At 44.1% G+C, this 288,358-nt stretch overlaps 5 protein-coding genes across 7 annotated transcripts; 3 read left to right on the plus strand and 2 right to left on the minus strand.

Moving 5' to 3' along the window:
- The first annotated feature begins 22,029 nt into the window (after positions 1-22,029).
- On the plus strand, positions 22,030-150,588 carry LOC306794541 (thyroid hormone receptor alpha-B). 2 transcript variants are annotated; one of them, XM_079292650.1, is made up of 12 exons: positions 22,030-22,366; positions 40,314-40,399; positions 76,177-76,254; positions 122,518-122,896; positions 134,352-134,413; positions 134,867-134,923; positions 137,723-137,823; positions 138,689-138,836; positions 139,159-139,364; positions 146,633-146,779; positions 148,522-148,780; positions 149,351-150,588. In XM_079292650.1, exons 4-12 carry the CDS (start codon positions 122,841-122,843, stop codon positions 149,599-149,601), a joined length of 1,287 nt encoding a protein of 428 aa, XP_079148776.1. In that variant the 5' UTR covers positions 22,030-22,366; positions 40,314-40,399; positions 76,177-76,254; positions 122,518-122,840; the 3' UTR covers positions 149,602-150,588. The 2 variants fall into 2 exon arrangements, with proteins under 2 accessions (XP_079148776.1, XP_079148777.1); XM_079292651.1 differs by lacking the exons at positions 22,030-22,366; positions 40,314-40,399; positions 76,177-76,254; positions 122,518-122,896 and adding an exon at positions 129,008-129,104.
- Positions 150,589-168,697: 18,109 nt separating this feature from the next.
- Positions 168,698-178,354, plus strand: LOC306795130 (ATP-dependent RNA helicase DHX8). Of its 2 annotated transcripts, none has more exons than XM_079293504.1 (23): positions 168,698-168,844; positions 169,198-169,283; positions 169,427-169,499; positions 169,743-169,828; positions 170,125-170,222; positions 170,408-170,869; positions 171,365-171,509; positions 171,898-172,104; positions 172,204-172,291; positions 172,574-172,671; positions 172,940-173,087; positions 174,158-174,339; positions 174,488-174,682; positions 174,788-174,973; positions 175,073-175,283; positions 175,370-175,551; positions 175,722-175,862; positions 175,950-176,105; positions 176,476-176,613; positions 176,777-176,905; positions 176,994-177,190; positions 177,282-177,461; positions 177,561-178,354. In XM_079293504.1, the coding sequence occupies exons 1-23, from the start codon at positions 168,736-168,738 to the stop codon at positions 177,778-177,780; spliced, it is 3,717 nt and encodes a 1,238-aa protein (XP_079149630.1). In that variant the 5' UTR covers positions 168,698-168,735; the 3' UTR covers positions 177,781-178,354. The 2 variants fall into 2 exon arrangements, with proteins under 2 accessions (XP_079149630.1, XP_079149631.1); XM_079293505.1 differs by having other exon boundaries at positions 170,411-170,869.
- A 683-nt stretch (positions 178,355-179,037) lies between these two features.
- LOC306795131 (ATP-dependent RNA helicase DHX8-like) lies at positions 179,038-187,501 on the plus strand. Its single transcript, XM_079293506.1, has 23 exons — positions 179,038-179,165; positions 179,252-179,337; positions 179,453-179,519; positions 179,611-179,702; positions 179,828-179,934; positions 180,029-180,313; positions 180,647-180,791; positions 181,146-181,331; positions 181,444-181,531; positions 181,621-181,718; positions 182,035-182,182; positions 182,667-182,848; positions 183,281-183,475; positions 183,568-183,753; positions 183,828-184,038; positions 184,129-184,310; positions 184,555-184,695; positions 185,070-185,225; positions 185,395-185,532; positions 185,685-185,813; positions 185,995-186,191; positions 186,499-186,678; positions 186,999-187,501. The coding sequence occupies exons 1-23, from the start codon at positions 179,063-179,065 to the stop codon at positions 187,216-187,218; spliced, it is 3,522 nt and encodes a 1,173-aa protein (XP_079149632.1). The 5' UTR covers positions 179,038-179,062; the 3' UTR covers positions 187,219-187,501.
- Positions 187,502-188,131: 630 nt separating this feature from the next.
- Positions 188,132-228,414, minus strand: etv4 (ETS variant transcription factor 4). The gene is made up of 12 exons (XM_079293509.1): positions 228,285-228,414; positions 227,624-227,714; positions 227,387-227,434; positions 222,295-222,348; positions 199,534-199,663; positions 198,884-199,066; positions 198,246-198,676; positions 193,042-193,110; positions 191,879-191,926; positions 190,741-190,913; positions 189,148-189,249; positions 188,132-188,618 (listed from the first exon to the last, which is right to left on the minus strand). The coding sequence occupies exons 1-12, from the start codon at positions 228,339-228,341 to the stop codon at positions 188,391-188,393; spliced, it is 1,614 nt and encodes a 537-aa protein (XP_079149635.1). The 5' UTR covers positions 228,342-228,414; the 3' UTR covers positions 188,132-188,390.
- Positions 228,415-273,437: 45,023 nt separating this feature from the next.
- Positions 273,438-282,446, minus strand: meox1 (mesenchyme homeobox 1). The gene is made up of 3 exons (XM_079293844.1): positions 281,533-282,446; positions 276,995-277,167; positions 273,438-274,214 (listed from the first exon to the last, which is right to left on the minus strand). The coding sequence occupies exons 1-3, from the start codon at positions 282,017-282,019 to the stop codon at positions 274,092-274,094; spliced, it is 783 nt and encodes a 260-aa protein (XP_079149970.1). The 5' UTR covers positions 282,020-282,446; the 3' UTR covers positions 273,438-274,091.
- Between the last annotated feature and the right edge of the window lie 5,912 nt (positions 282,447-288,358).

Below are 288,358 nucleotides of genomic sequence, written 5' to 3' on the forward strand. Positions count from 1 at the left end.
GTGGCCGGAAGTGGGCGAGTGGCTGAGGTGTGGTCCTGCTCCTGAAATTCAGCTAAGTTTTATCTCCAATAAGAACACGTCTCAGAGCAAGAACAACAGTTGAAAGAGGAAAAGAAACATTTTCAGCAAAGTGAAAGTACAAAGTAAATGCTTCCACTTTGACCCTCTGCTATAAGGTGGTCTTCTATCAAGGAACACGCTTGCCATCGTTTGACACAACACTCTATTTGCTACTCAGGCAAGTAGCTCAGATGTTACACTTTGATTAAACATATGTTGGGTAGACATTAATAGTTTAAATGATGTATTATAAGCTGCTCAGAGCTAGTGTTAGCAAATCTCACATCTATTTTATATTGTATTGTACTGTATTTATTTACGTCTCTCGCCAAAAACTGTTTGAATACATCGTAATAAAGTTGTAATTTGCTCCTCGCCCAATATTCATACTTGAACGCACCGTAATGTAACTCAATGCAACTCAACAGCCGTTATCTCAGTTATAAGTCGGACCGTGCTATGGAGAAACTCCTCGCTGATGTCGCCAGACGAGACAGTCCAAGCACGGGAATAAATTACAATATAATCAGCCGACATGTGATTAAGTTTGTTGTTCCAAATGTTGCAAGCTCAGTTATTTAGCCAAGCAGGCCTGTGCTGCCAGCTGGTTGCTAGCAGCTGGTGTTAGCTCTCCTGCAGATTCAAACAGACTAGCAGCCGGAATTCAGTGCATTTTCGTTTTGCTCGCTTTCTTTTATACAACAGAGAGCAAAACAAAGAATAAATATTATATTATAATATACTCTTCTTATTTGTGGGAAGCAAAAATTGAGATTGCGATGAATATTTGATGAATCGTGCAGCCCTTTTAGTGCTGACTGGAATAAAAGAAGTGAGTTCACTGATGGGACATAGTTTGTACCAGCGACTGTAAACTATAGCGAGAGAGCACAACACAGTGTTTTTCTTGTTGTATACATATATATATATATACTTTTCATGGTTAAAGATGAATGTGACTGATTTTATAAATATTAGTTTTACTCTATTTAACCCTTGTATGGTGTTCGGGTCTGTGGGACCCGTTTTCATTTTTCATCAAAACAAAAATAATATGATTCATTATTTTTTCAAACTCAGACTAATTGGCCTTGGCTCATTTTCTGCAAAGAACATATATCAGACAAAATTGTCATCGACCGCACAGCGTAACCCCCTCCCCCCCCCCCCCCACACACACACACACATTTATATTACATACAGGGTGTTCGGGTCCACTGGACCCGGGCTAATAAAAGTGTGGAAATTGTCGATCCTGTGTACCTTCAGTCTGTCCTCCTCATGTCTGGGCCTGCTGTAAGGAGGGGTGGACAACATGGACAAGCTGGTGTCTGCCTACAGCTGCAAGAGGAGGACCCTACGCTGGCCACTGGTGATTTTCTTTGACATACTGGACATCTCGGCGTACAACGCCTTTGTCATCTGGATGGCATTGAACCCAGAGTGGAACAGAGGGAAGCTCCAGAGGAGACGCCTCTTTCTCGAGGAACTTGGAAAGACACTGGTGAAACCACAAATCCTGAGAAGACAGCATGTTCCGAGAACCTCAGCCTCTGCAGCCACCGTGAGGAGGATTCAGGAGGACAATGCTTGGCCCCATCCACCCAACCTACAGAACCACCATCTGCAGAGCCTGAGGTAAGTGTGTGATGCTGTTGCAGTATAGGTTTGACACTCATACCTTGCGAGACAGAGGTTTTAGTAAAATTCAACAACAAAAAAAACGAGTAGCACTTTAATTCGTAAATGTGTTATAACAAAGTTAAAGGGCAAATATTAACCATATTTGCTGTTTATATTGCTTCTAATTGGGATGAACAAAACATCTGTTGAGCATTTTAACATAAAATAGTTTGATTGTGTTGAATTAAAAACCGAAAAATACAGCGGGTCCAACAGACCCACAACACCTGCTGAGTAACAAAAAAATGAACACCATACAAGGATTAAAACAATGAACTTTGACTCTGTGAGCAAATCCACGAATTGCATGATTCATTTTTACCGGAGGACGATCTGCGTCCCAAAAGTTTCGAGACAGCAGTGCACACGCGTGTGTTTTTTGTCTTTACTTTTGATAAGATCCCACTCCTCCATGTGCGGACGAACCAAAAGCAGAGTTGCTCGACTGCCTCGCCGACTGTCAACATTGATAGATGAATTACTCTTTGGACTGAACGTGGAATAATGCTTTCAGCTGCAGGAAAAGGCTTTTCAATCAAGGCCGCTCCGGTATCCCATCTTCTCCCGGGCCTCTTTTATGTCTGACTCGCAGGTCCTCAGCAATCACCGAGCCGGCAGATCTTCCATTAACCTCGACACAAAGGCCGGCTGAGGCCTCAGCACAACGGCTTCATCCATTTGTTGAGAGCTCCGGCTTTCCTCTGAGCAATGAGGCGATCGCGTGTTGGTGTCGTCGTTGTTGTTGTGCCATTTGTGGAGGGAGAGATTTAAAAAAGAAATGTGCAAAGTGATGTTTGGAGCTCACAGCTTTTTGCAAGATTTCTGTGCTTCCTTTAATTTAATTTAATTTAAGGTGAAAAGAGACGGCGGGGGGGGGGGGATTGTAGTTAGGTTGGCGGTCAGTTGGTAGAGCAGGTCGGCCATTTATTGCGAGCTTGGTCGATCAGCCCTCATCCAGAAAACTAGGGAGACGCACTAAACCCCAAATTGCCCTAAATGCATAATGGGAAAAAAATCAAGTCGTTTGGGATAAAAGCATGCGCCAAATGAATATAATGTGATGCTGCAGGGCGGCCATTGTTCATTGGCACTCTGACTATGATGAGAGTCCGTAACAAGCAGAAATCCACACATTTCACCTCGCACAAAGTGCAGGAAATGTTTATCTAAATTACCCGTGTGTGGAAGGAAAGGTAAATCTGTTTGTGTTCTCCAGTGTTAACACCTGTGCACCAGAGCGGCTCTGCAGGCTGTGAATTATTCCCTAATATCCCTGAGAGCTTCGATTATTATAGTATTCTACTCTTGTGGGATTCACATTCATGTTCCTCCTTCACTTCTGCATCTCACATATACAACATATTCATTCATAATGCACGTTATGCATGTATAATATTCACTGTGCGTTGATGTACATTAGTTGAAAACACCTTTACTTAAAAACAAGAAGTTTTGAAAGTTTTCCTCACAACAATATTTCCTCAGTGTGTCACTTCTACTTGACTCATGGTTATTGCTACTACTTGATAAGATAAGTGATGACCGTGATACTTTCTTGTTCTTGTCGTTGATTATTTGCATTTAGCTGTTACTACAGTGTACACTTCAGAGGGAAATGTTGCACCATACAGGACTCTAATCTGTATTTGGGTATTTTAACGTTGTTTTACTTCAGAATATGAATAGTGTACTTTTTGCACCTCTGTATACTGCCATGTGTATAATCTACTTACCCGCTGACCTGGTAGAAAAAACCAGACATGTTATTTATCACAGTGAAAAGAGAACTGTTGAGCATAAATTCAACAACTTAATGTTAAAATATGCAAATTATGTTTCCACTATATATATACTGTAGATATATATATATATATACTTCATAGTCTATACTGTATCGACTTTTTTGCTCAAACTATATTTCATCTTTGATTTTATTTGGCCAAACCCAATGGGTTCAGCATATGAACAAGCTGAGCCATCATTATAATCAGAGCTTCAAACTCGCCATCCTCAAAAAATCTTCAACAACTTTTGCATAATGAGATTTTTTTTGTCATGAAGACAAACATCTTACGGATTCCCCACTGGAGTGAGCCCATTAGCCTGTAGTGCATAAACATGAGCACCAGGGTGACTTAGTGGGCAAAATGGGAGGATTTTTTGGACTCATTTCGCGGCCGCTGTGAACACGCAGGCAGTAATTCTTTTTTTTGGAGGACATGTACTCATTTTGTTCTCCTTCTGCATGAATACTGAGCAGGACTTATCGGCCTCCTCTGCACCTGCAGCGCCGGTCTCCGAGAGACTCTGATGGAGCAGCGCTTTGATCATGTGCCATCGAATCAGCGCAGCCAGCGACCTTGTTTCTAATTCTGCTGGTGTGAATATAATGAGCGACTTACATTTACCGCATAGGCTGCGAAGTGAGGGGGCACTCTTGTGTTTTTGTTCTGTTTGTACCATGAATATGAAAAGAGTAAACACTCACCACGGAGAGCTGCAGGCTTTAGAACAGCATGCCGGCTGTTTACGAACATGTGTGATGTTCAGACGGAGACATCACAAACACGTGTGTCGTGACGTTTAAGGTCAGAGACAAAGAGTAATTCTCAGTATCAACCTGTGAAATGTTTATTATTTCATTTAGTCTGTATCATATCATAAAATTACAATTTTTCAGTTAATAATAATAATTATTAACAATCATTTACATTTGAACAAATGCATCAATCAATACTGAAGTCAAGAAAATGTTTCAAAGCCTTTTCTGCTCCAACGTTTGCTTTCAGCGTGATGGAAGAGTCTCGTGTCTCTAAAGGACTCTTGGCAAACTCTGGCAGCTTGAGTAGAGTTTAACCTTCTGAATTGTATTTTTTTAGGAGTCTGGCAGCCGCAGATCTTAAGGACACGAGGCGTGGTGCTCACTACCGGAAACACTACCGCATTTGTCCACAGGGGCCGCCAAAACCACGAAATACAGGTTCATAGTCGTAACTTTAATAAAAAACAGTGCGATGACGTTTTTTTCCTGCTTCCAAAAAAGAGCTTTGCAGAAAAATAGTATAACCACTACATATCCATTGTCAAATGTACATAATTCTCTCTTGACTGGTCGTTGAATCACTTCCTCCACATACAGCCTGTGCTCGTGCTCGTGCTCCTTCTAATAAGCGTCGAGTGAACAATGCAGTGTGTTTTCCAGGCTGCATGTCTGTATGTGCAGTCCCTTGTGGGCACAGCACAGCTACACAGTGAAAATATCTCCCTATACGAAATAGCTACTAAGCCAATGCTCTTTCTCTCTCTCACACACACACACACACACACACACACACACACACACACACACACACACACACACACACACACACACATTGGAGGCACGCTTTTTTCCTTTCTTTTGCAGAACATACAGGCCTTGTAAGTGCTGCCAGCAGCTGGGTTTTGCATGTGGCGTCCTGACGCATTGCAGTCTTGGACATGCCTCTGTGCTAGCGTGCACACCAGTGGCGGGCCGTGCATGTTATACCTGGGCCTTCACTGCTGTCCTGCAGCTACGTTATTATTTGTTTCGTGTAAAAATGAAGCCAACACCTATAGATACACGATCTGCCGAGAGTGCGTCTCCTCTGTGCTCTGACTGCAGCGCAAGGCTTCTGTGGGCGGCGGCGGAGGGGCTCACGGCAGCTCCCGCTGCTCGTTCACCACAGTGCAGAACGTACTGCTTTAACGTCAAAACACCAGAAAATTCTCCAATAACATCAGAACAAGTCGCTAGATTTGTCACTAGTAGCTTTTGACAAAAAAAAGTCTCCATGAGGGTTTGGAAAGTCGCCAGATTTAGTGAGAAAGTTGCCAAGTTGCCAACAGTGGCACCGGCTAAATATGTCCCCAGTGCAACATTGGACGCAACAATGGTTCCTATCACATATAAAACCAAACAAAAATCTTCATAAAAACAAGTTGTACAAATAATAATATATAAACAAGCATATTAAAGCTACTGCAGATGTAAAAACAAACGCATTTAACTTACCAGAGCTGCCGTTCACTTTTTAAAGACAAAGTGCATCCTCCTTTCTTTGTTAACAAAGAGTTTAATCTCACGGTTATTCAGTAAATCCGTGTGTTTTAGTTCCAGTAAGAAGTCCTTCTCCATTCATGGACGCCAGTGAAGATAGTCAAGCCTCCCCACTTGTATTTCTTGAGTAGGTTTTAATGCGTTTGAGAGCTGAAAATGTCCGCTCGAGAGAGGCAGCAGATATTGGGATTGTCACCGCCCAACACGTCAGGCTAGCCCACTGACCAATCACGTACTTGTAGGCCAGCTAGCAGGTTCTGACACGTCAAAGAATACGCCCAACATGTCAAACTAAAGATCTGATTGGTTGAAGCATATGACAATTAACAATATCGTCGCCATTCACTTAAACTGCAAAGGGATTGACTTGAGACTCTGCAGGCCTCTGCCTCTGTTCTTACCTAGAGACACAGACGTGAGATCTGATTGTATAAAAGCTCTACTTAAAACAAGCTGCACTGGAAGCAGAGCAACTGAGGAAGACAGGAGCTGTGCAATGAGAAAATAAGATAATGGGAAAAATATTTTCATAAATTATAATACATGTAGTGTATTTAAGAAAAATTATTAAATTACAAAATAGATATAGCTTTGTGATTCTGTTTAGGCCAGCAGAGAAGGCCTTGCAGGCCCTGACGGCCCACCACTGGTGCACACACACGCACACACACACGCACACACACACATTGTAGTTACACAGAAAACTATGCAGAATATAATACATTTACATGTAATATATTCAACTTTTGAGGCATTTCAGTGGCAACAAACCGGACACATGTTTTTAACACATCGAGTCAAGTTTGGACGGAGCTGCCATCCCAGAGCAGCGGTGAATAAAAAAGTAAAATGGACAGCACTCAGTGCTCAGACGAACAACGGGTCCATTTTCATTTCGGTGCAGTTTTCACTGTTCCTCTCGCCCTCAACACAAAGACACGGTTTGAAGTGTTTGTGATTGTTTTTTCGCTCTGCTTGCCGTGATCTCTGCCGCCGAGGACATACAAACACTGTGGAAAGCCCCCTGCTGGCACTTAACTCTTGGTTGCCAACAGAGTGTTTGATTGCAGCCTATACGCATCGGGTCACTTGTTGTCACGATTCAAAAAGCTCGGCTTCAGAAATGCTTTAGATCGGAAGCGTTTGCTGGAAACATTTTCCACAATCCAAATATTAAAAAACATTGAATTTTGGTGTCTTGTTTTTGAGATTGTAACCTTTAAACGCTGTTATCAGGGTGTTTCCACGGGCCCAAATTACCTCCTTCAAATATATTTCCACACGAGTTGTCAGGCTCAACAGACAATATATCAAAAATAACTCCGCTGTCACTGTCGGTGCCAACTCATTCATCAACTTTAAAAAAAAAGAGACTTTTAGCAATAACCGCTGTTGTGTTCCATCCCCCGAAACTCAAACGAACTTCTCACAACATCATTGCTGGGAGAAAAAACGAAAAAAATAGCATGCTATTATTCTCAAGTGTTTACTGTACTCCATTGGCCAACAATGGCGTTCCTGAAGAAGGACAACATGTTTACATCTGGCGTGGAGGTAGTTTCTGGTGATTGATTCTCCAGAAGAATAATTACGCTCTCTGCTTGCTCCTCAGTGAGGCGAGGTCATTTGTATGCATAGCTTCACGTGACTGCATCGCTAAACGGTGGGAGCAAACAATGCAGCGGGATTCTTCAATATCAGGCGGTGAAAACTTTTGCTCCTGCTGCTATATATCAAGGTATCAAATGGTGAGAGGTTAAAAGCAGACGAATAAAGTAAATGTGATGTGATTCATTCAGAGTTAGTATTCACAGCCAGGTTGTTGTTTTGAGGTGTGAGTGAACTGTATAATCCCGAGAAACCTGCATCTCAGTTAAAGATAACATTTACATTTTTCTGTTTCACGTAACTTACTCTTATTTCATAATTTATCCATTTCAGCCCAAATGGGAATTATGTTCCACTCAAAAGAATTTACATCTCAAAAGCTTTTTTTACAGCAAAAATAGATATGCAGCAAGGCTGTCTGTGTGGACTCCACGTGGGCCGCAATGGACAACATTCATCTATCTTTTAACACTCAGATATGAGAGTGGTATTGATCTTCTTCACAAAACACGAGAAAAAAAATACTGTCGTGATCTCTGCGCACGGAAAGTGATTTCCACCCAGAGAAAAGATGCATGTTCGTGCATTATTATCTTTTTTCCAGAGGGAAAGCTGAAGAAAAGGGTCAAGATCCTCTTTTCACTGCAGCATCAGGTCAGGAATCATTTTAACAACATGTTTCATTTTCACTTTAAAGCCACTGTACACTCATCTGTCCAGTGAGGGATTTAACAAAAGGCGAGTGAGTCAGTGAAAGACATTTCAGCCTCTTTTTCCTCTGAAGCTGCATTTAATAATTGAGTGATGTTTGTTTTCTCTATTTATCGGAGCAGACACTGAAAGAAAAACAATGCACATGTGTCCTCCAACCAGAGGTTCTTCTGCAAAAAAACAACGCTCACTACGGTTCAGGAATATCAATTAAATGCACAGACAAGGACTCCTGTTCAGTATCAATGCCAACAGCATTTTAAACTAGAAAATGCATTTCCTGCTGCAAATGCATTGGAATGCTGAAAGCTGAAATGAATCTCAAAAACATTGCTGAAAATAGATATCCAATTTTTAAAAAATTGCAAAAAGCTAAATAATTCAAAAAGTTGAAAGATTACAAATATGAAGTTATATCACCCCTCTCCTGAAAGAGCTGAACATTTTGATATTCGAACGGTTTCTGTAGCTTAAAAGAATTCCAGCAGTAGTGATATTTGTTGTAGTAGTAAGGCAAGGCAAGTTTATTTGTATAGCACATTTCAACAACAAGGTAATTCAAAGTGCTTCACATAAAACCATTAAAAGCATCAAAACATAAGGCAAAAGAAAAGGAGATTTAAAAACAATTAAAGAAACAGTATAAGAAATAAAATTCAGTCGTAAAAAGTATTCAGCATTCCAACAAGTGGAATGCTGAACAGCATTCCAACAAATAGCACATTCCTTTGAAACATTACACTGTAGATTATAGAAGACCCTCTGTGTGCTTTTACTTCATCCCCAGAAACAAGTCGTTTCATTCCTTTGTTTGATTATTTTCCCATAAGCCCCATCCACTCTGTTTAGCGTTTCCTACACATCTTTTCTTTCCCTTTGTTTCCGATTGTCTCCCCTCGCTTCTCATCTTCCTCTGTAGTCCCTGAGTTGCTTGCTTGCGTGTGTGTGTGTTGTCTCAATGTGCGGTGAGTGCACGACAATGTTGACGTTGCTTACTGAAAACCCACCACAGAGCCTCGGTGCAAAGCATCCCGTCAGTCAGAAGGAACCGGGTCGATCGACACTGGGATTGTGTCCAGACCAGAATCTATCCAATGCAAACATTATTGTGTGTGTGTGTGTGTGTGTGTGTCTGAGATTGGGTGCTGTACAATAGATGGAATCAGGACACGTGGAGCACACACAGGCTGAGGCTCAGTGTTTGTGTGAAATGGAGAAAGAAAGAGAGACAGCACACATAAATTGATATTCTGTGAGGAGAGGATTCACAGGGGGGGGGGGGGTATAAGAGCCGAGGCCCATTATTTGGCAGCCGTTGGAGCTCAGCTACAAATGTGGGTGCTTTTCATTACGCTAACGTGTCTCCTCACGTCCCTCACTCGCGTCTTGTCCTCAGAGGTGGCGCTAACCCAATATTTTCCAGTCTACGGATTTTTTAAAACAACGACGGAAAGAAATGTGAAAGCTGTCCAACATTTTGTCTGACTGGAGGCCTCTGAGCCCTCTGTGACCACTACGTGTCAGAGCGGTGCTGGTGCAGAAGGAGCACATGATGCGGGGTTTCTTAAAACGGCCATTGTTATGATGTGGTGTGTTCATGAACCCGAATGCAGACTCAGACAGCAGAGTTCTATTTCAAAACCACGATAATTTATTTCTCTCAGTCAAGGGAAAAGACAGGAAATGGACAAAGTCAATAGGAGGCGTCTCCACGCCTCCATACAGTTCCAAGCCGGAAAGTGGCTAATCCTGCTGAGCGGCAGACGAAGCCGGCAGGAAAACTGTCAAACGTCAGTACGGAGGCACGTCCTCGCGCTCCGCTCGGATCTTAGCCGGGAAGTGGCCGGTCCGCGTCCGCGGCTGGCAGGCAGGCTGGATCGTCTGTGTGACACCCGAGGCTCGACACAGGAACGCCAAGACGACACAGTTGATCGCCGAGGAACGAACTGGAAGGTTTCTTCGTACAGGTGAAAACCCGAGGCTCGACACCGTACGGCAGGCAAGTTGAAAAAACGAAATGCATCGTTAGTAGCGGCTCTTCAGAGAGTGAACAAATGGACTACTCACGGGTCGGAATACCAGGTAGGTAAACGGACGGACTGACAACTGGAATGACAGTGACAGGAGTATTTATGTCAGCTGGAGGCGATCACAGGAGATGAGGCACAGCTGTGCCTACGGAGAGAGGCGCGGCAGTGGGCGGGACTCGTAGGAGGACCCTACTGAGGGAAATACAGCAGAGTTAGACACAAATCCTCAGAGTCATACGAAGTGAAATACAGAAGAAAAAAAACATTCATCTGCTTCGAGTGTGTTGACATGAAAAATGACAGCAGGGTCGGTGTTGTGTCTCTGTCCACCATTGTCTGTCAAATACACAATCTACAACCTTGTTCTGTATATTCATGATTAAAAAAACACGTACATTGTGTGTGTCAGTCAATGCTCAAATTATAGTCAAATTCAGATGTACCGGTAATAATTTCAAAATTTCAAAACTCCAGCAGCGTGGTGTTGGTGTAGAACAGGGATTCCCAAAGTGTGGTGCGCGCACCCCTGGGGGTGAGCGAGCTGCCTCTAGGGGGTGCGCGAGAGTAAAAATGTAATGGCGGTGCAGTCCTGTCTCCTAAAAATTACGTTCCCCCAAAACTAAAATGCATTCTCAATTACGTTTTACCACGAACGTATTTTCTGCCTGATTACGTTTGTGTTTGACGTACAAACACGTTTCTCATCAACATATCTTTGCCATACTCTAGTCTTTATGTTTCTGTGATCTGCCTCGCCTCTACCCCGTCACCCACGAGTTGTTGACCCGCGGCCTGTTCCGAGGGCTGAAGACCTGACGATCGGGTGCCTCACGGCGGGGGCGGCTGGAGACCTCGCGTCCCAGCGCCAACGAGTGAGCGCCCGCCACTCGGAACCATAAAACAAAGTCCCGGATTTCACCCGGGGGACATTCTGGAGGTATTGTGACCGGGTGATGTGCCTCGTTGCTGGGGAGGTATGAGCCGAGAGTGGCGGGGTGCTATGGAGGTATATATTACAACTCGGTGTTGTTCCCGTGTGTGTATGAGCGCATTTCTGCCGGAGACAGGCGGCGTGTTGTGGTAGTATTCTGACCGCGTAATAGGGAGAAGGAGAGGCGGTGGTGGAGAGGGAAAAATGTTAAAGAGATGGTGGAATGTATGATTGGAGAGAGAAGCGAAAAAGTTGGACGTGATCCCGCGTCCAACAACACTGTTGGACGCGGTCGTTGAGTTTTACTCTCTGCAAGTAGACGAGCCTACAGATGTGGCCAATCTGGCCAATCGTCCGTTACCTTCGTAACGTTACGTCCGTTACCTTTTCAAAGGCATGGTGCAGGAAGAGTTTTTGTGTTTTTTATCTTGTAAACAAACGCCACGCGCGAGCAAACCGTTCTCTCATTCGTCCGATTTTTATGCGGCTCTGTTGCTTTTTTTTTTAAGGTGTGTGGGGGGGGGGGGGGTTTGGGGGTGCGTGAACCCGGTCGGGATGTAGAAGGGGGTGCGTGGCCTAAAAAGTTTGGGAACCGCTGGTGTAGAAGCTCTGCTCCTGGAGGAGGAGGAGGAGGAGACGCTGCTGCTGCCGTCCAAGGCTGCAGTGAAGCAGTGAGCTTAAGGAGTTTCTGGTGAACCTGCATGATTTCATCTGATTTCACATGAATCTGACCCGGTGGCACCGATGACGAGCATCAAGAATGACTCTATAGAAACAGACCATCTTCTCTCTGATGGTCTCCTTTACTTATATAGGTCATATAGAGGATCAGTGTTGCATTGAGACTGTTTCATAACAAGTTGAAAGTAAGTGAAAAATCAACATACAACATCAACGCAACAGTTTTTCCTCGAGTTGCTCTGATTACAGCGAGAACTTGACGTCGTATTTACACAAGACGGATCCTTTCCAGCCATGTGCCACATGTGGAGGAATGTACTAGAAGATCAATGATGGAGAGATTTCCTGGTCAGGGGCGGAGAGATGAAACGAGTCAGTATAAGTTAGCATCATGAAAAGCAGCCAGTGCTGATGAACAGCCCTCTCCCATCAACCCTGACTCTTGAGTTCTCACCATTAGTGTGGCAGCACGGAATAAATATTTGTTCTCCTGACGGTACGTCTCTGGACGAGGTGGATGTTCCCGGCGTGATTTGTTAAACTTCGACCGGCGGGTGGGGCAGCTGGGTGTAAACACGCCGTACAGTTGCAAACATTTGAACACAAATGGATTCTCATTTCTCCATCTGACGCGCGCTGTATAATTACTGCTGCTGTCACATAGCTGATTACTGTGAATAATGGGCTGATGAATGAAAATTGAATGTAATGATACTTGGTGTACTTAGTGTATGTATTAATACGCGGTGTATATATTTATATGTCATTTTATATTGTACAGCCCAGTTAATTTATGAATGTATTTAAGTGGAGGAAATACGCTGGTTAATTATTGATGGGTTCTATCTTCAGCCTGTGTAGAGCTCATACAATAATGATTTCTCATGGGTTCACACCTCAGACCTCTGGGGCCAAGCTCTGTCACAAAGTGGCTTATCTTACTGCTGGGAGTCCTCCTAAATGCCACTTAAAGTTCCTAAGTGTTTCTTCTCAAAGCTACTAAGAGCAACGTTTACTGAGGAATAGACTCAAATGTAATGTTTCAACCCCATCGGGCTCTTCATCGGGCAAACATGAAAACAAATGAACCAATACCTTTTCAGGAGTTCTTTATGATGTTTCTCCAAAAACACGAACGCGATGAGGCTCGGTACCTGCAGCAGCCGTGTGATTGTGAGCAAGTCTTTTTGACTGGAATGCCTCCAGCATCCCGCACACTTAGGATCTGGTTTTAGTGCCAAAATACTTTGATGAATTCATCTTCAGTTGATTCATCCATAATAACAAATAATTGCATAAATTAGAGTTCTTCCATCCTAATCAACCATCGCTGATTACAGACACACAGGAACTAAATACCCACAAGAGCGACTTGTCCTTTAATCACATGGTTGGTGGTTCGATGGCGCTAAGTTGCTCCCTGTGTTTTGGGTTGTTCTTGAATGCCTTGGCTGTGTTCATGCAAAACAACATCAGATTGTATACCATAATAAAACTGTAAAAACCTGTAGAAGAACCATACACACAACAACATAAAAGTAACCTAAAAAGAAAAATCGAATTCTCCTTCCAAAGTTTTGGTTTGATTCTTAAATTTCGGACATGCTCACTATTTTTAGGAGTTTATATGTTCCAGTACGGAGCTGCTGTTTAGCCATAAGATGTTTTAAACCCATCCGGTTTCCCGACCAATTGTAAACCTTCATTGACAGATTTCTTTTTGACCACTTTGAGTCGAACAAGCTGTCACACCGTACTTGTATGTTATCGAAACCAAAGCTCTGGAGGTATTTCAGAGACTTTATTTCTTGCATTCTGGTGACTTTTCAATAATGAAATTAACAAAATAATAAGTACATTGTAGCAGCATTTATATGTTAAGATATTTTTGATTCAACTTGGAAATAGTAGAGCTTCAGAGTGATGGGGCTTATACACGCTGTGCAGAGCCAGAGACAGGTTGTGATAGTTAAAAGGTAAAAAAGGTGTGACAATTTGGTAAAACGTGACTTTTAGCAAATGTGTATTAAGTTGCAAATTTACACATCCAGCACATATGGCGCAACAATAGTTCTGTATTCATTTGGATTTACGTTTCTGTCGACCTGACAAACAAAGTTCAATATTTACTGTTTTGGTTTTCACCAACTCCAGAGAAAGACACGTCATTGTGATCATTTTCAGGGGTTTTGACACTACAGGCAACCCTTTTCAATTTGATCCATTGTCGTTATGAAACTATAGATTATTGCGGCTTTAAAATTATACTATGGTTTATAAAACTGGGTATAAAACAGGGTGACCGTATGGGGATTACGCCTCTCAGTATATGTGTGTGTGTGCATTTGCACTTGTCATGTAACTGATTTGAGCTAACTTCTACAGCTCCCTGTCATGCTGGGTCTTGCTAATCAACACTAAACAAGGTACGCCTCCACGGTGGGATGGGGCTCTTGGCGCTGTGCGTTTCAAAGAGTTCCCCTCGCGACCGGCCATATCCATTTGGGTTTTGCTCCACAGGGATTTTGCCTCCCTCAGTTCTTCCCCGCCACTGCAAAACCAGAGGAAATCAGTCTTTGCCGGTGCTGAGCCCCAGCCATAATGAGATTTGAGGACATCAAAGTGCCTCTCTCTTGAGGAGGAAAAATAGATCGGATGAAAAATAGGCCCGAAATGCAAATGTCCCGCTGCGATGATGAACATGAGTCAGCTTCCTCGGGAGCGTGGCACAAAGGACTGAGGCAAGTTTGGACAGCTGAGACATTCGGAGAATGAGTGAGCGGATATGTTTCAATGATACGCTGTTTTTGTCTAAATCATACATAAATCATGGTGCGATGAAAGGCTGCGCGGGGGCTCCAGGCGAAAAAGTAACACCCACAGGCACAACTATGAATCTGTTGGTGAAACCGGCACAAACTCAAATGCATTAAACAAACGAGCACAATGGTGTCACATGCAGCTTCATGAATGGCTTCTGATAACGGACCTCACTTTCTCTTCAAGCTGCATTAGAGGGTTCATCAGCAAGCTTTTCAGTCTCATAATAGGACTCCACTGCAAGCTGAGCTCTGTTGCCTTGTTAACAGAGGAATATCATTGGGGGCATATTGTTCCGAATAATAGTTTAGTGAGGACAAGGAATACTTTGCTTTTCATGATAATCAGGTATAATATTTATTATATCAGAGACACAATAGATGTCTGAACTCAATAAGGCAGCTTCTAGCTTTTGGCCCCCATTGGAGCTGTAGTTGTTGATCACCTAGGAACCATGAATATTGGTGCTAAATTCTGTGCCATTGTATCTGATGAACGTCAAGAAATGTCACTCCATAAGTGGAACGTTTTGGACTGCTGGTTGCACTCCGTGAAAAGTGAGGGGAAAGTCATTAGGACTGGTCCTCTGGGGACCTTGAATATCTGCACCAAATTTCATGGCAATCCAACCAATAATTGTTGACAGAATTACATGATGCAAATGCGGAAGTAACTTTCATTCTTTCTAATGGCCATGGTTAACTTTGGTTGCCTAAAAAAATGTCTTCTTCAGCATTTGGTTGTTACTTATCCACCCACCTTTGTCACTCCTGGTTCCAAAAGTCCAAAATGGCAACGGCAAAAATGCCAGAAGTCAAGACTTTAAACGAGCAGTCCACAAACCAATAGGATCACTAGAACTAGAGAGAAGAGTCACGCTCATTTTAAGCACTTTGATCTTGTCTCATACTTTTACCGAATTGTTCATGAATTCCAAAATATATCTAGATAGATCTCTATTACAGCTCTGATTAAAAGATGTATATGGTATATTCTTTGATTTTGAAATAAACCATGTTATTTATGAATGATTCTTTATTTCATTACCACCTTTTCCCTTCACTGTGTAGCGATTCAACTGTGAGATTGGCAGTCGATTGAGGCAATTTAGATTGAATTGTCGACTATTCTGGGCCATCACTCTTGATGTTGTTGTTTCAAGCAAAAAAAAAAGGTCATATCTAAAATGTTTTCACTCAAATCTGTTGGGCCCTTTTTGCAGTATGAGAAGTACATATTCAGAGTGTGAGTATCATACAGTGTGAGGCAATGAGTACAGCCTGGAGGCGAGTCTGGGGTTAAATCAGCTGGACTCCTGGTCTCAGCAAACTCTTATTATTTTCCCTGGAAGCTCTCAGTATCAGAGAGAATGTTTCGATTCCCCCCCCCCCCCTCAAACCACCAAATGCAACAATGATAAACAAAGGGCACAGAAACAATAACCGATTGTATCAGCGAGATGAAAATGCCAAGGGAATGGTGGAAACAAAGAGCAATACTGTACAGCTGAATGATGCCGTGGATGCATTTATTTCAAAGCCACTCGTTGGGTGGCGACGGCAACAGAGATGTTGAAGACATGAATAAAATCAGCCATTGAAAACATGTAGGAGATGGAAGAACTCATAATGGGTCATGATTTTAAATGACCAGCCGCTGTCAAAAAAATATGCAGGGAATTATTGTTGTCTTGTTTTGTAGATGTACTTTTGGTGGACGATTGCAGTGAGCGCTAGTCGCCATGTCAAATACATTGCTTCACAATAAAAGCCACTCTTGTTGTCTCACCAGACTTATAATTTAGCTAATTTTCATTTTCACTTATTGATATCTGACTTTAATAACTTAATGAGTCACAAAGACCCAACGATCCTTTTCCCCATAAACCACCATTATAAAGGAGACGCCTGTAAAACTGTCGACAGCACACTCGAACTGCAAACAAGCAAAAGAAGTCAGATTGTATAGAAGTCTATGAGAAAATGACTCTACTTCTCTCTTGATTTATTCCCTCAGTAAACATTGTAAACATGAGTTTATGGTCTCAATCTCTAGTTTCAAGTCTTCTTCAATACAGCATGATGTCCATTTAGTAAACTATGGTCCATTTAGAGTCAAACAGACCATAAAGCAGGGGATGCTTGAGGGCGGGGCTTACTGTGATTGACGGGTCGCTGTTCTCTTAATTTGCTTGTGTTTTGTCTATTTGCACGAGTTTTCTTAAGTTGCAGTGCATTGACCTCTCAGAGCCGCCGTAGCATTGCCTCAATTAGAATTAATGACACCTTGGGAAAGAAAATGTCAACTAAGTTAGCATTGCAGTCGATGAACAATGAATCGCCGCATAACCTTTAACGTAGCACGCAATCAGTGAAATGGTGGAGAATACAAGTGCAAAGGTGCAGGAAATGAATGGGCAGAAAACCAGTGTAGTGACCCTTTAAGCCACGGTCGCCCTCACTGGGTTAAGAGGGTTCTCTGGCAACCGGAAGGTCAATGGTTCGATCCTCAACTGGGACGTGTCACGTGTCGAAGTGTCCCTGAGCAATACACTGAACCCCCGGCTCCCCGGGCGCCTGTCATTGGCAGCCCACTGCTCCCTGTATACAGGGATGGGTCAAATGCAGAGAAAAATGTCCCCCTTAAAGGGATAAAGATAGTATAATAAAATAAACCACATCTGAAGTGTGATTATTTCTGATCTCAACAGGGGATTTGATTTCATACCTTTCAGTTATTGGTTTCCAGAAGTCTTTCCATTACATTTCTGATTAGGAAGTTCCCATAAAAATGATAATGAATAAGCCCACTTGGCTCCGCTTGCACACTCTGGATGATTTATTTATTGCACGTGTTTTGGGAAAATGCCTTTCCTGAGCGTGCTAACGAGCCAATATACTAACCTTGGAAATCAAGAGTCTCCTCAGCAAGGAAACGTATTACATCTATTCAGCGGCGTATGACATCTGTTGCACCCTTAAAATGAACCGTCCAACAACACGTCCATCTTCGTTTTGCAACTTTTATTTACAAACCCCACGGTTAAGAACAAGCACATTTTGCCTTCAGCCTGCATACATCACGTTCTCTCTTAAACTCTCTTAAAGCGACAGCGCTTTCTTCTATCTAAAGGGTCAGTACACCAACTTTCTTCCCTTTACAGTCAGCAAGCATACAGTTCAGTAGTTACTAACATTACCTGCTGAAGTAATACTGCTGAAGTAATGAATAAATGAATGAATTTAAACACAGATTTAAAGCAAATTATTTTACATATGCACTGATAGTAAATTAGCAAGAAATATGAAGTGACATATTTCAGTGCGCGACACATCCATATTTACATAATTGTTTCCCATTTGGAGGACAGAACTATTAGCAGATGGGCTACAAACATCCTATTTAGTTTTGGCTAAAGAAAGAAAAGAATGGAGGAGAATAGCGACATCAGTCACCTCTAACCCTCTAAGCGGCTGTTGTAACGATGGCAGAGGAGGGAATCCGTTAAGTGAATAAAGAGCGACAAAGTCCAGGTAGGGAGGAGTTCAGGGTGGATGCGACAGCTAAGCAATGACTTTACCACAACAGCTGTTCATTTCCCATGATGAAGTAGTCATTTTAACTGTATTACCATAACAAAGTACTTAAACCTAACCAAACCTTATCCACGCACAGACAAAAGATGTCGTCCTAATAGCGCCTTTATATCATAAAAAGGATTCTGTGTTGTTCTAAAAAGCATGGACAAAGAACATATATTGCCATTTAATTTGAAAGTATCAAAGGTACCAAAAGCTTTGACTCTTTTATGGATAAAACATGTAAAGTAATTTCAGCACGACGCCTTGAATATTATAAATTGCACTTTAGCAGACAGTTTTGAATCCTGTTCAATTCTCCCATCTGTAACGTAAGACTATGTGATGACAAAGTAGTAATTATTCTTTCCGCTGTAATGATGAATACCAACGATTGAGAATGGTCCCGCACGTTGCTGTGGTCCATCGGTGTAATTTACAAGCTTAACTGTGTGCACCAAAGAATGCTCATTAACTAATAAAACATCTATAATCGAAACTAATGACGCACACCACTGTGGATGAATGTAAGCGAGGCTATGCAGGAACTAACAGACAAGAATAAAAGTGCTGCTGTAGGATCAGAGCTGATGGAAATATAGCGGTTAATCCAGTTGTTCACACACAGATAGTGTTTTCACTGTGTTTTAATCCAATGTGTAAATCCTGCTATCAAATGGAAGCAACTGTCTTACAACCCACATACTGTAGTAGCAAGTGCAACCACCGAAAAACAATGACAAAAGAAGGGTTGAAGTGAAGTTAAATGTAAACGGTCGTAAGATATTAAAGATGTAAAGCATTCCATGTGTGGGCTTGTATGCGTTCAGTGTTTTGTTCTGATTTGAGATATATTTCACGTTTCATTCCAGGGGTAATGCGCCGCTCCACAGAAAGGCGCAAAGACCATGAACGGTAGGAACTGTATACACTCGCACACATGGTGCACTAACAAACAATTCAACAATCACATGCATATTAAACGCACAACCACAATGACGCATGACTTATTGAAAGCACAGGAGGAAATACATCTTTGTGGTCTGTTTTACCTGATTGCAAGACACTCATTTATTTTCTTTAGCACAGCACAGTTTTTTTCCAACCGAATATATTTTTAATTTAACAGATCTAAAATATTAAATATCAAATCAAGACACTTTTGCAGAAAACCGTGGAGACAGATTTTGCCTCTGTAAATGGTCCCCTTTGACCAAATTAGAATGTTGTGGGATCAGTAATGGCAGTGAGTGGTAATTGCATGGTAAATGAAGGCTTCACAGATCCCAGATGCTACGTGCATATTTTTCTGCAGCCTGTGGTGGGAATACATTTATAAAGAAGCGCTATTATCCATCTGTCCGTCCGTGCACTCATTAATTTAGCCATCTACTCTACTGACCAATCTCTGTAGGAATAACGTTCATTTGGACAATTCTTGCGTCCGAGAGCCAACGCACAATGCCAATGTGGGAAGTAGACCACCATTTGTAAAACGCAGCCAAAAGTGATGTTGGGGTGGGGGATGGGCGTTGAATTAATACACTTGATTGGACTCATGAGGCCCGATTTTGCGGCACAAAGTTACACAACTGAAACAAATAAGAGAAGTCAACTCCAGATGCACCGAACCATACCAATCTGCTCTTACCCATGTGTGCAGAATGATGAATCCCATTCGATTGAGTTCTCGTGGAAGATTGTTCGTTATTAGCATAGCTAACGGCCCCTAAACACTATATAAGGGCAGGGGCCATGTGCAAATACTTTGGCACATGCCCAAAGATTGGAGATATGCCACCAAAAAATGGCGAGAAAGAAATTGAGCCACTGTTAAATAAACTTAATCAAAGGAAACGTGATTTTTCCAGAGCGTCATCGGTGTTACAGGAAAATCTAAAAGCATCGAAGACAAGGCTCAATTAATAGCCACATGTTAGCAGTACAACATTCAAATTCATGGAACTTATTTGGTTTATCTGCTTTGATCTACAGAAGAGACTTTAACAGCATGCAATCAAAGAGCAACTTCCTTATGGAGTCCCACCGAGTGAAACACACAGAAAGAGCAGGAATCTTTTATGCGTGTTGCACAACGTGCAATTTAAAACCCATCAAATGTAAATGTCACACATGTCACTTCAATGCAGAGCTCTGAGATTGTTCCTCACTCACAGCTGGTGGTTTCCTGAATATGTGTCGGCCACATTAATGGGACAGACATATCTGACTGTTTGAAGGATGCAGTCAGCATACATTCGCTCAGCAAACAGTTTTCTCCTTAGACTGAAGAAAGGATGGAGAAATCCTTCCATTGAACTGTATTTCACAAGCCCTGAATGCACTGTGTTTTGTTTTTCAACAGTTGGACTTCACTTGAAAAAAGATGTGACAGTGCGTATGTATGAAGAGTCGCTGCATTGACGTCAGTATCTTCTCAGGATGCCGCTGACTCACGATGCTCACTTCTCTCTGTACATCCGTAGAATATTAAATATGGGAAATGATGTACAGAAAGAAAGCCTTGGATAATTGCAAAAAAAGAGCTAGCGATCATCCTGAGCCCTGATTTGTTCTGCAAGCACACGTTGCAAAGATTGTCCTACAAAGTCAATAGGCCGACTATATGCCAACTCTCGCAAATTCTGTTAGAAAATACGGAGTGAAACGTATCACTATTGGGACTAAAAGAAATGATTCTTTTGATTTTTTTTAACTATTATTAATTAAACGTCTTCAAAAAAGCTGCAATAAAAATTGGTCCACTGTCACAAAAATGTTAACATGGTGGGATTAGCACGCTAATGTTAGCCCGCTAACCAGCCAGCCGCTAAATGAGCTGTGCTGTGATTGTAATGCTACACTGACTGAAAATGTAAAAGCGATAGACGCTGTGGGGAGAGGCGATGAGCGCGTTCACACTCTTTTATTTCATGACGTAGGTTATTCCCCAAACGCTCGACTCGATTTAAAACTGTAGATGGCTTTTTGAGCCATTTTCAACCATGAAATGCAGATTTTTTTTAAATAAATTTGATAAGAAATGTCAATATTAACACCAGCATTAATGTGTTTCATCAAAGTACAGTTATATAGTTTACAGTTTATAGTTTAAAACATGTTTAAGTATGTAGTTAGTTGCTCTTTAATTTACTGCCAGTTGGCAATCAATTGATTAATTGACTCATTATTTCAACACCAATCATTGTTTATTTGATTAATAATCATATATTTTGATTACAAAAATCATACTTATTAAAAATAATGTCATATATTCTTCTAATCATATAAAATGATTATATTATATAATCATTTTTTATCAATTATCTTAAAAAATCATGCTTTTTGATTCAATTAAATAAACATGAATAGAATATATAAACTCCTATTTACGCAATAGATAACTAACACCAGTCGTGTACTTTTCACAAAATCTGTAACATCGTCTCTATTGTTACGGTGGACTAATCTAACCTTCCCGCAGGGCGGAGGAGGAGGAGGAGGAGGAGGAGGAGGAATAATGAGTTTGAGAGCAGCGGTGATGAAGTCCATAAATAAGGAAAGCAGAAAGGTTCCAGGCAGGAGATGTTCCGCATTCCCCACCCGGACATGTGTCGGTGTGTACAGGCTGTGCTTTGCAGTGGTGGTCCTGCAGAGAGCGGTAGATAGTTTTAATACGAGGCTCCCCTTACTGTACAGCACATAAGCGGAGGGAGGAGCGACCGTGTAGTATTTCTTTTGTGTGTGTGTGTGTGTGTGTGTGTGCGCGCGCTCCTTCTTCTCTCCCTCCTGTCGTTGCAGCCCAGCCAAACGCTACTGGAAGGCAACGCAAAAACAGGGGGAAGAAACTGCTCATTTTAACGCAACAACAACAGCAACAAAAAGAGGCTTTTGTAGGAAGGAGCTGTGACGGGAGGGAGGCGTAATTGTGGCGGTGCGAGGCGCAGCAGCAGCTTTAGCAGAGGACCCGGAGCTTCGGAGTGAGAGAGGTCTTTTGGGGGGGAGACGTGGAGCCCTACACGCACACACACACACGCACGCACGCACGCCGCTACACTTCAGCAGAAACCCCGGAGGAGCCACGCTGACTTTTTCCCCGCTTCGTTTCCACACCAAATGCTCTAAAATCCAACCCTCGAACTGGTGTCCAAGACCGCGTGAGCGTGGAGGGGGTTAACCGACGGTAAGTGTCGCCACCACAGCGTGCTCTCTCTGTGTGTGTGTGTGTGTGTGTGTGTGTGTGCGCGCGCGCGCAGTCGGTGCTAGCATCAGTAGCCCGGGCTGGTTTTGACAGATCGGATCGGCAGCCACGGTAACACTGCACACGGTGTACAGTACAGGAGGCACAGGGTCTGACCGTGTTGGGCTGCAGCCATTCCGCCATAACTGTTGACGTTGGTCTCAGGTTAGCTGTCATTGAAGCGGTAACGCAGCCGGATGTAACGTGAACTGTACAGCGGTCATGCTGCTTCTTTTTATTGGTATTGTATTGGTGTGTGAAGCTTTCACTATGTGCTGCACACAGGCCCGAACTTGGATCGTTGCCCGCAGCTGCACTCTTGGCGCGCGCGTGCACGGTCCAAATTACGCGTGCATACGTGCACGCCCACAGAGGCAGGATCGATACAAGATCACCAGCGTGATGCATAGGGAGTGGGATATAGGGGGCCTTTCAGCTCAGCTACTTGACCCTGATTCATGTCCTCATGTTCTCCTTGAGGCGTAGGAGTGGATGCATGCATGCATTCTAGTTTTAATAACAGCAGCAATATTATAATAGCATTGATCCAGATGTAATCTAATGTAAGGGTGCAATGAGAGCGAAACACACCCTACAAGTCAATTTGCATCTGCTCATCTTAAAACGAAATCCCTCTTCATCAGAGTCAGTGTTTTGAAAAAATTGGCTCATCAGCATTGGTAATAGTTTTGTGTATGACGGTCAACATGAGGCTCACAGACTGGCTTTTGGAGTAATTTTTGTTGTTGTTTTTGCTTTATGGTGTGACACCCCCATGCATCTCCAGATAATCATTGTCGGAGCTTATCAGACGATGTGTGTCATATATTGCCAATATCGGAACAAAGTGTTCTGGAGGGCACTGCATTAGAATTATCTGGGTCTGGTATTGAATTACCACAGACGCTCTGACTCCGTTGTATAACTGTGTGTGTGTGTGTGTGTGTGTGTGTTATAGATAAACATGCCCTCAGAATACAGTACAATAGGGTGGGCTTTCTGCAACAAAGACAACATTGCCCAGGAAGTTGCCTTGACGTGACCGCGCTGATTACGAAGGAACTGAAATGCCTGATGTGGCCAAGAATCACTTTCCTAATACCGGTGGTCCCATAGCCCCGCCTGACCGCTGACAGGCAGCTCTCACACGTCATCATTCACTCAGACCATGTGAAAAGATCATCTCAGTGCAGCAGATCGGGAGTATAATGGTGACAGTTTGTGTGCGAAGTCCCTCATCACAACATTTTAGCGCTGCAGTAATTAAATCACTCAACGTAACCGCTCTGCCCGGAGCCTTTCTCCTTTCTCAGTCGCGCTCACTTTCACAGTGGTGTCTTGAGTGACAGTCTAAAAAGCCGTGTGCTCTCGCAGTTTGAATCCATCAAGCTGGCGACAGAAGCGTCTCCTCTGGCACGCCGAGGCTTCTTTCAAAAGGCGCAGAGTATGGATTTTCCCATCAAGGTGGTAAACAGTGAAAACATTCGTTTTTGACTCTTAGATGCCTAAATTATTCGACTTGAGATGTCTTTTGCAAGTAGGGTAGGATATCGGCTCATTCATTCCTCCAAAGGTGCTCAAGCGCAAAGGTGCCTGAGTAGAGTGCGTACACCTTTATTCATAAATAATGTTCCTGTGTTTATTATGTAAATGTCTGTGGTGCTAAACCCCGATGGAGTCCCATGATTCCTCACTAAACCGGACTGAAACAAAGCTAATTTATGTTCGGATCAGCTGGTGTGTGCCCACTGTTCATTGATCATTAACCCTCAGTTTAAATCGCAGAGTTCTCTCCCCGGGTTGATTATTACCCCTGGACAAAGTCAGCAGTGGAGTATAAACATTTTCTCCACGGAGAGGATTTTAAGTCGAGCAAGTGTGGGCTCTGGAGAGGGCAGAGACCTGTGCAAACAAAGCTCTTCCATCAGAAACAAAGTAACCCAGAGAAACACTGAGGGAACAGGGTTTGTACATGCGAGGACACACAGACGGTGGATGGGTGTAGCCCCATGTGACCCGGTCTTCCCTTCCCCCCCCCCCCCCCTCTCCTTCCTTTCTTTCTCCCCTCTAACTGTTGGCTGGGGCTCCTTCAGTCCCAGCAGCAAAGCACCCCATCGGGCCTCTCTTTTTGTGACCCTGTCTTTCGACATGGCCTCCTCGCTTCTTCTCCCCTTCTCCTCCCCTTCTCCTCCCCCCCGTCCCACCCCTCTCTCTCCCTCTCTCTCCTCTTCTACTTCCATCCTCCCCTCCTGTTCCCCCATGGCGGGGCAGCAGCGCTTAATGCTCGGGCACGTACAGCGTTCCCTTATATAACTTGGGCTGTGCAGCTGATGTCCTGGCCCTGTATGTGCTGTATAATGATGTCAGAGCTGTCTGGAGAGACAGAGGGCATGCTGGGTAGGCCAATATGTCAAGAGCTATTCCTGAACCGAGTCTGGTGAGCGGGGTGATCCGGGGATTTTCCTCTCTCTCTCTCTCTCTCTCCCTCTCTCTCTCTCTGGATGCTCTTGGAAGCTAAATGGAGATGCAGTTGATTAGGTGTTTGTTTTGTGTGTCAGTTTTAATGGAAGGTGTGTGAATGACACGAGGAATGAGGAATGTCCTCGAGATGGCAGTTCTTGTCCCGAGGGAGCGGCCTCATAGTTTGCCCATATGTCAAGCCGAATACCTCCGGACGTCACTGCCCTGGTTTCACATGTTTCTGGCATTTTTTCAAACAAGCTTCTTAGACCAAAGGCAAGCAAAGGTGACATATCTGCAGCTGATTATCAGACGTTAGCGTCACAGTCGGACTTCTTTAATGTTGCCGTTTCCTCCATGAACTCACATCCCAGAATAACACGCCTGTTATTGTCTTACCTTTTACTTTCCGCTTGACCTCAGCCGACCGTTGCTCATCCAGTGGAAGCCGGGGGCCGAAGGTGCTTCACCACGTCGTATGTGTTTTCGCCTCTGACTAATTAGATTACAGCACACACCCATATGATGTAGACCCGTAGCTTGTTTCATGGGATCTGTTCAGCCGCGGTGAATGCAGGCGACCACAAGAAGTCATCTGATCATCACGGGTTTCTGCAGAGGAGAGTATAGCTTGTGTTAGAAACATACTGCGTTGAGACACACGAAGCCATCTTTTATCAAAGGGCACTTGTATAGAAAGTGTTTGATTCTGTTTATTTCTATTTCAGCAAATACATCAGCCTCTTTATGCGTCGAGACATCGCTCAGATGACAATCAGATAACCATCAGGCGTCTTCGTAGATGCCTATATATCTTTGTGCTTACCAATTAATAGAGTCATTGCCTCAGGGCCACCTTCTTCTCAAAGACATCCTCTTGTTTCCACCAAATCCAGTGCTGATGAGCAACATGCAGTATGTGCAACTTGTTGCTTTCAGTGTTTACTCCTCAGCCGACACTTTAACTTTCTCTCAGGACTTAAACTTTCACTGTTTAATCCATCAACGACACTTCAACTGACACTCAACTAGATATCGAGCCAATAGGTCGGCACATATTAGCTGTTTTTGCAGATACATTGGTATCTCTTATCGGTTCTTTTTGATTATTTTGTAGACTTTACTATTTCCATGTCAACAACAAAAAGGGCTCAATAAAGTTCACAGCTTCTCCCCTTATTCATAAGTATGTTTAAAACAACTCAATACACTGACAGACTTATTAGTCGTCAATTACTACTTTCATTATGGATCAATTCATGGTTGGTCTATAGATTGTATAAAAAAGAAAAATGTCAAAAGTGCCCATAACAAGTTCCAAGAAGCCTCATCTTCATCGTTTCAGCAGCACGTGCAATCACATGAATCTATTGAGGTAAAAGTGCAATTCAATTCTTCAAAAAGTATGCCAAGTCAGCAGCATATTAAGCGGAGACTCTGGGGGTCCTTCCCCCCTGGAGATTTTTTAAGCGTCAAAAACTTAATTTCCTGCATTCTGGTGAATTCTTGTGCACCAGTTTATGGTGGAAATGTCTTTATTCATGTAAAGGAAAACACAAATTGTCAGTCCCAGGTGACAGTTCCAAACATAATGGAATATAATGCAGCAGGGCTCTCAGGCATTCTGTATCGCTTTCAAACATTTACTCTCCTGCAGATCAACTTTTCCCATTAATTGTTATTTCTGCTGAGTCGGCACACGTAGGCGTGATTTACTCTTCCCTCCTCGTTTGTGTTTTTTGTTTTGAGGAAGTGGCTGGATCAATATTCATGTGGCACCCGTTCACATAGTCAATGATACATTCATTCATTTGAATCCATTGATAAACCCCTGGATCTCACATATCTGGGTCCTCCGAGAAGGAGTCATATTTTGAGGTAATTCTAATGAGAATAAAGGAATAATATTTAAAGAGAGCTGAGCAATGGTTTCTGCTGGGCAAACCACGCGCAGAACTGCAGTGCACCATAAATACGAGAACTAGTAGCAACTATTTTAATTATTTCCTTCTCCCCAATACATTTGATCAATGTATTGGGGAGAAGGACGGACTGGAGGAAGTTCACTGCCGTTTCCTGCTGCTAATATGTGGCGTGCAGAGTAATGAGTTGTGTCCTGTCGCCGGCAGCTCCAGCCTCATTGTCTGAGGATGAGGCTAACCTTTCAGTGTGACGCCGCGGAGGCCCGTTGAGCTCCACCGCTGATGAGCTGTCGTGGTGAACATGACAAGCGATTATCAGTGCACTCTGCACCGGTCTTCCCACAGACCACTGGGGGTGGAACACATAAACGCATGACGTCACATGTCAGCAGGCGTGCTCCAAGTTTGTGACTGTTTCTTTTTTTTCGGCCCAACTCTTTTGTTTTTCTCTCAGTAGGTTCGGTTTCGCTTTAGTCAGTGATAATTGGTTTCCTCTTTCTATTACTCAGCAGCATTGGACGGCTGTCTCTCTCTGCTTCTCTCAGCCAGCTTCCAGATTACCAGGGAAAAATGATAATCTGTAAAATAGCCTTCATTGTCCAGAGAGAGAGAGTATCAAGGCTGTTTTACACTTCTTCCTTATTAACCCCAGTCAGCTTGGCTCTGCCTCCGTTCAACTGGAGCCACTCACAGCTGGCTTTTCATCAACGGGAACACTTGGCACCGAGGCCCGAGAGGTTTATTTTTGCCAGGGTGAAGCGGAGCACTTTACGAGGACATCCCCCCCCCCCCCCCCCTCTCTCTCTCTCGCTCTCTCTGTCTCTCTGTCTCAATTTATGCGGTGGAATAGAAATTAAGCCATTCCGCATTTGCAGACGTATTAAACAACCAGTTCCCCAGACAATAAAGTGGCTTCTTTTTGTCCTACTCTGTCATAAACACTGAGGCGTTGTGTCGTACTGAGGGCTTCCCTTCATGTGGATTTGAGATTAAACTGGCAATAACAATTTCAGCATCTGTGCCCCTGGGGGCAGAAGATAATCAGTTTATAATCAGAGAGTTCCCAACAGGAATTAATGTGTGTGATTATGAGTTAGTCTGTATGTGGGCATTAGTGACAAGAGAATTTAAAACAAAAGTAATAGAAAATAATTAAAGATTTGCTCTTTTGTTTTGGTAGATGCAGGATTATCTTGGTTGTATATGTACCTGTACATCTATCATATATATATCTATATGTCAATAATACTGGTAGTAATGATCGTTTTCATCTTCTTTTTTTTTTTACTTGATTGAATAATTGTTATAATAGCCAAATAGCCAAAACAAGTTCCCAGAGCCTAAGGCCACTCTTCAAATTGGTTGTTTTTTGCAATCAAAAGTCAAAAATCCTTCAATAATCAATTTACGCATTTAATTAAGAAGCGTGAAACACAATGTTTGAGCTTTTTGTTTGACAAATTTGATATAATAGACAAATTTGATAATTGTTTCACCTCTAAAGTACACGCTACAGTGTTGTACTTTGCTGTATTGTGTGTATGCATAGAACACCATTCTACCACAATCAACCACTGCCTAAAGGTAAAGGGAAGCACGTTTAATGGCTTTGATGATTTAGTCGATTGTGGTACAACACATCTGATAAGAGGCAAAAGAATAAATCTGTTATACTGCTTGGAAGTTCCCATACTCTGAGCAAAGAGATGCTTATGAATCCGCACAATTACAAATTTGGCCGAGACCCAAGTCCCGCTCTGCATGGCGACTCAGCTCCTCCAATGTGTTCTGTTTATAGGTCAAAATTCATAACTGTGGGGGGAAAAAAAATCCACAAGTACACAATATAACGCTCTTTGCTTGCTGCGGTTGCAATGTTTAATAGGTTTTCTATTTTTGGAAACAAGGGTTTGAGATGATCTTAAACATCTCTCAAACTGGACTCATGCTTCAGGACATTAGGATGGACTTGTTCCAACGTCTGATGGTTTGGCAAGTTTTAAAACTCCACTTCATCATTGTGTTTTCTTTGGGCACCACACATGCTATACCTACACCTATAGTACTTTGGCTATGAATTAGCTGCGGAATTACAAGACCAAAATGGAGGTCTTTGGTTGTACAGTTGGCTTTCAGAATAGAAACATGTTTGTTTTCATTAGACAGTGTAGAATTGTGTCGGGAGTGAACGAGGCTGTGGTATGCTACATATACAGCTGTACAGCAGCACCACCATTCATTCATTTAAAACGCGACATAATGAAACTATTATTAATATGCAGCATAGCAAACTGTCTCAACTGTTTATCCACGAATACTAGCTAACTACTTCAACTGTATACTATCTAACTGTTCAACGGCTTATCCAATAACGGGTACAGATATGTCTTAATAGTATATCTAGTAAGGCTATTATTATTATTGCTATTACACATTGAAAAAAGTCATTAAAGCTTTGGGATTGTGCTTTTCGGCCTTATTGCGGTTTCAATATGTTCAGGTACGGCAGGTCATTTCTTTCTCGCAGTTATTGCACAGCTCTCCTATTCATTTACTGCAAGCTGCTTCCTCAGTTGGAGAATGGCCTAGATTTGGGTCACATGTCTGGTTTCCACAGCGGGCGAGTCACAACTCCGTTGACTGGGGCAACGAGTGTGAACGCATGTGTGAGATGTTCCCCTGGCAGAAGAATTAGACTTTGGTTTATATTATGACTGTCTGTGAGGTTAAAGATCGCCTCAGAGTTTAGTTGGGCTTCATTGAAGTGTGACTGAAAGTGACCCAATCGGCACTGGGCCTCTCCGTTAATGCCCACCAGGCACTTTTCTGTCTGAGGAAACTTCTTTTTCTGACATCACATCCAAGCTGGTCTCTGTTTTCCGTCCTCTGATTATTTTGAGTGCATCGCTTTTTAGAGAAAGTAGCCGGGCCACTTGTTGAGTCAGGGTCAGTGCATTTTGTCCACACTCGGTTCCTTCTTTGTGTGGACATGTGGACGTCGGAGTGGAGAATAGTTTAGGTGTTCACTCTGTGTGATCGAATAATGATGGTGGCGGAAGTTGTTTGCCATTGTCTCACAGCTGCAGGTGACACGTTGTGGTTTGCGGAGGGGCATGTTGGTGACAGGAAACCTGTTCGACAGTTGGATGAGGCCGTTATGCTAAAGCAGCGTGTGATACAATTCTATTTATCTGTCACACTTTCACGCGCATGCACTTGTCATTTGAGACCGTTTTCTCAGTTATCTCAAAGACAAGAGACGATCATTGTGATTAACATACATTTGAGCTTTTAGCATGTGATTTTGATTGCTTCATTTGATATTGAAACACATATGTTTGTCCATGTGTCTGTGTCCTGGGACATGCAGAAGCCCCACAATAAACAGCAGCACTTGAGAGGCATGTTTCACCTTCAACTGATGCTAAGAAGGTGCAAAGTCCTAAGCAACTCCGCAGGCTTCACACGCTGTTCGTATGGATCTAACCTCTGAAACCTGCTTTTACAAATTGCTGTGCAGTCATAGCAAACTAAATATCCTTGGGGCTTTTTTTTTATGTCAGCTTGGGATGTTTGAAATGATAACTGGCATTTTGAATACATTTGCTGACATTTTATAGACAAATCAATGAGTGTTTATTAGTTGCAGCCCTGATTATATGACACTGTCAGACAGCTTTGAATGACAGACTTTTCCCACCATTAAAGAGAAGATAAAATGGGAAAATTGTTAAGGGGGTTAATCAATTATCATTGATTAAGTGTGGTTAACTTTTATACATGTACTTCAAAATGTCAGTTTATTCTTTTCAGGTGTCACATTCATTTAATCGCTTGCAATTCTTGCTTTGGAGTGATTAATGTGTGGAGGGTGTGAGTCATGTGAAAGGTGTTTACTGAATTGTTGAAAGGGACAATTGTTGAGCTTTAGCAAATGATCAAACAAAAGACAGTGTGCACTCTGCCCTTCATAAAAAAACAACGAATAGAAACAATTAAATCCCCGTGAAAACTGCTGCTGTACGAGGACATTCTGTCGCTCATGAACACTGAAAGTACTAGATGTACTAGTTTGGGAGCAATGTGGAGCATGTAAACAATCATTTACCTATCGCTATGAAAAGTCCCCTATCCTACACATAACCTAGGTATTGTTGTCCAGCCTGAACGCATCATTAATCCTGAGGTTTACCTGAGCCAGGCAGTGTGTTTCATCTCTACCTGTTAGTGTTGCTACCAGCCACGGGAAGGGCTGGCGAGCTACGCACTGGGAGGTCCAGAATACCAAGCGCCCGAGGCTGTGTGTGTGTGTGTGTGTGTGTGTGTGCGTTTGTCTTTGCAAAAGTATTGAGAGACTTGCTGATCTGGCAGGCGAACACATTCCCCATCTGAGTTGTCTCAACTGCAGCCAATCAACAATCTCTGGCCCACAGGAGACACTAACATAGTCTGAAATGATTTAGTAACATCGCTTCTTTTACACACTTTGTGTTGCGTGTTAATTCTTCTGCGTGCATGTGCATGCAAGGCCGCGTGAGAGCAATGCATCGCTGCAGCGTCTCTTTATGTGTTTGGTGTTAGAGGACGAGCTCATGTTACCTCCTGCATAGCTGGCCCGGCGAGCAGGAAACCCAAGAGGCAAAGTGTGAGGCAATCACCCTGTGATTAGTCTTACAGTATCACAGTGCAGTAGCTTTAGCGTGGCAACGCCGGGCACACAAACCCGGGGAAGTTGCATGCAGGCTTTGCACACATGCCAATAATACAGCTGATATGCATGTACTTACAAACACGCACTCGCACCCGCAGAGTGAACATGCACACGCATGCATGTTCACACGCAGGCGGCTATTCTTGGCGAAGATGTTATCAGGCTCGTACAGATCACCACTCCTGAAGAACACATGTTGCGTTATGTTCTCTGTGTTTGCACAGTATCGCACAGAGGGATATACACAAAGGCACTTACAGTTCATCTTCATCCCGAGCCAGCTCTGTGTTTGTACAGCTCTGTCTAAACTGTCTGGAGTGAGTGTTTAATGCCGAACCCAACAACTGTTTGACTTTGTTCAATGCAGGACGGCGCTCGGGGAGCAATAGGCTGCCGACAGTCCCGTGTAACTGGAACAACTTCCATATCAAAAACCACTGTTGGTCATTTATTACAACAATATACTTTGCACTTGTTTTGACTTTCACACGCGGAATTTGTGTGTTTTTGATGATGCTTTTCTTTCGAAAGCACTGCTTCAGATGATAATGTTTTGTTACAATTGAACACAGTGTTGTGCTCCACCCAGGGCAGTTGTTTGTTACTTGATCACAAAGAATCTTAATCTTTCCATAAACCTTATTAGACTAAACAAGATTAAAAGATAATTACAAAGGTGTGAAAATGAACAGCGAAAATAATCAAATTGACCTCGCGGAGCATTCATAGAGGATTTGGCTGCATGCCGCAAAAGAGTGACAAGCTGGCCCCCGAGAAGAGGCTCCAAACGCTGCTTGTGTTGGCGCTGTCGTGTCCCTGACCCGGGCTCCAGCCGGTCTCCAGAGAGAGAGAGAAAGTGTGTGTTGGTGTGCTAACCTGGAGTGTGTTGGCAGACCCTTATCTGACGGGGGGGGATTACTGACCGTAGGTGACCCTTTGCCTCCTCTGCCCTCTGTCTCTTCAGCATGTCTGCTCTGCTGCTGTAGAACAGACTCTGTACATCAATCTGACCGGCTTACCCCGTTGAATACAAAACATATTCATGTTTATCATGAAGATTTCAGAGGGATTTCTGAGCTTCCCAACAGCCGTCGGAGTCCTTTCATTTATATTTTAGTCTATTAAAGGGTCTGTTCACCCATATTACAAAGAATATTTTCTCACTTACTTAAGGGCTTTCTAGCCGTGCAGTTTTGTCATTAAGGTCATAATCCTTAATCTTACTGTTTTTAAGATGCACCCATTTACTTTCATGAATTGCCTTCCAAATAATAGCTGTCGGTGGCAGAGTCTTCATATTGCACAAGGGAGTCCCAGTAAACGATGCAGCATGTAATCCAGCATGACTGTAATTTGATCTCATTGATATCAACCTCACTGAGCTGTATTTACTGCTGATGCAAACAGGACGTTTCATGCTGCTGCTGCTTCACATTAAAAGTCTCCAGCTGACGAAAACATCTGTTTGGTTCAGATTCCCACAAAAATGATGTGAAAACGATCGTTGCCACCAATACTGCAAATCATATCTCAAGCCATTTGGGTGAATTGTCGAATTCAAAATTCACTTACAAAGACCTTAAAAGCAACCTTTCACAGTGAAGATGAAGTTAAACCATGCATAGTTATGCTGTGACCTTACTGTTACTTGTACCACATATGCTCACATATAGAAAGCCATAGATTACCATATCATGTGAAAATGCTAATGTGCTAATGCTATCAGGGGAAATGTCCCCTCATCCACCTAAAGCATGTAATTAGACTTACGTTTACCTTTCATCACCGACTGTCACTCAATTTGAGCCTTCAGAAGTGCCGTAAATATATATTTCATGTCTTTGCATGTTCCAGCTGTGAACGGATTATTATTTATTAGAAAGGAGCACCAGTGTGTTTCCAGCGAGTGAATAATTGATTATCGGAGTGTCTCTGTTGGAGCACAGGCCTCTCATTATGCTGTTGAACACGTACAGTACACAAGCCCGTCTCACACTAACACACACATTTCCATAAAAGCCCACACAGAGAATATCAAATCGCTGTGAGTCGAGGCGTAGCGGCGCTCTGCTTCTCTCCTTCCAGTTCCTCCAAACTGTGCATCAGGATGGGCGTGTGTGTGTGTGTGTGTGTGTGTGTGTGTGTGTGTGTGTGTTTGTTTCGGTGTGTCGGTCCTGTGGCAGCGATGCACCCCTCGCTGTTGAGCTCCAGTGAATCCAGTTGAGTCAGAGAGCTCCTTTACTGTAGATTAGAGGCAGGAAGGAAATTAGAGAGAGAAGCAGGAGAGAGAGCAAGAGCAGAAAATGGGTCAGACATCTGAGAGCCAGGCAGTCCTTTTTTTTTCTGCAATTGGTGTCAAGACATTATCCAATTGCACCTCTTTTTTTCTTACTTTCTCTTTCTCTCATGCATTTGTGTTTTTTTTTTGCTCTCCCCACTTTCCCCGGCCAAGAAAAAGTGCAAAGAGAGGAGAGAGTTATTATGCTTGGCATGTCTGCAGAGGACGGGCTTTCATTTGGACACGGCCCAACCGATCAATCTCCACATTGGCTCCGTTACAAGACTCTGTGTGTGTGTGTGTGTGTGTGTGTGTGTGTGTGTGTGTGTGTGTGTGTGTGTGTGTGTGTGTGTGTGTGTGTGTATGTGTGTGTGTGAGTCCGCGTGTAACAGCTAAGCTTTTAAAGTATGCAAACCAGCAGATTGCTCCGAAAGTAAAGCACACTGTCTTCCCGTGTGGAAATGACTTATTCTATATACAGAGCCGTGGAGGAATTAAACCTGGAATGAGCGTTAATGGGATGCATCGCTAACAAAGTCAAAAATAAAGGACAGTTTGTTCTGTATGTACGAGGTGGTCTGCAGAGGAACATCAGCTGAGTCCTGCAGGTCTCTCATCTGACCTGACACGAGTGATGTTAACACACACACACACACACACACACACACACACACACACACACACACACACACACACACACACACACACACACACGTGCTGTGATTTACACTGAAGTAATTTGCATAATATGCAAATACATGGATGCGAATCAGCGGGTGGTTTGGCGAAGTCTTAGTGAGCCGGCAACGTTTCCTGTCTGAGGCCTTGGCGTGGCGTCGAGAGCACTCAGCCCACTTGTGTTGGGAGGTCCTCGTGGTGGGCACGACAGCAGCTCTCAGAAACAGACACCAGCCGTCTCCCAGAAGTCGTGCAGCAGTGGCACCCCCACAGCACTGAGGCGAACAAATACTTCAAATTCACACTTTTGCTGTAAAGAGGCGAGGGTCAATTAAGCGGTTTGTCTTTAAAATGTTAGAAAAATAGTGAAAATAACTTCCCATGTCCTCAAATGTCATATATTTACGAACAATAGTCCAAAACCCAAAGATGTTCAGTTTAAAATGATACAAAACAGAACATCAGAACATCGGAGAGGCTGACGCAGCTTTAAAAAATGTCTCAAATGATAAATAATAGTTGCTGAATCGATAAATTGTTGCAGCTCTAAGGGAGAAAAACCTACTAAACTGAACTAGAGGTGAGGCAGCGCACGACGGAAACACCCCGAAAAGCCTCAATAAAGGGTCCAGTTCCATATTGAAATGGAGAAGCTTGACGTTTGTTTGTAATATGAAGCTTCTGACGAACAACTCTGTCCCAAATGTCAGATTTGTCCCAAAAGATTAACGACGGATGTGGTCTCTTGGGAGACGCTGTCATCTTACAAGAGAGATTTCTCTTTTATTGTGAAGATTAAGCATCGCGGTCTTGGTGAAGCGGGACAGGCATACCGATGAGTTCGACATACTCTGTCAAACTCACAGAGGGACAATACTTCAGTAAGTATGAAACGGCTTTGCATGAAAACAGACGGTAGAAGATGTTTATTTCTCCTTGGCTTGATGAAATGAGCAGACGGGTATTTACGGAAAATATGCTGTCTCTCACTTTAAAGAGGAGGATTGTGGAGCAGATGAAGCTCATATAAATACCGTATTGGCCTGAATATGAGACAACCTTTCTTATTTAGACATATTGAAAATAAGAGACGCACTGATATGACAAGGTGAAGACTGCATCGTCAACCTTTTAATGAAATCTAGTAGTGAGAAATTAAAGTGCAGCCTCGTGGTCAGTTCCAGCTGTTTCAAAGAGAATCGGCATCACGTGTGAATTCAGCTGTTTTTGTCCTCGTCCTCGAACTCTTTTCTTCCTGTAAAAAGGAAACGCACGGTTCGTCCAGTACACCATACATCTAGGAATAAAGGAATGTTTGGAGTGCGTCTGGTAATAGGCATTCCTTCACTCTGGAAAGATGTTCTCAGACTGCTTTAAGAGTGTCCTTGAGGGCTCGCCGTCTTGTAACAGGACATTTTGAGACGCTGTTAATTGTTGGTTGCTGGACAGATGATTCTGTCCCCGGACAGTTTCTACAGTAAAGGTCCAGAAACGCTTTTTACACTCACCTCCACTCGTTTGTTTTCTTTCTTAAGGCCTTTAACGAATAAACAACAAGAAAATACATCAAAACTATTTATACCTACAGCTCTGCCTTTGTCAGGGTTTAAAGGAGTAACAAAGTTTGCCATCTTGGTTCGGTCTACAGAGCCTCCGTGTTGTACAATATAGTGTTCAGTTTGAATAAATCTGGTCCACACAACGTGATTGGTTGACGTCTTTATTTATGATGGAGTCAGGGTATGGTTAGCCTAGCTTAGCATAAAGACTAAAAGGTAGGGAAAACAGTTAGCCTGGCTCTGTCCAAAGTTCCAAAATACGCATACGCATACCTCTAAAGAATACAAAGAAGCAGCGAGTAGTCTTTTTGTTTTTTGCACATTGTCCTTGAGGATGTAATAAAGCAAGAAAAAGTCTGCGGATTAAACAAACATCATTTAGGACATAGCCAGGCTGGCTGTCTCTGCCTGCTTCCAGTCTGTATGCTAAGCTAGGCTAACTATGTCCTAACTCAAGCAATGGACCCAACACTGAGACATGATATTGATATCAATGCTATGATCTCGCTCTTGAAAAGAATGCAAATTAACGTATTTTGATAAATATGTCTTGCTATTCCTGCAAAAAGAATGTCGTATTATGGGTTGTTTGTAGCTTTAATGCAGCTAACAAGCTAACAATATGTTGTTCTTTCACGATGAAGTAGACAGAAAGAGAGTCATTGTATTGATAGTCAGTCTAATACTATCGATCCATTAGATGTCTGGGTTCATGTTTTATCCTTCTAATGTTGTGGTCCGGTTCAAAGAGGCAAATGGGCTCCAAGGAACAGCTAATATTCTCTCCTTTGTGCAGATGTGCACTAAAGCGCGTCACAAGACGAGAGCTAATGTGTCGACATGTTACGTTGTGGACAAAATAGTCCCGTCTCTCTCTCCTCTCCTGAACATCCATCCTGCGTATCCATCAGTCCTCTTCCTGTATTCTCTCTCTGTACTTCCTTGTCAGTGGTTCCACATCATCATGACTTAAAGGAAGGAATATTGATGAGAACGGCTCATATTCTGTTCCTCAGCTCATCTTATATTTGCTCAAACAAATTGTCTGTCTGTCTGTCTGTCTGGTTAAAATACAGCAGAGTACATAGTAGATGAGGTCGAGTGCTGTCAGGTTTAACCCCGACTCCGAGCAGCTGGACCTCTTATCTGTTCCGCCTGTGCTGATGCATTATTTACCCCCCCGAGTGGCCGGGAGCCGTCTTAGTTTATGGATTAGCCGGAGAATGAGATGCATGGCCACACTGAATCGCCATAGCCAGTGCTAATAACAAACTAGTGGTGTGGCTTAAAGATAAGTTAGTACTTCATCATAGGTCTGAGTCATGGAAGAGGCTGTGTCTCAGTCTCGTGGTAATGATGCTCAAATATATCTAAATATATATATAATTCTATATAATCCTAATGAAGGCTAACCTGAGGAGTTTCTCTCCTGACTTTGATTTGTGAGGCAGCAGCAGTTGTGAGACATTAGTTGATACCAAAAAGACCTCCAACTCTGTTCCTGTTTCTCTCTGATAACGCTGCCAACAAGCGTCTGTGTGCGTCCAAGAACAATTAGTTCATTATCTTGTGTGTGCCGCCTGCCAAGTCAGGTGGAAAGGTGTGAATGGCGTTGTACTACTTGGCTGAATGTCACCAGATAGTGATTCAACCGTGAAAAATGTAGCCAGTGTGCCAAAGACATACTATTATTGTGTAATTATATATTGTGTGTGTCAATCCGAGCTGAAACACATGGACTTGTTGAATGCCAGGAAGTTAAATAGATTTTGTAAATGTTTCAGGTTTGCGTGTACTTCACGGTGGCAGAGTGGTTAAGATCACTGCCTCACAGTAAGAAGGTACTGGGTTCGCTTCCCAGTCAAGGTTTCTGGTTTCGATTCCTGGTACAACCTGTGTTGAGTTTGCATGTTCTCAGCCGTGGCCGCGTGGGTTTCCTCCGGGCACTCCGGTTTCCCCCACCTCGGAAAAACATGCAAGGAATGAATGGTGAATGCTTGGTGTGAATGCGAGTGAATGCTTGGTGTTGGTCGGAGGGGCCGTTGTGCACAAATTAGTTGCCACGCTTCCGTCAGTCTGCCCCAGGGCAGCTGTGGCTACAGACGTAGCTCACCATCACCGGTATGACTGGGCGAATGGTGTGCATGGATCCTTGTAAAGCGTCTTTGAGTACTTAGAAAAGCGCTATATAAAATAAAGGATTATTATTATTTTATTATTACAAGCATTTATTGGTGTTAAGATTTTATTAACTACATGGTTTGTCACGAGCCAAGATCAGATGCAAAACCTACGGCTCTACATCTGTAAAGATATTCCATTCCATTATCCAAACCGCTTATCCTATTCAGGGGCGCTGGAGCCGATCCCAGCTGACATTGGGCGAAGGCAGGGTACACCAGGTACACAAGGACCGCCCGGGATCGGGGATCCAACCCGGGCCCCTCTAGCTCTGTAAAGATATGTTATGCTGAATTCACTTTTATTTGACTAAAATGAGTCACAGAGAGTTATGTCCTCTGCCTCGAATACCTCCGTGAACATGGGCAGTGATGCAATACACAGCTTTTAGCAAAGAATCTGCAGATTTGACATTGTTTACCTCTGTTCCCGGGTCAGTATCATCCTTCTTAATTTGTTTGTTGCTAGGTCAGACAAGCTTGACAAAAGGAAACATGGCGACGCCGGTTGTGTTTAGCTTGGTGCCGCAGTGCGCCAGGCAACAAAGGAGCCGACAGCAAGGACTGCAGTATGCGATGGAAGGAAGGGAGTCACGGGAGAACCAGAACCAGGACTGAGCGGAGCAGACTGTCAGACCCCGCTGCAGTACAATGAGAGGTTTTCTGAAGGGAGTCTGGTGCTTTAAATATAACAGGAAAGGGGGAAAGCTGGGTTTCAAGCTCGCTCAACTGTTATTGGAGCACAGATCAAAGAGGGGCGGGACTTAGAAAGGGTCAGTTGCGCTTTTTGAAGACTTCAGGCAACGTCTTGAAACGGTCGTCTCACATTTCATTCAGCGTGGGAATGTTTTTGATCAGGCAGCACACTGTAGTGAGCAGCAGGAGAGGAGCACACAAGGGAATTATTCGGAAAGATTGTTTTTTTTACAGCTGCATCGATTTATTTCCTGATTTCATGCAGAATTTGAGTCACATCTGTAACTGCGTGTCGGTGTAGCTGAATCTCTCTCTCGTATCGGTTCATCTTCACGCCCTTCCTCGATGATTAATTAACAAATCAAAGAATCGGACTGAAAGACATCTTAGTTGCAGCGCTGATCTGTGTTTTTGTGCCTTTTTGTCGATGCATGTTTTTATGTTAGAGTTTAAACAGCAGGTCCGCATGTTGCTGTGTGCATACAGATGTAAAGCATTATCCGGTTTCACTTTGATCTGCCAGTCACATTATGTGATCCGATGCAAAGAGGCCGTCGTCAGTTTGAGATGATTGAACGTGATGCCCAGTGGAATATAGTTTAGTTTAACAGTCAAACATCAAAGCTTCACGTGTGATTTTCTAAGTTGAGGTTTCTGCTCAAGCCTCTCGATCCACTCGACGGTGACAACAGCTACGCACATTCACAAGGGCATTTCACACCTTCACCTCAATGTGCGTTGAGCCATGACTGCTAAATATTCACATTTGCCGCCAGTATTGTGACACTTAGAGTGGGAGTACGAGTGCAAATGAAACCTGTCTGGTTAACATCACCTGAAGCCTTTTCTTTAAGTGGGTGGAGAACGTGGACCGTGTCGCATGAAGGGTGAAAAGTAGCCAAAGAGATGATTAATACCTGAACCGCATGGAGCAGAAATCTCTCTCCATCGATGCATTCCTGAGCAGATACTGTGCACTCCTGGCCTTCTGAAAGCCCGGCAAGTTCATCTTACTGTAAACTCCCTTTGATTCCTCTGGCCAGCCTAAGCCTTAAATTAGACACTTCATTTGCCTAAAGGATTAGACCACAAAGCCTTTTAGTGGTAAGCTGCACATCTAACTTCGGGTTTGCATAGACAAGAAAACCTTGCACCTCCTTCGGGGATTTTCCTCTCTTGAACTCTTGAGACTCCTCCCATGTCATTCCTGACTTGGCAGCGCACGCATGCATCAGTGGCCATGTGGATTTCCCCGTGCAGGGCTGTGTCGAACTCCTGTCTCGCAGGATCTTTCTGTAAGCCTTCTCACTCTCCGGAGTGTGTTGGTCCCGGTGGATGTGTGTCTTTTTTCCCCTTTTTGTTGGCGGAGATATGAGGGAATCACAGATTGTCTGTTCTGTTTACAGAGTTCCCTGAGAGCTGTGTTGGGGGGATGAAAAACAGGATGAAATGTAAAGAGATGACACTGAAGTGAAGACATCCGACCACCGAGGTAAGAGACGTGTCCGCAGCTTTGCCGTGCTTTTCTGCTCAGTCACTCATTATTCCTGTGAACTTAATTAACTGTGAACCAGTGGGACCAGGGAGTGTGTAGTTACGTTGATACCTCAGGGTCACCAAGTCAAAAGACTGGAGGTGGGGTTGGGTCTTATTTCTCCATGCTGGGACACCGTGTCTCATTTCCACAGGTGCAGACATCAGATCCTGTATGTGTAGTACATCTGAGCTGTACAGCACGTATGTTCAGCTCGCTCACATGTTTATCAGCCTCCCATGCTTCTTGATCAGGGGTCTCAAACCCGTGGCCCGCGGGCCAATTGCGGCCCGCGAGCCGATATTGTGCGGCCCCCTACCTAACATAAAAGTGTAATGTTAATGCGGCCCGCGCGTTTTTCTCACGCGCACCTTTTTGCCGAGTCGTTGTGGGAGTTTTATATTTACAACGTGAATTAGCGAAACTCGTCACTTGGTTGAAACGTGATTCAGGAGTGACACCAAGTGGAAGGAAAATATATCTCACCCAGTCCCAGTCATGTCTTTCGCAAAACCTGCCGTGAAGAGAAAAGTTGGCGAAGAGCACAGACAATTCCAGGAAAAGTGGGAGACGGAATATTTTTTTGTTGAGCACCGGGGCACTCCGACGTGTCTTATATGCACAGAGAAAGTCGCGGTACATAAGGAGTACGTCAAACGTCATTACTCAAAGAGACATGCTGAGGAGTATACAAAATACCAGGATATGAGAGAGGCCCGGGTCGGCGATCTTAAAACATGTTTACTGAGGCGACGCGATTTATTTAAGAAAGCGAGCGAGCAAAGCGAGCTACGTGGTGAGTGAGATGATCGCCAAGGCGGGAAAGTCATTCAAAGAAGGCGAGTTCATAAAAATGTGCATGTTACAGGCTGCAAGTATAGTCTGTCCGGAAAAAAAGAGTCCGTTTAGCAACATCAGCCTTTCAACCAACACAGTGGCAGAGCGCATTTCTGACCTGTCAGGTGACAGATATGATCAACTGCGGGAGAAAGCCAAACATTCAGTGCATTCTCAGTTGCTCTTGATGAGAGCACAGACATCACTGACACTGCGCAGCTCGCAATGTATGTCCGCGGACTTGATTACAGTTTTGAAGTGATGGAGGAGTGATGGAGGAGTTGCTCACAGTGATTCCAATGCATGGCCAGACCACCGCTCAGGAGATATTCCGCCAGCTGTGTGATGCCATTGTGGATGCCGGTTTAACATGGAAGAGGTTTGCTGGAATAACAACCGACGGAGCACCATCAATGACAGGGAGGAAAAATGGACTGGTGGCACTTGTTCAAAGAAAACTGGAAGAGGAGGGTGTGGAGGAGGCCATTGCCCTGCACTGCATTATCCATCAGCAGGCCCTTTGCAGCAAATGCCTGAAGTTTGACAATGTGATGTCTGTTGTTGTGAAATGCATCAACCATATTAGATCCAGGGGCTTAATGGAGGAATTTGATCACAGGTTTGTAGACTTCAAGACACACAGAGCCACTTTTCAAATTTTTTCTGACCCCTTCTCCTTTGATGTGCAAGATGCCCCTCCTGTGCTTCAAATGGAGCTCATTGACCTGCAGTGCAATTCTGAACTCAAAGCCAAGTTCAGGGAGGTGAGTGGAATAGCAGACAAGCTTGGACAATTTTTGAGAGAATTGCCCCCCACCTTCCCTGAGCTTTCCAGGATGTTCAAGCGGACCATGTGCCTTTTTGGGAGCACATATCTGTGTGAAAAGCTCTTCTCAACCATGAACTTTAATAAGTCAAAGTACAGGTCCAAACTTACTGATGAGCATCTTCAAGCCATACTGAGGGTCTCAACTGCTTCCTCCCTCAAGCCAAATGTGGCTGAGCTGTGTGAGAGGAAGCGCTGCCAGGTCTCTGGTAGCAAGGAGTAGGCAAGAGAAGCCTATGTTCTGAAGAACCATTCATGCTCTGAAGAACCGTTCATGTTCTGAAGAACCGTTCATGCTCTGAAGAACCGTTCATGCTCTGAAGAACCCGTTCATGCTCTGAAGAACCGTTCATGTTCTGAAGAACCGTTCATCCTCTGAAGAACCGTTCATCCTCTGAAGAACCCGTTCATGTTCTGAAGAACCCGTTCATGCTCTGAAGAACCGTTCATCCTCTGAAGAACCCGTTCATGTTCTGAAGAACCGTTCATGTTCTGAAGAACCCGTTCATGCTCTGAAGAACCGTTCATCCTCTGAAGAACCGTTCATCCTCTGAAGAACCCGTTCATGTTCTGAAGAACCCGTTCATGCTCTGAAGAACCGTTCATGTTCTGAAGAACCGTTCATCCTCTGAAGAACCCGTTCATGTTCTGAAGAACCCGTTCATGCTCTGAAAAACCCGTTCATGCTCTGAAGAACCGTTCATGCTCTGAAGAACCCGTTCATGTTCTGAAGAACCGTTCATGTTCTGAAGAACCGTTCATGTTCTGAACTGTTATTAATGAAGATTGGATCAGTTGTACTTTTTTTGGAATACTTGATGCGGCCCAGCCTCACCCAGACTCTACCTCCAGCGGCCCCCAGGTAAGTTGAGTTTGAGACCCCTGTTCTTGATGGTCCTTTGGAAAATGAGCCAAACACCAAAAAGGCTGCAGCGTTTATATTCCTCTTCTTTCCAGATGTGTGAGGCATCATACGTGGACGGCAGGCTTCATGTGCTGTCCCGGCCTTCATTTACAAATCAAATTGCACGTCAGAAAACTTTGCATTCTTCTCATACTGTGTGAATTTTGAGGCATATAACCACAACACCCTTCTGAATACGGGTCAGCCAACCCATCTCCCTTTGAATACTCTCTGAAATAACAACCTGTATGATATGTTCTCTGAACCCTCCGTCGCCTCTGTGCAGCAGGTGATAATAAACAAGTCCACGCACTCACGTGCACTTCTTCCCTCTCGTCATCGCAGCTATCCAGAAGCAGAACCACGCTGAGCCTCAGTGACGGCTCACGCCTTCACAGCGGCGCTCACGTTCACGTAGGATTCTGTTTTGTGTTTCATTTTCATGATTTTCACGTGTAGGCCTACTACAGCGCTGATGGAGCAGTTATTGTTAGTGTTGTTGTTTGACAGCAGTTTATTGATCTCAACGCAGTGTTAAATTGCAGTATTAGTTAAAAAACAACTACTTTAAATATGCAACCAGCTTTTGTTGGCTGAGAAGGAAGAAGCAGTTAATAATATAAGGATAATAAACTTCATTTGTATTGCACCTTTTCAAAGCAAGTGCTGACAGTAACTCATGTTCACAACCTGCATCTACAACCTGAAAGTGAGAAGAGCAGCATATGAAGTGTTGATTAAATGTGTATCTGATGCATTGACATAACAGCTGTAGATAGACGCATTAATGTCACCTTGTTTTTATGAACTACTTGCCCTACATTGTGGCGGTCAGAATTCAGAAGCACGAGTTGATAGGCTGTAGTGACTAGTGAGTGACATGATGTGTGGGAGATTGTGACAACAGAAAATGATTAGATATTGCTTTGCTCTCTCTTTGGTCGAGTGGGGTTTCACTGTAGGCCTGCGGCACAAATGCAAATGTGCCGCAGGTACTGTTGAGCTGTCGCCGTTTGAAACCCGCCTCCTTACAGGGAGTTGGAACTCTCCTCTGTGCAGAGAATAGATGCTTGCGTGTATCGTCGCAGAGCCACGGCTGCCGCCTCACAGCATTCACATTAATCATCTGATAGAATCTGTGAGTTTAACCAGTGAAAGAGACGTCAGCTACGGCTAAAAATGATTGTTTCGTAAGTTGGTCTTATAAAATAACGAGATCCCAAAACAGAACCTCGCTCCAGATATAGTTTTTGTTGTGGCGTGCTAAAACAACTTTAGCATTAGCATTTAGCCTACCCTTTTTACGGGGCTGGTACCTGAATCAAAACAAAGTGGCTCCTGTTGCAGGAATCCCGCCCTCGTGCTTCTCAGGTGGCACAGAGAACAAGCCGAGCCGCTCCCTGCCCATCTGTCATGGCCCATCAGGGGAATCACTGTTCCCGCTCTGGCGCGCGCGCACACACACACTCGTAAACACAGACGAGTACACACCTGGGCACACGTTCACAAACATGCACACACATAATCAAACGGACAAATATGTACAAACATCCACGTGCACGCAGACAAATACATCCACATGCATGTGGACAAACACACACAGTCTAAATACATTTGAATTCTTACACAGATAATCTGCTGACATTTATCTCCGAGGGAGCCCTGTAAAGCTGGACGGGCAGACTGTGAGTGGGCTCGGAGCCAGTGGTTGAATTACTTTTATTTTTCCGACGGGTCTGACTCGCCACCTGGTCGGGTAATCCCAGCGCACGCGTTTGGCCAGCCCCCCCCCCCCCCCCCCACCGTACTAAACCTCAATTTCATTTTCGAGTGAATTGAATTTCTCAGATGGCCATTCCAGCCGGCACTAACCGGTGGAAGTAAGCTTTATGGCCGTTAATGCCGAGCGGAAGAGAGATGCCGTGACATTTCAAATAAAACCATTACAGATGGATGTGCTCGCAAACTGTCGCTGTATTAATGCGGCCTCCTCTCCTGTCAGCGACATTTGAATAAGCATTTTTTTTTCCTTGGTAATCAATGAACTAACTTAATAACCTGCCTTCAGGCTCTTTGATGTCTAGACAGAATATTGTTTTTATTTTACTCTGCAAAGAAGCCAGGGATTCATTTAGAAAGACAATTACCCAGCATGCCGCTAAATGACATTTCCAGGGAAGGAGGAAGCAATAACTGCAAAACGACTCTGGAAAAAAACAGCAGGTTGAATTAGTTTGTGTGTCTGCGGCTTAATTCGTGCTCGTGTTAATGCTGCGACAGGCGGCTCTACCTGCGTGGCGGTCGGGAGGCTCAGCTGGGCCGGAGGCGCTGCGCTGTCGTGCGTCTGTAATCGTGCCGGATAAACACGGTGCAGCTGTAATGTCAGCTTGCAGCGTTGCAGAGATAGAGTGGGTGGTATTTTATGAACCCTGTGCGGTTTCTTGGACAGCTCTCTCTCATTCACTGAGAGGAAGTGGGTTTTTTTTTTTTGCCTCCTCTTCCGCATCGCTCTGTTGATACTCGGTGATTTCACTCCGGCTCTCTGTTTTGGGGTTTAGAAGCAGGGCTCAAGCGGAAAATGTAAAACAGCACAGCTGTCAGTGAGCCGAGAGTGTTCCTGGGTAGCAAAAGTAGAAGCTGAAGTATTAATGATGTTTCCAAAGTCTGTCAATTTTCAGCTTTTATCTGCGTGTACTGCGGGTAATCCCCATCCACAACTTGTTGAACAGTTCTCTGCTGATTCGAGACTTGATAAAGAACATGCAAGATTAAGTGCGTCCTTGTGCATTTTGCTAGTAGAGTACAAGATACAAAAACAGCCAGCTGATGTAGGCAAATTAATCAGACTTCATTTTCAATTACCTACATTACCTACGGAAAGGGGTCCGCACAGCTTGCCTGGGGACGCTGTCTGTGGGAGGAGCCCCTCATGGGACGTGGACTCCGTAGATTTAGCCTCTTTAGTTCTTCTCGAAGTGCAGCAGAAACGCCACTGTTTGGAAGATTTTTTTAAAATAAATGCACAATGTTTCCAAAATCAATGAGTTATCCATACACACGTGATCTCAATATTGATCAAAACAATTGTAATCATGACTTTTACCAAAATTGAGCAGCCCTACTCCAGCAAACGTGTGGTCCAAAATAGAACTGGACCAATGTTGGACTCTGGCAGGATATTTATTAGCTGAACTTGGACTTGTCAGTGCTCTCAGAAGCACAAACTATGTGAAATCACATCATTAGCACGTCTGCACTGACACTTCTTGGTACTTATCTGACAGCGTGAGGCATCAGCGCTGACCTGTCTGTTGTAAACCACACTCGGTTGATAACATCTGAGGAAGCGTAGAGTTCTACGTTTGTGTTAAGCTAACGGAAAGAATCAGCAAACTGCAAAACCATCGATGTGTTCAAGCCGCCATGAATTCACAGGTCTCGGTGCACGAAAGGCAAGGCAACGCAGGTTTATTTGTATAGCACATCTCAACAACAAGGTAATTCAAAGTGCTTCACATAAAACCATTAAAAGCATCAAAACATAAGGCAAAAGAAAAGGAGATTTAAAAACAATTAAAGAAACAGTGTAAGAAATAAAATGCAGTAGTAAAATGCAGAAATGCAGGAAATTGATGAATATATTAATTGAACGTGGTTCAATTAAAGGCAGCAGCAAACAGAAAAGTCTTCAATCTTGATTTAAATGAGCTGAGGGTCTCAGCAGACCTGCAGCTTTCTGGGACTTTGTTCCAGATATGTGGAGCAGAAAAACTGAACGCTGCTTCTCCATGTTTAGTTCTGACTCTGAGAACAGATAGTAGACCGGTCCCAGACGACCTGAGGGGTCGGGATGGTTCATAAGGTAGCAGCAGATCAGAGATGTATTTTGGCCCTAAACCATTCAGTGCTTTGTAAACCAACAGCAGGATTTTAAAGTCAATTCTTTGTTGGACAGGAAGCCAGTGCAAAGACCTCAGAACTGGAGTGATGTGGTCCACCCTCCTGGTCTTAGTGAGGACTCGAGCTGCAGCGTTCTGAATCAGCTGCAGCTTTCTGACGGATTTTTTACAGAGACCTGTAAACACACCGTTACAGTAGTCCAGTCTGCTGAAGTTAATGCGTGGACAAGTTTTTCCAAATCCTGTTGAGACATAAGTCCTCTAATCACAACAGAAATAAGAAGTCATGTTCCCTTCCAACCCTGTCATAGATTTTAAATGTGCAGCAGGCTGTACTTCTGTTCTACAGAGCTGACTTTCTTCTTCTGAAACGTCTCTCTCACGCTGTGAGGTTCACGTGGACTTCAGGCTGAGTTCAGACGTCAGAGGCGACATTGATGCATCGATTACAGGGTCTGGCGTGATCGCGGCGGAAATGTTCACGAGAAAAATTGTCGGGGACAAAAAAAAACAAAGCAATTTTCTGACTGAGTGTCTGGACTCGTGCTCCATAACCTGTGATCACAGCTCGGCTTTATGCAACGTGAATGTAACTTCATGTTCCACATCTCTCCCTCGGAGTCGCTGGCCGGTGCAGCGGCTGCTGTCAGACGTCCAGCCGGGTGTCGGGGTGTGAAACAGATATGATTGTATCAAGTGCTATCCAGTTTCAGAAGAACAATGAATAACTTCTTTGAGCAAACCAGACTGGACACATTGTTCTAAGTTCACAGACTTCGGGGGGGGGGGGGTGCGGGGGCTCCCGTTTCCTGACAGGAACATTTTAGTCATTCTCTGCACAGACAACATATTCTCTTATCTCTTATCGAGATGGAGATAGCAGGGTGTTTACATGAAGGCTTTATCATGGGACAGTATTTTCAATAGATACCCGCTCTCGGTGTTAGCAGCTACGTTTCTGTGCTTTCAACCTTTGGGTGGCAGTTACACGTGTCAGGGGATTTTGTAATCTACGGATTTCTAACAGCAGGGCATGATGGGACATCTGATATAGATCGTATAGATATAGGAGTGCTGCAGGGATGACGTATTTCTATAGCACCGCACTGGTTCCCTCAACAAAAAGCTAACGGGATACTTTCTTTGGATTTTTTGGGATTATTGCAGAAAATGTGCTCATAAACAAACATTTATGATACTTAATATGTTTTGTTCAGCAAGATCATCTTCACATATGAACCACGTTTATGATTTTTGAAGCGTCATAGCTGTTTCCTGTCTGTCCTGGCAGAAATATCAGTGTCCATCAGTATAGTGCGGACTATGAGAAGTAGACAAATAATAAAGATGATTACTGAATCATTGATATAAAGCTGAGCATTAATATGCAACTATTTTAATACTTGATTCATTGCTTCAGTCACATTTTAAGAAAGATATTTAACATGAGAGTCTCTCTTTTACAATAACATATGTTTTATTTCTTTAGGTTTTAGTTGGTCAGACAAAACAAGAGATTAGATGATTTCATCTGGGGATGATGTTTCCAGCAATGCATTGAACAGATAAGGTGCAGCTGTGATGTTAAGTTGGTTTAATTGGAATAATTAGTTCGTTGCATATTTGCTCGTTCCAGCTTCTTGAATGTGAGGCTTTCTGGTTTTGCATTCACGTGTTGCAGATCTGCAGGTTTCAATACGTCTCATTGGGATTTCACAACTCTTTTTGTGGTTTTATAGACTAAACGTTCGGGTCGGGTGGCCGCCGTCAGCCCAACAACCGGCCGATTACCAATATATTATCTTAGGAAATACACAACGAAATAATAAATAAAAAAGAGGAGATAAGAACAACATACATGAATTACTAACAGGTAAAAATCCTGATCCAGGCTCAAAGGAAGTGTCGCTGACTGTTGGTGACAGACGGGCTGTGGATATCGGGTCAGATGCTTTGTTGTAGTTTAAAACAAACTTCCTGGTGAGGACGGCCTCCCTTTGTTGTGAACCTGATTACCATTCACCAAAGCACTGAAGGGGGTGAGCGCTTTCATCCGACAGTCACCAAATCGTTTTGATGCATTATTTGTGACGCGTCCTCCCGCTCCGGATTATGAAACATGCAGTTGCAGATGAAAAATCATCAATAATATTTGCACTTTAATGGCGAACAAACAAGGCATTGAACTATAGCTGCTGGAGAAGCTAAACTGTTGACGTCGCGAGTCCCTTCATGTGGCCGGTCATGTGAACGGGCCCGATGAATCCTCCTCTTCTCTCTCTGCAAGATTTAATGCTGAATGCATGAATACGGTTACATTTCAGTAAGTCACGCTGATGTGGGGCAGTTCTGTGTACGTTGATCCCAGCTGTGTTTACGCTCAACGCGCTGAAGATCTTGTAGTTAAAAGGGCCACATTCTTGCATTCGATTTTGTGGTGGGAATCACCAGAGGTCCCGCGATACGATATTATCACGATACTTAGGTCACGGTACGATATTATCACGATACTGCGATATTCAGAGTATTGCGATAACATATTTTGCAATTTATTACTTTTTTCAACTTCAAATGATGTCCCCAAAGGAAAACTGTGTCAACATGTTTTATCTAATCAGATAAAGTTTTCAGTCTGTTCATCTCACTTCAATCATTTTTATTGCAGCACAATAGGATTGTCATGCAGACAGACTGACCAACAATGTCATAAATGTTGCATGAACCTGACAAACTCAACTGTTTGTATTACTACATAGTCCAACTTAACGAAATGCAAACGTGTGGACTCAGCATATGAACTATGACTTTTATAAATAGGATATAAGAGTTCTATAACTCAGTGTAACTTGCGATGTGTGGACGTCGAGGGCAGAGAGACAGTTATGCGCTGCACTCTCCCCATGAGCCTGGCTTTTTAAAAATTTTTAATAGTTTATAGAATAAAAGATCGATACTTAGCATCCATGTATCGATACAATATCGCCAAGCAAAATATCTCGATACTGTGCTGTATCGATTTTTTCCCCCCATCCCTAAAAGATACCATGTGTGGCCCAGACTTAAGACCTCACGGGGTCTTCTACTCTCGCTAAGGACAGAACAGGCTGAGCGTCTGACTGGTTTACAGGTTTAATGAGTAACGCATTGGTGCGGATAAGACGCTCTGTACAGTAACGGTATGTCTTGTGAAAGTGGTACATTTTGTTGCTCTGAGGGGGAGCATGCAGGAACATGCTGTTCCAAACTGGGCATATAGCAGCACGTATGTGTCTGTGTTGAGTTGGATCTGATGGAGGGCCCTCCGGCAGGCAATATCTCCAAGCAGAGGTGTACATTTCAAATCTCCCTTCAGCCCAAGAAAGGTCCTCTTTGTGGCCATGTGCAGCTCTCTGAGACTCCAAACTCAAGCCAGCGTATCTTTAGGCAGCATGTTTATTTCGTCCAAGTTGCAAAGCTCTGGATCCACTGAACATTTCCATAATCAAGAGCTTCTAGACGGTACAAGACACAGAAATAGAAAAGACACACAGACATCTAGAGGGGGAAAAGCTTGGCAGAAATGGCCGGAGACTGGTGGGCAGCGTTAACCAGTTTAGAGAAGGGCATTCCAGCTCTTTTGTTGTCGGGCCACAAATATTCCAGTCCTCCTACTCCTTGTGCCACACAAACAAAGTGAACTTTGGAGGACTCCAATAAAGGCAAGAGAAGAGGCGAGAGCATGAAAAGCGCCCGGGGTTAGGAACGTTTGCCTCGCTACACACAGTGGATGCTCTCTTCGGCTCGCCACGTGGTCTCGACTGTCAGTTCCACTACGACACTGAGTGCAGTCTGGTTTGAGTTTTACGCAGGCATGTGGAAGGGTGCCGGAGAGGGGCTCGGACCTCTTTACATGCACGCTGTTAAAGACGCACAAGGGAAGAAAGAGGGTCGTTTAAACCTTGAGGATTTATTAAAGTTATATTTTTAGATGTATGCGCTCGCACTGAAACCACGTCTCCGTGCAGACAGGTGAGCGCATGCACAAGCATGTGCAATATATAATGTTTTCCAGCTGTTAGGTTCAGAGGGGAGGGGCACAGGAATGCATCAGCCCACCTTTTGTACTGTATTTGGATGAGTTCCAGATCAGTTATCCGCGTTCTGTACCTTCTCATTAAGAGACGCGATTCTATAAGGTAACGGGCCGGTTTCAACTTGTACAGTTAGAACCATATTGGGAAGTTTCCCTCCACCCCTGTGGGCATAGGTCTAGTAATACATTGTGTAATAAAGTTTGATCATATGCACACCTGTTTTTTTGGGGGGAGGGGTTGACAGCATGTGTGATTAATAATATCCGAGCGCTGTAGATGCCAGATGAGATGACTATAGATTATAGCCAAATGACTGGCGATGTCTCACTCTCATTTTAATGATTCTCGCTGCCTCTTCTCACTGGCATTCATTTGTGCCTTGATGTTCTTCTCTTTTTGACACACTTTTCTCAACTCTGGCTCTATTTTCCCCATGTGTGACTAATGGGTCCAGTATTGAGCTAACCTCACACACCAGATGGCACGCTTACACAGAACCGTTTGAGGAGCCATCTTTTTTTGCATAAGCGCCTTTCAAAGAAATAATTGGATGAACCATCTGTCAATCAAACTCTTGCAGGAGCCGGTCGGGAGAAGAGTGAAGAAAACGTCTTTCTCATCTAGAAAAAGCCTTTAGTGTCAAAACAACTCTCCAGCTCTGATTTAACTGATGCTAATGCAGCTTCAAACAACTCAGCCACTCCCGTAGCTCCTCGCAGTTCAAAAAAAATACTGAAATGACTCTTTAAGTTACTGTATGTTGAAGTTGTTATGCATTGTTAAACGTTACACATTCCAATTACTAACGCGTGGTTTGTGCTGTTCAGTTATAGCGCTCTATAGAACATGCAGACTCAGCTTTGATCTTTTGATCGATCGATATACTTTCTCATTATGAGCAGGGCTGCTGAGTTCATATCAATCCAGTGTCCGTGATGTTCCTGTCACCTTACCCTTGTCTGTGTGGTTCTAGCTGATAGAATTGATTTGGCTGTTCCTTTTTTTGGCTGTACAGCTCAGTGTTGACTCTTGAATGTGAACAAGTTTGTCTTGAGCTGAAGAACAGAGAGGGAAGACGAGTTTTGATGTAACCCAGAGACAAATCTCAAGCAGTGAGGTGAGCTCCTGACAGCAGCCACTGTGCTTTCACTGAAGTATGAAGACAGTTTCTGTTCAACAGCTGGGCGAATGAAAATTATTTGTGATATCTTTAAAAAAATATGCACAAGCCCACAGTGTCGGTAGGTCAGGTGGTAGAGCCAGTCGTCCTGTAATTGTGAGGTTGGTTGTTTTATAACAATCTGCAGATCATTTTCTTAACAAATGTCAATCAGAGCAGTTTTTTTAACCCATTCGGCAGATTTTTAATTTGGCATTGTACTTTTTGTAACGTAACAACATAGCGTAACAACGTAGCGTAACAACGTAGCGTAACAACGTAGCGTAACAACGTAGCGTAACAACGTAGCTTAACAACGTAGCTTAACAACGTAGCGTAACAATGTAGCGTAACAACGTAGTGTAACTACCATGAATAAATAACAACCAACCTTAGTGGACTTTGTAGCAAAATGTTACATGACGAGCAAAGAACGTGATGTAAGAAGCGCTTTTGGTTTCACATGAGACAAGAACAGCGGTCTCCTGGGTGAAAGTCTTTTTCCTGCTCGTTATACTCGTCGTTATTATACCACGTCACTAAATACGATCAATATCCGTTACTTGATATGCTACGTAAGTTGTATAAAAATTCACCACTTGTAAGGTTTTGTATCAGGCCGTAAACATGTTATAATTCTGTGTTAAAGTTGCACATTTTAACATAGAGGTCTATGGGGATTGACTCACTTTTGGAGCCTCAAGTGGTCATTTTAGGAACTGCACTTGTTGGCACTTCTGCGTTGGCTTCATTTTTTAGCACCCGAGGTTGCCGCTCGGTTGCAGTTCGTCACTTGCGCTCACCAAATGCAAAAACAAATTTTCAACGTATCAGTGACTTTCTACAGGCGACTCAGCTGGTTTTTTTTGTCCAGCACTCAAAGACTTTCAGTCATCAAATATTCTAATTTAAGAGACTGATACCAGTGACGTAACCGTCCAGAATCATTGGAAGAATGTAATTCTCCCTTAAATGTAATACATACAGTCTTTGTGAGTTCCTGTTTATCCCAGTCTGTTTGTGTGTGTCCCAGTCTGTGTGTAAATAACTCACCATATTATAACTCTATATGCGTGTCCTTATGTGGTGTCACCCAATGTGTCCCTGTCTGTGTGTCCCTGTCTCTGTGTGTGTACGCCGAAGGCTGTGTGAGTCCATTTATGTATATGTGTGTGTGTGTGTGTGTGTGTGTGTGTCTCCATACACTCATGCATGCAGCAGTGGGAGACGACTGCAGAGGCATGCCTGGGGATGTGGTCAGGAGAGGCATGTGTATAAATAGGCATAAATAGAATGTGCTGATAAAGAGGAATAAAGAAAGAGAAAAAAAGAAAAAGGGGGCTCGGTGTGAATCGGTGTTCCTGTTTGAACACTCAGCCAGCGGCGAGAGGATCCCTGCAAGTCCAGGCTGAGCTAAATACCAACACTAAGGTACATGACAGGCATACAACCAAAAATGAAAAGGAGCAGTAATCCCAGATGTATGTGTCTGTATTGAGGGGGAGGGGTTTTGCGTGTCAAGACTTGATGCATTTATGATTTTCAAAAAGGGAAGTTACATGCGATAACTGCAACCACATCTGACGCCGTCACGGATGTCTGCTGGAGAATCGTCTGAATACATATTCAGTTTGTCAATGTGTCTGAATGAACAGTAATATGTGTTGAAGATTCCTGGGGGAAATGAATTAGTGTTAGAACGAGTAAAGTGCAAGTGTGAAGGTGGCTGTGGTTCATTGTGAAGCCATCGACCATGGAAAACCTTCCTAAACCCAACATGCATGAAGACGTTTTCAAAATAGAAAGGACGGGACTGATCTGAGTTCAGTTAGACCTGAGGTTGATTCGACCGCATCCAAACATGTGGTCGAATCCAAACCGATTCACGTAGCACCAGCATGATGCTCCGTCAATTAACAAGCAGCAGCTGTTGAAAAGAACAGCAATGCATGTGTTTTTTGTTTTCCCTGCACTTTACAGTTCACACAGTTTCACCTCCAAACACAGTCTTCTCCTGGTGATTAGAGCTGATGATTGATTTTTTGAAGCTGCGCCTGCCTTGTGGTTTCTGACCACAGGTGGCTCTGATCACTATCAGGCTGGTAGAAGTTGAGTAAAGTCCGTTTTATTGATATATATCCTCAGATCACAAATTGTTACCATCTACCTTTTAAATGTGTCGCCTCTTTTCTCCTTAGACCGTTCAGAAAACATGCTTTTCAAGAATGCAACCAAACAAACAGGATCAGTGCTGTATGTAGCCTCCATAGCTGCTGAAAGCTGCCCGGTGAATACACAAGTTTTCTGGTGGCCGCGAAAGAAAACAAGAGAAGCGTGTTAACCCCGCGGTGGATGACTCATTGTCAGGATGAGGAGTTTTGTAGGTCTCTCAAACGAATTGTTTGCCCTCTGATCCGACGGGGTACAATGGGGCTCACATGGACGGATGGAGGCAGGCAGCGGTGTTTGCTTAGCCTCAGATAAAGGTGAAATGCATACGGATGGGAGGAGAGAACCGAGGCCGCCTCGCTAGCAGACCAGCCACCTTCCTCTCCTCATTATAGCACGAAAAAGCACTGCAAGGTTTTTTTAGGCCTTCAGTACAGTATGTGTCAAAGTCCTGGATCCTTCAAAAACCTCTTGTGCTTATTATGTGCCTATTAAACAGAATGAACTCCTCTAAGGTGGTGATCAGTAAGCAGAAGTATCAATTTGTAAAACACAGATGTAAAGCAAGTTACACATTTTTTTTCTTATCTTTTGCACCAACCAAATACTTTGTGCGTACACTATATTGTTCGACAACCGGGAGGCTCCTTGCTCCGAACCAAGACGGCAAACTTTATTACTTCTTTCAACCTTTACAACGGCAACGCAGACCAGATGCACTCCTTCCGTTCTGACCTTTCACAATAAAAGCCCCAGGTGTATACACTGTGCAACTGTATCCAGAGGAAACTCGAATTCAGTATTTTGTATTACAAAGAGTATTTCGCTAAAAGGAAGCTCAACGGACACACAACAAAAGAAGGCACTGCCACAATGACAACACATCCTCCATACAATAAATACAACGGTGCGACCAGGTGGCTCACGCCGTTAAAGTGACACGTTAAAGTGCATGTGCTCGTTTACCCAACCGGTGAAGCATTGAGAATGTGGACCGCTTCAGGGTTAGGGTTGTTATGGTCTTGATACTGCGTGGTCTGGATGTGGTGTGGCTCAGAGAAGGTGGGAAGTTCAAGTCTGCGTTCCCCTTTTGGTGTGCATCTCTTTTCAAAAGGCCTGCACATCCAGCAGAGCGTCAGGGCTCAGCTGACACCCAGCCAACGGTACAGGTTATATGACCTTGTTTTTCTTCAATTTTCTGTGTCTTTTCCCGCATGCTTTGTTCTCACGCTCATCCTTTAACCCTGATCTGCTTTCTTAACCCTTTATTCTATCTTGTGCTGTACCTCCATCACCCTCCTTTGAGTATCCTTTCATGCATCTATGCCACAGCACTCCCCGATACACTGATACACGCTTCACATGTGTGAATCCTGGGATATGATTTTGGCTCCCTGCACACACTGCACCCCCAACGTTCCCATTTGGAATACTCCCGTTCCCCCATTCCCCCACCATAGCAACACCAGCATGTCTGCACACGCACGCGCGCACACACACACACACACACACACACACACACACACACACACACACACACACTTCATATCCACCACATTCCCTTTTTTCCCCTCCCGCCTCTTTTTTTTTTTTATACCCCAGTTCTGGGCTGTTATTTCTTTTCTTTTTTTACGTCTGCGCCCCCACTCTCACTGTGTTCCTTCAGGAATTTTGGCTCACGTTCCACAATCCTAAATCAACTGCAGGCTGCAGCAGCACCCTGGGCCCCTTCGCTCTGCATCTGTCGCCCCACATGTTGACCCCGGGGAGTGTCTGTGTGTGTCTGTGTGTGTGTCTGTGTGTGTGTGCGTGTGTGTGTGTGTGGAAATCAGGCCACTGACAACCTGTCCCAAGAAGGTTTTTGCCGACGGGCCGATAGCCCCCCCCCCCCCCCCCCTCCTCACTGTCTCTCCTCCCCCCCCCTGTCTGTCATTCTCTCACTCTGTTACCTCCTCTTGTCTTCTTATTGTTGCTACCTGATGTATTGCTCCCCCCATTTAAATCTCTTCATCTCTCACTCCTAAGAGTTTTATATATGACATGCAGCTGCATATGGAGACAAGTTATACGTAATAATACCTAAGAAAGCAGCCCAACATCAATTAGTCATCCTTCTCCCTGATACAGTGTCATAAAAGCATCTTCCAGTTCCCTCTGTGCTGTCAGATTCCTCATATTGTGAGGTCAGTGCTTCATTATTCATCATTCTAAAGGAAAGAAGTCAGCATCGCACAGTTTCCCTCAACAGAAGCCAGTGTGATTTATTCTTTCATTGGATTTCTGGATTCTCTACAAGCGTTTATGATACTTACACGTTTTGTTCATCAAGATAATCTTCACAAATGATCTATACATAATTGATGGCTCAACATATGAGCTACGTATCTCCAACAGAGAGACACACCTTCTGGCATCGAATCAAAAACAGATAAGAAAAACACCACGTTGAGGGAACCGGAAGTGACAACATGCTCATTCATTTCCGGGATGATTATTCCTGGTCAACACATCATTATATTCTAGCCTTGCACGTGCCGATCAACAAACTGCTTTTAATTGATTTACGGCACCGGTGTGGTGTTGTGCTCGGATCCGCCGAGCTCTGTCAACACGAGGGCCCCTCCGCCCGGCTGTAATGTGGCTTCATGTACATAACAATGAGTGTGCGTAGGGCTGCTCGGGACAGCATTCAAGTGTTTTTGCTCTTGTGTGAGATGCTCGGATGACAACCGGCCTGCTGCACATTAGCCTGGTGATTTAGTGAGTTTGGCTGTGGCGCCGAGCCCCCCCCCTCGTTCATTTCATCCCTCCGTTCGGTTGTCCATCGGTCTGCTTCAGAACACATGTGCGGAGCGGATGTGTTGTCTCTCTCGTGTGCTCCTCTCACAGCTCTTCAGCTCTCTCACCGTCGTCTTGATATTTTTACACGTCTTTTGTGCGTTGTGTCGCTGCAGAGCGTCGCTGTGGCGGTACCTGTAAACACTTTACTCTTATCTGCGTTTCAAAAGAACATCGGAATTAATCCCCAGGCGCCTCAATGAAGTCACAGAAACACAAGCGCACAGAGCTTATGATTACCATATTTTCAATGGGGACTCCTGGCGATGCACATGGCTTTTTATGGCTGTGCATTCACTTATCGTTTCTCAAAGGCATCAAAATATTTCGACGGAGAGGGATTGAAGGGCTTTGGACATCACAAGTTCTTCTGTCAAAGCACATCTTTTGTTCCAGTGAAGCGATCCTGGTTCCTGTGTTCAGCTGGTAAAGCTGTCCTAATCCGTCCATCAGTCCCCTCTTTACCCGGTCAATTTACACTGAATGTAGACTCCGGTGTGTTCATCCTGCCTAAGCCCATCGTGGTCTGTCGGAAAAGCAAACATGTAGAACAGACCTTTGCTAACTTGTTTAGGAATCACATTTTTTTCCGTCGTTATTGCATTAGAAGTTATCCTGTTTGATCCGCTGTCTATTCGCCCCATAGCGCTGCTTGCAGTAGTGTGTTTGTACTTGAGCATCACACACAGAGCCGGTCTGTTTCCAGACCTCTTAACATCTCCTCTTTATTCAGCTATTCAAAAAGCTCCGGTGTTGTGCTCATTGACGGCTGTTTCCCTCCAGTTAGAGACACAATTAACACGCCGAGGATGAAGAGTGGGGACCATCGTCTTCATCTATGAGAAGAAAAACATAAAGTGGAGACGGGTGTGGATGAGATCAACACAGCTGCGAGGGATGTTTGAAGCTGATTTACAGAAACAGCAGCTCTAAAGGAATCTGTATGTTTCTTGATTAGTCAAGAAAACTGTTAGCTACTTATAGCAACTGCTACCACATCTTGAAGCAAACATTTCACTCCAGTAGATGTTCTCAACATCTACTGGCAGCAGTCCGTCCTCGTCCACTGCAGGTAACGCTAGCGAGGCCATACAGAGTTCGATAATAAGAATAGGCTAATCAATAAAAGATAACCGCTGAGCCAATTGTTTAGCTGCGAATGTGTCTTCAAGATTTTGGATTCTTTTTGTGTCGCTGCTCACGACAGACTCTTTGTTTACGTACTAGAATAATAATGCAATGTGGATTCTTTTCTGAATTAACTGTCTTTTTTTTCGAACAAAAGAATCAAAAAGAACCGATAAAAGTGTCGATAAGGAACCGAACCGATGAGCAGTAAGAGTAATAAGTACTAATGTTGATCAAATCCTATCGATACCCATCCCTACTCTCTACGGAGTTCTTAGCAGATATCACGAGGCAACACAAAGGCCTTTTGACGCTGCAGTGGAAGCATCAGGCATCCGGTCCGTCCGTCTTTAAGCTGACCTGCGACCTTCTATTTCTGCTGGAATGCAGAGTCCTCCAGGGCTGTGGCGGTTGTTTTCCTGTGTCTTTTTGAATAACGGGCTTTATTTTAACATCTCAAATCCTCTGAAAGACACCACAGGGCCTGACTCTCTTCAGCGTTTCTTTTTTTTTTTTTTGGCTTGGCAACCATATAATTATTTAATATTCTCAAGCGAATGTACATTAGATATTTATTAAACCCGGGGAAGGCTTCAGTCTGCCGTCACACGCGTACCAACAGAGCAGTGTTCTCACAAAGTCCTTCCTCTTGATCACAGAGCTGTCACATCTCCAGTTCTCTGAGCACAAAAGGACAAAGCATACAGTTACTCACACAAGGTGTGTCTCTCTGTTGGAGGAACAATGTAGCTCATATGTTGAGCCATCAATTATGTATAGCGTCATGGCATCTCGTGTTCTATAAGATCCAGAGTGCGAGAGGAGCTTTCTTCAGTTTTGGATGTTATGAAAACTTGAAGAATGCAGATGTACAGTAGTGAGTGACATCTCTACAGGCTGCCCTGCCTGTTACCATTCACTCTATCAACACCGCGCTCTGAACGCTCTGGTTTTTAAAAAAGCAACAGTGGCAGGTGTCGTGTACACAATCTGAGAATTTGGCACAGCGGCCGCTCGTAGTGCGACGCTCTGCCAGCAACCGACACTTTCTCTCTCCTGCTGCCTGTCAGGCGCCCGTCCATTCCTCCTCTGCCAGATCTCTCATCCACTATTGTTGTGCTCATCTGGTGAGGAGGAACGGAGTTAAAGTTAATCCAGATCAGCTGGGAGAAATGTGGCTGCTGTGCATCCATCAAGCTGCAACTGAGCTCCGACATGTCTTTCAGCAGCGGGCAGCCGCTGGGAGAAGTGTAAACCAATACTGCTGTGTGTTTACTACAGAGTTTATTTACTCTACGCATGTTTAATTTGCAGGGTATTTAATACTAAGTCAGATAGTGCTGTTGAAAAAATGTGACAGGAAATGCTCCAGAATCTCAGTGTTTTTATTTCCCGTTGTCAACAAGCAGAGATTCTCACACCTCTACCTGGTCTGAACCCCAAAACCCACCTGAGGAAGTGGCATGCATAGCTTTCTTTGAAGACTTGCCAAAAATACACTGTTTATCACAGCCAGAAGCTATGAAAACCCACACTATCTTCAGATGTTCAGCTTTCCGCCGGTCCTTGAACACATCATGTGTGACGAACGCTTCTATCAGAAAAAGCAACCCAATTAAAGCTTTTAATTGTGATATTTCAACAAAAACACTTTATTCAGAATGTTTCATTTACAATTTTGCCCCAAATAAACCGTTTGCACAAACCAGATCCTTCAAAAAATATCAAATTCTGCCTCAGCGCAGCTGGGAAGCAATCATTGACTCGGCTGAGACCAACAGTCACAAACACTCGACTGAACCGCAGGCTGCTGAACGCAGGAGAGGACAGTCGAGGTTGTAAATAGTTTAATATACAGTATGTACGGTATAATCATAGAGGGCTTCATTAGATATACAATTACTGCATAGTTCACACATTCGACAGCCCGTCTTCCCCTACCATCAGGGAGAAGACTCTGTGCTCCAGAGTGCAAATCAGACCTCTTGAAGCTATTGTTTGTTTCCAGCCTCCATCAAGCTGCTGAACCCTTAACGCTGAATCTTTTGCACTTCAGCTCTTAACAGCCGATGTGCTGTCAGTGTCAAATGTCTCATTGGTTCGAGATCTTTTCATGTTGTTTTGGTGATGTTTAATGCAAATCCACAGACTCTAGCACTGTGCTCAAGACTCATGACAATAGAGTTTACTCCATCTATCTCTATCAATCGGTTTTATATCGTGTATATAATTAATATATCTGATGTATAATGTATATAGGATATGACACGTCCTGATTCCGGCTTCGTACTGAACGCACATTCATGAGAATGACATCAATCTTCTCATCTCACTCTCTGAAAAGAAACCAAATAAGTTTCATATATACCGGTAACTCCCAAACTGTTGTAAATATCTTAAATTGAAATGGCTCAGAATGGTGTTTTCTTCCTGTGCTGTGCCTCTGGAAACCTTTTTCCCAGTGCTGACAGCAGAGTCGGCCTGTGACTGATTTTACGTGAGCGAATGGGATTCTGTCACTTTCATCATTCTCCATTTCACCTGCTGCCACCTCCTTCATATTACAGTTAGACATTAAGAGGACACAGACCTCCGCCGTCACTCTCTCTCTCCGTCTGTGTGCGAGGTACAGATCCCCCCGGTGTCGCCTCTCCAGCGGGGGACAATACACTCTCACATCACAGTTCACAGACGAACAGGCAGCGAGGTACACACCTTTCTTATCTATGTCCTGAGTCTGAGAGAGAGAAGAATACTGACTGTAGTGCACTATCATGTTCAAGTACATAATGTACCGAGCATTAGACATGGTGTACTTGGAACAGCAGGGTACAATTAAGAGCTGGAGCAAATATGGGTGTGTCTGCTGCAGAATTCATCTTATATTACATGTGGAATGGAAAGGTTTATCATCAGACAAACACCATATATTCGTCCGATCGCCCAACCCTGGACTACGCTGCAAAAAAGGTCATTTTTTTTAAACAAGCCCTACAGATGTACTTTTATTAAAACATGACAAAGATTCTGCATAACACTTATCTCACCTCTTTGGCAGTTGTTTTGGGAATTTTCCAAAAAAGAAACGTCACTGTAGTGAAACGAGACTAGTCGATGCTGATTGCAGCAAAACTTGTGGAGCGACACGTGTTTGTCTTGGCAACAGGTTGGAATAATCTCAGTCCTTTGGCAGAATGTCTCCGCTAAAAGCTGCACACAAAGGCCAGTCAGGCACCACAGAGACCGTGATTGGTGTGCTTTGTATTTTCTGCTAGTGTTTCCAAGTGCAGACCTCCTCCGTGCCTCTGTATCCGCCTGACTGTGACTGTGAGAGTGGGCTCCTGGTGCTCTGTAGTACCGGTGGGACCTCGACCAGGGTCTGTTGCAGAAGTAAGAAAAACCTTGTAATACTGCAAACCACGAAGACGTCAGCCCTGCAGCACCACTGTGCTCCACAGTACATCCTGCAGATCCCTCCATCTGTCGAGTCATGCATGGTAAATTCACTTTGTTATATAATTCTTTGCCTTCGGACAGAGTCAAACAGGCTAGCTGTCTCCCCACCCCCGATAACAGTATTTATCGTAAGCTAAGCTAACATGTTTTACTTCATAATTACGACAGACGGAGATCAGACCAGACATGTGGCTCTAACACTAGCAGGACGGGGAGGGCTTACACAGCTGAAAGTGGATGTCATGCACGAGGAATGAACTTTTAACAGTTACTGTACAATGAAGAATAATCTCAACGGTTCTCTGTCTGATATTCAGAGCATTAACAAAGCATCAAACATGTTTATCTGAGCTCCTCTGTGCTTTGTTTACGTAGCATCGGTTAGCTCTCTCCGCCTCTCTGTACTGCACTTCTACAACGGTTACAGCCCGAACCAGACAGCGCTGACGAGGAGCCTCTCCTCCGGCTAAACACCGTTAGCTCTGTCAGCACTGTTGCCATTGTTTGCACTGCTAGCGCAGTTAGCACCATTAGCTGCTAGGCGCCGGCTCAGCCACCACCTTGCTAAAGAGTGAAGGCAATAGATATATGCTCTGACTTTGGTATTGAGCACCTTTAATGAGAGCTGGGCTTCTTTTGAATGCAAACAAATTGATATTTATACATTTTGAATTAATATTTGTTTCTTTATATTTACATCACGAATGGTTCACATTGTAATTACACGTGCTGTAGTTCATCGTAACCCCAACAAACCTCTTTCAAAGCCAGGAAGTGATGTAAGCGCGCTCTCGCTGACTCTCACTCTTTTCTGTCTTTCACTTTACCGCCGTCATGTTTCTTTTTCACTCTGCTGCAGTCCACCATTGCTTTCACTCCCTTCATCATCAGTCTGACTTCAGTGGCTCTGGCACGCTGTTTGCTCTTTGATATTCTTTATTTATTTATTTTGTGCTTGTTAACACTCTAAATTCAGTCTCCCACTTGCCTGTCTCTTCTTTGTAGCTTGATCTGTGGAGAACGTATGACGAGGCTAGCGCACACAGAACCTGACAGAGAAAGCTCATAGGACTTTCATTATATGCCACCGCTGTGCACTTTCATGCAGAATAAAATAAAAATCGACAGAAGAAAGCAGTGAGTAATAAGATCCCAGAAAACACGCATAGAGATGCATAGATGTGCGAGTTGATGGAGGTGTGTGTGTGTGTTGTTGTTGTTCCCGGGACAGTGTGACATCTATGTCAACCTGCTGCTATCTGCCAATGAAATTAAAGCTTTGCTTTTTTGGAATATTTCTTTTTCGTTTTTGCCTTCCTGTGAGACAGTAACATATCTCTCTATAGCATCTTATATTTTTTTTATCTATATGTCCTGAAATATTCTAAAGACAAACAGCCCAACAAGACGTTTGTGTAAACGACGATTTCATACAACTTAATTTAGTCAAAGAACTATTGACTTTACGTATTCCTTTGTATCTTCATTAAACATATTCCAACATTTATGCATGGTTATTTTGCAGAGATATACACATTTCTGGGCCTTTTTATTAGCAAAGTTGCATGATGCACGCGTCAGTTTGCTAAGCATTCTGGGGATTTTCTTCTTCCTCTCCGCTTAGAGGGCCTTCTGGAGGGTTCCCAAAAGAAACAAGACACCCTACCCAATGCGGACTTGTGGGGGAGGTTCAGGATGTACAGTCTGTGAAAATGTGGATTTATGAGAACACAACTGCTCCCAATACTTCCTACAACGTGTGGACAGTTCCGGTGTGTCTGTATTGTGACTTCGTCCTGGAAGTGGAACGAACGTGTGAACCTGTTGAAGCTTCTCTCCTCTTGTGTCTGTTTCTGCTGCAGGAGCCAAAAACTGAACACAACAATGGACTTTCCCTCAAAATATCTGCTGAGTTTTAAAAATGGACGTGTTGCAACTCTTAGTGTGTTTGTCTGAGCGAACACTGGCTACTACAGAGATATGCTCTCTTGCAATAACCAACGCACTCAAAGCACAATATGTTCTGTTCCAATACTGAAGCTGTTTTTCCTCTTTTGTTGCAGCCATTTGAACTCTTATCTGTTCTTTTACTGACAGTAACACATTTAGCTAACTAATGGGTCCTTGAGTTTCTGGAAGTGAAGATCCCATTCATATTCTGAATCGAGGAGTGTTATTGTTAATCATAATATCGTAACTATCCGAGGTAGACTGACTAAGAGCTACGAGATGTGAAGTCTGTATGATAACAAGCTTTTATTAAGAAACTTGTTTTATTCCTGATGTCATACTACACCTACAATCCTAAAGTGTTATAGCGACGTCTGTGATTGGTGTTTGTTGGTGAAATGTGTTTCTGAAAGCATGTGAGGGGAGAAATAAGGCTTTCATTGGCTGAATCTGTCTTCATTTTAGATCAACGGTCAGTTTCAAAGTTTCTTGGGAGTTTTCAGATGCAGCCATCGCCAGACACAATGGTTTATTGGAAGGAAACTCTTTATAGAAAGATTTTCTGAAAAGTCAATGGAGTGAATGAATGAGAATTTTACTTCATGCTGTATTGAAGAAGACTTTGAACTAGAGATTGAGACCATAAACTCATGTTTACAAGGTTTACTGAGGTAATAAATCAAGAGAGAAGTAGAGTAATTTTCTCATAGACTTCTATACAACCAGAGGAGTCGCCCCCTGATGGACATTAGAGAGAATGCAGCTTTAACACATGAAACATTGGTTTCACTTGACAGAACCGGACGTTTGATGCCTGATACAAAGTCATAGACAGCAGACCCACATGTGACGACATGTGGTGAGTCACATGGTGTCTCAGTGTTCACTGTGACGGCCTGCACAGCCTCGTGTCATGAATAGACTGAACAGCGGCAGCGTGTGTTGTTATGTGGACGTGCGTGCAAGATATCATACTACATTCATTCATATCATTTATGTAAGGATTGCTGTGATGACGTCGCTTGGGGTAATGCATGTGTTTAAATCAAAGGTTAAATGGACTCGTTAAATTACGGTCGTTAACGTTTTTAATGCTAAACGCATCATGCGGTGGAATCTGCAGCATCAGCCGGCTCCTCTCATCACGTATATGTTCTGAAGGCACTAACTAAGAGACTCCCTGCAGTGTGCTGGGTTATGTTAATGCCATGGCTGCACAATGGAACCGTCTGCTTTAATTATGGAGGAGTGTTGGGCTCACGGCTCCTGCTCCCCTTTCTGCTTCTTTTGATATTCCTTCCTCTTCTTCCACACAGTTCCTTCCTTTTTTTTGGGGGGGGGTCCTTTGATTTCCCCTCCCCCTGCCCGGTGAGGAGAGGTGGACTAATCCTCTGAATCAAATGTGTAACTACTCTTAAGCAGGAATGAATAGGCCCTATTACCCCCGGACACTAATCGCATTTAGGCTCCACGATGTAGCTTCGGTGCTGGGCTGGAGGGTCCTGAGGCCGGCTGATTTAATGCGGGTCTTGAGCTTTGCTTGGGGCCCAGCTGTCGTCATGCATCTGTTGAGCTTCTTCCTTCCTCTTTTCTGTGGAGGGAAGCTCATGAACATATTCATGGTTTGCAAAGATGGACTCAAGTTTGTTTATAAAACTAAAATAGAGTCAACCAGTGTTACTTAGTAGACGTACCTGCTATATACACAGTTGTAGACCAGGAATATAGGTCAAAATACCAAAACCGCTCTGTTACAACTGAGCTGTCACAATAATTATGGTGTCAACTCATCGTACCACATATCTTTATAAAACAACAACACGGAGACTCCTTGTCACATCCAAGATGACAAACTTTATTACTCCTTTCAACCTTGACAAAGGTTCTTACCTTTCACAATAAAAGACATGTATTCGCCACCGAGTATTTAGCATTTTCTTATCATTTACTAGTTGTTCCCCGGGTGTGTAAAGGCCTTCATAAGACTTTTGCGCATTTTATTTATTATAGCCAGAAATCCATTGAACTTATTGGTTTGCTTGTGTGGTTTTATTTGACAAATTCTTTCCCATTACACTTCTAATCTCTCAATATTCATCTCTCTTTAAAAGGGTTTACTTGCATTATTATGCTCTTATGTTATCATATCAGTGCCCTAAAATCGGCTTAAATTGACAATGATTTAGTTTTTCCCAATTATTTCTGGGACAATAAAAGTCATTGTGACAGCCCAATTACAACTTATTTTTGTATAGCTTTGATTATGATTTTCTGTTATTATAACATTATTCTCATCCAGTGGGATGTATTTTTATTTTATCAATGCTACCATGTTCACAGATCTTATCAATTACTGTAACTTGGTTAGTTCATAACTGAATCTGTAAGTTCAGTCAGCATCATGTCTGGTTTGAGATCAGTTAATGTCTCGCAGCAGTTTACTTGTACAACTGCTTGTGGATAATAGTAAATAACACCACCATCTGTTCCACAAACCAGCTCAGTGCTGCCAGTCTTACCAGCATGTGTGAAATGAAAAATTTAAATCACTCAAGCCTGTAAGTGATGAGGAGACACAAGAATCTATCGGCAGGGCGAGTGTATCGATAATCTTATAGGTAACGCCAATTCAAAGTGCTTTACATTACAGTGTCCTCATAGTCTCTGTACTGTGGAGTGAAACAAGATCGCAATGTTTCAATTACGTTTGATTTGACATACTTACCAATGTCTTCATTTAGTGTGGGACCCGATAGTATAGTGCCTTAGTCATGAGATCCTTTCTGTGACTTGAGGATATTGTTTACATTGTGGTATTTGGTCGCTGGTGCTGGAACCCAGACAAGTTTATTTTCACAAGGCATCGGGGCATTGCCCGAGAATATAAATGGAAATGATGCTCCATTCCTTTTATCTTGAGAAATCCCAAATGTGTAAGACAAATTAGACTAACCTGTTTTTCATTATGGACATTTTTCAAATTAGAGTTTATCTGCTCCGCCGAACCCATAAAACCCCCCGGAATGTTGTTCCATACTTTAAGTCCTAACTGTGTGTTTGCACCAGCCTCCGTCCATCTCATGCTCATACACACAGACAAGTATCTCTAGAGCACCAGCTTCCTTCATCTTTCATCCCCCCCCGTGTCTCTGACTCGCTTTCCCTACACATATTTCATGCAAATGCAGCGTCGAGGGCTCCGGAGCAAAGTTATTTGCAGCTTGACCAACAGTAAATTTTCATTTTGGCAAGCCCTGTTGCATTGTCTTCTCCCTGTTAGCCATGCCCCCCCCCCCGCTGTCTCCTTGAACCATCCAACTGTGCGACCTCTCATCAACGAGGCCTTGTGTCTCTCTGACTTCCGGCCTCTGGATCTTTCTATCTTTGTCATCGCTCCCCTTATTGCTATCCTCCTCCCGAGTGCTGTGCATTGTATGGGATACAACGACCGCCCTTGGAGTGACCATGCTGTCACCCACCTCCCACCCCTTCCTCCCTCTCTGCCCCAACCCGAATAGATTGACACACAGATGGCCTGAAGGACGTTTACTGTAGTTTGTGTGTGTGTGTGTGAGGGTCTGGGCATGCAAACCAATGTATGTGTGAATAAACGTTTTAATCCACAGTTACACTCGGTGCACATGGTTTGAGAATTGATTCCTGATGTTATTAGCTGAATGTCAAGCTTTATGGCCAGAGACAAAGAATGCATTCAAACCCACAACTGGTATTGAACCGCATGAAACAGCTAAAATACCACGAAGGAACAATTAGTTTGGTACCTGACTTCCATTGATTCCAGATGGGCACTGCAGATTCTCCAAAGCGAATGTTTACGTGTTTGTACCGCCGCCCATCGTGTTGCATGGATGACGATACTTTTACTGGCAAGATGACGTCCAATTTTAACCAACACTTGAAAGTGCATCCCGATATACAGACATTTTAATGTGGCACAAAAAGATTAGTTTGGGCTTGGTTTCATTATTCAAGCAACATGCACATCTCTGCTACAAATTAACCTACAGTTCTTGTACAATGACAACGTTAGTTGCCGAAGTGAATTGTCTTTGAAGTGTCACCTCATGTGTGGGGTGAGTTGTAACAGATAGAGGGTTAATTGTTGCTAGAAAAGTCAGTTTGAACACAAATAATTCAATTACATTCTATGTATAGACTATAGGTGGATCTGGTGGGTCTTTCCACCTATATCATGGATGGATAGGTATCCTTACGCTGCGTTCACACCGGTCGTGTTGATTTTTTGACGCACTGCAAAATCGCGTCCAACGCACCGCCGGTCGTGTTCACACCAAACGCCGCAAAATCTGGTTCATAATATTGTTCAGAGGAGCTCCGTGGATTGTATCGAGCTGTATTCACTGTGTCTAGCAAGCCACCGGTCGCTGTTTACTACAGCTGTAGGAACACAAAATAAACTGATTTGGCTGTGATTCAACGGCAATAAACCGACAAAAAGGGACTCCGAAATAACTACGTAATGATGCCGATTTGTAGGTTACTGGTCTTCTCAATGGAGCTCTGATGGATCGGTGCTAGGCTATGCTAACATCGTAGCAGCTCCACCAGCACTCAACGTCATGTAGACGTAAATACGGCAGCGTCTATTCATTGTTTGTACCGTATGGTTTACACACACACATGCATACACATAGTTTGGTCCGGTCTCTATTGATATGAGGTATCGTAGAGCTCTGGGTGAACACAGACGGCTACAGTATTTATTTCCTGATTCAACAACGGCAGAAAGTCAGTGATGACAGGGGGAGCAACTCAACGCTGATAGGCTATCGCGCCACAGCGTCACGCGATTATTTCGCAGAAGTTGAAAAATTTCAACTCGCGCAAGAGGTGTGTCACACATTTATAAACTTCCAATGTAAATGATGAATAGTTGGTTCATCTTGTAAGGCTTATATGATATATAATACCCCTCATATACATGACACAGATTGCATACCACTCTCTTTAATCCAACAGTTGACTTCTTTTCTCTGAGGTCGTCTCGTTCTCAGAATCAGAATCGGAATCAGAACTGTTTATTGCCAAGCAAGTTTTCACCTGCAAGGAATTTGTCGTGGCGGAAGGTGTGTAACATTAAACATAAAAAACAATAACATTTAACTCTCAAAATAACATAAACTATCAAATAACATTTAACTGTCAACAACAGTCAGCACAGTGCAGGAAATAGAAACATATTTAAAATGTACAATAACATATAGAATAAAGTGCACACAAAAACAGATAGCAGGACTGTAAACCAAGTGAAGTGTGTGACATGTTAAAAGTGACGAGTGTGTTTAAATAGAGAGACAGGGATGTGCGGGGGAGAGACCAGAAGGAAAGAGACCAGAAGGAAATGTCCTGGGGATGCCAGAGTCAGTGTCAGTGGGGGACCCGGGCTCTGTTAATGAGCCCGACTGCAGTCGGGAAGAAACTGTTTGTGTCTTAGTTCTGATGGACCGCAGCCTCCTGCCAGATGGAAGGGGCACAAACAGGTCATGACCAGGGTGAGAGGGGTCGGCAACAATCTTTCGTGCTCGCTTCAGGGTCCTTGAAGCGAAGAGGTCCTGGAGGGACGGCAGATTGCAGCCAATCACCTTCTCAGCAGAGCGAATGATGCGCTGCAGTCTGCCCTTGTCCTTGGCTGTGGCTGCAGCGTACCAGACCGTGATGGAGGAGCAGAGGATGGACTCAATGACTCGTCACGTTTGTGATCCTCCAGGCTGCTTGCAGCCACTGATACCCATTATTGGAGATATACCTTAGCTGAATTTCAGGAGCAGGACCACACATCAGCCACTCGCCCACTTCCGGCCACACTCTTATAAATACCTACCCACTCTAAGCCTCGGCTCGCTCGCGTTTTCTGCATCCCACCCTCCCTCCCTCTTGTTAAAGGTTATCTCCCCCCATAGCCATCATCCTCCTATCCCATATGGAGACCGGGGGATCTGCAAGGCCCGGGAGCCGCAGTGGATCCTCAGCTAAGCCTCCCCCAAACCGCATCTGGCTAAATCTCCATCAACCATTCGTTAACACTCCAAACAACCGATGAAGGCTCGCTCCGGCCGAGGTGGGGCCCTAAGCTAGTGAAATGATATTTCCTCTTTTGCCATTGGTCCCTGCGAGTATGTCGAGGTTCTCTCTTCTTCCAGAGAAGTTCAAAAGGGGCATCGGATGTTGGATCTAATTTACTACTTATTGCGACTCAGTGAGACCAGTCAAGGTTAAGTGTAATGAAAGGGGGCGATGGTGTGAAGGTGGCGATGAGTAGGTTTGGGGACATTTACTGCCGCCACAGAGCTGTGTTTTCATGTGAATTCTGCGAAGCCACTGCAGATTGGTTTTGAGCCCTTTCCCACAGACAAGCCACAAGAATACCCACGATGCAACGTGCTCATGCAAAGTAGACGAGGGGAATATTGGCTGACATTTTTGCTGAAATTACATGAGTTCCCAACCTAAATTATCATTTGATCAAAACCATCGCAGTGTACACGACACATATGGTCTCTCATGATTTGACTTCTCAAGACTATCCCACTTTGAAACATTGCATTAAGAGAGCACCACAATGTGTTTCTGGAGGCAACCTGCCTGCCAATCTCATGGTTGATGATGATGTCTTTTTCTGAAACTGCAGGTGTAATTGGGGCCTTTGTATGCAGAGATGATACATTGCACCCCCAGAGCTAGAACTCTTTGTGCCATGCCATGTTTAGCCTTGCGTGGTTCGGTCTGCATCGTCAGAAGATATTTTTTCCTTGAGGGCGGAACAGCGAAGCAGGATCTGATCTTTTCCATCCACCATCATTCATAGTCCTGACAGGCCGGCAAATTCCCAACTCCCCCCTCCCAGCCTGGAGTTCAAAGCCTTACATTCGCCAACAGAGAGGGGGGTGTGCTGGTGAACTTGGGGCCCACTGACAGAATTTGCCCTCAAGATGTTTTCAGTTGAATGTCCTCTGAAGTGGGAACACTTTTTCTGCTTGGGTATTCTATCTGGTGAGATCATATCAGTGTCTCTTTTTATTCGACACTTGGAGGAAGCAGGGGGAGCACGTAACCTACAAAAAAGCCTCTCTTCTCTCTGCTCATTAAAGTCACTGCTTTGGAAATGCAGAACTTTTAAGTTGCCATCAGGCTTATAGCTGTGATGCCTTTTGCTGCCTTTTAATTTGCACCAAATAATGATCTCTATGATCTAATGATTGTCTTTGTGGTTGGATTGAAAAAAGGAAGGGCAAATAACAGCCTCTGAAATACTTAACATCTCTTAACTTACTTCAACGAGAGCATGCAGTCGGATTGTTAAAACATAATGAACTGTATTTACAAGAGAGGTTTAACAGCCCCTCTTAAAATGTATAAAGATGTGTTGGTGATGTTGGGCAGGCTTGGTCAGATAAGAACGACTTAATTAGTCGCAGCGAGCGGGAGCCTCATTATTTGATGGATCTTATCAAAGCCTCTTTCTTTTCATGCGTCCCCGCCGGCGACAGCCGTAGCCGGAGGCATTGTGTTCTCAGGTTGTCTCTCCAGACGGTCAGGAAACGCCTGGAGGTAATTTCTTCAAATTTGGCACAAACATCCATTTGGACTTAAAGCAGGGGTCTCAAACTATTGACTACTACTCAAACTACATGTCAAATGTACAGTAACCAGCCAAAGAGTATCTCATCATTTTGACTTTATATCATCATTTTGACTTTCCATCTCAGAATTATGACTTCCTATCATAGTTATGACTTTCTATCTCATCACTTCGACTTTCTATCTCATAATTTAGACTATGGGGATATTTTTATTATCAAGTCTAACTAAAAAAAAAAAAAGGTAATTGTTTTATTTTACTTTTTTTTTTTTTTTTTTGCTGGGGGATTCGCGGGCCACATAAAATGACGTGGCGGGCCGAATTCGGCCCGTGGGCCGGGAGTTTGAGACCCCTGACTTAAAGGATGAAATTATTCAAATTGGGTGGTCACTGTGTCTTCACCAAACTTGGCCATGACTTAGGAGGATAAAATGATGACGTGATGTCATTTGGACAGACATGGACGTAAACTTTACTTTGACTGGTTGTTACTTTTTAAAAGCCTTTTTACGGCATTTAGGTCAAATGACAACTTGAAATTGAGAATTGAGACTTTTTGACAGCACCAGAATGCCAAACACCTCCTGCACCTTTGACCAACCTCTTATCTCAACATGATCTCCTCCTGATCTAGTTAGGATCTCGAGCCATTCCACCTTTTTAGGTTAGGCGTTCTGATTGGTCAAGAGTCTGTATGGGTTAAAGTGCTATCAGATGAACGTTAACAAAGACTAACAACACATATTGTTAGCACGTTGCTGATTTTCTTCAGTCCACCGTGGATTGATGTTCTATTGTCTAACAGCATCTTCATTGTCTTTTAGCTGTGGTTATTGTCGTCTACAGTGCCTCAGATTCCACTTTGCACTCTGTTGTGCAATATTGATCGTGACCCAGTTTCTTTGTGCATTAGGCTGTGCAGCCTCACGACCTTGTGTTGTTTACTCGTAGCACCTGTGGTCGCTTTGTTAACAGGAAATGGGAAGTTGCTGTGCTGTGACTTTGTTGAAGATGCATCAGCAATGCTTCACATGTCAATATCAGGTCATGTTGGGGCAACGCACCTTTTAAACGGTGGCGTGTTTGCCATCTTTAGCTCAGAAAATCATGTTCAGTGCAGAGAAAAAAAAAGCAAGTAATTATACCTAATCCGTCATTTAAGCTGCTGGTCATACAGTATCTCCTGTATGACCCGTGCTACGGTTCAGTGCGGGCCATGCTCATAGGTTTAGACACGCCTCATGTACTGTACAATATTTGCCACGACTTTGCACCAGGATGGGCTTAGATGCACTATATATGATAGCTATCCAGCCGGTGCAAATACAGCACAGCCATGTGATCTCATGCCACACTAATGCTACTGAAATCCAACTTGACACTGGACACCCATCAGCATGTACACAGGGCCAGCAAAGCCTCGCACTCACTGTATAGAAAGCACGCACACACTGTTTATTCATTCATATTCTACAAGGCTAATGGATTACAGATGTAGGATATGCAAATGAGTATTGGACATCCATGAAGTTGTAATTGTTAGACGGATCAAAAAAACAGTGTTAAAAAAGGAAGAAGCAGAACATTTAGTCCTTAGCATGACGCAGCTTTAAAAACACCTAGACGCCTCAAAGTATCCACCTGAAAATGAGCGTGTCTCCTTCAAAGTCTCAAGTCTCACTCACGATTTTCTCCGTCCAAAGCCACAGAAGGCCACTGCTTTCACAGACTGATGGGTGAGCTGACCCTTTTATGTGTAAAATCGCTGGAGTTCCCCTTCCCTTCCTAAATTCTCTCTGAATAAAGTAAGACATGTAACATTACTAATTAACATAACTCACATCTTCGGGCACAATAATTGTTACATTTTTTGCCATTGAGCCGCTCCCCAACAATTCAATGTAAGCACCGGCCGGAGGATTCATATTGCCGTTTACAACCCGGCGCCAGTTAACCACCTGTCAGATTCCTGCTCTTAAACAAGCCAGCGCAGCACGGAGACGCAGAAACTCCTTCCCACTCTTTTTCCTCCCTTCTTTTCAGAACGCCCAAATTAAATTATGTTTCATTTTAGCTCCAGCGGGAGGGCATCATATGACTGCTACCTCTCTCCTTGTGGCCCTGTCTTCGTTCTTCTTCTGTGTTTTTTTTTTCTTCTCATGGCCCACGTAGAAGAGCCCTCCAGCTAATTAGAGGATCGGCAGTGGAATTTCACTGCAACAAAGGAAGCTATTCATGTCGGCAGGATGGTGAAAAGGCCACACTGGCAGCGGCGATAGCATTGCTCAGAGGAGTTCGCAGAATGAAGACACTTCACTTTGTAGCTTGTCTGCTTCCAAAGACACTCGAGCTCTCAAACTCGACGCAGTGCTGCTCAGCCTTCAGCTTCTTCTGTCCTCGGTTGCTTTGTGCGAGGGTGGATCTGAGTTTCCCCTCCTGTCACACGACTGTCAGCGCACGGGCTGAATAGTTGACCTTCCATCTTAACCTTGTTGTCTTCAGCGAGTTGATCTGGCGTCTCTGTGACGTATCCGACCCACATATTCCTTCAATGCACTGTTCGTTTTCAAACAGACGCGCATTTCTCCGCCTCACTGTTAATCCACCGACCGGCAATATATACATCGACATCGTGGTACGAGACCGCTTGTATTTTATCCACATTAAACATTTATTTCATAACTTTGTAAAACAAAATGTAACACATAAGTACACAGATAAACATTCATAGAATGTATTATTAAAATGATAATTCATACACCAGCAAGTCGGTAAAATATCTTAAAAATCGACAGAAATGACATTTCAAGAATAAACAGTTTGAATGCAGCAACAAATTGGTCAAAACTTAAACAATAATTAAGATTCCAACATGTAATGTATTTAGTATATAAAGCATTGAATAGATCTGCAGCATAGTCACAGATGCATATCTAGATATCTGAGTCAGTATCGGCCCGATCTCTGCATCCTCTCCACAGCCGTTCTACAGGGAGAAAAATGTATTCTTTATGTTCAGACGGAGGGGAATTTCCCTCGCGTGGAATGTGCAGTGAAACACACCCGTCACATTATCCACACATGCCATCAAGAGTACGCAGCCACCGCAGAATAAAGGCGGCTAATGTTACATCATCTCACAGTATACGTCGCCCACACAGATACGTAAATGAAAATGTGATATTCAGTTATCAACCTGTATTAGATCACACAGACATGTCCTAATGTCACAACGTCCACACACATGCATTCCTTTCGGCACTCCCCCTCCTCTCCCCTCCCCCCCTCCCCAATGGGACCGTAAAGACATTTACGGCTTCCTCTCTTCCTTCCCGTCTCAAAGCACTTTGCAGTTTAAGCAGGTTTCCTTCCGCTTTCTCACTTTCACAGATTTTCTCACAATCTGTGGATCCTTTTCCTCCCGTCGTCTGGTTCTTTTTCTCTCTCTCCCCTCTTTGTTGTGTGGAATGTCACTGTCTCTTGTGGGTTTTACCGTTCATGTGGAATTGTTATTCGAGACACAGACAATGATGAATTGTAGCAGGGATACATTGCCTGTAAATGCTTCGATACATTTTGTCATTACAGTTCTGTTCTGAATTTGTCATCTTTGGAATAAACCTCACAGTGAAAGTAGATCAACAATCAGCTTTTCATTGTGTGATTAATAGGAACTGACAGATAGGAACTAAAGTCAAAAAGCACAATGTTTGTATCAAGCCAAACTGCCAAGTAATGACTTTGTGTTGGCACAACGTGTTTTGCCAATATTGGCAGTTGACTGTTGTTTTTTTAAAGATAAAATCAGCTGTTATGTTGTGAATGTTGTGGGTAAGAAGACGCTTAAAGGAAACGTTTGACATTTTGGGAAATACACTTGTTCACTTTATTGCCAAGAGTTAGATGAGAAAGTATATAGCACTCTCTTATCTGTCCATTAGATATGAAGCTAAAGCCAGCAGACTGTTAGCTTAGCATTAAGACTGGAAACGGCTAGCCTGGCTCTGTCCAGGGATAACAACATGTGCCTGAAGCTCACTAATTACTACTTATTACTAAGACGTTGGGAGGTGGATTGTTTTCTCTTTGAACAGCTGTTTTCCTCCTGGCTACAGTCTTAATGCTAAGCTAGGTTAAACACGTTATGACTCCACCTACACACTTTACGCACATGTCAACATAGTGACAGGATTTTGTCGTTTCACTCTCAGAAAGAAAGCAAATATGTATATTTTCATAAATACGTGGACATTTGGCAATTCACAGCAGAAGCTAGCGCAGCTAGCTTAGCACAAGAGTGCTCACTTGCGTCTTATCTGAGATGACAGGCTGCTAAACATCAAAGTGTGACCCGACGGGTCTTTAGCATGCATGCTAACATCTGCCTGACGTCAGTCTGTCAACAGGTCCAGCACCTATGCTGACATTAAAACCATAATGCTAGCTGTAGGAGGATGTTTTTGCTCCATTATAGCGTGACCGTGACGCAGGCCCGTAGATAACGTTTGGCTTTCATGTCTGACTGTGAGGTAAACAGGCCGAGGCTCCTGAGTTTAACTTTTCACAGAGGGTGGGAGGGTTAAGAGAGAGAGAGAGAGCGAGAGAGGCGAGGAAAGACATAGACGGAGCAGAAGAGGAAACACGAAAAGGTCTCAAACTAAGAGGAAACAGAGGAGGGGGGAACGCGAGAGGAAGGACAGACAGAAACAGAACAAGAAGTAAGCGTGAGGACGGAGCTTGCTGGCCTTTGTACTGCATGGCCCTGTTTGTTTTCTATATGCTATCCCCCTCCTCCCTCCCTCCCTCCTCCTCCTCCCTCCTCCCTCTGTCTCAGCTGCTCCCCCACCCTAACAATCCTCTTTTTATTCCTTCTAGGGCGGAGACGAGGCGGACCGCACAACGCAGGAGGCCCGGGAAATCATTAACGGCACACAAACACGTACACTATGACTGGTAGGTCACGTGATCGGTAGATGTTTATGAAGTGTGTGTACACACTGCAGACTCAGCAAGCGGCTGGTTTGTGTAATGATTATTTATCTTCATCCCTTCTGCTGTCCTCATCCTCTTAATTGTGCACAGTGATTTGTCACATGTGCAGAATGCGCTGCTCATTGGTTCACTGTCTCTGGAGCCCCGCCTCCCGTAGCTTATGGTTCATAACCAGGAAGTGAATCCCATTGATGAGTTACAACAGGTATACTACATGATATATCCCCCTAATTTACTCAGTTACCGTAAATACAAATCCCTAACAGTTTTAATTTCATGAACACTGAGCCACAGAAGTAAAACTAGAAGTCCACATTCATTCATTTGTTTTAGTAGTTCTTTATTCATCTAATTATGTTGATTTATATTTAACACTGGTGGTAGAAGAAGTATTCAGATACTTAACTTAAGTTAAAGTACCAATACTGCAACATATTAATACTCCATTACAAGTAAAAGTCCTGCATCAAATATCCTACTTAAGTATAAGCACGTATTAGCAGAGGTAAAGTCCAGGTTTGGCCCCTCTGGCTGATATATTAATATATATTTGATTAATAATCCTGAAGATAAAACGTGTGAGCACCATGTGAGTGTCTGAGCTGCTGGAGGTGGAACCACTTAATATACAGTTTTATAACCAAGGACACCAGATATATCTTGAAGGGTTGTGAGATGATTAGCAGGAGAGAATTATTTTTACGTTTTTGACATTTCATCAAATCTTTGACTTTTAGTGAGATATTGGATCATTAGAACATTGATTGAAATGAAACCACGTGAGAAGTTTAGAGGGAAATTTTACTATTTGGTGGAACTCATAAATCTGAAATGTGACCCGGACTACAAACAGCTTGTTGTAGGACAAAAAGGTGTGAAACCTCTGGCTTAGTCTCTAACGATGTGTTGTATGTTAAAAGCTTGTTATATTATCCATTGTGTGAAATCTTTAGCTTTTATTTACTAGTAACTATTTCCCTCTGAAATGTACCGGAGTGAACAAATAAAGAAGCCTAAAATGGAAATACTTAATTTGACAGGTTTTAAAGTGTATTGTTAGACAAACCTGTAAGTAAGATATTTCTCAGTGGAAATCTCCATGACAGGAAATTTAAATAACCACGTGATGGCATGGGTATTAAGCACCATATGCTGGAAGAATTCGATTTTTATGCAAATTATGTTTTCTGCGATTGCACAATGCATCTTCAGCAATCAGCTTTTTGAATGGTGCCTCCCGTAGTCTTCATCTCTCCGCACAGCTGGAGCCAATGGGGAAGCGCGTAATTGTGGTTTAATCCTGCTCCAAGTCCCTGCAGCGTTAGGGAAGCGGTGGAGGCAGATAATGCATCGCAGGCCGGGCACAGTGAGACTGAATAGCCCCCAGAGTTGTTTGGACAGATGTTTGGTGAGAAAGGCCTTAATGTTTCGAGAGTTCATACTGGACCAAAAGGGACTGGCGTCAAGTGCTACTTGATAGGACTGCAATGGTTTGGGTATTTGCTTCTAACTGTCACGGTACGAGGGTGAAGGTTCGGTGCACACGGAACACACGGTAGATTTATGCACCTAATGAGGAACCAAAGTTCTCAAGTGGGAGTTCCACCTGGAAACTTACAGCCGTATGCCGTTAGAAACATATGCAGAGGTTAGCGGAACAAGCTGATTGTTAGTCAGTCACACTACGGCGAGCGCAGATGAAACGCCAGAGCAGGAAGACCCTCCTGCAGGTTCCTGGTCTGCGACAACAACAAAGAGCCAGTTGTGTATAAGAGGACGTTGTGTCGACCATTGTGTGAAGGGAAACGCGTCCAACATGCTAAGGCACGTTCAACGGCATTACTCAAATGTGCCGATCACTGGGATGTTTGGGAAAGTGTGTGTAAATGTTCACACAGAAGTGTTTGAAATGTTCCTCTTTTTTACAATGAAAATAGTTTAACAAAGTCCCCAGAGGGAGGAGTGTGTCTGTCTTTGACACTTCCACTACTGTCTGGTCAAAATAATGAAAAGAAACATGTCCTTATGCATTTGGGCTCATTTCCCGCTGTACCGAACCAGGCGTTCCTCAGGGTCTGAAAAGTATCTTTAACTTGCATTCTCTCTACTGACCAGCAGGGGGCGACTCCTCTGGTTGTACAGAAGTCTATGAGAAAATGACTCTACTTCTCTCTTGATTTATTACCTCAGTAAACATTGTAAACATGAGTTTATGGTCTCAATCTCTAGTTTCAAGTCTTCTTCAATACAGCATGATGTTCATTTGGTAAATGATGGTCCATTTAGAGTCAAACTGACCATAAAGCCGGCTATGCTTTAGGGGCGTGGCTACCTTGTGATTGACAGGTCGTTACCAGGGCGTTGTCCAATCCTGGAGTTGTTTTACTGTGTTTCCAGTTAATGAAAGTTAATTGTAACCTTATTGGTCGCCTAAAAATGTCTTATTCAGTGTATGGTTGTACTGAGCTCCACCCTCTCGCGTCACTTCTGCTTCCAAAAAAAACAAGATGGCGACGGCCAAAAATCCCGAACTCAAGGCTTCAAAGCCGTAGTTCTCAAACCAGTGGGACACGTCCACTTCTTATACACAGTCTATGTACCAAACCCGCACCGAACCGTGACCGCTGAACCGGATTAAGACATCAGTATTATTTGGGGGAACTGGACACGTGATGGAAAAGCGAGTCTTTTTAATGAGCTGTCATTTTTGTCTTTGTGCATTGCTGTGGCGATCAATGCAACATGTGCACCATGTTTAGTTGTGTCCCTGTCACGTGCAGAGGAGCAACAGGCAGTCAAGAAGTCACTACTGCTACTGCAAATATTTTCCTGTGTTATAATTGTTCATGACGTTGTTGTAAATGTTTGACATCCAGGCTGTTGACCTCTGACCTTTTTACAGTCAGAAAGGTTAGTGACCTGGTTCAACCGGGGAAACGTTGCGCACGGTAAATGCATGTTGCACAATCAATTGTCCAATGTTTAAAAGGCTTTTATCAGTTATGATGCTGTTATTGATTTGACACTTTAAATGCATTTTGTATCTGGATATTCAAGGCACGCCTAAATGTATATTACATAACGGAAAAGAAGCGTTCAGGGACAAACCAATGAAATACAAAAATGCACGAGACACGGATATTGACCAGTTGTGTGGTCATACAGCAGATTATTGTGGTTTAAGACAAACCAGCAACGATGCTCAGTCAATGTGGTTCAAATAGAGTTCAAATAGAGATCTGATAGATCTGATAGCGTCCCGAGCCAATCCAGTGGATTCGTATCAGGGCGACCCGGGCATATTTTGATGGATTGTGTAAAATTAAATCAAAATCGGATCCTCTCTTTACTCAAAGCCTTTTCTTTTTTCCCTGACCATCACTTTCACGGGTCACATCTCCCAGTTCAACTTTCATTCACATCATATTAATAAGCTGCTGCAGCTTTTATTTCAGTTTGTCAGATCAACATCGAGGTCAACATATGCTCAGGCTCAGTATCAGCAGATGACCATTATATGGACTTCATCCCTACATTCTGGACCCGAGGTCCAAATACTGCCACAAACCATTGCAAACTAACTCACATATTGCCTTATCAATGAATCGTGATAAATAAACGTTCCTGACCATTTTCATATTTAGTAGGTTAACCAGCCATTTCAAAGAGATACACGTTTGATATGTTATTGAAAACATATACGCTAAATATTTAGTTATAAGACCAAATACATGCATTTAGGCTGAGTTAACAGGCTATCGCCATCTTTTTATTTCCTCTCATCGGTAAAACAAACAGAATGTACGCTCGTCTTTCATATTAGATTCATTGTTAAAAGTAACAATTTTCACGAACATTCAGACTCCCTCATGTGGCCCAAAGGTGTACTGCAGATCTAGAGGTTCAATAAAAGAATCCCCTGCGACCCACTAGTGTCTGGTAACGTCTGGCTTAAGCTGCAGAATATTTAGCGACCGCATGAGAAAATGCAACTTTATACTTCTCCGCCAGGCAAGAGAGCGTCTTCAATGTCACCCAGTAAAGGGAGAAGCCTCTGTGATTCATGGTGCTTGTAAAAGCTGTCAAACACACACCCTCCTTCTCGCCAGCTCCCTCCAGTGACCTTTCCTAGCCGCTTTCGGGTCAAGCTCTTCTCTCGGTGTCGGCCCCTACGCCGGAGAGAAGGCTCTCCGGTTTCAATGAGAGCCACAACATAGTGTGTGATTTCTCAGCAGGAGAGCTTTCATTAGAGGCTGGGGGACGTTTTAGAAGACGCGCTTATAGCCCCAGGAAGGGCGTGTTTCGGAGCGGGGAAACGGCGGTTGGTGCAGACGTCTCACGGTTAGGGGTTGACCTGCACACATGTGCGTGTGCGTGCGTGCATGCCTACTTGCAGCTGTGCGTCTGCTGGCGCTCGCTGGGGTTGGGGCCAGGCGAGGTGTGAGGCGAGGTGGTGGGATCAGTCTCCCATCGCCGGGCTGGAGGCGCTCATTCTTTAACACCTCGTAAATCTCACCTGGCGCTACAGGACCACTGCTGCAGTGGACACACACCTCATACACACATACAAACTGTGTAGCATGCACATTTTTTTAGTGCAGCCATATGTGTGTGTGTATCGTGTGTTTAATTGCACACAGGCAGTAAAATAAGAGCCTGAGAGTCAACAGCAGCAGCGACATCGGAAAAATACAGCGATGAGTAATCCGTTGACTCTTCTGACATCCATAAGAACAAAGAAAAGTTAATCTTGGCAGCATTTTAGATGCACTGAATCCGACCCCACTGGATTTAATCTGCAGCACAGCAGTCAAAGTAGAACTAATCCCTCTGATTTGTCCTGTTTCACGTCACAATCCAGAGATGTCAGTGTTCACTGTTGGGTTTTTTGGTGACATTGGGTGTCCATTAGAGTTCAAACCCATTCTTTAATTTGACCCTTTTTGCTTGTGCAACTTTCTGTAAATACAGCCCCGAGGCTCTGTTCAGCAGTAAAACAACATATTTTGCACTTGAGTAAAAGAGAAAAAGGAAATCGGCCTCTTTGCTTGTGGAAAATTACACTTAATCTCTCTTGTGCTTTCTTAACCGTTTAAAAAGCCGGATGTACCGTCGCCGAATCAAATGACCCAAATAATCCTGCAAATGCACAGCCAAGCACACTAGGCTTGTTATCTGTGGAGAATATGTGCACTCAGTGAACCGTTGCATAGGGAATGCAGTATAGCCAGAGCCCATCATATATATATTTATGTGTACGTGTCTTTCTACAGTCGGCAGCTGCGCCGTCGGCTTAATCCACCAGTCATACATGTGTACATTCCCGCTCTGACCTCGTGTGTTCTTTGTGTCTCCGTGTGATGATCACACCGCTGAGCCCTCGAGCCCCCGTGTCCTGAAAAGACAGCAGGGGATTCAAGGTTAAGACTCGGCCCAGTTTGACTGCAGAAGCACCGAACGTCTCTTCCGTAGGAAACCCTCGTTAACGCAGAAACGTCTCTAAAGTTGTCACACTGTGCACCTGTTCTGTTTTGTTAATCCAAGACAATTAGAGATGACTGATGTGTCCACTCAGCACGCACACACACACACACACACACACACACACACACACACAGAGACTGTAACGACCACAGGGCCATGTTGAGTGGAGACTTATGATCCACCTGAAGCGTCCTGGGAACAGTTCTTCCAATGTAGCTCAACCAGCTCCCCTCCGACAGAGAAGCTGTTCATTAAAAGAAGACTTTCCCACTTTATGATGCCCACACTTCTGCAGGTGGCTGTGGATGTTTCCTGTGCTTCTTAGACGTCACCTCACGGCAGGACAAGGCCTGTGTGTTCACGTCACTGGCTACAGACACACATAACTATTAACATTCATGTCATAAATAATAACTATTTATTTAATACCAATGTAAAAAGTAATGTCAGTGTTGGGTTGTTAAATCAATGACTTTTTTTCTCGATTAATCGACTAATTCAATAATTCTCAACCCTGGAAGATAAAATAGTAAAAAACGATGTTTCTGCTAAATGCAACATGTATGCATGCATGTTTTTCTTTTCTTGTTCTCCAGTGAAATACAAGATATTTTTCAACTTTTTGGTGTCTTTTAAATAAAACCCTTAAATGAAGCAATCTAAGAAAGAAAAAACACTTTTGTTTAAGTCCACATTAAAGCTACATCTGGTAACTTTAATACAAATATTTTCTTGTCCTATTTCCTCTAACTGTCACGATATGCTGACAGTAGTACGTGAGACAGATACTCTGTGAATGCAGCTGTCAATCAATGCTTGTGAAGCTCTTGAACTCCAATCCAACTGTCATGTTGAAAACAGTTGAGTGAAAACAAAGGCCCGCCCACACCGACCGGGTCACAAACCTTCTCATTTTACAGCCAAACTGAAATATGTTTCTGGAAACATATGAGGCGAGAAATATGCAACGCAGTAACAGAACCTTGACTCCTATTTGATCAGCGCTCAGTAGTCTGACAGCTCCCGAGCTTCACGAGCAGTGATTGACAGCTGCGTTTAAGAGACTCCTCGGCTCTGATTGGTTGTTGTCCTTCGAGTGCGCTGGAATCCTGCACATGCCATTCAGAGTTCTATAAGGAGGCAGAGGAACCCGATTATTCACAGATTACTGGTCTCATGTTCGGCCGTCAGGATGTAGTGACGGTTTGTTATTTTAACGAAAGTTCTCAACTGTAGCTTAACGGCCGTAACCTGCAGCGAGAGGTCAAAAGGTCCGGCACTACTGGAATAATAATTGAAATATATAAATAAGTAATTATTAAAAAAGTCACTGAATGTGTCACTGAAATGACCAAAACAGTTAGGTAACACATTTCAGCCAAACAAATGCCTCATGTATTTTAAGTACGACTTAAAATAAAAAAAAATACATTTAAATGGCTAAAAATAAAATGTTATGAATTGCCAAAATGACCAATGAATGACAGAAAGACTTACACAGGTTTGTGGGTGCTCACCGCTAAGAAACCCACGTAAACACAGGTGTGTGTGTGTGTGTGTGTGTGTGTGTGTGTGTGTGTGTGTGTGTGTGTGTGTGTGTGTGTGTGTGTGTGTGTGTGTGTGTGTGTGTGTGTGTGTGTGTGTGTGTGTGTGTGTGTGTGTGTCTAAACCCATAGAGAGACACAGGGGATCTTGTCATGAGCCTGGTCACTGTCGGAGCATTATCAGCTGAGCTGAGTCTGCTGCCACCCTGTCCACAGCTCATTGATCACACACCCCCACAGGGTACATATATATGTACATACGTATATATGTACATATATACGTATGTACATATATATGTATATGTATATGTATATATACATTGAGTAATATAATATATATATATATACATATGTATAAATATATATATATATATATATATATATATATATATACATGTATATATATATATATATATACATATATATATGTACATACATATACATACATATATGTATATGTGTGTGTATATATATATATATATATGCCGGCGTTAGTTTCACAAGAGATCGAATACATATATTCGACCCCCGCAGATGACCGTCGCGCTTCGCTGCTGCTGCTGATGCGTTTGAGTGAATGCGGTTATTCGCAGCTGTCGCACACAGTGAGGCCCTATTTTGTGAGCGGTTGAAGACTCAGGCTCATTCATTTTTGTCCTGCGGCATTTTGATTTGTGTTTGTGGATGTCAGCTCCCCCCCGGCCCCGCTTCTGCTTTCAGATGCTTTTTTTGGGTCCTTTTTTCTTGCCGTCTATTCCCGGACCCAGTTTGCATGAATGAGCTCTTATGGCTGAGCCTCAAGTCAACATATATATCACATATAAACGCTGCCAGGCTCCAGGTCTCACACTTTATGTGAATGCTTGCTGCACAGCTGCAGTGTGTACAGGTCATGGCCCCTCACAGATACATGTAATCAACTAAACTATACCGTTGCACCATGTGGCAAATGTGTCTCGACATAGAAGTGGAACATAGACAGGGCTTGCCAAGTTGCCATTGGAAAACACTTTGAGAAGCCATCAATTCTTGGCCCTTGGCAACCCCTGTTTAACACGATAATATTTGTTGCATTGGTTACAATAACGAGGACCAGACAAAGTTGCACGTGTGAAAGGCTGGCGTGTGCACAGCCATCTGCTTTAGAGACAGTGGCGGAGCAAGTGAAGTTGTTTGACCGCAGGGTGAGAAGTTCGACTGATCCGCCAACACCACAAATGAATGTGCGAATTGTTCAACAGATGAACCTGAATGAAAAACTACAAAAGGGGAAGTCTCTGAAGGGGAAGTATTGCGGCATCAAAATGAGGCCGCAAAGAACGCGCTGCGATAAGTGACCCGTCCGTTGAATGCACAGCATCTTAATTACTCAAAATATAAGGTGGCAAAAAACGGCAAACCTAAAAGCTGTGTTGATCCCCGCATGAAGCCGCATGACGGCGTCGATAGATGGCCATCTCATCCAGCATTAACGGATAAGGCTGCTGTTATGGTGTCTTTTGTCAACAAATCCCATGAAAAGACCAAAAAGCAACACTGTAAGTCGATCTCTTAATACTTTACAAACACAGGAGGGAGACCCACTGATGCCATGAATGTCAAAACAAATGGGTCGAAATATATATCATTTCAGTGATATGTTTAGTTTGGTGCTAAATAAACGGAGCTATTTTTTGGGGACTATTTTGAGCTGCAGGTGAGCACACATCAGGTGCTCTAGTGAGTGTTTGTGGCAGCAGGACGGTGTGTGTGTGATGGAGTCACAATAAACTACAGTGTCTGTTCATGGTGATGGGGTCCTTCTCCCAGGATAGACAGAAGCACAATAGATGTCATCTGTACAACATGATAGAATTACAACGTAGTCCATCCATATGATATTTATGATATAAATGACATATGTAATGACAGTAGTTGAACTAATGATAGCAGAATAATCATTTAAAAAATGATGACTCCCAATAATTACAGCAGCAGAGGATTTAATGATGATAATTACAGCAGTAATCATAGCTGTAGTAGAAATAGAAATCTACCAATAATAATGATGATAGTAGCAGTGGGTGTCGGGCAGCGCCACGGTTCAGCCGGCTAAATGTGCGTATGTGCGAGTATCTTTAGCATATGTGTGTGTTCTTCTACAATTTACAGCCGCCCCCCCCCCCCCCCCCCCCCCAGGACTTCAAGTTTGACAGAATGTAAATATTCACACACTGTATTTCATCCCAAAATGTCATCAGCATCAGGAACTAATATTTAAAACCATACGTTTGAGGCAACAGCTTAAAGAAATCCTTGTTACGCTGCCAAATCATGTCGCAGTTCTTTCTCCTTCTATTCTATTTTTTTTCCCCTGCGTGTCAACATGCAGTTTTTTCCCCGTGCATCACACAGTATTTCATCTGGTCTCGACCACCGCTGATGACATCGGGGCACCTACAGGGCGGGTCTGTCCCGACTGAAACAAGGTCGGCCTGGCCATCGTCCCATCAGTCAGCTTGTAAATGTCAGCAGAAGGACGCGGCAGCTTTGGGACGGATGAAACACGTTGACTTTTATCCCGCACAGTGGGACACGCCGGGAGGTAGAACTTCACTCCCGGTGTGGGCCGGTGCTACTAGTTCGAGCCTGCTGTCTTTAACTGGCAGTCGGTTTGCAGGCCTGCGTCTGGTGAGCGCCCACACGGCCAGTTTATTTCAGTGTGAACGCTGATTCCACGCTTAGTAGTTTGATTACTTTGTGCAACAGGACTCGGAGAATCACTCGTTATTGAGTCTGAACTTTGGTCGATAATTTATTAAAAAGGATAAACAGAACTGTGCCTTTAGTTATGTTTCCATTACGATGTTTCAGATGGATATGAAATAAATATGATGCAGAGAAGCACCAATAACTTTGATATTGGCATTTCATTGTTGTTTCCCCCAATGCATTGTCTGTGTTTAAAAGTTATTAAAAACATTGATCAACATTGGTCCTCAAGATATTAAAGAAACCAAATATGTTCGACTAGATATGTGAGAAAATGTTTGATTAGTTATGCTCAAGACGTCTTGACTATGCCCGTTTTATGGAACGGTGCAGCCGTTAATGAACTTGGATAGACTCAGACCGCGGACACTGTGTTGGAGTGGACGCCTGTAACGACAACAGGCAGCATGACATAAATCCTTCTCTACAACAAAAATATGGTGGGAAAAGATTTTCTTTTTCAGTAACACAGACCATTGAGGAAAAAAAACCTAAAAAGCCATAGTCCGAGAGTGATTAGTGCGCTGCGGTGGCTGTCGTATCCAGCAGCGTTCCAGCTTAACGGCAGATTTCACAGACTCGACTCCACACGTGCACGGACACATCCGTACAACAAGTCACAAACACTCATAGCTAATTATCTGGATTATTAGAGCCCACCCACAGCATGAGTCTGGTCCACTGTCTATCTGTTTGATCAGCTAATTACCACTATTATGAGCCGCCACACACACACACACACACACACACAGCACCCAAGAGACTGGGTAAGAGGTTTACTGCAGCGACCCGCTGGGCTTTGACTCCCCCCTCTCCTCCTCTCTTCACTGTCCTTTTTCCTCTATTTCTATCTTTTTTTATCCCTGACCTCAGAGCAGCCTTGCCAACATGTGAGTTATTGAAATACAACAGGAAAAATAAAGATGGAGAAGTGGCCTTCAGAATTGTTGAATTGATATCAGTCTGATGCTGGCCACCGGCACTAAGCTGCAGTCTACTTTTCATGGTGAAATAAATAAAATGGGATTGTTGAAGGGGAAGGAATTATGCATTTCAACTTGAAATGTTGTTAGTTAAAGCTACTACGAGGAACTTTCATTTGGTGTTGATTGTGGCGGTCCCTGTGGACAAATGCGGTGGTGTTTCTGAGCACCAGACTCCCTTTAGAAGACCTCTGACCTCCAGCTGTGAGATATCGTGTAGAATAAGCGATGTGGCTTTGGGACTGCTGTGGTCTGTCGGTTAGTTGGTCCACCTCTCTGCTCCAGACTGAAATATCTCAACAACTATTGTAAAGCCAGACCATGAACAATCCCGTGATTAAACCGCTCACGTCACCTCAAAGTCACAATCCTCACTTGTTGTTGGCTCCCAGACAATGTATCGTAATGACTTAGCTGAACTTTTCCTGTAGCTAACTTGCTATTATTCGCAGATTAGCGATGACCTAAAGGCTCCTTTCATTTTTCACCTGATCTACTTTCGCACAACTATTCTTCAGCCTTTGTCTTTTCCTTTTTAACTACCACTCTCTTTTCTCACCTTCCTCCATCCTCTCTTTACCTTTTTATGTTTTCCCGTCACATCTGCCTCCTCTCTCCTCCATTCCTCCTCTGCACCACTGCAGAAAGAACAAGGCACGTTTCCTCTCCGTTAATTACCATAATCAATAACCGTGTTACCCATCTGCTGCTCGCTCTGCTGCACCACCACCACCTCTGCATGCTCTCCCTGACTCGGGGGGGGGGGGGGGGGGAAATGCATTGCCACCTCTGGAGCTGTTCCTGCTCGGGATAAGATTAGGGTCATTTCCTTGCAGCGAGGCCTGGAGTTCTGCTCCGTGTATTATAGCCTTAAACTTTAACCTGTATCAAGTGACTCTAATACACAAAGAAAACAAACAAGCGGAGCCATCAGCAGCTTTCCTGGCCATTGTGTTCCATGAGTCCGAATACAGCAAAAACATATGTTTAATACCTTTTTATAACCCTTTTTCTTAAGCTGGTCCATTTATTTAATGTGCAGTTCATTCATTTTTCTTGGATTTACTCTACGGCCAGAAGGGCAGAGCTGGAATTCCCCCCATGTGAGCCATCTGCTGCTGCAGCCTTGTGTTTACCCGTCATATAAAACTGCAGTTTCAAATTTCCTTCATTTAATTTTAACCCGTATAAAAGACAGCGAAGCCGAACCGAGCTGAATCGCAACCCCCAAAACCTCAGCGTTCCTGGTTAAAGCGGATCTTTTCCTTTACCATCTCTCCCTCTTTCGACTGTCACACATCCGTGGTTAAGTGGTGAGTCGATTGAAAGCTCTTATAGGTGGTCTGCGATCAAGTCCTCCCACTAAGTGTGTGGTTTAAAGGGCGGTTGGAAAAACCACACAAATATATGAAAATACTGCAAGTTTGGGATTGTAAAAAGTTGTCTTTGACCCACAGGAGTAATCTCGGGATTTAAATTTCCTGCTCCGTACTGCACGTCATTACTCCCCTCTTTTGAATCGGTCCCATCTCTGGCGCTTTTTTTTCTGCGTTTAGCGCCCCGCCCCAGGTGTGTTACTGGGAGCCTATCAATGAAACAGCAGTGGCATGAAAACACAGTGTGTGTAGGTGTGAGCGATGTGTTTTGACACAGCCGGTCACTCTTGGCAGCTGTCCTCTGCAGCGCAGCCCAGGTCTGATGAATGTGCTGACTGAGTGTGTGTGCGTGTGTGCGTGTGTGCGTGTGCGCGTGTGCGCGTGTGTGCGCGTGCGCAGTCACATTACTTACGACGCAATCTAATTGGGCCAGGAACCAGTGCCAAGAACCACAGCAAGCATCACAGAGTGGGTGTGTCGGGGGTATGTACCGCCTTCAGCCAATCGGCCCGCGGCCCCGCCAGGCAGGAAGTTGTGGCTTTTGAGCATGTGTTGTTGTGGCATCCAGAGAGCTGAGAGAAAGGATAAGAAGCGGAGACGACAAGGAGCCGTGTTCTTTTACTTCCAGCTGCAAAGACATAATACGAGACACTTTTACACAGAAGTTTGCAGTAATAGAAGTGGTGTGAGAAGATGATGTTCGAGGGCTTTGGTGGTAGAAATGCACATGGATGCACACACAAGTGTTGGGATCTGACTATATGGCCTCAACATGTGCTGTAGAACAAAGAGAGTCAGGCCTCCCCTTTTGCAAGCAAAGGTTTCATCCTGATTGTGGTTTGATGAGAGCAAACCTCCTCTGAAGGAATTTCACATTAGGGTGTGAATTCCCCCCAGAAAACTATGGTTTCCTGAAGTCACCTGAATGCACCGCTGCAATCTCATTGGCTAAGGAGCCACTGTTCGACAAAACTACCTGTAGCCCCCACCTCAATGCTTTTTCCCCTCGACCTCCGTCGAGCTAGGGAGCACACCAACGTTGCTCCTCTTTTAACCAAAATCCTAGGTTTCACAGTTATATTCGCTGGCCGAATTCACCAAACTGTCTATTTTATCTTTGTTCGCATCCACGAAGCGAACCCTTTGAATCCTGCAGAAGTGAAGAAACAGACTTCTTCAGAACGAGAGACCGAGAACTTCCACTCTTCACTCTCCACCAAACGCCTCAGCTGCTCCGGCCATAAGGACACGAACCTCCCTTCTCCAGACGACAGCGATCCTCTCCCATCGAGAGCATCGGCAGCCTGAGCCCACCGAAGCTCAGAAGACTCCTCAATCACCATGATTGAATCGTACCATAAGGCAACAGAGAGTCTGGGCAGAGTCAGAGAGAGTTCATTTGTGTTTATTTTATCTTGTTTACGTGCTTAAAGTACTGTTCATTTTTATAACGTGGTGTATGCTTAATAATCGCCGACACTAACGATCGCTGAGATCGTAGGGGTCGTGTGTAAGTAGCGTGTATTCCATGCTACTGTGATCTGTGTTGAGCGAGCCGCAGTGAGGTCGAAGTTGCTTCTCATCAGTTCAGGAGGTCAGAACCGCCGACTGAGACAAAGAGTCGCTGTTCTCTCCCCGGGCTGAGAGAGCAATCTTCCGTACTCCCACGCGGCGCAGAGGATCGTAATCGCTTGTTTTATTTCATTTTGTTTTGTTCCTGTCTCTTTTACTAACTCACACACACACACACATATAGCTTTGAGCTAATCTAGCTACGTGCTGAACAGCTGCAGCACATGTAGACACCGGGTCTCCTGTTGGCTCTCCGCCATTTTGGGTCCCACGCATGAGAGACGTCACCACGTCCTAACTACGTCACACGTCACTGAGCTGTTCCCTCGCTCCCCCCCCCCTTTGCTCACACACACACACACACACACACACCCCCTCTTTTCAATAGTCTGTTGATTTTAGATAGCGTGCTCATGAATGTATAGTTGTTGTTAGTTTAGATATTAGTTGACCAGATCATTAGTATTAGAACTTAATAAACTGTTATATTTTAAAGAGCAGCTGTCTGTGATTACTTGGTGCATGCGTATTGTGATAATAACTGTATATGTGGTCTGTGCTCGAACTTCAACCTTCACTTTCGCTCTGAATGTGTAATAGTACTCAGACTACTGACATTGTGAGTGAACACTAATTATGAGACTTAGTTTTATCGTTTGGTTATTGGTCCCTGTTCGCAGGGTGGTGCCCCGTTATTATTAATAATCATTCATAATAGTTACTTACATCAATAATTCTATTGATGTCAAGAATTCAGTTTCTTAGATGCTGATAACCCAAACGTGCTCCTTTACGTTCCCAACACAAGTCTGTTTAAAAGAAATAGGAAAGAGAAACTTATCTGCATGGGCGGATGCTGACAGAGTCTCACCTTTCACAGCGCAGCATTGTCACACGCTGAACAAATGTCTCCCCGGTAATGTTCTCCCAACACCCGTCCATTGTCGGCTAATGGACCGGCACAGGATAATGGCATAGTCCCTACACGCTCACACACAAAGAGAAGATTGAATGACAGAAGCCATTGTCATCCTGCCAAAATAAGTGTCACACTGTTACCGCAGGCGATGCACAGCGATGCATTTGCATGTCGAAGTAGCAGCGCGACAAAAGAACCTCAGAACAACAGCGTGAGCGAGGCGGCGCAGAAGTTGTTCGAGAGGGTACGGGATGTACACTTCATGAGGAATGAGTTTCGGATAAATTTCAGCAGAAAGTGAGTGAAACGCAGCCTCCTGCCTTCGGGGAGAAACAGACACCGCTGTGCACCACCTCTGACACCTAACACCGGCTTTGTGGGGGAAACTTGGCGTTGCAAATTAAATCCAGGTGGGATTCGTTTGCAGGGATCCCACACTGTGACAAACCTCGATTATACAGGATATTTTCCCTGTTCGTCTGTCTTTACCACGACATACTCAAATCAGATCAAAACAAAGGCTCGCCTCCAAACCGATGGTTCCCAACAGAGATGTTCAGAGACCAGTTTTGTCCTTCCCAATACTGACTCAGATACCTGAACTTGCGTATCCGCCAATACAATTAGCAATCTGCTACCAGTGCGTTGTTTCTTTCTCATGAAAACTCTCTGTTGAGAGTCGCACATGCTCGTAGCTGCCAACAAATGTTCTAAACTGTACAGACTTGTGTGTCATCCACCATCAAATTACTCCCATGAGGCAAGTTAGAACATTTTAAATTCCTTGTTGAGTGTTAAATGACAGTGTATCATGTCTATAAAAGGTTGCACAGTACGTGCTTTCTGCGTGCAAAGACGTTTTCTTAGCTGGTATGAAAACCTGCACAAACCTTCATGTGAAGAACTGGAGCTGAATGAAGTTGCCAGGTTTAAAATCTGAACACGTTTCTTACCGTTCAGAAACAAACACTACACACGTTAGCATAATATATGTTGCAAGAATCATGCTGCCAAGTCCCCAATTTTGTGTAAAGTCATGTACTGAGAAGCGTGGCTCAAGAGCAGGACTGATATAAATAGTGAACAAAAGAATAGAAAGAGGAGATCCTCTTGAAAAGCAGAGACAAACAAAATGATGAAATCTGATCTTCAGTTGAGGCTCTGTGTGACGGGACAATAGCTGCTTTTCCCTCGAGAGGCTTACTGCTGCATTTCCTGCTCTGGGATGGCCCAGTCCAGATTAGAGGAAAGTCATTTTATGGCTTTGGTTTAATGGCTCAAAAGGCAACATGAATGAATGAATGGATTTTATTTATATGCCGCTTTTCACAGACAGTAGTATTACAAAGTGCTTAACAGAGCAGACATTTAAAAGCATAAAAAACACAATGTGACCCTAGGGTCAATAAATTATCTACACAGAGAAAATTTTAAAATTAAAGAATAAAATAAAAAATAAAATAAAAATGTAAAACATATTTTAAGAGCAGGTCTAGGACATGGGTTTACTTTTACACAAACGCCAGCCTAAACAGGTGGGTTTTGAGCTGGCTTTTAAAAGTATCCACAGTATCTGCGAGGCGCAGAGTTGCAGGCAGAGCATTCCAGAGCCTCGGGGCCACTGCCTCAAAGGCTCGGTCACCACGGGTCTTAAATCCTGTGCGTGGGACTGACAGAAGACCTAGAGCGTTTGACCTGAGAGTGCGGGCGGGTGAATAGGGGCGAAGTAGATCAGCTACATAAGCCGGAGCCTGACCGTGAAGTGCTCTGTAAGTGATGGCGAGAATTTTGAAGTGTATCCTAGATGCTACAGGAAGCCAGTGGAGAGTTCGGAGTACGGGGGTGATGTGAGACCATCGATTTGTCCTGGTGAGTAATCTGGCGGCAGCATTTTGGATGACCTGCAGACGGTTAAGAGCAGATACACTGAGTGATGTGAAAAGTGAGTTGCAGTAGTCAATGCGTGAAGAGATAAATGTGTGTATGATCATTTCTAATTCAGGTGTTGATACTACAGATCTCAGTTTACTGATATTTCTTAGATGGAAGAAACATGACCTGGACAGCTGCTTAACATGAGGGTCAAACGACATGGATCGATCAAAGAAAATCCCAAGATTGCGCAGGTTGCAATGGGAAGCAGAGGAGAGTGGACTAATAATCTGCCTGATCATGGGGACAAACTCCTCTGGAGCAATAACTAGGACCTCCGTCTTAGAGTCGTTGAGTTGCAAGCAGTTTTCTGCCATCCAGTCTCTGATGGCATTGACACAGTCCAGGAGCCTAGTTAATGTGAATGCCTCGCAGGGTTTAAATGACAGATGAAGTTGGATATCGTCTGCATATAAGTGATACAACACATTATAGCTTTTTATGATCGGTCCCAAAGGTAACAGATAAAGGGAAAATAACAGAGGCCCCAGAACCGAGCCCTGCGGTACACCACAAGACAGTGGAGAGGTAACAGACACAAAATCACCCACAGAGACATTGAAACGTCTGTCATTGAGGTAAGATGTAAACCAGTCTAACGCTATGCCAGTTATGCCCACCCAATCACGAAGCCTCTTAATCAGGATGTCATGGTCTACAGTGTCAAATGCAGAACTGAGATCCAGAAGAACTAACACAGAGCAGTCACCTGCATCAGCACACATGAGAATGTCATTTGAAACCCTCAGGAGAGCGGTTTCAGTAGAGTGTTGCTTACGAAACCCAGACTGGAACTTGTCGTACATGTTGTGCCTCTCCAGTGCAGCAGTAAGTTGTTTGGCCACCACTTTCTCTAACATTTTGGACAGGAAAGGCAGTTTTGATATGGGCCTGTAGTTCATGGGCAAAGCTGGATCTAAGTTAGGTTTCTTTAATATGGGCTGGATAGTGGCATGTTTGAAATAGGAAGGGACAATTCCTGTAGACAATGAGGAATTGACAATAGATGTTACTGAAGGGCCAATAGTTAGCAGAACTTTCTTAAATAGAGAGGATGGTATTATATCCAGAGGGCAAGTTGATGGCTTTGTTTTGTTAATTAAGTCCATCAAGTCTTGAAGGCTGATAGGCTGGAAAGAGTCCAGAACAGTAGGAGATTGCGAGGAGCTACAAGTAGACGAACAGATCCCAGGCTGAATGCCAGACCTAATACCTGTTACCTTATCATTAAAATAGATAAGGAATTTGTTGCAATCGTTAACAGAATAGCATGGTAAAGTGGAGACAGACGGTGAAACAATTCCTCTAATTGTGTCAAACAGAATCTTGGGATTTCTCTTTGAAGAAGAGATTAGGTTGGCAAAATAAGCAGTTCTAGCTTCCTTTACTCCAGTATTAAAATAAACTCTGAGGTCTTTGAGATATAAACGATGCACTTCTAGCCCAGTAGCTTTCCAGAGCCGCTCTGTCCTGTGACACTTCTGTCTCAGGCTGCACACAGCGTCTGTCATCCACGGAGTAGTGTTATAGGCAGCCCTGGTCCTTTCCTTAAGAGGTGCCACTTTATCCAGCAAAGTGGTGCAATGTTCATTAAATGACTGTATCAAGTGTTCAACATCATTGAGATTTGTGTTAATATCACAGCAGAAGTGCATAGAGAAATGATCAGCTGTACTCTGAGTAATAATGCGGGAGTGGAATGTTTGTTTCAGACACAAGGGGTCAGTATTGACAGAAAGATCAAAGAAAATACATTTATGGTCACTGATCAATAGGTCCTCACAACGGGTATTATCAATATCAAGACCCAGAGAAAGCACAATGTCCAAGGTGTGACCACCCCTGTGAGTGGCGCCAGAAACATGTTGCGTGGAATTAAAAGATTCAGTAATATTGAGAAACTCAGTAGCAATACAGTCTGTGGTATCATTGATATGCAGATTAAAATCACCAACCAGAAGCACTTTGTCTAGCTTGATAATAGAGGTCAGAAAGTCTGTGAACTCTGATAAAAACTGACCTGCAGGACCTGGAGGTCGGTAAATTAAAAAACAGTAAAACAGCTTTAGCCGGCCCACTTTAGTCAGCTGTAGATCAAAAGTAACATAGGATTCTGTGCTCCCCAAGTGGCAGGAAAACTGATTCTTCCAGACCACGGCGAGGCCTCCACCGCGGCCTGTCAGACGCGGTGTCCCAACATAAGAACAGTCCACAGGGCAGAGTTCATTGAAATGGATGCATTCCATATTCCGTTGCCAGGTCTCGGTCAGAAATAAAAAAGCCAAATTTTGACTTGTGAACAAGTCATTTAAAATGTGCGCCTTGTTTGTTACAGAGCGTGCATTAATCAGACACATTTTGATGGGGGAAGACACTGTGTCGTCATCACCACAGGAAGCTTTGGGGGTATGTGCAATAGGACGGATCACTCGTGCAGCACCTCGAAACCGACCATAACTAGGGTGCGAGTCTGATTCTCACGGGAATGTTCATGGGTCGTGGAGTGGAAGTTACGGTAGAGGCAGTGGAAAGAGTAGTAGGAGACCCTCCATGCCGCCAGGGGGAGCTAGTGTTGCTAGTAGGGGATGAATGCGGCTGATGAATGATCGTAGAGGAAGAGTGACAGCGGACAGGGGATCCAGGTGTAAACAGTCAATCATGTGAATGGGAGTGAACAGCATGCTGTAAATTATCCGCTAGCAGGCGGCTACCCAGCTTGTTAAAATGAATACCATCCTTCTTAAAAGCGGAAGAGCGGCCCCAAAACAGATTAAAATTGTCAATGAAGCTCACGTTGTTGGTCCTGCAGGCGGCCTGGAGCCAGGTGTGGAGGCTGAGGACTCTACTGAACCGCTGTGATCCACGGCCGAGTGTTGGACTTGGACCACTGATAAAAACAGACAGTCCACAGCTGTTTAAAAAGCTTAAAAGATTTGTAAAATCCATCTTGGTCAACTCAGACTGGTGGAGGGCTGTATCGTTAATTCCCACATGAATGATAATTCGCCGAATGGAAGACGGGAGGGCGCGCATCAGGCCAGGCAGTGTCAGCAGGATGTCTTGAGCCGTTGCTCCGGGGAAGCAGTGTGTCTCCGCGTTGAAAAAACGGGTGTTCCTGATTATTGAGTCCCCGACTATCAGCGTCGTCGGGGCGAAGAGGGGACGAGGCGGCAACACTGCGCGTGCAATACGCGTGGATGGAGGCGAGGATTCAACCAGTGGTGGCGGAGAAGACGAGCAAGGACTGAGAGAACGGGCGACCGAAGCTCGCCGCAGTGCTGGTGTAAAGCACGGTATGGAGCGGCGTGTCCTGGGGCGAGAGGGGGGCTCAGGAATGACTGGCATAGGGATGTCAGTGGACCCGGGGCTGTGGGTCCCCCGAGGCGGCAGCTGGGATGATGTAGGAAGCTGGGAGTCCGTAGTCAGAGGAGGGAACTCACGCAGGGCAAGGGCGTTAAATCCATTATTCAGCTGGACATCGAAGCCATGGGGTGTAGGAGATGAGCGTCTCCCTCTCCGGCTGCCGCGAGCACAGACCAGGGACCAGGGCTCGTGATGTGATGGAGTAGAGCTGACCAGGGCTTTAGGCTTAGCTCCGAGCCGTAGCCAGGAGGCCTCAGGAGCTGCGACCGGAGGAGGTGCCGCGGCAGCAGGACTGGAAGCGATGGACTCATGCACGCGGTCGCTGGCTGTGTCAGTCTGTGATGGACCGAAAATGATGGTGTCCATGAGGTTCTCGGCATACTGGATCCTGTAGAGCGTGGATATTCTTCCCTCCAACTCTGTGATTTTATCCACCAGGCGGGCGCAGCTGACACAGTCGGATGGAGGGGTGAGTGAAGCCATAGCAGATCAATGCAAAAACAGTTCTAGTTCTAAAAACGTTCTAGTACGTGTTGGCTGACATCGTACTATTAGTAGATCAATTAAAACTAGAAAAAAGGGGTGACACAGACACTACGCACAAGTGAGCTGGATCAGGTGACAGGCAAATTGGAGGGAAAACAGCAGCACAGCGTCAGCAACTCGTCACTTCCCCATCCAGTGTGGATACTTCCTTCTCTATTTATTGCTCTTTTTTTGTGTGTTTTTTATTCTCTATCTCATCCTGTTTGTGATTGCACCTGCTTTCCCTTGTTTTCTTCTTGCAGCACACGCTGTAGAGGAATTGTGCTTTTATGTGTGTAGGTGTGTGTGGGTGCTGCTGTGTAGCAGGCTGGTTTAATGGAGAGATGCGATCAATAGCGGCGGTAAACCAACACGTACCGCCTCGGGCCCAGCAGGGCATTCAATTCACTGGAGCTGGTACACACAAACAGGGCCGAGGTGTCTCTGCTCACCATCAATGCTGAACTGCTTTAATACAGACGTCCGAAACTGCAGGTTGTTTGAGTGGCAAGGCTTCTCCCACACACGATATAGATAAATACTTCAACCAAAGGGCTGTGCAGCAACAGAAAATACAGCAAGTATCAGTGAAAAGTACTTCCCCTAAATACAAAGACTGCAAACCAATGAACAAAACGTGAAACACAGGTCATCACCTCTAAATGCATACATGTGTATTTTATCTTGTTGCAGAGCCGAGATATAAATCTCCTGCTATTTGACATTTTTTCAGGAGACCTATTGAAATCATATGTCAATACATTGTGGTTTCTCTATTGTACCATGATACTATTGAAACCCCGGGTGCCAGGGAACACGAACAAACGGATATTTCAAAAGTGTCAGAAAAATGTACAGGTTTACGATAAGTAAGACAAACACAGATGAAAAGAGCACAGTTTCGACCTGGTTATCTGGACACGCCCAAGATTTGTTTAAGTTGTGGCGCTTGTGCCGTATATAATGGGGCTATCGGGATGGTGTGTATCTATAGCATGTGAGGAATGTGGGTGTGTGCGTGTATGTGTCTGTGTGTGTGTGTGTGTGTGTGTGTGTGTGTGTGTGAGCTCTGAGTTTTAAGCTCCTTCAGCTCTACACAGAAACATGACAGGTGGAAGGCAAATTGTCGGCCCTCAGCAAGGTCAGGGGCCTTGCAAGGACAAAGCTCACCTCGAAATATAATAGACAGCGTGACCATGAGACAGAGACATCCCCGTGCATTGTTAACAACATTTGAAAAGGGTAAGGTTTTACTTTCACGCTTTAGAAGACAAGAAAACAAGCAAATATTCACATTTTAGAAGCTGAAAAATCTCTTTCAGCCGTAAAAGCTGGTATTTGTTGTAAGACGATGTACGGACGTGTCTTGTTTTGTGGTCTCTTAGTTAGCATTTTGTACATTTGCTCATAATAATTCACGACATGATCGTACAAATGTGTTGCTAGCATGCGTGCACATGACACCATGTGTGCACAGAAGCATGTGAACCGTAACCACACAAAGAGTAAACATGTGATGTAATGTTCCATGTTTGTCGAGTTGCTTCTTGTACATCCTGTCGGAGGTCACAGAGAGCGTGGATGGACCGCCTTACCCATCAATTCATTTCTTTTATATAATGTAAAAAGAAGAAAAGTGACATTAGAAACCGCAAACGATCTCATATTAATTATCCTACCCGGCTATTAGGTGTCAGATTACAATGTTCACAAGTGGTGAACAGCTGTGAATGGCACCCATTCAAGTGCGATGAATTAAACACAGACACAACAACGACACAAGCCCTGTTCTCCAAAACACAGCCGGCGTGACAGTTAATAGAGATAACCCTGAGGTTCTTGACTAATGAGAAAGGTAATTATATAGCCATTAGGGGTGTAACGGTACGCGTATTCGTATTGAACCGTTCGGTACGAGGCTCACGGTTCGGTACGCATGACGAACCGAATACGTTTGAATAAAAAAAATAAAAAATTTAAAACCTTTATTGAACCAGGTAGTCCCATTTGAGATTAAAAATCTCTTTTGCAAGATGTAAATAACAATACAAGATGTACGCAAGATGTAAGTAACAATACTACACAACATTAAGGAGCAGTTTTTGTTTTTTATGCTTATGTGTTGCTAAGAAGACACCCCAGAAGACGGGTCACTCAGGTATAGTTCCATCATTGTTCAAAGTCAAAGAATAACTTTATGATGTTAGTTGTAATGAATAAATATATTTTAAATCAAGTACATTTCTCTGGCATTTATAGTTTTCTACTGAACTGAAACGTACCGAACCGTGGCTCCACTGTATCGCACCGAACCCAACCGTGAATTTTGTGAACCGTTACTGAACCGAAAATGCTCCTAATGGGGGATCTTTCTATATCCTCTTGTGTCCTAAATATTCTTTGTTGAAGAGATTAGTGTACATACAGGATTCTGGCAGAGCCAGTCTTCTTAATGTTCTGCAGTTGTAGCTGATGGTGCATTATAAAGTCACAGCTTACTGATATTTCCTTTAAACCCCTAGAATAATACCTGTAATGGGTTATGGCACCAAGAGCGCACTGTCGCCGTCACAAATAATGCGTCGATGTTCAAACGCTCGGTAAATAACATGCCCGTCGGGGTGCTGCAGTCAAAGAGACGGCTGAAACTTCAATGAGATCACAAACCCAACGTTTGCTTTACAACCCAATTACACACAAACTCCCCAACACAACACTTTCCCCATGTCCTAAAAACATTTACAGCAGAATTATGACCATGATCTATAATTGGTGGTTTTCAGGACGTCCACTCCATCAGTCGGCTCAGTTGAAAAGGTTTCTCTACATTGGCCACCAGTGCAGGTGCTTGGCTTTTAATCTGCAAGTGAAATAAGTTAAATATGTCATGTTGCTCCTGGCACTTTATAAATAGTAATATTTCAACACATCCCCTATTATTTATTCACTCTTTAGCGCTGCATATCCATGGAGACTTCAATATTTTACTTCTTTCACAAGAAGTCTTGGGATGCAAAATAGGAGTTGTGCAAACATAAAAGAGAATGTTTAAAAATGTATTTATACAAAGGGCTGCCTCATTTACTTGCTCAAACAATCCTCAGCTATACATATTTGCTTTAGGCGATGTAAAGGCGAACTCCACCTCAGGCTTTTCTTTACTTTCTCCCTAATCAGTAGCTCAGGTCTCGCTAATGTTTTTTTAGGCCTCTGCCCCTCGTCTTTATTGTTCTTAGTGGTTCAGTTACAGAGTTCTAGTTGGAGATATCAGGACCGTCGATACTTTTAACTGTCCACATTTAAATTGCATATCGACATTATGCAGTCTCAGCAGTTGCTGTATAGATCCGCCGCTCCTCCTGCAGCCGCAGAGACCAAAACTAGCTTACTAGTTAGCTAGCCAGCTAGCTAGCGCCTAGCAACATGTATGCTACAGACTAAAGCTAGCGACCTAGCGTCAAACTTGCACACTAAGATATTAATGGTATAAGCGATGCCAAAACTCCCAGCTAGTGTTTCATCAAATATTACACCACACACTGGGTTCGGAAATTGTGCTCAATATTTTCTAGTCTATGTTTAAACTTGTGGGAAATCTGTCGGTGGGACCATTTACTACATGCGCTCACTTAAAACCCCAAAGGAATAAATGGAAGTTTCCACTGAAAGAAGAAAGATGTTGCTTTATAAACTTGACTCCCATGTCGTTGTCATTTAGCGGGCAGCATCGCGAGCCAGAACCGAGGAAACGTTTCATGCTAGACGTGACACTGTAGTTATTTTAAAGATTTCACATGACTGTATCAGAATAAATCTATCAACATGTAAATAAGAATGACGGGGGTAAGTAGATGGAGACAGAAGTGTAACAGAAGTGTAACTATAAATATATTGCGTGGGAACGTAGCACGGTTGTGGGTCGGTTCAGGTCTCACTTGGAAAGCAACTGATTAATATCCCTGTTGTCCTGAATAAAGTCAGTAGAGTAGCTTATTTCTAACAGACAGGAGGAAATAACCAGTATTGTTGAACACTGCTTGCTGGCGTTCAAATATACCGGTGCAATCAGTGAGAGTTTGAGTCGGCACAGACGGCGTAACCCAAATTTAGCAAATGAAACAAGCTTTGTCTCGTTTGATTCTCGTAGAGTAAATGTTGACTAAAATAACCGAGGTCTTTTAACACACTGCTCCATGGTGCAGCTCTTAGTCATGAGAAACTATTTGATGTTCTGGCTGCACTTCACAGGAAGTCAAAACCACTTCAGCTTGAGCAACAAAAAAAAAAGAAGATACATCAGACGTCTTCCAGCATGAGTAGGAATCACAACTCATCCCAAATGTCTTCAGACTGCTAAAAGATAAAAACAAACGCTCCTTGTGGCTTTTCCATCTCTCTGTGGTGGAGCCAGATTCTGTGTGAGGTGTTGCTGTTGTCAAAGATTACATCCCAATGCTGATGTCGGCCCCTGTGAAGAAACATACCTGGTGTTTGCTGCTCATCCGTCAGCTGTTCCTGACACATTTTTACCCAACACCATTGCTCACTAACATCAAAAGGGGAGCGTGATGCCTCATAGGCATCTGGCCTGGGAACGCCTCGGGATCCCCCCAGGAAGAGACGGAGAATGCAGCCCGGGAGAAGGACGTCTGGGCTACCTCCATTTGGCCGGCTGCCACCAGCACCTAGACACCGGACGAGCTGCAGAAAATGGATGAATGGGTTTTAATGACGATGATAGAGGGGACATCTTTTAGTAGAGTGAGGAAATAGGGCTGAAATCAGTACCACAGTATTAATAACATTATTCCAATAGAAAGAAATACAGCAAATGTATCACATATATCATAATTGAAATCAAAACGAAGCACCACGCTCTGCTTCGTCAGCAAAAAAAAGGAAATTCAGTGCAGTAAATGAATGTTTAATTCCCCTGATATCTTCTCAAAATACCAGTTTTCTGTACAGGCGAGTCCGTTGACTTTGTAACCTGAAGCAGGCAGCTGGACTAAATAGAGGGTGTGTCACAGTCGATGTTATAGATCTGATTTGCCCTCCAGCAGCACATTTGTGTGTGGATCACGTTTCTACTTCTTTGCGTCAGGGAGCAGCGACACAGTCACCTGAAACAAAACCGAAACTTAAGATGCCATGTAAAAGAAAATGTTCCCACCCTGTTCCCACCCTGGACTGTCTGATTTGATCCACGCTGTGACAGAGTCGTGACAAAGACAGAGGAAGACGGATTATTGCGTAATCAAGAGAAGACAGGTGACCACCAGCAAAGGAAAACAAGCGCGCCAATCAATGATGTTATTAATGGCTCTGCACGGACCCGATATGAGCTCTGCTGGCATGTTAACATTAATGGAGGACCCATTCGTGTAATGATGGGGGTCACATGAGCTCCGGGCAGCTGGTGCAGGCCTGCTGAGTGATGAGGCTGCTGCAGTGGCTTTGGGTGCAGCTGTCAGAGGGCTGTGGTCGTAGCATAATGAACTCCTTCAGCGTCTACGTCTGAGTGGAGGAGGTGGCAGCGTGCTCCCCAACAACAGACACCGCTCGAGGTTCATGTAATGCTCATTTTGTTATCTCTAAGGTTTTTAATTGAGTTTTTTAGCACATCCTTTTGGGGGGGGCTTTGACGGCATTACTAACAAATAAATAAGGTTTTTTTAAATTCTATAATGAAGTGCACATTTCTGCATGATGCAAACGTTTTCATAGCACCATTTATAATTAGAATTAAATATTTTTGCAAATTTAATGTTAAAATCAGTTGTTGCCAATGGGGGTTACAACCCTGACTTCCTGTCATCACTCAACTCTCAGCTGCTTAATAAAAGAAGAAACTTATTTCAATGAAATGCACTGCCGCTGTCTGGTCGCTCAATCAAAACAATTGCTAAAGACGGAGTTGGGTGACGTCGTAACGTAGCGAGGGATCATGGGAGTTGTTGTCTTCACCACCATTGTCGTCATTGCGGTCGTCTTCTCTCGGTTAGGATTCCTTTGGTGTTTACGTATCGTACCTTTTGATCAATATTTAATATTTAATATTTGTTTTTGGCAGTTCTGTAGAAACAAAGGGGATCGACATTAAAGGAATACTTCAGCCACAAAATGACCATTTCTATATGAAATATTCACTGTTTGTTCCCCTGAATTCTTAAGCAAACATTATTTTTCTCTCGTGCCTCAATGCCGAAAGGAGAATCAAATAAAAACGGTAAAACTAATCAAAACATCAGTTTACAAACTCAATTCAATTCAATTTATTTTTGTACAGCCCAAAATCACAAATTACAAATTTGCCTCAGAGGGCTTTACAATATGTACACGTTTGACATCCTCTTTTGACATCCTCTTGTCCCAGGACCCTCACATCAGAACAGGAAAAACTCCCCAAAAAACCCTTTAACGGGGAGGAAAGAGGAAGAAACCTGTGGGAGAGCAATAGAGGAGGGATCCCTCTCCCCGGATGGACAGAAGTGCAATGATGTCATGTGTAGAACAGGATAGTGAATTACAACACATTCAATGTAATTACAGCACATTCAATGTATGACACAACCACGACAGGAGGCAACACAGGAACCTGTGAAACCATGCTCCATGGAAACCTGTGAGGAGAGGAAGCACAAGGGCTCCGGGGAAGAGACAAAATCAGTACTGTGCATTAATGGTATCGGTAATCGGATTAATAATGTTAAAAATGAATATCGTAGTAGGTGTCAGCAGGGCCATGGCTGGTTGAAGAACCAGTGTCCAGATAAAACTGCGGCCATCCTGTGAGGCAAGGCAAGGCAAGGCAAGGCAAGGCAAGTTTATTTGTATAGCACATTTCAACAACAAGGTAATTCAAAGTGCTTCACATAAAACCATTAAAAGCATCAAAACATAAGGCAAAAGAAAAGGAGATTTAAAAACAATTAAAGAAACAGTGTAAGAAATCAAATTCAGTCATAAAAAGTAGAGGAGATTTAAAACATACATTGAAACAATAATTGAAGTAGCCAAGGCCTCTGCTCTGGACCTGTCCTCTGCTACTTTCTTTTAAACTTCGCCCGTTATCAACGATTCATCGGTTAACTCAAGATTTGCGCTCTCGTACAGAAACTCCGTCGAGGATACTCTAAGCAGAGATATCATGTTTTTTCACTGGACGCTACCCACAATCCTGGTGTCCGGAGACTTGATGTCTTGATAAGGTCATTTTCACATGTCTCCCTGAGGCGAGAAAGCACAAATACTCCGGGGAAGAAGTAAAGTTAGTAATGAGCATTAATGGGACATCAATGCATACAGACGGAGGTGAAGAAGAGGAGGAGAGAGGTGCTCAGTGTAGGAAGTCCCCCTGTAGTTTTTGCCTATACCAGTTTGTCCATGGGCCGGTCCAAGGCAAGCCAGAGCCAGCCCTAACTATAAGCACTATCAAAGAGGAAAGTCTTAAGCCTACTCTTAAATGTGGTGAGTGTGTCTGCCCCCCGGACTGAAACGGGAAGCTGGTTCCACAGAAGAGGAGCTTGATAACTGAAGGCTCTGGCTCCCATCCTACTTTTTAAGACTCTAGGAACCACAAGTAACCCTGAATCACTGGATCGCAGCTCTCTAGTAGGGCAGTATGGTACTATAAGCTCTTCAAGATATGATGGAGCCTGACCAATTCGGGTTTTGTAGGTAAGTAAAAGGATTTTAAATTCTATTCTAGATTTTACAGGGAGCCAGTGCAGAGAAGCTAATACAGGAGTAATATGATCTCTCCTCTTAGTTCTTGTTAGTACACGAGCTGCAGCATTCTGGATCAGCTGGAGATATTTAAGAGACTTATTAGAGCAGCCTGAAAATAAGGAATTGCAATAATCTAGTCTAGAGGTAACAAATGCGTGAACTAATTTCTCTGCATCACTTTGAGATAGGATGTGCCTGATTTTTGAAATATTACGGAGGTGAAAAAAGGCAGTCCTAGAAATAAGTTTTATCTGAGAGTTGAAAGACAAATCCTTATCAAAGGTAACTCCAAGATTCTTGACGGTGCTGCTGGATGCCAGTGCAATGCCATCTAGAGAAACTATATCATTAGATAACTGATTTCAGAGGTGTTCTGGGCCTAGTAGAATAACTTCAGTTTTGTCTGAGTTTAACATCAGGAAGTTGCAGGTCATCCAGGTTTTTATGTCCTTAAGACACGCTTGCAGTTTAGCAAGCTGGTTGGTTTCGTCTGGTTTGATCGATATATATAATTGAGTATCATCTGCATAACAATGAAAGGTTATAGAGTGTTTTCTGATAATATTGCCTAAAGGAAGCATATATAAGGTGAACAAGATTGGTCCAAGCACAGAACCTTGTGGAACTCCATAACTGGCGTTGGTCTTCATCGAGGCTTCATCATTTACATAAACAAACTGAGATCGATCCGATAAATAGGATCCAAACCAGTTCAGTGCGGTTCCTTTGATGCCAATATAATGTTCCAGTCTCTGCAACAGGATGTAGTGGTCTATAGTGTCGAACGCAGCACTAAGGTCTAACAGGACAAGAACAGAGACGAGTCCTTTGTCTGATGCGATTAGAAGGTCATTAGTTATTTTTACCAGAGCTGTCTCTGTGCTATGATGCTTTCTAAATCCTGACTGAAAATTCTCAAATAAACTATTGTTACACAGAAAGTCACACAACTGATTTGCAACTGCTTTCTCGAGGATCTTAGAGAGGAAGGGAAGGTTAGAGATCGGTCTATAGTTGGCCAACACCTCTGGATCCAGAGTGGGCTTCTTAAGAAGAGGTTTAATCACAGCTACTTTAAAGGACTGTGGTACATGACCTGTTACTAAAGACAGGTTGATGATATCTAATAAAGTTGTGCTAATTAATGGTAGCACTTCTTTAAGCAGCCTAGTCGGTATAGGGTCTAAGAGACAGGTGGAAGGTTTAGACGTAAAAATTGTTGAAGTCAATTTGTCAAGGTCAATGGGAGTAAAGCCATCTAAACATATATCAGGGTTTACAGCTGTTTCTCTATTTGTGGAAAGATTGGTCGAGGGCAGGAGATTATTAATTTTCTCTCTAATAATTATAATCTTATCATTAAAGAAGTTCATGAAGTCATTGCTACTGAGGTCTATAGGGATACTCGGCATAACAGAGCTGTGACTCTCTGTCAGCCTGGCTACAGTGCTGAAGAGGAACCTGGGGTTGTTCTTATTTTTCTCTATTAACGATGAGTAATAAGCCGCTCTGGCATTACGGAGGGCCTTCTTATATGTCTTAAGACTGTCTCGCCAGAGTAACCGAGATTCTTCCAAGTTAGTGGAACGCCATGTTCTTTCAAGTTTTCGCGATGTTTGCTTTAATTTGCGGGTTTCAGGGTTAGACCATGCGTTATACCATGCGAGGGTTATACCATGCGAGTGAATCTCCTTTGTTTTACCAACTTCTTTTTTAAAGGAGCAATAGAGTCTAGTGTCCTTCTCAGTGAGCTTGTAGCACTGTCGACAAGATGATCAATCTGGGTAGGACTAAAGCCAGCACAGGAGTCCTCCGTCACATCGAAGCATGGTATTGAGTTAAATACAGACGGAATCACTTCTTTAAATTGAGCTCCGGCACCATCAGATAGACATCTAGTGTAGTAACTCTTGCTTAACGGTGTACACTCCGTTAGTAAGAATTCAAAGGTTATTAGATCATGGTCCGATAGAAGAGGGTTCTGTGGATAGACTATTAAATCTTCCATGTTAATGCCATAAGTCAGAACCAGGTCGAGAGTGTGGTTAAAACAGTGAGTGGGTTTCTGTACATTCTGACAGAAACCAATCGAATCTAATAATGAGATAAATGCAGTACTGAGGCTATTGTTCTCGACAGCCACATGAATATTAAAGTCACCTACAATAATTACTTTATCTGTTTTAAGGACTAGACTTGATAAAAACTGAAAAAAATCCGATAAAAATTCCGAATACGGACCTGGGGCCCGGTACACTATAACAAATATAACTGGCTGTATTGTTTTCCAGGTTGGGTGTGAAAGACGAAGAACCAAGCTTTCAAATGAGTTATAGTCGAGTTTAGGTTTAGGGTTTAATAATAGGCTAGAGTCAAAGATGGCTGCTACTCCACCTCCTCGGCCGGTGCCTCGAGGAATGTGAGTATTGATATGACTTGGAGGAGTTGATTCATTTAGGCTGACATATTCATCATTACTCAGCCAGGTTTCAGGAAGACAAAATAAATCAATATGATTATCTGATATTAGCTCATTTACTCGTAGAGCTTTAGATGACAAAGATCTGATATTTAAGAGTCCACATTTAATTATCCTATTTTGTTGTACTGTTGCGGTAGTTTTAACTTGGATTCAGTTATTTAGTTTCACTCCTCGATCGTTTATTTTTGATTTAATTGATTTAAGTGGCCGTGGGGCAGACACAGTCTCTATGTGGTTTTGCGTGAGTAACTGCTCTAATGGAAGCTCAGAGGAGTGTGTACTGCAACTCTGCTTCCTGGTCTGATCTTTGGGTTGTCATGCACCAGGTCCATACAGAAACTGGGTCAGATTTGCAGAGATGAGATCTGCTCCATCTGCTCAGAGCTTCCCAAACACATGCATCCTCACCAAAACCATCCTTTATCACACTTCCTCCACCACCGTCTCATGTTGTAGGAAGTGTTTTAAATAGTTTTGCTGTTATTAAACGCAGCATCCATTCGCTTCAATCCCTCGAGGATTTACTGTTCACTGTGGAGGCATGAGAGAGAGGCTTTCTTCAAGAATTCATAATAACACAAGGAGAGTAATAGATGTACAAAAGCTCATTTGGTTGGTGAAGTATGGATTTAAACAAAGACCCCCAGCGAGATTCATATCGGGGACGATCCCTACGTGGCATCAGTCTCACTGGGCCACGGGGGGGCCCTGAAGAGCCTGTTCTCGGGTAACTTAGTCCATCATCCAGGCGCCGTGTACGTGATCTAATAAAGATACTGAATGCCTCTCTCTCCTCACACACACAGCCACACACACACACACACACTGTACTTACTGAAAACACACACCAGGTGTCTGCGCTACAGGCCGGACGACCCAGAAAGTCTTGCTGTTCCAGTTCCCTCAAACAATCCATCATGCACACTAATGGGACGTGAGGGGACATACTTGTGTCCATACAGTCACTGCTGTGTGCGTGGCAGTACAAGATGTTTATCTTTATATGTCCTCCTCCTCCTCCTCCTCCCTGCTCATCTCCTTCCTCTTCTTTTATCTCGGACACTTGATTGAACGCTGAAGCAGCTGTTTGAGCTGCAGCAACGCAGCTCAGAAATTGATTTGTTGCTGCCTGTCAATTACGTTTTTAGCATAAATTAGTAAATAATTTTTTTGAAGGAGAAGATGTGCGCAATACAAATTGAGGTTTTCGAGTATCTCAATACTTCTTCGTTATTCTTCCGTTAATACATTGTGAAAGTTGAAACGTCCCGTTGGGTTTGCTAAATGTTTAATCTGGCTTTGGGCACAGTGGTCACACGGCTACAGTAATCTTTTGAATATATACCGGTAAGTAAATATTGTATTAAACACTGGATCCTTCTCATTTGGTTCCAGAAAATCACAATGAGACATCTTCAGAGTTGTTTAAGCCTGTACATTGCAAAAAACAAAAAGTAAAGAAATGCCACAGAAATGCTGAAATAGAAAATATTTGGTCAGTGCATGAATGTTACGTGTACACATTCCTGTCAGGAAGTACAGACACGTATCGCTCCTCACCACTGAGCTTTACCACTTCAGCAGAAATCAGCTTTCTTTCAGAGATCATCGCAGGGAAAGATCTCCGCTCAGCTTAAGCAGAACAAATCCTACATGCACCGCTGTGGCGCCGCGACCCAGCGCAACGTATCATCGCCGTATTTCCGCCTGTGACGCCGCACTAACGCCGCCCTCAAGTCTAGACCCCCATCAGGTCCCCGAGGTCCACCGCTGGGCTTAATGGAGCGAGGCAGAGCTCATTCACTATTTATGTCACTTGTGTTCTCCTGAAACTCCGAGAAGAAGAACATCCCTCTTCTGAACTTCACTCACAGAGCTGTGAGTAAATCCTTTTGGGCGAAACTAAGGTCGCTTTTGATCTGACGGTTTTCGAGTCGTCATGTGGATCCGGGGGTGTTGGCTGAGTCCCACTTGACTAATGAGAGCTGTGGGCGCGGCTGCCGGATCTGCCTTTACACACCGTGTGCCCCAGAATAGCCAGTTAATTGATTGTGTTGAAGTCACAACACCTTTTCCATCTCGGTTGCCACAAATCCATAGATGAGGGAATTATTTCAACGCCAGCGGCTCGTATTTAATGTCAGAATCCCACTCACCTACGCTCTATATTCTGCATTGCTTTCTATGGGGAAACGGGGCTTGGGAATCTGCTTTATATGATTGTAATGCGTTGGCACCTCTTCAAATGTGTTTCCTCCTTCGCTTGTGTGACATGAGGATTTTCGATTTGCATTTAAACAGACCATCAAATATAGATGCATTAAAGGACGGGTTCAACAACACTCGCGCGCACACATTTACATTGAAATAGGTTTCGCCCGCTGTAATCCTTCCCATTAAAAATCCCTTCCTTTTGCAATTGCAACATACAGAATCCACAGCCCTCGTTGTCGTTGATACGAGGCCTTCAGTTCTTCTTCTTCTTGTCGCTCCTCTGCAGCTCAGCAAGGGAACACTGCCGACGCCACAAAGACGGAATTCTGTGTAAAAGAATGAAAGACGTACGCTCTTGTCTAACTCAGACTGCTGACATATTTAATATATGTCTTTGCACATTCGAGGGCTTTACACAATACTCAAATATCACTAATGCTACAAATATTAGATCATTATTTATTTGGGGTACACGATTTGCTACGAATTGGTTGCCAATTTCTCAAAATAGCAACCTGGCAACCCTTACTATCGAGCCTGTTTTAACAGCACAAATACTAACTAGCACTGAAACAAGTGGGAACACGTCATTGACACCTTTTCATAAGCAATTCGGACTGCTGAACTTCATACTTTGTCTTTAATATGCCGACAAACAAAGAGCGGGGGCTTCGGGGGTGAGTTTTAGTTGCACCTGTTCTTCCAGACAGTTGTGTTTCTCCAGAGTTGAGACGGACTGCATTCCTCCCCCTATTGTGCACATGCGTGTGTGCACGCCTGCATGCGCCCATGTATGTGCTTTAAATCAAACATGCGCAGGTCCCGGTGTGAAGTCAACCAAGCAGCCGTTCTATCTCCGTCTTCTTTGTCTGTCTCCCGTCTCCGTTTCTCTCGTCCTCTCTTGACTCTGATTGAGAGGAGCCTGTGGGTAAGAGCACGCAGGGGTCAGCGGGTCAGACTGACGCAGTGCTGAATAGTTTTTAATAATGGAGGAAGAGTGTGTGCGTGCCTGCGTGTCGGGTCTGACCTTTTCCGTGTGCATGCATCCATCCATACAGTATGTGTATGCGTGCGTCTGCACGCATGTTTGTCTGTGCTTCATGCGTGTTGGCGTCTGCACAGGTTAATGCAGTGTGATTTAAACGTATGGGGGCATGTTGGTGTCGTCAGACGCGGCTTCTTGTGAACGTGTGAAGGAGCCTCTCCTCACACGCTCACACATGGCAGTGTGTGTGTTCTCCAGAACTGCTGTTCTGAATCTGGTCGAACAGGACTGTCCCGCTATAACAGTTCATCCTCATTCTTGTCCCCCGTCGAGCAGCAGCATAACCCCCCCCCCGTGCATTTACAGCTCAGACGGGAACTATCTAAGCACACATAATGTTCCATTTGTCCCACCAGTTTTTCTTTTATCTCCAGAAGGCGTTACATGTTTTACATTTTACATGAATCAGTTTCATCGACCGCACTTTGCCGAACTAACAGTGACAGGATGATGGCGAATGCTGAACCATTCATAAAAGTAGCACAGGTACAGAAGAGTCGTCATGTCAGCGAAGTAGGGACGCACAATGATATGGGCATGGTCTTATGTGGACTTCTCATTGTTTCCACCAAACCTCTCATTCAGATTATACAATAAAAGAGCTAGTCCATGAAATGTTTAGTCTGATATGTGTTTGTTCGCTTTATCCTTCAGGACAGTGATGAAGACGTATGCGTCTGTGTTTCCCTCATACTAACATCATAATCATCATATACAGTTTGCACATCCACGAGAACTCTTACATCTATCTCCAACAGCTTCTTTTTATTGAGCCTGTCCGATTGTTTGGCAGATTCTGACCCACCAGGGCAGCAACACAAAGCGGAGGTGATGGTGATGGGCTGCTGACAGCCCTCTAACCCTCTCCTCCTCGTCTGAGGACGCAGGGCGGCTCACGTTATCCAACTTTTGCTGCATGTGCTCTTTTATTTACACTCCTGAACTGATCAGAACACGAAAACATGTTTTCTGAAATTATTTTAGGCGAGAAACAGTCGGTGCAGTAACAGAATCTAGGTTCATAGTTGATCAACGCTGCCTAGTTTGACTGTCTGATGCGTCAGCGGCTCCTCTGATTGGTTGTTTATCTTCGGGCATGGTGAAATCTTGAAAGTGCCATCAGGAGCACTAACAGGAGGCGAAGGAACCAGATTTTTGAAGGGAAATAACCAGCGTGCTGACATGACGATATATCATCAGCACTCATGCAGTCTCCAGTCGACTCGCTCCCGAGGCATCTGTTGGACAGGTGGAGCCTGTTTGAATCACTCTCAGCTGAAACACTGACGGAGACTCTAAGATACGAAAGCGTGTTTAGGCAGCCCAGAAATTCATCCTGACATCCAGCACAGCTCTATCGCCCTGCTCTGTGTGCTTTCAGCGCTAACACACTCTCTCTCACACACACACACACACACACAACCTGGACATGTGGTGACATGTGGACAATTTTCCTCAAGCTCTTGGGGCAAACACACACACACACACACACACACACACACACTGGCGGCAAACTCCGGATGAACTCATACACACTACAGAAAAACACATCTTTCTCATGCGCATACAGTACTGTGTCTGTTGCCTTCAGACTCTGACAGCTCTGGCTCTTGCCGCGTTTCACCGCCGCTTCTTCTTCCTCCTCTTCTTCCTCCTCGTCTTCTTCCTCCTCTTCTTCTTCTTCACTTCCTCTCCCGCCACCCGACCATTTTGCTCTGTTTCTTATCACCGTCCTTGTGTTTGTGCATCAAAAAACTGTCAACTGCCGGTTCGCTTGATGCACTCCGACAGTGTTCAGACATCGAGTTGATTTGTAGAACAATGAGGAGTGTGTTTTGGACCCGCTGCATGTGTACAGCACGTGTGTGTGTGTGTGTGTAATAGCTAGTCTGTGTTAGCGTTCACATGTGGGCAGCTGTGTGTGTGTATGACGAGGGGCTTGGCACTAATCACATCCAGGACCACACAGGCACTCGGGTGGGAGCCTGTGGGAGTCGGGGGCCCCACGGCCCACAGTTACCCCAACCAAGACAACCACCTTCCGGCCTTTTGGGGCCTCCTTTACCACCTTCTCCTCTTTCACGGATTCTGCCGGCCGTCAGGAAAAGATGGAGACTTTAGCGTGAGGTGGAGGGGGTGTGGTTGTGGCTCTGGGGCGCCCAGGGGCCTCACCAGGCCTTGTAGGCTTCAGTACAGACTCCTGAGTGTGTGGGGGGGTGGGGGTCATCAGAGGGGGTTGGATCTTTTGTGAGTGAGCGGTGTGGTCTCTTTACAGTGTGTTTTATTGCTCATTACAGAGGAGGCTGAGATGTGGAGATGAATGGAAGGACTTGGGGGGGGGGGGGGGGGGGGGGAGTTCATCCCAGTACTCCGCTGTACTTAATTAATTTGTGAATTAAATGTTGACAAATAATGCATGATGTTGCCCCATACTGAGCACAGCGTGGAGTGGAAAGGTCAACTTCAAGTTAAGTCCACTCTTGCTCGTGGTTATATTTGTGCCTGTACACAAGAAGTAGTGCATGCATACTGGACCCACCTGTATGTACGGTGCCAGGAGCCGCTGAAGCCACGCCCCTCTGCCATGTCCACAGTTTCAAATAGCTGAAGTCCACAACCAACAGCTATTCCAGACCTCGAGACCATAAAACCTGCTTCAGTGAAGAAACAAGAGGAGCTGCTGCATCTGAATGCTCCTCTCCCCCCTCTGAGCTCAAACAGAAACCGCTTCAATTTCTTGAGGCTTCGCTATTTTGCTTCATACATTTGCACATACTATTCATGTCGTTTTTATTTGTGCCAGTGTTTATACGTCTGACGCAAGTCTAGTTTGTTGTATTTGAGCTGAGGCTGGTGCCTGGATCCCAGCCCTGTTTGTGAACCCCAAGAAACTGAGAGTGCAACACACACACACACACACACACACACAGTTCTCACTACTGCCAGGCTTGTGTAGTGCAACACTTGATATGCACACACACACACACACACACAGTACTCACTACTGCCTTGTAGTAGTGCAACACATGCACACACACACACACATGCAAACAATTGCTGTTGTTTCGCAACCAATTTTAAATGTGCAACAAACTCTCATGTAAAACAGACCCGTTAAAAACCAGTGCTCATAGAACGTCTATAGCGAGTTGATGTATTTACTCAGCTTTTGTATATTAAGGGAAGTAAACTAAATGTAATGACATATTTTAGGAAAATATGAAACCGCTCATCCTCTCAGACTTCTAAGATTTTCCCTTTGTTACACATTTTCATGGTCTTAATTTCACCCTTTACAGTTGTTTTCTTTGGGTTTTCAGTCAGAAAACAAACATGTACCGTCTTTGTTTGTTTACTCATTTCGGGGGAAATATACTGTATGCTGATAGTTGATCGCCTTTTTGGGGGGTTTCCCCTCTTGCTCCATCTCTAATGTGGGAAAAGGAGACCTCTCCCCGGGCTGTTGGCATGGCAACATCAACTGTGTGTGTGTGTGCGCATGCCTGCGTGTGCACTAGAGAGATGACAGGAGGGAGGCCTGTGTGTGCAGGTTAGGCTCATGGCCCAGACACACACACACCCAACACCTCTCCCCCATGCTGCTATGTTGCCATTGCCAGCTCTATCTGCCTAATGTTGGATACACGCAGGTTTACACACTAACACACATTGCTGTAGTAATACAAAAACACACGCACACACACACGGAAAATGGAATTCCCTACTCTGCTAGCCCATCTAATTATACCACCTGCACACACACTCACACCTTTCTCAGAATGAAAGTTTGGCATGACCACTGCCTCCAAACATTTTCTAAAGTTAAGATAACTGACCTTTAAAGGGGACACATCGTGCTTATTTTCAGATTCATACTTGTATTTTGGGTATCTTGTAGAACATGTTTACGTGCTTTAATGTTCACAAAACACTTTATTTTTCTCACTTTCTGAATATACCTGTTTTCTTCCTCTGTCTGAAACGCTCCGTTTTAGCGCCTGTCTCTTTAAGAGCCTTGCTCTTTTCAAAGTTTGTGGGTCGGGAAGACACTCCAGACATCCAATTGTGTGTGCACAGAATAAATGAGTTCTTCATGATATTGGGGGGGGCACACATTCATGCGGCGTCCAACAGTTTCACACACCGTTCAGTTTTGACTTAAGGTGGGCTGACGAGGAAATGGGAGACAGGAGGCTGAACGTGTGTTTGGGAGAATCGGGCGGAAAGAGTACAGAGTGATCATGCGCCACCTTAAGAAGGGGGGAAAAGAAAGAAAGAAAAACTGCAAGTGGAGGAAAAGAGAAGAAGTGGGGAGAAAAAAACAGAAGTGAGCAGGATTTGTTTTCCAAATGCAGTCACATTCTTGGCAGCACCTTAGCTTGTCCTTGCCAGAGGAGGGTGGGAAAAGGAGGGAGGGATGGGAGAGAGAGAGCAGATTGTTTTTCTTTTTGCTCCCTGCCTAGTGCATTAAACGTTAACATGTTAACGTATGAAAGTACAGCTATGGATGTACTTTGATCTTTGGCCTTGGCTCACGTCCCCTATCAGCAGACACGTGTGAGCTTCCTAATCTTTTTACAATGTACGCAGGTCATTTAAGTATACATTGTATACATTGCCTCATTTAGCACCTGCTGACAAAATGTACTTTTCTATATTTAGTCCTTACATTTGCACAAACCAATCACAGAGTGTCCTCGGGTGTTTCTCCCACTGCGTCCAGCCGGCATGTTGCGTCCTTCATGGGACGATAAAGCGGTGAGGATGAGCGGCTAATGCTGGTAGCGACGAAGGAGAGGCTGGTAGCATCGTTAGCTCGGTGTCACTCGCATATGAGACAATGAGACAATGAGACACCTGGGCACAGATATGTAAAAGTCAGACAAGACAGACACGCTGAAAGAGACAACAAAAACAGAACTAGTTTGTGGTCATTTTCCGTCTTCATTTGCAGTCGTTTTGCATCCCGTGGTTATTTTGTGTCTATTTGTGGTTGTTTTGCTTCATTTTGTGTTTTTTTGAATGTCTCTTTGTAGTCCTTTTGCACCTTTATGTTGTCGTTTGTCTACAAAACTGTCACTTAAGGGGCTCTTTTCCCGGGAGACCCGCTCAGTAATCCATCAACATTTGCAACGTTGACGTAGCTCGAGCAATTTTGGCGTGATGTTAATCTAGGAGCAAATGTAACAAATGTCAAAGGGGCTCTGCTTTCCCAGGGGTTTTGTTTTTCACGCCTTTATCATCATTGGTTCTGAAAGTGACACACAGACAACCGGAGAGTTTGTGAAGGAGGTGAAGACAGATGGAGAAGTGGTGACGTAAAATCTGTAGAAAAAGAGCCCAAAAAAACAGTGTTGAAAGAAAGATAAACGAGACGAGGAAAAGAAAACTGGAGAAAAAGGACAGATAAGGCAGCGTGATCGCTGGCGAATGAGCAGAGCCAACAAACACATACAGATAACTGCATTAGTGTGCCATGCGGCCCCGTCAACCCCGGCTTGGCTGGTGCAGACGTATCTATATGCACACCGAAACACGCACTGCACATGCAAACAGAAGAAGAAACATAGTGTTACCAGGAGTCAGGGTAGGACACTGTGTTCCCATTTTCAGCAGGGCGACGTGGACGGCTTTAGAGCCTGTACTATATAAAGACTTACAGATACACAGCGGTACAGACGCCCTGCTCTCACATACCAGAACCAAAGGACGTGTCGAAATGTAAATGGACTATTGTTTACATGTTTGACATCTAAAATGTGTGTGGGACACATGAGGCGAGCTGACTGCCGCTGGTCATGGCGTGAAAAGCTTGCTGGGTCAAAGTAAGTCAAAGTTCAAACGGTTTGAAACCAGAACGTCGTGTTTTGGAATTTATTTTCCTTGCACCGGCCGCAGGAAACTGCTGAGTCGTGAGTTATTGCACCCATCGTGATAAATACATGGATGTACGCCGTTTTTTGGGTGAGCATGCGTTCTTGTCCTTTACCTGCACAGCAAGCATGGAAACCCCCCAAAATCCCCGCTGGTGTGTGCACATTTAGGTTGGACATTAACGTTGTAGTGTATGCAGTATGTCTTTGTTTGTGCGCGCTCAAGGCCACAAGGTCAGGTTTTAAAGAAATGGCTGCAAAGGTAGCATTGAGTCCCTTTGTTGTGGCCTATTAGCACCTATTAATAATGCCCTGACAGTAACTAGCCAGAGAGCGAGCAGAGACGGAGAGTGAAACATGATCTCTCTGCTGACGACTACTCGTGACCCTGGGGTACTGACCCTCTCTTCCACTTCTCCCACTGCATGCGCCACATCAACTATACTGGACCCCGGCCCTGTTGCATTACTTAACCACTAATTGCTCGGGCCACCTTTGGGAGTTGGGAGCGCTGACCCCCCGCGTCTGCTGTCATGGTGTGAATTTTAAGAAGGGGTCCTCCTCAGGAGCTTAAGGACTGAAACCATCCTCCTCTGAGGTTACATGAAACCTGCTCCTCTATAATCCGTCTGCGTTCACGGGGGAAAGATGCCGTAAAGATCGCTCATGAGAAGGTTTGACATGAAAGTCTGTCAGTGTAATGAGAAAATTGCCACATCTGAGCTGACTTGTGATTTGCTGCACATCAGAGCACTGCAGCTGCTGCAAGAAGCACGTAGTGCTTCTCAACAGGTGTCTCGTGGCCTCGGCTGCCCCCCTTTGAGTTCAAATAATTGGTCAAAGAGCCCTGAATCAATATGCAATTTCACAGCGAAATCGCAAGACTTCATATTTTTCCAAATTGGGGTGCGACTGTGACATTTAAATGAACAAAGTGTGTTATCATAATTATGCAGACGACACACAAATCTACATAACTATGTCACCAGGGGACTATAATCCCCTACAAGGGCTGGGTAACTGCATTGAACAAATCAACAACTGGATGTGCCAGAATTTTCTTCAATCAAACAAAGATAAAACAGAAGTAATTGTTTTTGGTACCAATGACGAACAATTGAAAATCACCGCTCAGCTTAAATCACTGATGTTAAAACCCACAAACCAAGCCAGAAATCTAGGTGTAGTTATGGATTCAGACCTCAACCTGAACAGCCATATCAAGACAATTACAAAATCAGCCTATTATCACCTGAAGAATATATCAAGGATTAGAGGACTTATGTCTCAACAGGATTTGGAAAAACTTGTCCACGCATTTATCTTCAGCAGACTGGACTACTGTAACGGTGTGTTTACAGGTCTCTGTAAGAAGTCCGTCAGAAAGCTGCATCTGATTCAGAACGCTGCAGCTCGAGTCCTCACTAAGACCAGGAGGGTGGACCACATCACTCCAGTTCTGAGGTCTTTGCACTGGCTTCCTGTCCAACAAAGAATTGACTTTAAAATCCTGCTGTTGGTTTACAAAGCACTGAATGGTTTAGGGCCAAAATACATCTCTGATCTGCTGCTACCTTATGAACCATCCCGACCCCTCAGGTCGTCTGGGACCGGTCTACTTTCTGTTCCCAGAGTCAGAACTAAACATGGAGAAGCAGCGTTCAGTTTTTCTGCTCCACATATCTGGAACAAAGTCCCAGAAAGCTGCAGGTCTGCTGAGACCCTCAGGTCATTTAAATCAAGATTGAAGACCTTTCTGTTTGCTGCTGCCTTTAATTGAACCACGTTCAATTAATATATTAATCAATTTCCTGCATTTCTGCATTTTACTACTGAATTTTATTTCTTGCACTGTTTTTTAATGTTTTAATGAATGTTCTTAATTGTTTTTAAATCTCCTTTTATTTTGCCTTATGTTTTGATGCTTTTAATGGTTTTATGTGAAGCACTTTGAATTACCTTGTTGTTGAAATGTGCTGTACAAATAAACTTGCCTTGCCTTGCCTTAAACGGACAAAAATCTGAAAGGAGTCGTGCCGATTGGGGGGGGGGCTTTCCTGTTCTGTCCCCTCATTGAAGCCATTAGCAAATAAAAGTAATTCTCAGCTTTTAGGAACTGTTCTGTTAATGTGTCACACTTTGTCTCATGGACTCATCTGCGTCCGTCTTGATTCACGTGACATCAAACTGGAAACATTCACTCTCGTGAAGCATCTTTATTTCCTCCGAAAGGTGAAAAGTGAAGCCAAAATATCCCGGATACGGGAGCTGCCATCTTGAGATTTTGACTGAAACAAAGCAAGCTTTCCCCTCATAGACACTCCTTATTCCCTGTACTTTTGTTAATAATTGTGTCATTACTACAGCTAGCAAACTTTCAAAGAGTCTCTTCGTGAACTTAATTGACTGGAAACATAATTCCTAACATTGTTTCAGTGTCTTTAATAATACCTTGAATTGATATCTCCCCATCACAACACAGCAAAACGCCCTTGACGTAGCGGTTTGTTTCTGGTGTAGAACCTCGTTTCACACCGGCCTGCTTCGTACTGATGGATCATCACTGTCTGAAGAACAGAGGGGCATCGATCTCTTTGGCCTGGAACGGAGCAGGTCATGTTTCATGAATTCTTCGTGTCTCCGGGCGTCAACGTGCATTCGCTAGTTATTCTTTTGATACGTTTTCAAGGCTGTGTTTCAGAGCACGCAATTAAAGGTGAACCTTTTTTCCTTGAGGGAAGATGCCAGTTTTTGCAGCCCAATTCAAATTTGGAAGCCGTCCTGGAAGGGAAGAGACTCAAGGTGCATGTGCTGAGACGTGTGTGTGTGTGCGTGTGCGTGTGCGTGTGTGCGCGCTTTACAAATTTAAAAAAAATCTGAGAGCTGACATGTAATTGAACCTGTCAAGTTGACGTTTGATCGCCAAGCAGCAGTTTGATTGGTGCTCAGTGATTGCAACTTTCCCGATGTTGTGGATCACAAATGCAGCATCTATGCTCTACTATGAGTGTGTATCGATCTACGTTTGTATATGTGTGTTTGTTCGAGCCGATACAAGCTAATTCTAACAAAGTAGGTGTGACCGCAATAGATGCACGCTTCCTCCGGCGCGGTGATACATCTGCCGGATGTAGAAACAAAATAGTTCCTACACGGAGCTGCTCACGACAAGGTCCGTAGATTATCTCCAGTAACCGGGTCATGATTTCTAGAAAGAACCATTGCTTTTCATCTCGTCCCGGTACATTAGAGAGAAGGCAGACATCTCTACGGACGATGTCTCCAAAACCAGACGTCAACCAAACGGTCTCGTCTGATAAACGGCATGTAAGAGGTAAAATATGTGCTTTGGATTTTGGAGTGAACTGCCCCTTTAAGTAAGACTTTTAATAGCCTCTGGGTATACATGCTCTACATTATGTGAGTGATACGTCAGACATTATGCTGTCAGAATCTCCTAGTCGCATCAATATGTGGGCGATTATTCAGTTTGGCTCCGTTTCCATCCCCGAAGCTTCAAAGTATCTCTGCTGCCATTGGAAGGTCACCAAGACTCACGTTTCCACTGAAGACATTCATCAGCTCTTTAAAATGTAGGGGTCATGTGTTGTTTCAATTTGTTTCTTGACACGCCGCATGTTCCCGTTTTATTGCTCATTGCTCTGCACAGACCATAAATGGTCGTATAACGAATCCGTAACTGATACCGGACCTGTAGGATCCCAGACACTTATCTCTGGATGTGCACTCGGGCTTGAAACCACCTGAACGCCGCAATTCTGCCTCCTGACACGCCCCGTTCTCTCGTCCTGTTATTCGTCTTCCAGCTCTGATAAGCGGGTTTATTTTGTCTCCGTTCCAACGGTGACCTAAATCCACTCTTTTCTTAACCTTTCCTCATCTTTACCACATGCCCTCCTTCACAATATACAGTTTATATTCTATCAATCTCTCTTTGTCTCCATCTTTCTTTCTCACTCCTTGTCTCCTCTCCTCTCCGTCTTTCCACAGCTCTAGTATGCTGCGTACTCCTTTTCCGCCCCAGACCAATTGGCAAACTGTATTTTCTTGCCCCGTCCTTGGATACATGGGATATTAATACAAGCATAACTTCCTTGGTGGGGGCAAAGGCGAACGAGTACATGCAAGGAGACAGTGGTTAAGAGGGTGACTACTGTGTGTATGTGGCCTTCAGAGCGGGAGAGTGTGTCCTTACAAAGATTTATTACGCTGCGATTTGTTTTCTGGAAATACCTTGATGTCGTGTTCTAGCTGGCTAGCTTCTACTTAGCTGCAAACTTTACAGCACGTTTGGTCCTCCTGAATGTTGAACGCTGTAAAGAAACGCTTCACAACCGACACTTTGTGAACTTGCTGAAAAAAGGGGGAGAAACACGTCTCGTATTGAGACTCTGGGCGATGATGAAGCTGACAGCGCGGCCCTCAGGGGTCAGTAAAGAGGACTCACTGGAAACACCCACCAGGAGGCTGGAAGCTGAGGCGCTGGTTCCACTAAAACAGTTGTATCCTCTTTTCAAGAAGGAATTATGTGAAGAATAGTATTAGTACTCATACTCATCCTACCTTTGCTGCCACTGAAGCTGCTACTAACAGCAGCAATACTCGTAGAGTCATGGCTCTAGAGACGCACAGAGCTCCGGAAAGGGTCGGCATGGTCAACCAGGTTATTGATTATTGATCTGGAATTTATTTTTTTTAAGTTCTTTTTATTTATTTTCCGTTGCCAATGGAACAATTTCCCTTTCTCTTCAATCCCCTCCATCCCAGTGGGATAAACAACTAATCAGCAGCGCTGATGCCAGGCCCACTTGTAGAGGCGCCCGGCTGCTGTGTGCGCGACCTTTTGTTTTCATGACCACAAATAGAGTTTGTGTGTTGAGTGCGTGCTTGAGAAACGGGGTTTGAGCTTTTCAATTCCCTTTCAATACCTCAGATATGTATGCAATTGATTTTATGAATCAAAAAGGACCACTGCACATTCTTTCAAGAAAGGAAGTCTTCTTGTTGGGCTGCATCTCACAATTATATGAATTCAAAATGTTATAGAAAATAACAAAAATGTAGAATAAAACACGAGCCCGAGAACCTCTTCATTGTTCTTGTTTTGTTCCAGCAGTTCAAAACCCAAAGATATTGAATTTATAAAGACATAAAACAGAAAATCAGCAAAAGCATCCTCACCAGCTGATCGTTGGCCTTTTGCTTGATTGATTGCTTAAACGATAAATAGATAATAAATGTTGTCCATTACTTTTCTGTCGAACCACAAATTGATTAATTGAGTAATTGTTCCAACATTTATTTAAGAATAAACTAATTGATATCCTCATCTCGCCTCATATTTACAACTTTAAATTCAAATGATCATTATTTTCTGAGCTTCCGTCGGCCTCTCACAGAAGGTTTCGCCGTGTGAATCATTCTCCTTCTGCTGTAAAATGACTCCAAAACAACTCCTTTGCCAGCAGAGAAATGTTTGTTTTGAATATGTATGTAATCTCTCTATTAGCAGTGAAAGCACTAATAATATCAGCCATGTCTGAGGGCATTCTCAGGCCCTGTGTCCCACTGTTCCGGATTAGAAAGGCATTGAACCAGGGATTAGCGGGGGAGAGAATAAAGCCTTCCTTTGACAACAGGGGAGGGAGGCAGAGGGCTAATGGATCAAGACCCTCTGAACACACACACACACACACACACACACTCTTTCACACAGATCAGCTGCTCATCTCAAAGCTACTTAACCCTGCGCGACAGGTGACATTCCGGAAGAAGTTTTCAAGTTGTAGCCGCAGCGGTTGAAGGTGACGGAGCTCCCCTCTGACCTCCAGGCCACCGTACCACTTCTGACTCCGTGTGTGGCTCCGAGGAACCCCTCTGCTTCCCCTCTCTGACCCGCTCGTCTGTATGTCGTGTGTTAGAAGCCTCACGCTTGCAGTTGCATTCATTTGGGTCGGGTCGTTTGGCAGCTTCCTCCCCAAGACACTCTTGAGGGAATCCATCAGTCTTTGTATCACAAAGATAAAAGCAGGATCTTCAGCCAACCTTTGAAAATCAAGTTATGAGTATATTAATATTGAAGGAATATATTGAAGGAAAGAGTCTGATGCACCTTTCAAAAGGCTGACAGGATGTGTGTGTACAGGTTTGCATGTGTGAAATGTGCAAAAGGCTTTTTAGGATAAATGCATGACAAAATAGACACTTATGGGTGCAACCAGCGATTGTTTTTATCATTGATTAACCTGCTGATTATCTACTCAATTACACAATTAATCGTGAAAAATCACACTTTCCCACTGCGGGTGTCCTGTTCTGTCCAAAACCCAAAGATATCTTCGAGGACTAAGAAAAGCAGCTCATGGTTCCAGCTCTGTGTAATCTCACGGTGTCCTTTGTTCTCTTCCAGACTGGATCCCACTCCTCCCTCCGCGTCCCTGAGACCCCGACTGGAGCCCCGGCCCCTGGGTCTGCCGATTGACCTCCAGCATCTCGCATATCTTGCCCTTTCTCACCGAGCCGACCTCACTTTGACTCCCTCTGGAGACCCCCGACCCATCCTCACCCAAAAAAAAAAGAAGAAAGAAAGAAAGAACGAGAGAAAAGCCCAGGGACGGGACCCTGTCATGTTTCACTGACGGCCCCCTCCCAACCGGCGAATGACAACCGGGCATCCGAGGGTGGGGCTTGCCTCAGTCTCTCATGATTGGTTGCTGGATGGAATTAAGGTGAATGGAACTCGTGTCCAAGGAGCAGGACCCTAACCCTTCAGAGGGAGAGGAGAAAGGGTGAGCTCTTCCAACCCTGTGGTCGTTCTCTTTCACCACACAAACATTCTGATGCTTCCAAAACAAATTCACGTTGGTCTGTGTCATGTTACAACTAATATACGTCACTCCAAATCTTTGCCTCAAGAGCCGCCGGTGTTTCCTTTAGTTTGTCTTCCCTGATGTAAACGTGTCCCTGAAATGAAGCAGGCATGGCTCTCTGTTGTTGCGTCCTGGTGTTACATATGGAGGAGGTCTTCTGAGGACATCCAGAAGGGAATCTGGATTTTTTTGTTCTCATGGTTCTCTCTGTTTGTACGTCTCTGGATCATGTTGTTTTTTTCCAGACAAGCTCATCAACAAAGCGGCCTCTTTTTTCCTTCGCCGCCGCCGCCGCCGCTGCTCTCTTCCTCTCGCCCGGATTGTTTTTCAGAGAAGTGAGCTTTGAGCTACATCTGACCCCGACGCTCCTCCCCTCTGCCCCTTCAGCTCTTGAGGAGCAGAACCAGTCGGGCCCGGCCCGAACACAAACAAACACAGCACTGTTTAAGCCCCTTCTCATGAATGAAAACATAATATTAGTGGAATGGAGGCTCTCTCATACAGTAGTGCCGCCGGGGAGGAAGGGGCCCTCTGTGTGGAAGAGGTCTCTGGCTCGAGGAAAGCGTTATCGCTCAATGTTAATCAGCTCCGGCTTTGGGAGGGGACTCCACTTCATTTAGAACATTTTGTGATCGTATAACAGGACAAAGAGAGAGAGATTGCCTTTTTCATTGAAATAGAAACTTTTGAAACAGGTCCAGTGTTGAGGGAGAACGCTGCAGACAGCAGCAACTCCTCACTGGCGGTGTACGTCCACAGAATCAGATCGTTATTATACGTGTCTGGCAGCATTTTGGAACAGCTTTCTTATTGTGTCATGTGACTTGCTGCCCCTGAGACAACGGTGAAAATGTGAGTGCGAGTTAAAGAAGTGTCGGTGTTGGAAAACACAAAGCGTAGCTGCGTGTTATCTCAAAGATTGTCACTGTCACGGCTGAATAGTGAGAGGATTTCAATAATGCAGATGTGTAGCGAGATTTCAGATCAAGACGTCTCACTCACAGTAACAGACATCAAGCGAGAGGTGAAGAAAAATGTTTTATTTCCCTGCAAGGTCCTTTCCACAACGCTATCAGACACTTCTAATCACAAGCTGAGCCTGTCGGTGGCTGTTATTGGACGTGCATTGAGGGCGAGGAGTTTCCCTGAGCGGTTACATCGCAGGCCGTTTAGCGGCTGCAGCGTTCTCTCTCAATACTCGACCCATCTCAAAAAACATTGTTAAAGACACCAAAACATGAGCAAGTAGGTTTTAAATAGACGGAAATTATCCTTAAAATTACAAAGGTGATCTCTGGTTGTGGGAACTCTAAAGATGTGACGTGGATGACTTGTGACCTGGAAGTCTGACTGCGTGACGGATGTGTAGGAGATCACGGAAGCTTCTGTTTCATCTCTTTGTTTCATCTCTTTGTTTCATCTCTTTGTTTCATCTCTCTGTTTCATCTCTTTGTTTCATCTCTTTGTTTCATCTTTGCTCGTCATGCTGGTAAGTTGGCGAGGAAGTAAACACTGAAAGCAGCTTTTTGCTAGAAGCTCATTTATTTTGCTGTCACAAATATCCCGTTGGCCATTGAAATAATAAAAACATTACATGTCTGCATTATGGCCTTTCATGCAGTGCAAAGCTAAACTTTCCAGGAGGTTTATTGCCTCGTTTATTTTGTTGAGAAACAACATGTCGTGTTTACTGCTTTCAGACTGAGACCTAAGTGGAGAAGAGGAGCATCTAAACACAGAACTTCCTTCCAGTCTCTGCAGATGAACTTAAATGTCTGTAAAAATAATAATGTCAATATGAGTTGATGTTATTAGCGCCATGTGGAAAGACGAGCTGGCTCCATGTTCTATGTGTGAAGAAAGTCAATCCTGCGTGGATTCCTCCGCTAACATGAACACCTGTCAGGAGATGAACAGCTCTGCCCCTGGGGGACAGTTGGTGCCGTCCCGGACGCAGGAGCCCGTACATCGGCCTTCCTTTTAAAAAAAAAAGAAGAAAAAAAAATAATATATATATATATATATATATTTTTTTTTTTATATATATATATATATATATATATATATATATATATATATATTTTAAATATATATATATATATATATATATATATTTTAAATATATATATATATATATGTCCGATATGTTTAGGTGCAAGTATTCTGCACAAAGAGTTGGAGCTCTCGCGATGCTTCAGACTGGAGCCGGGGCTTCGTAGTGTAGATGTCAGCGGTGTGTTCGGCATGACGGGGGTTTTTATTAAATCTCTGCCCCTCCCACCTGCATGTTGTCACCCTTCTGTTTTCAAACCGCTCCGGCTCTTTGAAGTGATGCTGTACCGGTAGTTACTTTACTGGCACGCGGACTGAGAATAGAACACCTGTACTTATGGATCGGAAGGTTGTTTGATGTGCCCTCACATAAATATGAACGCTTCTCTGCCTGACAATAACTTTACAGACTGGTTTTTCACTTCCCGAGCTGCTGAAAACCTGAACGCTCAGCACTATTTAGTGTCACTTTGCTTCGTAAGAAGCCGCTCGTCCTCTCGGTGGCTCATTAAGATGCATACATTGTAGTAGAATGTATGTCATGCTGGATTTACTTCAAACGGAGATGTAGTTCCAGCTTGCATCACTTCTCCTAAGATGTCACCACAGCTGACACAAGGCGGCTTGCAGTGTGTCACATTAACGGCGTAAAGGCTTGCGCCATAGTGCTGTGTGTGTGTGTGTGTGCGTGCGTGCGTGCGTGCGTGCGTGCGTGTGCTTTCTATCCAGGAATCTTTGTAGTTGATGTGCTTCAAGATGCCTCCGGTGTTTGATCCGCTTCAGCCTCCAGTCAAACATGTGTGGGTCCAGATCTTCTTCTCGGGCGACAGTGATCCTGATGATTTAATTACCCGAAAATGATCCTTTTTCTTCCACATATGTATCTAGAATGCATTATTACTTTGTTTTAAATAGAAGTCAGGCCTCCTTGTGATCAGATTATTCTCTGCTCTGTCTCACTAACAGTCTGTCTGCAAAAGTAAACAAGATCCAGCTTTTCCTTCCCTCGTGGACGTGAGGATGTCCGGTCATGCGCGGGTTAAAAGCATTGTTGTGTGGACTCGTGCTGTGGTTTTTATGACGCCGCTGGTTCCTCATTCGATGGACATTTTAATGCCGAGTGTCATTGAGAGAGATACTGTACCCACCGGTCTGTTGGGCCTGAAGGTGAAGCTCTTGTGTTTGGTAAACACACAGTATGCGCTGTATCCATGAAGTATGTGTGAGATGTACAACATAAACCGACTGGGGTTGAAACAATAACAAGAATCCCTGTTGAGTCTCAGATTGCATTACATATGTTGAAAAGTGTTCCTTAATATTTGAAAATCTTTCTTGGAGAAGGAACTGTTCCTGAGAGATGAACCTCTTCCTCCCCTGCCTCAGACCTTAGTTACAGTGGTGATCTGTGTTGCTTCAAGGTGTTCAAACTGTGTGTGTGTGTGTGTGTGTGTGTGTGTGTGTGTGTGTGTGTGTGTGTGTGTGTGTGTGTGTGTGTGTGTGTGTGTGTGTGTGTGTGTGTGTGTGTGTGTGTGTGTGTGTGTGTGTGTGTGTGTGTGTGTGTGTGTGTGTGTGTGCGCGTGCAGTTCCTCAGTCATGTACTCTTCCTGGATTCGTACTAAAGGTTCCGCTGTGGGGATCTCAACAGCACTCTTTAACGTTTGTGACCACATCTGAAGGTTTAAGAATGAAATAATTCAGGTGGAGAATAACTGACTGGACGATACTTATCATCTCACATTGCTCTTGAATCTCTGGTCCAGTACTTTGTGTTTTGTCATTTAAAACATGTCCACTACTACTCGTCTTGTTGAAGATCATGACAGTTCTTTGTGCAGAGGACAAGCTAGAACAGTGTAGAGTTCTCCAGTGGAGCGTGATCAGTGTGTTTTTGTGACTTTGTCTGGTAAACAAGTGCAAATGCAATACAGAGATAAGCTGCTATAGATTCAGATGCGCCCGCTGCGGACGGTTGATAGTTAATCTACGCAGTGTTTGTTTTGCCTCATCACACTGAGCAGTGCAGCCTACACCCAGTGGATTTAAAGGCGAGGTAACCTGGCTGAAGAGGGACTCTTTCCCCCTTTTTATGAAATCGACATGTTTAAAACGCCCACCATTTCATTACTCTTTCATTTATATTTTTTTATACATTCAAATTTGGCTGGGTGGTTAAAAACACATTCTTCTCCGGTGTGATGAACACATATTCCTTTTTGCTTCACCCAGACTTTAACAAGATGCATATGGTTTGAAAACCTTTAAGAAAAAGCATAGAATATAATTTATGGAAGCAAAATGCATACAACATTTAAAGTGACGTGACCTAAACGCAGCTAAACACAGGCTGCATAGCCGTTCGGGCTGTGCAGTCTTTTTTTTGTTGCACCGGAAGTAGCGAGCTGTATATATTTGAGGATTTAGCCTCCATGTTAATTGTGTGGGTTGCTGTACACTTGTGTATTTGGACAGAGGGAGTTGTCTGGCTTTCACTCAGTGGTATGCTATATCCCCTTCTAGCACAGCCTGCAATTTAGACAGTGGCGGGATACATGAGGGAACAAAGTGTCCATTAGCACTGGATGTAATGGACACATGTAAAGCACAGACCCGGCTGTAGGCCCGTAGCATGCGTGCTGAACAATAGGCTACTGTAGCACTGAAAACATAGCACAGGGGGCCTCATTCAGACGCTGTTATGGATATAATTCTGTGGACTATAGTGCCTCTTTGTATTGTTCTGATTCTTTAATGAGCTTCAGAGCAGGTGCCTATCAGTCTTCTGATTTTCACTTCGGGCGTCTCCCTCACTTCTGGCTGTATCCAGCTTGGGTTTTATTTGCTGAGGTTTTGAAAATATGATAATTGTTGGCACCGCTCCAGTACAGTGGAGGTGCTTGGAATTTAATTTGTGCGGCGCTCACAGCAGTGAAAATTGCATTTCAAAAAAAAAAGGTCAACAGCAGACTCGGGTATTTTGTTGTGTAACCGGCACATTCCTGTTAAATCTTTTATTGTTTTGAGCACCACAGCTCAAGTAAGTGTTTTTGTAATTGAGATGAATTTACCCTTTTAACGATAAGGCTGGTAAAATACTATATTTTTCTTTATTGTCAACAAATGCCATGAAACGACCAAAACATGTATTGTCTGTTTATGTCTATCTTATTCCTCTTTGCCATCGAGCCCCGTTGTATTACAAACACATCAGTGAGACATGCTCCTCCATTAGCATGAGCACCGTAGCTGAAAGCACACGACACCGTCCTGCTGCCAGAAATAATCCCTACAGCACTAAATGTGTGCTGATCCGCCGTAGAAAATAGTCCCCAACAAAAGCACCCTGATGTTTAGGGAAATCACTCAGCCCATTTCTTCATTTCTTTCTTCTATACTTTGATTTGATTATATGTCTGACATTTTCTGGCACCACCTCATGATTGGAATTTCATTTGAAAAACTCCACAGCAGCACGTGTTGTATCGACGTTATGGACATTGTCTCTGGAGAGACACGTTGCTGTTAAATGAGGAGATTACTGAGTATATGTTTGTGAGCTGGTTTTTATCTATTTATTTAGGTCTTAAGCAGGAACCAATGAGTTTAAAGTCATGAAACACTTTGTCTTCAAGTGTGCTGAGTGAAATAATGTGTAAGGACACACAGTTCTCTGTGACTGCTCTTCTGTTTGTTCTGCTGTTCTGCTCACGCGTGCTGCTTTAGCCTTAATGAAACCCGCGCTCGTCTCAATTACATGGTAGACGCTCCTATGCAGTCGCTGTCAAAGTCACAGGTGGAGAAGCTGGCTGTCGTCCAATCGGGGTGGACTCCTGGGGAGGAGGCGGTGCTAGCAAGCAGAGCAAGAAAGTCCCACAGATTAGAGGACGAGGGAGGGAGAAGGCTGGATGTATTTGAGTGGGTTGGCAGGCTAAGCACAGCACAACTGGTAGAGACATCAGGGTGTAAGAGAGACAGACAGAGACGGAGTCCATGCACCAGGGCTGTGGAGCAGCTGGTCACCTACATCTGCAACCAGCCTTGCCATGCATATTCTACAGTCCCACTGCGTCATCAGGTCAGCGCTGTAAGTCTTTTTTCTCCTGTCATCTGTTTTGGCTCACGTTGTTCACTCTTCTCTTCTATATTGTGTATTTGGTTTTGGGCAGTGTGTGTGCACTGAGTTGTGCAACATGTGTGCATGCTCTGCACAGATATCGGGGGGGGGGGGGGGGGCCGTAGGAATCATATTGCTCTGACACGTCAAGTTTAGTTTCACCCTGTGCATGTGCCGGAGTGAAAGTACAGTGTGTGCATGCGCCTGTGGGCTTGGCTCATGTTGCTGAGAGGCACAGGGTTTGAGCTGGAAATTGAAAAAGTGTGATCCATGATATGCCTGCGCTCTCCTGCCCCAACCTGCAAAGAAAACCTCACATTCCATCAAAAAATATTCAATTATGCATGATGTTTTCATCCGCGAACGGGCGTTCTTGTATTTGCACTAAGTGGCCACACGTTCACCGGCTGTGTGATACAATTTCGGAGGCTGTCAGGCTGCCTGCTCTTTTTGCAGAAACAGCCAGTGAAGTTTGCGTGTTTGTTCAAACCGTCCTGTTAGACAAGAAGCCAATCATTGTTTTTGAAGCATATTTGTTCCACATTGTGTTTCTCTGTGATGTTTCCCTTCCTCACTTGCCTCTTGGGCCACTTGACACCGTGTCTCTCCACAAGTCTTTCCATTGAGAGCTCTTAGAATAGTGAAAAGCACTTGTGAGGCTCCGCCAACAGTGCTAAGCTCTTTTCTTTTGGCTGCCATAGCGCTAATATTTTCATCAGTGCTATTTTTGGGATTGATCTTAATCGCGGGTTAGAGCTGGAGCTTATTCACAGAGCGGTGATTCCTGTGATCATTTCATGATTTCATCCCCGCTGTGCCAGCTCTGTGGCTGTTTGCGTTATCATATGTCAGATGTGTGCGTGAAAAACGCGGCTCAGCTGAGGGAAAACAAAGGTAAACGTGTGGCGGATTGTAAATCTTCTCAGCGCAGAGAGGACAAAGAGGAGTTTGTTTGAGGAGTGACAGAAACCTGAATCTGTTTTTATCCACTTTGCCTATGTTTCCATCTTAAACAACATGCCGCCGCAGTGGGAGGACTGAACTGTCACATAGCTGTCAGTGTGGTGCTTGTCGCCTCCAGCAGCTGTACGGGCTGAGTGATGTGGAGGCCAGTTGGCAGAGGGAGAGAATGTTTACCTTTGAGTGGCAGTCAGTGAAAACCCCACCGTGTCTTCCTGCCGCTGTGACAGCTTTAATTCCTTTTTCTTTGTTCCAGCCGACTGACATTTAACTTTGCCCACGAAGGGAAAGAAAAGCATCGGCTCAAAGATATGCACCTTGCTGTTGTTACGCCGGGTGGTGTCGCTTCACAGGTGACCACCCTCCTTCAGCTTTTGGAGACAGTCAGTCATGTCAGCCGCCATCCGTTCTCCCCCCAAATCTCACCGTGCCAGGAACAATACACCCCGTAGTTGAGAGGGGTTCCTAATAAGATGCTGCAATCACTGCAATCAAGCTTCATCTCAAGAGGCTGTTTCAGAGCTTAATTCAATGCCCTGTTAAGCTATCTGAAGTATTGTGAAAAGGGCAAAGGGAACAATAAGTGAGACCAGTATGGTGCTATAGGCCGAGGTTAAATGTGGAGGTGCCGTTTGAGTTGGCATTTAAGCTCAATTACTGCAACTCTTGAGCTGAACGGGCAATGGTGTTCCAAAGAGCAAACCCTGTTTGCTGGTGTGAGACGTAGAAACATGCTGGTTCATAAGAGAAGCCTTTTATAAAGTGACCACTTGAGATCGGATCTCACTTTCCCGCTCTACATGCAAATAAACACGTTCACCGCTTCCGTTGGCAAAGACCCAATGCATCGTTGTTTTTAAAGCTGCAATATGTGGGATTGAGAGCAAACAACTATTAGCTGTGTTACGATATAGTGGAGTAACCTGAGCAGAGAAGGAAGGCCCTCTGTGTGTGTTGTTATCTGAGCTGTGTGATCTTTGTTGACAACGTCGAGCCGGCAATGCACGCTTTTTAGTGCATGTGAGCGTGCACCGCTGGCTCGCTCACGGCCGCCGCTCTGCACTGCTCCCCTACGGCGGTGGAAGCTGATAACCCAACTGACAGCGTCATGGAGGAAGCCGAGTGGCCAAGCCTTCAGTCCCCCCTCAGGTAAACACTGTTCGCTCTTTTCCCACAGTGTCCACTGTTAGCACCGTTAGCTGCGAGCTGCCGGCTGTCGAGAGCAGTCGAGAAGCAGTAGAAGTGCTCCAAATGTCGTGTTCAGCACCTTCAACTGGCCGGAGGCAGCACTGCACCTCCTGTGCCTGTGCTTGAGGAAGAGATCACAACTATTTCTCAGCATACTTCCTGTTACTTCAGGGACTCATCAGCATAGGGTCCCAGACCCCCTCAGCACAGTGCTTGAGTAATGTGAGCACAATGCTTCCTGGTGGTCGCTTACACTTGTGGTCCGATCGCCCAAGTGCCGTTTTATAGCCAAGAGTAAACAGTCTCCGAGTCTTTTCGATCGCTGTGGGGAGCAGAGTCACTCTGCATCAAATCTCTTCATTAAAGCATGGAAACAAAAATATATGTTTTCATGCACTGAGTGACTCTCGCCCATGTGTTTCCATCACTGCAGCCAAGTTCCATGGTACATATTCTGAAGTGACCAGTTCGAATATCATCAGAGGTGTCAGTATGCATACTGCGTTTGGAGAAAGTGAGTTATCCCAGCATGCAAAGTGCTGCTCAGAGCTGGGAGCGATATAAGACTACGTATTGTAACCTTTTGAACCTTGTTTTTGTCCGATAGTGGATTCTAATTAAGCTTTCCAGAGATGCAATTGATAAATTATCCAGCCACACAAACATTGTGTAATTACCTCTTTGTACAAAATGAATGTTGTGACACCAGCCGACCACCGAGTATCAACTTTAGAGGCAATATTGCTATCAGGGGGGAGATTTTAAACATCGTTTTTTATATTCACGTGTTTCACTTTGTTTTTATTTCCACACTTTGCAAATTAATATTATTTCGTTTTAGTTTGGATGCGAGGGAGATATGATTTACTGAATTGTTCATGTCACAACACTGCTAATAGACATTTTAAATGCATATATTGTTTTTAATTAAATGACGTAGTACACAGTAGAGTCCGTACCTTGTATTTTTCTCCGTTAAATATTCATATATTTATATAGCCCAAAATCACAAAGAGCTTTATAATCTGAACATATGACACTCTCTATCCTCAGACCTTTGATTCAGATTAAGAGAAACTGTAACAAAAAGTACACCATTAGACAGACGATCAGATCGTAAATAACATTCTGTATTACAACTCCACAGAGCGAAGGTGACCAACAGGCCTGTGCGTTGCATCGTAACGGAGTGGAAGTTGATTTTATTTGTGGTGCTAATGGAGCCCTGCTCCCTCTCCTGGAGCCGGGATTAAAGGGCCCTGGTGTGGGAGGAGAGCTGCAGGCTACGTGGAGTGTCTGCGAGCAGAGAGCTGGACTCTTGGGATCAACCACTCACTGACTCGCTCTCTCTTTCTCTCTCTCATACTCTCTTTTCAGAAATGCTTTTTCTTTTCTTTTTTTCTTCTCCCCCTCTACTTAAGTCTCTCCCTCCTTCATCTCTTGGCTTTCATAATTCCCTTCAGAGCAGCCAGTTCCCATCTGGGCGTTGCATGCCTTTCACATGTGTCAGTGCGGCTGGTGGGGTGTTTCTGAGTGCACATGCTTGTTGAGCGTGCTGCTTTACTTGATACATACTAGAGTTGCGGTCTTTGTGGTCTGTTATTGTGACTGTATATAGACTTTATACTGTAGAGTCTGTATGTTAGAAGTGGACGTAGTCATCGTCACGTCACCCATTGGTTTGTTGACTAAAGTTACCGTTTTGAAGCCTCGGGTTCAGGGTTTTGGCCGTCGCCATCTTGGTTTTTTTTGCAACCAGAAGTGACATAAGAGGGTGGAGCTAAGTACAACCGGACGCTGAATAAGACATTTTTAGGTGATATAAATGTTAATTAACTTAAAGAACTGAAAACACACTGAAAGTGTTGTAAGATGAAAACACGTACAACTCCCAGGCGCCGAGGTAGCAACCTGTCAATCAAAAGGTAGCCACACCCTAAATTCTGACTCTAAATGGACCATAATTTACTAAATGAACATCATGCTGTATTGAAGAAGACTTGAAACTAGAGATTGAGACCATAAACTCATGTTTACAATGTTTACTGAGGTAATAAGTCAAGAGAGAAGTAGAGTCATTTTCTCATAGACTTCTACACAACCAGAGGAGTCGCCCCCTGATGGACATTAGAGAGAATGCAGCTTTGAGTAACTTCAGCATTGGCTTCACTTTTCAGACCCAGAAGTTGCTGGTGTGCCCTAATATTTAAAGAATATTTATATTTGTTTTGGGGCTTAACTACGTTCAACAAAAAATAGTTTTCCTGCTCTGTGGATTCCGTTCTGCAGCAAGACCTTTTTCACTGCACTTGTTGGTCTGGAGAGCTCCATTACTCCTCAGTTAGATATGAAAGTGGCAGCAAACCATGCTCCTGTTTTTCTTTCATTTAATTGTAGTACCAGATGTTTAGCTGGCAGAGGGATACAAGATGACATAATGCCAATAGAGACAAATACAGAATGCTTTCCTGAAATCTGTTTACATGAGCTCGTGACATTTCTCCTCACTATTGTTGTATGTTCCAACTCACTCATAGACCTAATTTACATGGTGGTGTTAACATTTGATCTTTTCCTGGATGCATTACCGGGGAAATGCCAGCTAATCACAGGCCTTGGTATGTGCATCTGGTGTTAACAAGCTTTTTCTTTAGCTCGATTATGGAGCTGATGGACTTGTCAACAAACATGACGTGTCCAGGGAATCGGTGCATTTGTCTGTAACCTTTTGCTGGGCGGTTTGATGTAGCAGGATGTCGTGGAATTAGGTGACATTTGAACTTGTTGTTGAGCAATTTGTTTTATTCAAATGTGGCCAAACTGTACAAACAGCTTTTCTGGTCGATCCACATTAATTTGATCAAATATCAAAATGCATTACATTTTCTGATGTACTTGTTAGTTGTTACACATGATTCCTTCAAGCACCGTCAGAAATTTGATTATCCAATGATAATTTAGAACCCGCCGATGGGTTTTGGGTCTATGAACATGCACTTTTACTTATTTCTCGTTCTTTTTTCTCTCCTCTCCTTTTGTCTTTTTTGTGTAACCTGTCAGGTGGCTCAATGGCCCGAAAAGGAAGAGGAAGAACAGCCAATGTTCCTTGAAGAGTATGACTGGTGAGTAACTGACGGCTGGTCTTTCGGTGGAGAGAGACAGAGATTTTTCTAAAGCAGCTCTGAAGTAACAGCTAGCAAACAAATCTCCACTTTCGTACCTGAAGTGTGAATGAAGTCTGCATTTTTAAACACGCCTCTCCTTTCGAGAATACAAGCTCTCCAAATGCAGGGAACCATTCATTTAGAAAATGGCTGTCCCCGCATTTCGTCCAGCTATATTTGATGCACTTTTGAATTCTTTTAGAAAAGGAATGTTGTGTCTCTCAGTCTCACCGCAGTGAATGCATGCAGCCGAGTGACCGCACAGAAGCTCGTGGTACATGATTCATTGCTGCCTCGCGTACATTACGTGTTTTGGATTTGTCACCTCCAAAGAGAAAAAGTAAAACATCTTGGCATCTGTCATCAATAAACGAAAGCCTTGTGCTCTGTCTGCTTTCTTGTTGGACGCAGCACATTGTCTGAGTGACAGCTCCAAATCCCTCGCGCTGAAAGAAGCAAATAAAGAAGGTAAGAGAGAGTGATAGTGATGGAGGTAGGGTGGGAGGAACACCAACATACAAATCTGCAGGACGGTTATTTTGGCACTTGTAAAAAATACATCTCCCAAGACCCGTCCTCCCCACATGTTTTCCTTCCCAGCAAGCTTGCTGTCTTCCTCTCTGCATCACTGCTGGAATTGTGTCCCACATTTGATATGCCATGGTGCATTTCCTCTGGGAAAGTGTGCCAATACGTCTGTCTGGTTGCATGAGATTGAATTGCACACACTGTAGTGATGTTGGCTCTTTCCTGAGGGAGAGCGGACCCTCAACAGGACACTGAAGAGTTTAATGTGCATACCTGATTTAGTAAAGACGCGTATCAGTGTCAAATCATGACCGAGATATATTAATGTCAATACAGAAGTCCAGTTTACTCTGAGACCGCTGATTTAATTCTAGTGTTGAAATCATCCGTGGATTAATTAGTTGAGAGACATATTTAAAGCTACACCAATCCGCTCTTTATGACAAACCCACAGAGAATTTCATCTTTAATTGAGCATTATGCTACATTCAGAGCATTAATATAGCAGCAAACGACTAATATCTAACGAAGTGCACTTATAGGCAACCGTTAGCTAATGCTGACACGGCTCCAGTTTCTTCTGCTGCCACCTAGTGGCAAACATCTATGAATTCAGCAGTATTTCATTTGTTAATTGATTAAATAAGCATGCCAAACGTTGGTGTTTTCTACACCAACCTTGGCTCCTTCAAAATAATTGATGCTATTTTATGCATTTTTAGAGGGAAACAGAAATGAGGCATCCTTCATCCATTTTCAGTCAAATGTTAACTGTGTAATTGAACTCTTTTTATAGTGACAGATGGACATTTTCCAGTCATGAACGAGACGATAAACGCGTCAGTTTCTATATAACAGCTGTTGTTTCAAATCCAGCTGCTGTGTGTAGTTCCCTGTGGCCCGATGTCGTCAATGTTTACAGTCTCAGATGTCACCTCACTGTGCTGTTGTCATGTCAGGACCTCGGAGGTCCTGACATGTCCTGACAGGAGAACAATCCCGGGACTCCTTCAGGGACCCGATCCATACTTTTATAATTTACACGCTTTGACGAAACGCAATGGCAGATGTTGTTTTGAGAAAAACTAAATATTTATCTTGAGCAGCAGAAAAAATCTTACGCTTTTCTGTTTTTTTGGTTGAAGGAGATATTGCAGGGCCCGTCATAGGAGGGGCCGGTAGCCACAGGGCTGCAGCGGTATTGATTTTGGGCTCGTCTTCCAAACATAGTCCTCAGCAGACTGGCTGCTTGCCCTGCCAACACACTGGAGCTGACATTTTTCCCTATATGATGTATTTTCCACCATATATATATATATATATATATATATATATCGCTCGTCTCTCCTCCTCCTTTTTCTCTCTTTCCCAGCATCCCCTTTCTGCCCTCCCCCTCTAAAGTCTGTACCAAAGCCAAAAGGCAGATGCCAGCTGACACTGCCAGTCACAGCTCTTGCCACGCCTCGATACACAGACACATTAGCATATATGTCATGCGAACGTCTCACACACACGTTTGTACACAGTACAAAGACCTGCCAGTGGTTCTGTGTGTGTGTGTGTGTGTGTGTGTGTTCAGACTTCAACACACATGTTTCTGTATTAAGTTGTGACTCACAGAGTACCACCAGAACAGACTATCCTACTCTTTGAGTTTAAAGCAGAAGAAAGGCTGCAGAGGGAGGAGGACGAGTGCAGAGAGAGAACAATACGAATAATGCCAATTTAAGTTTATCATGGCCGCTACATACCTTGTTATAATAGTGTGGTTAAAACCCATTCATAGTGACATTAAAGACCTAATCTGTAAGGTTGTGACCACATTGATTTGTTTATATATGTGATTGAAGAGGATTAATTCAATGACATACTTCAAAATAAAGCTGATATTACGTTATAAACCTTTATAAGACTTTAAACATAGTTTGCGTGTCTGTTTATTGAAAGACATGTCAATCAATTCGAGGGTAATCCTAACCGATGGGTGCTCCTCTGTCAGAGCTCCTCCTGACACGCAGCGTTTGTACTTCTTACCAAGTCAAGGACACATTTCCATCCCATTGGTGTTCTCTGTGGTCTACATTTGGATCACAGATTCTGCTTTTTAAAAGAAGGCACAGCAAAGGGAGTGAAGCCGTTGCGGTGCTCGTCCTGTTCGGGACTTGAGCCATTGTGTGGGTGTAGTAGAATTTGACTAAATGTGTCTGAAATAGTCCCGAATTGTATCTTTAAAAAAAGAATCCGTGGACCTTTCAATGTGCACGGTTGAGTTTTTTTGTAAACATGCAAAAGTTCTGTTTACATTCAGAGTTAATCACTGACATGTGTCTGCTTAAGGCCTGACAAATATATAAATAAATAAATGTTTTAAATGCTGTATTGTTTACATACAGTTATGCTAACAGTCTTCTTCTTCACTGCCTTTGCTGGCATCTTTCGTGGCACATTAGCGCCACCAACTGTCAATCAGCCACGTTGCACTCATTTCTTGCTCGATATAAATGCTTTTACTTTCTTACGTCAGAAAATTCACATATCCCATGTAAACAGTCATCTACGGAAGCCCTGACAGTCCAAAGTCTGATCTAAATTGTTTTCTGTCCTGTGTTTATGATTTGAGAAGGATAATCTGTATATGATAAATATAAATACATAAGATCCTGAGAGAAATCATCTTGAATGTAGATATACATTCTAATATTCTGTGTAACGTTGTCTCTGGCCTTGCTTCTCTCTCAGGGTACATACCCAGCTACCTCGAAAAAGATGAGCCATGTGTGGTGTGTGGTGACAAGGCCACAGGTTACCACTACCGCTGCATTACCTGCGAGGGCTGCAAGGTACACACACACACACACACACACATACATATATACATATATATATATATATATACACGATCCCAGTCTTTCACACGCAGCAGGTTCATAGCCCACATAATATCTGACAGAAAAACCTGCTGTGAGGCCTCTCAGGGAACTTCAGAGTAAACACACCTCAAGGACATGGACGCCTCGTGTGCAGCAGCAGAACGATGATATGTGGACATATTTGTACAAAAACCGGTCAGTCTGTCACGTCAGCTCTCCGCTGCTGTCAGACTGCTTCTGTTCATCGATGCCGTGTCATATCTAAGGCATTGTAATTAAAGAGGTTTTCACATTCGGCAACGATTCAATTGAGTACAATTGTGAAAGCAGCCAAAGCTTAGTGGACGTTGATGCATTTTACGTACGATTGATTGTGCCACCTCTCAAGAAGGAAGAAAGACATTTATAGTTAAAGGCATCGGATTTATGCTCATAATTTAACTCGGCAATCAGTGTGTCTTCGCTCAGCAAAAGCAGACTTTTTAATCTAATCACATTTCATGGATATAAATCCATTTCCAGCTACGATTTGTTCAGCTCACTCCCACGCTGCTGCCTTCCAGCAATTACACTACTGGGATGCTAACATGTAGACAAATTGCCTCAGATTTGGTAGGAAGACAGGTACGGACCAAATTAAATGAAAGATCTTACCTCTGAATTTGTTTTATCGCACAGGAGGAGGCGGCAGTGATTCAATTCAAATGAAAGTCGCGCTGTAACAAGCGGCGATGTGATGCGGTCGACTCAAAGCGTTCCTTGTTGTCAGTCTCTCCCTCTACGTTCCTCCTGTCTGTCTACCAACGTCACTCACTGTCCGTCCCTCCGTCTCCAGGGTTTCTTCCGTAGGACCATTCAGAAGAACCTCCACCCGAGCTACTCCTGTAAGTACGATGGCTGCTGCATCATCGACAAGATCACCCGCAACCAGTGTCAGCTGTGCCGCTTCAAGAAGTGCATTGCAGTGGGCATGGCCATGGACTGTGAGTCTTTTGTTTTGGTGGATTCAAAATGACAAATTTCATATTGTTCATTGAAACTGTTGTGCTTTTGAAGAATAAGTAGTGATTGTAGTAGATACATGATGTGTGTGCTGATGTGACTGTATAGAAGGGTTGTGTAGAAACGTTATATAGAAGCTGCATCTCGAGACGATATATGCAGACTTCAGGCAACACACACACTAATTATATATCTCTCTTTTTTGCTTTCCTTTCCTTGGCTCTCTCTCTCTCTCTCTCTCTCTCTCTCTCTCTCTCTGCCCCCCTCCCACATCCTCCTCTGCCTCCCACCATCTCCTCCTAGTGGTGCTGGACGACTCAAAGCGGGTGGCTAAGCGGCGTCTGATCGAAGAGAACAGGGAGCGACGCAAGAAGGAGGAAATGGTGAAAACCCTCCAGAACCGTCCGGAGCCGACCGACAGCGAGTGGGAGGTGATCCACCTGGTGACGGAGGCCCACCGACACACCAACGCTCAGGGCGCACAGTGGAAACAGAAGCGCAAATTCCTGGTAAGGAAGTCACGTACAGTTCAGAATCTCCCAAAGAGATTCAGCACAGGAAGCATTAACTTCGATTTTACGATATCACTCAATAACAGTAAAACCCGATGATAGCACGGTGATATGCATGTTCTACTCTCTGCATCTACGGCGCTACAAGAGTCTGCAAAGTTGTCATCTACCCATTTCTGCAAGGGAGTGTATGTGTGACGCCCTTTCTGGCTTCAACTAAAGTGCTGCATGTCCTAAATCAGCCCCTGAATTAGCTTCTCTTCTCCTCTTCTTTTTCTCTGTGACGAGACAAAGTTGCCTAATTTGTAGATTCTTTCAAGCTGTGACGTTGGAGGGTTACAGGAGACGGTGCTAGAAATGAAAGGATGGTGCTTTTTGTGTACGCTCGAACGGCTGGCGACTGATATACAATCGAACGTTTTCAAATACAAAGCTTTTGTTAAAGAGCTTTTCAATAATTGCAGGATTGTAGTTCTCACTCATAAAGTAGGCGACCATGACTCCTTCCCTGTGGACGCCTCAGTGACGCCTTGTTCTATGATCGTGTGCCGACCAGATTTTATGTGTCGCACTCGTGTGATATGACGCGTGACTCCTCGTCTTTTACCTCTCCTCGGTTCAAACCCAGACACCCGAGTGTGAGTATTTGCTAAGCGTGCTTTTCCCTGAATGTCACAACTCGTGTTTCTCGGCCAGCGCTCCCAGATCTCAGCTATTAGTCTGGTGGGTTCAGTGTTATCATATCAGGTAGATACCAAACCGAAGAAAACAACATGTGAGTTGTTGCAAACCAGAATGATCTGCTACATACAATAGCAGTGAGCAAAAAGAGAATAAAATGTATTATTGAGCATGTCCCTGTTTCATAAAACAACTTGTTGAAGCAGCAGGATGGTTTGACTCTGCAGGAACATGAACCTTTTTAAAGGGCTGCTCCCTCTTCGTGGTCCTTTTTATTCATGCTGAATGACGAAGAAACTTATGAGAACATTTCTGGGAAACTCGAGATTTAAAAGTGGAGCTTTTATGTGATTCGTTGTGGAATAATGAATTAGTTCGTCGACTATGACTTTCTTTGGTCGAGGACATAAATTCTCCCTGAAGTACAGAAACCCTCAATCAGCTGCCGCTGGGGTAATCTCACACTGTAAACTGTGTCCTGCTGCTTTCTTGTGCTGCAGTTTCCCTGCGTTTAACCCCGTCAGCGCCGAACAAGCAGACACTACGGATTATATCCTCACACAAACACGCATTCACTCAGAAATGATAAGGTTTCATTTCATGATGTCGAGCTGAGGCTGTCGGACTGTCAGAGTAGCTCTTCATGACTTTATCGCTGTTTTCCCTGCTGCCTGTTTCTGTGTTTCTGCCTGTTCCTTTATTCCTCAGTTCTCTCCGGCATCTGGGGGGTTTAGTCATAGTAATCCTTCTGGGCTCTTAACCAGACCTAATTCCCTTCATACTTCTCATTCACACCTCGACTCTCTCTCTCTCTCATTTTTTCCGCTTTAATCTGTTCCCCGTCTTCATTTCTTTGTTTCCTCTCTCGCTGTCCCTCTGTGTCTACCCTCACGTTCCCCTCTCTTTCTGCGAGCTCCCCTCTTATCTCAGTCGAAAGCAAATCCTCAGTCATGAGCGCTCTGCAAGCTGGCAGTCAGAGTGTCTCTCTCTCAAACCGACTCCCTGCTGCGCCGGGTGCTCACATTCATCCTGGACAGCCCGACCCGGCATCGGTCCTCCCCCGTCTCACACCAACACAGACGGACACCGAGCGACCTCGTGTTTTGGCCTCCGGATTATCGGAGGTGCTTAAAAAGGTCTACGCTGGGGATCCGTTCGCTGCAGGTGGATGTGATGGGAGGAAATGAGGTTGATGGCATTTAGTGTCGCAGGTATTGTGGACGGAGTTGCTAGGCAACAAGAAGGATGTGGCCGGATGTTGGGATGATGGCGATAACGAAGGTGAGGAGGTGTGACGCTTCAAGCAGAGAATAAGAAGAAAATTTGAAACCCGGCTTGTTTTGTTGTGTTGTTGGCTGAAGTTTGATCCGCTTTCCTCCGCTGGTGAGCACCATAACGCCCGTTGTCCATTTGTTGCGTTTACCAACCTTCTTATTGTGCATTTGAGGTTAAAATGAGACTTTAGATGAAGAGACATATATTTTTTAACCCTATGAAGTTGGAGAAAGCCTGTCCGTACTGCAGGGCGTGCACAACCCAGGATTTAAATGACAGATTAGCGCTGCAATCAATGCTACCGTGACATACTGTACATCTTAGCCCTGAGCCCGGTTCAGCCAAAAGGATAAACAGTTCTATTTTACGCAGCCTTCTCCCACTAACGGGTCTCTGGACGCTGAAGCCACTGAGCCCTTCAAGGATCAGCCGTGTCAGTGACGGCGGCTTTAAAGCGGCAGCAGTGACGCAGCGCCTCATTCACTGAACTTGTAGCTCGCAAATGACTCAACGCACTGTTTACGGTGAGCTACCGGGTCTAGCAGAAGACTGCAGAACGAAGAGGAAGAGGAGAAAACATTTCGTTTTTATACGTTGAACCAACAGTGTGATGCTGCATGTGTATCTCAGAATAAAGAAGACTTCAGGACCACATGATTACCCAGAAAATGTACAAGCATCCGCATAGAGTCCTTGTGAATTAGAGGGTTTGCATGAAAGGGTTTGCATGACGCAAACATCCTCACCTGCCCTTTGATCTGAATGCATCTATGGTGTCATCCATCGAGCTTATAAGATGTACCAGATGTTCCTGTTTTTAGGAGTGGCTTCAACAACGTTCAGTTCATTAACAGCTGTGTTGGGTCCACACTTCTGTCTGGAAGTGGCCATGGATATCTTATAGCTTTCTGTGTGAGACAATACGTTGAAATGGTGTGAAAGGCGTTTGTGTTCTTGAATCCAGGCAAAACGTGTCCGGTGGTAAGATCAACTTACCCCATCTCGTCAAAACAAATGCCCTCACACTGACAGAAGATGCAAGAAGAGAGCATGCATTCCTTCTTTGAGACACAACTAATACACATGCAAATGATGAAGTATGAATGCAAAATTGTTAATTCACTCCTATTACATTACGTACTAATATGCAGGCCACTGTCCAACTACTATCTAGCGAGCAAAGGTCAGTCCACACTTAAGGCTTCAGGTGTTTTCATCTGGTCCTCCAGGCCGAGTGAAGCATAAAAGGGTCCCGGTCTGAGCAACATGAGGTAAACGACGCGGCTCAACCGGCTGGATTCACAATGTTCTGCTCAGATATTCTGAGACGAAATTGAAAAACCTTGACATGGACTTGTGTTATTGAGCGCTCAGAGGACATGTGGTTTTGGTTGAACGCAGACATTCAGAATTAGACGTTCAGAAACATCAGCGTTTCTTTTTCAAAATGCACACTCGCAGCTCAGCAGTCACAAGGCGATCTTATCATCTTATCGATCATTCATCACATCCAGTATCGGTTCATAGCACTGTGGTAAAAACATCCTTGTTTCTCTTCTCCGGCTCTACGGGAACAAACGTTCCAGCACTACTCCGTCCGATAAAAGGTCAGCAGTTGAAGCTCACCACATAACTGATGAGACTGCAGTGAAAAGGTTTCTCCCCCCTTTTCCTCCTCCCTATCAATTGCCAGTTCCCAGCGTGCGCTGTTGGTTCATGTTAGTCCAAATAACTTGTACCTCTTTTGGGACTCATTATGAAATGTTTATTTTTTCTATACGTGACGGAGACGCGTTTATTTAGGAATTCTTCATGCCACATTGAGTTTTACGATAACTCCACACGAACCAGCCTGTACAGCAACAACGACGTAATCCCTTCGCTTGGTCTCTGCGGGTACAGCCAAGTGTTTTCCCTGGATGCCACCCATATGGACATGTGGTTACTAAGCATACAGCAACAGCCACAGGAAAATCGCATGAGTCCATAATCAAGGACTAGTAGTACTGAAAATATGAAATCTCTTTCATTTCAAAAACGACATCTTTTCTCACATGATTTTGGTGGTATACAGCCACGCAGATATATTTTTGGGTTTTATCAGGCCAGGTTTTGAGATTTCAAGCTGAGCTGTAACGTTAGCTCAGCGGTGCTCGGGGGAGCTAGCATCATAGACGCACGCTTACCTCAGCGCGGTGATGCGGTTGGCAGTGTAGTGTAGTTCGGTGGGGAGAAAATAGTTCCTACAGCTCACAACAAGGTCTGTGGATTATCCTGAATAAAATGTGTTTTTTTGGCGCTTTGAGCAGCACAAGCAGGGTGCCATCTAGTTCCATTCTATTGGAAAGAAGGCAGAAAACCAAAACAATAAAGATTGATAAATAAAACTACAGATGAAAGGAAACGTATGTCGTGTTGGTATGAGGGCGACCCGTCCCCTTTAGTTGGAGTTAGAGACTGTTGTGTAACGTGACGCGTGCGTTCTCTCTGCTTGTTTCTCAACACTGAAATGAAAAATGGCGCTGACCTCCACCAGTGAAACCAATGCTTTGTTTTGGCTCCAGCGCTGCAGTCCATCAACATTACGACGACGTTTATTTACATTGTCCGTAATTGTTTAGCAGAGGATTGGCTAAATTTGTACGAATTCACAGAGTCTCCTTCCCTCCTCTAGATTGAGATTGATTGGTGATCATTATTATACTTTATCTCGACCCGACTTGAATAAACCACGGTGACGGTGACGCGCGCTTTCTTCAGCGCAGCGTGAAACAATATTTCCATACTCGCGGCCTCGATCCACACAGCTCTGTAAACATATGTGTCACTGCTCTGCAGTCCTCCTCTAAGCGCTATCTGTCGGGTGGCATGTCCCATTCCTCTCACAGAGCACAGGCTGCCGTCCTCATCTGGGAAATTGATTTTAATTTGTCTCCCAAGGCAAGAGAGCACTTTGTAGGAAGGCTATAAAAAACATTTAAAACTGTGTTGTTCCCTCTGCTATATTTCCCCTTAAACCCCACACCGCTCTTATTGATTCTTCTATAATCTTATTTTGCGCTTTCATTTAAAACACACACCCATACTCTGAACTGTAGCTCGTCCTAATGTTGTATAGTAGTGCTCTCTTCTTCTTTAACTTAACTTAAAGTACCTTCTGCACTTTGTTCTTTTCTTTGTTCTACCAAGCTTAAATGTGCTCGCCTCTATCAGGGCATCAACACTTGAAAAGACAGCAATAGTCTGCATATTCTTCATTGTGAAAACCAACCATGTGTTCTGTGTCTGTCTCCAGTGTTATCGATATCGGTACTCGATACCTTTAAGCCACACGTGTCAAACTCAAGGCCCGCGGGCCGAATCCGGCCCGCCATGTCCTTTTATGCGGCCCGCGAATCCGCCAGCAAAAAAAGATTTTTTTCTCTTTTTTTTCTTTTTTAATTTTGGGAAAAAAAATAAAAGTTTGACTTGAAAATAAAAGTATCCCCATGGTCGAAATTATGAGATATAAAGTTGAAATTATGAGATAGCGTGTTGCCTGGACAGGAGAGGCAACAGCCCGAAAAGAGGTTTTCCAACAAGTGATTGATTGAAAAAGATCGACAAATAATCCCAAAATGTCCACGAAGAGAACAATTGATGCAGAGGGAAGAAAATGTAATGAAAGATGTGAAAGCGAATACATGTTTGTGCTTCAAGGAGAACAACGGGTCTGTCTTCTGTGCTATGAGGCGTGTCGGTGATGAAGGATACAATTCACGTCGGCATTTTGACACCAAACACGGAGCTAAATTTAGCCTCCAAGAAAAACATCAAATTGTCCAAGAATTAAAAGGCAGACTGCAATCACAGCAGAATATATTCACACAGCTACAGCCCAGTGCATGCTGAAGGTATGTGAGCAGAGCTCCGACCAGATACAGACTTTTACAAATGTCAGTTTGTGAAGAAACACCATCGCAGACCGAGTTCATGAACTAGCAGCAATCTAACAACACAGCAGCTAAGAGACGAGCAGGTACTTGTGTTTCTAATGAACTGTTGATGAAAGCACAGACAACACGGATACATCATCTATCCATGTTCATCAGACCTGACTCTCAGTGAGCAGCTCTTGGATGTAGCTGCCATGCAGGACGACGACAGGGAGGAACATTAGTGATACAGAGAGGTGACACAAACAGCTTTGAACAAAGTTAATGTCATAACTTGTGTTTGATATTTGTCTTTGTTATTTTCTTTAATAGTTTGATCTTTGATAGAGTCATGTGGGTTTCTTAACCCTCAATTAAAATGAATTATGTTATAATTACAGAAATGTGTTTAAATATCATTTTACATTTATATAACTGCATGTACAATATGTTTACACTTGAATAAACAATAATCAAATGCAGAGAGAGTTATTTAACAATATGTTAGGGAGAAGTTAGTTCTACAGTCTTACAGTAACAACCGGCCCTTTGAGGGAGACCGTGATGCTGATGTGGCCCAGAGTGGAAATGAGTTTGACACCCCTGCAAAGTTTAAGCCATAAAAATAACCCAGTACCAAGTAGTAAAACGTCTCCAGTCAAAAGATCCCTGCATTCCATCTGTTTTGTACCCAGATCTCTTTTCGATGGTTTTTCTTTTCAGACAATCACTGCAAGTGATTATGATTTGAATGCAATGTGTGATTGGCCCACTAGCGCAGCAGCTCCAGTCTGGGGTGTGGTGAAGCACAACGCCGTGTATTTGGCAGTTCAGTGTGCGGAGGAAGTGCTGCAATCCTCCACTGTGGTGATGGTGGCGTTTTTTTACACAACTGTATTCCATAATTTACATGATGGGTTTTGAAGAAAGAAGATACCCAACACTAATGAATACTTTACTTTTGTTACTTCCTTAACCTGTCTGTGACACAAAGCCCCAAGACAGTCGGTTTCTACTGAAGGCATGAATCTTTAAAAGCATTTTAAAAGATAGATCAATAAATCTTGAAGCAGCTGGGCGCCGTAGTTCTGACATGGCTCTACTCAAAGAGGAGGAAATAGTGCATTGGTTGGAGACTATTTTCAGCGGCGGATTAAATCACATTTGGTGCTCTAGTGAGTAATTGTGGCAGAAGAACGGAGTTTGTGTGATTGGAGTCAGAATAAACTACAGTGTGTGAGTTCATGTAATGAAGGATCATCAGTGAGGCTCACTGATGTGTTTTTATTGGAGCTCTATGGCTCAGAGGAAGGAGCGATATCAGGCTTTGATACACATTTGTTTTCTGGCTCCTTTGCTCTTGTCTAATGTAAAACGTTTTGTTTTCCCATGCAGCCAGAAAAAATCGGCCAGTCCCCGGTCGCCCCGACGTCAGACGGAGACAAGGTGGACCTGGAGGCCTTCAGCGAGTTCACCAAGATCATCACTCCTGCCATCACCCGCGTCGTCGACTTTGCCAAAAAACTGCCCATGTTCTCTGAGGTGAGTGTCGGGTTAACGGTCTGGAGGAGCAGAGGGCGGGTGAGGGAGTCTCGACGCATACAGAGACGTCCTCCTGTGAGCGCGTGTTACTGGGGGGAAGGTGTGATTTAGGAGGCTCGACGTGTCTCGCAGAACCAGCAGCTCCTTGTTTGAGGAGGACCGCAACGACCTGCGACGCAAGAGTTACGACCGTGGAACGAATCTGTTGTGGATTTCTAAAATATGTGCCGTTAAATCAAAAAATCCAAAGCACAGGTAAATGTGCAGAACTTTGCTTGCTCGCACTGTTGTGTGTGGCTTAGAAACATCAAACCCAGAAGAAGCTTTTGTTGCTGGAGGCAATCAGCCCCGCCTTGATTAGCAACATGTAATTATGTAATAAGACCGTAGAGTGGATAATTATCAGGGTGACTTATTGTCTAGTAGTGTGTGTGTGTGTGTGTGTGTGTGTGTGTGTGTGTGTGTGTGTGTGTGTGTGTGTGTGTGTGTGTGTGTGTGTGTGTGTGTGTGTTGTTCTTGAGATCATAAATCACCGATAGCTCTGAAAGTAAAGATCGTCCCTTTTTTAAAGAAGTTGAATTAGTTCAGATTGTTTTATTATTATATAAATGTTACTATTATGGCAGATGCTACTATTCAAGTGAGAGCGTGAACTAGAATGAATTCCTCACGCCGCTGCTGGACGTTCTATTCATTGTAGAGATGAAGAAAGCAGACGGCAGCAGATGAGAACACAGAGTTTTAGTATTCCAGACACAGAAGCAGATAATCAGTTATGTTTAATATGTTATCTTTCATTCACAATATAATAGATTGAGTTGGATGGAAGAAGAAGCTTTTTAATCTGATGTAAGAGGCGAGAGAGAGAGAGAGAGAGAGAGAGAGAGAGAGAGAGAGAGAGAGAGAGAGAGAGAGAGAGAGAGAGAGAGAGAGAGAGAGAGAGAATATTGCAGTGAATTACAGACAACAAACGCACAGAACAAATGATTTTATTCAGCCTCTAAGAAATGAAGCGTGCCCTCGAGGTACAAATTTACAAGACAAATCAAGCCAATTAATGGCAATTGATCTGCTCAGCAGTCAAGAGCAGCGGAATATGAAACAAGTTTACACAAAGGTGACATTTTAGTTCAGCACACCGGAGTCTGTAGATTTAATTCAATGGCTTTCATACCAGATATTGTCATATCCATGTCAATCAGGGCGTATTAGTCATCATCTGTGTTCATCGGGGGAAAACATTTGTGGCAGTCGTTCCAACTCATCCTCGTGTTTCTACCTCCCGTCCTTTCCTCTCTTCCACCTCCTCCCTTCTTCCTTTGTTCCCTCCGAACTCCTCTTCTGATTCCTCTACTAATCACATATACTACTAATCCGTCTCACGTCAAGTGTTGAGATTCAACGGATGAATGGATGAGAAACAGAGGAATGTATTTTTTTGTGTGTTGTATGTTCCTCTCTGGGGGGGGATTGTGTGCTTTTGTTCTGTTATACTTGAGAGAATATCTTATTTCGGCTTTTTTTTTTGTAAATTAATTATGTATGTGTGGATGATTTTTATTTATTTTTTACTGTAAAACTACCTGAATGTAATAAACAAGTTGTCATCTCTACTCTAAACATCAACTAAAAACAAAATATACCTCATTATATTTTACAAATGTCTCTTTAAGGAAAGACGATCCTTGAAATGTGTTCAAAATCCTTTATAATTAATCGGCAAAACAACCTTTTTCCACCAGCTACCTTGTGAAGACCAGATCATCCTGCTGAAGGGCTGCTGCATGGAGATCATGTCGCTGCGAGCCGCCATGCGCTACGACCCCGAGAGCGAGACGCTGACGCTGAGCGGCGAGATGGCCGTGAAGCGCGAGCAGCTGAAGAACGGCGGGCTGGGCGTGGTGTCGGACGCCATCTTCGACCTGGGCAGGAGCCTGGCGCAGTTCAACCTGGACGACACGGAGGTGGCGCTGCTGCAGGCCGTGCTGCTCATGAGCTCAGGTAGAAGACTTCAGAACTTCTTGACTTGCTTTTCTAAAAACTCACAGCGGCACGACTCTGCCTGTGACTGCTCAGGACATTGGTAGTCTCGGAGTCTCTGCTCGATATAATGTAAATGTAAATTTTCAGTCTTGGAGACACAATTCCATGACAGTCCATATTCATTACCCGCCGCTTTACACTGTATATATTGGAGCCTATTGTGAGTCAGAATGTAATTATGGCTTGAAGATTAAAGTCCACATACATATTCAGTGTTGAATGAAGGTAAAAACTCATCCTAAATGTGATTAAAAACCTTCACACTTGGTTTGTTCTTTGTAGGAACTCTAAACATGAGACTTTTTTTGGGGGGGGGGGGTTAGGATGAAATAATAGAATAGAATTATTTCATCCTATTTCATGGCGGATGGTGGGTTTACCATCCGCCATACTGCTGGGGCGGATGCTTATTGAAGTTTACTTTAGAAAGTACGAAAAATATTCATTCAAATAAATGCTGCCACGCCCACACCGTTTTTTAGAATTACATTGAGTTGATGTTTCTTCCTTCCTTTCACCCGTCACCAGATCGCTCTGGCCTCACCTGCATGGACAAGATCGAGAAGTGCCAGGAGACCTACCTGCTGGCGTTCGAGCACTACATCAACTACCGCAAGCACAACGTTCCTCACTTCTGGCCGAAGCTCCTGATGAAGGTGACCGACCTGCGGATGATCGGGGCGTGCCACGCCAGCCGCTTCCTTCACATGAAGGTGGAGTGTCCCAACGAACTCTTCCCGCCGCTCTTCCTGGAGGTCTTCGAGGACCAGGAGGTGTGAAACTCAGTCGCCCGCCGCGCGAAGGGCTGAAGAGGAAACCGTGGGCAAAACTCGGGAGATGGGAAGGGCCATCGCTTTTTTTACAGGGGAAGGATGGAAGGAGAGTCCTCTCTGCATTTCTCCGACATCGCATTGACAGTATGTGGTTTTAAAAGAAAAACAAACAACTGGAACCAACAATAACAGAAACAACACACCAGCAACAGGAGAGTCAAGCAAACAGAGGATTTTGTTTCACGAACACCCTCTCCTCCACCTCTTTCTCCTCCTTTTACTTACCCCTGTTTTAAAATCCGTGTGGGGGCCCTTCTGTCTGAGCATGATGTCTTATCTAGTAAGAGTTGTAGCTATTTGCCAAGACACACACACACACACACATACACACTCAGCCTGTTCCACCTCCGTTCTTCAGAGCAGCGCAATTTTGCAGGGGTCCGTTCCCCCTCTCTGGTCCTTCTTTTTTTAAAGCGGTCACAGATTTACACACCTTCTGAAGCCCATGTTTCCAGCTTCCATGCTGGCCAGCACCTCTCAGTATTATTTCTGAATAAGTGTTAAGGCTTGTAATTCAGAGAAGATGGACACGGGTGACATTTATGCTCACAGTCGTGCATGCACAGGCAATCAGCAAACACTGCACATTGAAGACATTTTCAGCAGATGCTCTAAGCGTTGCTTTGGTGTATAATGGCTGCAGTACAGCAGAGCTACCAGACTTTAGTCTTTTATCGATTCCTCAACTCAATCTGAGCCGTTTAAACAGCTCTTTTGTTGGAGCTTCGTACTTAGATTCCAGTGAAAACCGGTGCTATATTTATACAAGGCTACTCCAGTTTTATGAAATTGTGTTGTCTACCTTTTGAGAAACAAAACAATGTGCAGAACATGGCTCCATATCTACCTTCATTTTTGTCATTGGACCGGCTCCTGTGACACACACAAAGAAACACACACACACACACACACATATGAGCTGACTTGCCTTGTCATCGCCCGCGCTGCTAGTGCCAGCGTCATATTGATGGCAATGAGGCTCTTCTCTCTCCGAGGAGTTGCATTGAGAGGAAGACAGAAAGAAAGAAGGGAGGGAGGGGAGGAGTAAGGGGGAGAGACACTTGGAAGGGAGGGAGGAGCAGCGATGGAGAGAGGAAACAAGATTTAACAGCTGAACTGTAAAGTCGGAGCCAGAGTCAGAATAAATCTCCTGCACGCAGCCTCCAAGGAGGTTTTCAATAGCAGCGACCAGCGAAGACGGCAAAGCTCATCTTACACACACACACACACACACACACTCTCACTCTCTCTCTCTCTCTCTCTCTCTCTGTCTTTCACACACACACACACTCTCGCTCTCTCTCTCTCTCTCTCTCTCTCTCTCTCACACACACACCCTCTCTCTCTCTCTCTCTCTCTGTCTTTCACACACAAACAAACACACTCACTCTCTCTCTCTCTCTCTCTCTCTCTGTCTTTCACACACGCACACACACACGCACACAACCTCACCTCAGAGTAACGTGAATGCCTCATTTTACTGTATGCACTGCGCGGCAGTGTCGATATACAGCCCTAACCTGCAGGGTTTCTACAGAGTCCTCTCCTCACGGACTCTGCTCAATGTGGCCCTCCAAGGCTTCCATACACATCTGCCTTTTTGTTTGTTTGTTGTTTTTTAACCATGGGCGTCACTGAGAGAGCAGGCAAATGCCAAGAAGGCTACCATTTACCTCAAAATGTGGATTACACCCCCAGGCTGGGGCCGCGATTCTGCCCCCGTGGTGTCAGGCACTACCTCACCTCTGTGGACACGGGGCAGCTGCAGACATACACCATTCAAGTTGGCGCATGTGTAGGTTAACACGCAAATGTGCATAATATTTACGTCGGTGCACACTTGTAGTCACGGAAAGACAAAAAAAACACTTGCGTCATGCACACACACGCACACACCCTCAGTGCTGTCGCTTGGTTGAAATGAAATGCCATTGAAGACAGGAGGGCCAGCCATCCCCCCGGAAAAGGTTTTTTTTTTTAACCGACTCCAGGGAATGGTACCCATCGCATTCAGGTTTATCTCTTTTCTTTTCTTTTTTGTTATACGGGACCAAGTGTCGTCTTTTGAAATTTGGATTTACCTGTTTCTATCAAAAACGGAAACCGACTCACAGAAGCGACGAAGGACGGCGTAGATGCGTGCAGCCCATTTACGGCAGCAGCAAGAGGACAGATGACGGAGACAGTACCTGAAAAAAGCCCTCGGTGGCCACGCCCGTTGAATTAGCGTGCAGAGAAAGGGCTGTTTCCTTCTGCATCATGGCCATCTTCCACAGTACACTCATGATGGCTACCGTTGGATCTTGACAGATATCTATTTCATGGAAATTAGCTTTCATTCATGCAAGGAATGCATTAGATGTAAAAGAAAGAAAAAGTAGAATGTTCTCCACCGAAATGAAGCTTCTTAGGAGGCAGCTCAAAAGCTCTTTTAGTCCCGTGCACTTTACGCTCACCACTATGACGGTAATATCTCACGGCAAACATCCATGGCAGGTATCATCGTGTACTAGCCAAACGACCATTCAAGAATGTTGATTTCATCACAAAAGCCCGGTCTGTTCATTCCAATTCTGGGGCCAAGCCAAATCTAACTGGGTTTACCACTCTTGCAAGAGGAGAATGAAAGGAAAAGAGACTTCAGAAAATCTATTTTATACTCAAAGCCAAGCAGTAGTTCGCCGCTCGGCGCTTGTACAGGACGGGTAACCTGCACCCCTCAGAAGTACCTCAGCAGAGCGACACGTGGCAAGGGATCGTGGGTAATCGACAGGGATGGGCGAGCCGCTCTGACGTCTGGAGCGGTGCTGGGAGGAGAGAGGAACTGGAACGCCTGGTCTGACTCCCAGAAGAACCCCCCCCCCCCCCCCCCCTTCACAAGCATCATCATCACTTTCAGAGATCCATCACCTGCGCTTACCCCACTTCTAGCCCTTGACGATGCCCTTTCTGGAGCCTAGCTCGAGACTAAATTGCTCCCCTACCACCGTTATAACAGCCCCCAACCAGCCAGGCTGGTGGGAGCTTTTGCACTATTGCAGCGGTCCTCCCTTTCGGCCCCTTACTCGTCAAAGTTTAACCAACAATTGTTGGATTACCCAATAGTTCCCCCCTGCCTCATTATGGGGCGAGTTTTGGGTGGCAGGTACGAATTTGGGGTGAGTTTTGGTGGCTCTGTGTAACAGATGCTGGCAGTCTCAGTGGGCTCAGTCCCAAACCTGACCCGTTAGTCAGTATTTGACCAACAGCACATGACCCTCGCCGCTTAACTGTGGGCTGTGTAGAATTAATAATGAATTGATAATTGTCCCTTAGTACTCATTTTCCCATCATCCCTCCTGTAGCGTCAGCCCAGTGGCATTTCAAATTCAGAGCCCTCCCTTCCAGAATCATCTTCTCTCCTCTTCCCTAAGCAATCTAGCTTAGGGAAGGAGGCGACCCACTCACCGCTGAGTGGGTCGCCTCCCCTGTAGTTTGGCCCCCAAATATCATTGACACCAAACGGGATCCAGGCCTCTCCCTTGTGAGACAAGGCTGGCCATAACCGCCCTTTAGAGTTGCGACCACCGAATGAATGTGATCGGCAGAGCGGCGGCGATGGGAACGAGAGACTTGAGCGCGAGATTGTGAGGATGTAAGAGATGAAAGCGTGGGACAGGAAACACAAAAAATAAAAGCTGAGGGCTTCGACCCCTCACTGCCATCATTGACATGGGAGAGAGAGGGGCGATGTGGCCGGTTGTAGAGACGATGTTAACGAACACTCTGGAGGAGGGGGAGGTGGCGGCGTAGGGATACGTACGCTCTCCCCTTCAGTTCCAACGACAACCGCATATGAGCCCCCCCCCCCTCCCATGCCAGCTGACGAGTCCAAACGTCCCCCCTCAGCTCCCTCCAAAAGGATAACCTCCCACCTCCACATGGCGAGGATCACAGAGATCCCTCGTGCCAGAGATGCAGGTTTGGAGTTTCCCACACATCTACGTAAAAAGAGAGAAGAAGAAGAAGAAAATACAAAAAGCTATTGATGTCCTTTGTTCTCGTGAGCTGACTGGGTATGTGTGTGTGACAGTCGGGGTTATAATGCTGCTTTACCTTCTGAGTCTGATTGAGATGAAGAAGAAAAAAAAGAAGATATATGAAATTATTATAAATCCACGAAACAAGATGAAAAGAGATGACTTTTAAAAAAAGAAAAGAAATGGACTCCTGAACAAAAGTATTGGAGATTTCATCATTGTTTTCTTATGTTTCTGTTTGTTTTGTTTGACGCTTAAACTGCTTCTGTGTAAAAAAGGAAAAAAAAACAGCTGTAGTCACTTTTTGACCATGTGTGCAGTGTAACAGAGAATATGTCACTTCTTTTTCACATCTATACTTTGTGTTGATAAGCCAACTGATCTGTTTGTCTGTGTCTGTCCAGTCGTCCGTCCCCTTTTATCAGGAGGAATTTACAACCAACAAAACAGGAATTTCTTTTCTTTTTTATATATATATATATATTTTGTTTTTTGTTTTTTATGAAATGAAACTTTGGAGAAAAAAATAACACAAACAGGAAAAATAATGCAACAGAAACTGAAAATAGAAAAAAAAATGAAACAATCTTGTCATACCTCACACAACACAAAACTCAAAGGAACTTGGGAGGAGTCATATTTTGCAGGCACATGTGAAAGTTCAGAGATGCATATATAGATTTAAGAATAAAAATGTATATGTTAAGATAATATGTGCTTGTGTGTACGCATCAGTAGAAGTTACAAAAGGACTCTTCCCTCAAGCTTTTGTGCTCTATCTTATTTGGTTGTGAGACGCTAGAGATCATCTGCTAATGTGAGCACTTCTCCAACTTAAAGGCACAGTCTACAGACAGTAAACCTCAAATGTGAATGGCCCAGAGACTGAGGGATTATGACTTTTGTAATGGCTGAGAGTTTTATGGTATTGAATGTAGCTGACAGGAGTGGGGGGGGGGGGGGGGGCTGGACCTGAGCCCGGCACCCACAACCCAACTTCCACACACCAGCAGAAAAGATAGTGGTGTCACATACACGTTACAGACAAACTACAAAACTGAGAATGTTTTTGAGTTCTCGTTTCATTTTATTTTGGCCATAACCAAGGATGTAAATACAAAAACATACAACACTCGAGATTTATTGCAACAAAAAGTAAATTCAACCTCTCCATCCCGCTCCCATGTAAGAGGGGAGGGGAGGGGGGGGACAAAAAAAAAAGCAAAGTAATGTGTAATGCTTCATACATTTGTATGTGTGCACTCTCTCACATGTGCATGTTGATCCATATTCAGAAGTGCCCCGTGACATTAATCATGAACCCTGTGCCTCCTGTTGTTTGCAAAGAGATAGATTCGTACCCCTCGTATTCTCACCACGACATCACACGCTACACATGAATGCCTATGGTTGTGTGTGTGTGTGTGTGGGTGTGTTCACCTATGGAATCAGATTCTTCCAAACTATTGATGTGGGTGTGGCCAGCAGCCACACTAGCAGAAGGGTTAGGAGGACAGTGAGGTGGGTTTTGTTGAGTAAAGTGGGAGCGGGAGACATGAATCCAACCAAAGCTGGTTGTTAAGTCGAGTCAATGTCAGCTAACGTGGCTGCAACACGCTCGCATCAATGTTGGAAAAGGCCAAAATGGATTTCCCCATTTGTCCGCCACCCCCATTGCCTCCCAAGAAGCCAGCCTCGGATCTCTAAAAACAAGTTAGTCATAAAGCTGGACTAGTTTACATCAAGGACCCCCATTTACACTCGTCATTGCAAGTGTCTTGTCTTCCAGATTTAAGACACTAAGCTCCATATATGCCAGATCATGTCGCCCCACCCGAGTCAAGGGAGTGGTGGTAAACTGGTCAGAAACACCAGAAGCTTCCACAGATAGCTTACTGACCAAGTCACACTTTGGAGGAGTAAAGAATACATTTTCAACATCTGGCTAGAGTGCATCTGAAACCAGCTCCCAGGTTGGTTTGAGCAGTCACATTTCCTCTTGAAGCGTCTCAGATGCATTTCCACTTGACTTTTTCTCGTTTTAATAGCTATCCAGTCTGCCCAAGACACATGAAGTGAAGTGTAAATGGAGTCTTAGATCATGATGACAGTTTGAAGCGAGTACCATACTTGGTTCTACAGCGTTGGTTAAAGCTGAAAGTCATTGTGGTCCATGATGATACCCCTGAACTTGGACCACAACGAGCAAAGTGTGGGGGTTTCCTCGGCTGGCTTTGCGGGGGGCCCCTCCGAGCCCACCCTTCCATAGATATCATGATCCCCGTTTATTCTCACGTGTTGACACATTGGACATGGGTGCATATTGTCTGTGATGTTTTTTTTTTGGTTTCATGTTTGTGTTTGGTTCCCCCCCCCCCCCCCTTCATGCCAAATGTAGAGTTTGTGAAGACATGCAAACAGCGAGATGTCTATGCAATTTCCCTCCTGCTCCCGCCGAAAAGACGAGCTCGGTGTGTAACAACAACGGGTTCGTCTTGCTCATGAAATCAAACTCGGCCTGGCTCGAGTTCCAGAGGTTCTTCACGCGACCTGAAGACCCTCGCTTCTTTGTGTGGGCGAAGGGTCAGGACTGCCCGGGCGAGCTGGTCCTCGGGGGGGTCGGTACACTCTTCACGGTGGTCTCGGAGAACCAGTAGGAGGGGATGGGGATGTTGTGGAGAATATGGATTCTACGAGATGTGCTGTTTTTTTGTAAACTGCTCAGAAAGTGGTGTGTGTGCATGTTTATGTGTGTTTGTATGGGTTCGTCTACCTGATGCGATGCTCTCATGGTTCGGTGGGTTGAACCTTAAGGCCCCAACTTAAGATTTAGACAAGCCCCTACATTCAAACTTACTGTAATATGTGTGTGAAGGTTTGATTATTCTGTCCTCCGACCAACCTAATGTAACATTAAAGAGTATTCTGGGTGGTGGAAGTCCATCAGTGGGGTGTTTGTAGCATAAACAAGTTTACTTAACCGTTACCTCTGCTCTTAAGACGGGAGGAAATGATTTGACTTGATTTGCAAATCTTTAAAAGAAAATAATTGAATCTACAACCCGCTGACCCCTCCTTCAACTTGAGCACTTAACTAAAATGCACTTTGAATGGCCCAAACCAATCCGCCGTAAGTGGAAGAATCTTTGGTGGTGATAATTGTGACAAAATGTAAATTGCACCGAAGCCAAATGCCTTTTGCACCATTTAATGGTTTGTGTTTTTATTACAAAATAAGAGTTTCAGCCTCTAGGCAAAGACAGTTAATGACAAATTATAAAGTTTACTCTGGCTTTTCTATTGAAGTGTAATAAGTGAGTGGGTGGACCTTTCGGGGTTTTTCTCATCTGAGCAGATCTTTTTTTATACGTTTGTGGGAAAATAATAATCTCATGATTGCTTTTAATAATGCGCCCACCCATGAGAGCATCAGCTTAGACCCACACACACACATGCACACACACAAACACAGACCACTTTTTGTGACTGGGTAAAGGAAGCTATTGAAGGATTCTCTCAGGTAAAAGAACATTTTCTAATAAATGATGATGAAACTTAGATGAAAAAACATTGTTAGCTCATCTTTTTTTTGTCTTCTCAATTCACACTCAAAGATGTACCTTTTTCTGTTCTGTGTTCTGTTCTTGACGAGTGTCCGGTGGACTTCAAGGACTCGGATCCTGAGTCTACCTCGAACACAACGAGTCGAGCCCTCATTGCTTTCTTAGCCCTGAATGAAAACATATTTCTTCATGTGTGGAGGCGGGAGAGCGTTGCGTCTGTTTGGTTTGGTTGGGAGTGTTTGTGAGTTGTTTCCGTTGGTATGGAAGCCCACTCCTGGCAGAAAAAGAAAAGTCAATTGTATTTATATCGCCCAATATCACAACTTTACAATCATCTTAAGGGAAGACTCCCCTAACAAACAACTATAACAGGAACAGCCCTGAGTGACAGTCATAGTTTCGTCTTTGCACTTTCTCCCTTCACGGTCAAAGTGCCAGCAGCAATATCTAGCTCTCCCTCACCCAGTTGGCTAATGGTGTACATACAGAAGAAGTACACAATTCCCATCCGAGCCGGGCACCATCCACCCTCTACATGCCGGTGCTATTTCAGTGCGCTTACTGCTCAACCTTGTGACGTACTGAAAGGCTGGCATGGCTCAAACCACGGCTGTGCATGTATCAAGGTGCATGCATGTGAATGTCGGTGTCCATGCTCGTGTGTGTGTGTGTGTGTGTGTGTGTGCGCGTGTGAACGCTTCGCTAAGAACGCCTTTATCGACCTTCTCTTCCCCCCCTCCCCAAAAGCACCCTTTGAGGCCGCGGTACATGACAGAATCTGTAAAGCAGAGTCCTGTCATAGACTTTTATTATTTCCTTTTGAAGAATGTAACTAATATTGTGTTCAGCAGACTAACGAGAGAGTAAAGAAGGAGGCAGACATTTATTTGTGAGCGTGCTGGGGGGGTTTGCAGGAGATGAAAACCGAGTTGCAAGAGTGGGTAATATTTCAGGTGAAAAGCTGCACGGATTCCCACAAACAGAAGCCAGACTGTTGCTGTTACTGTCGCGCCTGCAGTTCAAGGCTTCGCAATTGTGTTACTCTTTCCAAATGATGGCCTTATTGATTGCTTTTGTATCCCTCGTCCTTTGCGGTGTTGTTCTACAGCGTGTTTCATGGGGCACAGGAGGATCTGCAGGTTGTGGCGTTGGGACCTCTGTTAAAGAGTGAGTAAGTATGCTGGGTGTGTTGCAGTTTTAGGACTCCCGAGAGTGACTTTTAGGTTATCGCACCACACAATATTAAACGGCTAAATCGAAGCCGATACGCCATTTGTGGCCACATTAGCGCAGCAAGAAATCAGTAGAGAATATTTCGGCCCTCCGTGAGCTGCGTGATAATCAAAGTGCCAAATCGGCTTATTGGGCGCACTTTTAGAAAACGTTCAGACTGTTTAACTTGAGACTGTGAAAGTACGATTTGGCAGCCGTCACTGATGGCTGAGTAAGAGGCATTGTGTACATAGGAGAGTTGTATTGATCATGAGATAACACTACAACACCTCCCCCACCCCGTCCCTTCTCCGTTCGCTGCCCTGCGCTTCGACCTTCGCGCTGGTCATGATAGCTTTGAGGGGACACTTATCGCTCTATCGTGTTGAGACCGTTGCCTAGTACACCAAATCCCAAGACAGGACGAAGAGCACTTAAGAGGTGGTGTTGTGGTGGTGGTTTGTGCTGCTTGGACGATCCACGAGGAGATTTATTTTTGTACGGACAAATCGCATGCCTAGACAGCTAAGAATGTACACAAATCAGCTCATTTATTAATCGTCTATCAATCAGAGATATTGGTCAGAGATTAGATAAATTAGCTGAATTGTATTGGATGAGATCTGTGCTTACGAGGAAAAAATATGCAATGTTTGTCAGGTTGAAAATACGGTTTTGAATTTGGTTCAGAACTGCTCAGGTTTGAAGAACCGGCCTCAAAGGGTGCTTTACCGTCCTCCCTCCTCCCTCTGGTCCTGGTCCAACACGTCTCCATGTCTGTCCTGTCAAACACACTCAGACCACGTTCACTACCCGCACATGCAGAACACAAGCCCACTGTTTGTATGGAAAACCAGCGGAAATGCTCTCTGCTCAGCTTTTCTTTCTTTTTTTCTAAACTGTAGCAGGTCCAAGCCACTTTATGCAGCACCAGCAAAAATCACCAACAACCACCTCGTTATGGCTTCATGACCACTGGGAACGTCTTCTTTACCCTTTTCCCCGCTCACGGTGTTTACAACTGGAAAAGGACTCGCTGTTGCATGTACAGAGAGCTTAGCATGCTTATAGTAGGTTGTTAAAAACATTTAGCAAAAAAAAACACACGCTACGCTTCAAAGTGGTCTCTTCAACAGCAGAGCCAGTGTTTGGCTAAAAAAAACAGAAAAGAAAAGAAGAAGCAGATACCAGGTGGAAGGTCTACGTCTTGTATGCAGCGGCTGGTGCTGGTAGATGTTTCCATGTCAGACTTTATTTCTAGATGGCGTTATGTTTGTACAAATGTCTGTGACTATCTATGTGTCTGTATTCACTCTTCTACCATCCTCTGTTCTAGTAAGATAGTCTCAAAATGAAAAATGGTTTCACGATCAATCAAGAAAACGTAAACAGTGAAGGAGATGTGTGGGCCGGAAGCGTTCTCAGTGTGCAGGAGTTTACTTTGTCGTAAACTACCACCAGGATGTACGGTGCATTTAAACACATTTCAATCAATAGAAGCACGCAGATGAGCAGAATCTGCAGAGGTGGAGTTCTCTCGGGGTTAAGTTTTGATTTATTGTTAAATTGCTGTTGTCTTTTTTTGTTTTTCTTGGATTTTCTCAAGGACCCTGTTCAGCCTGCTCAGTGTATTTGTGACTATTCACACATGCTATGACTTCAAACCAGCAGTAGATGTTTAACACAGCCTACACAACAATAAAGGAAACAAGCAAATGAGCTAAAAAAAAAGAAATGTAAAAAAGATACTCACTACAACAGCGAATACAACTACCTTTCTTACTTTTGTATCACTCCAAGAGTTCCTTGCTTCACTGTGACTACAGAGGCTGCTGGGAAAATTTAAATAAAAAAACTACGATGTGGTCTGCAGACACTCAGGGGTCACGACCTGGCCGCTCAGGATCAGGGTTAGTCGGAAGGTGCCAAAGACAGGAAGTGAGGTGTTTTTGTCAGTTATGTTGAAAGCGTGTCAACCTGTTGTCACAGCTCCCCATGCAAACTATAAGCCAGGCAAATAATTAAGTGCAAGAGACCGAAGCAACGTAGTCACTCGCCATGATGCAGGACCTTCAACATGATGTGTCCCGTACCTGGATGGACGTCTCCTGAAACATTTCAGCCACTCGGCGGTTCATCAAATTACGGAAGGAGGTTGAAGGCAATCTCAGCGACTCATAAGGTGGAAAAACAATATGTTAAAGTAACAAAAATGACTTTACCTGAGAAAGGTCTCCTCCTGTGAAGGTAACACAAGTACCCACAAAATGACCAAGAAGGGACTAAAGTCAGTGAAGTGTGCTGTCATCGGAGTCTACTGTGTTATTCAGTAGTGTTGCTTTAATATGTCTCCTGGCAACACATTCTCACTCGTGAAATGATGGCCTATACGCTTCAAATGAAGGCGTATAGCTTCCCCTCTAGCGTCAATGTTGTCGCAAAATAAACTTACGTTTTCACAGGAAATGATCGAGTTTGGGTTAAAATAACTCTGTTTTCCTTAGATATTAGGCGACGTTATGTCATTTAAAATACATTAACGTTGACTTGTTAACGCCGGTCTCCTGGGTGAAAGTCTTGTGTTTTTGGACCCAACTTCTAGAGAGAACAAGAAGCCAACGGGAATAGAATAAACAAAACAGAGTAGAATAAAACATTGGGCTCACAGCGTACAACATAGTTTGCAGATGCATCCGAGGCTAAAGTCTACTGCAGAACAATGAAGGCAGGACACAGCACGCAGGGAAACACATGGCCATTCACTGTACTAACAGCAGCGATCGCTCCTTCTGTCTGTCAGAGGTGCCAGATATTCATATATTTCAGGGTTATACAAAGAGTAGCAGAAAGTATTTAAAAGTTGATTCAGTTTCTGTGACTGACCGCATACAGGACACTATTTAAATGTTCCCTGATATACTACAAACCCCAGCCTCCTGGAGTCTGGTGCAGGTTTAACCAGACAAACAGAAGTCTCTGAATATGTAATATATGAGTCCCAGGTTGTTTTGTTCCTGTCATTTCTCTCTTTGTTGAACTCTCACATTGCGTCACTGTCTGTCACGCAAAACAAAGGAAGGATATTTCGGATTAATTTCAAAACGTGCGAGGACATAACTGTTAAAAGCTTTAGGCAACGCTCTGGGCTGAATAAAGACACACCGTCTTTCAAATTAAAACACCAACACGCGCAGGACACCTCCGAATATCTACTGTGATCTCCTCTCACCACCCCGCCCCCCATACCTCCATCACACCGAGCCCCATCTCACCTGGACCTGTCCTCCCCGGGATTGCCCAATCGCCTGCTGTTCCCGAGCCCCCCTCACCTCCCCCCGCCCCTCTTTGCCTCCCAACCAGAGTCCAGTGGGTGGTGTGATGTCAGGTTCTTGTGGTGGGCTGCTTACGACAGGTCCGGACAATCAGCGTGTTTGTAAATGTCAGTGTGATTTTCAAATCTTTGTTTAAGGTCAGGGTTTTAAAAGAAGATATTTTTATGGTAATTGTCGCTGGTCTATTTTACTATATATTTATGTCATAAATATGTGACTAAATTTACATCTGACTGGCTCTTTGGGCTGTTATTGGCTCTCAGTTCTCTGGCCAGCTACGTCATGTGCTGGAGGGTTTTCATTAATGGACTAATAAATTAAACCCACAGAAACGTTGTTCTTGTTATCACCTCATTGTCTCTATTTGCAGTTGTATATAAAGTTCTTGTTGACAGATGAAGTCACTGTACATGGGAATAAATCATAAATGTCTTTTCTCTATCATGACTGGATCATATCTGCAATCCAGATTGGTGAACGTGAAGATCTTGGCTGGATTTAAAATGCCGTGTTACCGTTTTTCTCCATTATATACGCACAAAAGATGGAACTATGCACACAATTATAAACACATTATCAGAAGAATGGGAAGTAACAGCGTTGACTTCATGCCAAATACGTCAAAGTCTGTTCATAGTGTTTTTTAAATAACTGATCCAGTTAGAGGTGAAATGGTAACCCCCTATTTTTTGGGAGCAGGTGGCTTCACGTTACACATTGCACCTTTGATATTTGATCATATGTGACTGAACTGATCATTTGGCCAATATAAGAGATGCATCATCACAGCAGCAACACGTCTAGCACCTCAAACACGCTCTGCAGCCCTGATGCAGGTTTCAGTAATAATAGAGGAAAATGTAAACGTCCCCTGTAGCATAATCCAAGATGAGCACTTAATCCTGCTTAGATTGAGGACAACCGTCCATTTGGTGTTTAATATTTGCCAAATTTGGAAAGCAATGTTCTTTACAGTCGCACGCGACAGAATGTTGTGAAGTCGGAGGGCTGAAATATCGGCTAAATGAGGAGTAAACGAGGTTTGTCTGGTCACATCAGTGTCATGGTGGAGAGACGAGCGCTGGCAGCGCTGCTCAGTTCATCAGCACACGTCACAGCACATCCCGTCTGATTTATTGACGGGTCACGTCAGATGTCTCTCGGAGTGCTGTGAGGGTTCCCGGTGAGAGACAGCTGGTCCACGGCTGCTAGTTCCTCAACCCAGAATGATTAGTTGGTGAAGGCCTGCAGGCTCAGTCCCCAAGAAAACATGAAGGAATGCAGTGTGTCTCTGCTGAGGACGTGTTGTCACACACCTCAGTGAGCTCCGGCCTCTTCTGTTGCACTGACATGCTGAGCAAAAGAAAAAAAATCCACATTATTGCGTCTGCCTTGTAAATCATCATGGCATGAGTCCATTTTCTGCAAGTTAGGGCAATTTAGATTAGCAACCCAGCGGCGCAACGAGTTGTGGAAAACCTGTCATCAGCTCCCTTGAGACACCTTAAACTCATACAGTGCAAAGATGGAGTGATACTTCTGTCCAAAAAAACTCATGCGGTGTAAGATGTACCACGTTAAATGGGATTTATGGTTGAAGAGTTTCCAGTCATTTGGTTTCTTGTACAAACAGGGATCCAGGTTGGAGTTTGACCTGTGACACAAGACGATGTGAATGTGGAGTAAAAAGGTCTGAGGTGAACACTCGCGGTTGTAAAAGGTCACTCGAGGGTGACGAGTCCGGTCTGACAGTGTGTCACCATCTGCTGGTCACATGATAAAGACATGAAAATGTCAGCTTTCAATACGTTTGATTATTCTAGTATTATTCGAGTATTCTACTGGCCCAAAGCTGTACAATGATAAATAAACTATGTATGTACGGTATATACATATACACCCAAAATTGAATATCCATCCATGTGCAAAATACTATTTTCTTGCAAAAAATGTAGACTAAAGCAGCATTTGTAGATTATTCTGGCCACTTGGGGGCAGTGTAACCAGATGTAAACACACTGTTGACATAATATCACCGCATACATTTGTTATGACAAATGCTTCAGCTAACAGCTACGTTATTGACGCAGTGAGCAGACCTGATTGACACTCAACAGACTTTATTTAAAATGTCAGCAATACTAGATGATGTGCCGCTGACGGTATTGGTTTTGAAATACAGCTTTTCTACTCTATCTTCAGCTTTAACGGCATGTGCATAACAGTGATTCATGCTACGCTAATGTAGCCTACAGTATAGCTGCCGGTGAAATGTTCAGCCTGACTCATAGTCGTGTAATTGGGTCTATTAGTGTGCAGCAGGTGATGTGATTGACTTGAAGGTTGGCCCCTCCGCAGGACAATACAGGTTTGATCTTCATTAACTTGGTGTGGTTCAGGGTGGGTCTTTTTCACATCATGTCCGCCATGCGGGTGGAAGCTGTTGTGGGGGCTGTGATCTCACGAAGGCAGCTTTTCTGCCAACCAATCCCCTCGCTGGCTGTTTGGACGGTAGCCCAGCCTCCCCCTCCCCTCTTCAGCATTGCCCTCCTCCCTCATGTGTGTGTCATGCGCACACACACCCCTCTCTCTCTCTCTCTCTCGCTCTCTCACATGCACACACGTCATGCTTCATCATGGCAGGAATTTTCCACTCAGCAGCAGGAGAACATTGCAGCCAGCTGTCAATTTCAGTATGTGCTGGAATCTTAAGGACTGCTCGCAGACACGCTTTTTCTTTTCTCTCCTCTTTCCAGAACCCTGGCGCTCCTCTCGTGCTACCGCTACAATCATGCGCACAAAGTACACGCAGTGCACTGAACGTGGTTCATGCATGTCAGCCTGCAGCCTCCATTTTTTCATCTCCGTTTATATATTTTATTCCTTCCAAATGTGGCTAAAGAAAAGAACATGAACACGTGTGTTTACCAGGACAGTGGAGCAGAAGAATGCAAATCCAAGTACTGGGGCCCAAGGGAGGCAGGACGGCCTACTAATACCTCTCCCCCCCCCCCCCCCCTCCGTCTCTTTCACTCTCTTGTACAACACTCTCTCCTTCTGAAGAATCCTACATGGATCAGCTCCAACAGTAGCTTTGTTCTTCCTCCTCTCATCTTTATTTCTCAGTCTAAACCTCACCGTCTCCCTCTTTTGTTTCATCACCGCTCACCACAGAAGCATCAAGCGTGGCTGTGCACATGTAGCATGTGCTCTGTGTGCATTAGAGGCCTCTTATGTAAGTGTGAGCCCACTCCTCCCCCTCCCCTCCCCTCCCCTCCCCGTGGGCCCATACATTTCCTCTGTAATCAGGTCAGGTGAGGACTGCCCTTAGACGGCCCCGTTGGTGGGAACGTATACATGATCCTGGGGGCCTATAGAACACGCAGCGGGAGGCAAAGCAACAGAGGATTGAGGAGTTGTTTGAGGAACATTTGTCGTCAACAATGGCTGGGTCTGTAGCAACCTACGTAAATGTGAGAGAGAGAGAAAATGAACAGATTAAGTTTGAATCTTCAAGGCCCTAGTCGAATGAAGCAGCGTGGTTCCACCTGTTTCAACAATCATGGTTCTGTTGGACATTTTGTGCACTTCTATGTACCCTATGTGGCCAAAAGTGTGTGGACACTCCTTAAAAAGAAAACATTCTGGGAGAGATGTGGAGCTACTGCCAGGGATTAGCTGTTCAGCATAAAGACTAGAAGCAGAAGGGGGAGAGTTAGCCTCGCTCTCTCCAGTGTTAAAAGAAATACACACAATACGTGCACTTTTGAAGCTGCATTCATCGTTGTAGCAACACGGGTTGATGGTGTCCAATGAGTAGGTTTTGAGTTATACTTGAGCGTCAGATTGCAGACGTTGATATATTAGACGCACGTATTGTACACAACATACAAAGACAGTTCAACCTCAACCCCGTCCAACACCTTCTGGATGGACTGGAACAGGTTCAACATCCTGTGGAAAGCCTTTCGGTGCTCGCTCCATCAGATGTTGCTGTTGGGAGAAATGGAATATAATATTCATGTTAGTTGTATTCAAGTATGTTGTCATTGTTGTATAATCTCCTGAAACTAAGTTGTCATGTGTTTTTGTTCAGAGAAGTCAATTTTGATGTTTTTTTGTCACGTAACTTGTGTACTTCAGTGACGTCACTTCCGTGGTTTTTATGACCCAAACATGATCTTTTCCTAAAGCTAAGCAAGTAGTTTTGTTGCCTGAAACGGAGTTTCAAAGTTTATTTTGAAAAGACAGTATGTATATAAGGAGATTGACACGTGTTGCTGGCTTTCGTAGGAAAACGCATGAAAAAACGAAGAGTAACTTTTCTTAGGATATCGTACGAGCCGTTGTATGAGGACACGTTGTTTGTTAGCTTTCATGAAACCGTCATATCTACATAGGGAGCTGGTCCTCTTCACACAGCCATGTTTCTACAGTAGCCCAGAACGGACAAACCAAACACAGACTCGAGAGAGGGCCTTTTGCTTTTGTACGTTACCTGAAGGCCACCGTAGTTCTTCAACATGCTTAGGAAGGTTAGCAGAGGGCTATTCAGTTGTTCACCACGAGATGCCACAAAAGCCTGAACACTGCTCCTTTGAGTCCACATACTTCTGTTGTGTGTTCGCTCTGAAGGTTTCGCAGTATATTTATATGAATCTTGGCTGCAAACACATTGACTAAGTTTGAGGCGAGCTCATGAATTATAGTAGATGTAACCCAAATGTTGAACGGCTGAATAAATTCAAGGTTGTATTTTTGAGCAGAACACGGGGGAGAAAATACTTTGAGTGGGAAAAGATCATGTGGGACTCTCAGAGAGAATCCATTGCTGCCTGAGTTAACATAGAGAGACACACACATGTAAAATGTATGCTTTTAAAGATGCAGGAGTGGCAATGTGGAGAAATGGCAAGTGAAGCAAAAATAATTCCCAAAGATTACAGAGGTTCAGAGTTTATCTGGCGTAACAAGACACATGCAGACATATTCTCACAGGTTAACTCCTGAAAATGATACAATATCAGAGGTTGTGTGCACATGAAGTCATACAAGAAAGGTTTCTCGATCAGGAATCAAGCAGAGGTAAACAATGGCATGTTTATGTCTGGGGAATGAGGATTAAATATGAAAAGGAGATTAGAGGGATGGGGGTCTGAGAGGAGAGTGTAACCTCGGCACAGAGTGAGAGACGGAGGACATGGTGAGTCAGAGGGCTCTATCAGATTAGGTCATGGAGTTGAGGATGTGCTGGGAGGTGTATGGAGGCTCATCCCAGGACGAGGGGAGGAAGGATGTCTCCCATGTCCTGCATACCAGCATGCACTCCCAACATAAACACCATACACCAGAGCCTCCATGATTCAAAATCCTGTTAGTGAGTGCAAAACTATGAATCATGACCGTATGCGTACGCCAAGATAGAAACAGAGATAACGCCGTGGTGGAAGCCTGAGCTAAGTGTTCAAGATTGCACAGATGTGTGATTAATCGCTATAAACTGGGCACTGTCGAGTTCATGTTTCTTAATAATTCAGTTTCTTGCGACTCCTGAGTAATAATTTGATATACACTGCGTGTCCAAAAGTACGTGGACTCCCTAAAATTACACCCAGATGTGTTTGATAAAAATCTTTACAAAAACTACGAGCATTAACACGGTATGGTGCTACAGCGGCCCCCGCGCTTTCTGGGACAATTTTGGAGCCCGGTTGCAGAGATTAATAAAGTCAGGAACAATTGGGGTACAATTCATCCCAAAATGGGGTTAGATTGGGTTTAGGTTCAGGGTTCTATGCAGGCCAGTCAAGCTGGGAAAAAAAGCAGACAGCTGGGTCTGTATGCTGACAGATCATAAAACATAAACTATTAAATGAGTTGTGTGTGTTCTTAAGCTGTTGCACACAATCACATCTTTCCCTACATCGGCTGAAATGTGCATTATAGAGAGAGAGGAACGGAGAGGTGCGTTGGGGAGAGACCGGGAGAAGAAAAATCGAACGGGAGTCAGAGGAAGATGAGACAGAGGAAGGAGGAAGGGATTGCACAGACAAATCGGGAGCACATAGGCCCATCGCGGAGTCAAGGTAAAAAAGAGGAAACGAGAGAGCATCAGACTGGGAAAAAAAAGAGGAAATATGATGAAAATGATCTGGTCTGGGCTTCACCTGGATTGCCAATGCAGATTGCCCAAAGCCACAGTGCGTGCAGTGAGGTTCTGGCTAACAGCTGTCTGAAGCTCTTATTTACATCACCACCTGAACACCAAGTCAAAAGCCCCTTACATTTTTTATATCGAAATTGGAGGAGTTACAAAACAGCCAAAAACTGCAGTCTCATTCTATGTATGGTTAATTGTAAATTAAATGTGATGCAATCTGCCTCTGAGCCTGTGCGTGTGCTCGCCATCCGTATTGCTCTTTAAAAGTGAGGCCTTGTGTCACTGAAAGTTATTGAAACTTTGTTGCAGTGTTTCAGGGCGTTTTCACACCTTCAGTTCATTTGCTTTGTTCTGATTCAGGGATTAATATGATACAATGTTGCAGTTGCCCCTTTGTTCGGGTTGTGTTCACACTGCAACATTTAACAGCGGACTACATATTGTAACAAACGCCACGCACGAGCAAACTGTTCTCTCATTGGTCCGATTTCTATGCGGCTATAAATAGCCTCTGTTGCTTCTTCTTTTTTAAGATGTGGGGATTGGGGGTGCGTGAACCCGGTCGGGATGTAGAAGGGGGTACGCGGCCTAAAAAGTTTGGGAACCGCTGATCTACCTAATAGTGGTCATATTGTGTCGTTTTTAATTAGGAATTTTAGCGCCATCGTGCGGCAGGTAGGGGCAAGACACGTACAACGTCGACGTAACTGACCTAAAAGCCGGAAGCGGAAGTGGCCCACGTTCAATAATGTCGGCTGTCTTCTTCTGCTGAACAAAAACAAGACTCGTGGAGAATGGCAGACGGCGGAGTAGACGAGCTATCGCAGCTTGAATATTTGTCTCTGGTGTCCAAGGTCTGCACGGAGCTCGACAACCATCTGGGAATAAGTGACAAAGATTTAGGTGAGTAGTTTGTGGCTGAAAAAAAGAAAAATCCCGGCTAGCTAGCTTGTGCTAAGTAGCTAGCTGTTGTTAGCTAACTTAGCTACAGTGTTATCCATTAACGTTAGCTAACTCTGTAAAGTGGCATGTTTTTCTAACGGAAACGGTATTTTTTTGTAGTGTTGTCATGCAGATCGTAACATAAACTATATTACTGTTAGATACGCAGCCTTGTAGTAACATTACGTCTCGTTATTGCGAGAGTTTTTAACGTTTTTCAACGTTAACTACGCTAGTTAGAGTTGTCTAACTTATATTTGCTGTTAATGTCCTGTTCACTGCTAACGTTAATTTGTTTTTTCAATGTTTTGCAGCTGAATTTGTCATCGACCTCGCTGAAAAACAACCAACATTTGATGGATTCAAAGCTCTTTTGCTCCAAAATGGAGCCGAATTCACAGTAAGTTCACTAGGCCAAATGCTACACAGCCTGCAGGTGGCTAAAGCTAACATAAACCACTAAATAACGGTATGTGGTAAGCTAACGGTATGTGGTACCTAATCGGTTCTATCTAACGTTACTGTTTTGTTGTTTCATTGTAGGATTCTCTCGTCGGTAATTTGCTCAGACTCATTCAGACTATGCGACCTCCATCCAAGTCATCTACGAGTAAAGGTAAGTAAGCTAATGTAACAACCAAACTGCCAATTGCTTTGGTAGAAAGCAATTGGCAACTCTGAGAGACATTTACCCCATATGTACTGTGTGTTATTGACTTGTATTTTGTTTATATTTGTACTGTGTAACTGCAACATATCTGTAGTTTCCTTGTGCTATGCCATATGGTATTGCGTGATATAATATTTCTCTCTTGGGAATAATCATAACTACAATAAATGAATAACTGTCCGTTTTCAGTGTCTGAGGCTGTGGTCAAGACGGAGAAGGACCGGATGAAGGAGTTGTTTCCTGCGCTGTGTCGAGCAGATGAGCCGGCCCCACCGGTACGTTGCTTTAACACAAGCAAAATGTGTGGTCTTATTGATAAACTACCTTAGACACTCTGATAGTTGGTTGAAGTGAAATTAAAGTTTTGACACTAGTCTGCACTTCGCTGTGTGCGTTCTCAAACCTAGAAAATGGAGTCACGTACCAGCGACGACTAACATAATATAACAATAATAATGCAGCATTCCAGAAGTGAATATGATAGGAAAACTAAACAAAGTTGTTAAACAGTAAAAGTAGAGTCCCTCTGTGCTGCTAATTGTTTTTTTTTTTTGGCTTACTTTCTCTGAAGCTGGAAGATGATGTGAAGGTAGCAGCTAATGCCATGAAAGAGCTGGAGATGTTTCTGCCCAGTGTCAGCGGGACAACCCCCAAAAGCAGCAAGAGCAGGTAAGATGACTAACAGTGGTCACACTTTTATATGCCTCCTTGAAAAATAAAGTTGACATGAAAGTGACGTTTGCTTTGTTGAATATAGGATTAAAAAAATATGCATTTCTACAATTAAGTTTAGGGCCACATGTCGGCTGTGGCTTGTGATGTTTACTTTCATGTACTTTTCGCACTCATTCTAGCAGGTCAGAAAAGAGCCGACGCCACAGCCGAAGTCGCAGCCGAAGCAGAGAAAGAGACGGACACAGAGATCGAGACAGGGACCGAGATCGGGACAAGGACAGGAAAAGACGGCATCGCTCCAGGTCCAGGTCTCGCTCCAGAGATCGGGATCGGCACAGAGACGGTGGCAGAGACAGCGGCAGAGACAGCAGCAGAGACGGCAGCAGAGACGGCAGCAGAGACAGCAGCAGAGATGGTGGCAGAGACAGCAGCAGAGATGGCGGCAAAAGAAGAGACAAATCCTCTCGCTGGTCTGAGCGCTCACCTAGTCCCAAAAAAGACCAAGACAAAGACTCTGATCGCTGGAAGGATAAACACGTGGACCGCCCGCCGCCAGAAGAACCTTCTGTTGGCGACATATACAACGGCAAAATCACCAGTATCATGCAGTTTGGATGCTTTGTTCAGCTGGAGGGATTAAGGTCGGTACCAAATATATATAATAAATAAAAAGATCAATTCCCAACATGTTTATCTTGAGCTTCAATCCATATTTTTTGGAGCTCAGCTCTTCAAAAAGCAGAACGATTTTCACCTTTTCTGTGAGCTAGTGCTCTCTGGCTTGCTGCTCACAAAGGGAGACAGGCAGTTGTATTAATGGGGCAATCTAACAGCACCATACATTAATTTATAGAGCCATAATAACCCACAAAATATGTTTTTAAAGCTTCATCTGAAAACGTCAATAAAATGAAAGCCATTCGGTACAGCCTTAGTATTAATTCACAAGCACCATTAATACAACATTGACCCGACTTTGGGTGGCAGCTCAGCCCAGTGGCTGCTAATTAAAGTAAACACTGTAAATTGAATTGCAGATGCGTCCTGTGATGTGTGGTGCATACATAGAGCATAAGTTAACCGGAAAGAACTGTTCTTCCGTGAGTTAAGTGAAGCCGCGTGTTCTCTGTGCGTAGGAAGCGATGGGAGGGTTTGGTCCACATATCGGAGCTGCGCAGAGAGGGCCGGGTGGCCAACGTCGCTGACGTCGTCAGCAAAGGCCAAAGAGTGAAGATCAAGGTGCTCTCATTCACCGGCTCTAAGACCAGCCTCAGTATGAAGGTAAGAACAACAGGCAACGACTCGCTGAACACATTTCTGTGAAGTTGGTCTGAGGGCGAATACATTTATTGAAAGTTGTGTGTGTGCAGATTTCTTTGTGTGACCCGGGTTGGAAAATTGAGATCTTGATAGCAGCATTCGTGCTTAATTGATTTCTAAATTACATTTTTTAATTGAATCTGATATTCTCTTTCTATTAGAGCAGGTAGTTGTTTGAGCCAGTGAGTAATTATCATCTTAATTAGTGATTAAGCTGTTGTGAGATGAGATATTTGGAGAGAATATTGTGAAATTCTATCATCGGGGCATCTTCTCTCTGATTGACTGTTAGCCTCTTAATTGTCAGCATGTGTGGGCTAATTTGTTTTGCCTTTCTTTCATCTGCCAGGATGTGGACCAGGAGACAGGAGAGGACCTGAACCCCAACAGGAGGAGGAACGTCGGCCCAGACGGAGGGGACGAGATCTCCATGAGGAACCCCGACCGGCCGAGCAACATGAACCTGGGCCACCCCCCCGAGCTGGAGCAGGACGACACCCTGGAGCGCAAGAGGCTCACCAAGATCTCTGACCCAGAGAAGTGGGAGATCAAACAGGTAGGTCTGGATTTCTGCACACGTTCAAGATGGCAGTAGCTGCTTCGATGGTACCACTGAAGCCCTATTTTCAAATCTCAATACTCTGTCGTCCCTCAGATGATTGCTGCCAACGTCTTGTCCAAAGAAGAGTTCCCTGATTTTGACGACGAGACGGGGATCCTTCCTAAAGTTGATGATGAAGAGGGTAAGAAGTCCAGTTTGAAAGTAATGACATCAGCCTCAGCTGTGCTTTGTGCTAATAAGCAAACAATAGTATGCTAACACGCTAAACTAAGCTAGAGAACAAAGTGACAAACGATACCTCCTCCACATCTGCCTGTCAGCATGGTGACGTTAGCGTTTAGCTTGAAGCACCACTGTGTCACAGCCTCACAGAGCTGTGGACTCTTTAATCTCTTTCTTTGTGACACATAAGACTTTCGGGTGCGTCGGACTTCTTGCTCATTGATCTTGTGCACCGTTTCAGATGAAGATTTGGAAATCGAGCTGGTTGAAGAGGAACCCCCGTTCCTGAGGGGACACACCAAACAAAGCATGGACATGAGCCCCGTCAAGATTGTGAAGGTAATGCACACGTGTGAACATGTCATCACATCTAAATACACAGAGGAGGGACTACAGTGCAGACTGAGGTTCATTTCATCTGATCCGTCTGGCAGGGGAAAAATTACATCAATTATTAGAAGGGGTTCTCTGGAAACAATAACATGTTTATTTAACAGATGTAGAAGCTGTTTAACATATATTCAGACTATAAACACACATGGCATCTGGAGCCTAAAGAAATGTGCACTCGAGTGATCGTGGTCCCGTGTGTCCCTCCGGCCAACAGAATCCAGATGGCTCTCTGTCTCAAGCCGCCATGATGCAGAGCGCTCTGGCTAAAGAGAGACGAGAGCTGAAGCAGGCGGCTCGAGAGGCAGAGATGGACTCCATCCCCATGGGGCTGAATAAACACTGGGTCGACCCGCTGCCAGACGGTAAGAAATCCATTAGATGTGCACATTAAGCGATTGTGAAGTATGATTCATCAAATCCCTGCGTAGCCATAAGACAGAAGAAGGGAAAAATCGATACAGCATGGTATCGCGATATTTTGCGTGGCGATATTGTATCGATACATGGACGCCAAGTGTTGATCTTTTATTATATAAACTATACATTTTTTATTTTTTTTATTTTTTTTTGAAAAATCAAATCAATTACTTTTTCAGTCCACTAGATGGTGCTGAGTTGTTTTCTGGTGAGGTCAGCAAAGGTCCCGGGTCAGCGTGATTGGTAGGAAGTTGGTCAAAACAAAGAGAGACATCTGACCTCACAACGGGGTTAAATCTGCCACCAGTAGCCGGCTCATGGGGAGAGTGCAGCGCATAACTCTCTCTGCCCTCGACGTCCACGCATCGCAAGTTATACTGAGTTATATAACTCTTATATACTTATATAAGTTATAGTTCATATACTGAGTCCACACGTTTGCGTTTAGTTATGTTGGACTATGTAGTAATACAAACGGTTCAGTCCCATTTTGCTGCAATAAAAATGATTGAAGTGAGATGAACAGACTGAAAACTTTATCTTATTAGATAAAACATGTTGACACAGTTTTCCTTTGGGGACATCATTTGAAGTTGAAAAAGTAATAAATTGCAATATAGGCCTATGTTATCGCAATACTCAGAATATCGCAGGATCGTGATAATATCGTATCGCGGGACCTCTGGTGATTCCCACCCCTAATCTATCTATCTATCTGAGAGTTTTATCTTTGCTTTTTGCACAATCCGTTGTGGAGTAACGTCTTAAAGCAGCGCCGTGCTTTATCATACCTGCTCCCTCAGTCTTGCCATCACTGGAGATGGTTATCTAGCTTCCTGCAGCTCCAGATCTGGCCGGATGGAGTAGTGTATCTGTGGTTCAGTGTTCTTGTGTCCCCTTCATGGGCCCAGGCCGTAGCCATGCAGATCGGATGCGAGCACATTTTAGTTGCGGCGTTAAAACGCAGTTTTTCCTTCATTATTATTATACGCTCACTTCTGCTGCTCTTTTACAGTTGACGGTCGGCAGATCGCAGCCAACATGAGAGGCATCGGCATGATGCCCAATGACATCCCGGAGTGGAAGAAGCATGCTTTTGGAGGAAACAAGGCCTCGTACGGAAAGAAGACCCAGCTCTCCATCCTGGAGCAGAGGGAGAGCCTGCCCATCTACAAGCTGAAGGAGCAGCTGATTCAGGTTTAGTTAGACGCTTCACATATCAATGAGTCTGATTATCCTATATGCACTTTATTCTTTTCAAAACCAAGATATAATGCAAACCGGTCAATGGCTGCCACCCAAGTGCCAATTTGTAACGTTTGCTGTGTGGATCAATCTGTCACAGGCTGTTCACGAGAACCAGATCCTGATTGTGATCGGAGAGACGGGGTCCGGTAAGACCACCCAGATCACTCAGTACCTGGCGGAGGCGGGCTACACCACCAGGGGGAAGATCGGCTGTACGCAGCCCCGCCGTGTGGCCGCCATGTCCGTGGCCAAGAGAGTCTCTGAGGAGTACGGTTGCTGTCTGGGACAAGAGGCGAGTGCTCCACCATTGGAGGAAGATGGTCAAATCACAACATTTATGTTTTGTAATGGCTTCGTTACATTTTAAGATGGCTAATATACGTATTTTTTGCTCTAGGTGGGTTACACCATCCGCTTTGAGGACTGCACCAGCCCTGAGACGGTGATCAAGTACATGACGGACGGTATGCTGTTGAGAGAGTGTCTGATCGACTCTGAACTGGGCCAGTACGCCATTATCATGTTGGACGAAGCTCACGAGAGGACGATCCACACGGATGTTCTCTTTGGTTTGCTCAAGAAGGTGAGCGAGATGGGCAGAGGCTTTCGTTTTCATACATTTAGTGGAGCTCGTTTTGGTATTTGTAAAAGAGACGCTGAGTGTTCTCTTTGTGTTTCTCAGACTGTACAGAAGCGCACAGACATGAAGCTGATTGTTACATCGGCCACACTGGACGCCGTGAAGTTCTCCCAGTATTTCTACGAGGCGCCCATCTTCACCATCCCAGGAAGAACGTATCCGGTGGAGGTTCTCTACACCAAAGAGCCCGAGACGGACTACCTGGACGCCAGCCTCATCACAGTCATGCAGATTCATCTCACCGAGCCTCCAGGTACGTTTCAAGCTTCACGTCCTTTTCACCAGTTGACCCAAACATCAGTCTACATCAGAACCCAACTGTCCCTGGTCTCTGTCCAGGTGACGTCCTGGTGTTTCTGACCGGACAGGAAGAGATCGACACTGCCTGTGAGATCCTGTATGAGAGGATGAAGTCACTGGGGCCGGATGTTCCTGAACTGATTATTCTGCCAGTTTACTCGGCGCTGCCCAGTGAGATGCAGACCAGGATCTTTGACCCGGCACCCCCGGGCAGCAGAAAGGTGACCGCATTTATCAGAAATCTTTCAAACATGGGGAAATGCCTGTTAAAGGTATAATAAGTAACTTCTCTGCATTAAAACGACTAAACGTTAAGATGAAACTAAAGGTTAAATTGCCCTGTATCTGAGATAATGGATTTGTACGCATGTCTTTTTTTTCCTCCCATCAGGTGGTCATTGCCACAAACATTGCCGAGACGTCTCTGACCATCGACGGGATCTATTACGTGGTGGATCCCGGCTTCGTCAAGCAGAAAGTGTACAACTCAAAGACCGGCATTGACCAGCTGGTGGTGACTCCCATCTCACAGGTACAGTCTGTTTATCATCTACTTTATATATTCCGGAGAAGAAAACGCCAATCCTGATTGTTCAAAAATATCCGTTCTGAATTTCAGGCCCAGGCCAAGCAGAGGGCCGGTCGAGCCGGAAGAACGGGCCCCGGGAAGACTTACCGGCTCTACACAGAGAGAGCCTACAGAGACGAGATGCTCACCACCAACGTGCCCGAGATCCAGAGGACCAACTTGGCCAGCACTGTGCTGTCTCTGAAGGTAAACGCTTACTCTGCCACACAGAACGTGTGTTTCGGATTAGCACCAGGTGGACGTTTAGCAGAGGAATGGAGCGGGGATATATTCAGACACCAGAGAGGAGCGTAAAGGCTTCTCATAACTCACCCCACAATGTTCTGCAAAGATTCTGAGTGAAACATAGTATGTTTAAGTGATGTCACAGGTCAGTGTGTGTGCAGCCATTTTGTGGCAGCAGTTCAAAATGTGTGCATGTTTCTAGTACAGTGACTCAGGGCTGCAATGCAGTCGCATCGTAGATAAATAATGTTCCAGCTAATCTTTCTCAGCCTTGAAGCTTAGAATGTACTCAACATTAACATAATACTTTATTGTCTGTTTCCTCCACCAGGCGATGGGCATCAATGACCTGCTGTCTTTTGACTTCATGGACGCGCCTCCCATGGAGACTCTGATCACAGCCATGGAGCAGCTCTACACTCTGGGCGCTCTGGATGATGAAGGCTTACTCACCCGGCTGGGGAGGAGGGTGAGGAATGAGAATAAATCACATTGATGCACTTTGTAGTTTGAATAAACAAATAATGTAAAATGGTACACTGTTTTATTTCGATCACTTCCCTCTTGTCTTCATTTTTAGCTTTGCGCCAATTATGATTTTTTTCATAATTTCTTCGTTTTGCTTCTTCTAGATGGCTGAGTTTCCTCTGGAGCCGATGTTGTGTAAGATGTTGATCATGTCCGTCCATCTGGGCTGCAGTGAAGAGATGCTCACCATCGTCTCCATGCTGTCTGTGCAGAACGTCTTCTACAGGCCGAAGGTTTGTCTACATTTAATATCACTTATTGCATTCATGTTTTTGACTATTTGAAAATCCTCATTTGTTTCTTTTTCTTCTCGTGTTAAAGGACAAGCAGGCCTTGGCTGACCAGAAGAAGGCAAAGTTTCACCAGCCGGAGGGAGACCACCTGACCCTGCTGGCGGTCTACAACTCCTGGAAGAACAACAAGTTCTCCAACCCCTGGTGTTACGAGAACTTCATCCAGGCTCGCTCCCTGCGCAGAGCCCAGGACATCCGCAAACAGATGCTGGGTATCATGGACCGGTAGGACTATCACAATGTTAGCAACTGAATCTGAAATAATAACATCCGTCTTGTTTCTCATGAACCTCCCAACGTGCTCTCTTCTCTTCAGACATAAACTGGATGTGGTGTCTTGTGGTAAAGCGACCGTACGGGTCCAGAAAGCCATCTGCAGCGGCTTCTTCAGGAACGCAGCCAAAAAGGATCCTCAAGAGGGCTACCGCACCCTGATAGACCAGCAGGTGGTCTACATCCACCCCTCCAGCGCTCTGTTCAACCGGCAGCCCGAGTGGTACGACAACACCAAACAAGAAATAAATGTCTTTTTTTTTTTTATGATCATTTCCAAATGTGAAGCAGCCTCGTGACGTCCCGCCTCTCTCATCATCAGGGTCGTGTACCACGAGTTGGTGCTGACCACCAAGGAGTACATGCGGGAGGTGACCACCATCGACCCGCGCTGGCTGGTGGAGTTCTCTCCAGCCTTCTTCAAAGTCTCCGACCCGACGCGCCTCAGCAAGCAGAAGAAGCAGCAGCGCCTGGAGCCGCTGTACAACCGCTACGAGGAGCCCAACGCCTGGAGGATCTCTCGCGCCTTCAGGCGCCGCTGACGTGCCTGACGTCACAAATGCGGAACAAAATGTCTGTTGACGGCGATGATGTCAGACGATGGTGTCAGACGGGTCGACCCGCAGCAGCTCTGGTGGTCGACCGTTTGTACAGTCACTACTTCAAGCTTCACTTTTGTTTTAATATTTGTACACATTGTACATTTTCCCCCAGAAGTTCCCACATTAACCTGTCTAGGGTGGAATTTTAGTGTCATCATTTTAGGAAATGTGGAACTACTATTTTCATAGCACTAACACGACAACAAAAAGCAAACTTTCCACTTGTGAAGTTTAAAAGTTAGTCTTCTGTGAGGAGGTTCTGCTAAACAGTAGACTATTTATTTTGACTGAACTTGAACAAAGCATAATGTTGCGCCCAAATAAGACCTGATCGTACGTCTTTATGTTTCACTAGTCAACAGTTTTCAAACCATAAATATTGAGCGACGTATAGATTTTGTACTTTAGCTTGAACAACCGTCACTCGTCTGTGTATTGAAGACTTTCTTTGCTGTACTCGCCAGTGGAGCTGTGACAATGTGTCCTCAATAAATACAAGATGTTTTTTAACTGTTTGAGTTTGTTGTGAACTTTGAAGTAGATGGACAAGTACAGAAGATACAGAGATCAATCGGAGAATGTGGTGGTGACATTACACTGGGAAGATGTATCCCTGTTTGGATTATTCAGCAGCTTTTTAATGTTGCAGCTGTTTGAAGGAGAATAAACGTTAAACTTTTGGGTTGTTGAGTGCTGTGGTGGTACTTCGATCTTTTCATGAAGTAAAAGTACCACATTTAAGAAATAGTTTGTCCTGCATTCGAAACCTATAAATACAAAGTAGAACATTAACTCTATTACCAGAAAAATGCATTTAACGCATTCAATATTATTGCTTGAATAAAGCTATGAAAGTAATAATAGAACATACCAGAAGTAAAAGTATCACAGAATATTTGTATTTCTATGGAAAGTATTAGTTGGTTAATGAAAGTATTGAGTCTGCATATTAACTGGTAGACTAACTAATACAATAAACGCAGTGGAAGTACAATGTAGTATCCTAGGGAAAAACTCCAGTAAAATACAAGTACCTCAGTATTGTACAGTACTTGTACAGTAGGCGGATGTACTCCTTACCTTCAACCACTGCTCTAATAACCTGTATACGTGTAATCTGCCCGTTGACCGGTAGGGGGCAGCGGTGCTGCAACACGTTCGTTGGAGCTCAAACTAATGAAGAAGAACCACTTCCTGGGCAGAACAAAAATAAACAAGAGAAATGGACGCCTTAGACGAAATAAAACGTCTCGAGTATTTATCGTTGGTGTCGAAGGTGTGCACGGAGTTGGAGAATCATCTGGGAATAAGCGAGAAGGACCTGGGTAACGTTACGACACGTAATGATGTGATAGTGTAGCAGTGAGTTAGCACGAGGAACGTTAACTTAACACCAGTTGATGTTTTACAGCTGAATTCATCATCAGTTTGGCCGAAAAACACTCAACATTTGAGAGATTCAAAGCGGCTCTGTTTAAAAATGGAGCAGACTTCACAGTAAGTGTTGAACTCAACAAATGCATCTAACTATATCTATATCTAACTATATCTACCTAAGGTTACCTCTCTATCTGCCGTTGCTTTGTGTTTAAATCCACGTGTCTTGTTTCAGGACACCTTTATTGGTAATCTACTTCGACTTATTCATACTATGCGACCCTCACCGTCCACAAGTACAGGTACAGAACCTTTCTAAAGTATTTCATGTAGTAGTACCTCGTGTTTTACAGCCATACTGTTAAACTACATCTTCTCTGTTGTGAATGACAGGTCCTCAGTCAGACGTGAAGGCAAAGAGTGAAAAGGACAACCTGAAGGGGAAATATCCAGCTTTATGTAAACCAGATGCTGCTGTGTGGATAGTACGGCTCTTTTATCTCTATAAAGGACAATATGACTCTTTGCCAGTGGGAAAGTCAGCAATGACATGAATAACACATTTCAGAGGCAACTGCGGTTTGTAATTAAGTTCTGAACCCTCCTTCAGATTCCACCGCCTCACGCAGACAGAGATGACGAGCAGGTGGCAGAAGTGGCCATGAAGGAGCTGGAGAAGCTGATGCCTAACTTCTGTGGAACAAGCTCTGATACCGGGTAAAGGTTTTGGACTAAAAGTGTGACAGTCATTTGGAAAAGAAGCTGATAAAACATGACATGAAGTCAAACATTGGTCCCGTTTGCTCCTCAGGTCAGTCAGGAACACAGACGGACAAATCAGACGTCAGAGGAGTCCAGATCGCGACGGAGACGCAAACCCCAAGCGCAAAAGGAAACGGGTGTGGAGCGACCATCCACCGAGCCCCCTCAGAGACGACGAGGACAACCACAAGAAGGACGACAGAGACGCTGACCGCTGGCGTGACCGGCTTGTGGATCGGCCTCCGCCTGAAGAGCCGGTTGTGGGCGACGTCTACAATGGCAAAATCAGCAGTTTAATGCAGTTTGGCTGTTTTGTGCAGCTGGAGGGCCTCAGGTCAGTCAGCTGAAGCCACTGACAGGGATGTTCTCCTGGATTTCATTGTTGCATGTTTGTGTTAGCCGACTTCTTCTTTGTGGCTTTATTAGTACAGCTGGATACTTATGATGCACAGAGGGCTGCTTCTCCACTACTTCTAATCATTTCGATATTTCTCCCTTTTGCACTCATGTACTTGTGTGTTCCAAATAAATTGAGAATTTTTCCGATCATTTCTTCCCCGACGGTCCCAACTCATCCACTAGATTACACGTTATGTTGCGTTCAGGGTCTGCCTGTGAGGTTCTGTAAGCACCTCTTGGTCCTAACCTGTAGTGTGAAACTCTGCAGGAAACGCTTTGAGGGCCTCGTGCACATCTCTGAGTTACGCAAAGAAGGACGCATCGCCAATGTGGCTGACGTGGTCACCAAAGGCCAGAAGGTGAAGGTGAAAGTTCTGTCGTTCACCGGAACCAAAGCCAGCCTCAGCATGAAGGTGAGTCACGTTTAAAAGATCAGAAGAAGAGCGGGTTTCTACATGAAGCCTTTAGGAGTCCGTAAACAACATGAAATGAAAACACCAGCAATGGTTTGGAGTATTGTAGTTGCTGTTGATTAGTTAGTAACTGAAGGTGAATCATAAATTATGCAATGTTGAAATCAAATGTGAGTTTATCTCAGTTTTATGGTTTTAAAAGTGTAATTCTGCAGAACTGCAACCTGCAGGTTACAATGCGTAACACATGTAGTTGTTAAACGAATGCATACATTAATCTGCAAAAACAGTTTGTCTTGCATCCAATATAATAATTGGTTTCTCGAATGTGCTCACTGGTTTCCATGTTGCCAGGATGTCGACCAGGAGACGGGGGAGGACCTGAACCCCAACCGGAGGAGAAACCTGGACAGCAGAGACGAAGCCATGAGGAACCCGGACCGCCCCGTTGAAGCCAGCATGGTGGAAATGGAGGAGAACCCAACGGAACGCAAACGGCTCTCCAAGATAACTGACCTGGAAAAATGGGAAATCAAACAGGTATTCATCCGACGCACTCGTGTGAAACAGAATACGTGTTGAATCCTTGGCTGGTTTTGAACCATCTGGTTCTGATGGTTTTTAACTATCTGGTTTAAAAAACCCTGTTCAGATGATTGCCGCCAACGTACTTCCTAAAGAAGAGTTCCCAGAATTTGACGAGGAGACGGGAATCCTTCCCAAAATAGATGACGATGAAGGTAAAACTCTGCACTTTGTTCTTCAGTTTTTTGCTAAATGAAAGTCCTCCTGCATAATGACGTCTCCTCTGCAACTGTTCCCTCCACAGATGAAGAATTAGAGATTGATCTGGTGGAAGAGGAACCACCATTCCTGAGGGGACAGACGAAATTTAGCACAAACCTGAGCCCAGTGAAAATAGTGAAGGTGTGTATCCAGGCTGGTTGTTTGTGGTTTAGTCAAATGTAGGCAGAGCACACTGAATATTCATCTCCTTTGTGTGTGTGTGACATCACAGCAACGTCCAGTGGATATAAATACATATAAAGACTGATTATAGGAGCTACGGTCGAACTTCCTTTTTGTTTTGTTGGAATTGAAAATTATAATTTTATAAAAATAAACCTTAGATATATAGAAGAACACCGGGACTTGTACAGCTGTGCTGTAAACTACGGATGCACTTTGATGACATTTGTTTCTCCGTCATCATTCCAACGACTGTTTTCACTTTGTCCATCAGAATCCAGACGGCTCCCTCTCCCAGGCAGCCATGATGCAGAGCGCTCTCTCTAAGGAGCGGAGGGAGCTGAAGCAGGCGGCCCGTGCAGCAGAGATGGACTCCATCCCGACCGGCATCCACAAGAACTGGATCGACCCCATGCCCGATTGTAAGGACCTGATCCAGCAGACTCTTTATGAGCGAGGCTGTCGATCTAAATGTGTGCAGCACTGACTCTCTGTGTGGTTCTCAAGCATCCGTGGAGCAAACCTTAAACCGGAAATTAATTCAAGGGCAAAATCAATCAATGTTGCGTCAGAGATTTCAAATGTATGAAATGAGATTGAAGCGGCTGTCTTGTGCCAGGCCTGTTACACTGTTACATTGTTACCGTGGCATGGCTGGAGATGATTATCAGCTTCCCCTTGAGTGTACGCTGACTCATAATGCACTGTGACTGTATCTTCCGCTGCCTGAGGGGACTTCGGAGGTTTAACAAGTTCCTTCCAGCCCCGGTCGCTACCTCTGACTCACAGTTTAATACGAGAACAGCTTGTTAGGATATCGAGTTATCGTTGCAGTTCATCTTGATTAAACACAATAGTTAGGATCTTGCCGGTGCTTGACATTTGTCCTGTTCCTCTCCTGTGCAGATGAAGGAAGGCAGATCGCTGCCAACTTGAGGGGCATCGGCGCGATGCCGCTCGATCTTCCAGCGTGGAAAAGATACGCCTTCGGAGGGAACCAGGTGTCGTATGGCAAGAAGACCGAGCTTTCCATCCTGCAGCAGAGAGAGGCGCTGCCTATTTTCAAGCTCAAGGAGCAGCTTGTTCAGGTACAGTCGGTGCTGGGATGGGCACAGAGATTAAGGGGAGACGGCCCAGGCAAACATGTTGGATATTTTGCATTCATAACATGTCTTCTTTAAGACTAGTGGGGAAAAAAACAACCACAATACACATTTAGGTGTTTACTTTACTGCGCTGTAATGATTAACAGATGGATATTTTAGATTTCTCCTAAACTCACCAGAAGTTAGCGTCAGATAAGCCCTCATTTTATTGAAACATACACTTTCAGACGGACACAAACTCACCATCACCGGCCTCGATTACACCGAAAAAGGCAGTTTTCAGCCCGAGAGATGACAGCAGACTTTTGAAAGAACAAACAAGCCATGAACCCACGTTACGACCGACAACATTTACATCGTCCCACATCCACCAACATCTTTATTACCGTAGCAATGAATTATTTCTCTTCACAGGCGGTCCACGATAATCAGATCTTGATTGTTGTCGGAGAGACGGGGTCCGGTAAGACCACCCAGATCACTCAGTACCTGGCGGAGGCGGGCTACACCACCAGGGGGAAGATCGGCTGTACGCAGCCCCGCCGTGTGGCCGCCATGTCCGTGGCCAAGAGAGTCTCTGAGGAGTACGGTTGCCGTCTGGGACAAGAGGCGAGTGCTCTTCATCTGCACAGGAGGAGTCCGAGCGAGCCTGTCCTTCCTCCTGGATCATTTCTCATTCATCCATTTTACCTTAACTTTAGGTGGGTTACACCATTCGATTTGAGGACTGCACCAGTACAGAGACGGTGATCAAGTACATGACGCACGGTATGCTGCAGAGGGAGTGTCTGCTGGACGCAGACATGAGTCTGTATTCCCTCATCATGCTCGATGAGGCCCATGAGAGAACCATCCACACCGACGTGCTCTTCGGACTTCTCAAGAAGGTATTTTCTTTACATTCTGCAAACCACACAGTAAAGAATACCAACAATGCAGTAACGTCCTCTGCCTCTTTTAGACGATAAAGAAGCGCAAAGACATGAAGCTGATCGTGTCCTCGGCCACACTGGACGCTGTCAAGTTCTCCCAGTATTTCTTTGAAGCGCCCATCTTCACCATCCCAGGAAGAACGTATCCGGTGGAGGTTCTCTACTGCAAGGAGCCCGAGACGGACTACCTGGACGCCAGCCTCATCACAGTCATGCAGATTCACCTGATGGAGCCTCCAGGTACGGCTGTGTCAGGGATTTAAAACGGTTCTGTATGTAAGAAACCTAACCGTGTCTCTGTGCGTTACAAAATACTCCGTCTCTGTCCAGGCGACGTCCTGGTGTTTCTGACCGGACAGGAAGAGATCGACACCGCCTGTGAGATCCTGTACGACAGGATGAAGTCACTGGGGCCGGATGTTCCTGAACTGATTATTCTGCCAGTTTACTCGGCGCTGCCCAGTGAGATGCAGACCAGGATCTTTGACCCGGCACCCCCGGGCAGCAGAAAGGTGACACACTGCACTGGATTAGATTAAAGCTGTGAGGGGATGTGGAACAGAATACCTGTGTTTGCTGAAGAAGTACCTTTTACTATGTGGTAAAAAGCCTTTCTTTGATAGAATTTGAATATATTTACCTTTTAGTGGCTTTCAATTAGTTTGATTTTATCGAATGCTCAGCACAGAACCAAAGAGTCACCTTTTAAAGAGTAATTCAGTGCTGATCCTCTCCGTTGTGTTTGTGTACCACCAGGTCATCATTGCCACCAACATCGCTGAGACGTCTCTCACCATCGATGGAGTCTACTACGTGGTGGACCCCGGCTTTGTGAAACAGATCGTGTATAATTCAAAGTCGGGCATCGACCAGCTTGTGGTGACTCCCATATCACAGGTGCAGCCATGTCAACACAACCCTCATAATGTGGACGTAAACATTTTACGTTTGGCCCGCCATGGAAACCTCAGCGGTTTCTATCGTATGCTGAAACCCAAAAAAAAAAGAAACGGCATCATCGGTGATGATTTGATGGCTGGACATGTCTTTACGACAAGATAAGAAGAAATGGGCTTTATTGTCTTAGACACACACAAGACAGTATCTGCTCTTTAGATAATACATAGTATCATTATGTATTCATACACAGTACCTAAAATTGTATGCATGGACTGCCATCAACCAACAAATGGCACACTGCCCATCGTACGACCCACCGGCACTGATCATCATCCTAACGTGTGCGTTCCTCCCTGATCGTCTTCTCTCAGGCCCAGGCCAAGCAGAGGGCCGGTCGAGCCGGCCGAACGGGCCCCGGGAAGTGTTACCGGCTCTACACAGAGAGAGCCTACAGAGACGAGATGCTCACCACCAACGTGCCCGAGATCCAGAGGACCAACTTGGCCAGCACTGTGCTGTCTCTGAAGGTAAAGTTCCGACTTTTTCGTGAATCCCTTTCCATCTTTTTAACTGTTTTTTGGGGGTTTTTTGTTGCTACAAAGCGAGGGCCTTGACATGATGCATGATATTAGAGATTCTAATCATGACTTTGTGGCCCAGTTGTGATCGTCGGTGTGATTCCTTTTTATTTCCCAGGCGATGGGCATCAATGACCTGCTGTCTTTTGACTTCATGGACGCGCCTCCCATGGAGACTCTGATCACAGCCATGGAGCAGCTCTACACTCTGGGCGGCCTGGATGATGAAGGCTTACTCACCCGGCTGGGGAGGAGGGTGAGGAGAAGAGAAAAGTCTACTGCATGTACTCAGTGACACGGTTTCATGATAACCGATGATATTATTATATTATGTCCTCTTTGTTCCAAATCTCAACTCTCCATTGTGCATCCTGTCTGTGTCTGTCTACACCCGTCTGCGTGGGTCAGATGGCTGAGTTTCCTCTGGAGCCGATGTTGTGTAAGATGTTGATCATGTCCGTCCATCTGGGCTGCAGTGAAGAGATGCTCACCATCGTCTCCATGCTGTCAGTGCAGAACATCTTCTACAGACCGAAGGTTTGTTGCTAACACCCGACGACACTCGTACTGACCACATCAGACGTACTTCAATAACATGCACATACTTGTTTGTCTCAAATCTTTGATTGGGAAACATGAATAAAGCATTTTCAAGGCAACAACATGCTGAAAACCTTTGTGAAATAACACAAAGTTCAATGCTTCCTTGCGTTTTCAGGACAAACAGACCTTGGCTGACCAGAAGAAGACAAAGTTCTTCCAGCCGGAGGGAGACCACCTGACCCTGCTGGCGGTCTACAACTCCTGGAAGAACAACAAGTTCTCCAACCCCTGGTGTTTCGAGAACTTCATCCAGGCCCGCTCCTTGAAGAGAGCTATGGACATCCGCAAGCAGATGCTGAGCATCATGGACAGGTGCTCGGAAGCAGGAAATTCAACTGTGGTTCAATGAGTTGTTTGAGTTGTTGTATTTCAGTGTTTGTTCTATCGTTGACGATGGAAACATCTGCAACACTGACCTCATATAGTGTGGAATGGAGAAATGACTGTAGACATACAAATGTGCAGCACTGTGTTTACACGTATGCCAGAGTTCAAGAAAAGCACACGCAGCATTTAACGTCAATCAAACGATGTCTTGTGAAAAAAAATACAATTTTGAATAAAAATAAACCATTTTGATTGCAGTATGCAAGTATTTACTGTACTAACTATTCTTCAGACACAAGTTGGACGTGGTGTCTTGTGGAACAGCTACCATGCGGGTCCAGAAAGCCATCTGCAGCGGCTACTTCAGGAACTCTGCCAGGAAGCACCCCCATGATGGGTACCGTACCCTGATAGACCAGCAGGTGGTGTACCTCCACCCCTCCAGCACGCTCTTCAACCGCCAGCCAGAGTGGTGAGTCCTCGTGCTGCTGCTGGAACGCCGCAGGGCTGACGTGACGAGTAGACTGTGGCATAAGAGTTGACTATGTACCCAACAAACGTGATTTCAGCCTCACGTAGAGCTGCAGAATGAGTGTATGGATCAATCACTATTACTGCAAAAGTTAATAAATTAATTTTCTGTATATCAAGTAAAACTGCAAAATATTAACAGCGACATTAATTAGAGCATTTGATATTTATGTTTGGGTTTTTGGACTGAGGGGCACCTTTTACTATTTTCTGAGCTGATCATTATTAACTGTCTTCTTGTCCTCGTCCTGCTTCCTGCAGGCTCGTGTACCACGAGTTGGTGCTGACCACCAAGGAGTACATGCGGGAGGTGACCACCATCGACCCGCGCTGGCTGGTAGAGTTTGCGCCGGCTTTCTACCGAGTCGGCGACCCGACGCGCCTCAGCCGGCAGAAGAGGCAACAGAAACTGGAACCGCTCTACAATCGCTACGAGGAACCGAACGCCTGGAGAATCTCCCGAGCGTTCAGACGGCGCTGATGAGCTGCCGGGCCTCGTGCTGCTGGACCTGCTGGACAGACTGAAGTGCAGAATGACTGAACCAGCTCACGGCTGAGACATTTAGTTCAGTCTTTTGCCAAACCTGGGGACAGTCTGCTAAATAAATAAATGAATCCGTTGTAAACACGTTTGACAATATGTGATGGTCTGAAGTAATACTTAGTTTTGCCATATATATATATATATATATCTATCTAGATAGATATCAACAAAATATTCCACGTTTTGTAAAAAAGTTGTCGTAATTGCCGATAAACACTTGATGCCCTTTTAGTCGTTGCTGCCTCTTAATCATCCCGTCTTTTCTGCATGTTTCGGTTAAAGAGTCATTTACGGAAACATGCTTCTTTTCTTTCATGTTAATAGTATAGAATGTCATTCTATACTATTTATCTCTTGACATACTATATTTTTCGAAATCTTATTCAATGATTTTTTTTGTTTATTGGACTGACCCTTTTTGACATACTGCACTAGGACTTTCTTGTACTTTTTTCAATATATTATACGTTGCACAATATTTTGACATCCTATAATACGTTTTGTCAACATTCAATAGTATAACATTTTCTTCTTTTTCCAACATACGACACTGACTTTTTACAATGTTTTTTCAATAAACTATACCGTGACTTTTTTTGACATTCTATATTATGACTCTTCGACATATGATCATTTCTCAACATGGAGAAATGAACTGTCTTTTTAAACAGTACACTGACTTTTTTTAGAAATACAATACTTTTTTTCAACAAACTACACTGACTTTTCTGAAATTTTATGGCATAAAAAACAAAAACAGACGCGTCATAGAATACCCCAACGTGCCTCATCAGAAAAAACCCAGGAAAGAAAAGTCTCAACTTCAATTTGGGCATTATTATGGGTATTTATTATGCAATCTCCAACCACAGTCATGTTTATGGATTGAATAGGCCTCAGATGTGAGAAGAATGCAGCTCTTAAAAACATAACAAAAAAATCCCGAATGAGATTAATTTAAAACAAAAAACGCCATAGCCTTATATACAAGTGGATGGGGTGAGCATGTGCAAGAGGTGCATGGGATTTCGGGGTGCGTATGATGATGTGTCAGTACAACAGGAAGATTTCTGAAGGTGGGGAGAGAGGAGGGAGGGTGTGGGCTGGCTTTAGTACATGTAGCCTTTGGAGTAGGCCTGTGGGCCCATGTTTTGGGGGGCTTGTTCCGTGGCATAGGGCACTCCCTCGTCCAGGTGGGACAGGGGCACCGTGTCCTCCTCGTTGACGTAGCGCTCAAACTCGGCCTTCAGGCTGGGCCGCTGATTGTCGGGAAAGGCCAGGGAGATGAGGGCCTCGGGCTCACACACAAACTTGTAAACATAGCGCTCCCCTGCCACCTGGAGAGGGAGAGGGAACGGCTTGAGTCATGAAGGAATATATAGAAGGTGCATTTAGTGTGCATTGTGGCACACTATACGACTCAATTTGCTATTTCATTGAACAGAACGACCCTTTCCAATGAATCATTTGGCCACATCAAAATGATCTTTTCACGGCTTATTATCAATTACAACTGCATTGTTGGTGGATCGTGCCGTGCTAGAGGAAGATCAACACCAGCCAAATGGAATATTTACAACCAGGAAACCCAAAAGTTATTCTCATTTATAGTTTATAACTGATAAAAAAACATGAGTAAATAATTAAAAGCCATTAGTACAACTTATAAAGCCTTTATAACAGCATGTTATAATAAAGTGGTACCATCATTTGATCAAAGTGGACGGGTTCTAGTTATCCTACTATGAATACATAACGGAAGGAAATGTTTGGCACGCCTGAGGTTTTAGCAACAGCAAAAAAAAAGGCTTTTAAAAGCTGTATAACGTCAAAATAAGGACAAATTATAAAAAGTGCGTTTTGTACCTTCTGCATGATTCCCTTCTCGTAGTAATAGCGCAGAGAGCGACTGAGCTTGTCGTAGTTCATGGCCGGACGGTTCTTCTGCATGCCCCACAGCCTGGCAACCTGAGAAGGGGAGGAAATGGCTGTGGTTACACTTCTGGCTCAGTTCAGCTTTGGTGAGGTTCATTTAAAAGGCGAGGCGGTTATTTGCATGCTAAAGAAGGGCTTAAGAATATAGCCCTTCTCAAATGACACGACAACAAAAGAAAATCGTTGGTGTCAGCATTTCTGTTCCTGAATTTAATATTCCCAAAATCCTCATTCGACACGGTTGTGTGTATTTCTATTCTGTGACCACTAGGGGTCCTCTGTGACAAGCCAAAGCCTCCTCTGCTCTTTAAACTCAACGGCGTCCACATGCGAAGACCAGGGCGAGTCCCCACATGTGGACTCACTTCCTCTTTATGTAACATATTACCACTAGGATGCAACCAGAGTCCCACAGTGTTCACAGTGAAACAAGAAGCATGGCTGGTTGTCAGAGGCAGCCCGTGAAATACTCTCGCAAAACAAAACTGAACTCTCAGCTGACGAGGGCCCGACAGAGAACGAGTGTCTCACAGCCCCACGCAGACAACGGGGAAGTAAATCAAATCATGGGGGGGCACTGAGATCCATGACTCAGGAAGAGACGGGTTGTATCCCACAGTGGCCCTGTGTGATCTCTAAGTGTGCTCTCAGCCCTAATTGCTCTTGTAAAACTCTTACCCCATTCATTTTTAATGTACAGTGAAAAGATAATGGAAAACACGGTGTAGACCTGTCCGTAGTAGGACCCACCCAAATGGACGCTCTCTGATTCGTCCAATCAAATTGCAGACTTAAAACGTCGCAAAAAATGTCTCGACTGAAGCAACGTGAAGAGGTGAGAGACAGCGGGGGTGTTGGATGATACTGTGACAGCGCTTGTCCTTCATTGATCAATCCAGCGCTTCATGTGTTGAATAATGAATGGCGGGCTAATGGAAGGCGGATAAGAGCACAAGACCTACGAGGAAAGTGGCCAAATCTCACTTCTAAGCGCTCTAATCTCGGTGGCACTTTAGAAACACTGCTGACATAAATTCATTCAAAGAACTCGAGCCGTCTTTGTCAGATTCATATTAACGTTGAGATCTATATCAACACTTCTCCAGTATTTGTGGATAAGTCCAAACAAAAACAAAAATCGTGCTGATGCATATTAAACAGCATCTCTTTCAGTAAAGAAAACTAACTTTAAGATGATATTTATACAGTTTTGATAGGAAGAGGCTATGGCCTAAAGAACATAGAGATCCCTTTTTATTATCGGAGTAAACCCAACACAAGTGCATAAAGATGCTGTACTATAAATGGCGGCTATAAGCTTGCTTCAAAAGAAAACCCTCAGACTATATTGAAGTCAAATCAAAAAGTTACACCGTCTCTCTGAAAGTGAAATTCAATACTTTGTGTTGAAAATACTGTGATTAATCAAAGGAGTTCTACAAAACTGCACCTCTACTCTCAGCGTTCAGACAAACGATTGTCCTGTTTCTGTTGTTTGTGTTGAACAGATCGTTTCAGACGCACCTCTTCAGGTTCAATGAGCTTGAACTCCATGCCGCGGCCCGTCCAGGCGATGAAGCGGGCGTTGCCCGGGTCGTCCAGCAGGGCCACCAGGAACTGCCAGAGCTGCAAAGAGCCCCGGCGCTGGTAAGGTGCGCCCTCGCGATAAACACCACCCCCCTCCTGCTTCACCTCACCTGGGACGAGGAGAGAAGAGGCCGGACGTCAGCGCGGTTATGAGCATATCACAAATGTCGAAATGCTTTTCTTTGAATCACAAACGGACCGGGAGTCACTGAATCTGACCAGCTTATGATGCAACTCAAACATCTCTGTCGCCTCAGTTGTACTTTACACCCAACCAAGTTTATTTGATAGATTTTCTGCACTTTAATCTGCATCAGGCCATTCAATTAGGGACTCAAATGGTTCTTGTTTCACATGTACAAACAGCTGGAAGAAGTCTCTGAATTGTAGTGGGGCCAGTACATCATTAGCTCAGCTAATCTTGATGTTTCATGTTTGCATACTGACGTAAACTGAATCAAATGCTTATTAACTACGGCTTATCAAAAAGGGCAGCGGTGCGTTTAGTTGAGACGGAAATAGGAACAATTTTATGTGACCGAGAGAAGAAGCTGAAAGTAAAACAAATAATTGATAATACTGGGTTAAACAATATGTAGGTAAGTGGACACTGATTAGTTCTGGGTTGTTTACCGGTTACTGGATATGTTGTACACAAGTGACAGAACATGAGAAGCTCAGCTAAGTTACTGCTGCTGTTGTTGTTCCTCAATGAACTTGCACACTTCACTGGTTCAACCAGTGCCGACACCCTCAGGCTCTCCACTCGATCTCCTTCAGCGTCAATCACAGACAACACCATGGGAAACTGCTCGTCTCTCTCTTCACCTTGACGGAGGAGCCCCACATCGTGTGTGCCGGGACACCAAACCCTCGAACTAAGCTTCTGAGCACGCAAAGACCCGTGCACCTCTCACACAAGGATCCCTGACGTCTACACGAGAGGATAGTCAGATATATAGAGTTTCTCTTCGATACCTGCTGTCATCCAACTAACACCTCACCAAGTGGATTGCGGTGGGCAAATTAAATTCTGTGTGAATGCAGGGGGGGATTATGGGTGCAGCTGGCTCACCTTCAAACTTCTCTGGAACCACACGGGAGTCGTTTTCAAACAGATAGCCTGCGAGACAAAGGGAGAATTGTGTTAGAGTTTCAAGGGGCCGAGATCGTAGCACAACTAGGTTGTTCATTTGGGATCCGTGCCAAGCTTTGAATACCATCTCCATCCAAATACAAGGATCTATTCACGCATGAATAACATTAAGCCAATAAGTGTGTACTCTGATTTTACAAAAGTAGAAAAGAACACTTCAGTAACAGGGAGAGGATTTCATGTTGGACACATTTAAAAACAGACTTGGATCCTTCGCTCCCATTTGCAGGGCCAGTGAACTTATTGTAATTATTATTTTCAGGAGCCAGTCTAAGTCTGTTGTTGAATAAGAATTTGAATAACACAAAATGGTGCAACAATGAGAGTGAAGGGAAAGATAGTTTTCCTTTTTTTTTTTGCTGGGAAAATACTGTGTTTTTTTCCAGGAGTAATGTTTATTCATGGATTCTTGAGGCAGGGGTGAGGCCAGAGCCTCTGCCAATGGAAACACGGACACACCGCCTGTTAGCCAATGGAAACACGGACACACCGCCTGTTAGCCAATGGAAACACGGACACACCGCCTGTTAGCCAATGGAAACACGGACACACCGCCTGTTAGCCAATGGAAACACGGACACACCGCCTGTTAGCCAATGGAAAGACGGACACACCGCCGGTTAGCCAATGGAAAGACGGACACACCGCCTGTTAGCCAATGGAAACACGGACACACCGCCTGTTAGCCAATGGAAAGACGGACACACCGCCGGTTAGCCAATGGAAAGACGGACACACCGCCTGTTAGCCAATGGAAACACGGACACACCGCCTGTTAGCCAATGGAAACACGGACACACCGCCGGTTAGCCAATGGAAACACGGACACACCGCCTGTTAGCCAATGGAAACACAGACACACCGCCTGTTAGCCAATGGAAACACGGACACACCGCCTGTTAGCCAATGACCGCAGCGCTCTAACCAGCGGCGGCTCAATGAAGATAAAGCGTTCAGAGGAGATTGGAAACATGCAATTGAAATATTGACATCACTACGATTCCCTCAACTGACAAACAACGATACTTTGGCCTCTAAAAGAGGGTCAAATATGATTGTTTTCACAATAAAAGTGTCATTACCTTCATTGCTGTGCTGGGGGTTTGGGTAGCCCTCATTGTGGTGGTACATAGAGGGACATCCAGGCACATCTGTAACAGAACACAAAAAGCTATGGGTCAAATATTTGTTTATTTAAATCAGTTTAAAAGGGATAAACATGGTGGACAATTATAGGATGAATGCCCATCTATCCATCCAATTTCACAATTTCCCCAGTGAAAGAAAATGTGACTTTTTAGCCAAAACTGAGTTTTATCAACCGTCAAATAAATAAAGAATGGAAATTGCTCACAAAGGGTTGATCATCACTTTGAGAGATTTTAAATTCAAGTAAATAAAAACCCAAACTTACTGCTTACTAAGCCAATACCGGCTTGAGAAAGTGAGTATATTAAATGGGGATTTCGTGCGGTCACCTTTGAGCATTGCAAGGACAAACGCTGCATTTATCATATCGCTGCTCTTGTCTCGGGTGGTATTTTTAGGCCATGAGCAAGCACCAGACCAGAAAAGTGCTACAGTAGACAGTGTCTGCACTGTATCTGGGTACTATTGACTGACTCAAATAGGTACATTCAGCGAAATACATTTTATACTCATCCTCATGACCCTTTAAGCAAAACTCTTTGCAGGTTGGAGCACGTATTTATGTTATGAGCAAAGTTGTTTTCAAGAGTTCTTTGTGGTCTGTATCCTGAGATTGCTCTGCTCACCTTTGGTTTCTTTTGCTTTGGCTGTCAGTGAACACAAAATAAAGGTGTGACATTGATTCCTTTATATTCATTTGTCCTGTCAACTGTATGAACGAGAGCATGAAAACGGAAAGGTGCAGCTCTTTGCCTCTGGCTCTGGACGTGACTCACTCTCGGGGAACAGCACTGTGACTGTGATAAGATGCCACTGGCGGGAATAAAAAACCTCAAACTCTCCATTCTGGGGCAGCAGCACTCGATCATACTGTAAATAATATGTCTGCCAGCTGCGGCAGACTCCCACTAGGGAGTGATCGGTAGATTGGGTGTGGGAGCAGCGGGGTTAATTGTGTGGCGTGACCATTTTGTGTCTTTCATGCAACACAATAGCTGTGATTAAGAATGGCAAATTGTGTGTGAATCTGGTCTCAGTCTCCAGCCTGCTTTCTAAACGGGACAGTAGACTTGTGGCATTTGGCTTTCATTGTTCACATTGAAAAGAAAACACTGGTGCTGTTGCCTTCACACGCTATTTACCGGTACGTCACTCCATCTCTTTTGTATGCTCAAGTACAATTTTCCCATTACATGCCCATACGGCTTGGGACAATCATTTACACCAATTTAGTAATCTGTTTTTGTGAACCAATTCAATGTTTTGTTTGCCGGGTGCATTCTTTTAAAAGCTCTTAAAAACACAAATAATCCAATTGCCTGAACGAAAAACAAACATTCTTTACTCAGACTGCAACATGATTTACATAATGAAGTTGATGACGGTTGAGGTTTCCTATTTTTACTACCTGGAACACATAAATGTGTGTATATATGCTTTCTTCTTGCAGCATTCTTTTTTCCAACACAGAATTCTGTACTTTGTTTTTTGAGGGATCTAGTGGTTGTTTGCATTCTCCAGAGTCAGATTCATTTGACAACATTATCTCCAGGTCTAAGGCTGCCGTCTGTATTGTATAACTGTCTACAAACCAATGATAAACCGATCTTCTACGTCGGTCAGACTCGTATCCGAGACATTTCGGAGGAAACTCCACCAAATTCAACTTTCTCCTCCTCTCGGCCGTTATCCACAGAAAAACATCCTTTTGCACTTTCCCTTTTCTCTCTCAAGGTTGTTTGATTCCTGGTCAGTGCTATCCGGTCCCCTTATCAAAAGGTGCAGGTATAAAAACACCAGAGAGTGAAAAGAATGAGGTCGCTTTCCTTTGCGTTTTGATTATGCATACAGTGTGCTGGAAGGCATGCTTTGCAGGCATCCACAAATGTGCATGTGGGACCTGTGGGAATCTCAACAATAGCTTTCAGGTCCTACAGCAGCTTTGATTCAGGTGGATGAGGACACGATGTATGGTGAGTGTTATGTTTCTCTCCTTGTTGTACATTCAGAGAGGCGAGCAGAGGAGCTGGTTTCTGTGCTCTCCAGTGGTTCAGCTCGTTGTTAAAGCGCCTGTGCTGGCTACCCCCCTCCTCACCCAAAGCCCAGCCAGTGAGAGGTTCGGGTTACTGCGGCCACGCTCATTTTTCCATTATGAGTTCATCTGCCTGCAGAAAAAGGAAGCCGCTGGTGCAACCTGAGATCCTGGAGCACTCCACCAGGGACTCTAGTCTTTCCAGTGCCCTCCATTTTCTCAATGAAATTCCTCTGCCCCTCTCTCTCTCTCTCTCTCTCAGACAGAGAGAGAGGGGGGGGGGGGGGGGTGAGAGGGGGTGAGAGGGGTAAGGAAGGAGGTAGGAGTTACAGGAGGAAAAAATATATTTTTGTTCCTTTTCTTTGCAAAGTGTCAGAGAGTTGAAAGGAGGAGTTTTGGAGGCAGGGAGGGAGTCGGTGTAAATCAGGGGTGTCCAAACTTTTTTCACTGAGGGCCACATACAGAAAAATATACCAAGGGCTGGGCCACTCGGGTCCGATCGCCTCACCCCTAGTGTGTTAAAGTGAGCAAAAGCAATCAAATTTGGTTCTCAATGTGCTTTTGTTCAGATTTAACAGAGATGTTTGTTCACGTATGTTGAGCCGAACAGACTCATTATTCAAATAGAAGGGAGTTGAGAACAGCTCGATGTCTCTCTCAATGAGAGAAACATATTGAAAGCCATGGCAGCTGGTAGAACATGTTCTAGGTAGGGCTGTGCCACATCCAATCAATTTCAGCAAACATCCCAGTATGATTTAATGCTAAATAAATGAAGGTATCAAACACGTATTGCTACTTTGCAGTTAAATATTTAACATTTATTCCAACATGAAAAAAAGCAGAAAATAACACTTTGACAAACACGTCAGGACATCTTATTTACAGCTGGTAGCTTCATGTGCTGCTTCCCTTTCCTGCTAGTCTGCTGTCTGATTGTGAGGTCAGGCTGATCTGATATCAGCACTGCAGTTTCTCCTCAAAGTTCTCCTCTCAAACGGGTCTTGGAGGAGTAGTGCTCGCGCTGGAGCTCGCGCCCGCCTGTAGAGACTCGTCCGGACGGGAACGCGCAGCTTGGGGCAGAATCGATTCTGCCCCAAGCTGAATCTATTTGAGTACGCTGATTGGCTAAATTGTATGTCACACACTTATATCTTTAATCAGCAATTGGCTAAACTGCCTCACTGCTCTTTTGGGCAGTTTCTCCAGCGCTGCTGAGACGTGCACACGCAGAGAGGACATGCAGGAAAAGCATATATTTACCGCAGATATCATATTTTACACATATTACTGGGTGATTCCATATTTCAAAAACACAAATATTGACAATTTGTATTGTTTATTATTGTTATTATTATTCATTTCATTTTATTTGTTGTGGCTCAAGGTGGGGCGGCGCCCTATCGCCCTCTATTGACCAGCCGCCACGTAAGCACTGACTGAGCTCTGTCATGAGAGACGTTATCACGGACACGTATTTCCCCCTTTTAGCAGAAAGGTTGGCCTTTGGAAAAGCACATTTGACTTCGGACTGCGTGGGGAAGTGCGCAACATTGAAGTTGCGTAGAGTGCCCTCGTGCTCGAATTATGTTGACAGTTTTCACAACCGTGTTCATCACATCGCCGGGCTGGACTGTCTGAGCACAGAGGGCTTGTTGGTGGGTGATACGCTGCATTTTAACAGCCTCACCTCCGCTCTCTTGTGCTCGCCTTTCATAGCTGGAGCCCTATCTGTTATAACTCCACACAGCTTGTCCCATCTTGTCAATTGCATCTGACACAGCTTCAAACATGTCCTTACCTGTTGTTGTGCTCTTCAGACTCCTAAAATCAAGCAGCTCCTAATGCAGAAATGATCGTCAACTCCCCGCAAACAAATGAACAGCTGTGCGGTGTCTGTGGCATCTGTGCTCTCATCATATGCAATGGAGTAAAAAGCAAAAGCACGAGCTTTATCTGGCACTTGATGGTTTAGGTCAGCTGACAAGTCTTCGATTCGCCGCACAACTGTGTTTCTGGACACGCTAACGTTGTTGAATTCCTGCATTTATTCCGGGCACTTGCGACTTTAGTGAGGCACTGTTTTATGAAGTCACCATCTGAGAAAGGTTTCCCGTGACGGGCAATGAGTTGAGCTACCTCGTGGCTGCTATTGTGACTTTTTCTTGTGTTTTGATTGCACGGAAAAAAATACTCTTATTGAGCTAACTGCCATTTAACTTTCTGTTCTCGCTCGGCACCAGTGTAGGACGTGTCATCATCCGGGGCTAAACGTTTCTTTGATTGCTCTTATTTTGTGGAGAAGCTGCCTTGTTCAACACAGTATCTCCACCTAGTGGTGAAACTAAGAAGTACAATACAGTCAAGCGCAAGTTTCAAGTGTGGGCCATATTACATTATATTTGTAGAAGTTGCTGCGGGCCAATTAAAAATGGACCGTGGGCCGTACTTGGCCCGCGGGCCGTAGTTTGGACACCCCTGGTGTAGATAGAAGTTAGTTTGCCTTTTGGACATTTTGTTCTTGAGTTAGCTTCACACACTGGGGAGGGTTTGTCTTCAAAGGGGACTTTTTTATTTAAATTTTTTAGACAGTTTATAATCCCAAAGACTCCTTATCAATCATTTCAACCATTGTCAAGATTCAAGCTTTAGTGCACAGGTTCACACTGTATTTGATGTTATGCACACAAACGAGCTGAAACTGATCCGTCCATTTTTCTCTGTCGCTCTACAATACAAACCAAAACACACAAATTGCTGTGAGTTTGTAGCACCAAACCTCCAGCAACCTTGCAAGTTGATTGAACATCGCTCCATACTGCTGAAACCGTCTTCAATCACAATTATTAATGTCTTTGGGTTTTGGACTGTTGCTTGGACAAAACAAGCAATTTGAACTTTGAACGCGTCACCTTGGGTCTGAGTATTTTCACTTCTGATATTTCCTAAACTCAATCGTTGATCAATTCATTCGAAAAATAATTGTAGTTTCCCGTTGGCATATTTCACCCACTTGCTGTGAAGTAAAACTTACAGACGTGCTTTTGAGAAGCCGGCATCATCACTTTTAAACATACTTTAGTGACATTCGTCTGAATCACTCACCAGGTTCGTAGGTGTAGTCTGTGGGCTCCTGCTTAACCATCATGTGGGCTGGTGGGAACCGGTGTGGCTGTTGATGTGGGTGTGGCTGTTGATGTGGGTGTGGCTGTTGATGTGGGTGTGGATGTTGATGTGGGTGTGGGTGGGTCTGGGGGTGAGGTCCAACCCCGTGTCCAGGTCCTGCCATGTGAGCCACCCGCTCATACAACGGGTCGAGGTATTCTTGCTTAAAGCTCTGCTGCAGGTAGGGCATGCAGGGGTCGGAGTGCTGCCGATGGTAACCGCCACCTCCACCTCCGCCTCCGCCCCCCGGACCTCCACCGGCTCCACTGCTGCCATGACACGCTGGGGCAGAAGGCATGCGCTGAAAGGCCTGGCCTGGTGGTGGGAACTGGGGACACATGGGGTCTCCTGAGGGGCCCTGGTACCTGGAGCTGAAAAAAGAGTGACAGCAGCTCATTTCAGGGTCTCATGCTCAATAGTATCCTTGTGTTATTGTTTTGGTCGGAATCATACAACAGATTCATAAAGACTTATCAGCTCTGGTTAATGTTATACATGATATTTTACCATCACTCTGAACTAAATCATGTGTTAAAATGTCAGTCACAGCTGCTGCCGAGACGTTTGTGTTGTGTCACCTGGCGTTGATGGGGTAGCTGTTGCTGGGCAGTGGCTGGGAGGTGGCAGCAGGGTTCATGTAGCCAGCATCGGGCCGTCCGGCCGTGGCAGGTTTTGGGGAGTAATGCTGCTGCATAGGAGACATGGGGGTCCCTGGGCAGGAGCTCTTGGCTCCTCCTGCAACCCTCTTCTGCTCATAGGCACTAAAATACACCAACACACTCATGAGTACACGCATAACGGCACATGTACCAGCAGGGTCATGCTAGGGAGGGTCATAACTGTCGTTATTGAGAATGGCAAAATAAAGTAGTTATTGTTTCATTTGTTCTGCGCTTGGTAACAAAAGGATGTCAGTAAATATGCAGAGAGACAATAAATCAGCCTTTGTTTTAGTGCCCAAATAATGTTCTAAATAAGAGCTAAAGAAGCACAAAGGAAGTCTGGTCGAGACTAAGAGGAGGAAATGAGAAACATCTTCTTTAAGCTTATCTAGAAGGCAAAACTGGGAGAATGACAAACAGAAAATACTGCAAAGTATGATTCCCCGTATTGTTTCAGAGATATCACTCTAAAATATGTTTTTGGGCACACTGGCCCTTTCAAACACTTCAAACGTTTAAGGGCAAAATACTACAAACATGTACTTTATTAGGAACACCTGGAGTACCTGGCATAAAGGCACTGCTCTCCACTGGGGTAGCTGAAGCTCTGCTTGTGGCTACAGGACTGGCTGGGGTCGGAGCCCGGGCTCTGCGGTTCCTTCTTGATAGTGACTGGAGGGCTGTGAAATGCCACCGCTACAAAAGACAGTAAACAGAAAGCAGACATAAAGGTTGGCACACACACACACACACATATCAGGCTTTGTATATTCTTTTCTCATTCAGCCCTGCCCAGATACTATTGTCGTTAAGCTCAAATGCAAATACTTCTGTCTGCACGGGACTCTCTTTTACGTGCCGCCAAAATGCTTAAGTGACTGTCAGCTGCAAAAAACAGGGCAGCAGACAGACACGTATAAACACACACACGCACTGAGGAGGAGGACAGGCACACACGAGGAAAAGCACACGCTCACACACGACTGCATTCCAGCAGTCATTTGGAAACCCAACGTGTCCTCGCCCACTTTTCTTCACTCTTCCAGACACAACAGCAGCCAAAACTTCCTCAGTCAAAGTCGAGCTTAAAGCTAAACAAGTCCACGGGCCAGAGAGACGTCTGTGGACTGATGAAAGCAAATGTCACACCTCTGTTAGAGCAGCATATACACCGATCTAAATCCCTGCATTCTTTCCTATCGGTATCCAGATGTTAGCCATCCCTTGTGAGCTTTACTTTTTTGCCGTCGAGTTAAGACGGCAACAAGGATAACCTGATAATGCCACGTATACCCTGAAAGTCCAAAATATTAGGAAACATTTCTGCCAATTCATGTTTCCCCAAAAGGCATCCATTCAATCTCTGGCACACCGAACTGTCTATCAAGCTGAGCTGCTGGAGGGGACCTTTGCCTTGATGGCCACGAAAACCACCCAAAGTGGAGCTTCAAACTGTGCCGAGGGCTTGTGTTTATTATGTGAGGGGAGGTTTTCACCCGGAGAACGGGACAGGATGTTTTTCTGGTCCCGACAGGGTAAACAGCAGCAGCTGTGCACTTCCAGCTGGGGAGGCCTGTATTTAAGTGCGTGCGCGAGTGTGTATGTGTGTGTGTTAGAAATCTCGGCGAGTCTGAGTCGGTGTGTGTGCTTGTGAATGCGTCCGTGTGTGTGTGTGCGCGTTTAAATGTCTATCTGTGTGTGCAGTGGGTGTGGAACTGACGGAGCAGCCCACACTGAAAGCTCAGCCCAGGTAATTACATACCGACGTCCATTCACAAAAAGAGGTGGAGAAAAAAACCCGTCTGGCTCTGAAGCCAGAGATGACTGCTTCACTAGGGCGAGAGATGGAAAGTGAAAAACAAAAAACAAAAAGGACAAACAGAGTAACCAAAAGGTGAGAAGAGATTATAGGGACATAAAACATAAACTGCCTCGAGGATGTGCAGTCACTCTCAGGAACTTCCCTCAACTCTCAGAATTGATTGAACGTTGGGTGGAATTAGTTGTTAAAAACTAGACTAAAAAGCAAAGATTCAAACGGTTTTATTTAGTGCTGACTTGATTCATCGATCAACAAAAAGTTTAAATCATGACAATGTGTTCATGGTTCAAACGATTCATTAAAAAAGGTACAAATGCAGTCACACGATTCCTGCTTCTCAATACAAAGATGTGTTGTTTAATTATATACACAAGGTGTCCCTAAGGGTTCTGGGAAATGTTGATGGCCATTTTTCAGCAGTCAGTCAGTCGTAATAATTAATTTAAGTGGTTAGTAAAAAGTAAAACTAACAAAACTAGAAAAGAGTTTACTGCAGCCCTAGTTTCATTTTACTACTTCTTTTGCATTTGAATTGGTGTTTGAAATGAGTGAGTAGAGTTGACTACGGGACGATCAAACAGCTTAGATGAGTTATCATTCATGAACACAGACATAAAAAAAGGTTTTCACATTTAAGGATTCTCCTCGTATTTCTGCCTTCCTGTTGCTATCCAGGTGTTTATTTCACCGTTTCATTCTCGTTGATCACGCATAAAATGATAAACCGAGTCGAACGATCAAAACGGCGCTGAGAGCTCATCATCATGACCTTCCTCTTTGTGGTCTGTACTCACTCTCCCATGGCAGGCAGGCAGGTGCGGAAGTGTTGGCTTTAGTGGAGGATCAACGGGATTAGAGAGCATTTACCCAGATTTCCCAGACAGACGCGATGGGAATCCAGCCTCCTTCAAGTCTCCGACAGCTCGTCTGCTAGTACACGGAGGGTGGCACATGACTGCCGCTCTAATAATACTAGTGTGTCTGTCTATTGACATTCCCCCCCTTTCTCTGCCATGGTCATGAACTGCAAACAATCCTCAGAGAGCGTACACTCACGGTGCAGCCAAGTGGAGCCACTAATGCGATTGGCAGGAATATTTCCCTTGATGTGGTTCTCGGTTCATGAGGATGTTCCATTTCAAACAGTCCTGCCTGGGAACGGCGTCAGCTGTGTGTGTGTGTGTGTGTGTGTGTGTGTGTGTGTGTGTGTGTGTGTGTGTGTGTTTGAGCTATTTGTGTGTGACCTTTGTGGAATATTAATTAATCTGGTAAATGAGCTTCGGGCAGCGTTTTGTGTTTGTGTGATTGTGATTGCTGTCTGTTGCATCGCCTGCGTTTCCAATCAGACAGAGGTGGTTGATGTTCCGATTCAGGTGTAGGAATTAGTGGGAACTAAAGACAAAATTAAAAAAAAACGCAACATATATTTAGCTATTTAGATTCCCAATTACCTCATGATTTTAATTAAAAACATATTTGAACAATACTTGGGAGTCCACAGACATGCTGGCGGCTCGTTGAGGCTTTACTTCTGCATTTCCAACATGCTCACAATGACAATACGAATGCTGCGTTCACACCGGTCGCGTTGATTTTTTGACGCGCGTCGAGATTACATACAAAGTCTATGCACAGACGCGATGAGACTGGCGCGCCGCGATTTTGCGATGGCGCGGCGCGTTGGACGCGTTATTGCAGTGCGGTGGACGCGGTGGACGCGTTGGACGCCGCAAAATCGGCAACGCGCGAGTTGAAATTTTTCAATTTCTGAGAATTAATCGCGTGACGCTGTGGCGCGATAGCCTATCAGCGTTGAGTTGCTCCCCCTGTCATCACTGACTTCCTGCCGTTGTTGAATCAGGAAATAAATCCTGTAGCCGTCTGTGTTCACCCAGAGCTCTACGATACCTCATATCAACAGAGACCGGACCAAACTGTGTGTATACATGAGTGTGTGTGTGTAAACCATACGGTACAAACAATGAACAGACGCTGCCGTATTTACGTCTACGTGACGTTATTGAGTGCTGGTGGAGCTGCTACGATGTTAGCATAGCCTAGCACCGATCCATCAGAGCTCCAATCACAGCCAAATCAGTTTATTTTGTGTTCCTACAGCTGTAGTAAACAGCGACCGGTGGCTTGCTAGACAGTGAATACAGCTCGATACAATCCACGGAGCTCCTCTGAACAATATTATGAACCAGACATGACGGCGTTTGGCATTCCGATGTTTGAGGGACTTCCACAACACGTACAAAGCAGCAATTGTCCTTATTCCTTTCACGGTTGACAGCGGAAAGAAATGGCGGCCAGGTGAACGGCTTCCAGGACGATAAACCACGCCCCCTCTCCGGCGCTACGAGATTTTGCAGCGTTTGGTGTGAACACGACCGGCGGCGCGTTGGACGCGATTTTGCAGTGCGTCAAAAAATCAACGCGACCGGTGTGAACGCAGCATAACATGCTGATGTTTAGCAGCTGTAATGTTTACCACGTTCACCTTAATTAACACAGCTGATGCTAATGGAAATGCTCATTGCAAGTATTGGGTCATAAACCAAAGTCAGGGGATCACAAAAGTTATTTAAATTGATCCTCTGCAATGATCTTAATTCTGCTCTTACAAATTTGTGCTTTGGGCTTGTGCGCTTCTAAAAAGGCCGACTTGCAGACAGAATAGCGATCAGAATTTGTTTTGTGTCATCAGTATGCTTCCATGGACACGAATGACTGAACCAAATTTCATGGCAATCCATCCAATAGTAATTGAATGGCGAAGCTAAAAAACACATTTGAGAAAGATTCTGACATCCAGTTCCACGAATAGTCCTTAAATAAATACAATTTAAAAAAAACCTGGTCTCCACCAACTTTTACAAACTCTCTGGCATATCGCAGTTCATCTAACTTTCCCAAATGATGAAGTTTATACGCTGGTGGCAGTCTTGTAAACGGATCCAGGGAGAGTTATGTTCTTCAGGCTCCCGTCTCTTCCTGCTGTTATTTGGGGCAATAAGACCTTCTCCAACGGCTTTGTTCAATGTTACACCACCCTTTCACAGTGGTTGTCATATTTCATAGTTTCTTTTCTACATGTGTGTGTGTGTGTGTGATGGGTTCAGTTCATGAACTTAAGAACAGAGTGTGAAGAACCTGGAAGCTGTTTGGAAGTGAAAAGACAGATACTGTACACAATAGCCGATGCCTTTTAAAAACAGACAATTTTTGAGATAACACAGAAGGGTGTACAGTGACGACTAGGAGTGTGTTCATGCGTGCGGCTGGACATGCACTTTCTCCTGCTGCATTGGGAGGAGCGTGGCAGATTCCCAGCACCTCCCAAACTGATAAGGTCAAAGGCCTCTTCCTCACGCCAAACTTCGTTCTCTTATCTCCTCCTTCCTTATTTTGTGGTGTCCTTTGCCGTCTCCCTTTCACTCCCTATTTTGAGTGCTAGGTATAGAGATGACCCCCAGCTCAAGGCAGGGTGGAGATGGACTTTTTTACATATGTAAATGTTGGTTCTTAGGGGGAGGATGCAGGGTGAAAGGTGATGGTCATGGTTGAGTGCTTTAGGAAGTAGAGGGATCATTACATAGGGGGGGGTCCCATTCAGACAGACACCCACCACAAACAAATTGCAGGAGCAGGGATGCCCCCCCCCCCCCCCCCCCACACACACACTCCTCTACATAATGGGCCCCTCAGCTGAGCCATACGGAGGCAGTGTTATCATGTCAGGAAACACTATTGGATTCCTAAAAAACACAAATAGTGCAGACAAAGGGATGAACTATAACAACTTGTGCAGAAAGATTTGGTTTGCACACGAATAATGGTGGAAATTAAGATTACAATATTACAAATGTGATGAATATACTATCAGAATGAAAAATGTTGATGCTTTTTCGTAAGAAGCTAGATTGATATTGAAAGAGACAAAATCAAGGGATTAGACTCAAGCGTAGCAACGAAAACACTTTAAAATCACTTGTGAATGAGCCGTTTCAAGCGTTTTGACGAGACCTCACTATGAACTCCCCCATCTGAGAGTATTTCCTACCATTGAAGGCACTTGTGTAGGGAAATCCAATCTGAAGACAGCAGTGGATCTGGAGAGTCTTACATTGGATGTTTATGTGCGACATGGCCAAGTCTTAAGCCTCTGGAAGTCTGCAGCACATGACAGCCTCGCTCACAATAACTCATTGGACATCAGCCCCAGTGTCAAACATGGTGACTGGATCCCGCTAAACCGAGAGACACGCGAGCGTAACGTAAATACTCACTTAATGGGTCCAAATCACACAAATACAAGTCAAGTTGTACTCTTACAGGAACCATCTCAGGGCTATCTGGAGGTCTGGTTCGTCTCTCACATTATATGCATCGTACATGTGCAGTGCAAGCGGCTCAAGGCCTCAGTACTGTTGGGGTCTGATAAATGGCTTAAACATGTGCTGTGGACAAAGAAAATCAGGCCTTAACTTTTTCAAGCAAAGGTCTCATCCTGATTTGTAGTTGATAAGAGCAAAGGGATTTCACACTCAGGTGTGAATTCCCCCCCCCCCCCAAATAACCATGGTAACCGCGGCAATCTCATTGGCCGAGAGCCAAGAGACCCGAGGACCCCTGTGGTTCAGCCGATGTTCTATAAAACTCTCTGCTGCCCCCACCTCAAAGCTTTTCCCCCTTCGACCTCGGTTGAGTTAGGAGGCACACAACCGCTCTCTTCGCCCGGACCCCCCCCCCTGTCCAGGCCACAGAGAATCATAGCTTTTCCAACTCTCCCTCCGGGGTAACAGGAGGCACACAAGGCTCTTCGCTCGGACACCCCCGTCCAGGCCACAGAAGAACCAGCTTTTCCCCTTCGACCTCGGTTGAGTTAGGGAGCACGCAAACGCTCTCTTCGCCCGGACCCCCCCCGTCCAGGCCACAGAGAACCAGCTTTCCCCCTTCGACCTCGGTTGAGTTAGGAGGCACACAACCGCTCTCTTCGCCCGGACCTTCGTCCTGGACGCATGAAGACACATCGGCCTCTCCTCCCCCCCCTCCAGCACGACGGAGGCCACGAGGAAGCAACGGCCCTTCAACCCTACTCAAACCCTGACAAGCCGTTTCGCTGGATGAAACAGCCCGCGATAACGAATCTGCTTCAGCGATCAGTTCAGCGCTTTTTGCCCCTTTTTCTTTTGGTGCACACATTCCGGCGAAGGAAAGACGACAACGCCTCCCTCCTTCACCGACGATTCCCGGTAAGACGCACGTACCACGCCGTCAGCCGAAGTTAGATCACCCTCCCTGCCGCGAGGACAGATCACGTCTGCGTTTGCTCCAGAGCAAAGCCGCGCCGACCCGCAAGCTCCCCCCTGTCCCCCTTCCCGACGAGGAAAACGGACAGCTTTGCCACAAACACTTCCACGTTGCAACGAAGCATCTACAAGTAAGATTCTTGGCATTTGGGCATAGCTTAGCTTAAATTAACTTAAGTTTAATTCAGGCCATTCATGTATATGTTGATATTCCCGTGTTTTCGTGTGTTTAAGACTGTCGCGTGATATTGAGGTATTACGCAATCATTACGGAGCAGAGAAGCTCCGCTGTATTCGTGTATCAACTATGACTGTTTCTTTGGGATTAATTTCATTCATTGTCTTCCACTCCGTGTGGAAGTTCTCTTTTCATTAACTCGACTCGGTGAGTGAGCTGAGGTGCGTGGTTTATCACGGCATAAGTTACCGGCAGTTCTCAAGACGACAGCGGTATATTTATGCGTGATAGAGCCAGCCAACTCAGGCTCACTACAACGCGCACCGCGCGCAGAAGTCTGATTCATGAGCCCCCACCTTTTTTCTCTTTCCTCCTTTCACGAAACACACACACACACAGCTCCGAATTCTACCCCTGGGGAACCTCGTTCAAACGAGCGCCTCACATCACGTGCTGCCCAGGTAAACGTGAATTACGCACAGCAGCCCCATTCTGCCATTTTGTCCGGGTCCCTCGACTCCGCCATCTTTGTAGTTTCTAGCTGTAGTTCTTAAGGCCCCTCCCCTTTGGCCAGCGTCACTCGACGCCGCCATCTTTGTAGTCTTTAGCGTAGCTGTAAGACTCCTTCCTGTTCACCCACAGACCCACACACACACACATACACATACACACACAGACATACACCCTCATCCATTTTATTCATTCTTTAGTTTAGGCATATAAAATTGTATGATAATGTTTGTTGGTTGCAATATTAATTGATTTGATCATTTATTATTTTGATTCAATAAACTCTGTTATACTTTCAGGAGCAGTCGTCTGTGATTACTTGTGCATATGTATTTGATAAGACTGTATGTAGTAGCCGGTGCTCGAACTTAAAAACCTTCACTGTCACTGAATGTATAGTCATACGCAGACTATTGACATTATGAGTGACTACTAATTATGAGACTTAGTTTTATCGTTTGGTTATTGGTCCCTGTTCGCAGGGTGGTGCCCCGTTTATATTAATAATCATTAATAATTGTTACATACATCAATAATTCTATTGATGTCAAGAATTCAGTTTCTTAAATGCTGATAACCCAAACACGCTCCTTTAGATCCCTACATAATGGTGCCCCGTGTGAGGGTACGTTATTCCAGTTTTGTTACAGTATATATGCACATTAATCCTTAATTATTTTTGAATAATTAATTTTCCAAAAAAATATTTTTTCCGAAAAATTATTTTTTTTCTTCTTTTGAATGATCCAAATTCCTGGAACTTATTTCCCAAAATAGGTAGGCTTTGATCTTCAAAATCTTGTCTTATTGTAATTAAATTTTTGATTTTAAATCCAGATTTTTAATCTTAATCTTTAATTCCCTTCTCGAAATTTTATTTCGTTTCCAGGTTTAATTAGTTGTTTCATTTCTTAAAACTAACAGCCAGCTGTGTAGTAGATTTGATCGTTTATTTGTAATACCTTGCTTGTTTCTTAAATCCCTCCAAAGAAGTTACACACAGCTGTCACAGGCCCAAAGTGCTAAACCACATTAGCATTTTCGCACCTCTGGCTGCAAAGCAGTAGTGATACCTCAGAGCAGCAACAGTAGAAACGTAAGTCACAGAGCTAGACATTTCACTGTGCGCCTGCATGAACCGTAACACTAACAGTAATTAACATCTAACAGTAGAAATCCTAAGTTACAGAACTAGACATTTCACTGAGAACCGTAAACACTAACAGTTTCCGTTCTAACACTAGGGAATTAACAACTACTGGGAGTCGTGCTCATTAGAGAGAATGAGCGATGAGAAATCCCCCATTCCTGGAGCTGTAGCTCCAGAAGACACCGCATTACGAGATGTGGTGGCTGATGTCCTCGGACTCACAGCAAAGGAAAGAGAGTACTTTGCAAAATACACTGCTGTCCTATGCGACGAGCAATTAGAGCAGCTGGTGGCTTATGTAAATAACCCAGCAGGTAACAGAGAGCGCCTGATTCAGAACGTAATTGGCGAAATACTGCTCATCTATCATCAGAAAATGCAGCTGCAAGCTGCCCGAACCCGGGCACAGAGCGACGAGCAGCAACGCGAGATCTGGACACTCCGAACAGAGGTTCAGGAGTTGTCACGCGACTGTAGAGCCCTACAGTCAGAAAATAGTAGCCTGCGCAGTGACCTCAGAGAGGTCAACCTAGAACTCTCTAAAGCATCAGAGAGTGGTGACAAACTGAAAGCGCTTCAAGGTGTTCCAGCAACCCCGGTAGGTACTGCTACCCCCTACCGAGCCTTTCAGCCCAGTCATTTCTTGGTCTCGGCTCCCTCATTCCCCGAGACCCGAACCACCTTGCATTTCTTGAAAACGCGTTCCCCAACCAGGAGTAGAGAGGACCAACACCAGGTCCTAGTCGGCCCAGGTGGCTTCAAACCCACCTCAGGCGAACGCAATCCTCCACGCAGTTCACGCGCGCGACAAGAACTGACCCCATCCCCCTCAGGGAGGGAGGATGATAGTCGTTACCACCATCGCGAGTATGGAGACTCAGACGACTCGGACGGCCCAGGCCCCATCAACCTTGGAGGCCTGCGTACTCGACAGATTGAGTCTCTGGCAAAAGACGTAGAGCGCTTCAATCCCGATAATCACGACTCAAGCATCGATGACTACCTTAGGGAGATCGATCACTGCCTCCTCGACCTATCGCGCCCCTCATCGCGCGAAAAGCTAAAGCTAGTGTGGAAAACCACTGCGCGAAGCGTCCACGCTTTCATTGAAACGCTCCAGCCGAGCATCCGCGACTGCTATTCATCCCTTTGTCACGCCCTTAGGGAGGAGTACTCCCTGTACACCAACCCAGCTTCTGCCACCCTCTGCGCCTTTGCCATTTCCCAGGAAAGGCTAGAGTCTCCGAGAGACTACTTCAGGTGCTTGAGATCTGCGTACTTCCAAGGACGTAACGCCCCAGGTCTAGAAGACCATGCCTTCAAGTCGCTTTTCTTGCACAATCTCCACGACAACGTGAGATACGATGTTACTATGCACTGCAGAACGAGTAACCTCACCATGCCAGAGATTAGGAAGTACGCGCAACTTGCATGGAAGACATGCGGACGGCCGACAAATCGGTACGAAGACACCGCCATAGTCTTAGGCATCCAACAGTCGAGCGACTCCGACCTAGCGTCGGAAGACGACGAGAGGACTTGGCCTAGCGAGCCCTGGTCACCCCCGAGGAACAGACGACCCTGGCGGTCGAAAGACCAACGGAACCAGGGGGGTGAAAGACGCCCTCAAGGGCAACCCATCAGGTAACGCTGACTCGCAGCCCACCTGACTCAGCCAAGTGACCTTTCCCCCTGCTGCCAAGTCGACGTGGTAGGGGGGGGGAAGAGAACGCAGCACACTTCCGGAAACGACCACTCCCATTTTCGCACCTCGTTCTTCAACCTTCTTGGGCGACCTTGTTCGCAAAGGCAATGCCCGTTATGTATATATCTATACATATTCTTCAGTCTTACTGGGGGGTCATAACACTCTTGCTCTACCCGACTCCGGGTCAGAAACGAGCCTCATGTGTTCCCCCACCTTTTCGCATACACCTCTAGGGTGCCACAACCTTAGAGGCCCTTCGAGCACCCTAGCTCGTAAAATCTTTCGTCAACTAAGCCTTCTTCTCCTGCTCTCTCAGCATGAGCCACCTCCAGCTTGTTCAACGAAGCCACCGCCTTCTTTCAGCCGAGTCATCACCCGGGCCTGTCAAGTCGCCAGTGCCGTAGGTAACTGAACTTGACCTGTGCGCCGGACCTGTCTCCATCTCTAATTAGGAGGGTGGGGGGAGGGAGATATCACCAGCCCGCCATGACACACTCCAGAGTGAAACTGTTCGCGACGTTTCCCTGAGTGCTGACGGTAACGTGGGATATCCGCCCTCGCCACTTGAACAGCGCGAGGGGGGTGGGATCTCTGACAACAGAAACTTAGAGAGATGTACTTCACAGGAAGTACACTCTAAGCTCGCCAGTGCCGAAACCAACCGGCAGAATGGCAGCTTACTATTGACTACTAACGTTTAACTGCATGCTTCAACTCACCCTGTAGACATGCACTAACCGCTAACACATCCAACTTCAACCAGAACAGTTGCATGACCTGACAAACCATTGTGACTGTAAACTGATGCTCCACTCTCATAGAGAACCCTTTGCATGCTTTATAGACTCTACCAGAAGTAACCAGAGAAGACATAACCTCTGCCGTAGCAGTCAGATTTAACCCAGGACCTCATCCGAGAAGGCTCAGCTGTCAACAGCTGGAGCAGCGAGAGACCAGCCTAGCTAGTCACACTAGCCGTGCTAAGAAATCTGGAAATCTGCTACCACTACTGTTATGCAACCCTCACAGGTACCTCTGGCCTATAGTCGTGGCAACGCAACTCCAATATCGATAGATTCTAACACTTAGACACAGGACTCGCTCTAAATCTACCGATCAGAGAGAGATAGACGCACATATCATGTACCAATAGATCCAGAAGCGACAGACTAACTGGATTCCCTCCTATTCATAACACCACGTAGCCAACCTACGACTGCTCCACCGACGGACTCCAGTCCTGTCTAGGAGTGGAACCAGTAACCACTGTTTGCCCCGCACCTGCTTCTTGTCTTTCTATTCTTTCCTTCTCTCTCTTTTGTGTTTTGTTTTGTCTATTTGGGTTGTTACTTTCTTTGACACTGTGCCACAATGCTAGATTATCACAACATCATAATAGCGATTGAATTATTTGGGAATAATGTTTTGCTCACCTATGATTTGAATTGTGTATGATAGTAGATGTAGGTAGAAGTAGTTAAAGTCATCTGCCCAGATGCCACCTTAGTCATCTGCCCAGATGCCAATGAACTCTGAACTTGAACACCATGAACTTGACCACTATGAACCTTGAACTCTATGAACAATGAACACTGCCTGTTTTAACCACTGCTTTTGGTCTCAGGAACACTTGGACTGTCTCACCTCTTCAGGTTTCCCCACCACATGGATGCACATGCCAGCCCTTGGTTTGCTCTAAAGACCGAAGCCAACATCTCGCTCTTCAGAACAAAGGGGGGATGTTGGGGTCTGATAAATGGCTTAAACATGTGCTGTGGACAAAGAAAATCAGGCCTTAACTTTTTCAAGCAAAGGTCTCATCCTGATTTGTAGTTGATAAGAGCAAAGGGATTTCACACTCAGGTGTGAATTCCCCCCCCCCCCCAAATAACCATGGTAACCGCGGCAATCTCATTGGCCGAGAGCCAAGAGACCCGAGGACCCCTGTGGTTCAGCCGATGTTCTATAAAACTCTCTGCTGCCCCCACCTCAAAGCTTTTCCCCCTTCGACCTCGGTTGAGTTAGGAGGCACACAACCGCTCTCTTCGCCCGGACCCCCCCCCCTGTCCAGGCCACAGAGAATCATAGCTTTTCCAACTCTCCCTCCGGGGTAACAGGAGGCACACAAGGCTCTTCGCTCGGACACCCCCGTCCAGGCCACAGAAGAACCAGCTTTTCCCCTTCGACCTCGGTTGAGTTAGGGAGCACGCAAACGCTCTCTTCGCCCGGACCCCCCCCGTCCAGGCCACAGAGAACCAGCTTTCCCCCTTCGACCTCGGTTGAGTTAGGAGGCACACAACCGCTCTCTTCGCCCGGACCTTCGTCCTGGACGCATGAAGACACATCGGCCTCTCCTCCCCCCCCTCCAGCACGACGGAGGCCACGAGGAAGCAACGGCCCTTCAACCCTACTCAAACCCTGACAAGCCGTTTCGCTGGATGAAACAGCCCGCGATAACGAATCTGCTTCAGCGATCAGTTCAGCGCTTTTTGCCCCTTTTTCTTTTGGTGCACACATTCCGGCGAAGGAAAGACGACAACGCCTCCCTCCTTCACCGACGATTCCCGGTAAGACGCACGTACCACGCCGTCAGCCGAAGTTAGATCACCCTCCCTGCCGCGAGGACAGATCACGTCTGCGTTTGCTCCAGAGCAAAGCCGCGCCGACCCGCAAGCTCCCCCCTGTCCCCCTTCCCGACGAGGAAAACGGACAGCTTTGCCACAAACACTTCCACGTTGCAACGAAGCATCTACAAGTAAGATTCTTGGCATTTGGGCATAGCTTAGCTTAAATTAACTTAAGTTTAATTCAGGCCATTCATGTATATGTTGATATTCCCGTGTTTTCGTGTGTTTAAGACTGTCGCGTGATATTGAGGTATTACGCAATCATTACGGAGCAGAGAAGCTCCGCTGTATTCGTGTATCAACTATGACTGTTTCTTTGGGATTAATTTCATTCATTGTCTTCCACTCCGTGTGGAAGTTCTCTTTTCATTAACTCGACTCGGTGAGTGAGCTGAGGTGCGTGGTTTATCACGGCATAAGTTACCGGCAGTTCTCAAGACGACAGCGGTATATTTATGCGTGATAGAGCCAGCCAACTCAGGCTCACTACAACGCGCACCGCGCGCAGAAGTCTGATTCATGAGCCCCCACCTTTTTTCTCTTTCCTCCTTTCACGAAACACACACACACACAGCTCCGAATTCTACCCCTGGGGAACCTCGTTCAAACGAGCGCCTCACATCACGTGCTGCCCAGGTAAACGTGAATTACGCACAGCAGCCCCATTCTGCCATTTTGTCCGGGTCCCTCGACTCCGCCATCTTTGTAGTTTCTAGCTGTAGTTCTTAAGGCCCCTCCCCTTTGGCCAGCGTCACTCGACGCCGCCATCTTTGTAGTCTTTAGCGTAGCTGTAAGACTCCTTCCTGTTCACCCACAGACCCACACACACACACATACACATACACACACAGACATACACCCTCATCCATTTTATTCATTCTTTAGTTTAGGCATATAAAATTGTATGATAATGTTTGTTGGTTGCAATATTAATTGATTTGATCATTTATTATTTTGATTCAATAAACTCTGTTATACTTTCAGGAGCAGTCGTCTGTGATTACTTGTGCATATGTATTTGATAAGACTGTATGTAGTAGCCGGTGCTCGAACTTAAAAACCTTCACTGTCACTGAATGTATAGTCATACGCAGACTATTGACATTATGAGTGACTACTAATTATGAGACTTAGTTTTATCGTTTGGTTATTGGTCCCTGTTCGCAGGGTGGTGCCCCGTTTATATTAATAATCATTAATAATTGTTACATACATCAATAATTCTATTGATGTCAAGAATTCAGTTTCTTAAATGCTGATAACCCAAACACGCTCAGTACGCACACATAAAAGCAAGCTGGAAGAGTGCGACAGGCTACACCTGGTTCCACTACTCGTGCCAATTGATCCCTTATGTGGCGGCGGATCAATAAAAACCAAGGATGCCAATTATGCCACAATGGTTTTAAAAAGGTTAAAGAGGAAGCTATTGATTCACACGTGGCTTGCAACATTAGTTGCATAGCTGCGTACATGGCTCCATTGTGGTGAGAGGGAGGCGTAATAGGGAGAAGCAACGGTGTCATTTACAAGAATTTGACAGTCAAAACATGCATTATAAGTTAGATGTACTTTCATTGTAATTTTAGAGTGTTTTACTTTCTCAGGCCAAGTTTGGGTGTAATTTCTAAGTTTCTAGCTTTGTTTTTATGGGCACTAAACGTTTGGATGGAAAGTAAAAGCACACAGTGCATGACCAATGACAACTTCACAAGAAGAAGGATTTTTTTTTTAAAGTTAGGTTAAGTTTTTAGCCTGACAAACCCAGAAATATATTATTTCATGCTATTTTAGGCTGATTATTTTACCCCAAAATCAGTGACATACGTTACAAAGAGATCAATATAATGAATACAAATAAGATTGAATACATTCAGCATTAGATGTGCGATTCAAAAGTAACGTTAACTTCACGACACAAAGTCACATGAATTCCAGAATATTACATAATTTGACATAAATGCGCCATTTCCCACACAGGTGATAATCCAATTGAGCACACATACCGGTTCTCAATTAAGACGTTAACTTCTGCTGCGGCCGTATGCGTTGTCAATTATGTTTGCTCTGCCAAAAAATCCCAATTCTACCGTGATGTCCTGCTACTTTCATGTTTGGTAATCCTCTTAAGAAGATGCTGGAGATCCCAAAAATCAGATTTTGACCAGGTGCCATCCCCTCCAAGTAAAAACACACTCTCAAGTTAAACAGACTTTTAATTGTGTACAGTAGAAGATACTCCACTGGTTCACGGTGAACACTGCTGCCATCTTTTTTAGGGACTTCTGCAAACTAGCGAGTGACGACAACAGTACGTGGCTAATAGCCAATCAAATCGCAGCTGGGCACCACATAATCAGCCAAATTGGCATCCAGTTTGCACCATCCGCTGTCATTGGCAAAGGCGCATTGGGGTTTTCCCCACACATATTCAGCTACTGACCTTAAATTGTGGAAGAATGATAATTAACAGCAGCAACCTGTGATTTTCATTTCATACATTAATCCAGAATAATATACATTTCTAAAACCACACGTTTCTTATATTGCCAGTAGGTGGGGCTTTACCCCACCTGCCACTATATGACCCATGTCCTTTCATTATGTCTAAAGTGGTGTCAAGGATAACATTGTCTACTGGGCAACATTTGAAATGTATCTCCATTCAAAATCAAAGCTAAACTTCATTCAACCCAAGTGAAGAAACGAATATGATAATGCATTGACACCTCAGTACCAAAGCACAGCTCATATATTGTATAACTAAGGGAAGATTCAGGTGTTTGCTCTATTTTGATGAAATATGTATTCATGTGTTTTGGCTTTGTGGGTTATAGTTCAGTGGAAAAATTCAGAGCGAGAGAGAGAGAGGGAAGGGAAGCGAGGCGATACAATATGATCCAGACCGTTTGGACTGCAGAGTGTATCCAGTCATTCCACTGATGCATGGAAACATGTGCTGGACATGTGTGTGTTCGCTCAGGTCACTGCACAATCAGGAAGACACAGATAAAGAGCGAGAGCGAGAGAGAGCGAGAGAAGCAGCCTGGCCAGCACTGACAAACTCATCCTCATCTCTATAAGAGACAACAGGCCCAAGAGTGGCTTCAGTATCGGTCTGCTCAGGGAGCCCAGGAGTGTTGCATCCATTAGTGTCCGCTCTATCTGATTTACAGGTCGTCCTCTCCCATCTGATAATGGTTCAGGCTCCTTGAATATTTAAAGAACGGTTGTCAGATACCTGCCAAACAAGCCTAACGAGATTGTTGGAAAGTACAATCAGCGACACAGATGATTGGCCGAGACAGCACCGTGGCACTTCTCACAAATGGGATTTAAAAATAAATATATTTTTAAATCCCACACACACACACACATTATTGAATGTTTTGTGATGCATCATTGTGTTGGTTAACAGGATGTAGAGCTGCATGACACCCATTGTGGGAAAACCAGTGGCACAGTACATTTTTCTGCAAACGTCAAGGTTTCACTTCCCTTTTTTTTCAACTGGAAATCGATTGCAGTATTTATCTGAAGTGATGGGGATGTTCTTGTTTTAACAAGTGCTCTCAGCTTTTATTTTCTTTCTCAGGAGAACCCCTGCACTTTGAGCTCTGTGTCTTCTCAATGAACGGGATATCAGTCGGCACTGGTGTGGGATGTCAGCCATGGACAAAGAATACTAATTTACCCCCGTTAGGAGTGCCGGAGATGATTAAGGTGTGCTTTCCGAAGCAGATGAGGATTCAACCTCAGCCAGGATGTGATTGAGATTTCCAAGCACAAATGAGAGTTCACAGTGTATTTACACAACCCTGATATTGTAAAAAGAAAATATATAATAATAAACGTAATATTTCCATGGTCTTATAGCATCAAGGGATCTCGATTTGAAGCGGTAAATGTTCTGACATCTCACGTTTTCCCTGTTGTCCACTTCCCTTTCAATTGTGCCTCGTTGGCTTTTTATAAATGGCCATTGACCAGTCGTAAATCTCACCGCTCCATTGCTATTTAGTGGAGCCGATACAATACATCCCTGTCCCGGGACATGTGCAGCGAGAGGGTCATCCCGTCACAGGCGAGGGGTGGATGTAATTAATCTGGCACAATATTGACTCCTCTCTCTCAATCCCTCACTCCCCAATATAGCTGTCCCCTCTTAATGTTTAATGGAGCGATCGATCCACCCCCCACACTGTTACTGAAATGATATAATGAGTTCCCGCTGCCCACCAGGGTATCGTGGACGTGAGGGAGGAGAGTGTGTGTGTGTGTGTGTGGGTGTGTGTGCAGTGTTTCATTTGTTTGTTCTCCTTTGTAGCAATGCATGTACGTGTGTTTCCAGCAGGTGTTTCAAGGCGAAATCTGCCTTATCAGAAGGAGATAACACACACACACACAGAAAGGCCGGGACACCTTGCTTGAAATTATCGGCGTAAATGCCACATCCACAGTTCTTCCTGCCCCCCCACACACACATCACCCTCCCTTTCACCCTCTCTCCGTTTCTTGATCAGGATCTTGACGGCAGGTTTGACCCGCTCTTACCCCTCTCCTTCTTACCCCTCTCCTTCGCCTATCTGCCTTCATGCTGATTTATCTGCACTTTATCTTTATCCAGTCATCTATCAACCCCCTCCATCTCCTCTTGCTCCTCTCCGGGGTCGATATACGGCCGTACGCTGGCTCTCAGCTCGCTCTACACACCTACCGGTCTGTGTCAGCAGTTTGCTACAAGGTCCACCCTCTGCAGCCACCTCCTCCGCTCACATGCAGGGTGCGTTTTGGATTGTCAAGCATATGAAAGTGGAAAACTGTGAGCTCTGAGGAGGACTGTTGGCCAAGAAAGGAGAGCAAAAACAGCTCTTAAGAGCATAATTCTGCTTTGTTACAACCTGGATTTTATTTTCATAGTTTTGGCCATCATCTTTTAGGGTTAAGAAGACACTTCAATCTTTAAAAGTAACTGCCAAGTTCTGTGAACGTGGTGGCACTGCGACGACACTCTGATGGGGCGAGAAACAGGATTTAGGGTAAAAGCCGACTAGAACGAGGTGGAAAGCCCGTCACAGTAGAGACAAATGGGGATAAGAACACACACTCTCAGACAGTCTTTGCTCATGGCGTTGCACGAATGAAAAGTGAAATAGGACCCAAAAATTGAAATCTGCTTAGAACATTGGTGGCCAAACTACGGCCGTTTTTAAAAGGCCTCAGGTGAGTTTTTTAAAATAAACTAGAATATGGCTTTAGCATTGTTTTGATAAAATGCACACCGTCTTTATTACACTACGAGTTTCAACGCTAGATGTTATTACTAGTCAATCTCGGTAGATTAGGTGATCATGGCGGAACTGAAAGAGAAGGGAAATAACGAGTGAGTAACTTTCAGCAAACGTTGAGAAAATGAAAACTCTCATAGAAGTCAAGGGGAAGTGTGTTTGCTTGATTGGCCACACACATGTCCGAACTGGACTTCACACCACCATCTTCTTCTTAACGACCGCTTCAAGTTCAACTACTGTTGTTTTTACGGCCTCGCCCGTCTCTTTCACGGCATCCGTCGCTCTCTTTGGTTTGCGCTCGCTTCCGAAAGAGAAAACGTTCCAGCTGCAGAGGGCAGAGCCGTCCTGCTGGAGAGAAAACACACCAAGACCAACCTAGAAATACGTACGAGCATCACAGGGATGTACTGACACACACAAACATCTCCCCTCACTCCCATGGAATAAAACACACACTGCCGTCCATTCACAAAGCTATGCCGCTGACACTCGGGTTGTGCTGCCTGGCTGAAATCCCTGCGGCCCCCCGGCTTTGACGGGGCTGTTCTGAATCACCACGCAGAAGTACAGCTTTTACTTCCCCACTGGAAGCTGTTAAACGCCTATTACTCCACATGCCTGGCCTTTACAAACCCATTTTCATTGGATTGGATCGACTAAAGATGACCGAATAATGTCGTAAACTAGCAGTCTTGTTTTTAAGGATCCTTAATGGAAAACAAATTAGAAAGAAACTCTCGGAAAACCAAAACCAAAGATAAAGACAAAAGTGAAAGCATGAAGTTGCATTCTCCCCCAAAAAAGGCTAGATCTTGAAAAACTAGGCCTGCACCTCTCAAAGGTGTTAGTGGTGGAATAACCCCCCCCCCCCTCCCACCACTGCCATGAATGGAGGTTCACTCCCCTTAACTCAATGTGCCAGTCTTTCACAACCAACCCATTCATAAAACTGCAGGGCTGAAGTTTGTGTGTGTGTGTGTGTGTGCGTGTGCGTGTGTGTGTGTGCGCGTGTGTGTGTGCGTGTGTTCACCAGGCCAACTGTGTTTATGTGTGCGCATGAGTAAGTGGATGAGAGGCTGTCAAAATAAATCATCGGTTCACGTGAGAGAAATCAACCATTTTACTAGTAAGCAAAACAAAGAACGCCACAACAAACACAGACACCTCGTCTCCCTAAAAAGAGACACAGAGAGAGAGAGAGAGAGAGAGAGAGACAGAGAGAGAGACACAGAGACAGAGAGACAGAGAGAGAGAGAGAGAGAGAGAGAGAGAGAGACAGAGAGACAGAGACACAGAGACACAGAGAGAGAGAGAGAGAGAGAGAGAGAGACAGAGACAGACAGAGAGAGAGAGACAGAGAGCGAGACAGAGAGCGAGACAGAGAGAGAGACAGAGAGAGAGAGAGAGAGACAGAGAGAGAGAGAGAGAGAGAGACAGAGAGAGAGAGAGAGAGAGAGACCTGGCTGTTTTTTAGCGCACTTTGTTGCATAGCAGCTGTATTTTGGAAAGCGGGGAACACAGAGCTGCATGTTTCTCTTTCGGGGGGGGGGGGGGGAAGAGAGAGAGAGAGAGAGACTCGCCCATCGCCCCATGCTCAGAAATCAGAGCCTGATTGGGCCGGTTCTGATCCCAGAAAAACAACCCAAAAACAAGAGGAAGGCTGTGAATTCATGACAAAGCAGAACACACGGAGCCAGAGAGACGCACTGCTGCGAGGAGTCGGTTAGAGCTGGGATACTGGAATCTCCCTCTTTGCTCCTTTCTTTTCTCTTTTTGTTTATGCAACTTTTGCAATAATTGAAGTCCTTTTTTGTACATATTATTAAATATTACCTGCTTCTACCGTCTCAATTGGGAGGATTTGCTGTTTTTCTGTGGTCTTTGTTTTTTGAAGATGCCACCTTGTTCTTTACATTTTTCTGCATTGTATACTAATATATATATATATATATATATATATATATATATGAAAATCAAAGGGAAGAGGAAGACTTTGGAGTTCAGCTTCTATTCTCTCTTTTCCTCTCCTCTTCTTTTTGCTAAACTTGCTTTCTGAAAAACACTGTAACGGCATTCTACAGCCACAACTTCCTATATAATTACTGCAAGGCACAAAACTAAACAATCGTCCCACACAGCTCCGAAATCGCTGGATTAGTTCACATCTTGGAACACTCAATGTGTGTGTGTAGGTAGAGAGAGAGAGAGAGAGAGAGAGAGAGAGAGAGAGAGAGAGAGAGAGAGAGAGAGAGAAAGGGAAAGGGGGGGGGGTCGTCCAGATTTTTTAATTCGACTTAGTTTGTACAGACACAGGAAGGGAGGGAGGGGTTTGGAGTATCCACTTGGAGAGGAGGGGGTGTCAGAGAGAGAGGGGGGGGTCTGTAGTACTGTAGGGCTTTTTTTATGAATGGAGAGAGCAGCAGAGGAGCGAGAGAGAGAGGGAGAGAGAGAGAGAGCGAGGGGGGAGGGAGAGACACACTTCCTCTTACGCACACAGGGAAGAAAATTTATGAATGGGTCACATCTCTGCTGCTCCAAGTGTAAACAACATACTTGGGACAAAGAGGAACGAGCTCTCGGAGCAGGCAGCGCCTCGGCGAACGCTCCGAAACGTCGGCCTGTTGGGCGGTTTTAAAGCAGCGAACATGTTCAAACTATTTTTACTGAAGTATCTTCACCATGAATTTGAGTGACACCTCCATGTGTTTCTCCCCCGCAGGCAAAGTGAACAGACAAAGGAGTCACTCCGACAGCCCAGCGCCAGGGCAGTACACCCCCCCCCCCCCCGAAGGTGTTGTCAACGCCAAAAAATGAAACATTAATCCTCATCTCCTCCTGATGAGCGCCAGATAAAAATAATAAAATAAATAACATCCTCCTCCTTCAGGCGATGGTGCGAGGCCAAATCACGTTTAGTTCAATAGGAAAACTGTGGTGTACTGTTATCACCAATGGCTCAATTACCTTTAACACACACACACACACACACACACACACGTCAGCAAGTACATAAAAGTTGCATGTTTGCATAACCTTCCCTCAATGGCAGCCTGCAGACAGAGCACGCTTGTTAGCTGTGAACCGAGGGGAGAATGGACCACATGAGATAGATTTACCAGATGTGCAGGTATTGCACAATCCCTCATTTGCCCCCCCCCTTCTCTTCCCCAATCTAGCATTCCTACATGTCGCAGTGTTTTTGCTTCTCTTCTTCTGCTGTTTCTCTGGCTCCCTCTCTCCATCTAAACACCACACCCATGCAGGTAACAACCTGACTCAGTGAACAACAATGTTTCATTTTTACCAGGGCGCCGTTTTGTTCAATGCAAGCCTCAACTATATTCCGGTCAACTGGGATTAGGGCTTTGCTTTATGCTCTTTTTCTTTTATGTGCTCGAGTTTTCAAAACAGGTGAGTCACTTGTTTTTAGAAGTACACCAGACCCTGAGAATGTCGCTCAGTATGGGGAAACATATGAGCCTTTCTTGCAGTTTTAATAAACCACACGCACAATCGAGAACAAACAAAGATGAATATATTTATAGTCGCTTGTCAGCTGGAATTGTCCCGAAATGAAAGCTGAATGGAGATATTACAAAGTTGACTCTGCGGCTATTGACTGTGACCAGCAGGGCCACTGTCTGTCAACGCGGGAGTGTCTCTGCAGCGTATAAGTGAGCTGCCCGTCAAACCGGAGCCCCGTGACCCTGCAAATCATACCCTGGTCAACCGTTAGCAGAGGCCTGACAGCTGATTGGCTGACAGGTCACGGGGGGTTAAGTAGACACGACCCCTGCGTGCCCTCGGGGTTCATCTGCACTTCCTGCTCCGCATTGTTGGTCCAACAGACAGCGACAATGTCGCACAGGCCATGTGTCACCGAGGGGGCCGAGCACTTGTGACCCGGAGCTGGTTAGAGCCCACGATGTTTACACACAAGAGACGAGAGGAAGTGCCTTTGACTGGGACTGAAAGCTGTCAGTTCCACTTTGGGGATGAGATTATTCTTGACGGGTTTTTTAAAACCATTTCAGTGTCATTGCGAGAGATGGCGACGCCTGCAGTGCGTTGAACGGAACAGAAAAACACTGTTTGCAGAGCGACACGTATTCCCACCCTGATCCTGAACCGCCATTGTTAAGACACAACAAGAAAGGGAAACTCATTCAAATAGCCGGCTCAGTTGTGCAGCCAAGGAATTTGCTTTTCCATTTTACACCTTCCGATGTGCACAAAGGGCCATCTTTGTACCTGGGCCCTGATTCTTTTCTTTTTTTTTACTGGTTTCCTGGGCCGTACCCTTTCAGCTTTTCAAAGGCATGCAAATGGGCGACGGCAGCACGTAACGCCGGCACCCAAATTCACCCCACGGTGGCCGGCTCATTAGGCCTTCTGTTTCTGCATAGCTTTGTCTGCCAAAGAGATTACCGTAACATCAGCGAGTTACAGTATCCCCGCCTAAGCCTCTGGCGGTTTCACAGCCCAAATTTGCCCGCTGGTTTCGTCCTCTCCGTCTCATGACATGCATACTTCAGCTGCAACTACACGAGCAGGCCGACTGGACGAATCCAAAAGATGACGCGAGACAGTCTCGCCCATGTGCACGGATCGATGCCCGATTGAATAAACAATAATAAATAAATTAAAAAAGATCTGTCTCTGCAATATATCGTCAGAAAATCTGATTTTCGGGTATTTTGAGGACACAGAAATTGAAAGTACTCACAGTTCTCAGAATGGAAATCAGGAACAAACTGCTCATCGCTGTCAGGAACCTGAGCTGAAATTACACGGGAAAGAAAGAGCAACCAAAAATGTAGCATTATTATTTTTTTAATTATACTTCTTCATCCGTTCCTCCGTCATTCGGCCGTATTCTTCCTCTTGAAATCGGAGTCTGGCTGGGCTTCATTCAGGCAGGGTTTTTGCAGCATGTCAGCACTTTGCTCATCACATGGATCAATACGCAAGAACATGGAGCTCCTGAATGGCATGATGTTAACCTGCCAGCCTGGTTTCCTTTGAGTTACGATCATGGCCTTTATGTAAAGTGCTCAATATGTGATGAATAAACACAAAGAAAACCATGAAATTGTGAAATAATCCAATATTCTTAAATCTCATTTAAAAAAAGGGTATTTCATCCTGCAACGTTTCACAATAAAAAGCATTTATTGCAGGTCATTTAATGTCGTCCTTTCCAAAGTATGTTTATATTTCACAATCCCATTTTCCCCCAATGACCATTTTATTAACCCCCCCCCCCCCCCCCCGCCCAACTCCACTAATACATCCTGTTCAAGACAACAACCCAAACTAGTCAGAGATCGTTTTTACAACCAGCTGATGACCAGTTTCTTTCCATTTCCATTGTGGAAATCCAGACAGACTAAACAGGCTGTTCCGGCTCAACGAGTGAGGAAATCTGTCGAGCGGTGCGACGACCCAGCTATTTAGATTCACCTTGTTCCAAAGTATTGGGGACTCTGCCTGACAATCTGGAGGTGGTCTGGATTTCATCTGCTGCTTAGATGAGGCATTGCTCCGAATGGGAAACAAGGACTAGAATCCAGAAGAAGTCAAGGTTGAAGCTTATACAGCTACACTCATATTTAATTACATATTGTTTGCGGCGCTGAGACAATTTACAGCCAGCTCACAATGACTTGTAAAAATAGAAAAGTCAATACAGTGATGTGTTATGTGCGATATCTCCAGCCGATCTATACTCACTTGCAGTGGTGTACAATTTCAGTTTGAATGAGACACTCTCTGATGATGAATCTCATTGAGGATCTCATTATTTAAATGCCAAGCCCAGGTGCAGCAGAGCTCGACAGACTCTATTGTACCGCTTCTCTTTTTAGGAACCCAAACCCATTCACAATTGTCCCTTTGGAGCTTCAGTCACACAAACAGCTCAAATCATTTGACTGCCAACACCCTGGTAGGGGTGAGGAGGTCAAATTCACCCACTTAACCATGAGCGTGATGGCATTTGCTGTTCTCCTAACGCCGCATTAATGATCTCACCCAAAGAACGAGGAGCAGGGCTGGCGACCTTTTTTTTTTTTTTTAATCTGGCAACGCTCCAGCGCCCCGAGTTTTTATAAAAGTGTTTCCATTGCTCCTCACACTTACGTCACAGTACGAGCTAACTGCTAGGGAAAAGTTGATGGCTATCATTAAATATCACAAACTCAATCAGGGGGGTAATGGTCTACAAAACACAGTGGTACCATGTTGCGGGTACTTCAGCGCCACTCGCTCACTAGAAATGAGACTTTGTCTGCCAAAGAGATTACCGTAACATCAGCGAGTTACAGTATCCCCGCCTAAGCCTCTGGCGGTTTCACAGCCCAAATTTGCCCGCTGGTTTCGTCCTCTCCGTCTCATGACACGCATACTTCAGCTGCAACTGATGGTAGGCCTGCCTCGTGCGCTTCCCTGCGTGTGCCATAAATAATAGAACTTCCTTGTCGATCTATCTCTTTTTTTCCTCATCTTAAAAGTAGACAATTGCAGGATCCACATGACTCTGCAACAAGGGGTGTGAATGTAGTCTCACTCAAGAACCTAAATCTGACCCAGCGTTCAACCTCAACAGCCTCTTCTATCACTTCACCCGCCATTATGGTTTCCAGACAATGACTCACAACACAGAAACCAAAAGTCAAAAGAGAGAGAGAGAGAGCAACAGAGACAGAGGACAAAAAGAGGAAATAAGAAATTCAAATCCACTTTCTTGTCCTCACACTCCTCCTTCCTGTTCAGAGGAAACCGGATGATGGCATCTCGGAGCATGTTCGGATGAATTGAATCGATCTCTTATACAACGCTGCATCCTGTGGCTTACTATATACCATAATAATATTACCCCCTTTTAACTTTTTCAGTCTGTCGCCCTCAGGGGGGGGGGGGGAAATAAAGCTGCTGTGTGAGACAGAGCAGGGGCCAATATTTGGTTCTGCAGAGCAAACAATCAATCACATCCACTGGTTTCAACATGTCCACAACGGAACATGCTGGACCTCATAAAGAAACACGGGAGGACGAGCACCAGGCATGATGGTAGGCCTGCCTCGTGCGCTTCCCTGCGTGTGCACGAGCGCTTGCACGTGCATCTGATTTGTTTCCAGGAACACCTCGTCAGGGGCTTTGAGATGCAAGTCAGCACAAGAAGGAAAGTGTGTTTATACGAGCTGCAGACGCATGTTCTCCCCGATGCTTCCAGGCACCTTGAATGACTTTTCTCTCTCTCTCTCTCAGTGGGAGATCCTGGGAGGAGCTAAGCAGCCTCAGTCATATAAACCTAAAGGCCAAAATGGGACAAGATGTGACAAGCTCCTGAACTCCTGCCATTCAGTACTTCTCGCTCGTTTCCGCTCTGCTTTGGCAAAAAAAAAAAAAAAAAAAAAAAAAAAAAAAAAAGACGAAAACTCCCTCCAGCTATGCAGCTTTTACAGTCTTGGTGAATCCCTCACAACTGCAATCAGTCATGATAAGGTCTTTAATTAATGCAACAGGAAAGGAGAGGTCTTAGCCGGGGAAGCTGAAAACAAGCCAGTACTTCGGCTTAAACAACACTTTGATAAAGTTACACTTCTGTCTTGCTTTTTTTCTATGACTCAACGATAAGCTATCGTCCAATTTGTACATGAAGTGATGTTAGTAATAACACTCACTTCTCATTTTTCTTACAGTGGTATCTAGTCATACAGATAATGTTGGTTTCATTGGCACAGGTTTTTAAATATCAGTTTCTGAGATTTCTGCTGCCGCCTCAATACAATGTTGGTGAATATAATCTGCTGCTTATACCTTTTAAAACTAACACATTTAAATAGCAACAGCCAGCTCGTTCCTTTACTATTTCAAATCACTCACAGGACTCGTTGTGAGCAGTTTTCAGAGGAAAACTAGTTCCAGTGAACTCTGATCACAACGGAAGCTTCTAAGAAGACATGTTTTCATCCGTTTCTTCAGAGTTTTGAGCCCAACACACTAAGTTTGACTCCATTGTGGTGAGGAGGTGGCATGAACCTCAGAGGCTGATATCTCAGCCTGGGCAAATAAACCTGAAGTCATCCAAAAGACTATACACCACCATGAGGTAAGTGAGAAAACCTGAACCTTTAAAGGGTGGCCTTTTACAGTGAAACCTGTGAATACAAATAAGGCTCCAACTTTGAAGCGACACCCATTGTTCCAGTTTTATGGGCTCTGGCTCTGGTCTTTGTCTGCGTGAGACGCTGGTGTGAAGTGAACTTGCGGGGTTTTCTTTAATGAGAAAAGGTGAGAAAGCTAACGTAGGACACAGCATTGTTTCCCATAAACAGTAGCAGGGCTCTATTTAAAAGCCTGGTCCTCAGAAGAGACACAACCGCGTCCACTGTGGCTCTGATTGGAGCTGCTCTACTTCCCCTCAGTTGTTTGCTGATCTGCTTCATACTGTGTATGACTCAAAGTCAACACTGGGACTCCCCGTGCTGCTTTCAAGTGACATCATATTTGTCATAAATATGAGAAATCGCTGTATACATCGTATACAATCTTTTTATGTAGTTCCTATTGTATTGATTGGTTTTATTGTTTCACCTATTGTACAAAGCAGGTTTGTCTTGCTTTGTTGGACTTTCTGTTATATTTCCTCGCTTTTTACACAGAATATGCAATCTTCCATAACTTAAAGAATCCCATCAGACATAGAAAAAGTACTTTGCTTGGAATGAAAATGTGTCTGATATGGGTTTTTTTACCCCCAAAAAAGTTAAATTACTTTGTTGGAAGTTCTAAATATTACATACAGACAACTTAACTACAAGACACAAGATGTCCAGTCTCATTAATGGAGGCTTCAACCCTCCACATCACACTTGCATCAGTTGCATATTAGACTGTGATTGATTTCCAATCACAGCTGAAAGTTAAAACCACCTCAAACATCATTCTGCACAGTGAAGCTGAAACAAAGTGACAATGAGCAACTACAAACAGGTTTCATCAGGTTGATGCGGGTCACGTTAAATGTCAAAAATGAGTCGCGTTCCCTCTTTAAACCTCCACATTCAAGCAACCGACACAACACCTCGTGGTGCAGTTCTCATTCTTACTTGCAGCTTTAAGCACATTTAAACTCACAAAAACAGGTTGATGACTCACGGCTTGTGTTGTTTTTTTTCTCCCTCTTGACATACATTATAATTACTCTATTAGCTCTCACGTCATCATTGCACTTATTAAGTCTACTAGCTGACAATTGCCTCTGGCTGGGCCTCATTTCATCGCTATGTGCCTTTGAGTGACACAAGCCAAATAGCCTGTTTGTTTGCTTTGGCTGCTGGCTGGCACGCATGCCACATGGCCAAAATAGGACATGCGCGAAGCTAATAATGTCCCATCTGTGTTCTCTCTGGCCTTTTTCTTTTTTCAAGTGTTGTATGGTTTATGAGCATGTGTGTTGCATCAGACAGTTCGGGACGGCACTTAAAGGGAGCTCAGAGGGCTGTCTTTTTCACCAAAGTTTTATGAAAACATTTCAATAAAAAGTGCATTAATACGTGTTTGTTGTAGCGCTGCTGGACTGACAGAACAACCTGGAAGCAACCTCTGATAGAAATGCTTTAAACGGACGATATAACCCCTAAAGAGTTGAATAAAATGGTAAAGTATGCATGTTTCTGTGGTAATTGTAGGTCTCTGTGTTCACCCATGTTTCCTGACAGACACGTCATCAACCCTCTTGACTGTCATTAATGAGAGACTCATCACAGAAAAGAACAAATTAAGAAGAAAGGCAGCCTGCAGGCAAATCTCACCTTCTGTGAGCCATGTCTCTTGGAGCTGGCTTAAATCCTGGAAGAGGTCTGGAGAGAAAGATTTAAAAAAAAGAAAGAGTGAATAATGAGCACACTACAGAAGGTCAAGCCACACTGTTATTTTTCTTATCCTTGTGATATTTAAATGCAGTAACTAAGCCTCAGACTGACATTGCCTGTCTGGGGTTGATATGATGTCAACATGCGTCATGTAAAGAGAGACTTCCACTACTTTACCTTCAGATTCCTGAGGGGGTAATTCTGTGTCCATGTATTTCCTTTTCGCTGCCATCAACAGTCTATTTAGGGGCCCATTTCCATGCGACTTCTGCAAAAACCCACACATGTTAACGGAGAAGTGAGACTCTCAACGGGGCACATCAGTGTCAAAATGCCGTGTTTCAAAGTGGCATGCAAGGGAAGCCAAGGAGACACGTTTGACAAAAGAAAAGAAAGAAAGAAGTCATGAATAATAATTATTCAGAATGAGCTACGAATTAGAGCCTACTGCAGCTATAGGTGAAGCTCCTCAGAAAACAACACATTTCTCAGTTGTGGAGGCGATCTGGGGAAAAACAAACGCACTGTTTGCGTCTGAAGAAAGTGACCATTTGGCACGCTTTGACGCGCTGTTCAACCGAAGTATCCCACCAAACAAACCCGCTGACAAACATCACCAAAAGCAGCACTTGTTATGCTCAAGTTTGTGGAGAGATTCTTTTGTTTTCTGTTTTAGTTTTAAGCGGGGTGAGAAGTAGTTTTTTTGTATCGCGCGCACACAGCTGCTTCAGCCAAAACTCGTGCAGACGCGAGACGGAGAGAGCGAGATAAAGCCCCGGGTATCCGAGTCAAAAAACACGAGCATTAACATCAACAGAAAGACTTCATCCATACGTACATTTGCTAAAGTGTAAGGCACTTGCTGGTCCAAATATCCATCCATCTTATAATCCATCCGTTAACCGTTTGTGGTCATTTAGGCTGAGTTGAGTGAGATCCACGCAGCCTGCAGAGAGAGGAGGGAGCGCTGCTTGTGAATGGAGCTGCGTGGAGGCTGCATGCATAATGAGCTCCATTCACAAAAAAATGCCGAGGGGAAGTGATGGCGAGTGATTACCCAGCGGGCTGCAGCCCTCTTTACAAATCTCTTTTTTTGTGTGTGCGTGCGTGCGTGTGACAGACAGCACGTCACGTTACCTTTAAGTTAAGGTAAAGTTCATTTTACACCTCAAGCAGCTCTTTCTACACATTTTTTAAAAACATTTTTTTGCTGAATAAAGCTGTTTTGTTTTGGTGCGTTTGTGTTGTAAGTGATTTAAAAGCATGTCGGACGAGTCGTACAGCGTGCATGAATTATGAGTGTTATTTAGGAGCCTGTTTCTCGGGCTCTTTGCCACGTCTGCCCAGATCACCAGGCAGGCTCCAGTCTCTTTAGGAAACAGTCCAGCGCTGAAACTGTGACGGGAAACAGATGTATGTTTTTTTTAGTGGAGTCTAAGCAACAAAACAAAACAATTTCGACGGGAAATAACTAATAAAAGCACCTAGAGTGAGTTTAAACACCTTTATGTTGAAGCGAGGAGACTATTGAGCGCCAGCTGTGCTGTCATTTCTGTACCAGACATGATTTGGGGAGAATGGGGAGACTTGCTTTTCTCGCTGGGGCCAGACGAGGCTCGTGATTGGCGCATTTCCTCTTTCAAGGGCTCGAATTTCTTGCCTTTGTCCGGTTGAATACACTGACTTATGAATGAAGCCTCGGTTCCCCCGCGTGAGCCAATCGGAAGCCTGGCAGCCGGGTTCCTAGCAACCGTGGGCGGAGCTTGCGCCACAGCAGCCAATCACCTGCCGGCAACTGCGGGCTTTTTATACTGGATTTTCCAGTTGTTTTTCATTCACAAAAAGAGAGAGGGAAAGTTCGGAAAAAAAAACTTCCATTCATAAAAAACCTGCCCTGGCACGAAAGTCCTGACTTGTTTTTTTCTTCTTCTGCCGGCACAAACTCAAAGAAGCTGACTTTGTTTACTTCACTTCATGTTTCTAGTCCTCCACCTTTGACAATAAGTGATCACAGCCAGGCAACAAGAAGTGGCAGCACCTCTACAGGAGCCCTGTGCATTAAAATGAGCATTAAACACTGACATAAATCAGTTCAGGGGACAAGCATTCTGGCATTCTTGTGGTTTTTAAGTCTGCACATTTAGATGATCACAACAGGCTATAAGTATTGCTGCTGCGTGCAGCTTCACCACAGCCTCCAGGATATTACAGAAGCAAACATTATGGTTGTTTAGTAGTTGTTGTATTCAATTTAAGCCACTCTAAACTCTCCAGTAACCATAGGCTAAAGCAGCGGTTCCCAGACCGCAGTCTCTCAGTGGATCTAAAGGATTAAAGCGAGACACCGAGGCACAGACACGGCTCAGTTTTGAGATTTTGAGCTATTTTGCGTCCATAACGTGTCTTCTTTCAGAATAGTGGAGAGAAAACACCAGAAACACATTTAGGTGTTTATTTAACTTATTTTCCCATTAGATTTCTCCTACATTCAACAACAAATACCATTAGATAATGCCTCATTTGGTTATTTAAACGTATATAAAGCTGTTTTCTCTAAATTAGTTTTTTCTCAGACTGATCCAGAAATCTCTTACATACACCACACTTTACACTTTCATTGCTCTCTCTGAAGGTCAACACAGAAGGGTTTGTTCACACATCATTCAGAACCAGAGCCTCATTTATACAACATTTTATTCCTAAAACATGGAGAATATAGATTATTTTAATAGCTGTTGACAGATATCAAAAACCTTTGACTCGAACTCAACAAAATGAAACAAGGATTCTGAACATGGCTTCATCCAATGTTTAGATTTCTGTTCAGGAATCACATAATTAATACAATAATGTACCGTTTCCATAGTTAAACCTACAATTTTAGAAAACTTGTAATACAAAATATAATCGCCTTAGTGTAAGTAATCAACTGGAGAAGTTTCATGGTGATATTCATTACCTCAAAATCTTACTCTTTTCACCTCCAATGGCTCCCTTAAAAGTGAAAAGGATTTGTGTAAAATATGTCACACAAAATGTAGCTTCTTTCTTACTTTGGTTAAATGCTGGTTAGTTTCACCTCTTCTCCTCCCCGAAAAAAAAACAAGCTTCAAATGAAACAAGCAGATTGAGTTGAACTCCACTAACCTGTCATATGGGGTCACAACCGGACCAAGACTTCCATCTGGTAACTGAAAGAAAAACTGATCTGTGCTGACTTACCGTAGTTTTTTCACAACCCCATTTGATCCCACGACTGAACATTATTCCATTATTACGATGCAAACCCACATGACCACACGACCTCAGAGCATGTGAACTTCGGAAACAAAACTTCCCATTTTGTAAGTGAAAATGAGCATTTTAGCCACACTGGTGAGGTGTCTCTGTGATGGGATGTTGGTCGCCACTTTGGTGCAGACTGAGATATCTTACACACCTTTACATGAATTGTAATGAGGTTAAGCCTCATTAAATGTCAAAAAATGAAAGTTTGGAAACTCTTTTGGAAACAGGTAAACATCACTGTGTCATTGTGAGCGTGTTAGCACGCTGATCTTAGCATTTAGCTCAAAGTGCCACATTGCTGAAAAACAGCCTCAAAGAGCCAGCGCAGCCGGAGACACTTGTTTCTTACATCGGACACTTTTACCTCTTCAGACCTCCAAAAATCATTCAAATGAAACGGTCAGAGAAAGAAAAAGTCATAATTTTGTCCCAGATATTACAGCATGACTCAACATTATTGTGTTGTTACCACACCACCATTGGCAAATTCCTCCCCTTGCAAAAAAAAAAAAAACAGTTGCACGTGAAAACCCCCATGTGACATCAAAGCATGTGAGCTTTTTGGACACGAAATTTCCCATTTTTTGAAAATGCCTTCTCTTTTTCTGTGGCTTGTCATGAATAATGTCTCCATGTGAAATTCATACAATTGTTTACGAAGTGAATGAAACAAAAGTTCTGTCTTGTGACTTTAGACAGAAAACTAAATAAAGTTGATTCCTGAAATGCATCATGCGTTTGAAAAGCAAGTGTATTTAATTCAGATGTGGTTGACATACTTAGAAAATACATTTGTCAGAAACAGCGGCGTTAAACACCTACACAGAGATTCATTTACTATCGATACAGGCAGAAGATCTACAACTTCTCTCGATCCTTTAGGATGAATTGAAATTGTAAAGAACACAGGCAGCTGCCATGGATCACCTCTGTGTGTTTCATTTACAGCACACACACACAGACACACACACAACGCTAAAATGCATTGTGAAATCTACTGTAATACTCATCCACCCCTGAGTGTAATATAGCTTTGTCAGCAGAGAGATAAGTACTGACAGAGACAGAGGGGAGACATTTTAAGTTCAGTGCGGTGCTGTGGAGTGGACTCAAAGTGCTTATTGATCAAAGCTGGCTGTTGCTTGATGGATGGGTGAAATGTTATTATAGCCTCAGCTGTTCTAGTTATTGAGAGGCAGAGTGAGAGTGGAGGTTGACGGACGGAGTGAGAGACGTTCAAGAGAGACGTCAAAAGAAAATGCAATGAATGAAGGGAGAGGAAGAATGAGGACGCAAGACGGAGTGAAAGAAAAAAAAAGAGGATGTGGAGAGACAGAAGGAGTAGGCGTCTGTTGGGGGGAGGGTGCTCGTCAACAACACCTCTCCGTCTTTCCTCTCTCTGGAGCTTCGTCTTCCTCCCTCGTCCCTCCTGCTCCTCCCTCGGTCCTGATAAGGCTGATGGTGACTGATAACAAGTAAAGATCCTTGGTAAAACAAGGACATCACGCAGGGACTGACTTACTGGAAGCATGCTGCACCGCCAAACACGTCCAGTCTTCATCAACTCTCAATTTTACCTCCATGAAAATACTACAAATATTATTTTCATTTATTGATGTAACCTCATCACACTGTAATCCAAATTATTGTGGCATTAAAGATGTTGTTCTGGAGCTTCTGATCATATCACCTGATCTTTAGCCGCACATGAAGGGTGTCCAAGTTTACATTTTTGTATTTTTGAGGAGGAAAAATTTAAATTGTAACCTCAATAATAACCTGAATAAAATACATTGTGAAAGTGTAAAAGTGCTTAGAACATTATGATGGGAAATATCCCATGCTGACTTGTGTCATTTTTCTGGGTTATTTGGTGCTAAATTTAATCCTTTTTGATCACCCGATAAAAATGATAAAAAATCCTTTCAAAATACCAAATCAAGACACAAACATTTGAGGAACATCATCGAAAAAGTTGTGAAAATGTTGTGAAAATGCTGTGATTTGGAATCGAAAGCTCTTGGAGATTGCTACATTACAACCTATTTAAAAGTGCAATGCATGGCATTCAGAGCATTGAGAAGTCACTCTGTGTTGTTATAAGAGCTTCTCTTTGCTTTATTGACATAGCCCCAGCCGATAATAAGTGCATGTTAGTGCATGTGAGCGTGCCCCAGTGGTTAACTCACGCTCTGCTCTCATGCAGCTGACTCACCCTCCGGTTCCCCCTCACGTCATCGCTGTTAGCTCTTTCACCACTTTCGCTGTGGTTTGCTTGTTAGCGCCGTTAGCTGCGAGCCGCTGCCATGTTGAGAGCCGTCGAGAGGCAACAGAGAGGCTCCCAAATCCACGTATATTGCACGTTTCAAAAAAGAAAAGAGATACAACAGGAATTTCCCTGTACATGGGTGCCATTAAGCTCTCATTGTGAACGCCGGGCATTAAAACAAACAGGACTTACTCTCCGGCTGGAGGCCGTCAGGGAGCCCTGGTTTGTTTGGAGTGTGGATCTGGCTTCCGAGGACGAGCGGCCTCTCTCACGTGCCATGCCAACTGAAAAATGATTCCTAATGCAAACACTCCTCGTGTGAAACACAGGGCAGTCTGTCTCTGTGTGTGTGTGTGTGTGTGTGTGTGTGTGTGTGTGTGTGAGAGTGTGTGTGTGTTCTCATGGCCTTGTTACTTGCTTGCATGTCGGTGCCCAGAGACAAACCATATCCTCCAGTTTCTCTTCCACGGTGACCAAAAATAAAATCAATTCCACGCAAGTTTCCTGATTCATCTCACATCCTCACTATACCGCCTTGCCAAATCTGAACCCCCCCCCCCCCCCCCTCCTTTGTGTCCTGCTTGAGCGAAAGCGCCTGATTTACATCCAGGAGAATATTTTCTCAGCAAACAATACATAACGGAAGATACCTCCAGACAAAACAGAGCCAGCTATGTTTGTTGCATGCTTGTTTCTTTTTTAAGCAAAGAGCACTTCCTTTTAAAAAGGTCAAGCTGGATTCTTTGAACTTGCAACCTTCCTGGAAAGATCCCGTTCTTTGGGGCATTAAAGTAGTCTTTGTCGTGTTATAGCTGCTGTGCACAGACACGCATCAGTGCCATGTATGTAAGTGTATAGTGACAGTTTTTAAGCCTTGAGTTCGGCATTTGGGATTTTTTTCTGTCGCCATCTTGTTTTTTGCAAGCAGTGAATGGAAGTTACCATATTTGGACAGAGTGATGTGGAGACGGCTCCGGTAGAGACCTGTCAATCATGGCTGTAGCCCCGCCTTAAAGCATACCCCACTTACACAGGCTATTGCACTGATGCAAGAGCAACATGATGTCGACTACTTTAATGCCCCAAACAACAGGATCTGTGCAGGAAGGTTGCAAGTTCAAAGCATTGGCTTCCCTTTTCAGAACCGGAGGTGAGCATGCTGTATATCTAAAAAGCTAAAAGTTGATTTGTGAGTCATTTCGATTGACGGTGTTTGGTTGTCGGAGCGGAAATGTTACAGGATTTTGATTTACTCCTCCTGACGTTGTGCTCTTGTGCAGAGGGGGGATTGCCACTGCCTCTGCCGGGGTTTAGACCCTGGGACACCTTCCCACCCGTGCACCACCCCTGTAGAATTCCTGGCAGTGATGTTCAGTCAGCAGACAGGCTTCGCTCTCCTCAGTTGAGACCCGGCCTCTCTCTCTCCGCAACAGATGTGCTTCAGTGGAGGTATGTGTGTGTGTCTGTGTGTGTGTGTGTGTGAGTAGAAAGACACAGAAAGAGATCTTTATTAGTGCGTTTATGAGAAAGTGCGTCATGTTTAATGCATAGGCTCCCATACATCTCCCTCCTCCCTTTTTGCTCGTGTGTGCTGTAAAATCCACCCCTGTCCTCCATTCCCCCAGGACACCGCGCCGTTGCTGGGATGCCTGCTTGTGTATAGCCATAGTCAGGAAATGTCACTGTTGGCATCTGACGAGGGCCAGTGCGCCAACCCAAGCGTGCCTCCTAGCCACCTGCGGCCCAACCTCCTCCGCCGCAGACACTGGCTCGCTTGTTTGTTTTGCCGACCATTCCTCGGCCATTCCCCTCCAAAGTCAGCCTGTCTGGCCTGCTCTGGGCCCGTGAAAGATCAATCAGGTGAGCACAATAGCATTTATAGGGGTGTTTTTTGGACTGGCAGCCTCCGAAGAGAAGTAGCTGCCATGCAGCTGCACCGGTCCAGCTGAGCTGCCAGACATACAACACAAAGCCGAGTCGAAACGCTCCCCAACAGCGATCCGCAGACGCTGCAGAACAAGAGACAATATATCACAACTTCAACATATTAGCATGTTCAAAAGGTTATTTTTGCATTGTTTGTTCTTTTGCTGGGTTTATTAGTCAGTTGACAAGTGATAGAATAATCCCAGCCTTTGTCAAATTTCATGAAAAGACCAAAGCCAACGATGTGTTTCGCCGGCCATTCCCCTCCAAAGTCAGCCTGTCTGGCCTGCTCTGGCCTACTCAGCCCGTCCCGCTACAGTTCAGCTGAGGACTGAAACACATTTGATGCATTAGTGAGTATTTGTGGCAGCGGGATGGTGAATGTGGGATTGCCTCCAAAATAAACTCTGTGTTAATCGCAATAAAGGAACATTTCATCCAGCGTAACTGTGTTGCTGACTGATGTGTTGTTAATGGAGCTCTATGGCTCAGAGGAGTAACACATGGGGTTGGCTAATCATTAATAGGATCATTAACTTGTTTGATTTGGTCTTTTCATGAGAATAATATAAATATAGAACATTACAGTCCTTATCTTTTAAGGAGAGACCCCCCCAAGTGAAAAAAACTTAGATATCACCATGAAACTTCCCCAGTTGATTACTTACATTAATAAAATCATTCTTTGTATTACAAGTTTTATCAAATGTTATGTTTAAATATTTAAATGAGGCATTATGTAACGGTAACTTTTGGTGAATTTAGGAGAAATCTACAGATGCAAATAGACAAAATAAACACCTAAATGTGTATTTTGGCTGTTTTCATTCCACTAGTCTGAAAGAAGAAATAGCCCAAAATATCAACACTGACCAGTGCATGAAGAATCATGTTTTTGCCTGGGGTGTCTCACCCGAAATTAACAAGAATCTATTCATAAAAATCTGTTTTAAAATACATTTTTGGAGTTTGCTACGTTAAATTATTGATTCAAATGGAGTTAACATTGTAAAAGACACATGCAAATATGCACGTATTCACGTGTATTCACACGTTCAGGCTGTAAAAGCATCCCTCTATTCCCAGCCAGAGGCACATGGTGGAGACCAAAGAGTGTTGTGGGAGATTGTTTTGTTCTAAAAGCAGCACCACTTTAAGGAGACAGAGGAGCCTTGTTGATGTTCGCTGCCCACATAACGCTGGTTTTGTGTAAACCCTCCTATTGTTGCCACCAGCCCCCTCTTCACCCACATTTACATTTATATCCCATGTTCCACTTCATTTCCATGCTAATTTGTGTGTGTGTGTGTGTGTGTGTTGGGGGGGACATGGAAAAAGAATCCCATGTCATGTCATTTATAGTGATGCAGCTGGTTCATCTGTCCATACAAGGGGGAAAACCATGCGGGCCCGGCCTCGGGGCCCAGCTTCATCAAAACTGCCTCTGTCGAATCAAAGGCAGGATATATAGATGGTGGGACTGTTTGGCAAACTGACAATCAAGACGTCTCTTATGAATTCAACAGAAAGGGACACTCACGACTGAGTTGACAATCAAACAAAAGCCAGATTAATAGCAAGTTATTTGAGCTTTTCTGAGCTCTGCTCCACATTTTCTTTAGCGGCGGTTTTCATGGTTTAGCAATCCTGTATTGTCAGTGTTTTCACAAGGCAGCTTGTCTAATTTTGTTGGATTCCTGCTTGTAATGACTCTAAATCCTTGTAAACTCTGTGGTGTAAACAATGCCTGCAGATCTTTCCACAAAAACAACACACGGGCCTGTTTGGAGGCCTGAACGAGTGGGCGGTTGTGTTTGGTTTGGGTTTATCCGGTACTAGGAGACCTGATAACACAAGGTCGCTCAGCTTGACCGCAGATGTCCCGCCGTGGGTGACGGTGACTTTAATAGGATGTGAAGGTGCATAGATAAACTCACCGTAACAGCTTTATAGGACTATGAGCTGCTTTTCTTTTGTTTATGAAGAAATGTTTTTTTGATTTAGTTTGTTTTTGTAATCTTTCAACAGCAACAGAGACAAAGAGTTGCATAGCAGTAAACACAATGTACAACTGAGGCTGATGGGAATGCCAGGTTTGTAAATGTTATGAGCCAAAGTATTGGTACGATTAGAAATGTTAGATTAGATTAAAAAAAAGGCGATAACCTACGTTCTTCATCCTCTGGGACCATGAATATCTGTGATGAAGTTTCTGCCAGATGTAGCGGGAGATGTCCAACGCTGGTGGAGTAAGATGGAAAGTCAGAGGATCACCAAAGTCATTAAAGCCTTGTTCAGACCGCCAGCTCAAATCTGTTTTTTGGGTATTCCCAGATTGATTGAAGAAGGCCTGGACAGCCAAAAAAAACATGAAATGCAATTTTAGCAAATCGGATCGAAACTAAGTTTGTATACGGTTTGAAATGCGATTCCAATCGGATGTCTAAAGGTCAGATGCTCAAGTTGTATTTTTGAGTGTGGAAGGTCCAAAAAGAATCCATGCTGCTTCTAGCAGAGCACTATGGAGGACAACATGGGGGAGAACAACAGTCCATGGGCCGATAATAATCCAATAAATTGTCCGCTCTGCTTTTACTTTCTGCTGCGTCCCCTTTAACGTGGCAATGTATAGCAGCCAGTTAGTAGACCATCGTACCAGACAAACCAGGCTGTCATCCAGCCAATAATTGTTAAGACATTTCACTCAGAACTGAAAATACTTGTATTCATGTATTGTTTTTAATCAGAAACAATGAAGAAGATCTCAGTGTGTAATAAATGGATTTAAAGATGGTGAGTGTTATTACAGTGAAAATCATGGAACACATGCTGTACATACCAACATGTCATCTGAATAAATCTACTGTCACCACCACACAGACGGCCGTCCTCAACCGCACAAACACACGCAATCAAAACAAGCAAACCAACAGATGAAAGGTGACCCTCTGCACCTGTAAGCACCAGCTAATGCCCAACACGCACCAAATGCCTGGCACCCAACGCTGTCTTTTGAAGTGAGCCAACGGGGGGAGGTATGTGAGACCGACACCCGTGCCATCCTGTGACATCTGGGGCTTTCACCAGGCCAGGAATGTGCAGAATCGCCCTTTGATGGAAGTGCATTCACTGTACGTGGGACTGATGGCGAACGAGGACGTGGTTTAAGGGCTATTAGCATAAGCTGTGTCCTTGTGGGTGCAAATGCCAGTGGGTCTCTGCGATGTGGCCCTAATGAATGGTATCCTTTGACAGACACTGGATGCCTCTCAGGGATATTAGCACTGCATTTGTGGTAATTGCGGGTTCCTTTTAGCGGAGGCTGGCACCTCGATATGAGCACGTACTTGTGTGCAGAGCTGTGTGTTCTTTGAAAGTCTCATCACAGCAGCTTGGACAACAAGCTTTCACTTTGAAAATGTAGAAATCTATACCCACTGGTGGAGGAAGTATTCAGATCCTTCACTTAAATACATGTAGTACATCGCCGTAATATATGCTGTATTGCTGGACGCGTCGAAGGGAAGGGAAGGATCGGGAGAACCAGAACCAGGACTGAGCGGGGAAGACTTTTAGATCACAGCTGTAGGAAAATTTAGTTTTTTTAAAGGTATTCTGGTGCTCAGAAACACTACCCCTTTTGTCCACAGGGACCGCCAAAATTAACACAAAATGAAAGTTTCTCATAGTAGCTTTAAGTAAAACTATGTAGTAGCAAAATGTGCTTTAATTATGAAAAGTAAAACTAACTGTGCAGTATAATGTTTCCTGCCAGTGTTTTACTATCATATAGGGTGTTTATGGATTAATGTAACTGCTGCATTAATGCGTATGTTGCAACTCCTTTACATATTGTTGGCTAGTTTAATCTACATCAATGAATCATATTCTATAAGATCAACATATGTTTGTCCTGTGAGAACCATGTTTCTCTCAAAAGTAAAGTTTTCCAGCTGATCCAAAAGGCCTTTAAAATACTTTCACTTAAGAAGTAGGAGGATTTTCTCAACACATAAAGGAAACACTTCATTCTTCAGTTCATCACAAACATCCAACATCAACACATTTGGAGGTTCGTGGTTTTACCTTGACGGGAAGTACCTTGATTTTGTACTTAAGTACAGTACATGATTAGTACTTAGTTACATTCCACCACTGACTCTACCAAAGAGAATTGATTTTACACTTTTGATTAGTTTGAAATTTTGGGACTGGGGATATGTTGTAGTACCTTAATGTAAACAATAAACAAGTACTGTGTATTCACGAAACGTGTTTACAACACATTTCAGAAGTAGTGAAACAGTTCCTGGAAATAGGTGTCTAACTTATAAAGTTTTTTTAAAGACAGGCTGGATAAAACTTGAAACCGGGGTATTTATCAACACATGCCAACGGATGCGATGAAACCTTCTACGTTTAAAGGGCAATTTTGTTTTATCACAAATCGGATCTTATTCTCGGAATATGGGACTCAATTCCGATACATAACATTGTGTTTACGGCTCAAGTTGTGAACCTGACACAACTGAGAAGAAACAGGACGAGTGATCAGACGATCCCACAGGTTAATAGAAAGAAATATATATATATATATATATATATATATATATATATATATATATATATATATATATATATGTATATATATATATATATATTCGCAGGAGAAAACAAAAGCAAATCGTAAATTCATTATCAAAAGTCAGTTAAAAACATCCATCACAGTTTGCTATTTCCTGGTTTAATTTGGACCTTCTGGCTTCCCATAGCTGTGTATGCATGAGTATCCGTTGTGTTTCTTGCCCCATTGGCTGTGGTGGAAATTAACTTTACTCAAGTACTGTGTACTGTACAAATTTGAGGTACTTGTACATTAGTACGAGTATTTACTTCTAATGCATCTTTATACTTCTAACAAACTCAGAGGGAAATATTTTACTTTTTACTCCACTAGATTTATTTGACTTCTACGTATGTAACATTTCAGGTTGTCCTTAAGACACTGTTTGTACATATAGCTGTGAAAGATAATGCACTAGTATAATTCATAAATAACCCACGTAATCAATTTAACCCATGAAATCAGGGACAGGTGACGTAGTACAAACAGTACTGAAGTCTGTGAGGAGGTCGGAGTGACCGGTGGGTCCTAAAACATATGACAGCTGTTCATGTCCTAAATTGACTTAATTGTTACGTAACTTCAGTACTTAAGTAACAACACTTCCCTAGTTACTTTAACCTCCAAAAAAAACTCTTTTCCTAAACCTAACGTAGTAGTTTTGTCGCCTAAACAGGTTTTTCACTGCAGGGGCTTGGAAAATGTACAAAAATTATAAAATAACTATGTAAAACATCATAGAAAACATTGTGTGAGGATATGTTGCACTTTTAATGGAGGCCCTTTACTTGTGACTGAGTTTACAGTATTGGTATTAGTACTTTTACTTAAATAAAGTATTTAAATGCTTCCTTCACCACTGCCCATTAGACTTCTGTTTTTGCAATATTGCTGTTTCCAGATCTCAGTAATTAAACGAGCAAACTAAGAAAATAAGACCCAAGTTGAAATAAAGTGAAAATGCTGCCTCGCTCAGATGTTAGAGAAGTAGAAACAGGGTGTGAGGAGTTTCATACCACCTTGTTTTCTTCCTCCTCAGCACATGTTTTGAGGGTATAGCGCCATGCACAGCATGACGTAATGAAAACAATATTCCATTGAGAAAACTTGGACCCGTGCTGCAGGGCAACGCTGAGCTCAACACTCCCTTCTGGTGTCGTGCTGTACTCGCTCTGCTCAGGTGAAGCTGCACTGATGTCAGCCCTCCGAACACCAGGGGGATGAGGTCAGTGGTGTTTGAAAGGGGTGAGGTCATTTTTCCATTGACTGCAGAGTGGGGCAGTGTAAGGGACACCTCTTGTGGCAATCAGGGAGATGTTGCTTGTCTGCCTGCTCGCCTGTCTATCGACCTGCCTGTCTATCGACCTGGCCGTCTATCTGCTTTTATACCGGAAACGCTGTGCGCATCAACATTCTTTATTTCCTTTTTGCAATGTTTCTGTATTTCCAGATCTCAACCTATACAACAGTTATAAATATTATATGATGTTACAAATATTAGCTGTTCCCCCCTTGTTTCTAGTCTTCATGCTAAGCTAATCGCCTCATGGCTCCAGCTCTGCACATAACACACAACTATGGGTGCAGTATAGATCTAATGGCAAGGAAGCAAATGAGCATGTCTCCGAAAATGTCAAAAGGTATTTCATCTTATGAACTCTAACTGTCTTGTCTCGTTACTTTAAGATATATCATGATATATTATGGTTGTAGTATTCTGACCGACATCCACTGCAAAGATCCCTTACTGGTTTTACTACTGCCACACACAGTTACTGTTAACACACACACACACACACACACACACACAGGACATGCATATATGTAAGTGTACAAGACACATGTAGTAAGTGACATACTCTTACTGGAGCACAGAGGAACAATGCACAGGCACAGTACACCTCTGAGAGCACACTAACAACCAACATGAAACAAAACACTCACACTGGTTCCCACAAACAAACAGGACTACACACACACACACACACACACACACACACACACACACACACACACACATCTCTCTCTCCTCCACCCTTTTACCCATCTCAGCATGACATCAGCTCGTCCTGGGTTACTCGGCCTCCCGAGTGTCCTGATGGCAAAGATAAGGCAGGAAAGTCACTGATTAGCTGGGAATCTCGTTACACAGGGAGCGACGGATCACCCCTTCCTCCTCCTCCTCCTCCTCCTCCTCTCTTCAACTCCTCCATCACTGATGCCACGCATGGGCAATTCTGAGGCCAAATGAGCAGATGAAGCGGAAACAAACGATAAAAGATAAAAAATAAACACCTCATTACAGATGTTGTCTCACATAAAAACATCCTGGTTTGTGGCGAATCACGGTGTTGGATTACACTTTGTTAATATATTTATGGCCCCCAGAAGATGAATTTTAAAGCCTTTGATGATCTTCTGACTTTTCTTTTTGCTCCACCCGCAGGTCAACGTTTTCACTTATCCAGTAAAATATTTACATACAATTTTTTAGAGGCATCCATAGATCCCAGACGTATGCACATGACTTTTATGATCCTTTAACTTTCATCTCGCGCCATCATCAGGTCAAAATGTATAATTTGTGCTTTACTTTGGTTTATGACCAAATACCTGCAAAATCCCCATCAGCCTCAGCTGAGCTTTGTTTAGTTCTGCTCTGCAAATGTTAGCATGCTAACACGCTAAATCTATTGATGAACATGGTAAACATCAAAGTGTTAGCATTGTCACATCACATTAGCATTCAGCTCAAAGTATCGCAGATTAGCTTCACAGAGCCGCTAGCCTGGCTGTAGACTCTTAAATAGTTCGATGTTTGGAAGTTCGCCATTATTCTCATATTCGCCATATTGCATTTCCCTCTTTCTATGATGGCTAACTTTTCACTTGTTATCATTTGGAATTACTATAAACCTTTTGAATTATGTCCTACAAATCACTTCTTTTCTCGCATAAACCCGGCTCACAATAATCTGTTTTGTTACTCTGCCCACACTCTCTCTCAACTCCCTGACACAACACACAGTGTATTTCTTCATGTTTCTTCATGTTATCCATTTTGTTCTATTGTAAATAAATATTATATTCTGTTGCAGCTACCCGGTGATGAATCGATCTTTAAATTGCGGGCAAGAAAGTCGACAAGTCGGCCCCGCTCCTTCAGTCCAAAGAAACTCCCCCAACATGATAATAATGAACGCAAAGCAATGCACATGGTTATTGTTAGTACTCACAGCTGTTAGCTAGCAGCTTCTGTTAGCTAGCAGCTTGTGGCCGACTCCAGTGACGACCACAGAGTGGACGTGCAGCATACGCACAGATACACAGGCAGGTATTGGACGGGATCCGGTCATTTATTTGAATTTGATGTATTTTAATAATGAAATATTGTGAAATATAGATCTGGCTTGTTAAACCACATCACAGACATTTAAATGAAACAACAATCCTTCATTTTGAATACAAATCAACGAGTAGGATTCAAACTGTGGTAGTATTTCTTCTGACCTTTCGACTGTAAAGCCTGTCTGTGACGGACGTGTTGTTGACTGAAGCGCTCCATTCTTCTGATGTTACAACATTTCCCAGTAATGTTGCGAGGGCGTTGCCGCTTTGCTTTGCTGCCGTTGGGCTCATTGTCTCGGGTACAAGGGGAGCAAACGTATGCTTGAAGGAGCCCCATTTAAGACTCAATCAGTCCTTTGGTGGGGTCCACTGACCCAGAAAATGGGTTTCCACAGCCAGAGGAAATGATACTCAGTAATCACCTTACTGGCAACACTGGGGAAGGAATGCACAGAGATCTCACACACATACAGTCTGTTTACAAGTTGAACCTTTGACCTTAACGCGCCTGAGAAGATGTAATATCTCGTCAGTGGACGTCATTTATTGACAACATTTTCAAACCGGTTTCTTTCTTGGCAGGTAATCCACACGCTTGCTTGTTGTATTGTTTATAGCTTTGGCGGTACATGTTTCCCACACATTCCTGCCGTATACGTATGATACAAGAGGATTCTCTAGAGCTGAGAGCAGGTGTATCATGTGTCCCTCGTGTTACTTTCTCATGGGAGATGTGGTTGAGATGCAGCGTTGGGAGGGTTACCTTAAAAAGGTATTCCAAAAAATGACATTAGTCACCTGTTAAACGATGTAGTGAGTAACCTGATCCAAGCGTCGCAATATTAAAGTAATAAAATAACATGTTTACTCTCCGTTCCTTTTGGATTACCTCAATATCAAATCTGCAAATAAAGACAAGAGAAAAGAAAAATGGTGAAATTATCGGCATTAGTTTGTATGTAAAGCAGAAAAGTACAGTTCAGCCTTCCAGCTGTTAAAATACTGTCATCATGTGAGGACTCGACTCATTTGGCACATTAGTGTTTCCGGATGTTAAACTTGGAGCAGTATCAGTACCCATATCAATTCAATTAAATCAAATGCAAACTTCCAGTTTATCCTGTATCATGTTTGCTGGAGCAGAAATTTGAAGCGGTTTACTTATTTCTTACAAACCGTCTTTTCACGCTGGGATGACTGTTGGCAAATAGAATCATTTTGATGAACTGAAAAGTACGCAAACCACCCTGCTTTGCAGCGAACTTGAACTGAACTTGTTCCTCTTCTCTGCTTTACATACAGAATAATGGGGAGATTTCCATCCAGTGAAAGCATTTTTTCCCACTCACGTTAACGGCCGTTGTGTGAGACATGTGTTCAACATGCATGTGTTCATGTGTTTAATGTGTTCACATGTGCATGGTAGTTTATCGTTCTACCGGCTAAAATACTGCTAATAATTCCAGTTTTACTAAATATATCAGTAATCGGTAAAACAATAATAATTGAATATTCCCCTCAGGATGAATTGTGAAAACTTTTGTCGATCCTCTGACTTTTCATCTTTCAGTGTCCAATATTTTAGTTAATGGCCAGAACTAAGAATCAGAATCAACTGTAGTTGATTCTGAACCAAGTAGACTCTTAGTCTTGTTAACACACATATGATACACAATAGATGCATTCCTGCACAGAGAAATTTAAATGAAAGCGTAATGAACATGTCACTCAAACATACAGAAGCCTGCTCCCTAATGCAAAAGGCTCAACAACCAAAGCCATGTGGCAAGTGACCTTTCTTGCTGAAATCCAGCGTACCGCAATCGGAAAAAAAACAAAACCTTGTTTCCTGAAGCTAAAAACGCCGTATTATGACACAGAGCACATCTGATACGGGCGGGTCTGATTCAGTGAAAACATTTTCCCTGCGGTATTCAGTTACACATACCATTGCATCAGCACAAGTGACCCTAAATAGGTCATCCAGCCACTTGTTATTTAGCTGTTTTGACAGTCACACCGATTGATCTGACTCGGAGTCTAGTTTCACGTGGGAATTGATTGTGAGATAAAGATAGAACGATAGATTGACTTGAGTCAGGAAGCATTGAATGCAACATACAAAAAATAGCTTCATAAATCTAAGAGCTTACTTTTGTGGTCTGTAATATAATTTACAGTAAATGAAATGGAATTATTTTTCAATGGTACCAATGTGTCTGGTGAGGGTCGTCACTGTGAGGAACTTTTAACTGGTTATGAAACCATCTCAGTTTAATCCCGATCCTCTTTATGACTTTCATAAGCAAAGGAGACCATCAGAGAGAAGATGGTCTGTTCCTATGTCGTTATAGTCTTAATGCTCGTCATCGGTGCCACCGGGTCGGAGTCTGCTGAAATCAGATGAAATCATGCAGGTTCACCAGAAACTCCTTCAGCTCAGACTCCAGCGGGGCCTCCAGCAGAGACCGGTCCACCGTGGACAGACCCAGATCCTCCAGCAGAGAGCGGTCCACCGTGGACAGACCCAGATCCTCCAGCAGAGATCGGTCCACCGTGGACAGACCCAGATCCTCCAGCAGAGACCGGTCCACCGTGGACAGACCCAGATCCGACTTCTCCGCAGTCTAGGACCTGCAGTCGGAGCTCCGGAGGGAGGAGGAGAGCTCAGCTCCCGGCAGCAGCAGCGTCTCCTCCTCCTCCTCCAGGAGCAGAGCGTCTCCTGGTCCCTGCTGGGAGCCAAATACCGACACCACGACCCAAGACATATTGCTGGGCCCGCTGGAGGGATGGGGGGGGGGGGGTCACGGGAGAACCAGGACTGAGCGGGGAAAACTGTTAGACCCTGCTGCAGTAAAATGAGAGGTTTTCTAGAGGGAGTCTGGCGCTCGGAGACACTACCACTTTCGTCCACAGGGACCGACAAAATCCACACAAAATAAAAGTTCCTCATAGTAGCTTTAATGGAAGTAGTTGAAATAAGCGCATTCCCAAACATTTTTATTGTTCCTTTAAAAAGAAACTAAGCTCTTCTTGATGCCCGGTCGTGTTACATTTAATTCAAATTCTGTTATAAAAAGGCTCGTTTGTAAAAGACGCTCAGCTGTTGTTGATCTGTATTTACTTTTAACTTTTATTGCTCAGCTCAAAATAGAGCAGAGTGTGACAAAGGAAGAGAGAGAAGTGGAAAACGTGTGGATAAAACAACATTGTGATTGCTTCCATCGCGTCCGTGACCGTGTATCTACCTGAGCGAGCGGCTGACCGTAAGTGTGAGCAGATGGCCGAGGTGATGAACTGAGAGAGGACGATAAGGTTTATGGTGACGTCCCCGGGCAACGCGGCGCAGGTGACACACAATTCTGGTGCCGTGTTTGGTTTGAGTAAATATTTTGGAAGGTGGATGGCAGCAAACCGTGTGACTCGTTCGTCATATCAAGAGCCACCGGTCATGGATGAGAGAAAATATGTATTCAGCACCTCTATAATGTTTTACTGGGGTTGGTGTTTCCAGTAATGACCTCTTGAAATGGAAGGGGGGGGGGGGGGGGGTTAAAGACCTGGAAATGTGATTCAGTGGTCATGTTTTAGTCCCAGACGCCACCATGAGGTCACTTCTGGTAGAGCAGAATATCTTCACCAGCCTATTGATGCAATGTGTCTGATGTTGAGAGCAAAGGTCAATCAATTGGAGGCTCCTTTATGAATCAAAATAAATATGAAACATTCAAACCTGTTGCAGCTTCACAGCATACAACGTAATATATGATTAAATCCAAAATAACAGGGCAGGGCAACTGGATGCGCTTTCATAAGCGGAGAGAGAAACAGTCAGTCGGGCTGTTTTGGGTGCAGCCGAGTGAGTCACGGATATGCTGTCGCTGTTTGTTGGCATGCGGCTGTTTGCACTTCTGTGACTGTGCAGCAAAAACAAACAGCTCTCTTGTGGTAATGTCACTGCCAGCTAGAAGAAAATAACTTAATAACACAGGGCTGTGTTCATGCAGAAGGAACTGAAATACAGGTAACTGTTCATGCAATGCAACGTAAGGGAAACTGTTCTCATTGTTACCATTGGATTTCCCCTTTCTAGTAAATAGATTTGATGGAAATTGCATAAGTTGAAGACAACACCTCTTAGTGTGTGGCTCATGTTATGTGTTATATTTAGGCCTTTTTCACGGGTAAAAAATAACGTGTGCACACAAGTTGCTGTGTTACACAACAAGAAGAAAAACGATATTTTTTTAAGGACTTCGTAGGCTTTTGTGTTCGTTTTGTTGCAGGACAAGGTAAAGCTGTATCATTGTTCTTGGTGAGCAGAAGTAAATCTCAGCAGGGCTCTGCGAAGTAGCGTTATAAAATGTGTGGGTATGCAGGGCCTTCAACCTATAATCATGTTGTATAATTTGATCATATGTAAAAATCAAATTAGTGGAGCAAAAAGTACAATATTTCTCTTTGAAATGCAGTGAAAGTTTAAAGTTCCCTAAATCAGTAAGTCAAGTGAATACCTTAAATATACTTTCCACCACTGACTCACTGTCACGTCTTACTGCGGCTCTTTAATGGAACCTGTGTTGTGAGAAAGGCTTTTTGTAAATTGAATATTGTTTTTAACTTTTCTTTTTCTTAATTAGGATCACATAAAGTTACTTTACATGTTGCAATATGTAAACAATAAACCACTAAACTATTCTTGGGATAATAATTATTAACACATGGAAGCCAAATGGAAAATGTCTCAGTTCTCAATAACTAAATATAAGTGAAGACATTTGGACCAGAGACATTTCTCAACAATTCAAACAAAGTCACGTGAAGAGCCGAGAGCGGTAACTGAACACTAGGTGGAGCCAATCACCAGCTGTTGTCGTTTTAAAGTCGGTTCTAAATCCACCGGTCGAGTAGAAGATACAGGAAAATACTTTGTGAAGCTTTAATGTTATAAAAGGATTTTAAAGGTAACAATTAAATGTCTCAGAAATCAATTGAAAGAAGAATGTTAAAATGTTGTAGTGACTAAAACAAAATGTAAACTGATGATGAATCAGTTAAAATGTGCAGCCAGGTTTTAAAGAAACATAATCATAGACATTTAAACAACAACCATCCAGGTTTTATAGTGTTTGTAGTAAATAATGCACACTAAAAATCACCAGGTTAAAAAAGATTAATGTTATTTATTATGTTAAATGTACTTACATCTTAAAACATACCATTTTATTGTTCATCTTAATGTGAAAACATCAAAGGAGACACATGTTTCTTTGTTTTTATGTTAAGTTATGACGCCCAGATTTTTACCCCCGTTTGTATAAAACAATAACGTCACTATTAGTGTTCGTCACTGACCTGTCACTGGAATATTCATATTATTGAGGCCGTCGAAGGACACGGTCTGATGAGATGATCTCTTCTCCTGTAAAAATAGACAAGGCAAGTTTATTTGTACAGCAGCTTCAACATCAACCCATCGTGCTTTAAATAAACCAGTCTAAAATCCTTCCTATTTACCTTCTCTTTGAAATTTGAACCATGTCAATTATAATCTCTGCAGGACCTTTTTGCGTTTTGTTTTTTCCTCATCAATGTCACTCAAATCGATGTGCTTTCATGGTTATGTTAATTTAATTTATGAAACTCTGTGTTGCTAGTTTTCTTGGTCTGGCGTCCGTCGTAGAAGAGATCATTGGATATCAATGGGACACACTTGGTAAATAAAAGCTAAATTACAGAAGTAAAACAGTAAAAAGGGAAAACATAAAGAGATACATAAATGTAAAAAGAGCAATTAAAATAGCAGAAAAAAGATTAAAAATGACAGCACAGCTACAATTGAATCAGCAGAAGAAGACAAGTTGAAAGAAGTAAGAGTTGCAGCAGACGTAAAGTTTTCTGGGTTCCCAACAGAGCAGCCGATCAGAATCTTTAAATCTTTCAACCAAAAGTTGCGTATTAAAGTCACAGGAAACCAGTGTAAAGATGTGAGGATTTGAGGCAATGTGATCCACTTTTGCATACAATGATCACCATCCTGCAACAAAAAGATGCTTTCATCCATTTATATGTTGTCACATCAAGACGATGCCCTCGACATTCAGCTGAGAGCAGAAGATCAAACAGAAGCTGAGGTCCGCTGCCTCTCTCTATTTCTTTTCTTTCACATGCTTTAGGTTACGCTTGTATTTTGAAGATATTGCTAAAAAGAAAAAAGTACTGCTCTGTGGAGGTTCAAGATTAAAACAACTGAAACGCAATAAGCACTGCTCGCAGTCCTCCGCCGTGTCAGTTACATTCACCGGTGATGGAGTTATCATGGTGGCAGTGGAGAGCACATATCTTTTGCCTCATGGATCCGTTTCCTTCACCGCATCCCGGAGCCGTATTTCAATCTTGCCCACTGGTTTGACCTCTCGGGGGGGAAATCCAGACAATCTGGTAATGATGTCACTTTTCCGAGCCCATCAAGACCAATCAGTGTACGACGCGAGGACACGTGCACACGGGCGCAGACAGACACACGTAAACACACGTGAAAAGGGCACATTCGCACACTATAATTAAGAAATAGACTTGAATAAACAGAAGTAATACAATATCTTAAAACCCATTTAGAGGGAGCACTGAAACAAACCTTTGGCTTATTGCATTTGTCAGGGCTTTTCAAACTGATTGGACATTTTTTTTCTTTCTGCAGACTGATGAAATATTGCGCAGGAGATGAGTGAAATCTTGCCTGCCCTGACACACAGAGGTTGTTACAGAGAGGTCTGGAAGGACGTCTACAGGCCGTGGAGAGGAGAGGAGAAGCAGGTAATAATTGGAGGGCTTTTTTGGAGCAGGTTTCACCGAGGTCCTCTCATTTTTCCTTTCTCCTCAGAGTCTGTGGGTGTAGAATAACACCAGCGCTGTGACCCAGTGTCTCATCCACATGACAGATTGACAGAAACACTATTTCTCTCCGTCTTTCTTTTTCTCTACAGCCGAATACAAATCTCTCAAGCGTTCTTTTTTCTTTTTAATGAGAAAGTGAGTATGAAGTATGAAAGGGATACAGACAAGGAAAATATCTGGTGGGATTGAAGCCAACAGAGCTGAGTTGATACGGAACACTGGAGAGCACATTTCTTTCACATCAAATAAGCTCAATATTTGTGGTTAAGAGTTTTGGAGAACAGAATTTCCCATTAATAAATAAAACAGACTCAACGTTTTGTCTCAGATCACTGCTTAGCAGACTGAGATGAATGTAAATATATGAACACACAATAGTATATATGATGTACTGACTGGAGTTTTGGAAACTGCCAAGTAGACGTCATTGAATATCTGGTCGGATTCTTAGGCTGTGGCTGCAATTATGGCGGATTATGAGACAGTGGACAGACACTACCTCTCCTATAGGAGGGAGACTCATGGACTTTATAGTTGTTTTGTGTCTCTTTGTAGTTGTTACGCATCTCTCTGGTTTTGTGTCTCTTTGTGGTCATGTTGTGTCTCTTTGTAGTCATTTTGTTTCACTTTTTAATAGTTTTGATCTTTTTGTAGTTGTTTTGTCAATTTGTAGTCATTTTGCATCTCTTTGTAGTTGTTTTGTGTCTGTTTGTAGCCAGTTTGTATCTCTTTGTAGTTGTTTTGTGTCTGTTTGTAGCTAGTTTGTATCTCTTTGTAGTTGTTTTGTGTCTATTTGTAATAATTTTGTATCTCTTTGTAGTTGTTTTGTGTCTATTTTTAATAATTTTGTATCTCTTTGTAGTTGTTTGGTATCTATTTGTAATCATTTAATCATTTTGTATCTCTTTGTAGTTGTTTTGTGTCTATTTGTAATCATTTTGTATCTCTTTGTAGTTGTTTTGTGTCTATTTGTCATCACTTTGTATCTCTTTGTAGTTGTTTGGTATCTATTTGTAATCATTTTGTATCTCTTTGTAGTTGTTTGGTATCTATTTGTAATCATTTTGTATCTCTTTGTAGTTGTTTGGTATCTATTTGTAATCATTTTGTATCTCTTTGTAGTTGTTTTGTGTCTATTTGTAATCACTTTGTATCTCTTTGTAGTTGTTTGGTATCTATTTGTAATCATTTTGTATCTCTTTGTAGTTGTTTGGTATCTATTTGTAATCATTTTGTATCTCTTTGTAGTTGTTTTGTGTCTATTTGTAATCATTTAGAATCTCATTGTAGTTGTTGTCTGTCTCTTTGAAGTAATTTTTCTTTGTGGTAATTGAGTAACTGAGTGTCGAAAAAGTACTGTCCACAGCATGTACAGTACTCACTGCCAGAGATGTCGACTCAAGTCCAAGTCAACATTTTTCACAAATTGAGGCTTACCACGAGATTGTTTGTGAAACCAAAAGACAATGCTGACTTTTTTAAAGTTATGTAACGTCTAGTTACTGCGTCGCTTACGTCGAGTAGCCCACTTAACTACGTAGCGAACATACCTATTTTCTTTTTTGAAAAGACACTATGCATGTAACAAGCTTAAATTGACACATGGAAAACTATTACAGTGATACTCGGAGCGTCATAGTTTGAAGCGTAGGGCCACTGACCAAGCTGCTGTGTTGGGATTGAGTATGTGTTGTCTCAAGAGGAAAACGTGCCGATCCGTGCTCATGAACGTACACAAAAACTCAGCATCATCTAAAAAAAATGGATTTTGGGTTCATGCGCTCTGTTTGCATCCGGCCAGACAAAGAATGTAGATTTACAAGCCCGTGCAGCAATGCAGATGTGGAACCAAAGAGCAAGTGTTATGGTGTATCCCCTGGAGTGCGAGTCCACCGTCTCCTCTCCTCGCGCTCCTCTGGCCTTTCCACATACCCCACCACCACACCTCCTCCTTTCCCTCCACCGCCGTCCACCTCTCCTCTGTCCCTTCCCCCCACCAGTGGCAAGAGCTGCAGCATCCCTGCTGGGCCTTGCCTGTTTATCTCTTCCGAAGCAGCCATGATTAATGAGGCCCTGAACACATCCTCTCTTTCCCCTGGACCTGGGGAGCCCCACAGCTGAGTAAACAGGCCCAGCCGCTGTTCCACCCCGCTGCCACGGTCCTGGGCCTGAGGTGGGTCGACAGGGAACCCCCACCGCAGGTAGAAACTCACGAGATCTGTCAGACCTTTGCAGCGCTGCTCGTATCACTAAAACGTCGAGATATATCATGGCCTGTGTAAGAGATCCAACGAAAAGTCATCTGGGCGTCAGTAGTTTGAAGGAGAAAAGCATCCTCACATTCAAACGTCAAGAAAACCCTCCTAATACTCACGCTTTCCCAAAACGTGTGTGGCACACACAACATGCACACACACATTGGCTCCTTGTGGTCCAGCAGTTCATGAGAGACTTTAAAAAGCATGCTGTGGCTGCAGATTTATGACTTTCTTACACGTTCTTTAAAATGCATGCAATGAGAAAGTAGAGAGAGAATTCTGCAAAAGAACAAATAATAAAAAGCTATTGTCTGGGGGCGATGTCACGCGTGATGTACTGAATATAAAACATAAAAGAAGCTGTGCAGTGCCATGCTGGCAAAGATGAAATCATTGTTAAGCATCTGTTGCAGCAGTTACATAAACATGCTTTGTCTCAATCCAACTTTAGTGCGATTATAAATATATTTCCTCGTCAGACGAAAGGATTTGGTAATTAGAAGTAATAAGCACAAACCATAAATAACCAGTGCTTTCTCTTAAAAAACATTCTTAAAATCTCATAAACGTTTATGCAAGCCATATGAATTTTTGGGGGGGATGAATATTGTCTGGGTATTTTTTGCAAAGATATCCACCATGAGCAATGCCAGATTCTCGCAAAGATTTTCTTTTTTTGGCAGCAGGTTCGGAGATTGATCTGTCGATCCCCCGTGCACTGACAGGACGGCTAATCAAAACAGATACCTGGACGACAAAGGCATTGCTTGCGGGTAGAAAACAATTGCCAGCAGCATATGGAATCCAGAACAGCTTTATTTAGTTGCTCCCAGAACCACCAGAGCACAAAATACTCTCCGCGGCTAGGAATACCATGCGTCAAATATAATCTGTGATAAAGACAAATTCCTCCTGACTTGTATTCTGCTACTCATCATGAATTTGCCTCCACGTGTGTCCAGCCGAGCTCCCAGTTTGCTTAGGACGGACCCTGGTGCCAGAAGTTTGTTTCTCATGTCAGGCTGCGGTGTCAAATGTTATGTTCCAGACCCGGCAGGGGAGCTTTCTCCACTAACAGCCCCGAGCTGCTTTTAACAACTCTTAACGCCCACCATCGTCCACTATTTCACAGGTGAAGTGACGCTATAAAGCGGTCACTTCACTTTTGGGGTCATTTGTTGGTAGGCATTTCCTCTTTTGGGCGTGTTTGCCTTTAGAAGTGTGGAACGTAACACCCTGCACCCCTCACAACATTGTGTGCAGCAGTTGGACGGCGGTGAAACAAACTTCTTAACAACAGAATATTCACTGAATTGTGGATTTCTTCTCTGTGAGGTGAGAGTGTGATAAAATAGCCGGAGCAGATGTGAACTTTCTTGTATACTAATTTAATTCCAGTTCATTTGAACTTAGGTGGATTTGGTCATCATTTCTATCAGCTATGACACAATTGTCACCACTAATTTAAAGGGACAGTGTGCAGGATTTGGTGTCATCTGGCGGTGTGGTTGCAGAGTGCTGAAGACCCCTCTGCTCACTCCTCCCTTTACAAGAGTGATAAACAGCCGTAACGCTGTTGCTCTCGCTCTGCGTTATTATGAATCCTACTGCTTTTCTTGGCAAGACCCACCTTATGTTGCATTCCAGTGCTACGATTGGCCGGGCATCCATGCTCGCCGAGGTACCGGCTCAGGTCCTGTACCCTGACCAATGGGCTATTCTGATCTTAAACACTCGAGGTCAAAGCTTAACCTTAACCAATCTTCTCTGCCTCTGCCAAGAAAAGCAGTGGAATTCATAATTACGCGTCGCTCTGAGGCCATCTTCACCATAATAACACTACTTTAGGAGCAACGGAGGGCAGGTGGCGGTTGGCGGTATTACGGTTTTGCACTCTGCGGTTCACGTTACAGCCAGTATTAGGTTTTTCCGTTCTGGGCTACTGCAGGGACATCGCAGTGCAGCATGGCAGACTCCACCTCCTGCTCCCTATGTAGATATGAAGGACTCAATTCTAAGCTAAAGGTAACACAACGATTCTTAGTTTCATGTGAAATATACACCAATGAAAACTTAGTTCTGAATATTATACTGAATTTCTTCTTATAAATTGCTGCACATTGTACCTTTAAGTAGCATTAAAAGTATCCTTTAAAGGGGTAGTTCAGTGATTTAGTATCGCACTTACAGAAAGCTGCGAGACTAGCCAGAGACTTGACAAGAAGTCTGCAATCGAGGCTAAGATATCTTGACCTTTGGTCCCTAGCAGGGGCCAGTCTCCAAAAGTTCTGGATCCTACATCTCCCACAATGCAACTCAATGAACTCTCTTTTTTTATAGACTTTCCCTGGCTGGTAAATGCCCACATCTTTTAAACTCCAGGTCTCCGTTTGTAACCCTGATGACATTTATTGTCTCAGACTTTATAAATTCCCCTCAGGCCCAGTGGTACTCTGACGTTATAGTGAACAGAACTTAATGATCAAAATCGGTGAAGGGCCCCTTTAAATACTAATTTTTAATCGATGAAAACATCCCAGTCATTAAACCAGACATGTGCTGCAGTTTATCCTCTGATAAAAGCTCTTTATAAGCTCTGCCTGGTGGCTTTTTGAAAGCATCTCAGAGTGATGACAGGTGGACGTTTGCCCATCAATTCTGACGCTGCTTCATCTGTGTTTTTTCTGTGTTTGTGAGTGCACTGGATGCACATGTGTGAGTATGCGTTAATGTGTGTGTCTATACATCCGTGTGAGTGTTGAGGAATCCCCTGGTAGCTAATGCTACAGTGTGTGTTTGTGTGAGTGTGTGTAATAGATACAGTGGTCTCCAGCATCAGGGCCGTCTTTCCGGGTCTGGTCGGCTGGCTGGATGGGGGCGCCTGGCCCGTCTGTCCCCATGTCTACCCATCTGTCTCTGGGCTCGGCTTGGAGAGGTGTGGGGTGAAGGATGGGGAGCCGGGCAGATGTGCAGCCATTAAGTGGTGACATGGGTCTGGGAACCTGTGGGAAGGCAGAGCCAGGGATTACATCGAGGTAGTAAACCTGGTGGGCTAAAACCTTCAAACAGAAAAGACCCCACACATTGGTATTTCTATATTTATTCTATAGATCTTTATATATCTATATTTTTTTTACAGCTATCAGAAAACTAATTTACTTCAAGTGACTGACATAATGCGGCCAGTTTGACAGTTTTTGCTGCCGGTTTAGAGGCTCAGTTCACCCAAATTCAGACTCAGATTGTCAAGAGAGTTTTAAGCGAACTTTTGAAACGTTGCAAGAAAGAAATGTGAATTAGGCGCATTTCTATCAACTTGTTTGGAGCGAATAAATTCATAGTTTCGTCAGAAGTTGGCACTATTGGCTGTCCATGCATGTGTGTAACCCGCCAGTAAACAGACTAGAAGAAGAAGTTGAGACGAACAAAAACACCTTGGCCATAGAACCATCTACAAGAAAAAAAAAGAAATCAGTTTCTGCAATCTTTTTTCTTCAATTCTTTTGTCAAATTGATTGTCAGCTATTATCAAACTTGTTTCATGTTGTCTGTAGATGATACAATATAGATACACGTTCAGGAAGATGAGACAGCAGACAGTTGATCCATCTTAAATGTTTGTTTCGTCTGAATCTTTTTTCAGCAAAGGCATTTCCATCATTTATTGAGCGTGTGAACTCTTTTATTTCGACAGTGACAAAAATCTTGTGCGAGGAATTTAGCAAGTTTTATTTAATATTACCGTTTCCACATGGCTTTTCTGCTGTTCATAAAAATACGTGAACGGAAACACAGCTACTGTCAAGAGTTTTTCTTCAGTATAAAGTTGTTCCAAAGAATAGTGTTGCCGGTAAAATATTGCGTATTATCCCGAGGAGACAGAACATCAGTTCTGGAAAGCTTTTGAATATTTTTTTTAAATGTAATTGTTGCAATCGAACCATTTACCTCCATTGACTTAAGGTGGAGGCAGAGATCCCAGAGACATACTACAAAAAAAATGAAAAATACTGTTTGTGCATGGCTAAATACCACTGAAGGTGTAAGTGCAATATTATAATTCTTTGGGTGAGCTAACTCTTTAAACTTCCAATCCAACCATTCCCCCAAACAAACGCCATCACGTTTAACTCTCAACTGTTCCTTTGTGAATCTAAACACCTTAAAATCATATTTGTGGGCGCAGCGTCTGTCTACTACTGTCTGAAGTGGCAGTAAGAAACAGCTGGGCTGAGGTTCGACGTGAGTGTGTGTTGAACTGCAGATCTCGTTTCAACTCAGGAGAAGATGTAAATGGTGTGTGATGGTGTATGCGGCCGTGTGTGATGTGTACGTTTGCGGTCGTAGTGGTGTGTGTGTTTGCAGAGATCTGGATATACATATGCGTGTGTTCAGCGTCTCGGTTTGTGAGGCTACGTGTGTGTCCGTCGGTGTATTGTTCGTGTATACGTGAGGTTAAATGATGGCGGCCCGTCTGAGGTCGGCCTCCCTCCTAGAGGCCCGAAGCTGTTCGTTGGAAAAGCTCTCTGACGCTCTTCTTCTGTCTCTCATTCTCTGTGTCTGTCTGTCTCTCCGGGCTGGGAGAACACAAACAGAGGTGCTGCCTTCGTGAGGCACAAATCCCCACTTCCTCTGAAACTTCCAGCGCCGCTTTTTTCCTGTCCAAATTCCACAGCCATTAAACTTTCCTGGCAGGAATTCAGAAAACAACTCAGAGGAGAGAAGGATGGAGGAGGAGGAGGGGAGGGGGGGGGCATCCAATCCCCCCTCCCCCTCTTGTCTCCTCTCCTCTGGATATCACAGATCTGTGCTCCTGCTGACTACCTTAAATAAAGATCTGACTTCACTTGTTTTCGTTGCTGATCGGGTTTCCTCAAAAGTGTCTCCTGGTTTTCACAGAGGGTCGAAGAGAGACGTCTGGTTCTATTCACTCTCAGAGGCTCGGATGATACAAACCATGGTCAGATTAGTCTAAGGTAAATATTCAACTAGTGGCTGTGATTTTTTTTTTTTGGGGGGGGGGGGGGCTTTATTACCGCCGGCGCTTTGGTTCACCAGCGGTAGTTACACAATACAAACAACATGGCCTCCCACTCAGCGGGACAGCTGAGGGAGAGGTGGTGCTACCGTGTTGGACAGATTCTCACTTTCTCACTTTCTGTTGAACGTGTCGGAGGGAAATTACACGGATCTTAAGTGACTTTATGGTCGTTTGCGGTGCCACAGCTGGTGTCTAGAAAAGTTTGAAAAATAATCTGGTTTTTAAACTGCACGCATAAAAACAATTTGTATGTATTTTATTGACCTGTATGTTATTTATTACAGTATTAATGTCCTGATAATCACTCTGAAGACCTTTGCTCTCTGAGAGTGCGTCCTAACCCTAACATTGAACATGCACTTCTACAATATCTGCACATGATAACTAAAGTATCTTTAAGGATAGGCAACTCAAATAAACGTGTTGGAAGTTTGGAAAAAGATTGTGGTTACGGTTTAAAAAAGGGAACATGAAATGTTGGTTAGGTTTAGTCGAACATTACGGTTTGGATTTTAAGTTGCAGACGTAAATTAAAATAAGTTAACAATGACTTGGTTTCACACAAACAGTGGTCTCCTGTGTTTGTTTGACCCACCCATCCACTTCAAATACAAAACGGAATTGTGGCGAAAATATATTTCCCTCAAAAATGTATTTGACTTGAATGCAGTTTCGTTGTATGGGAACATCATTTTTAGGAGACCAGGCTGTCTGGTCTCATGCACGACAGTCAACTGCAGGACCGCCACACAAACAGCCCTGCATTAAAAGAAATGCGCTGGTGAGACTCTGAAATACGACGCAGCAAGGACAGTGATAAAAACAGAGATCTTTGAAAACAATGACGCTTCTTGATTGGGTCATTTCAACAACATCAGCCTCGACTACCAGTAGTTCATTTCAACATGGATAACGAATGCTGATGACCTTCTTGTCTATGCTAGCAGCTGTTGTGCAGTTAAAATCAGTTGTTGTTGCTGCTATGGCCTACATTTGCAGGAGGCAAACTTTTATTCGAGCATTTGAATGGTCATGTGATAGTTTGGACGGAGATTATTTTATAAAAAAAAGGCGCTAAAACGTTCGTGTAGATGGAGATCATTTGTGTTTTAGAACGCCGTTTAAAAAAACTAAAACATAGGGTGGTTGTAGCTGTAGCTCTTCTTCTCTTTAGGTATTTTACTGCGGATGGACGGCTTCAGACATGCAGATCTAACTTGTAATGAGCCGGTTTACTGTGGACACAGACTCAGTGTTAAAGAGGAGGAGAGGGTCACTTAGGGCAGAGCAGGAGGTGGGAACAAGTCTCACTTTCTTTCAAACTTCCATCCAACACCACACACACACAGCCACCCCTCAAAACCAACCTTTGTAATGTGCCTTTGGTGCCGGGCCTTGAACTTTCTCTCTGTCACCTTCCTCGAGCTTTATCTTTTTAACTATCCCAAATCCCCGGAGATTTAGTGGCCAAACCAGCTGCTCAGACTTGTAAAACCAACAGAAGGATTGATGAAGAACGGTATGTGTGTGTGTGTGTGTGTCTGTGCCAGAGAGACGGACAGCATGCAAGCTCTGAGGTCTGCAGCGAGATAGTGAGCCCTGCAGACTAAATGAGAACAATCTGTGTGAGCCGACTAAAGAGAAGAGAGCGAGAGAGGGAGCGAGGCAGCGAGAGGACAAGGGAATTAAAGCTCTCGTCAAAGAGGAGAGGGATTGACAGGAGGAGGAGAAAGTTTCTGACACCTGTGGCGGAAGCCCTCAGCACACACTGTTTGGTTGGAGACGGATGGGGGGGGGGGGGAGGCCGAGGGATGAGGTGACTGAATGCAGAGCTCAGCGCCTGGCCGCACCGGACCAGACCACGCTGGGCTAGCGCTGCTACAAACAGCCGCGCTGCAATAACTCAGGGACTAGGAGGAGGGGGGGCCTGAAAGGTGATAGCCTGGCAGGAGTTGGTTTCCAGCCAAGGCAGCCAACACTTGTGGATGCTGAGACACCCCCCCCCCCCCTCTCCCCTCAGAAGGAGGCAAGCTTAAATATAATCGGTGTAAGGGTAGCTTTCCAGTCTACGATCGTTTGTGTGCGCAGACCTGCGGCGAGTCGGGGCAATGGAAACTAGATGATGGAAGAGGACGGAGTGATGAAGGCCGGCTATGCGGTTGTGAATGCCTGGTGATGATGATGTATTGCGGGGCGGTGGGACTTTTAGCCGTCGGCTTCACCAGGTGTTGGAGGTTTTTTTTGGACATAGTCTCTGTGAGAGTTCCTGTCCTCAGTAAGGACGGGATTAAGGAAAAAGGAACACAGGCAGTTGGTTTCACGCCAGCTGGTGCCCGCGATTGTAGCGTGTATTTGGTTTATCTAGCGCTCTTTTTGATGTGGTGTTAAATGGCCATAATAATCGGGGCAGTCTGACAGTAGGAAGTGTTGAGGCCTAAAGAGATTAATTCCAAGTCAGAGCTACAAAATCGACATGCTATCCCGAAGACTTCCTCGGATACATTTCTTATTTTACAGAGCTCACGAACCCAACAGGTTTTCTTCAAAGCTATGATTGTGTAGCTTGAAAAAAAAAAAAAAAAAAGGATCAGGAGTTTAGGCTGGCCTCAGACAGACATCGGCTCTGTCTGATTTGATTGGAAAAAAGTTTGACACGGCTCAACTTCTGCAATGCAGCGCTTCCGGTAAGGTGCCGCGTCTTCCAATTATTTATGTGCATGCTCACATTCTTGGCGGGTTACTCTGTGACATGAATGCCGTCTCACAGTTTACCTGGAAATCATTGAGACAAAAAGATAAATTATTTTTGCTGTAATATCTTTGGTAAGTTTGTTTAAGAGTATGATAAACTGCTGCGCACTGTTTTGGATCTATTACCGGTACTCAAACTGGACTTCCTGGATCAGATTACCAGGACATTAAAAAAAGAAATCGGCCCATAATGCAGCCCAGCAGCAGGGCTGTTTTCAGTCTGAACGACCACTGTAACGCCTCAGAAGACTGACCGCTTGAACCCAACACACAGGCACAAAGGTCAGGATAAAAGTTCACGAGAGAGTCCATGTAACGCGTAAGAGTCAAACGCAGGAGTCAGTGAGGCAGCGAATCAACAAAGGCTGACAAGCTTGACTCTGGCAGTGGCTGAGTGGAGATGGGCCGGTTTATATATACTTCTAGGCTGATTAGGGAAATTGGAAGCAGGTGAGTGTGTGGGCGGGTAAGGTCAGGTGATGGTAATGGTGTCAAAGGTTAATGCAATGACAGGGAGAGTTAGTGTATTAGGGGCTGTGACATCTAGTTTAGTGGAATGCTGTTTAATTTCTTTGACGTGTTTGAAGAACACAGAAAGATAATTCAGCACCTTTAAAGCTCCCTGAAATGGACTTTTTTACCTTTCTGGTGGACAGATATTAAATAAACATTATCTTTCTAAGATTTGCATCGTGCGTAGTTTAGATTGTCAACAAAATAATAAGATATTCTAACACCATCATCTCGAGCATTACCGTTCCAGTTATTTACTGTTAATTCAGAAGTTAAATGTAGCTTTTAAGCATTTCTTTGTTGTTGAATCCACTTGTCAGTACCTGGTGTTTCTTAGAGTATCAATACATTACTTCTTTTTTGTTTTAATCATGGTATCTCTATCTCATAAATAGTTCACTCATATCAGAATGTGCCATGTCATTTGAAATGTAGCTTGATGAAAGAGAAGTCAGGTCTGAACAGTACAGACGGTCTCTGTGATGTTTGTGTTGCTGCTGGTCGGACTGACTCCCTCTGGATGCTGCTGACTGGTGTTTAGAGAGCGGTAGGTCAACATTGACCCGTGTCCACAGATGGTCTGCACTAATGGCTCGTGTTGCTGTCAGTGGGGGGGGGGGGGGGGGGGGGGGGGGGGGGGGCTAACCTAACCCAGAGTAAACAGTCAAACAAACACAGAGGTAATCCCACGGTTGTTTAGATTATGCCCAGATAGCCTGCCGACTGACATAACAACCAGTCAGTTCACTTCAGAATCACATGAAGTGTCAGAGACTGTTGTTTCTGTTCAACTCACAATGTCCTTGATTGATCAAGTTCTGAATGATAATAATGGTTCAAATAATAATGCTTTATAATAAGAAAAATAAAATGCATAAAATATCTGTCTTCAAAACAAAGCAGTTAAACGTCAAACATAGAACAATTAAAATAAAGAATATTGTGAGGGCAAGATTGGATGTAAAACTACTGGATTAAACAATATCAATCAATAAATCAGTCAATGTATTGCAGTTAAAATCAATGAGGGAAATGGTATGGTGCTCAGGATGCTGCCTTGAGGAGCTCCTAAATGTACATATATGTATTCGGATTTAGGGTTATGGATCATCACAGAGCATGAGCAGATGAAGAGAACATCTGCACAAAGAGGACTATAGACTTCTAAATTGAATATTTAGAGTTGCTCCCACTTTCACAAAAAAGTGGAGAATAAGAATCCCTACTACTACGTTGTTTTTCCTTTCACTTTAAATCGGGCATTCCCATTGCTTGGCGTGTTTGTGTGTGTAGAATGTAAAAGCCGTACATTCCCACAGGTCTCCCCCCCGGCTCCCCTCTTGGGATAGTCTGCAGGCACTGACTCCCACTGAAATCAGAGGGTGTGGAGGCTACCAGCGACACACAATGACCCTGACCAGCTAACAATGGCCACACACACACATGTTTTGGTTTGGCCCAGTGTTGCGTCCCCCCCCCCCTTCTTTTCCTCTGATGGATGGCTTTCCTCACTCTCGGTGCTTGGCGTGTGCTGTGGCCTCGCCGGACTCCAGTCGACCATTGGGAACTGCCCTGTTTTCCTTCTCCCTGACTCCAAACCTCCAAACAGTCGGCAACTCCACTCACAACCCAAGCCCACGTTCCCTCCTTGCCTCTGCTACCATATTGTATTGCCTGTTATCTTTCAAACACTGGCAAACAAAACAAGATGGATTTCGTTGTCGCTTCTGAATCTGTTTCCAGGCAATAAAGAGAAGTTAAGCAAATGTCTGTCTTTGGTTCAGGATGTGGGGAAAGAAGCAGAAAGATGTAACAAGAGGGGTTTAAAAGTATCTGCCTATCGTCTTGCTCTCTGTCCAACAAAAGCCTTCTCATGTTCTGCAGATACAACACCACACAAACACACATCCTGCCCAGACTTGACAAATAGTGTTCAACATAAAACCAACATAATCCTGTGGACGTTCTGCCAACTTGCTAACATGCGGACAATCCATGAGCACCGCATAACGCTGGAGTGCTGGTTCTCGCTTTCAGGGAGGCGGAGGTGTCACAGGAAGTCAGATTGTTATCCACTGGGCGTGCAAGAGGTCTACAGCTGGAGAACGGCTGCTCTCAGAGGCCTAATCCTCTGGGCTTTGAGTGGGATTTTAGACATACAGGGTGCAGACACACACACTCACACACACACACACACGCACATGAGTGCATACACTTGGGCCTGTATACAGACATAAACACAAATCATGCTGGCAGACCTGGAAGACCCTGAAAATTGGGTTTATATAGTTATTGAGGTTAATTCTCACATCTGTTTTTACATCAAAAAGTATTTCAATCTAGGTTGACAGTTTCCTTTACAAGAGGTTTCGATATGTATAATGTCTTATACATCCAAACAATTCAACATGAAAGTATGTATACAAATAAATCTAAACAAATAGTAAGAATGACTATTGGATTTATTGGAAAATTCTGGCATCATAGAACCTGAGTCTTATTTTTATACGTAGTTTTGTCCTCAAGTTAATTTCTGAGATCTGAGAAAACGGTCACAACAAAGATGTTTGACGGGGTAAGAAACACAATCAACAGTTTAGCCTGTCAACATGCTAAGATTTGCTCATTTGCACGAAACAGAGTACAGCTAAAGCTGACGGGAATGTCTTAAGTTTTGCAAATGTTGAAATTTTGTTGCAACAATTAGTCTACGAATCTACAGAAAAAGAATTGCAAACTAATTTGATAATCGTTAAATTGGGAAAGGAGCGGTGTAGTCATCTAGTAGTGAGTTTGCAGATTGCTGCCAACTTCTGTTCCTCTCTCTGTTTCCTGGCATGTCGGAGAACTAGAGTGGCCTTCAGGTAACGTGAGAGCCTCTCTCTAGAGCCAATGTTTGGTTTGTCTGTTCTGGGCTTCTGCAGAAACACGGTGGACTCCGTGAAGAGGACCCGCTGTAGATACGATGGGCTCCTTCTCAGGTAACAAAAACACAAAGATTCTTAGTTTCAGTTGATTATACTAATGAAAACTATCAAGAATATTGTATTCCATTTCTGCCAATGAATCCATTATAATCCTACACACTGCTCCTTTAGAAAGTCATTGTTCATGCAAAAATGTCAGAAAATGCTGTTTTCAGCCTCTTAATATGAATATTACCTGTTTTTTCCATTATATATCCTGTTAAACTGAATTACTTTGGGTTTTGGACTGACAGAAAAGACATTTATAGACATAACCTTGGACTTTAAGAAAATGGAATGGACATTTTTCTCTATTTTCTGACATTTTGCAGACCAAACAATCAATCAATAAAACTAGAAATCCGTTAAAGGAAATAATCATTAGTATCCGCCCTCGTTGAAAAGTTGAGGAATCACTAAAGTTGTCTGAATTCATTCACATTTAATGCCAATCCATCTGATAGCCACGACATTTCACTCAAAACCATTCATGTCAACCTCATGGTGGCGCTAGATGAAAAGACATCATCAAAGTCCTTAGGATACATTTTCTATGAACCATGAACTTGAGTTTTTGCCAATCCCTCCAACAGTTGCTATTTCACTCTGGACCAAAGTGGTAAACTGACCGTTGGACATTGCCATCCCTGAAGCCGTGTTGCTAGCGTGGCTATAAGACCTGAGTTCTAATAAAGCTGGAACTTTCCTTTAACTGGGAATTTGAAAGAGGCTCATGGATATTTTTCCGTATATATGCATGCTAATGCAGATGTACAGAAGGAGCCAAGGATGAGATTAAGGGAGATTTGTCTGAACTATCATGCAATAAGTATTTTTTTTCCCATTTGCACTTGTGTGCATGCGTCCCTGCGACTGAGAGCCAAGAAGGGTGGATGAAGCGTGGGTGGGTGTCAATGATTCTGACATCATCACCGCCTGCCGTCTCGTCCTCTTCCAGTGCCCCGATACTGACAGGTCCTCTATTGTTCCAGCATTGCGTGGGCTCCCAAGGTTCCCATGTGTTAGAAATCATCCACCCACGTGCTGCTGCAGACGGGGGCTCTAGACTGTGAAACCGTATACCGAGAGTCTGTGGGCTGCAGGACGGGGCCTGATGAAAGACAGTGTGACTGCAGAGAGAATAACAAACACCAGGCTCCTTGACACCATACACTACACACACACACATACCTGCAGAGACGCAGTGAAAGCACCCATATCGATGCAGGTACACACGCACAAGGTAGACAAACACATCCACACATTGTCACGCTACAGGCTACAGACCTTGGAGTTGGAGCGTAGGGGTGGGTGGAGGGATGGGTAGCGGAGATGCATGGTGGTGGATGAGAAGACTTAAAGAATCCTGGTTCATGACGGTCTGAGCCTCATTTCTGGTTCTGCTCATGAGCTGGTTTGGATGCGGGCCAGGCTGAGTGTGCTGGCACAGGTGAACGCAGGCACACTCTTGGCTCACAGGTCATTAAAGCGCGGAGAGGACAGAAGTGGGGAGTCTGTATATTTTCAAGTGGAGCCGGACTCATTGTGTGTGGCTGCCTCTGCATTTGCTGAATTCATCCGCAGACCTGGATGAAATATTTGGGTCGATTTTTTTCTTTCTTTCTTCCTGCTCGAGTACCAGATGGAAATTTTACAGTATTTGAAAATGAATTTAGCATTAACATGTGGTCAGCAACGTAACTGATGCTAACAGATGTTTTCCGCTGCTTGAGTCCAAGTTAAAACATTTATTTACATTTTAAATATTTCACAGCGCTGTCATTTATCGTGAGTGAATCTGGTTTCTAAAATTGTTCCCATGACTAAACTGTGTTTACTATACAGGGAAACTGAGAAGCACCGACTTTTACACTTCAAAATAACACCTTGTTGACAAGCCCCTCATTGTTGGATCTTTGTCATCTTTTTTTATGACGACACCTGTACGTGAAAACCTCTGCCGTCCTGCGTCTAAAACTTTGTATGGAAACCCAAATCCCTGGAATTTATTGGGGGCAGTAAACGGTGCGGCTGATGCTCAGTAACCCGGTTATTTATTGATCAGCCGGTGAGTGTTAAACTTCTACTCTTTCACACTGAGACTCTTTGGAAGTCAAGTCCTGCTTCTGACGTAATATATGGACACAAAAATGACATATTTCATCATTACAATAATAGTATAACACTGCAGCAGTTATTCAGTTTAACATTGAAGTCATGATTCGTTCCACCCAACAAATGTAAGTCTAATATTCACTCTCCTTTTAGCTCTGTTTTTGGTCTTCACCAACTCTTTGAACGCCAGAAAACCAAAATGATGAGCTGAAAAAAAAATGCAGACTCGGGTTGTAATTCTCTGGGTTCGTCACTACGAGGAAAACCTTTTACATTACAGATATTTGATCTGTTGCTTATATAGAAATATTGACTAGTGCAGCGTTAAAGTTTCCCTCTACAATTTCTTACAGACAGTTGAAAGTCACAATACTTTTGTTTACTGTAAGTTCTGCATGATTGCAATCTCATCAATACAACTGTATCAAATCAGGATTGAATAGGAAATCAGGTTTTGTGTGATTCACGTGGAAAACCTTACCTCGTCTTGCATTTTAGCCTCACAGTGCCCTTAGTCTTCAGATGCAACCAGACTCCAGAAGCCAGACTCTTGTTCGATCCCTGTAGTCAAGAGATGCGGGTGTCTTTGTTGTCCTATAGGTTCGGCTGTCTGGCAGCCATGACACCTTTATGACAGCAGTCTGATCCCGGTGCACGCTGTTTGGACAGGAGACCTGCGAGGTAGGAGGGTGAATGAAGACCAGGTCACAATGGTTGAAAGAGCTTTTGTGTGATGGAGAGGCTCGCTGGTCGCACCAGAGGGTCAGAGGTCCTAGATGTAGGATTGGTTTACTATAAGGACAATGTCTACTGTTCAACAGAGAGAGTGAGAAGCTGCTGATGTGTTTGATTGATGTGTTTTTCTATAAACATGTTTTACTGTTGTACAGTTTTCCTGACATGGTGAAGACTTTGAGTCAAAGCTGGGACTTAAATAAGATCAGGTTTATGATCCTTCTATGTTACGTTGATACGAGCAGCAGTTTTGAAATGTTCAGAAACTTCCAAAAAAACGTACTCCTCAGTCCAAGTTCTGGGAAGCTAGTTTGCCATGGGAAATCTGAGTACTTCATATATAAACATCACACGCATTTCAGATTCTTGGCAGAATGCAGATAAAACTAAAAAAGTGCAGATCTCAACCAGGTGTGTTTGCAAAAAACACTGCTGTAATGTTTGATTGATTGAATACAAACTACAAGGAAGGAAGTTAGCATTCCATTGGTGCCCCCTGAAAAAAAAAAAGCGAATGAGATTTTTCTGTTGGATTTTAAAAATTCACTTCAAAATTCACTAAATGGGTATTTAAAGACCTATTTGTTTGGTTCATGCACATTTTCTGGCGCAACGTTGACAGCTGGAGTGTTTTTGCACTTCATCTCCATTTGCCCCAAACCAAGCATAGTGGCCACTCTTGGTATTGCAGGATCAGGTGACACACACTGGCCTTCAATCCTAACAAAAGGAGCAGCTGTGAAGCAATGAATGCAATTTTTGTGAGTGTCATGAGCTCCTCAATATAATCACTTATATTATCAGAATTCGATCCATTCCAATAAAAAGTCTCGAAGACCAGTAAATGACCTCATGAGTCTCTAACGTGCATATAAGCCCTGCCAATTCCAAGATGGCGCCTCATTCATTCCTTTAAATTTGCTCTGGCTTCTGCCTCAAAGCCATACAACTTTTTAGACATCTGCACGTAGTAGTAAGCAACTTTTATTGGAACTTATTGGGTGCCATCTTTGAATGCTGCATCCAGTTTTCTTATGAATGCTCCAGACAGCCAAAATACAAATTACCTATTTTTGTTCCGTTATGAGAACTTCTTAATAAAAGCCTGAAGGTGTCCTGCAGTGTCAGATGCTAATGCTGACACGGCGATGTACAAACGTTTTTTTTTCTCTGGTTATGTTAGCGTCTATGAACCGGACAGCGAGGCCTCACCCTCCAGCATTCGCGTTGCGTGAACTTGCAGTGTGCTCTCTGGGTGAACAAGGCCCTCTATGTTCACTTTGCTCACTCGAAGCAGCGTGATTGAGTGGTCCTCTGTGTGATGATTCGCAGAGTCTGACTGCTGCTGGATTTCCTGGCTCCGCACCAGGCGGGACGCAGAAGTCAGAAGTAGCAACCAGAGGGAGCCGTGGACCAGACTTCCATGGCCTGAGGTTGTGGCATCCACTTCGCTTGAGACGCAACATCCAAAAGGAGCCTTTTTTTGCAGGAAGTCTCAGATACTCCTCAACTTGGCCTGTCTTGGCTGATTGTGCAATGGAAATTGTAGATTTATAACTCCTGCAGGAGTCGCTAATCACCGGAGACGAGAGGCTTTGTGGGGGGGGGGGGAGGATGAGCAGAGGTGGGTGAGTGTCCAGCTCTGACTGTCTACCGTCTGGCTTTTTCCCCACCCCACAGGTACACCGACCGGCACGCAGGCTCCCACACATGCAAAACACGCAAACACGCGCTCCTTGTAAGTCTCCCTCAACCACAACGGCCCGCCTGGGGAGGATGTGCGGTAGATATCACATACTTCCTCTATCCCCCCCACCTCTCTCTCTCTCTCTTCTCTCTCTCTCTCTCTCTCTCTCGCTCTCTCTCTCTCTCTCCTCTCTCTCTCTCTCTCTCTCTCTCTCTCTCTCTCCTCTCTCTCTCTCTCTCTCGTCTGAAAGGCTGAAAACAGACGCACCAACACAGAGCGGCTGAAACAGAGAAATGGATTTGCAGGTGGCCTAAAAATAACAATAAGGATGAAAAGAAAGAGAGGATGTGTGTGTCCACTTTATGCCAGTAACTAGATGAAGGATCACAGAGAGGAGGGCAGAGCAGATGGGGGGGGGGGTGGGGGGGGGGGGGGGTGGGGGACAGTCTTGTTACATTAAGTTGCTCCTGGGTCCGTTTCACTTGACATAACCAGCAAACGTTTGCTTTGTAGCCGTCGACGGGGTGAGACAGACATGTTCAGGACAGACTCTTCCGTCAAATTTCAAAAGATAGACGAGGCAAAGAGTCTAAAGACCTTTCTGTTCCCATGGTCATGTCAGTTGAGTTTAAAAGGAGAAAATATTTTTGTAAGCCACATTCACACACACTCACAACCCTCCTTCAAACACCCCCACACAATTATCCCATTATGATGTTATCCTAACTCTCACTACTACCGTTTTCACAGCAGTGTCCTTCCATATCAGCCAGTCATCGAGTCTTTGATGTGACCAACGAGCTGCCTGAACACAATAACAGCGTGCAGATGGAGCTCAGAGCAAAGGGCCCCCGGTAGGAGAAGGACATGCTTTAATTTCTACGGTCGCCTCTTGTAGAGCTGACCTTCACACCTCCAGCGATCCATCAGATCTTTTCCCGCCAAAGAACAGCTGGAGGCGAAGCAGAGCACTGGGGGTTTTTCAAAATAAATGTCTGGTGGGAGAGCAGTGAAGTAGCACAACGTGTACTTAAGACGTAAACGATAAAGCTGATGATACTTGTCACCGTGTCATTTCTCGTCCAGTTTTCAGTCAAATAAAAGTTGCGAAACCAACACTTACAGATCGCCTTGTTTCCACATAGCTCTGTGTATGAAGTCAACTGGGAGTCCATTCATTCCTATGGGAACATCCAGAAAGTTCGATGAGTTTGCAAAACTTCTCCTTTCATTTTTTAATATTCGCTTTGAGTTGAAAACTTTGAACGTTTGCGGCAGATTTCGGACAGACCTTATGATAACTTCCTGAGGAATTAGCAAATTGCTGACTGATTGATGAATGTCTTCTAGCTATATTTACACTTTTTGTTAAATAAAAAGTTCAATGGCATATTTAGCCAGTGTTGTGAACTGTTTAGTTAGAGGTGCACGATACCAGATTGGGTACATTGGGACGCCTGAGCTGGCGGCTCGCAGCTAATGGTGCTAAACAGTGCTAACGGTACAAGTTATGACAAATAACACAAGTTATGGTAAATGTCAGTAAATATAGGCTAAAATATGCTAACTCACATTCTGTTATCCACTGCGATTACAAAGAACTATCTCAAATGAAATTTGTTGCTGTTTTTAAACTAGTTAAGTAAATTATTTTGTTGTTACACAGTAGAACTTAAACACTGATATTTCATTCATATATATGTTTTAAAAATGACAGAGAAAACTGTCGCACATGCAGAATGACAGCATTTCTGAGTGCTCCTAAGTTACTGTGACTATAAATACATGTTAAAACTACAACGTTGCATTTGATGTTTAAAAACTCACTGAACCTTTTTTTGCTTGTGATGCATTTGGCATTATATAAAGTGAAATGAATCTGTATATAGACGGTGGTGTCAACTACAATATGTTTGAATGCTCTACCACATTTTTCATGAATACCGTTTCATCCAGATGAGTCACAACTGGAAATGTTTTTTAAAATGGAAACGGTGTAGCACAGCTGCTCATGCAATGTAAAAAGAACAAAAAAGCGTAACTTGTTTTTTCAGCGCTGTGCTGGTGACGTGGTCTGCTCGAGAGCCTGCTTGCTTAAATCGAGCATTTGGCCCAATTCTCCGGTAATCTGTCCTTTTAGTGGCCAATACCTTCCGTGTGCTGAAAGCTTGTTTTAAAGAATATTCCCGTTGAGTGCTGAAGGGTGAAGTCACCGGCCGAATGTTTTCTTATTGCTCTTTGCCCACAGAGAAGGTTATTTTCAAAGAAGAGGAGTTATTCCAAGAATGTTTCCTGCAGCTGAATCTGCATTTACAAGCTCGGGAGATATTACTGGGAACGTGTTGCCTCTCGTACTTCTATTTCTAAATCAATTCATCCTGAATCAAAAAAATAAATAAAACAAGGTGAAAGGGAGACCTATGTTCTCTTGGGTGTTTTGGCACAGTCGAACATCCCACGATCACAATACCACCAATTAAATCTAATCCATAAATTTGGCCACCCTCTGCGCCTTTAAAAGGTGGAAGAACAACATTCCAGCTTCATTAGTTTACACTGCTGATATTAATACTATCATTACAGTTGGACATGGTTTATTTTGACTACTATTACCACTAATACAATAATAGACTCTAATTGAGGCTGAGCGAGGCGGAGGGGGGGAGGCACAGGATCGACTTGGAGTCGTTCCACCCCCAGCAGCTGCAGCAGGGGCCCAGAGGTCAGACGTACAGTAACACTTGACCCCGAGTCCGTGTGTGTGCGTGGAACAACCGTCCCCGCCCTCCCGCCAAACTGCGGTCCCTGCAGACCAGCAGAAAAAGGGCAGTAACCTCTGAAGGCTTTGTTTGGTTGGCCGGAGTCTGAGCATAGGCCCACCATTGTAAGTCTGGGGACTCCTATGCTCCAGCTCTTGTTTTCTTTGGGAAGCAGGAAATTGGATGACTGGCTACCTGCTACAACAACATCCTGTACTTGAGAAGCCGTCTTTTCACCCATACCCACCTATTATTTCCCTTTTCCATCATACGCAAGTGGTCAGCCAGCTTTTTTTCCTCTTCTTCTTCTTCTTCTTCTTCTTCTTCTGGTCCTGGGGGCCCCGTGCGTGGGTTTGTCTCGGTTCCACTCAGGTTGAGATCAAATTGGCCCCATCCAGATGCTTCCGTTAAAAAATAGCGCTCTGGGGCCAAAAAAACTTTTTGGAGCCCGACTCCACCTCGTCAGGTTAACGGCCCTTTGTGAGCTGACTGGAATGACAGTGATGGTGTGCAAAAGTGAATGTTCCTATTCCAACACACACACACACACACACACACACACACACACACACACACACACACACACACACACACACACACATACAAATATACTTATAGCTCTGTCAGTGCTTGTCAGGTCACTTCAGACCAATCAGAGAGATCTGAGCGGGTCTGCAGGAGACCACTTGCCATTATGAAAACATTCTTGAGGATTATGGTGCTACAGACGGGATCTAGTCGGGCGTTGATTCCGATCTGACCTCAGGGATATCCGACCTCCATGCGAGATATTAGTGACGATAATCATGGCATCATTGGAAAGGGATTTCGTGTGGAGCTTGCTTCGTCGCAGGAGCTCTCACTGAACACCCATGTTACACATTAAGGGACTGCCTAATCCCTCCTGATAAGATTTTGTCACTGTGACCCCCAGACAGGAAGACTTCACTGAAGTGGGTGACCTGGGACAATGTAGTCCAACCAGACAGGACTGCCCTATCGTTAATACCGAGTCAGACATCATGTTTATGACAATGTCTGATATTTGCATGGAGGGGGCTTTCATGTTATAGTAGCAAGTGGCGTATCGAGGTTCCTCGTATCGTTTTCAGTCAAAACGGAAGCAAAAGCAAAAGAGTTTACTTTAAACACGCATCAGGGGTGAAAAGGTGACATCTTGATGCCCCCACAGACATCATAACCCCTCCCATAATGAAAATAAAATAGTAAAAAGAAAAGTACGAAAAGAAGCACGCTACTGTGACTTTTACATCAGCGCAAGAAAACAAATGTACCGTATATTCTTGTCACTTTCATATTAAGATATGTGACCGCATACTGTCTCTTATTCGGACTGCACTGACAATCTTTACTTGTACACCAGCAGTACAAGTGTCAAAGACACAATCCTCCCGCTGGGGACTGAAATAGAACCTGCTTTGTCAACTTTGGTAAACTATTATCTATTATTGGTAAAAACATAAAGAACACTGAGCACTTTCCAAAAAGGCTGCAGGTCACAATAGGCTATAAAACCTGAATAGCATCTGTTATGCTGTGAAATTTAAAAATACCAAAATGCTATGATGTGTTTCCATTCACATCCTCTACAGCGGTGGAGCGACACCGTCCTCGTCTTATACGCGACTCTCTTTCTCGCTGCTGTAGCTGAACCCAGCTCCGGTGTTTCATTGACGCTCGCCATAGTGTGACTGACTCAATAGCATATGTTGCTAACGCCGTAGAGCTTAAAGTTTCCCCGACGGAACTGACACGTTTGGTGGCGCAGAGAGACGATTCTGGGAGTCTTCTGAAGCACGCTGTTGGATTTGCCATGAATTTTGCCAAAAAAGTGACAAGCCAGCTTAAAAGAGCGCAAAGAGTGTTGTTATTTACACATCCAGCAGACAAAGAGCAACATTATCGTTAACTTAAGAGTCCGTTTGTCGTGACCTGTTCAATATTCACTCCCCTTTTAGTTCCGTTTTAATCTTCACTAACTCCTGAGGAAATATCTGTCTGTTTGGCTGCCACATGCTCCACTATGTTCACCAGCGGAATAAAGTGCTGACAAGGTGCAAAGTCAATGAATCAGAGGTTTTTTTCACTGAAAACAGCAGCTTGCTTCAGCTAAAAACAACCTTGATGAGAGCTCTGAGAATGAAACAAAACGTTAAAGTGTTGTCGCAAAAACCAAAACAATGAGCTGAAAGACCCTAAAACACTACGTCCAGCTGAAGGGAGCTCAGTCCGGTGATAATTCTCGGTGGGTTCGTCGCTACGAGCGACCCCTTTGACATCACACACAGTCATTTGATCCATTGTTTGTATAAATAAATTCATGAGTGCAGCTTTAATGTTTGTCATGATGATGTTTCATGCTGTTTCTCTGGCTCTGGTACAGAAAGATGACGTCACCGTTCTTAAACACGCCTTCAAAGCTGTGATTGGTTGGTTGTTTTTTCCAACCAGGGAAACCGCCACCAATGAACACAACACCAGACCGGTTTGAATCACTACAAAAAACAAATATGGGCGGCATATAACTGCAGCCTGGCGAAAATACTATTAAGCATGCTTAAAGGGACATGCAAGTACACGGACACACATGCAGGATTTATTGCCTTTGATGTCAGCTGCCGACATCAAAAGCAAATGGGAGCAAACTTCTCCTCGGTTATCACTTTCGTAGCACTTATGTCTGACCTAAAGATCTCCATGTGATGAAACCATCAGCCCATAATGCACACATGTACCTACTGTCTCAATTATTGCAGGGTGGAAGAAATTATCAAGATATTTTTCCCATCATTTTGCAGCAGATGATTTATTCTATTTGCAGAAACAGGCAACATCTGTGTTTTATCAATAACATTCAACATGTATAAAAAAAAGAATAGTAAAAAAATGCTTGACAGATTAGAAAAAAAACTATATTCTAGGGAAAAAAAGAAACGGACAAAATGAAGCAGAAGTCATCTGATTGTGAGGCACTTATGGCTTGGCAACACTTGTGCAGTCTGAGTTTTCCCAGGTGGTTGTAGTCAAGCGTCAAAAGGCAGAGATTACAATATTGAAACCAAAGGAGATACTCTCAAACACAATCACATCACGGTGTGATAAGTCATCACCGGCCATAAAGCTGCTATCTGGACCGTGTCACTGATCTACAATGACCAATAAGTATCATCTCTAATATTTAAAACACAGTCAATGCAACAAGAGGTGGCCTCTTGAACAGAGTATTTATCAAAGAGTGTATCGAAAATGCGGTTCATTGTGGACAAAAATCAACTATTTACAACAGCAAAGAAGATGCTCGTTGATTTCTTCCTGTGGTAATAAAAAGAGTTGTTTGATTCCTGCAGTTGCATTGCGCTGCGTTGGTGTCCAGTTGACCCCAAGTCTCTCTCTCTGTGTGTGTGTCATCTCCTTTTTCATAACGCCGCCGTCCCCCTTTTATTTTGTTCATTCAGAGCTGGGCGAAGCCGCCGAGTCTATGTCGTCATTTTCCAGATCGTTGGGCGAAGACGACTGTCCTCCCTTCACTCTCTTCCACTTCATCCTCCTGTTCTGAAACCACACCTTCACCTGTTGGACAGAAGTAAAGCAAACGCTTCAGTTTAAAGTGTGTTTCTCGATTTTTGATTTGACATTTGCCTCTTGGTGCTTCCCCCTTTGCCATAACTTAAGATCAATGTTGTTGATCGATTGATTCGTGGATCCACAGAAAATGTGTCTGCAACTATTATATTCATCTATTAATTATCAATTATTTTTGAAGCAAAAATCCACTGGTTTAAAAAGGTTATCTTTGGGTTTTTTGACTGTTGAAGTAAAACAAGCAATTTGAAGACAAAATAATTTTTCCCCACAACTTTCTGACATTTTATAAGACATTATAGGAGGATAAAAGGCTTCATTGATTCCAAAATGGGAAATTCGGTTGTTGCAGCAGCACAAGAACAGAAATAAATACAGTTTAGTAGGAAGAGTAAAATATAAATAACGAGAGGACTACAAAACTAAAATAAGAATAGAAGTAAAACTACAAACTACACAAGAGCAATTCAAAAGACAATTGCCAGGCTGCTAAAGTAAAAGGTATTATATATGTACATGAAGACGAATACATCATTTGATGAAGTGATGATTATAAGTATTTAACTATTAAATGAGAAAATAATTGTCAGATTAATCATTAAATGAAAACGATCATTAGTTGCAGCCATACTGGTATATTACTAATTAATACTGTGTATTAAGTACCAAGCATAAGAAGTTAAAACAATAAGAATATATTCTAGATAACACTCGGATACAGTGCAGAATTATTCCACCAAATATGAACTTGTAATATGATCACTGTGGCTTTTCTCTCTGTGTTGCAATGTTTTTGCAGAATTTACAACATGGTCAGCGGAAAAATAGACAAATAATCCCCCACAAATCTCCCGGCGCGGTATGTCAACTGGCTCAGTTTGCGTTGGCCTTGCAAGAAGCATGAATTGTCGGTACAAAGCTCTCGGTTCTGGCTCAAAAATCGCTGCAAATGCAGGCAGTGAGTATCGTATGGACAGTGGGTCAAAGGAGTCAACTATCAGGATGTCGGCCTCCACAGGATGTGAGTTTACAGTGTGGATGGTGCTCATCTGTGTCACTGCACCGCTCTGAAATGTGAATGATATCATGCTTCAGCAGTCTTTTTTTTCGCTGCCAAGCGGAAAAAATTGTTTTTTTTGACAAAACAAAAATAATTTTGACAAAATTATTATTATTTTTTTGCCAATTTTTCGCTGCCAAGAATAGCAGCGCAAACATACACGTCCTGAAAATGACAGGGGAAATAATACGGCAAAAAAAAAAACCGAGGGTTGAAGTGTGCGATTGAGAACATTCACTCAAGATTTTATAAGTTCATAAAATAATGTGACAGATTAACACCGAGACAAAACAACGTCAAAATGAATCTGGGGCCATGTCTGATGTAACAGATGAAGTGTGAATGTTTCAATAGCTGACAATGAACTGGTCGCTTAAAATTAGCCTCGTGTTATTCTATATATTTTCTAATTGTCAACAAATCCCATGAAAAGACCTAAAACAATTAGTCCATTTGTTAACACATCTCAGTCCTTCCTGAAGAGGAAATGGTGCATTTGTTGGAGAGTATTTTCAGCAGCGGATTCATAAACATGTGGTGATCTACTGAGTATTTACAGCAGCAGGGTAGATTCATTTAAATTAAACTACAGTACCAATGTTCATCAGGCTTTGGATACACAGGTCGTTAATAGTTTGTTCGTATGATGCATTGCTTGTTGCGTTTGGTCTTTAAATGGGATTTGTTGACATAAGAAAATATAGAATATCTCCAGCCGTATCTTTTAAGCTAATACAACCCATTCAAACCAGTCGTGTTATGTCGAAAGCCAGCAACACTGAACTCCAAGCTCTTCGTCTCAGTTCATGAAAAAGTAACATTTTTGAGTGACATGATTGAATTCAATTTATATTTTAGGATGACTCTAGCAGCTCAAGGAATGACAGGTCGAGAACGTTTAAGGTGAGTCCTGCTCACTCTGGGATTCAAATGAATCTGCCTCCACATACAAAAGCCTCTCTGAGTTTTTTCTTCACATCGTGGCCGACTGAACGGACGGCGAAAACGCCAAAGCCTGGAGGATGATCTGGAAAAAGCCGACCAGTTGCAGTGGGACCTCTGAGTAAAGATGGAACCCGGCTGTGCGAGTGTGTCGGTCCATACAGAAGTGTATATACGCGAGTGTGTGTGTGTGTGTGTGTGTTTTCTGGAGGTCTGGGAAATAGATTTGAGGAGCAGACGGCAGTATGTGTGGTCACTGTGGCACCGTGGCCTCATTAGGAGGAGCTGGGACACCGGGCCTGACAGACAGACTGAGGTTTCATCCAGCAGCATCGACACATGTTCGCCCGATTTTCATCGAGTCTGGAGCTGCCGCCCACTCATTAAAGCTGCATGTCATTCTGCTCGAACCGCAGCACGAAGAAATATCGTGGAAAAAACGGTTCATTATGATCTAAATGCATCTATGTGCATGGATAAATATTGCACAATGAAGGAGATATCTACAACACTGTGGATACCGCCTATTTTAAATAACTGATGATAACCTTTGTTTTATTCATATTTTTGTATTTTATTTTTCTGCTATATTTTGTATTTTTTGCAAAGATTCTTTCATAAACAAAAAGTGCAAAATCAGAGATTAGTTTTCATCTAAATGCGTCCCATTTGACTCAGAAATAACAGTTCAACAAAAACATATTTAACATGTTCGACTGATGAATAATACAGAGTATTATATTGATATCTGTGATAAATGGCGTACCTGTCTCTCTGTGAGATCCAGGTTGACGGCGATCTCATAGCGCCGCAGTCTGGTCAGGTAGTTGTGGTGGGTGAACTCGGCCTCCAGCTCTCTCAGCTGCTCCTTGGTGAACGCCGTGCGCTCTTTCCGGGCCTTGCAGCTGGAGTCCACCTTAAAACTGGAGTCCTGGATATCTGGAGGGAAACAGAAAAGGAAATGCATTTCATGCAGATTATTAGGGAGTGCGTTTGGCAGCTTTCTTCTTCAAACTGTCCTCAAGACTGTTTGCTGACAAATTCGTAGCATTACTTTTTGTACTTTTCAATCACATTTGTTTTAAATATGGAACGACTAAAGTTAGATTTGTGACCAGCCTCTCGTTGACTATTAAATAGCCCTGAAGGACCTTTTCAACCAACAAACCACAACTCCAAAGACTCTTTACTGGGAGGCCCCTCACATAGTAAACACCAACACCAGCACTTTAAAAAGAGACCACCATGACCTGAGCTCACACGAGTCCTGTTCACCTGCAGCGAGTATGCATGTGCATCTCTGCATCAGCGTGCATGTATTAATGCACAGGCTCTGCCTTTTTATTTGTTTGTTTACACATTTTCGACCAAACTGATGCATTCCAGCGTTGATTCACGGCGTGTGTGTGAGAGCATTGTCGGCACAGGGCAGGGCCCACCAAACCAGCCACAGAGGGACGGAGTTAGGAGAGGAATGCAGCGGAACACCGTTAAAGCCTCTAACAAAAGAACAAAGGTGCGGATGTGTCCAGGTCCGACTGCTACGTGTGTGTGTGTGTGTGTGTGTGTGTGTGTGTGTGTGTGTGTGTGTGTGTGTGTGTGTGTGTGTGTGTGTGTCAGGGGAGATTTCCCTCTGGAGCAGATTCACATTAACTCATCTCAACATGACAGCGAATACATCAGGACGAAGATATCTCTATGAAGGTGGCGGTCAGCTGCAAGGGGCGACCGGTAAATGTGGTTTGAACTACGCTGACATCGGTTTCACTGATTATTTAAGCTCTTATAAGACAAAAGTCACGGTTTATTGCTAAGATTTATAGATCCCTGCCTTGATATTTCCGAGGAAATGTGAAAATTTTAAACCTCATTTACCAGGATGAATATCAATGAAAGCTGGTGGATTTAACTCCCAGTAAAGCCTCTCGTGTATTAAAAGGGAAAAGAGTTTTTGTGGTAATAATTGAGCGCTGGTAGCGACACTAGCAGCTGATGTAATCGCTAGAAAACGGTTCTAAATTTGTCAAAGTGAGAAGTTTTGCACGGCGCTTGCCAGAGCAGCGGGCCAGGATGTGAAATGGACTGCTGTACCTGGGCCAGATGTGACTGGGCAGACCAGGACATGTGTGTGCAAACGCCTGATGTGTGTGTGTGTGTGTGCTGGAATACCAGTGTGTCATGCCAAAAAAAAAAAGCCTTCTTATTGTTGTTAAAGTGTCGCGCTGCTCTGCGTGCTGCCTGGCCGCGTCAGGTCTGGAGCTGCGTGAAGCAGGTTTCGTTAGACCGAACACCTGGCGGGGCACAAACTGGTTCCCACTAAACAGACCCCCAATAAATATCCTGCACAGCCAGAGACCGTAAACTTGCAGGGAGAAGGCTTCTGCACCCAGCAGGGTCCCCAAAGACAAACAGCATTTGGTGCCTTTCGTTTGGCGTGGCTGGTGCAAAAGTAGTTTGTCTTCATCAGGACTGAATTAAAGCTGTAAGTGATTGTTTTCAATCAAAAACCGCAGGTGAAAATTACAAGTGTGACTGATCGCATAACTTGTGGGTGTAAAAGTGGGAGTCAGGTTGTTTTATTGGTAAAACGTTATTAAAACCTCGTTATCTGTCATTTGTAAGTTGTAGTCAATTCATAAATGGGTTATAACACATAATGTCATTTTAAGCAGGTATAAGGACATTTTAAAGTGCTTATTAATGTGAATGGAAAGGTAATGTATGCTCGGCAACATAAATGATATATGATGAATTGTCTTCAATCACATTTATTAACACTTTTAGACCCACATGAGAATGATTTGTAGACGTATACAAACGGTTAGTAAATGCTTTATAACATACTGCTCTTATGTGTCATAATGCAGCCATGTTACTATGCATTAGTTTAGTGACAAATACATTAATAAACATTTAAATATGCCTCTAGCCAAATCTGAATTTTAAAAAGTGCTTGTATTTATTAATTAAAGTGTGTTATAAACCATTTCTTAAGTGTTAATATTCTGTTAATAAATGTTAAGTAGTAGGTACAAAGTGTCACTGTTTGCTTATATAATGAATTTTCCAAATTGTTTTAAATTGTGGACAGATTACAGACAATTCAACATCATGAAAATAATAATATCTGCTCATCACAGAGAGTTCATATCAATGTTCCTGTTTTATATCGTGCTCTATTATAAAATGAATTATCAATCAAACTTTGGACTGAAGTCGATATCAGGCACCAGCTGGAGTTCTGGGTTTTGGAAACACTTTCCCATATCTGAATAAATACACACAGACACAAGCAGCCTGTATAGCAGCTCTGTCTGTCATGTGAAAGCCTTCGGGGCATTTTCCTAATATACGTGCTCTTCCACCGGCTAGTCAATACAAGACTGAATGGCTCTTTTTCTGGAACCAAGAAGCGATGTAGTGGTCAGACATGTTGCATGCACTCAGTGGGAGATTGTGTTACGGCTTAACGACAGGAAAATGTCAATGGATAAGAATGTAAAGAGTGGGCTCGCAGGCGAAGTGATTTTACCAGACGTGGTCTGGCATGTTTTCAGCGTAGTGAGTGGAGGTTACAATAAGGTAAGAGAGGGGGGTGTGTGTGTGTGTGTGTGGGGGGGGGGGTCTGTACTTCCCCCACCTTCCCCTTCAATTAGGCTGTTGCAGACATCGGTCATGTCGTTTTTTTCTCCCAAATAATGATTGGTGCTCTTTAGAATCAGATACGGTTTGTTACGTTTGGACAAGAAAAGATAATCACGATGAAGCACTTGATGACAATATCTTGAAGTGTATCTTCTCCACCCAGCTAGTAGTGGAGTGAAATAAACATTAGGATTTGTAAAAACTGAGTCACCCAAGAGCCAAACCTCATTTAAAATGTGTACAGAAAGGTTTCTTGGAGATTAAAGTTTTACCAGAGATCACATGCGTTTCTCTAAAGTACCGATTTGGAATATTTATTGCTACATTTTCTTTCTTATTAGGTGTAGAAGTGCAAATGTCCGTTTTGCATAAATCATCGTCTTTGTGAGGGAAACAAAGTTTAAAGGCTGACATTTCTCTTCAGTTAAGAAAACGTTTTTCACAGATGAAAAGTGAACGTTCCAGATGTGTTGGACGTGGATTCATCTTTGACTCTGCCAGGGAGCCATTCTGCACATTCAAACTTTTACACCTTCAGTTTAAATATAAACATTTACTTTATTCCGTCACGCTCTGTGTTATTGTGTCACGTGTTGAAACTTTTAGGAATGACTTCGTCATGGATATCGGTTACTTTTGCTTCCTATTAGCAAGCGTGAAATATGATAGGGGGAATAAATTGTGCTGTAATCCAAAAGCATACAATGATACTATTGCAATGCTGACAACACAACTATGGGCGGATACAAGGAAACATGAACTCAGAGAGCATTGCTGGAAATAGCATGCAATAGAAGTGTTGTCTTATCTTGGCTCAATGGTGTTTGGTGAAGCAGCTGAAAAGTATTTTAACATGAACACTTTTTCTTTTTGATAGTTTTAGGTGAAAAAAGTTCAATGAATTCAAAATTCACAAAAAAACTGCAGCAAGATTGTGGCTAAATATAATCCACTAAAATAAATAACAACTGAAGCACCTTGCGATGCCTGAAACCACTTTTCCCCACAGAAGCCTGATGTTTTTTTACCATCATCTTGAATGTGGCCACTCTGTTATCAAACAATGGTCTATTTCCAACGGAGGCAGGAGCGCAATGAAAGGTTCACTCGTCCCCTTAATCATTTCAGCCTTTTGAACAATAAGAGGATGCAACTGCTACTTGAAGTGTGCGTCTCGAACACAAAAGTCTCGTCACCTACTCACCTTTCACATAGCGATCCGGTGAGAGCGCTGCTTTAAGGGCGAGTTGATGAGGAAATGGAGGGAGAATTTGTGTCACTGCCAGCTGTGATACAGGGCAGGGGAGACATTCTTAACCTCGAGGTACTGAACATGTTGCTGCACTTAAAAACACAGCGGCAATGGCGTGGCTTTTTCTTTACACCTGCGTGCAGAGGCTTGTTCAAAGAAATCATGGGATTACTATCTATTTTTCATTTTTATTCTTTGCTGCCGTCTTTTCTTTTTATGTCCACCATATTCACCAGTGTAGCAGAAGAAGAAGAATGTGCACTGTCATTTTTAATACTCCCACATGTGCATTTCATTACTGCACATCTTCCTTTTCTAAGCCTCCTGTGATTCGTCTTTGGATGCTCGTCTCTCTCTATTAGACCTAAACACACTCCAGCTGACTCCCATCCATCCCAGCGACTCACCTGTGACGTCTCTCTTCCTCTTGTTGGAGCTCTTCTTGTCAGAGTCGGCCGACGTCGCGCTCTGAGGCGAGTACTCTCCCTCCAGACAGCCGGGCACGGCCCCTGGAAGCCTGTCTGCCCCTACACTGTCCAGCTCGGGCCCTCCGCCTCCGGCACCACCTACGGGTGCGACGATGGCCGGGCAGGCCTCGGGCGCCCTCGCCCGTGTCTCGCAAGGGTTGAACTGCCAGTCGGCTCTCTGGTAGCCCCCCTGGCTCTCTTGGTACTGTCTGTCGTCTCGTGGGTAGGCGGCATGCGGCACAGTCGGCACCAGGCAGGAGCTGGAGAAGTCCGTGTAGGCCAGGAAGTCGGGCTTCTGGTGGAGGGAGAAAGGGGCCTGCTGGTAGGGCAACTGCAGATTGGCCCCCGAGTGAGGGTTCCTCATGCAGCCCCAGATTGGGCTGCTGGGGTGGGCGCTCCGCATGCAGCTGCTGGCTGGCTGATCCATGACGAGGCAAGAATCACACGATCTTAATCAACGTCTTGTTACGAGTCTTTTTGCTTACAGAGGAGTTGGAATCCTCCCCTCCCCTAACTGATAGCGAGTAAGGACTGGAAATCTGTATCGGTCTTGAGAAACGTCCACTTCAGCCGACTAAATGCACATCATCGTCTCGCTGCATCCACCTCAGGAACACTCACTTCTGTCAGAGGCTGCTGACTCTTCCACAGCCGAGAACGCGTGAGGATAGACGCCTTCCTGTGACAGCTTTCTCTCTCTCTCTCTCTCTCTGGGAGTGTGTGTGTGTGAATGTGTGTGTGACGTCCTCTGGAGCCTCCGGTCCTGACACACTCTCACACACTTTCCCTCACTGTCCTGCTCTCACACACACCCCTCTTCTCCCTGACTGGCTTTGTGGCTCGACGGGAGAGCTGCATCCGCAACTGCATGACTCCCCTCCTCGGGCTGGCTGTTTTCACAACTCTTCTAAGGCATTCTTGACAAGCAGAGCCCTCCTCCTTTTTAAAACATATAGGTGGGAAAGAGTGGCAAGTTTATGGAGTGTAACGTGAGATTGCAGAGGAGGAGCCCTGCCAGCCACATGTTGGTAGTACCCTCCAACCAACCCTGCCTCATCAACTATTAATCACGCTGGGGAAATTTTATACGCACATCTAATGGGCTTTCCAGACGCGAGGCTTTTTAAAGGGACATTGTCTGTAAAATATAAAGCGAGCACCCACCCACACCAGAGCTGGGGACCCCGACTTATGTTGGCTCCTTCGGGCTTTCTGACACCCAATTTAATTCCTTTTTTGACACCCTTTAGAGGAGAGTTAACCCGAACCCTTTCCCTCCGCACCCCTGATCCCCGCCTGTCCTCTCCAATCTGAAAAGTATTTCTTTTTTTCCTTTCTTGTTTTTATGACTTTCTGTGTGTGTGTGTGTGTGTGTGTGTGTGTGTGTGTGTGTGTGTGTGTGTGTGTGTGTGCACATGAATGCTACACACCCAAATCCACCTGGCTGTACTTTCTTTAGCTCCGAGGTGATAGAGGGACTGGATTTGATATTGGCTGCTCAGGCTCTCACACCTCTCGAGGTTTTCTCACTTTACTGAAACACAATATGAAATTTCAGAGCCACATTTCAAAAACACGAGCTAATATTTTCTTCTTCTCCTATTTTTTTCCTGCGTGGTCTCTGTGTGGAGTCCTTCTTGCTCCTAACGTCTGAGATATTTAAGCAGCAGTAGCGACGGCGGTCGCATGTGGATTTACCGCATTTGGATCGACAGAGATGTGATTTTCTGATCTCTGATTTTTTATCTGTGCAGGCTACTCACGATAGAAGCCACTTCCCCATGAAGTAATGTCTCTAATACCATTAAAACCTTTTCGGGCTCAACCAAAATTTGGACTCAATTTCAGCGTATCCGTTACCCAGTAAACCCACCGAACCACACTTTACAGAAATGCAGTTTCTCTTCATGCTGCTCATAGTTGTGAGCTGAGGTTTGCCTTCCTAGTGTGTCCTCACTTTGCTCCTGACCTCTCAGACAGAGGGGGGGGGGGGGGGGGAATCAGACCTCCATCGAGAGGAGAGAGAAGGAACGATTCAAGGATAGAAGCTATTACAGAAGAAAGAAGGAGGGAAAACTGAGATAAAGAGTGCACCTCAGAGGAAAAGGGAGAACTTGTTTTTGACCATTTGAGAGCCAGAAAATGGGCTACGGATGAGCTAAAATGACTCCGTACTGCTGACCCTCTTTTGTACATAATGCATTCAGCTGCAACAAAATCATTCAAGAAAAAGGACAAGAGGGAAAATAAACGTCATTCAAAAAAAGAAATCCACTGCTACGAAGTAAAAAAACAAGAAAAGAAGCCACTAAAAGAACGTTTAGATTAAAGTGAAAGCCAACAAACCCAGAAGGGGACGAAATGAAAGAAAGAAAAAAGAAACAGAGAGACAGAGAGTGTTTGAGGTCGCACACCAAACCCTTTCCATTTACCCAGCGAATTGTTGAGCCATGAAGCATCCCCTCGCTTTTACTGGCAGCCCGAGCTCTGGCCGCACCGCAGGGAGCAGAGGTTACACTGCATTTGTGGTCAGAGCCGGGGCCATCTGTGTGTCAGTATAAATTAGAGAGTGTGTGTGTGTGTGCTGTAAAAATATACGTCATTGTGTGTGTGTGTGTGTGTGTGTGTGTGTCTCAATATAAGAGGTAATGGGTGTTGAAATGAAAGTGATAGGAGAGAAAGAGTGTCCGTTACTTCACACTATCTGTGAGAGTATTGTTGTCATTTACACAGAACTCTGAAGAACCGTCAGTTCAGAGCCAACAAATAAAAACAACGACCGCTTTCTTTCCCTCCAACGTCTCTTAACACAACTCAACAAGAAAACAGGTTAGTCACTGCGTCGCTGTCGGGCGGAAACTTTGATTGTCCAAAAAAGTCACTTTTCTGGAAATAATCTAAGTTGGTTTGTTGTCCTCATATATGGTCAGATGTGTGTGTGTGTGTTTCTGCTATCCCTGTGTTTGTAAAACAACAAAGGCCTTTACGACGAATGACGAATAAATGACAAGAAAATGCGATATACTGCAAATGCTTTGCATCAAAACTTTTTATAGCGACAGTGATGTAAATTTGTAACAGTTGCAGCACTTCTTCAAGAAAATATTTGAATAGTTTTGTGCAGACCAACAACCAGGATACTATTGACCCAGAGCAGCGCCTGACAGTATGTCTGAGTTTAACTGTTGGATAGCCTAAACTTCTGTAAGTTATTTTATTGAGATTCCTTTTAGTGAAATACTGAATTTGAGTTTTTGTTTTGGGCTTTTATTGTGAAAGGTCATAACAGAAGGAGTGGATCTGGTCTGTGCTGCATGTGTTGAAAGTATTAATGAAGTTTGCCGTCCTGGTTTGGACTATGGAGCTTCTGTTGTTCTAGACCAGGGGTGTCAAACTCATTTTCACTCTGGGGCCACATCAGCATCACGGTCGCCCTCAAAGGGCCGGTTGTAAATGTAAGACGGTGTAAATGTAACTACGGTACTCCTAACATAGTTAGTTTAGTTTCCCGGGATATCTGTGACTTCCACAACACGTACTTCCAGTTGTGTGATTTCTCCTCCGCCATTGTTTCCTGTTGCTGGTGCAAAATGCATTCTGGGATATTTGGCTGTCCCAAGTACAGACAAGTCACCTCCGATGCATCCCGGGTAAAATGGGCAGAGCGAGCCACATCCGGGCATTAGGGCCGTGCTTGGCTCGATGTGAACTTTGAATTGGAACAGTACTTTGGCTGAGACTGATGGCGTTTCAGTACAGAGAAGTACGCATGTTGAGAAACTTGTTGGAAATCCTCTTTATGGGCTGTTGCATCTCCTGTCCACCTGTTGTGATAGTTTTAATGTCGGCACACAGACAACATGCCATCTCATCACTTCGACTTTCTATCTCATAATTTCGACCATGGGGATATTTTTATTTTCACATCTAACTTTAAATTTTTGTAAAAAAAAAAAAAAAAAAAATTTTTTTTTTTTTTTTGCTGGCGGATTCGTGGGCCACATAAAATGACGTGGTGGGCCGGGTCCGGCCCGCGGGCCGTATGTTTGACACCCCTGTTCTAGACTATAGTGCACATTTTGAATATGTTCCACACATCTTGTTTAGTTGATGTCTCCGTTTGTGGTGCAAAGCTCAGAAAAAATCAACCTAATTCCTGAAAAAAAAAAGAAAATGATGCTGCTTTTTTTCTGTCGCATAATATTCAACAGTTCCAAAACATATATTAAAGCTCAAATCAATCGCAAGATTAAAAAAAAAAAAACCCACGGTGTGTAAAGACCTTGAGAGTGTTTGTGTGAGAAAGCGGGGATGTGGGGATGTGAACTCTCACTCAGTCATACACACCACGGACTGCAGATAAATGAGCTGGACATGAGTCACATCTCCCCTCACCCTGCTGGCAACCTGTTTCTGTCACTCTAGCACCGTGTGTGTGTGTGTGTGTGTGTGTGTGTGTGTGAGAGAGAGGGGGGGAGTAAAAGTCAGAGTATGACATGGAGGAAAAAAATGAGTAAGAGATTGCATATATGTGCACATGTTTAAGTTTTGCAAACTTTGCCGTTATATACTGCATGCTTCCGAGTATATTTGTGCATGAATATGTGTGTGTGACTGTGTATGAGTGTGTGTGTTTTCATCTGATCCATCTTTGTGACTCTGGCAGGATTAGGGATCTCCATCCGTCTCGTGTTTGACAGCGTGACCCCGTGACCCCACGTTAACCCGGGTCTTACTGGACTGTGGGAGCCCCCCTTATCTCTGCTACTGTCTTGGTGGGGATGAGTATGAGAAGGAGAGGATGGGAAATGAGGAAGATGAAGGAGAAGCAAAGAGGCATATTTATTTAAATGCAACACAATAAGCGAATGCTAATTTATACGATTGAGAGGAGTCCTTGTAGGTTCTCTGTGGCCTCATGTTTAGATAATTCACTCCACATTTGTGCCACTGAGTCGGAGTCTGCTGCCCAGCTGACAGACAGATAGCAGCCAATAAACAGGACTACTGGTTTCTTTCACTCCTGCTGGTGCAGCCAAGAACCCAATCTGAGCAGCTTCTGTGCAACCAGAGCATGAAAAAGCACGACTCCACTTGAGCATCAGAAGATAAATGATGCTTCATCAACAGGGAAGCCACAGCGGTCGATCATTTGCTCAGTTAAAAATCTAAAAAGTACAAGCAGTCAAATGCTGGAGGAGCTGTGAATGAATTCAGAAAGGAGTGAAGTAATGCATTAGGTTTTTTATGGTTTATTTTGGCATCATAAAGGAATGAGAACAACATTTTAAGCCTGTTAAAAGAATGCGTGTAACTATAACATGATATTTAACAAAATCATGTTATTTTACATGTTAGCAGTACCTTAGTTAAATTTAGTAGCTACTAAATAAAAAATAGCATCAGCTGTGACCTTTTAAAATGATGGTTTTTAACATTCACCATATATTGTAGGTGTGTGCAACCAGACTCTTAAACAGATTTATTACTTTTTTAACAGATTTATTACTTTTCAACACCGTAGATGAGCAAATGTACACCGTACGATAACCGTCAATCCTCACGCTTCATAAACCCTCATGTGCAACGGAATGTGTAATGTTTATGTGAACCACAATCCTTATTTTCTGCATGAATTGTCTTTCATGAGGTGAACTTTAAACAAGGAAAAACTGAGGAATAGCTGGAAGTGGTTACTCACGCTCAACCTGTTTCAATAACAATTTATAAGGCACAATAGGCCGTATAAACAGCCGCAGGCACTGAGAGACGTGGGTGCAATGGATGGTGTGTGTACTGTATTCTGTCGATTGCCAACAGTATTACCTAAAGTCATTAGCAGTGTTGGCGAAGTGTTCGACTGCTGCTTTGACAAATGGACTGGATTTAGAGGTTGCGTAGCCGAGTCGGATGCTGCCAGCACACTGAAGACCTAACGAGTACGAGAGTGTTTGCGGCCTGAATAAACGAAAACGAGACAGCCAAGCCAACAAATGAAATTACTGTTAACTGATTAACAAATGGTGCATATGTACATTTATATAAGCAACGTAATGCTTGGACTCAACACTGTTGGCTCAGAGATTTATATAAAATCTCTGGATGTCTGACTGACCCATCCATCATAGGAACTATTTTGTCCCAGTATTACACCAGAACCAGGAATAATCTGCTGATTGGGCTTGAAAATATATTGTCTGCTAGCATTACAGCATTTATACGTGTGTGTGTGTGTGTGTGGGAGGGGGTGTGTGTGTGTGTGTGTGTGTGTGTGTGGGAGGGTGGAAGGGGGAGGGGGGGGGGGGGGGGGGGGGACGACACACAGGTGCTAATAATCACATATGATCACATATGATTGGAATCAGGTGTTGGCAACAGTTGTGCGCTATTGTGAGGGAATAGTAGAGCTCTCTGAGGCTTTGGCCTCTCATCTCCTCATTGTGAAGTTGTTTACCATTTTCCCACAGTCAGATTCTCAGAGTGCTATCCTACAAGGTTAAAGCCAGTTTACACCACAACATATCGGAGTGAAAAATCCGGCCTTTGGATCATTCTTAAAAGTAAATGATAGCGAGAGCGCAGAGGTCTAAGAAAGCTGGTCAGTTTCAGTAATATACTTGTGTTACCCAGAAAGAGATTTAATCTGACCTGCAATAACTGAATTCACGGCCACTTGGATGAAGAAGAAATACAAACCTGTTACCAACGTGCAAACGGAAGATAAAAGATTCATTTAGAGTCAAGTTTGTGTGAATGAATGCAAATC

This window comes from Melanostigma gelatinosum, assembly GCF_949748355.1.
Source record: "Melanostigma gelatinosum genome assembly, chromosome: 21".
Taxonomy (NCBI): Eukaryota; Metazoa; Chordata; class Actinopteri; order Perciformes; family Zoarcidae; genus Melanostigma; species Melanostigma gelatinosum.

Excerpts from the sequence above, each read along its gene's own strand:
- LOC306794541 (XM_079292650.1), top strand. The coding sequence starts at position 122,841 with ATGGAACTCGTGTCCAAGGAGCAGGACCCTAACCCTTCAGAGGGAGAG. Across the intron at positions 134,414-134,866 it reads TTCCTTGAAGAGTATGACTG|CACATTGTCTGAGTGACAGC; the intron begins GTGAGTAACTGA and ends TGTTGGACGCAG. Across the intron at positions 148,781-149,350 it reads CGTGCTGCTCATGAGCTCAG|ATCGCTCTGGCCTCACCTGC; the intron begins GTAGAAGACTTC and ends ACCCGTCACCAG.
- LOC306795130 (XM_079293504.1), top strand. The coding sequence starts at position 168,736 with ATGGCAGACGGCGGAGTAGACGAGCTATCGCAGCTTGAATATTTGTCT. Across the intron at positions 172,292-172,573 it reads TAAAGTTGATGATGAAGAGG|ATGAAGATTTGGAAATCGAG; the intron begins GTAAGAAGTCCA and ends GCACCGTTTCAG. Across the intron at positions 175,863-175,949 it reads TGGTGACTCCCATCTCACAG|GCCCAGGCCAAGCAGAGGGC; the intron begins GTACAGTCTGTT and ends TCTGAATTTCAG.
- LOC306795131 (XM_079293506.1), top strand. The coding sequence starts at position 179,063 with ATGGACGCCTTAGACGAAATAAAACGTCTCGAGTATTTATCGTTGGTG. Across the intron at positions 183,476-183,567 it reads GTTGCCGTCTGGGACAAGAG|GTGGGTTACACCATTCGATT; the intron begins GCGAGTGCTCTT and ends CCTTAACTTTAG. Across the intron at positions 184,696-185,069 it reads TGGTGACTCCCATATCACAG|GCCCAGGCCAAGCAGAGGGC; the intron begins GTGCAGCCATGT and ends GTCTTCTCTCAG.
- etv4 (XM_079293509.1), bottom strand. The coding sequence starts at position 228,341 with ATGGATTATAAGATGGATGGATATTTGGACCAGCAAGTGCCTTACACT. Across the intron at positions 198,677-198,883 it reads AGCTACCCCATCAACGCCAG|CTCCAGGTACCAGGGCCCCT; the intron begins GTGACACAACAC and ends CTCTTTTTTCAG. Across the intron at positions 190,914-191,878 it reads GGTTCCAGAGAAGTTTGAAG|GTGAGGTGAAGCAGGAGGGG; the intron begins GTGAGCCAGCTG and ends TCCTCGTCCCAG.
- meox1 (XM_079293844.1), bottom strand. The coding sequence starts at position 282,019 with ATGGATCAGCCAGCCAGCAGCTGCATGCGGAGCGCCCACCCCAGCAGC. Across the intron at positions 277,168-281,532 it reads GAGGAAGAGAGACGTCACAG|ATATCCAGGACTCCAGTTTT; the intron begins GTGAGTCGCTGG and ends GTTTCCCTCCAG. Across the intron at positions 274,215-276,994 it reads TGGATCTCACAGAGAGACAG|GTGAAGGTGTGGTTTCAGAA; the intron begins GTACGCCATTTA and ends TCTGTCCAACAG.